The 222,485-nt window shown below is 59.7% G+C and overlaps 4 protein-coding genes and 3 long non-coding RNA genes across 21 annotated transcripts; 4 read left to right on the top strand and 3 right to left on the bottom strand.

Moving 5' to 3' along the window:
* Window positions 1–28,384: 28,384 nt before the first annotated feature.
* Window positions 28,385–101,210, top strand: SLC9A8 (solute carrier family 9 member A8). Of its 5 annotated transcripts, XM_051844933.3 has the most exons (16): window positions 28,385–28,538; window positions 30,291–30,469; window positions 40,370–40,450; window positions 58,519–58,577; window positions 63,784–63,867; window positions 67,614–67,715; window positions 69,140–69,174; window positions 74,861–75,004; window positions 80,310–80,448; window positions 83,208–83,313; window positions 89,095–89,211; window positions 91,309–91,391; window positions 94,273–94,384; window positions 96,096–96,316; window positions 97,668–97,814; window positions 98,400–101,210. In XM_051844933.3, exons 1-16 carry the CDS (start codon window positions 28,513–28,515, stop codon window positions 98,505–98,507), a joined length of 1,743 nt encoding a protein of 580 aa, XP_051700893.3. In that variant the 5' UTR covers window positions 28,385–28,512; the 3' UTR covers window positions 98,508–101,210. The 5 variants fall into 5 exon arrangements, with proteins under 5 accessions (XP_051700893.3, XP_069907808.2, XP_089163184.1 ...); XM_070051707.2 differs by lacking the exon at window positions 40,370–40,450; XM_089307057.1 differs by lacking the exons at window positions 28,385–28,538; window positions 83,208–83,313; window positions 89,095–89,211; ... (3 more) ...; window positions 97,668–97,814; window positions 98,400–101,210 and adding an exon at window positions 29,102–29,528 and having other exon boundaries at window positions 80,310–80,629.
* Window positions 77,931–80,311, bottom strand: LOC149123327 (uncharacterized). The gene is made up of 2 exons (XR_016215786.1): window positions 80,142–80,311; window positions 77,931–78,589 (listed from the first exon to the last, which is right to left on the bottom strand). It is a non-coding gene; the product is annotated as an uncharacterized LOC149123327 (long non-coding RNA).
* A 4,235-nt stretch (window positions 101,211–105,445) lies between the features above and the next one.
* On the bottom strand, window positions 105,446–134,657 carry SPATA2 (spermatogenesis associated 2). 6 transcript variants are annotated; one of them, XM_089307056.1, is made up of 4 exons: window positions 134,068–134,207; window positions 109,528–109,683; window positions 109,248–109,444; window positions 105,446–108,434 (listed from the first exon to the last, which is right to left on the bottom strand). In XM_089307056.1, exons 2-4 carry the CDS (start codon window positions 109,556–109,558, stop codon window positions 107,208–107,210), a joined length of 1,455 nt encoding a protein of 484 aa, XP_089163182.1. In that variant the 5' UTR covers window positions 109,559–109,683; window positions 134,068–134,207; the 3' UTR covers window positions 105,446–107,207. The 6 variants fall into 6 exon arrangements, with proteins under 6 accessions (XP_089163182.1, XP_069907806.1, XP_069907805.1 ...); XM_070051705.2 differs by lacking the exon at window positions 134,068–134,207 and adding an exon at window positions 119,309–119,541; XM_070051704.2 differs by lacking the exon at window positions 134,068–134,207 and adding an exon at window positions 118,093–118,252.
* RNF114 (ring finger protein 114) lies at window positions 133,479–148,237 on the top strand. The gene is made up of 6 exons (XM_070051708.2): window positions 133,479–133,631; window positions 136,463–136,613; window positions 139,917–140,023; window positions 140,324–140,438; window positions 145,252–145,359; window positions 146,694–148,237. The coding sequence occupies exons 1-6, from the start codon at window positions 133,492–133,494 to the stop codon at window positions 146,757–146,759; spliced, it is 687 nt and encodes a 228-aa protein (XP_069907809.1). The 5' UTR covers window positions 133,479–133,491; the 3' UTR covers window positions 146,760–148,237.
* Window positions 148,238–162,574: 14,337 nt separating this feature from the next.
* LOC138844279 (uncharacterized) lies at window positions 162,575–164,983 on the bottom strand. 4 transcript variants are annotated; one of them, XR_016215775.1, is made up of 3 exons: window positions 164,856–164,983; window positions 163,623–163,789; window positions 162,575–163,356 (listed from the first exon to the last, which is right to left on the bottom strand). It is a non-coding gene; the product is annotated as an uncharacterized LOC138844279 (long non-coding RNA). The 4 variants fall into 4 exon arrangements; XR_016215774.1 differs by having other exon boundaries at window positions 163,623–163,835; window positions 164,856–164,931; XR_016215776.1 differs by lacking the exon at window positions 164,856–164,983 and having other exon boundaries at window positions 163,606–164,170.
* Window positions 164,950–170,209, top strand: SNAI1 (snail family transcriptional repressor 1). Of its 3 annotated transcripts, none has more exons than XR_007913456.3 (4): window positions 164,950–165,143; window positions 165,666–166,193; window positions 168,267–168,459; window positions 169,336–170,209. XR_007913456.3 is itself a non-coding variant. In XM_051831148.3 (3 exons), the coding sequence occupies exons 1-3, from the start codon at window positions 165,062–165,064 to the stop codon at window positions 169,518–169,520; spliced, it is 795 nt and encodes a 264-aa protein (XP_051687108.1). In that variant the 5' UTR covers window positions 164,950–165,061; the 3' UTR covers window positions 169,521–170,209. The 3 variants fall into 3 exon arrangements, 1 of the variants encoding a protein (XP_051687108.1); XR_007913455.3 differs by having other exon boundaries at window positions 168,267–168,552; window positions 169,336–169,473; XM_051831148.3 differs by lacking the exon at window positions 168,267–168,459.
* Window positions 170,210–192,028: 21,819 nt separating this feature from the next.
* LOC149123326 (uncharacterized) lies at window positions 192,029–194,605 on the top strand. The gene is made up of 3 exons (XR_016215773.1): window positions 192,029–192,160; window positions 193,672–193,859; window positions 194,460–194,605. It is a non-coding gene; the product is annotated as an uncharacterized LOC149123326 (long non-coding RNA).
* Window positions 194,606–222,485: the final 27,880 nt, after the last annotated feature.

Here is a 222,485-nt window from a genome sequence, read left to right as displayed (position 1 = left end):
AGCTGATGTCTTTCCCACAGGAGATGACACAGTGGCTAAAACACGGGCTTGGCTCTGGTACTAAAGAATCAAGATAGCAATGACCTTAAAGACGGAGTTTGTTCCTCTCTTGCACAATTGCCTGCGTTAAGCAACCCAGGGCTTAAGGTGGCCCCACAGCCAGGGTCTCAGGTTCCGCCTGGCAGTGGCTCTGCCGTCTTTAACACACAACTTCAGTCCTTGGATTTCCGAGGGCTGCTCCAGCTCCCACCATCACATCCACATTCCGGCTGGCCAGAGGAACAGGATACAGGTCCCACTTCAAGTTCATTGGCAGACCTTGAACCTAACACCACCTGCTACCATTGTGGCCCGCACAGCTGACAGCTGTTTCCTGGGGTGGCGGCAGACCACACAGGAGCCCTCATCCCCACCAAGCCCGCTCCTGAGAAGTCTCCCCGGAGCCACTGAACTGAGTGCCAGGAGGTGACCAGCTGGTCGGCAGGGGCCTCACCCTCCACTCAGAACCCCATGAGTCACTGTTCAAGGTTGCAGGGTAAAGGACTCCCAGATAAGGGACCCAGCCCAGAAGGAAGGAAAACCCTGGCCCAAGGCCCAGGCTCTCATAGCAACCGGTCAGCCCGCTCGGGGATGGAGGAGTCACCTTGAGCGGGGAACTCTGAACAGAACTGTTGTCTCCTTCCATCACCCACCCACTATTTAGAGGTAATTATCCAGTCGTCCGACAGACACCTGTCTGGATCCGCTGGGCAGTTCTCACTGGCAGCGGCAGCAGTGCCTCCCTTGTCCACAGCAGTCTTGTTCTGCTTGGCCAACTGTGCTCTGAAACCACGAAATGGAAAACTCCAGAAACAAGCACAATTCATAAAGTTTTTAAAGATTTATTTTACTCATTTGAAAGGCAGAGTTACAGAGAGAGGTCTACTATCCGCTGGTTCACTACTCAGATGGCCACAATGGCATGAGCTGGGCTGATCTGAAGCCAGGAGCTTTTTCCGGGTCTCCCACGTAGGTGCAGGGGCCCAAGGACTTGGGCCATCTTCTACTGTTTTCCCAGGCCACAGCAGAGAGCTGGATCAGAAGTGGAGCAGCTGGGACTTGAACCGGCACCCATATGAGATGCCAGCACCACAGGTGGCAGCTTTACCTGCTATGCCACGGTGCCAGCCCTTGTAAATTTAAATTGCATGCCATTCTGAGCAGACTGATGAAATCTCGCACTGTCTGGCTCCACCCTGCTTGGGGTGTGATTCGTCCCCCGTCCAGTGTATCCACACTGAGTTTGCTACCTGCCTGGTAGTTACTCAGCAGGTTCTGGGCTACCAAATCCACTGCCATGGTATCCGTATATTGCTTTCTGTTCTTGTTTTTTAAAATGTATTTTTATCTACTCGAGAGGTAGGCTGATGAAAAAGAAAGAAAGATCTTTCTCCTGCTGGTTCACTCCCCAAATACCCACAACAGCCAAATCTGGGCCAAGCTGAAGCCAGGAGCCAACAACTCCATCCGGGTCTCCCACATGGGGGGCAGGGCCTCCAAGCATTTGAGCCATCACCCCCTGCCTCTCAGAATGCATTAGCAGGAAGCGGGGTCGGAAGCAGAGTAACTGGGACTCGAACCAGACCCTCTGATATGGGACATGGGCGTTGCAAGTGGCGGCCCAACCTGCTGAGCCACAGCGCCCACTTTGGCATGGCGTTACAATTGTTCTTTCTGCTGTTGCTTATTGTTGCTAATCTCTCACTGGGTTTATAAGTCAAACCTTACCATAGGAAGGTGCAGGAAAGGACATGATGCATACAAGGTTTAATATCCCCTTGGGTTTCACACGTCTGTTGGGGGTCTTGGAGGTATCCCTCACAGATAATCTCTCTCAGCCTCATACAATTTTTCAGTGTCGAAGATTACTTCTTAGGGACTGGCGATGTGGTACAGCGGGCTAATCCTTCACATATCAGAGTGCCAGTCGGAGTCCCAGCCACTTGGCTTCTGACCCAGCTTCCTGCTAATGCGTCTGGGAAAGCAGCAGAAGGTGGCCCAACTACCTGGGGCCCTGTCACCCGCATGGGAGACCTGCATGGGAATCCAGGCTCCTGGCTTCGGCCTGGCCCAGCCCCAGCTGTTGAGGCTATTTGGGGAGTGAACCAGCAGATGGATGATGTCTGTCCGTCTGTCTCTCTCTCTCGCTCGCTCGCTCGCTCGCTGTCCCCACCCGCTCTGCAACTACCTTTCTTTTTTTTAAGTTTTATTATATTTATTTGAAAGACAGAGTTAGAGAGAGGCAGAGGAAGAGGCAAAGGGAAAAGAGAGAGAGACATGCCATCCACTGGTTCATTCCCCAAATGGTCACAAGAGCCGGAGCAGCTGAGACGATCCAAAGCCAGGAGCCAGGAGCTTCCTCCGGGTCTCCCACGTGGGTGCAGGGGCCCAAGCACTCGGGCCATCTTCTACTGCTTTCCAGAGAGCTGGATCAGAAGTGGAACAGCCAGGATTTGAACCAGCACCCGTATGGGATGCCGGCCATGGAGGCCAGGGTTTTAAGCAGGGAGCTGGGGCTTAAAAAAAAAAAAAAAAAAAAAAGACAAAAATAGAAAGACACGCAGTGCAGTGCTGTCCCAGGCTGGACGCTGGAGACACAGCAGTGAGCCAGGGAGCACTGCTCCTCGAGCCTGGGGGGAGACAAATGCAGCCCAACAGGCAGAGTGGGGGCCCAGGGGACGCAGCCGCGTGCGCGCCCCCACCAGCCTGGGGAGCGTCCTGGGGAGTGTCAGGGTCTAAGTGACAGAACACCAACCGAACTCAAGAAATAGGTACAAGGGAAAGGAGACGAATTGGTTCATCTGTGGAGAAATCGTGAAGACAGATTGCCTTCAAGACCCAGAGGTTCAAATCACGCACCCAAAAACCTCTCTCCATCTGCCCTCCCCTCTCTCCCCTCCCCGTTTTCCCCTCCCCTCCCCTCCCCTCCCCTCTCCTCCCTTTCCCTCCCCTCCCTCCCCTTCCCTTCCCTCCCCTCCTCTCCCCTTCCCTCTCTCCCCTCCCCTCCTTCTTCTCCCCTCCCCTCCCCTTCCCTTCCCTTCTCTCTCTCCCTCTCAGCCCTGCATTCCTCGGTGTGGGATTTATTTTGAGGGTCTCTCCCCATGGCAGCAGCAACTCCAAGCTGGCTCTGATGGGACAGTCGGCAGCCTCAGTGACAGGGAGCCCAATGCCGGTGCCAGGCAGGCATCTCACCCATCTCACCAGTCCTTATGGCAGGGGGCACGGACCATGCTGACGGGTCGGGCTCCCAGTGCAGTCAGGGGTCCCACCCAAACCCCTCCAACAGGAGTGGGGGAGGGAATGGCTCCCCAAAGGAGGAACCAAGATGCCAACTTCTGAGCCGGAGAACAAAAACGCCGCCCGCCAAGGCAGATCTGCACCGCAGGAAGCTTCCTGGACGAGCTGACCTTCAAGCTAAAGCCTCAAGGGTATTGTGGGCTCTGCCAGGTGACAAGGAGGAAATGACCAGAAAGGGTGCTCTGGGCAAAGATCGCAGCGAGTACAAAGGTCTGAGGGCCACCTCTTGTTCCGGAAAATGCCGGTGACTCAGACTGACACCGTGGGAGGAGGGGAGGAAGTGATGAGGCCTGTGAGAAAGGCTGGAACCGAGCGGGGTACGGCGACCTCAGCCAGCCCCTTCCCATACCTCCCCCACGCTCACCCCACTCCTGGCACCGTGACTCAGTCATGCGGTTTTCACACTTGACACCCTCAGGCCTGGCACAACCCTTGCAGTTTGGCCAATGTGTCACTCACCAGCAGATCCCGTCACCCTGGGCATACTCACCATGGTTCCGGAATGTCAGCTGATCCTCAACTGGACCACAAATCCTTTGCACAGGGCAGAGGAATGCTAACTTGAACATCAAGGAAGCATTGATAAATACCGCTGGGCTTTCAGTCCCCAGATATTCCGGTCAATTCTGTTTAATGGGAAAGAAGAGACTGCATTAGAATTAAGTCTGGGGGCCGGCGCTGTGGTGTAGCAGGTAAAGCCACCGCCTGCTGTGCCAGCATGCCATATGGGCACCGGTTCTAGTCCTGGCTGCTCCTCTTCCAGTCCAGCTCTCTGCTATGGCCTGGGATAGCAGTAGAAGACGGCCCAAGTCCTTGGGCCCCTACACCCACGTGGGAGACCTGGAAGAAGCTCCTGGCTCCCGGCTTCGGATCGGCGCAGCTCTGGCCCTCGCGGCCAACTGGGGAGTGAAGCAACAGATGGAAGACCTCTCTCTCTCTCTCTCTCTCTCTCTCTCTGCCTCTGCTCTCTCTGTGTAACTCTGACTTTCAAAAAAAATAATTAAATCTTTAAAAAAAAAAAAAAAAAAGAATCAAGTCTGTGTCTACTGCTGCTCCCTGTGGATGTCCCTGGCCACCGAGGCTATTTGCCCAGCAGAAGAAATGTGTATGGGAAGGGATTTTGCTAGCTCCGTTTTACGGATGAGAACTGAGAAAAAGGCAGGCCAGTTCCCTCAAGTCCCACTCACATCATCTCTTTTTAATCCTTGCCTTTAAGGAGAGGAGAGTGCTTGGAACTGCCTTCATTGTGTAAGAAAAGACAAAAATAAAACCAAGCACCTGACTCTTAGCTTTGTGGGTGTGTGTTGTCCATTGTAAAGAACATTCTAGGGTGTAGCTCTATATGAGCTCTATATGTCAGTCGTTTGACAGGTACTGAGAATCTTTATTGGGTCCAAAGGCAGAGTTCCCAGTGCTGGGAGGTGTTGGCACTTCGTAACTGCAGCCCTATTCAAGATGCAGAAAAACAGAGTTGAGACACCTTGCCAGGATGTGGGGGCTGGCAATGTGGCACGGTCAGGTAAGCCACAGTTTGCACCGCTGGCATCCCCTGTCAGAGTGCCAGGTAGAGCCCCGGCTGCTCCACTTCCAACCCAGCTCCCTGCTAACGTGCCAGGGAAAGTAGTGGAAGACGGCCCAAGTGCTTGGACCCTTGCCACTCATATGGGAGACTTGGATGGAGTTCCTGGCTCCTGGCCTCGGCCTGGCCTGAGCCACTGTGTTCACTGGTGGATGGGAGATGACTTTCTCTCACTCTGCCTTTTAAATAAAGAAGTAGGGGCCTGCACTGTGGCACAGCAGGTAAAGCGCTGTTTGCAATGATGGTATCCAAACCAGTGCATGGAAGATCTCTCTCTCTCTCTCTTTCTCTCCTCTCTCTCTCCCCTCTTTCTCTCTTCTCTCTCTCTCTCTTCTCTCTCTCTCTCTAACTCTGTTTCAATAAATAAATAAATATTTTTAAAAAATAAGCAAGTACTCATCTACTATTGGTGGGATGAACCGTGCACAGCTGCTTTGGGGGAGAGAGCAGCGGTTCCTTCACGTGGTCAAGGGCAGGGCTCCGTCACCCGGCAATGCTACTGCTGGCTGCACACTTTCCACCATGGAACTCGTGGGGGCCCGCGTTGTGTCACAGCGGGGGAAGCCAACGTTTACGACACTCGCATGCCATATGGGTGCTGGTTCATGTCCCGGCTGCTCCGCCTCCAATCCAGCTCTCTGCTGTGGCCTGGGAAAGCAGCAGAAGATGGCCCAGGTGCTTGGGCCCCTGCACCCACGTGGCAGACCCGGAAGAAGCTCCTGGCTCCTGGCTTTGGCCTGGCTTTAGCTGTTGTGGCCACTTAGGGAGTGAACAAGTGGGTGGAAGATACGTCTGTCTTTCTCTCTCTCTGTAACTCTGCCATTCAAATAAATTAATCTTAAAAAAAAAATAAGAAGAATGGAGAGCACGGGTCCACGCCCTCAGGAAGGGTCGAGGTGACATTAGTCATTAGTGTCCGAAGTGGAAGCAGCCGAAATGCCCCACGGCTTGCAGGCAGATAGAGTGACGTTCATGTAATTGTGGAAGAAATACAAAGCTGTGAACATGAAATAGTAAGAAAGAATCCACTGACAAAGTTAGAAGGTAAAAATCCTTTCATGGGGCCGGCGCTGTGGCACAGTAGGTCAATCCTCCGTCTGTGATGCTGGCATCCCATAAGGGCGCCGGTTCGAGTCCTGGCTGCTACTCTTCTGACCCAGCTCTCTGCTGTGGCCTGGGAAAGCAGGGGAGGATGGCCCAGATGCTTGTGCCCTTACGGCCATATGGGAGACCCAGAGGAGGCTCCTGGCCTCAGATCGGCCCAGTTTTAAGCCATTGCTGCCTTTTGGGGAGTGAACCAGCGGATGGAAGACCTTTCTCTCTCTCTCTCCCTCTCACTGTCTGTAACTACCTGTCAAGTAAATAAAAACAAAACAACTTTCTTCTGAGAGTCTGTAGGCAAATTTCTGGAGTGCTGACACAGAAGAGCAGCCACCTGCCCTCACCCCAGAGCACTGGGAACTCCCAGCACCACCCAGCACAGGTAAAGCGTGTTCAGTCTGCCCGGAAGGATCTGCTGAGTGACTCACTGGTCAGACGGCTGCATTCCAGACTGCTCTTTTTTTTATTATTATTATTTTTATTTTTTGACAGGCAGAGTGGACAGTGAGAGAGAGAGACAGAGAGAAAGGTCTTCCTCTGCCGTTGGTTCACCCTCCAATGGCTGCCACGGCTGGTGCACTGCGGCCGGCACACCGCTCTGATCCAATGGCAGGAGCCAGGTGCTTCTCCTGGTCTCCCATGGGGTGCAGGGCCCAAGCACTTGGGCCATCCTCTACGGCACTCCCTGGCCACAGCAGAGAGCTGGCCTGGAAGAGGGGTAACCGAGACAGAATCCGGTGCCCCAACCAGGACTAGAACCTGGTGTGCCAGCGCCGCAAGGTGGAGGATTAGCCTAGTGAGCCGCGGGGCCGGCCCCAGACTGTTCTTTCTAAGGGACAGTCCACACCCACGAAGCTAAGCACCACAAGCTTGGTTTTTGTTTTTGGTTTCTTCCTTTCTTCCTTCCTTTCTTTCAACAAAGAGAGCTTTAAGAAAATCGTGGAGCCGGTGCCGCGGCTCGCTAGGCTAATCCTCCGCCTTGTGGCACCGGCACACCGGGTTCTAGTCCCAGTCAGGGTGCCAGATTCTGTCCCGGTTGCCCCTCTTCCAGGCCAGCTCTCTGCTGTGGCCAGGGAGTGCAGTGGAGGATGGCCCAAGTGCTTGGACCCTGCACCCCATGGGAGACCAGGAGAAGCACCTGGCTCCTGCCATTGGATCAGCGTGGTGCGCCAGCCACAGCGCGCCGGCCGCGCCAGTCATTGGAGGGTGAACCAACGGCAAAGGAAGACCTTTCTCTCTGTCTCTCTCTCTCACTGTCCACTCTGCCTGTCAAAAAAAAAAAAAAAAAAAAAAAAAAAAAAAAAAAAAAAGAAAAAAAAAGAAAGAAAGAAAGAAAGAAGAAAAAAAGAAAATTGTGGGCCCAGAGCTGTGGTGTAGTGGGTAAAGCCGCCACCTGCAGTGCTGACATCCCATATGGACGCCGGTTCGAGTCCCAGCTGCTCTACTTCCGATCCAGCTCTCTGCTGTTGCCTGGGAAAGCAGTAGAAGATGGCCCAAGTCCTTGGGCCCCTGCATCCACATTGGAGACCCGGAAGAGGTTCCTGGCTCCTAGCTTCAGACTGGTGCAGCTCCAGCCGTTGCAGCCAATTGGGGAGTGAGCCAGTGGATAGAAGACCTCTCTCTCTCTCTCTCTCTCTCTGCCTCTCCTCTCTCTCTCTGTTTAACTCTGACTTTCAGATAAATAAATAGATCTTTTAAAAAAAGGAAGAAAAAAGAAAATCGCCCTCTTCATAAAGACACAGATCCCTCCTGGCAGAGCGCAGAGGCCTCTGGAGTGGGGCTGCCCGGCGCACTCCCCACTGCGGGCTGTGCCGAGGCTGAGCCCTCCCTTCCCAGCCTCCACTGCCTTCTCCGGGTAAGGAGCAGAGCTGAGAGGAACAACGAGAGCCGAGAACCGTCTCCTGCTCACTGGCTCAGCACCGTGCCTGGAACCCGGGTCTAACAAACGAACGGCTGCTTTCCAGTCTATTTTATTCTACACTTCGAAAAATTCCAAAAGGGTAAAAAATGAGTCTCCCGCCCTGTTCCTCTCCCAGGCCAATCCCCTCCCCAGATGCAATCCTGCTCACAGGATTCGCACAGGAACGTTGCAAGAATAATTCAGAGACTTTCAGTTGACAATATGCCCAGAATCACCTACGTTCAATGTTTTGCTGCATTTTTTTTTAATGTTATATGTATTTGAGACACAGACAGGGTGATCTGTTCTGCTGGTTCACTCCCCAAAGGTCTACAACAGCTGAGGCTGGACCGGGCCAAAGCTGGGAGCAGAGAACTCACATGAGTGGCTGGGGCCCAATTCTTTGAGTCTTCACTCAGTCACTGCTACCTCCCAGGGTCTGCGTTAGCAGGAAGCTGGAGCCAGGAGCTGGAGCCAGGCGTTGAGCCCAGCTCCCCCACTGGGGAAGGCAGACATCTTAGCTACTAACCGCTCGCCCCAGTCAGCATCTCTTTAACGAAGATTGCTACTCCTCAGGCTGCATTTTCGAATGATCCGTTCTCAGGGAATCCTTTTCTGAACACACTCTTAAAAACTGCAACCCCCCCGCTCCAACACCTGTCTTGCACCCCAGCTCCCTGTCTCGGCTTCGTCTTTCTCTGTAGCACTCACAGCGTCTAACACAGTGGTTTGGCTGTCGTCTGCCCCTTTGCTATCAAGTCAGCCGCAGGAGAGCAGGGACCAGGTCTGCTGTCTGCACGGTTGCATCCCCAGCACCACGGTGCCTAGCAGGTGCTCAGTTCATGTTCATTGCACGAGTGAAGGGAGCACCTTTGTATCAACCAGGAGCCTTGCCTAAAGCCATGTACGTATTTGGTGCCCAAATAGTGTTGGTTGGATTAACAAATAGAAGAAGGAACAGCTCCAACCCCACGTGTGCGTTCACTCCCTGGTGGATCTGAAGTTGCCGCTGATGGAAATTTCCCTGTCTAAACAACTCTCTCCCACAGTCTCCCAGCTGATAACACAGACAGCCAGGCCGGCTGGCACCAGTCTGGACCCGGATGTGGTAAACAGGCCACAGTACTGGGGCAAGGAGAACTCTGTGGTCAGAGGCTCCAGGGGTGGGCGCCAAGTGGAATATTTGGAGAGGAAGCTGACGCCTGTAGCTGGCTGAAACAGAAACTGTGGTGGCCAGGCGAGGAAGAATGACCCCACCTGTGCCCCGCGGCCCCTGAGCCACTGCCGGCCTCAGCGGACCACAGATTCTTCGGAGGGGAAGCTTTGCCATTGAAGTGTAACACGTGTGCAGCAAGGTGCGCGCAGAGGGACAGCTCTGTCATTTCACGCAGGCAGCAGCACCCTGGGGGCAGCAGCCCCTCACAGAGCTTCCTCCCAGCCTTCTCCATCCTCAGGGACTGCCCGTGCCCCGAGGCCAGTCGCCCGGTTAGTTTTGCCCACTGTTGAAATGGCATCACGGAGCCCCAATTCTAACCCCTGGGACGCTTTTGCTGCAAACTGCTGATTGGCGTGCGGGCCTTCCTGAAGTCAAGCGAGGGAAGGGGCCCAGCAGCCGCTCCCTTTGCTGCACAGCCGCCATTGGTCCCGGGGGCTGCGGCGTCACTGCTTCCATGTCACAGGTGGAAGTTGCCACAAGGCACAGAGAGGTTCGAGAATTCGCCCAGCCAGGAAGTGGGAGGGCTGGAACCGAACGCAGTGTGTCCGCTCCCCAAGCTCACGCTGGGGTCTGCCAGAAGAGTGGCCACTTCCCGAGCCCCCTCTCCGGGCTGGGCACTCGCTCAGAGCTCTGTGTCCATCGTCTCACGTGGTTTTCCCACTCCCTACAGGAGTATCACACCAAGACCTCTGCTCAGCCGACACTGGAAGCATGCCGAAGGTTTAGAAGCCCGGCCAAGGTCTCGCAGCCTCGGAAGGCATGAAATAAAGATTTAGATTCCGCTGGAGGCGGGTGCCTGGCACAGCTGCTAAACCACTTAGGAAGCCTGCATACATCCCACGTCGAAGTGCCTGGGTTCAAGCTCCCGTTCTGCTCCCAATTCCAGCTTCCCGCTAACGTGCACTTGGGAAACAGCGAGGGATGGCTCAAGCACTCGGGTCCCTGCCACCCACGTGGGAGACCCAGACTGAATTCTGGGCTCTTGGCTTTGGCCTGGCCCAGCCCCAGCTGTTGCAGACATTCGGGAAGTCATCCAGCAGATCACTGTATCTCTGTCTCTGCCATTCAAATAAGATAAAATAACGACTCCTATTGCATTGACCCCCAAGTGAGTATAGGATGACACTAGCACCTGTTGACTGCATGCGCCTTTCAACTGTGTCTCCTGAATGTGTTTGAAAGAAGAGACAATGACAACAGCCATTATCTTTGCGGTGCTTCTGAATCAGGTGTTCTGGGCAAAGCTTGCAGGCGATTATCTAACTTTTGTTCTTTTTCATATATAAAGATTTATTTATTTATTTGTAAGTCAAAATTATAGAGTGAGAGAGAGAGAGAAAGAGAGAGAGGTCTTCCATCTGCTGGTTCCTCCCCCAAGTAATCGCGATGATCAGGGCCAAGTCAGAAGCCAGGAGCTGAGAGCTTCCTCCAGGTCTCCTACTTGGTGCCCAAGGGCTTGGGCCGTCTTCCACTGCTTTTCCAGGCCATTAGCAGGGAGCTGGATTGGAAGTAGAGCAGCCAGGACTCGAACCAGTGCCCACATGGGATGAAGGCACTGCAGGTGGTGGATTTACCCGCAGCGCCATGGTGCCAGCCCCAATTTCTGTTCTTTGTTTTCCTAATCTTTAGTTTGACCTATGGTTCCCCATGGGTGTTCTATGTATCCCAGCTAAGCAAGGTCATGTGACTGCATTACAGCTCCTCCCCCACACCACTTCTGGGAGATGCGAGCCACGCCCTTGCCTTCACACTCCCCTTCCTGCCGGCTAAAATGGCAGACCCGGCGCTGCTCGCTGTCCTGGGTCACAGGGACAAGGACGCCTCTAGGGATGGAAGAGCAACAGAGAGGGAGCCTGAGCCCGCGTCCCGGGCAGCCCTGCCCTCCTGGCCCCAGAGCATGGACCCCGCACAATTCCAAGGAAGACTTTAAAAAGAAAATTTAAAAATGGTTTTTCATTGAATTACATAATTGTTAAATTTGAAAGGTAGAGTAACAGAGATGGAGATGGAGGTAGGGAACTCCTACCCGCTGGTTCACTCCCCAAATGCCTGCAACAGCCAGGGCTGGGCCAGGCTGAAGCCAGGAACCAGGAGGTCCATTCAGGTCTCCCACATGGGCAGCAGGGGCCCAAAACTTGGGTCATCTTCCCCTGCTTCTCCAGTGCATCAGCAGGGAGCTGGATGGGAAGTGGAGCAGCCGGGACCCGAGCCCGTGCTCCCATATAAGGTGCCAACACCGCGAACGGTGGCTTAACCCGCAGCACCACAACACCAGCCCCAACAGCACTGTTTAAGGACAGACCACTGACTCCTGGACAGAGACACTGAGGACAGCAAGTCGGGTCGCTGCTGTCCCAGGGACGGCCTTGGGTGGCCACTTCTGGGTTTCTGCACAAGGGGAGTTTGCGCGTGCGTCTTCTCGGTTTTGTCTACTCGATGAAAACCGCCCTGTCTTCTCATCTTAGCACCCCAATTTCCCCGGAAGCCCCCTGTTTTACTCCCTGTCCACGTGGGGCAGGTGGTGCCACGGGGCCAATGGCTCATGCTGGCCAAACAGCACAACTTCTACCCCAGGGCTTGGCTCGGCATGGGTGGTGGCCCCCTGGGCCGGTGCCTCCGCCCCTGGGCTTTTCCCGCAGTGACTGGGGAAGCACAGTTCTCTTTCTGCTGTGCGAGGCCCGTGTGATGGGACCTAAAGCTCAGAGGTGGCAGCTGCTTGGAGAGTGAGACCGTGAGCCCGTGAGCCCCTGACCCTGGCTGTAGCGGAGGCGGCGGCAGATTCCTGAGCCTGCGCGGTGCCTTGCTGGGCAGAGGATGTCGCCATCCATATCCCCGCCTTCGTCATTTTCCCGCGCAGTGACCTGACGGCTCCCAGCCCCTGTGCACTCTGCCTGCGGGCTCAGTCCCCCTGCACTGAGCACACCCCCTCCCCGTCCCCTAGGAGCAGCCCGTCCCCTAGGAGCAGCCAAGCAGCCCTTAACCAACGCCGCGCCGCGCCGGGGCTGGGGTGTGAGCCTCCCTTTCCTCGCTGAGCCGCGTCACCCAGAGCGATCGCCTGCCCAGGGACTCACCTGATCCTGGCTTTTCTCTTCCCTGTCTCACTTCCCACTTCCCCGCCAGAGCTTCTTGGGATCTGCTTCCAAACAAGCAACTAGCGCACAGATCCCGTCTCCGATGTGATTCTGCGGGAACCCAGCCTAAGCGTGTTCTGAGCTCACTCTTCTGTTGTGCACAGCGAGAACTGCTCTGAACCACACATAGTCCACGCACACTTAAACTGTGTGCCTCACAAGCCGACGCCTGTGACACTGGCATCCCACAGCGGCACTGGTTCGAGTCCCGGCTGCTCCACTTCCAATCCAGCTCCCTGCTAATGCACCTGGAAAAGCAACAGAAGACGGCCCAATTACCTGGGCCCCTGCACCCATGTGGGAAACCCGGAAGAAGCTCCTGGCTCCTGCATGGCTCAGCCCTGGCAGGTGCTGCCATTTGGGGAGTGAACCAGAGGATGGAAGATTTCTCTGTCTCTCCCATTTCCTCTATAACTGTGCCTTTCAAATAATTAAACAAATCCTTAAAAAATTTGCCTCATGGGGCCGGCACTGTGGCGAAGCAGGTTAAAGCCCCAGCCTGTGGTGCCAGCATCCCATGTGGGTAGCAGTTCGAGTCCTGGCTGCTCCATTTCTGATCCAGCTCTCTGCTGTGGCCTGGGAAAGCAGTGGAAGATGGCCTGAGTCCCTGGGCCCCTGCACCCACGTGGGAGACCCGGAAGAAGCTCCTGGCTCCTGGCTTCGGATCAGTTCAGCTCTGGCCATTGCGATCATTTCGGGAGTGAACCAGTGGAATGGAAGACCTCTCTCTCTATGGTTCTACCTCTCTCTGTAGCTCTCTTTCAAATAAATAAAATAAATCTTTTTTTTTTTTTTTTTTTTGACAGGCAGAGTGGACAGTGAGAGAGAGAGACAGAGAGAGAAAGGTCTTCCTTTGCCGTTGGTTCACCCTCCAATGGCCGCCGCTGCAGCCGGCGCACCGCGCTGATCCTGGCAGGAGCCAGGAGCCAGGTGCTTTTTCCTGGTCTCCCATGGGGTGCAGGGCCCAAGCACCTGGGCCATCCTCCACTGCACTCCCTGGCCATAGCAGAGAGCTGGCCTGGAAGAGGGGCAACCGGGACAGAATCCGGCGCCCCAACCGGGACTAGAACCCGGTGTGCCGGCGCCGCAAGGTGGAGGATTAGCCTATTGAGCCACGGCGCCGGCTATAAATAAAATAAATCTTTAAAAACAATTTGCCTCACGTTTTTCCAACACACTATTCAGCTGACAAACAGGGCACGCACTCAGTGAGGAGACTGACCGGTGCGCTCAGCAGAAAGGGGACGCAGCATGGGAATCCCCCCAGGGTGACCCACCCCGGCCGCTTCCTCTTCCTCATATCCCAGCCGCTCCCCAGGCCGTTCAGCCTGACGCCCTGCTAGCTCCCCATCCAGCCCCAGGATCAGCCCCGCCCCCACTGCCTCCGTGCTCTGTCCTGCGATGAGGACATCCTCGCCGTCTCCCTGCCCCTGACCTCCACCAGAGCCCTGCCCACCCCATGCTTGGCGCGTTCAACCTTACGTGGTCCTTCCTGGAGACAGAAGCAGTGGAAACACAGAGGTTCCTACGAGGTCGCCAGTCATCCATTGAACACATTTATTGAGGGCTTGGCCAAGGCGTGCTAACCTGCGGGCCACAGAACAGGGACTCCTTAGAGGTATCAGGTGCAGCCCGGGGCATCCGAGGCAGGACAAACGCTCACCGCCACTGCTCAAGCGTCCCAACCGGAGCTCTCTGCGGCCACTGCTGCCTCTGTGCGGGACCTGGGAGGCCAGGGACCCGCTGTGGGAACTTCCCCATCGCCCCCGCAGAAACGCACATGTTGGTTGAGCGTTTATCTCGTATCAGACCTTTTCCCAGCCCGCCATCATGTGTCATTGAATATGTGCCTGCAACCACCCAGAAGTAAGATTCTACAGACGATGAGCAAATGAGCCGGCTACTCTGGCCTGTTTCCTCCTACAGACAATGGGAGTACTAACACAGCCCGACGCAGCGTCGGCAGGATGACGTGAGGATGGACGTGAGTGTGTTAACCTTCACTACCATTAGTCCCACCTTATCGATGAGAAAGCTGGAGTCCAGGGAGACAGACCAACCTGCTGAGGTCACAGAGCCAACAGGGTGCAGGACGGCGAGGACGGAGGCTCGGGAGCACTGGGAAGCCGCATCTGTCGCCTCAGAGCCGTGGGAGCGGGGGCCGGGGGGGTCCACACAGCCAGCCTGTTCTGGGGCAGGTACTAAGCGTTTCACGCTCACCCCCGTGCTGAGGCACGGATGACGTGGTTTTGTGGCTTTGACATTGACATAGGGGTGTCACACGGAATGCTGACGTTGGCGAGCTCCCTTTCTCATTCCACAGGAGGTATTCAGATGGAGGTCACTCATCCTCCCTGGTGGGCTCACCTGTTTGAGGGAGTGTCTCTGCGGGCACCTGTTCAGACGGTCCCACCTTTGACCTCTAAGGATGTGTGAAGTCGCCCGTCCGTGCTGCACATTTCAGAGCCACCCCAGGGCGCATCCCCGGGAGTGGAGCTGCTGCCAAAGGACAGGGCCTGAGGGCCTTGTTCCCACCAGGGGGAATACTGCCCCACCCCCACCCAAGGCATCTGACCTAGCTGAACTCCTTTAACCCGGTTTAGGGACTGTTATGTTCGTGGAGGCTCAGAGAGGTGAAGCGAGTAACCCGAGGTCACCCAGTGGGAAACGGCAGAGTGGCATGAACCCAGAGCCTGGGCTGTTAGTTACGCTTTCAGACCCTGGCATTTATGAGCTGCAGCCAGTGCAGGGCTGGGGAATGTCTCTGAGTTTGTTGCCTCTTAGTAGGGACCTTGGGACTCTTCCCATGGCTGGCCAGTCAAGTGTCTGCTTTGGAAAATGCCTCTCTGTGGTCCTGGCTGGCCCTGGAGTTCCCATGTTCAAAGCAAACCCTGCTGGAGGCCAGGCCTCGGGCAGGGCCTGGCGCAGAGTGGACACGTGGTCAAGATGGACCGGCCTGAGTGGCAGCGTCTCCTTTCCCTTCCTCCTCGGAGCCTGAAGCCGCTTAACAGACGCTGCTCACCTCCTGGCCCACAGGCATTCCCCGCTCCGTGGCCACACCGTGGTCTGCCTGGCTGACCTCACCTCCCTCAGCTCCCCCACCCTTGTTTCTTATGCGGTCCTCCTGCCCCTTCAATTGGCCGCTGTCACACGTGCAGCTTCCGCTGCCTGGAACACGCTTCCTGTGGCGGCTGCGTCTCCTCGTTGGGAACTCAGCTCAAATGCCACCCCCAGTCCCTCCGCGGGAGGAAGCACAGGCAGACCCAGACATGAACGGCCACAGGCTCGCAGCGGCTGCCTTGGCAGGACCATTGAAGGAGGGCATTTTTTTTTTTTTTTTGACAGGGAGAGTGGACAGTGAAAGAGAGAGAGAGACAGAGAGAAAGGTCTTCCTTTTGCCGTTGGTTCACCCTCCAATGGCCGCCGCAGCCGGCGCGCTGCAGCCGGCGCTCCACGCTGATCCGAAGGCAGGAGCCAGGTGCTTCTCCCGGTCTCCCATGGGGTGCAGGGCCCAAGCACTTGGGCCATCCTCCACTGCACTCCCGGGCCACAGCAGAGAGCTGGCCTGGAAGAGGGGCAACCAGGACAGAATCCGGCGCCCCGACCGGGACTAGAACCCGGTGTGCCGGCACTGCAGGCGGAGGATTAGCCTAGTGAGCCGCAGCGCCGGCCGAAGGAGGGCATCTTATCGTGTGCCTGCATTTCCAGTGTTTTCTACGACGATGATGTACTCCCTACATGATTTCTGCTTTTTTTCAATGTATTTATTGGAGAGAGAGAGAGAGAGATGCCACTCGCTGGCGCACCGCCCAGATTGCTACAGCAGCTGGGGCTGGGCCAGAGCCCCAGGATGGAAACTGGGAACTCAACCCAGATCTCCCAGGTCGGAGGCAGGGACGCAAGTCCAGAAGTCATCAGCGCTGCTTGCCAGGGTGTACAGCAGCAGGGAGTCAGGAGCCAGAACCAGGGATCGAACCCAGGCCCTCAGAGGTGTTACTCCAACGTCCCAGTGACTGAGCCAGCGCTCATTCAAAGTGAATTAAGAGCCAATCCCAAGAAAGGACAGATGTTTCTGGGTCTGTTTCCCATTTCTCAGGGCTCAGAACGAGACCCTAGCACTTCACAACCTCCAGGATCGCTCCCCACGCCAGCCCCCCTCCGGTCTCGCCATGGTCCGCTCCTGGCGCTCAGTCCTAAGCCTGACGAGCAACGCCTCTGATCCACACTGCCTCCCCGGCCCGTAGACGTTTCTCATCTGCAAAATGGGACAACACAAGATTCACTTCCCACGCATTCAGCATCACGGGTGCTTTAAAAGCACCTGGCGGGAGGCAGGCTGTTAGCGGGCGGAACCGTGCCTGGGGGACCTCAGGTAAGTCACTTGATCTCTCTGAGCCTATGTTTACTCATTTGTGAAATAAAGATAATAAAAATACCTCCTCGGGCCTCTAGGATGCCTTTTGCTGAAAAGACGGTGATAAAGCTCAGAGACTGAGCCAGAGTGGACAGCCCCAGCTCCCCGCATCGGACAAACACCAGGCAGGAGAGGGGGCATCCGGCAGCCCACCAAGGCCACCGAGGACACGGGTTCTTTCCGCCCCTCCGTCCACAGTGCCCGGCTCGTCCCCAGGCTTTCCCGCCGTGGTCACAGGCCGTCCATGTCCAGCAGGGACACAAACTCACTCGGGGGCCTCTCTGGAGAGGGAGGAAGACCTTCCCGAGATGCACCTGGACAACGTCTCCTCACTTCTCCTGGCCAGATACGGCTCATATGCCCATTCCTCGGCCAGTCTCTGGCCAAAGGATGCCTGCCCAGGGGTGGCCCAGGCTGAGTCTGAGCCTGTGGCTGGGCTGGGACAGATGTCAAGGAGTCGGCGCCATGGTCATTGCCGGGAGAATGGAATGAGGCTGGGCTTACAAGGCTTAGCACACAGTAGGTGCTCAACAAATCACAGTTCCCGCTCCTCCTATTACCCGGAGCAGCTTCCCCCTCAACAGGGGAAGCTCCAGTGGAACCCCGGGTTCTCCCAGTCTGCGTAGGTGCGGCTCAGTGAGGGAGGCCCTCCCTTCGGGCTCCAGGGGAGGACTCATTAGTCACTCAGTTCCCGGCATCCTTCTTGTGGGGAGCAGACCGGACTAGACTGAGTTACTGGAATTAAGACTTATTCTATGCATCTGCTCTCCCACAATATGGCGCTGGGAGAGAAGTAAACAGCTTCCACACAGCTGCCTCCAGTTCAACCAATTAACTGTAGGACTTGCTCCTGATTGGAGAGCAGCGTACTCGGCGTGTGGGCAGCCGAGTTGGGATTGGCGGAGGAGGACTATAAAGGAGGAGAGAGACGGCATGCACCAGGAACATCTATGGGGAACATCTAAGGGAACCCGTGCAGCCCCCGAGAAAGCCGGCCGGCGGTGTGCCGCTCCCCTGCGGAAGTGGGGAATGTGGCCGGGGGAACTGCCCTTCCACGGAGGTGGAAGGGATAGTAGCCAACCCGGGAAGAACCAGCAGCAAACCCGGGGAGGGCCGAGCAGACGAAAGAACAGCGCAGGGTCCTGTGTCGTTCCTCCACGAAGAGGGGGAGCGACATAATGGTGCCGTGACTCGGATATGAAGCCTAGGCAGGGTTTTGTGTCGTTCCTCCATGAAGAGGGGGAGCGACACTTCTCAATAGGACCGGTTCACAGAGGGCACAGGAACCCAGCTGGACCAATGGCAGCAGCCCTAGATTCCGGCAGGGAGAGGGGTGCTCTGTGTTCTGTGGGACCCCTGAGCTGGAAGGAGAGGGCGGGGACTGCTGGAGACCACCCTGATCCCCTTATGGGGAGAGCCCGCCCGGGAGGGGTGGACCAGCATGGTCCTGTTTTTGGATCACGCTCTGTCGAGGCGATGGCGTCCAAACCCACCTGATTTGAGGCATTGGGAAGGGTGCAGCGGGGCCGGCGCTGTGGCATAGCAGGTAAAGCTGCAGCCTGCAGCACCAGCATCCCATGTGGATGCGTGTTTGAGTCCCGGCTGCTCCACTTCCGATCCAGCTCCCTGCTGATGTGCCTAGGAAAGCAGTGGGAGATGGCCCAAGTCCTTGGGCCCCTGCACTCACTTGGGAGACTTGGAAGAAGCTCCTGGCTCCTGGCTTTGGATTGGTTCAGATTTGTTCCTTGCAGCCAGTTGGGAAGTGGATCAGTGGATGGAAAATCAATCTCTCTCTCTCTCTCTCTCTAACTCTGCTGTTCAAATAAATAAATGAATCTTTTAATAAAAAGATGAATAAATATTTTTAGAAAAGAAAGGCGCAGCACCGTGCTGGCCTGAGTCCGCGTGGCACCTGAGAGTTTTGCCCAGGCGCGCACGCCAGAAGCACCTGCCACTCAACGCCCAAGCAGCCTGGTGACCCCAGACTTTTACGCTGGAGAGGCACAGACTGTCCACGCAGAGGAAAACGCAACTGCAGGCTGCATCTTCGGCTCAAATACTTCCTCCTCGGGACGTCAGAGGCCCCTCGGCCTCCCTCAGGCTCTCGGTGCCACAGCGCCTTCCTCTCCTACGTGAACTGATTTTGTTTTCTCCTGCGCCTGCTCTCCTACCAGACCGCCAGCTCCCCGGGAGCAGCAGTTCTTTGCTGCGTCTCGGTGCCTTGAACCGACTGCCAGGCATCCAAATCGTGTTTGTTGGATAAGCATCATTCTGCAGTTGTCTGTTTTAATTTTGTTTTTATTTGAAAGACAGAGACAATGAAAGAGAGAGAAGAGGGGGGAGGGAGAGAGAGAGAGAATCTTCTACCTGCTGGTTCACTCCCCAGATGCCTACAATAGCCAGGGTTGATCTAGGCTGAAGCCAGGACCCTGAAATCCAATGTAGTTTTCCCACGTGGGTGGCAAGGACCCAAAACTTGGGCCATCACATGCCACCCCCTAGGGTGTGCAGTAGCAGGAAGTGGAGTGGGAAGTGGAGCCAGGACTCAACCCCAGGCAGTCCAACATGGGTGGCAGACATTGCAAGCAGGGACTTATGCCCTGCACCAAGCACCCACCCTGGCGTGTTTGTTTTAATTGAACGCATCAAAGGACTTTTCCAGGGTAATAGATATGGATCTGCCTTGATCTTTGAGACAAATACATAGCAATCTATTGATTGGAAAAGCCATGTTTGTTTCCCAAACCCTCTTGACTGATTGTGGGCAAAGTAAATGGTCACAGGAGCCGGGTGATGGGAGAGTCATGCCTCCACTCCCGAAACAACGGTCAAGGCGGTGGGGAGCAGAAGCCGCCCCTCCATCAGGCAGCCCCTCGTGATTCGCAGGGAGGGACGAAAGCAAGCGAAGGGGCCTTCACGCCCAAGCAAGAATTACCCAGGCAAAGCAGCCCCACACCCGCCAAGAGGAGCTGACCCCCCGCCCCCGGAGGGCAGGGTTGCTGACCCCCCACCCCCGGATGGAGTTAATGTAGTTTTATTCTACTTATAAAAGTAGTATTGGCTCATTATAAGGAATTCTTTTTTTTTGGTCAAACAATATAGAAGACAGAGAAAAACAGCAATTTTAGAGCATTTTGTAAATGATCTCAGCTTTTTTTCCATGTATATATTTAAATTCAAAAGTGAATCTGGGGCCGGCACTGTGGTGCAGTGGGTTGATGTCCTGGCCTGAAGCGCCAGCATCCCACATGGGCGCTGGTTCAAGACCTGGCTGCTCCACTTCCGATCCAGCTCTCTGCTATGGCCTGGGAAAGCAGTAGAAGATGGCCCAGGTCCTTGGACCCCTGCACCCATGTGGGAGACCTAGAGGAAGCTCCTGGCTCCTGGCTTCGGACCGGTGCAGCTCCAGCCATTGCGGCCAATTGGGGAGTGAACCATTGGATGGAAGACCTCTCTCTCTCTCTCTCTCTCTCTCTCTCTCTCTCTCTGCCTCTCCTCTCTCTGTGTAACTGACTTTCAAATAAATAAATAAATATTTTTTTAAAAAGTGAATCTGCACTCTTTATTTAACAGTAAGAGCTAAGATTTACCCAGTACTGGGATTGACATTGTGGCGTAGTGGGTAAAGCCACCACCTGTGATGCCGGCATCCCATATGGGTGACAGTTTGAGTCCTGGCTTCTCCACTTCCATCCAACTCTCTGCTAATGGCCTAGGAAAGCAGTAGAAGATGGCCCAAGTGTTTGGGACCCTGCACCTTCATGGGAGATCAAGAGGAAGCACCTGGATCCAGGCTTCGTATTGGCGCAGCTCTGGCCATTGTGGCCATTGGGGAGTGAACCAGTGGACAGAAGACCTTTCTCTCTGTCTCTCCCTCTCACTGTCTGTAACTCTACTTCTCAAATAAATAGATAAAATCTTAAAACTATAAATAGGCCGGCGCCGCAGCTCACTAGGCTAATCCTCCGCCTTGCGGCGCCGGCACACCGGGTTCTAGTCCCGGTCGGGGCGCCGGATTCTGTCCCGGTTGCCCCTCTTCCAGGCCAGCTCTCTGATGTGGCCCAGGAGTGCAGTGGAGGATGGCCCAAGTGCTTGGGCCCTGCACCCCATGGGAGACCAGGAGAAGTACCTGGCTCCTGCCTTCGGATCAGTGCGGTGCACTGGCCATAGCGTGCCGGCCGCGGCGGCCATTGGAGGATGAACCAACAGCAAAAGGAAGACCTTTCTCTCTGTCTCTCTCTCTCTGTCCACTCTGCCTGTCAAAAAAAAAAGATTAAAAAAGGAAGGAAGGAAGGAAGGAAGGAAGGAAGGAAGGAAGGAAGGAAGGAAGGAAGGAAGGAAGGAAAAGAAAGAAAGAAAGAAAGAAAGAAAGAAAGAAAAGAAAGAAAGAAAGAAAGAAAAAAGAAAGAAAGAAAGAAAGAAAGATAAGAAAGAAAGAAAAGAAAGATAAGAAAGAAAGAAAAGAAAGAAAGAAAAGAAGAAAGGAAGGAAGAAAGAAGGCCTGCTTTCCCAGGCCACAGCAGAGAGCTGGATTGGAAGAGGAGCAGCCAGGACTAGAACCAGCGCCCATATGGGATGTCAGTGCAGCAGGTGTAGGATTAACTTAGTGAGCCACGGCTTTCGGACCCTGAAATAAGTCTTAAAAAAAAGGAAAAAAAACCTATTCCGTGCACCCGGCCAGGTGCTGTTCCAGGAACCAGAGCCCCTGAGAGCTTCACGGGATGGCAGACAAGAGGAAGGGAGTTTAACAGGAGACGGGGGGGGGGGGGGGGGGGGGGCGTTTAGCACAGCAATTGGGATGCTGTATTAGCTTCCCATACCGAAGCGCCAACCCCTCTGCTTCCAGTCCAGCTTCCTTCTAACGTGCACCCTGGGAGGCAGCAAATGGTGGTTCAAGTGCGTGGATCCCTGCACCCACACGCGGGACCCGCACTGCGTTCCCAGCTCGCGGCTCCTGCCTGGCCCAGCCTCGGCTGTTGCAGGTATTTGGGGAGTGACCCAGCGGATGGAAGATTTCTGTCTGTTTGTCTCTTTCTCACTCTGTCACTTTCACTCTCTCTCTCTGTCTTTTAAATAAAAATAAATAACTAAATAAAATCTTTTAAATGTAGGTCTGCTTTTAAAAATGAAATAAATTAACAGCCAAAAAAAAAAAAAAAAACCACCTCAAAACCAAAAAGACCGCGTGCACTGTGATGGGAAGTTCGTCGTGGGCAGGTCAGATCGGGAGCAGAAAGTGTCAGCGATCCCTTCGACGCCGCGTCTTCAAATAGCAACACTCGGCGGCTGCCAGTCATGGTTTGTAAACCAGGAGCTGCCAGCTTGTGTTTATTTACACACAGGAAGTCAAGGCCATGGGCACTCTGATATTTCTGTCTTGGCACTCATCTTGCTGTGGGTGAGTCACCAAGCCCCGCCAATCCCCACCCGCCCCCACCTGCCCCCACCTGCTGGTCGCCTTTGCACCCTTGCCACCGTCCCCACCCTGAGGCCTGGACACAGAAGCAAACACAGGCTACCCTTTTCATTGTCCTTTGAGACAAACCCGACTCTTATGGCGCACTGCGTGTCACCTGCACGAAAATTATTCAAAACTACAAACGAGCACAGGAACAGCACGAGCCACAAGTCAGCGCTGACTCGGAGATGACGCGGTAGCCTCTTTTAGGTCTTGGTTTGAGATTTCATCTGCATTGAGGTCACACACAGATGTAAGCCGAAGAGTCAGATTTTCTAAAAACATAAATCCCCACTCCCCCCTCCTCCCATTTCCTGCTCCCCGGAGACAACCACTTTGGTCTTTTTTTTTTTTTGACAGGCAGAGTGGACAGTGAGAGAGAGAGAGACAGAGAGAGAAAGGTCTTTCTTTGCCGTTGGTTCACCCTCCAGTGGCCGCCAGCACACCGCGCTGATCTGAAGGCAGGAGCCAGGTACTTCTCCTGGTCTCCCATGGGGTGCAGGGCCCAAGCACTTGGGCCATCCTCCACTGCACTCCCTGGCCACAGCAGAGAGCTGGCCTGGAAGGGGGGGCAACCAGGACAGAATCCGGCGCTCCAACTGGGACTAGAACCGGGTTTGCCGGTGCCGCAAGGCAGAGGACGGCCGACAACCACTTTGACTTCTCTGAGTTGACATTTTTAGTCTTTAAGTCTGTACCTAAAGAACACACTTGTCTTGCCACTTTGTAACTTTGCAGTTTCAGTGCAGCCCTGGAGGGTCCTACCCCCGCACACTCCTCCTCCCCCGCCCGCACAATGCAGTTGCACGGTAACCTGAGACTGTAGTAGGTTCTATTTACATTACTTAAATACCATGCACAGCCAAGCTCCGTGGCAAACTACCCTGCCCTTTGCTTTCTGCACAGCTAGCTTTATTTTTCCTTAGTTAATAATTGTCCTGCTCCTCCTCCCCGCCGCCCTGTCCCCCGCCCCGACCTAGTATTCCCAATGTTTGTTGTCAGGTTCAGCTCCAGCGTCTTGGCCTCTGGTCCAGGTCTCTCAACCCCGTTCAGGGCCTCAGAAACTGTGCAGTCACCCCCTGGACGACAGTTCCCTGGAGCCCCAGACCTGCCCCCATCTGGACAGGAGGAGCAAGCTTCCTGCCCGGCTCTCCCCCACCGACATCCAGGGATCCCTTTACTTCTCTCCCGTGCTGTGTTTCCATTTCCTGGGTCATGTGTCTGACTCCTCCTCAGCCGGCTCCCCTCCTTGCGGGGCAGCACAGCCTCAAACTGGCAGGAGGCAGGGAGGAGGGAGAGTAGAGAGCTTGAGACTTTTTTTTTAAAAGATTGATTTATTTATTTGAAAGTCAGAGTTACACAGAGAGAGTAGAGGCAGAGAGAGAGAGAGATATCTTCCACCTGATGGTTCACTCCCCAACTGGTTGTAACGGCTGGAGCTGCGCCAATCCGAAGCCAGGAGCCAGGAGCTTTCTCCGGGTCTCCCACATGGGTGCAGGGGCCCAAGCACTTGGGCCATCTTCCACTGCTTTCCCAGGCCATAGCAGAGAGCTGGATCAGAAGTGGAGCAGCTGGGACTAGAACTGGCGGCCATATGGGATGCCGGTGCTTCAGGCCAGCGTGTTAGCCCGCTGCGCCACAGCGCCGGCCCTGAGAACTTGAGACTTTTATATGTGAAAATGCTTTCCGGATCCTCTGTTTCTTTGCTGGTGCTTGGCTGGGTATAGAATTCTCCGCTGGAAATAATTTTCCTTCAGAATTTCAGACATGACTTGATTGCTTTCTTACTGCCAGGCTCAGTTGTTCTGAGCCTGTAACAGGACCTGCTGGCGCCGGCACTGTGGTGTAGTGGGTTAAGCTGCCGCCTGCAGTGCTGGCATCCCATAGGGTCACCAGTTCGAGTCCTAGCTGTTCTACTTCCGATCCAGCTCCCTGCTAATGAGCCTGGGAAAGCAGCAGAGGATGGCCCAAGTGCTTGGGCTCCTGCACCCACGTGGGAGACCCAGAAGGAGCTCCAGGCTCCTGGCTTCAGATCAGCGCAGCTCTGGCCGTTGTGGCCATTTGAGGAGTGAACCAGTGGATAGAAGACTTTCTCTCTCTCTGTAATTCTGCCTTTCATGTAAATAAATCTTAAACAAACAAGCAAACCTGACCTGCCTTCCCTCTGTCTTCCGGAGGTTGGCAGGGTCTCCAAGCTCAGTGTTTTGCTGCCACACTGACTTTTCTGGTGGGATCTGCCAGCCTGATTGCTTCCCAGATTGACTTGTAGCTTTCTTTTTCTTTTTTCTTTCTTTTTTTTTTTTTATTTGACAGGCAGAGTTGTAGACAGTGAGAGAGAGAGAGAGAAAGGTCTTCCTTCCGTTGATTCACTCCCCAAATGGCCGCTACCACCGGTGCTGCGCTGGTCTGAAGCCTGGAGCCAGGTGCTTCTCCTGGTCTCCCATGGAGTGCAGGGCCCAAGCACCTGGGCCATCCTCCACTGCACTCCCTGGCCACAGCAGAGAGCTGGCCTGGAAGAGGAGCAACCGGGACTAGAACTGGAGTCCACATGGGATGCTGGCGCTGCAGGCGGGGGATTAACCAAGTGAGCCACGGCGCCTGCCCCTATTTGTAGCTTTCTTATTTCCCTCCTCTCCTCATCAGGGCCCCCTCCCCATTTCGCTTCTGCTTGCAGAGGCACCATTGGTTTATGGAATCTGGGAGATGAATCGGGTTGACCTTGGCTTTCCCCAGTGCTGGCTGAAGAGTCAGCTTTCCCGGCTCTGACGAGTCGTTTTCCGGGTAACCCATTTGCTCTCCATCTTCCAAAACGTCCTGACTATTGCCTCCTCGCCTATTCTCCAGGTTTGCGCCTTCACAAGTAAGCCCGAGGGCAGGTGTCACCGGCCCCCCACATCGGAGCACCTGGCTTGGAGTCCCGGCTCCTGCACTTCCACCCAGCTTCCTGTTCATGCACACCCTGGGAAACAGCCGCTGACGGCTCCAGGACTTGGGTTCCTGCACACAGGTGCGAGGTGGGGAGTGCGGTGCTGGCTCCGGGCTTCTGCTTGGCCCTGTCGCTGTGGTGAGCGTTTGGGAAGTGAACCAGCAGATGGAGGATCTCTTTCTTTTTTTTTTTTCACCTAAGATTTATTTATATATTTGAAAGTCAAAGTCACACACAGAGAGAGAGAGAAAGACAGAGAGATCTTCCTTCCCCTGGCTCATTCCCCACATGCCTGCAACAGCCAGGGCTGGGCCAGGCGAAGCCAGGAGCTTCCTCTGCGTCTCCCACGTGGGTGCAGGGGCCCGAGCACTTGGGCCATCCTCTACTGCTTTCCCAGGCCATTAGCAGGGAGCTGGATTGGAAGTGGAGCAGCCAGGACACGGACCGGTGCCCACATGGGATGCCGGCACTGCAGGTGGCAATTTTACTTGCTATGCCACAACACCAGGCCCCTCTTTCTGCCTTTCTCTCTACCTTTCAAATAAATAAATACATCTCTTTTTTAAAAAGAGAAAAATGTGAAAGAAACAAGTTGAGAGAACAATGAAAAATAAGTCCCTGTATTGTGAATGTAGTGGGGCTTAGGAGCGCAGGGAAAGCAGAAACGTTGTGAGTTCCTCCACCTTTCCCAGAAGCCTCACTGGCTCATCTTACATAGCGCACTCCAGCCCTCCTCCGCTGCTTTCCCAGGCCATCAGCAGGGAGCTGGATCGGAAGCGGAGCACCAGAGGACGGCCCAGGAGCTTGGGCCCCTGCCACCCACGCGGAAGACCGGGCTCGAGTCCTCCTGTGGCTGCTTCACACTGGGGGCTGAGCTGACGCACAGAGGCCGCAAGGCCAGCAGAGCCTGCAGTATCTCAGAAGAGTCTGCTGACCCTCGCTTCCGGCTCAGTAGCCGGGGAGGTGACATCTAGGCCGAGACCTGAAGACAGAAAAGGAAGACTGGGACAGGTGGGCAGAGCAGTCACAGCAGAGAACGACAGGGGTTTGCTCATCCCACAACAGACTTCGGGAAAGGGGCTCTGATGGAAAATGCCTGGGGGCTGAGGCCTAGGGGGCTGAGGCCTCCCAGGGTTGGGAGCAGGACCGCCTGGTGCCCAAACTTGCTGCGCCCTTTGCTGGCCCTGTCCTTGCTTGGCACAGAGCAGGAGCCCGAGGCACTGTATGTTGAATGCCTCTATTTCCTTCCTAGGGCAACGACCTGGGATTTGAGACTCATTCCCAGGACTGGGTGAGGAGAGCCTGGGACCCGTACGTGGGAGAGCTGGGAGCAGGTGCTCTGCAGCCACTTTGTTGTCAGGAAGCCAAGACCAGAAGCTCAGCATCTCCATGGCACTGAGTGGGCTTTGCTGGCAGGGGCTGGGGCAGCCGTTGGGGAATTCTAGCCAGAAGAGGGTTCTCGGGGCAGGAGAAAGAGTAGGGGTCCCGAGCCCTCAGTTAATAGGTGTGGCCAGGGAGAACCTGGCTCTCAGTCCCCTACGGGCCACTTCTTCTCCCACCAGATCCACGCTGAGGGCTGTAAGTAGGTACTGGCCCCATTTTAGAGCCAGAAAAATCAAGGCAGTTGAGAGCAACGGAGCTACAGGGTGAAAACAAACCCTGCGCCCAAAGCCTAGTGTCAACGTTCGCTAGCTGGGTGACAGCGGGCAAGAGCCCTGGCCTGTCTGCGTTTCAGCCAGTGGACAATGCCACTACCTGCCAGGGAGATCTGGTAGGAATTAAGCGGACAACAGCCCGGCACCACACCCACAGGAAGGCTTCAATAAACCTTGGCGGATCCTAACCACAGCCCCTGTTGGCTTTGACAGAAGCCTGGGAGGGTGGAGAACTCCGGGTTGGAGCCGGCCAGGTCCCTTCTCCACCCGGTTTAAAGCCCTGACCTCACCCTAGACTCCTGTTTCTAACCTGCCACGTTCGGTCAGCAAGCCCCGCCTTCCACATGCACTCGCAGCCCAGGCATCCCGGCACCTCCACGAAATCACCTTCATCCAGACTCCATCAGCTCCCACCCAGGTCACGGCCAAGGCCTCCAGGCTTCCGCTGTCACTCACCCACCGCCAGCCAGCCTTCCACAAGTCCACGTCTCGCCCCTGTTCCAGGCCCTTCTGTGGCTTCCTAACGCCCCTGGAAGTCACTAACGGAAGTACTTGTTCTCTCAGTATGACTGCTTCTTGTTGAAGGGATGCTGATACTCCAGGGAGTGTTCTAGGTAACAGATAAAACGAGAAGGGTGAGACACGACGCATCTACAAGTCAAGCAAACAGCACGTGCCACGTCAGGCGGGGTAGACCCACGGAAGCTGGAGCCCGCGGGGTTTGAGCCGTGGGGTGGTGGGGAAGCCCAGCACACAGGGTCAATGCTCAACAAAAGCCCGGAGGTGGCAACGGCGGGGCAAAGGCTGGGTAAGGGCAGAGCATTCTGGACAAAGGATCTGAGCCAGAGCACAGGTGGAACCGTCCTGGCGTGTGGGGCACAGAGAGGACCTGTGACAACAGGGGGAATGCGGGGGTGGGGTGAGGGTGGGGGTGGCCGTTGCAGGGCTGAAATCTGCCGTTGCCCGCCCAAGGCTTTCTCTGAGGCGGGAAGGTGTTAGATTCTGCAGGGGAGGGCCTGAGGCTGTTAACCCTCTCAGCCCTCTGTGCAAGACCCCAGGGCACAATGGCAGACCAGGGACCCCGCAGGATGTGCCAGGGTGTCACTGTGGCTACCAGGCGAGACGCGGCCAATCACACGGAAGCTCTTAGCTAGGCACTAGCCCGCCCGGTGGGTACCACTGACCCCTCCGGCCTCGCTTACATCCGGGGCCCCACAGGCCACTGCTAGGTGCTACTGACTGGTGTCAGCAGTTGTTCAGTCAGTGAACAAATGAATGAGTGATCCACTCCTGGACCTTCAGCAGCTACGTTAATGCCAGGCGCACAGCCTACACTCAGGAAACGTTTACACATGGGACACTGAACAGTCTGGCAAAGTCCACGTGGTTATGGCCCCGTAGAGCTGAGGGAAACTGAGGCTCAGGGGACACGCCCCCCTGGGGTCAGTCGGTGCGGCCCAGGGCAGAAGCTGAGTGTCCGTCCTCAATTCAGCACGGAGGACCCCAGGGCGCTGGTGGAGGGTGCGTCACAGCGACCCGCAGCACTTTCCCCCGTATCGCCCGGGGCTCACGCTCGGGAGAAGCCAGAATTTCCAGCGGCCGCGCGAGAGGGTCCTCCCACGCGCTTCCTCCCACCCTCACGCCACCGAGACGAAGGGACAGAGAGTCGCCTCGCGCGGCTGAGACCCCGCCCCCCTGCTCGCCGGGCCGCCGGCGCCTCCAGCGGAAGCCGGAAGCAACAGCAGGTCCTGCTAGCCCCGTGGCTCCGAACTCGGTGGTCTTGGAGGCTCCGCAGAATGGGGGAGAAGATGGCGGAAGAGGAGTGAGTGGGCTTTTTCCGGGGCGGCGGAGGCGGAGGCAGGGCTGGGCCCAGGCGCGTGACAGCGAGCTCCTCAGATCGCCCTCTGGCCCCTCAGTGCGGGACTCCTTGTGCCCGTGGGCCAGGGCTGACCCTGCCGGCGCCGAAGAGCAGGGAGGGATGGGCGGGCCCGGGCCCCCTAGGGCCCCCTAGGGCCCCACAGCCTCTCGGAGGTCGCACGGACCCTGGGGCTGGCGGATGTGCCGCTCAGCGCACGCCCCGAGAGCCGTGTTGCGGCAGCCGTGACCCGCTTTCCCGCTTTCCCAGTTTTGGATCATCTGAAGGTTACTCAGCTCTGCCTCCTCCTCCTGGAAGCCTTCCCGGTCCCGCACTTCCACCCCCCAGCCCTTGGCCAGTCGCCTCCTCCTCGGTAGCGAGCAGTTTGTGTGTCTGTCGCCTCCACCGTTTCATTCATTCATTGGCTGTTGGCCATCCGCTCAGTTGCGGGCCCCGGGCACTGCGCCGTGCAGGAGGCCGGCCTGGGAGGGGCCCCGGGGAGCTTCCACTGTGGTGGGGAAAGAAGACCACGGACAGGAACACGGTGCCCCGCCTCGGATCCGCGCTCCCCCGGGAGTCCGTGCGGGATCCGGGATGCGGGGACTGATAAGAGGGGCGGCCTGGCTGCGGCGCCAGCTGTCACCCTCCATTGTCCGCTGTTTGTGTACGCAGAGTGTGTGGGTCCAGGGGGAGCCCCTGAGTGACAGCCCAGTGGGGGTCGCCCCTTGTGAGTCACTCCCTGAGCCACCTCTCTGTCCCAGACATCAGCCCGGACCTCGGCAGAGCCAGGCCAAGAGCTGGGACCGCCCCGTGGTTCTTAGGGATTCTTAGGTTGGAGGCTGGAGTGGGCGGCGGGCTGGCTGAGATGTTGGCCGGGTTGCAGAACGTGTCCGGCTTGGCGACGCACGGCACGGGTAAACGGAAATTCAGAGCCCACCTCGGCGTGTTCAGCCAGAGGTGTGTTAGCTGGTCCCGGGCTGAAGCAGTGCTCAGTAAGATGAAGGGTGACAGTCACAATTAGCAGTGTTCCACCGGTGGGCTAGCCCACGGCCCCAGCAGTGTTCCACCGGTGGGCTAGCCCACGGCCCAGCAGTGTTCCACCAGTGGGCTAGCCCACGGCCCCAGCAGTGTTCCACCAGTGGGCTAGCCCACGGCCCCAGCAGTGTTTCACCAGTGGGCTAGCCCACGGCCCCAGCAGTGTTTCACCAGTGGGCTAGCTCATGGCCCCAGCAGTGTTCCACCAGTGGGCTAGCCCACGGCCCCAGCACAATGAGTAAGAATTTAAGCCGAGGGCTGGATGAATGGGGGCGGAGTGGGCTGTTACAGAAGAGTTAACTAAGACTTTCGACGTCTCAGGAGGATTTTGGAGGGTGGGGTGCGGTGAGACATCTGACCTCAGCAGCAACCGGGCACAGGCGGGATCCATGAGCCCGAGAAATCAAGGTGCTAAATGGAGCGCTGGACCCGGGAATGGGGTGAGAGAGCCTAGGTGCCCCCCAGTAGGTGCCAGAGAGCGGGCAGCGTTTCTCCTGCAGCCTGGTCCCCTCTGTTCACCCCGTCCGTGCGCCCACACCTGAAGCGCCCCTTCCCCGGGCCCTGTGCGCTGTTCACGAGACTTGTGAGCTCCGCGGAGCTCTGTGCCGGGGTCTCTGGTTTGAGGTCGGGAGCCCGAGGCTTCGGCGCTGTCTTGATTCTGCTGCTTTTCCTGTCCTCCAACAGGTTCCCCAATGCAACTCACGAGGGCATCAATGTCACCCTGCGCAGCACCCTGGCTGCCACGACGCGGCTGGTGCTGCCGACCGCCGCCAAGCCCATCCTCCCGGTGCAGACCGGGGAGCAGGCGCAGCAGGAGGAGCAGTCCAGCGGCATGACCATCTTCTTCAGCCTGCTCGTCCTAGGTGACTGCCGGCGCCTGCTCTGTCCCTGTGTCCCCGCCTAGGTGACTGCCGCGCACCTGCTCTGGCCCTGTGTCCCCGCCTAGGTGACTGCCGCGCACCTGCTCTGGCCCTGTGTCCCCGCCTAGGTGACTGCCGCGCCTGCTCTGTCCCTGTGTCCCCGCCTAGGTGACTGCCGGCGCCTGCTCTGGCCCTGTGTCCCCGCCTAGGTGACTGCCGCGCCTGCTCTGTCCCTGTGTCCCCGCCTAGGTGACTGCCGGCGCCTGCTCTGTCCCTGTGTCCCCGCCTAGGTGACTGCCGGCGCCTGCTCTGTCCCTGTGTCCCCGCCTAGGTGACTGCCGGGCGGGCGCGCCTGCTCTGTCCCTGTGTCCCCGCCGCGTGCCGCGTCTTCCTCCGGTTGGGTTCCCTCTTCAGTTCCTGGCGCCGCAACAGGAGCCTCTCTTTTCTTTAGAAAACCACGGCTTAGTAAGTCGGAAGAGGCTCCGGGGAAGGCCCTCAACAGCGTGCAGGGAAAGACTTTGACCTGCAAAGGAGCTTGGACATCTAATGTCGTGCGTTTTGCATTCTGATCGCAGGAGCCTGGGGCGGGGTGGCAGTGGTGCCAAGACATGGGCGAGTCTGTGGGAGGGCATCCCAGCTTCTTTTTTTTTTTTTTTACAGGCAGAGTGGACAGTGAGAGAGAGAGAGAGACAGAGAGAAAGGTCTTCCTTTGCCGTTGATTCACCCTCCAATGGCCAGTGTGGCCTGCGCACCACACTGATCCTATGGCAGGTGCTTCTCCTGGTCTCCCATGGGTGCAGGGCCCAAGCACTTGGGCCATCCTCCACTGTACTCCCAGGCCTCAGCAGAGAGCTGGCCTGGAAGAGGGGCAACCGGGACAGAATCCGGCGCCCCGACCGGGACTAGAACCCGGGGTGCCGGTGCCGTAAGGCGGAGGATTAGCCTAGTGAGCCGCGGCGCCGCCAGTATCCCAGTTTCTATCAGAGCTGCGTTTGGTTTCTGTGCAATGTATTTAGCTAAAGGTGTTTTTGTTTTTGTTTTTAAGATTTATTTATTATTTATTTGAGAGGCAGAGAGAGAGAGAGGTCTTCCATCTGCTGGTTCACTCTCCAAATGGCCGCAACAGCTAGAGCTGCGCCAATCTGAAGCCAGGAGCCTGGAGCATCTTCTGGGTCTCTCACGTGGGTGCAGGGGCCCCTCTTCTGCTGCTTTCCCAGGCACATTAGCAGGCAGACGGATCGGAAGTGGAGCAGCTGGGACACAAACCAGCGCTCATGTGGGATGCCGGCACTGCAGGGGGCGGCCTTACCCACGATGCCACAGCGCCGGCCCCTAGTTAAAGGTCTTACTGCCGAGTGGGTCAGGGAGGCGCTGCCTGAGCTCTCTCCCAGCCCCTGTCTTTGCGGTGAGCGTGAGCGGTGGTCATGAGCCTCGCTGTGCCGTGGGCTGCCTGTGCTGTTCTGCCGGACGGCCATTTCCTGGAGCCACTCGGTCCTGAGACCCCACGGTGTTCAGCCTTCACGTCGAGGGGGAGAGGAAGTACGGGCCTGGAGAGGTCACGAGGCGGCGCGCCTGTCTGGTGGGAGCCGGAGAGCAAAATCCAGGCTGCCAGGGAGGTTGAGATAAAAGCCGGGCCCTTCCGTGTCCCCTGGGGGCGGCAGATGATAGAAAACCCTTAGACAAAAGAGGTCCTGTGGGCTCTGCGCAGCCTCTTTGGAGTCACTGTCTGGGGAAGTGGCTTGGGGTCGGGCCAAATTCCTCATCCACACTCTCCCTTGAGAGTGAAGGTGGCCCGGTCACATTTGAGGATACTGAAGTCATGTTTCTTTCTTTTTAACTTTTATTTAGCAAATATAAATTTCCAAAGTACAGTTTATGGATTACAATGGCTTTCCCCCCCCCACAACTTCCTTCCCACCCGCAACCCTCCCAACTCCCACTCCCTCTCCCATTCCATTCACATCAAGATTCACTTTCAATTATCTTTATATACAGAAGATAAATTTAGCATATATTAAGTAAAGATTTCAACAGTTTGCACTCACACAGAACATAAAGTGTAAAATACTGTTTGAGTACAAGTTATAGCATTAATTCACATTGAACAACACATTAAGGACAGAGATCCTACATGAGGAGTAAGTGCACAATGACTCCTGTTGTTGACTTAACAAATTAACACTCTTGTTTATGAGAAGTCACGTTTCTTGTCAAAGTGAGTCTTCTCAGACCGGAGAGAGGTGGAGCCGAGTTTTCTGGACTGTTCCTCGGATGGCTGGGAAGGCGTTTTCAAGGAGAAGTCCGCCTGTTTCATATTTGTGTGTGCACGCTGGGAAGTAGTCAGAGAACGCCTAGGGAAGTGATTGTGATGGGAATCGTAAGCTCCATCCACGTGTCTGAGTTTCTAAAGCTTTTACATTGAGCACTGAGCAAGGACACAGAGGGGAAGGCTCTCCACGTGCCTGCCCTGTGTAGGGTGAGGCTGCGTCTCGGGGGCCGCTCCACCAGCCGGGCTCCGCTGTGTTCCGTCGGCGTTGGCTGCCGTGGCTGAACCGGTGAAGAGAGCAGTTCTTTTCTGAGGTCTCCCTCCAGGATTGGAGTCCAACAGTCTCTCCGTGGCTGTGGGCGGGATGGCGAGTGTGAGCGCACAAAGGCGGGGGAGGGACGGTGGGACGACCTTCTCAGTGACTGTCGGGTGTGGCGCAGTTAGGGTTCACCTGTCCTGGAGACTACAGAACAGGGTGTCATTGTGTGCTTTCTAGTCCGGGCGGAATCCTGCCTGGTGCTTTGGGGCTCAGACAGGGCTGAGCTGTATCTGAAGGTGACACGTTTCCCTTTTATTGTCTGCTCTTCAGACAGATCACAAACCTGGTTCCTGGAGTTGCATTCCTGATTTTTCTTTTGATCCATGGTTTTGTTTTCATGAGACTTTGGGACTTTCTGCCCACTTACTTGTGGGCCAGCATGCATTAGCAGAATAAAATGATGCTGGCTTAGGGAGAGGGAGGGCTCTCATCCCGATTCACTCCGCAAAATGCCTGCAGCAGCCCGGGTGGGCCAGCCAGGAGCTGGCAAGCAGTGCAGGTCTCCCAGGTGGGAGGCAGGAACCCATCTACGGGAGCCTCCCTGCCGCCTCCCAGGGCGCACATAGGAAGGGAGCTGGACTCGGGGGCAGTGCGGGAAGTGGCTCCCCAGGCGGCGTCTGGGCCATCGTGCCAAACGCCTGGTGCTTGCTTTAAGTACACTTATGGTTACCATTTATTCCTGATTGTGTGTCCAAACGGTGTCAACCTGAGACATAAAGTCAGTTACTGTTAACAGGCCGCTTGTTGATTGACTGCAGACCGTACCCGAGCCATAGTTGCTGTGGGAATGCTAGCCCGTCATTATCCAGGTCTCGGAAGCCCCCGCCTGGAGCACGGTTGGCACTTGGTTGACGACTGTGGTTACGACCGTTGTGTCCATGAGCGTGCCGTGGGGCAGTCCTGCCGAGAGGGGACGGCAGCACTCGGCTCACCAGTGTGACGAGTGTGTCATCCCGGCTGCTCTGACTCCGCAAGCAACTGGTGCGTCATCGCCGGTGACTTACGGGGACTTAACTGGTAACACCACTCGGCTCGCGGGCTTTCCGTGTGTGAAGGTAGCGGCGTTACGGACACTGGCATGTGTGCGTTTGTGTGTTTTGCATGATTACTGCTTCAAGTGGAGAATTAGAAGCACACTGATTGTGGTGGATTTACCCCTGTGCCACACGGGAGTGTTTGTGCCTTCTTGCTCTGTTGTTTCCAAGTATCTTTGGCGCCCTGTGCTCGTATATACATACATACATGTGGAGCCATGTGCTTGTATGTACATACATACATGTGGAGTCATGTGCTCGTATGTACATATGTACATGTGGAGCCGTGTGCTCGTATATACATACATACATGTGGAGCCGTGTGCTCGTATGTACATGTTCATATGGAGCATGTGCTCGTATATACATATGGAGCCGTGCGCTTGTATGTACATGTTCATATGGAGCCTGTGCTTGTATGTACATATGTACATGTGGAGCCGTGTGCTTGTATGTATGTGTTCATATGGAGCCTGTGCTCATATGTACATGTGGAGCCATGTGCTTGTATGTACGTGTTCATATGGAGCATGTGCTCATATGTACATATGTACATGTGGAGCCCTGTGCTTGCATGTACATATGTACACGTGGAGTCATGTGCTTGTGTGTACATGTTCATATGGAGCGTGTGCTTGTATGTACATATGTACATGTGGAGCCGTGTGCTTGTATGTATGTGTTGTTCGTATGGAGCATGTGCTCGGATGTACATATGTGCATGTGGAGCCGTGTGCTTGTATGTATGTGTTGCTCATAGGGAGCCTGTGATCGTATGTCCACACTGTACATATGTACATAGTCTGAGCACATACAGGTGCCTGTGGCCTGGAGTTTGTTTGTCTTAACATACATGGGCTCCCCTAACATACGTTTTCCTCTCACAGAACGTCTTAGAGATCTTTCCGTGTTGGTGTTTTTATATCCACGTCTTCCTTTTTGTATTACTCTTTTTTTTATTTTTTAAATTTTTTTGACAGGCAGAGAGAGAGAGAGAGACAGAGAGAAAGGTCTTCCTTTGCCGTTGGTTCACCCTCCAATGGCCGCCACGGCTGGCGCGCTGCAGCCGGTGCACCGCGCTGATCTGATGGCAGGAGCCAGGTACTTCTCCTGGTCTCCCATGGGGTGCAGGGCCCAAGCACTTGGGCCATCCTCCACTGCACTCCCTGGCCACAGCAGAGAGCTGGCCTGGAAGAGGGGCAACCGGGACAGAATCCGGCGCCCCGACTGGGACTAGAACCCGGTGTGCCGGCGCCGCAAGGCGGAGGATTAGCCTAGTGAGCCGTGGCGCCGGCCTTCCTTTTTGTATTACTATTATTACTGTGCTAAAATATACACAACATAAAATTTACCATTGAAATCACTTTGAAGTATGACCATTCAGCAGCGCTTAGGTCCTTTACGATACTGTGCAACTGTCAACTGTGGACTTGGTCTAGAACATTTTCATCACCACAGAAGGAAACCATTGAAACCATGGTTGAGGGAGGGCATGTGGCTTAACACGTGGGATGCCCCCACATCAGAGTGCCTGGTTTCAAGTGCTGGCTCTGCTCCCAATCCAGCTTCCTGTTCACGTGCCCCTGGGAAGAAGCCGGTGATGGCTCACGTCCCGGGGTCCCTGCCACCCACATGGGAGACTTCCTTGGGTTGAGTTCCTGCTCCCACCCTCGGCCAGGCCCAGTGCTGGCTGTCCGGGGCGTGTGGGGAGTGAACCTGCAGATGGGAGCTCCCTCTGCCTCCCAGCTGAGTAGGTAGGCACCCGTGGCTCGGGCCGCTGCAGGCACGCGCTCCTCAACGCCCTCTTCCACGGCAGCTGTCCTTCGGCTTGCTCTCTCGAATTTGCCTGTCTGTGCTCTTTCACAGTGGAGGCGTGCAGTTGGTGCCTTTACGACTGGTTTTCTCCCTGGCATGTCTGCAGGGTCCGTGCACGTGGTAGCGTGGGTCGGCACGCGCTCCTTTCGGCTGAGAAACGTTGCGCCGTGTAGATAGGCTGCTTTGCTTTCGGTTTATCGTCAATCCCTTGGCGAGCGTTTGGGTTGATTCCCCCTCCGGCTGTTGTCAATAGTGCTGTTAGGAGCACGTGGGTGCCAGTGTGCCAGTACTGGGGTGTTGTTATTTCTCAGGGATACATACCTAGGAGTGCAATTCTGGTGGTTATTCTATATTTAACTTTCTCCCGAGCTGGTAAACTGTTGCCCGATCTGCAGTGTCTTATAAGGCTGTCATTCTCTTCAGATTCTTTTTTTTTTCTTTTCAAAGAAAGATTTATGTATTTATTTGAAAGTCAGAGTTACACAGAGAGGAGATGCAGAGAGCGAGAGAGGTCTTCCATCCGCTGGTTCACTCCCCAATTGACCATAATGGCCGGAGCTGCGCTGATCTGAAGCCAGGAGCCAGGAGCTTCTTCCCGGTCTCCCACGCAGGTGCAGGGGCCCAAGGACTTGGGCCATCTTCTACTGTTTTCCCAGGCCATAGCAGAGATCTGAATCAGAAGTGGAACAGCCTGGACTCGAACCAGCGCCCATATGGGCTGCTGGCACTGTAGGCAGCGGCTTTACCCGCTATGCCACGGCACTGGCCCCAATCTCTTCAGATTCTTGTCGTTGTGTCTTAAATTATAGCCTGCGTCCATGTGGGTGTGCGGCCCGAGCCTGGTTTGCAGGTGCCTTTCCCCGGTGATGATCATTGCTGCCGCTGGTGGCGCTGAGCCCCCGACCGCCTGCCCGTCCCCTGGAGAAGTCCGTTCCGTCCCTGGTCCGTTCTGAGGTTGGGTTGTTTGTCTCTTAGCAGTTGAGTTTTATGTTCTGGCTACCGGGCCTTCCTCGGAGAGGATTTGCAGGTCTTTTCTCCTGTTCTAAAGGTCCTTTTCATACCGTGATCTTTGTGGGGACTGAAGGCCTTTAGCTGGTGTTGAACCTCACGTTCAGTGCTGTCCACGGACAGGCAGTTTGCCGTGTGCTCTGAAGGCCGCGGTGGCTGTCTGGTTGATGTCTCGGTTAATCCGTAGGACCCCGCTGCTGCACCAAGGAGCAGAGGCCGACCGGTCCCCGACCCTCTTGTCCCAAGTGCTCACACCCTGGGGCCGCCTCTCCATGTTTCCAGGTGTGCGGAGCCTTCCTGGGCCCGAGTCGTGCTTCTGTGTCGCGTTTGTCTTGCTCTGGGTGTTTAGAGCAGGGCTCCCTAACTAGGTTAAATATTTATGTTAAAGTAGCACCACAGATTGATAGTTCAAAGCCAGAATGAGAGGGGGCCACGATTTCCATATTTACAACTGCTGCCTCTCTCTGGCCACCTGGCGCTTCCTGCTGGGATTGAGGACTCCAGTTTGCCAGCGTGGGCTCCGCGGTGGCCAGCAGACAGCCCACGCAGACTGTTTAAAATTTCCTCTGGCCGGCGCCGCTGCTCACTAGGCTAATCCTCCGCCTGTGGCGCCGGCACCCCTGGTTCTAGTCCCGGTTGGGGCGCTGGATTCTGTCCCGGCTACTCCTTTTCCAGTCCAGCTCTGCTGTGGCCCGGGAAGGCAGTGGAGGATGGCCCAAGTGCTTGGGCCCTGTACCTGCATGGCTTCGGATCGGCATAGCTCCGGCCGTAGCGGCCATTTGGGGGGTGAACCAACAGAAGGAAGACCTTTTCTCTGTGTCTCTCTCTCACTGTCTATAACTACCTGTCCAAAAAAAAAAAAAAAATTTTTTTCCTCTTAAAAGAAACTCACACAATTATTTTTAGTACCATCAAGATAATCCTGTAGTTGATCAGCTAGTACTACCACCCAGGTGCCTGACTGACAGAGACACACACACCAGTGTTTGGACTGAGAGATTACACTCAGGAATGATTTATACCAAAGTGCGCTTTTTGTGTGTGTGTGTGTGTGTTTTGTTTTTTGTGTGTGTTTGTTTTTTTTTTTTTTTTTTTTGTCCAGAAATACTCCTTTCATGTAGTTCTTTCTGTCAGCTCCACTTCTCTCTCAGGCCTCGTGGTCTGTGGGAGGTGAGCGGTGAAGGCAGCCAGTGGGGGTGAGTGGGGGGCGGAGTCACTGTGGCAGTGACACCTGCCGTGCTGTGCAGGCAAGCCCACTTCCTTCATCTCTACCCACAGCAGATAATGGTAGTCATGGCTGGTTCGCTGGGCACTGAGGGGTTGAGTGAGACAGTCTTGGGCAGAGTCCTGACTCCCAGGTGCCCCGGGGGGAGAGGTGCACCCGGTTAGAGAGCAGGAGTGTCCCGTCTCCACCTCTCTCTGATGTCCTTGTCACCAAACCCAAGCACCTGCTTTCACCTGTTTGTAGACGCCTTTACTTCCTTCTGTGTTAGAGAGCCAGTCACACGGGCCAGGACCTCCTGTCAGCTATTAGATTGACGTACGTGACTCTCTCCTTACCTTTTAGAGTTCTCCTTGGCAATTGCTTCAAAACAATTGAGAATCTTTTAGCAGAATCAGAAAGTTTTGAATAATTTTAAATATTTTTTAAGATTTATTTATTTGGGCTGGCGCCGCGGCTCACTAGGCTAATCCTCCGCCTAGCGGCGCCGGCACATCAGGTTCTAGTCCCGGTCGGGGCGCCGGATTCTGTCCCGGTTGCCCCTCTCCCAGGCCAGCCCTCTGCTGTGGCCCGGGAGTGCAGTGGAGGATGGCCCAGGTGCTTGGGCCCTGCACCTCATGGGAGACCAGGAAAAGCACCTGGCTCCTGGCTCCTGGCTCCTGCCACTGGATCGGTGCGGTGCGCCGGCCGCAGCGCGCCGGCCGCGGCGGCCATTGGAGGGTGAACCAATGGCAAAGGAAGACCTTTCTCTCTGTCTCTCTCTCTCACTGTCCACTCTGCCTGTCAAAAAAAAAAAAAAAGATTTATTTATTTATTTGAAAGGCAGAATTACAGAGAGGCAGAGAGAGAGAGAGAGAAAGGCCTTCCATTCACTGATTCACTCCCCGAAATGTTTTTAAAGGATTTCATTTAAAATAAAAAATGTTATTGGGACTGGGGCCGCAGGTTGAGTCACAGCTGTGACGCCGGCGCCCCTGAGTGCTGGTTGGAGTCCTGAGTGCTCTGCTTCCAGTTCAGCTCCCTGCTCATGTGCCTGGGAAAGCAGCCGAAGATGGCCAAAGTGCTTGGGTCCCTGCACCCACACGGGAGACTTAGATGGAGCTCCTGGCTTCAGCCTGTGCCCGCCCTAGCCATTGTGGCCATTTGGGAAGTGAAGCAGCAGATGGAAGACCTCTCTCTCTGTCTTTCAAATAAATAAGTAAATCTTTTTTAAAACTGTATTTGTTTATTTGAGAGAGAGAGAGATCCCCCACCTGCTATTTTACTCCCCAGAGGCTCGCGGTGGGGACGCTGGGAAGTCGGTTCAGTTCTCCCAGGTGGGTGGCAGAGGCCCAAACACCCTGATGCAGGACACCATGTGCTGACCGGGGCCTCAATTAGATTTCTGTTCCTCCTCCAGTAACCACTGGAAAGTGAACTATGGGGCCGGCGCCACGGCTCACTAGGCTAATCCTCCGCCTTGTGGCACCGGCACACCGGGTTCTAGTCCCAGTCGGGGCGCCGGATTCTGTCCCAGTTGCCCCTTTTCCAGGCCAGCTCTCTGCTGTGGCCAGGGGGTACAGTGGAGGATGGCCCACGTACTTGGGCCCTGCACCCCATGGGAGACCAGGAAGAGGCACCTGGCTCCTGCCTTCGGATCATCGTGGTGCGCTGGCCGCAGCACGCCAGCCGCAGCAGCCATTGGAGGGTGAACCAACGGCAAAGGAAGACCTTTCTCTCTGTCTCTCTCTCTCTCTCTCTCTCACTGTCTACTCTGCCTGTCAAAAAATAAATAAATAAATAAATAAATAATTTAAAAAAAAGAAAGTGAACTATGGTTAAGGCACACAGAAGTATAGAGAAAATATAATGAACTCTGTATGTCTACCCCCAAGTTAAGAAATAAGATATTGGGTCTGGCGTTGTGGCGCAGTGGGTTAAAGCCCTGGCCTAAATCGCCGGCATCCCACCATATAGGTGCCGGTTCTAGTCCCGGCTGCTCCTCTTCTGCTCCAGCTCTCTGCTGTGGCCTGGGAAAGCAGTGGAAGATGGCCCAAGTCCTTGGGCCCCTACGCCAGCATAGGAGACCGGGAAGAAGCTCCTGGCTCCTGGCTTCAGATCACTGTAGCTCCAAATATTGAGGCCATCTGGGGAGTGAACCAGCGGATGGAGGACCTCTCCCTCTGCCTCTGCCTCTCTCTGTAACTCTGTCTTCAGGATTGGGCTGTACTTTTCTGACAGCGTGTTCTTCTCCCTGCAGCTATCTGCATCATACTGGTGCACTTGCTCATCAGGTACAGACTGCATTTCCTGCCGGAGAGCGTGGCTGTGGTTTCTCTGGGTAAGTGCTCGCGGTGATTCCCGTCGTAAAAGCAGTCACCGTGACATCCAGCCTGCGTGCCTCCCCAGTGCCAGGGCCCGTGAGAGTCCCGTCGCCTGATCGCACTGATTCCGGGGTATTAGGATCCCGTCTCTCAGAGGAGGGCCGGGGACCCGGAGAAGGGTGGCTGCCTCCTCACCCAAACACCCCTGTGGAAGCCTGTCTAAGCTCCCCTTTCTTCAGCCTCTGCTGCTCGGAGGACTCCCCTGGGGGCACGGCGACCCCTGCTGCTAGGCCAGGTGTTGGTGGAAGGTTGGAGATGGGAGCCAGGGCCAGGAGTCCAGTCCCGGCACTCTGATAGGGGACTCGGACACCATGCCTGCTGCCGCACGCCTGATTCTGCTCGGTGTCTTGCCTCAGTGCGCTCAAGCGTGCTGGGCACCTACAGTCTTAGTCGTTGGAATATTTCCGCTTTCCTTTGCCTGTGATGGGCTGGGGGGTAAAGGCAGCAAGGTGGTGTGAAACCTGGGTCTGGCGACTGCTGAGATGACGGGTCCTCTCAATAGAAACCCGCCCCTCCTTCCTCCGATGCTGCGGAATGAGGAAGTGATGTCCGGAGCGCTGGTAGTCAACTTGAAACCAGTGTGACTCAAAGACAGATGCCAGAATGCTAAAAATTGCCAGGGGGTGGGTGAGAAGCTCAGATTCTTGCTTGCATTGTTGTTTTGTTGAATTGATAGCACGGGAGCTGCCCACCTCGCTCTGCCGTCGCCTGATGAACATCCCCTGTTTAGGCAGGTGCTCTTGCACTTGCAGCTAATGTGGAACTCAAGGGAGGGGGAAACCCGGTTCAGATTGATTCCCAGAATGCAGATTGGTGGAGATGGGTCCCTGCCTATTGGCTCACAGAACCAAAAACACTGCAGAAGGGGTCTGCTTCAGACGTGGCCAGACGAAGGCTCCTGGACTCCATGTCCCCGGGCTCAGTAGTGCTTGCTTTTTTGTTTCCTGCTTCCTGTAGCTGTTTGCTAACTCAGGTGGTTTGGAAGCATAAGAGCACTTCTTGTACTGGGGTCCAGAAAGTACCAGTGTATTAGAGGATGTTTGGGTAGGACTCGGATGCTGGCAGAGTGGTCGGAATAGTTCTTTATCGGAGCAAGAGAAATTGAAGGGACACTTTTCTCCAATGGAGTCAGCTGTAGCACAATACTGAGGTATCCATTGTTTTGAGGCTGTCCAGCTTTTGTGCCTAAAAACAATCCAGATGAAACTCAGAGAAAGTGGGCTTTCACTCTTTCAGGAGTAAATTTTCTTAACCTGCCTCTCCCAGCCGGAAGTTTTTTTTTTTTTTTTTTAAAGGTTTATTTATTTATTTGAAGAGTTGCAGAGAAAGGGGGAGAGACTCCCCAGATGGCTGCAATGGCCAAGGCTGGGCCAGGCCAAAGCCAGGAGCTTTATCTGGGTCTCTCTGGTGGGTGGCAGGGGCCCAAATACTTGGGCCGTCTTCCGCTGCTTTTCCCAGGCCATTCCCAGGAGCTGGATTGGAAGTGGGGCAGCTGGGATGCGACCCGGTGCCCCTGTGGGATGCCAGCAGCAGCTCTCCCGCCGCCCTGCACACCAGCCCCCAGAAGCTCCTGTCTGTCGTCCTCTGGCGCAAGGGTCAGGCTGGCACAAAAGAGGACCATGGGCACTGTAGGAGCGCGTTCCCTCTGCAGCTCATTGAGTTTCCGCGTGAGCGTGAGCCGTCTTCTCACTCTCACAGAAGCGTCGCTGGGGCAGGGCTGGGATGCCGTCGGCACGCCTGTGTCCCGTGTCAGAGTCCCTGGGTGTGGTCCCGGCTCCACTTCTGATCCAGCTTCCTGCTCTGCCGGGAATATGCACAGCAGGAAGGGTTTTAGGTGGAAAAAGCCTGACTAAAAGTAGTTCTGGGAAAAGCGGATCCAGTAATTGTGTTCTCATGGTTCTTAAGTGTTGAAAAACATTTTTTGAAAGATTTCATTTATTTATTTGAGAGGTAGAGTTACAGACAGTGAGAGAGAGAGACAGAGAGAAAGATCTTCCTTCCGTTGGTTCACTCCCCAAATGCCCGCAACAGCCAGAGCTGTGCTGATCTGAAGCCAGGAGCCAGGAGCTTCTTCCAGGTCTCCCATGTGGGTGCAGGGCCCAGGGGCTTGGGCATCTGCTGCTACTTTCCCAGGCCACAGCAGAGAGCTGGATTGGAAGAGGAGAAGCCGGGACTAGAACCCACATCCATATGGGATGCCGGCACCGCAGGCAGAGGAGTAACTCACTATGCTACAGCGCCGGCCCCTGAAAAATTTTTAAAGCTTACCAAAGAAAAATCCTAATGTGTTACAACAACTTTGATTGCTTTTTAGACTATCAGAGTCTAACTAGTGTTGATGCAGCTTAAACTGCTCGTGAGTTCTTTTTTTTTTTTTTTTTTTTAAGATTTATTTATTTAAGGGGCAGAATTACAGAGACAGAGAGAGAGATCTTCCATCCACTGGTTCACTCCCCAAATGGCTGCAATGGCCAGAGCTGAGCCAGTCTGAAGCCAGGAGCCAGGAGCTTCTTATGGGTCTCCCCCGTGGATGCAGGGGCCCAAGGACTTGGGCCGTGTTTTGTTGCATTCACAGGCACATTAGTAGGGAGCTGGATCAGAAGTGGAGCAGCCGGGACTTACACTGGCGCCTTATGCCACAGTGCTGGCCCCAAAACATACTTTTAAAAAGCTATTAATGTTAAGGGCCCTGAGTGTAAAAACTATTTTCAAAGAGTTATTTGTGGTTGGTTACAAAGTTTTTATATATATATATATATACACACACATACATACATACATACATATACATATATACATATATATATATAAAGACTTATTTATTTGAAAGGCAGAGAGAGAGAGAGAGAGATCGAGAGAGAGATCTTCCATATGCGGGTTCACTCCCAAAATGGCTACAACAGCTGGGGCTGGGCCAGGCTGAAGCCAGGAGTTTGGGACTCCTCCGGGTCCCCTGTGTGGGAGCAGGACCCCGAGCACTTGGCCCATCTTCTCTGTCTTCCCAGAATCTTCGCAGAGAGCTGGGTGGAAGGGATCTGCCAGACCCGGGGCGGGAACAGGTGCTGACGCAGGTGCCGATGCCCCCAGCAGCAGTATAACCGCTGCACCACAGCTCTGGTCCCTGTTCCCTAATTTCTTGTCTCCGTTACGTCACAGCAGACCTCACTCCTCATGCTGCAGAGTCCATTATCCTGCCAGTCTGGTCTTCAGTTTCTAGGCCTACTGGTCTGTCCAAAAGAGTCCAAGGAACCCAGAGGGCCCAGACAGCCGCCGTCGTGACTTCCTGGGTGAACCTGGCAGAAACGTAGCCTTCCGGGAGCCAGGACCTCTTGACCACTGAGCCCAGGCTAAGGGAGCAGCGCTTTCCCCAGCAGGAGCCCTCGCGCCCGAGGGGGTCACCTCTACTTCTGTCCACTTGGTCCTGCCTCTGCTTACCTGGTGGAGACAAGCCACACCATACCACGGCCGTTGGCTCACGGAGTGTGTGCATCCTGCTTCCCATCCCCACAGGGTGTTATCTCTGAGCCAGTGCCTCAACTCTGTCTTTCAGGGGCTGGTTTACCTCTCTGGGTGGTTGGTGGCTTCCAGGAGATGTGGTGTGTGACGTAAGACACTGAGGAGTCTGGCCACAGGGCCACTGTTGTGTGACTCTAGGGACTCTAGGTTTGACACACCGCTATGCAGGATCCCACGGTGGTGGCTTTGACACATGGGGGCCCTTGAACGGGGGCGCTGGTCCAAACAGGCACCAGGCAGTGTATGTGTCAGCCTCGGAATGGGCTGTGCCCTCTGCTGGATGGCAGGGGTGCGGCAGGCGGGGCTTCTCCGGGGAGGGTGCCATGGCAGAGACTGCGTTTCAGTCTCTAGGGCTGTCCAGTCGCGCATCAGCCTCGCGAGAGGGAGTTCATGCTGGGGCCTGTGCGTGGCTTCCATCTCTGCCATGTGGCGGCTGTGTTTGGAGAACATTGCACAGACACACAAACCACCAAGGCCAGAGCTGGCTGAGCCATCAGCCATGAACCGGGCTTGTATTTTCCTTCTCTGTCAGTTGTTCAAAAGGTGCCCAGCAAGGCAGAGTGTGGGGGGAGACAGAGCGGTGTTGGTGTGACAGTGGGAGGAGTCACACAGCACACCTGTGCAGGTCTGATCTCCTGGACACTTTGATCTTAAAATTGGATTGCTGCTGGGCCTGCCTGGCCTCTTCACTTGCTGGTAAGACTCCTTCCCTGGAGAGCCCACAGCACAGTTTGGGACAAGCACTCGGGTCGGTTTGCATCAGTCTGCTGCACCTGCCAGTTTGGGCTGGCCAGAGCAGCACACTAGGTGGGGCTCACTGCGCTTGGGCTCCGCTCGTGTGTGAGGGCAGCAGGAGGCTCTGCCCTCCCCTCCCCTCCCCTCCCCTCTCCTTCCCTCCCCTCCCCTCCGGGATGCTGTGTTGGTTCCATCCGCGGCTTCTGCCAGAGAGCTACGGGGCGGGGTGGGGTTGTAGGCACTCCTCCCTCACCTTTCCTGCTGGAATAACTCTGACCTGGTGGGTCAGGAGCTGATGTGAGAGCTCTGCCGACTGCTGGAAGTGTCCCTGGGACTGAGGGCACGCCCGTGAGGGCACCGCGGCTGACGGGCCTAGGCCGGGCGTGCAGTCGCTCCCTGCTCCAGAGGGTGCTGCCTCGGATCGGAGGTCTGCTCCCTGCGCGCCCCGAGCGTTCCTCCTCCCCTGTCCGTAACTTTTGGCTGAATGGCTCCCGGCTCTGGGAGGAATGGGTAGCCGCTGACTGTTGACCCTTGCCAGGACCTGGCTTTGCCCTGAACCTGCGGGGTCTGGTCCGGGAGCTGGCCCTGGTCTGGAAGCAGGACAGCGGGTTTGACTTTGCGCTGGGGTGGCTGACCTTAGCTTCCCGCTTGCTCTTTCTGATCGTACAGCCAGGACCTCCGTGGCCCCTGCAGGTCAGACTTCAGTTGGCGCCGTGTGTTTGCCACTTGCCTCTGCCTTCCCGGAGTTCTGTCACCCCGAGTGCCTCTGGGAAGCCTGTCTTCAGAATAGTGGGTCCTGCTAACCCTCGTAGAAAACAGCGTCCTTTGGCCAGGGCGTTCCTGGTTGCTTGGTCCTGCAGCTCCCCGCCCCCCCTCCCCTCAGGAAAGTAGTCACCATGTGAGTTTTCCAGTCCTGTACAGTAGATCCTTCTTTGCATACCCACTTCTCTGAACCCTAACTTTTTTTGTTTCAGATTTATTTATTTATTTGAAAGGCAGAGTTACATATAGAGAGAGAGACAGATTTTCCATGAACTGGTTCACTCCCCAGATGGCCGCAACAGCCAGGGCTGGGCCAGGCCGAAGTCAGGAGCCCAGAGCTTCATTCGGGTCTCCCATGTGGGTGTGGGGGCCCAAGCACTGGGGCATCCTCTGCTGCTGTCCCAGGTGCATTAACAAGGAGCTGGATCAGAGGTGGAGCAGCTGGGACTTAAACTGCCGTCCATATGGGATGTTGGTGTTGCAGGTGGCAGCTTAACCTGCTGTGCCACAACCCCAGCCTCCTACCCCCCAGAAAAAAATTTTAATTGTCATTTTATTTGACAGATCAGATCCTCCATCTGCTGGTTCACTCCCCAAATGCACACAATAGCTAGGGCAGGCCAGACTGAAATCAGGAACCCAGAACTCCATTCTGGGCTCCCATGTGAGTGGCAGAGGCCCAAGTACTGGGACCATCACCCACTGCCTCCCAGGGTGCTCATTAACAGGAAGCTGGATCGGAACTGAGACACTTCCAGTGTGGGATGTGGGCCCCCCAAGTGATGGCCCAGCCGCTGTGCCAGTGCCCAGTCCCTCTGAACCTCCCAGCCCTCCCTGGTCTCTGCTTCCTTTAATGCACCCATTGCTTGTTCCAAGCACCCAGGGGTGCTGTCAGCACTGAGTTACGGCCCTGGGCCTACGGATGAGCAGCCCCTGCTTTCTGCTGTGCCCCTCCCCATCTTTGGTCTAGGACCTCAGCATCTCCTCCCGGGCACACCTGCCAGCCGCCGTGTGCTAGGCCGGCCCTGCAGGTCCTTTGGTGTGCATCCCTCTCCCCTTAGCAGACCCAGCACTACAAGACAGCCCTCGTTCTTGGTCTCTGGTGAGGGAGGGAGGGTGAGGACTGATCTTCGTCTTGTAGGGAACTCGCCTCATTTGGGGCTTCTTTGTAATCTTGAAACAGCCTGCACAGCTCTGAATTCCATCAAGGAGCTGGGCCACGCGAGTCTGGAAGCTACAGGTGCTCCTGTGCACCCCCCAGATCCCCGTCCCAAGTCCGGGGTCCCCTCCTTCCCTGACAGAAGGCACCGGGGATTTGTCTGCGTGAACTGAGCTTTTTCAGAAGAGCTCTGCATTTCTGTTTAAGTCCTGTGCTGGCCTCCAGCTCTGTAAGCCCCCAGCTGCAGGGAGGGTCTGGAATGGCATCCGGGGGCCTCCCCCAGCCTTGTCCTTTGCCCAAAGTGGTGATTGTCTCAGCTCAGCGACACCACACAGTGCCACATCCTTAGACTTTTGATTTCCCATGAGCCTCTCCTTCCTAGGGCTACTGCCTGAACAGGTGCGCTTCCCTCCCCAGTGTCCGACTCACAGTGGCTCTGCGCCCACGGGAGTGAGCAGCAGCGCTTCCCCACGGTCCCCACACTGCCGGCCGCCTTCCTGTGACGGCCACCCCTTTCCTGGTGCCGGCTGTTTCAGAAGCAGTCTGGGACGGCTTTGGGGACCTGTAATTTACTCTGCAGGGATCGGACTGTAGGGAAGGGAGACAAGAACAGGGAAGGAGCCCAACACGGATGTGTCTCTGGTGGCGATGAGCCTGAGGGAGGGAGGCCGTTGGGCACTGGCTGGTGTAAGGTGTGCACAGCTTCTGCCGTGAGGTGCCCTGCACCGCTGAGCACATCTCTGGAGACAGGGACGGTGGTGAGCATTTAGCCGCCAGCACTCTCAGCAGCTGGGGCGGGGCCTCATGAGTGAGTCTCCCACAGGAGGCAACTGGCAAGCTTCACAGAATGAAAGATACCCTACCTTGAGCCAGCAAGCCTCCCCGCCCCGGCCCCGCCGGCCAGGAGTTGCTGGGACGCGTTCACGTGGGTGAAATGCCCTTTACTCGGGTGGCGACGGCGATGGCAGTGTAGTGAAAAGCCTGGAACCGCCTCGGGCCCATACGTGTTTGACGTGCGGCAGGACGGAAGCTTCCCCGGCTTCCCTGGAGTGGTTTCCCAGAGAGCGTTAAAAGCGAATCAGGGACATGTGAATGCTGTCCTGCCACTTGTCTTAGAATTGACTCGATGTGTGCATACGTGATCATAGATTTAAGGTGGGAGAGGGCTGGGGGCTGGCCTCGAGGAAGTGTGCAGTTACCAAGGACTGGGGCGCTGGGTCCTCTGGAAAGGAGGAACGGAAACAGGCGTGGGAGGAGACTCGAGTCCTCACTGCATGCTCACTATTTAGTTATTTATTTGAGAGAGAGAAAGCCCGTCTGCTGGTTTACTCGCCATGTGCCTACAACCCAGGACTGGGAGTCAGGAACTCCACCCAGGTCTCCCGCGTGGGTGGCAGGGACCCAGCCATTTGAGGCCATCACTGCTGCCCCCCAGGGTCTGCTGAGATCAGGAGTGGAGCCCGATACTGGACCTGGGCGCTCAGATGTGGGGTGCAGGTGTCGTAACGGCATCCTAACTGGTAGGCCAAACGCCCACCCTTTTTGTATGCTTTTTATATTCCTGTACCTTTTAAATTTTGTACCATGTGCATCTCTTATGTAATCAAGTAAAAATAAAATAATTCCTTTTTAAGGCAATTCTGGATCTGCTGAACACTAGCTGAGTAGGCTGGGCGGCCACACTTCCTCATCTGTAAAACACAGGTGACCCCACAGGATGAGACGTCAGACAGGTGATGTTCACACATCACTTACAGTGCCCGGCTGCTAAGTAATCAATAGCTGCTGCTGCTTTTTTCTTTTTTTTTTTAAGATTTATTTATTTGAGAGGTAGAGTTACAGAGAGGAAGGGAGGATGGAGAGAGAGAGGGCTTCCATCCGCTGATTCACTCCCCAAATGGCTGCGACAGCTGGAGCTGAGCAGACCTGAAGCCAGCAGCTTCTTCCAGGTCTCCCACCCAGATGCAGGGCCCCAAGTGCTGGGGCCATCCTCTGCTTTCCCAGGCCACAGCAGAGAGCTGGATTGGAGGAGTAGCTGGGACGTGAACTGGCACCCATATGGGATGCTGGTGCTGCAGGCATAGGTCAGCTACACCACAGCGCCGGGCCTCTGCTGCAATTTTTTTTTTAAGATTTATTTATCTATTTGAAAGTGAGCATTACAGTGAGAGAGGGAGAGACAGAAGAGAGAGATATTCTATCCGCTAATTCAGTCCCTAAGTGGCCACAATAACCAGGGCTGGGCCAGGCAGGAGCCAGGAGCCTCATGCAGTTTTCCACATGGGTACAGGAACCCATGCACACGGGCCCTCCTCCAGGGCTTTCCCAGGTACAGCAGGGAGCTGGGGGCTGGCGCTGTGGTGTAGTGGACTAAGCCTCTGCCTGTGGTGCTAGCATCCCACGTGGGCACCAGTTCATATCCCGGCTGCTCCTCTTCTGATCCAGCTCTCTGCTGTGGCCTGGGAAAGCAGTAGAAGATGGCCCCCGTGCTTGGGCCTCTGCACCTGCGTGGGAGTTCCTGAAGAAGCTCCTGGTTTCTGGGTTTGGATTGGCTCAGCTCTGGCCATTGTGGTCATTTGGGGAGTGAACCAGTAGATGGAAGACCTCTCTCTCTGTTTCTCTCTCTGTAACTATCGCAAATAAATAATTTTAAAAGCTAAAAAAAAAAAAAAAAAAAAACACCAAAAAAACTTGCTTCCCTACCTTAAAAGAAAAGTGCAACAGCCAGCATGTGAGCCGGTGCCCATGTGGGATGCCAGTGCTGCAGATGGGACAGCGCTGGCCCCTGCTGCTGCTATTAATATTATCATCTAGAGGTGGCGCTGTAGTGCAGCACGTTAGGCTGCCACCTGCAGTGCTGGCATCCTGTATGGGCACTGGTGTGAGTCCTGGCTTTTCCACTTCTGATCCAGATCCCTGCTGATGCACCTGGGAAAGCAGCAGAAGATGGCCCGAGTCCTTGGGCCCCTGCACCCATGTGGGAGACTGAATCAAGCTCCTGGCTCTTGGCTTTGGACTGGCCCAGGTCCAGCCATTGTGACCATTTGGGGAGTGAACCAGCAGATGGAAGATCTATCCTTCTGTAACTCGGTCTTTCAAATAAATAAATAAATCTTTAATTAAAAATTATCACCTGCATTATTATGGTTTTGTAGGGTTGTTATGAGAATGAACTAAAATAATGGTGATAATACCCATTAGCACTGTGCTTGACCTGCAGGTTTTTTTTAAAGATTTTTTAAAAATTTTATTTGAGAGATAGAGTTACAGAGAGAGAAAGAAAGGCCTTCCATCCGCTGGTTCACTTCCCAGATGGCCACAATGGTTGGAGCTGGGTCAATCCGAAATCAGGAGCCAGGGGCTTCTTCTGGGTCTCCTACATGGGTGCAGGGACCCAAGGACTTGGACCGTCTTCTGCTGCTTTCCCAGACCATAGCAGAGAGCTGGATCGGAAGTGGAGCAGTCAGGACTCGAACCAGTACCCATATGGGGTGCTGGCACCGCAGGTGGAAGCTTAGCCAACTACACTACAGCGCTGGCCCCAGACATGCAATATTGATGTGTGTATATTTTTAGCACAGTGCAAATCTACATGTATGTGTGTGTATGCGTGTGTGTGCACATGTATACGTTCAAGGGAGCTAGGAGGGCCATGCTCTGCGTGGTGTTTGTAACCTTACTATTAATACATGGGAGGCCTTGCCCCTGGAACCGTAACGATCAGGAACAGTACTTGACAGTGATGCTGGGGGCCCAGCAGTGCCCTGGGTGTGAGAAGAGCATTAGCCGGGCAGTCTCCCAGGGTCTTTAGCATCATGAGCTTGTAGGGAGTGCCTGGCAGCCTGCAGGCCTTTGCCACCTCCGGGCTCTTAGCTCTGAGCTAAGCTGCTTAAACCCCCTGAGCCTTCCTCCCTGCAGTGGTCCCTTGAGGACTGGAAATGATTTAAAGTGACAGATCCTGGACCAGAGGCTCCACAGACTCCCATCAGCCTCCCATCAGTTGTCCCCGATGCTCTGGGTGAGACCGGGGTGTCCATGCTGACGTGTGCATGACAGAAGAAGATAACAGAACTGTGCTTCTGTTTAGGTGTCATTTTTTTTTTTTTTTAGATTTATTTTTACTTATTTTAAAGTCAGAGTTACAGAGAGAGGTAGAGACAGAGAGAGAGAGGTCTTCCATCCGCTGGTTCACTCCCCAGATGGCTCCAACGGCTGGAACTTTGCCGATCCGAAGCCAGGAGCTGCTTCCGGGTCTCCCACGTGGGTGCAGGGGCCCAAGGACTTGGGCTGTGTTTTGTTGCTTTCCCAGGCCATAGCAGAGAGCTGGGTCAGAAGAGGAGCAGCTGGGACTAGAACCGGCACCCAGAAGGGGTGCCGGCACTGCAGGCGGTGGCTTTACCTGCTACGCCACAGCACTGGCCCCTCTGTTTTATTTTTAAATCTCACTACTTTATAAGCTTTATTTTTGGGTATATTTTTAAATATACAATGATTCTTTTTAAAGATTTATTTATTTATTTATTTGAAAGGAGAGACAGAGAGAGCGGTCTTCTGTCCACTGTTTCACTCTCTTGGTGACACCACATCAGCCAGCGCTGGGCCAGGCTGGAGCCAGGAGCCAGGAGCCAGGAGCCAGGAGCTTCATCCAGGCCTCTTATGTGGGTGGCAGGGGCCCCAGACACTTGGGCCATCTTCCACTGCTTTCCCCAGGCTATTAGCAGGGAGCTGGATCTGAAGCATCCGGGACACGAACTGTCACCCATATGGGATGCAGCATTGTGGGTAGTGGCTTAACGCATTATGCCACAACACCAGCTCCATGCATTGACACTTTCATAAAATCAGTAATAAATAAAAGTTTGTAACCTGAGGGTCCTTGCTCCAGTTCCTTTTATCTAGAATTATAATTAAAGCAGTATTTGCCTTCTGAGGCCAATTGTGTGATATAAATAAATTTCCCCTGTAGAGCAAATTGATGAAATTTCACTTTGAACTTCAGTCTTAATTTATTCATTTACTTTAAGATTTATCTATTTATCTGAAATGCAGTTATAGAGGAGAGAGAGAGCGGGCTTCCATGTACTGGTTTGCTCCCCAAATGACTGCAGTGGCCAGGGCCAGGCAGGGCCAAAGCCCGGAGCCGGGAACACCATCCAGGTCTCAAATGGATGACAGGAGCCCAAGTACTTGGGCATCTTCTGCTGCTTTTCCTTGTGCGTGAGCAGGGAGCTGGATTGGAATTGGAACAGCTGGGACTCAAACTGGTACTGGCATTGCAGGCAGTGGTTTAACCCACTGCACCACAACGCTGGCCCCTCCCTCTTCAGTCTAAATTGAATGCTGCACAATAGGTTAGTCCCAGACCAATCTCAAAAGGATAACTCGAGACCCAGGTTGTGGTATAGAGGAATTAAGCCACTGCCTTTGACACTGGCATCCCATAGAGGTGCTGGCTCAAGTCTTTGCTGCTGCACTTCCCATCCTGCCCCTTACTAATGGCCTGGGAAAAGCAGCAGAAGATGGCCCAAATGTTCAGACCCCTGCTGTCCACATGGGAAACCTGGAAGAGGCTTTTGGCTTCGGCCAGACCCAGCCCTGGCTGTTGTGGCCATCTGGGGAGTGAACCAGTGAGATGGAAGATCTCTGTCTCTCCTTCTCTCTGTGTAACTCTGACTTTCAAATAAATATATAATTCTTAAAAAAAAAAAAATAGATGACTCAAGTAACACTAATAACAGTAGCAACGCATGGTGTTTTACGAAGCTTTCCAGTGACTCAGAGCAGAAGAATGACTGCTTCATGTGTGACTACAGAAGTGTTCATTGTGATATTGCAGTTTGTTATACATTAACCAAGGAAGAGGTTTAGGTTTTAGTAGAATAGAAAAACACTTTAACAATGACATCTGCCTGCAGAGAAGGGGGTTCCCCTCACCGAGTAACGAGAATGATCACTATAGAAACTGAATCCAAATCCAAATTGAAATGTATTTTTAAAGTTTTTTCCCCGGCTGGGGGCTTGGCGGAGGCAATGTTATTCTCTTCTTTCCTCCTCCTTAAGTTGAAGTGTTTAAAGTACAGTTTTGCCCGCACATTGGCAGAAATGTTGGCGTCTGCTGACTGCCCATTCCCAGTGCTGGGGGGGGGGGTGCTTTCCGATGGAGATCTAAGTGGGTACAGCCACTCGGGAGGGTAATTTGGCAACATTTTCAGAAAGGAGGGTGACCGTGCTGTGTCCCCACATTCCTGCCTGCATCAGCCCTCGCGCACGTGGGAGGGTCCTTACACGCAGACACAGGCTGGCTGATTTGTTCCCCACGACTGTTTACAACAGACAGAGAGGAATGGTTAAAAAGACTGAGTCTTTTAAAAATTGAAATATAATTAATATACCATGAACTTCATTTGAAAGTATACAATTGTGTGGCTTTTAGTATATTTAGAGTTGTGCAGACATCACCATTGATTGTAGAACTTTTTCCTCACCTCAGAAAGAAACCCCATACCCATTAACATTTCGCCCTGCTCCCAGCCCCTCAAAACCACTTACCTACTTTCTACCCCTGAATTTGCCTCTTCTAGACAGTCCATATAAGTAGAACTGTTGGCCGGCACCACGGCTCACTAGGCTAATTCTCTGCCTTGCGGCGCTGGCACACCGGGTTCTAGTCCCGGTTGGGGCACCGGTTCTGTCCCGGTTGCTCCTCTTCCAGTCCAGCTTTCTGCTGTGGCCTGGGAAGGCAGTGGAGGATGGCCCAAGTCCTTGGGCCCTGCACCAGCATGGAAGACCAGGAGGAAGCACCTGGCTCCTGGCTTCGGATCGGTACAGTGTTCCGGCCGTAGTGGCCATTTGGGGGGTGAACCAACTGAAAAAAGAAGACCTGTCTCTCTCTCTCACTGTCTAACTCTGCCAGTCAAAAAAAAAAAAAAAAAAAAAAAGTGGAACCATACAATCTGTGACTATTAAAAAAAGTCGGGGGGGAACAGCTTTGAGATTTAGTTCACATAGCACAAAATTCACCCATTTTAAATGTACGATTCAGTGATTTTGTGGAATATTTACAGAGCTGTGCAGCCATTACTATGATTAATTATAGAATGCTTTCATCACCCCAAAAAGAACCCCCGGAGGCTTTGGCTGTCATCCCTAACCCTGTCCTTCCTCACCATTTCTGTCTCCGTGGATTGACCTAACCAGGGCATTGGATACAATAGGAAGGTAAGACCCATGGTCTTTGCGTCTGGGTTCCCGAGACGAATCCCTGTTGCAGCAGCCGGCAGTGCTTCGTAGCTCCGTACTGCCAAGCAGGCCTCCGGCGCAGGGTGTTTACCCGCTCACTGCCCGGTGGACGTGTGGGCCCTCTGCACCGAGCCGTTGGGAAGGATGCTGTCGTGAACATCTGAGTACATTGTTTTGTGTGAGAACCTTTTCAGTTCTCCTGGCGGCATTGCTGGGTCCTGGGGTCACCCAGCCGTTTGGGGGTTGCCGCACTGTTTTCCTCGGCAGCTGCACCTCTTCGCGTTCCCACCAGAGATGTGGGAGGGGTCTCGTCTCTGCCCACAGCAGTGCTCGTGCTTGGCCACTTCTTACATTCTCCCATCTTGCGGGATGTGAAGTGGTGTCTTGTGATGGTTTTGACTTGCGATTCCCTGATGTCTGATGAAGTTGAACTTGTGATTATCGGCTACTTGCGTATCTTCTTGAGAGAAACACCTCATCAGGTTGTGTCATTTTTGTGCTGTGCCGTAGAGCTGTTAAAAGAACGAAGCATCTGTCTGAAAGGGGCTGGCGCTGTGGCGCAGCGGGTTAAAGCCCTGGCCTGCAGTGCCGGCATCCCATATGGGCGCCGGTTCATGTCCTGGCTGCTCCTCTTCTGATCCAGCTCTCTGCTGTGGCCTGGGAAAGCAGTAGAAGATGGCCCAAGTCCTCGGGTCTCTGCACCCATGTGGGAGACCCGGAAGAAACCCCTGACTCCTGGCTTCAGATCAGCTCAGCTCTGGCCTTTGCAGCCATCTGGGGAGTTAACCAACAGATGGAAGACCTTTCTCTCTGTCTCTATCTCTCTCTGTAACTCTGTCTTTCAAATAAATAAAATAAATCTTAAAAAAATAATAATCTCTGGCTAGATCTTTAAGATGTAACACTGCACAAAATAGCAAGTAGTAGAATGATGCATTCCAATACCACAAATTTCATGTAGATTACACTCAGGAGTGCCTTTTGTGTACATATGCACACATACACCAGTGCCAAGTGTTTAAATATACTTATTTATACATATATATACATGTATATCTACATATACATGTGCAAGATATGTGTATATGTATATGTAAAAGGATAGAGAAGGGTCTGGTAGAATATTCCCCCAAACTACCAAGGTAGTTAAATTATCTTGGGGCAGGGAAAGAGAGGACAAGGATGAGCTTGGGGGAGCAGGTGTGTGGTGCAGTGGTTAGGGCACTGCTTGGACACCGCATCCTATGTGACAGCACCTGGGTTTGAGTCTCTGCTATTGATCCAACTTCCTTCTCATACACACTTTGGGAGGCAGCCGGTGATGGCCCAGGTACTCAATTTCTTCCCACCCATGTGGGAGACCTGAATTGAATTCTAGGCTCCTGATTTTAGACTGGGCCAGCTGGGACTGTTGCAGGCATTCAGGAAATGAACCAGCAAATGGGAAATGCACCTCTCTCTCTCTCTCTCTGTCTCTCTCTGTCTCTCTCTGTCTCTCACTCTCACTCTCGCTCTCAAATTAATTCATTAAGAAAAATTATTTGAAGAATAATGTATGCTCCATATTGTCTAGCAGGTGAATGTTCTGGGTCTGGTGTTGTGTCGTGGGTAAAGCCACCGCCTACAATGCTGGCATCCCATATAGGTGCTGGTTCATGTCCTGGCTCTTCCACTTCTGATCCAGTGCCCTGCTAATGGCCTGGGAAAAGCAGCAAGATGGCCCAAGTCCTTGGTCCCTACACCCATGTAGGAGAGCTGGATGAAACTCCTGGCTTCGCTCTGGTCCAGCCCTGGCCATTGTGGTCCTCTGGGGAATGAACCAGTGGCTGGAAGCTATCCCTCCATCCCGCCCCATAACTCTTGACTTTCAAATAATAATAAAAAAAAAATCTCTGGGGGGAAAAAAATGAAAGTGTATTCCTTGACTCTCTTAATACCGTGGCTGTATTTTGTCTTGGTTACTTTTTCTATCCCAAAATAATACATACAAATGTCAATAGTGTGGAGATTTATAAAGTTAAACTTATTCTCTGTTTACCTCGAACCACACCCCTCCCCACACAGAGCTCTCCGTGCAGTGCAGCCCTTTTTCTGATGAACTTGCCTCCAGTCCTAGGTGGACTCCGCAGCCTTGTGTTGTCCGGGGAGCCAGGTCCTGTGTGATGCTTAAGGTCCCTGCACTGGTGCACAGGCTGCCTTTGTGTCCCGCCTCCCAGAGGTTGCGGCGTTCTGCTTGGGCGTCTTTGTCAGAACAGGCTCCGAGCTGATTTGAATGGGCCCAGTGGTGAGGAGTTGTGCATCTGGGGCCTGATGGGGCCATTAGGAAGCGTGACCATTGGGGCCAGCTCTGTGGTGTAGCGGGTAAAGCCGCTGCCTTTGGCACTGGCATCTCACATGGATGCTGGTTCAAGTCCCAGCTACTCCTCTTCCAATCCAGTTCCCTGCTAACGTGCCTGGGAAAGCAGCGGAAAATGGTCCAAGTCCTTGGGCTCCTGCATCCACGTGGGAGACCTGGAAGAACCCCTGGCTGCTGGCTTTGTATGGGCCCATCTCTGGCTGTTGTGGCCATTTGCGGAGTGACCCAGCAGATGGAAGACCTCTCTGTCTCTCACTCTGCTTTGAAGAAATAAATATTAAAAAAAAAAAAAAAAGCCGGCGCCGCGGCTCACTAGGCTAATCCTCCGCCTTGCGGCGCTGGCACACCGGGTTCTAGTCCCGGTCGGGGCGCCGGATTCTGTCCTGGTTGCCCCTCTTCCAGGCCAGCCCTCTGCTGTGGCCAGGGAGTGCAGTGGAGGATGGCCCAGGTGCTTGGGCCCTGCACCCCATGGGAGACCAGGAAAAGCACCTGGCTCCTGGCTCCTGCCATCGGATCAGCGCGGTGCGCCGGCTGCAGTGCGCCGGCCGCGGCGGCCATTGGAGGGTGAACCAATGGCAAAGGAAGACCTTTCTCTCTGTCTCTCTCTCTCACTGTCCACTCTGCCTGTCAAAAATAAATAAAAAAGAAAAAAAAAGAAAAGAAAAGAAAAAAGGAGAAGGAGGGAGGGAGGGAGACAGAGAAAAAAGAAAAGAGAAAAGGAAAGGAAAAGAAAAGAAAAGAAAAAGAGGGGCCAGCACCGTGGCTCACTTGGCTAATTCTCCGCCTGCAGCGCTGGCATCCCATATGGGCGCCAGGTTCTGTCCTGGTTGCCCCTCTTCCAGTCCAGCTCTCTGCTGTGGCCCCGGAAGGCAGTGGAGGATGGCCCAGGTCCTTGGGCCCTGCACCCGCATGGGAGACCAGGAGAAGCACCTGGCTCCTGGCTTCGGATCGGCGCAGTGCTCCGGCCGTAGTGGCCATTTGGGGGGTGAACCAACGGAAGGAAGACCTTTCTCTCTGTCTCTCTCTGTCTGTAACTCTACCTATCAAATAAATAAATTTAGAAAGAAAAGAAAAGAAGAGAAGAGAAAAAAGAAAATAAAAAAAGAAAAGAAAAGAAAAGAAAAGAAAAGAAAAGAAAAGAAAAGAAAAGAAAAGAAAAGAAAAGAAAAGAAAAGAAAAGAAAAGAAAAGAAAAGAAAAGAAAAGAAAAGAAAAGAAAAGAGGGAGGGAGGAAGGAAGGAAGGGAGGAGCCATCGGATAATTCTTTGTGGTGGGTACTTCCTGGGAGGGCTGTGAGCCTGGCTGCTCTGGGGCAGGGTGAGCTTTGAGGGTCAGTGTTCTTCCAGGAATTTCAAACAGCTGTTACTTCAGGTTGTTCTCAGCACTGATGTTTTATCTTTAATCAACACTGAATGTAGAGCAGCATCTGAGGCTAAGAATGCAATTTTGGTTCTTTTTTGGAAATGGTGGCTACAGAGCAAACTTGTAAACTTTCTGCCATTTCACGTGGACCGTGAGTGGATGTCACAGAATTGACAGGTGTCAGTCCTCCATGCAGGGTGGGCAGTGGGCCTAGTGCTGAGGTCACCACTTTGGGATGCCCACATCCTGTATCAGAGTGCCAGGGTTCAACCCCAGTTCTGCTTCCAGTTCCAGCTTCCTGCTAACACACAGCCTTGGGAGGCAGCAATGATAGCTCCAGGACTTGGTCACTGCCACCCATGTGGGAGACCCAGACGGAATTCCTGGCTTCAGCCTGGTCCAGCCTCGGCTGAGGGGGCCACACGGGGAATGAACAAGCAGATGGAAGATAGTGCTCTCTTGCTCTCTCTCTCTCTCTCCCTGCCTTTGAAATATATATATATATAAAATATATGTTTGAAATATATTTGAAATTGATATTTTCTTCTTTTTCTTTAAATATATATATATAAAATATATATATATATTTTTAAAGAATCGGAAGAAAATATCTTCCATGCCAAGCTGAGTATCCTTGTGTCTTGCCTGGTAAGCTTTTCCTTCCCCCAGAATTGTGTTGACTTCATTATAGTGTGTTTGCCTGAGATGCAAGTGAGAAATGCATGGCTCATAAAACCCCACACTCATTTCCATTAGATTTTCAGACGTAAAATTTGGCAGAACTCCGTGACAACCATTTACAGATACAGTGAATAATGTTCAGCTTCTCTGGAAAAATAAACCAAAGCAATCTTTCCCATATCTTATGTTTATGTTAAACTTTGTTTTCTCTTCTAGGTATTCTTATGGGAGCAGTTATAAAAATTATAGAGTTCAAAAAACTGGCGAATTGGAAGGTAGGTTTGCCTAACTGCATTTTTAAACATAATCACAAGCTTTGGTTTTCACACTGATGGTTATACTGGCTTTCTGATCGTTACTTGACTGTCAGTGAAGTTGTTTATGCTGTCCCATTGCTTTTGAACATTCTCAGGTTGATACCTTTACATCTGAGATTTTAGGGCAAGCATGACTCTCACACTGGTGTGAATAAACATGAGAGCACACAATGTTTATTTGTTGTTTGCATTTTTATAATCCTTATGCTTCTAATTGATAGGGGAAGAGGCTAATTAGCATTAAACATGAAGCAGTGTTTACTGCTCCCAGGGCCACTCTGACAGGTAAGGACAGCTGCCTGTTCATCTGGCACCGTAGCGCTTAATTTACTTAAGACACATGAGCTGGAGCCAGCGCCGTGGCTCACTTGGTTAATCCTCCGCCTGCGGCGCCACCATCCCATATGGGCGCTGGGTTCTAGTCCTGGTTGCTCCTCTTCTAGTCCAGCTCTCTGCCCGGAAGGGCAGTGGAGGATGGCCCAAGTGCTTGGGCCCTGCACCCGCATGGGAGACCAGGAGGAAGCACCTGGCTCCTGGCTTTGGATCAGTGCAGCGCGCCAGCCATGGCAGTCATTTGGGGGGTGAACCAATGGAAGGAAGACCTTTCTCTCTGTCTCTCTCTCACTATCTAACTCTATCTGTCAAATAAATAATTAAAAAAAAAAAAAAGACACATTAGCTGATGTCCTCATGACAGCCTTGTGAGATAGACCAGGTGCTGCACACCTCATTTTTCCAGAGGAAGAGAGTGGCACTCAGAGAGGCTGGGGCGTGTGCAGTGTCACAGCCAGGTTGAGTCTCGTGTCCAGGCTGTCCAGCCTGAACGGGCAGTGTGTTCACCAGCATACCAGCTGGCACAGGTCGCTGATTCCATAGCCTTGTGTTGACACAGTGCTTACTAGCGGGTGAGCGTCATCCTGGAATACACGGACCAACAGCAGCTCAAAATTCAACTTAAACTGGAGCATTCATATAGATCAGAGCGATATTAGTAGACGTGTTGGAAAATTCAATTTGTGGAGGAAAATAAGGTCCTTTCCAAAGTAATCAAGCACTAAATGGCTAAAACCATCACACTGAGCCCCCAACTTGGTTCCGTTTTAACCGCCCTGGGCTGTTCCTGTGACAGAGCAGGTGAAGCCACCGTCTGCAACACCAGCCCCGGCTGCACCACTTCACATCCAGCTCCCTGCTAATGCGCCTGGGAAAGCAGCAGATGGCACCCGTGTGGGAGACCCGGATGAAGCTCTAGGGCCCTGGCTTCTGCCTTGCCTGGCCCCGGCTGTTGTGGCCATTTGAGGGAGTGAACCAGAGGATGGAAGCTCTCTCTCCCTCTCTCTGTAACTCTGCCTTTCAAATAGAATCAAATAAATCTTAAAAAACAGTAATAATAAAGTTTTAACTGCCCTAATAGTGGGGATCCGAAATCCCTTTCTCTAGTTCTAGGCTAGATATAGCCCGATGGGTAATTATTACCCATTAATCTATTTGATTTGATTTGAAATCAGTTGTTCAAAATTTGAATTGATATAAAAAACAGTTCAGATTTTTAGTTTGATTTTAAAATACTATTAATCTATATAAAATTTGGCAATTTCACATAAAAATCTGAACTTCTAGCTTTTCTTGAAAAAGCGAAGCTCTTTTAACATTAGGCCCACCAAAAGAGACCCATGGACCAGCGTATGGCGTAGCTGGTAAAGTCGCTGCCTGTAGTGCCGTCATCCCATATGGGCACCGGTACAAGTCCCTGCTGCTCCACTTCTGGTCCAGCTCTCTGCTATGACCTGGGAAAGCAGTAGAAGATGGCCCAAGTCCTTGGGCCCCTGCACCCACGTGGGAGACCTGGAAGAAGCTCCTGGCTCCTGGCTCTGGATCGGCACAGCTCCTGCCCTTGCAGCTATTGTTCTCTCTCTCTCTCTCTCTCTCTCTCTCTCTCTGCCTCTCCTCTCTCTGTGTAACTCTTGACTTTCAAGTAAATAAATAAATCTTAAAAAAAAAAAAAGAAAGAAAGAAAGAAAAAAAACCAGAGACCCTGAGCCGTGGCTGTGCCCCTGGTCTGGCAGCGTGGCCCCAGGAAACCTGGCATCGGTGAGCCCTGCCCTGAGCGGTAGCAGGAGGGATGGGCAGGTATCTCTCGCTTTTAGTTTAATGTGCTTCAGTGTTACTGATTGCCCCACAGATGTGACTTTGCAAGATAAAATCATAGTAATGTGTACAGCATGGTAACGTGATCAGCAGCTGAACCAGAGTTGACTGGCAGTTTAAATGCCTGAAGAGCCATTCGGGCAGCCAGGGCCTGACCTGGGGAAAGGCGGGGTTTCTAGGCTGGGAGGCTGGGGCCAGCCTCCTGGAGGAGCAGGCATCTGTGGAGAGCAGGGTGGAAAGAGGGCATCGGTCTGGAAACTCAGGAGCAGGAGCAGCAGGAGACAGAAACCAGCGTGAAGCTCCGCTTCCAGACTGCCCTCGGGGCCACCTCCATCTCCACTGTCTATGTGCAACACACTTCTTTATATGAACTTGCTGTTTTACTTATGTGTGTTTTTAGCAGTTTTAAAAAGAATTTTATTCGTTTATTTAGTTGAGAGGCAAAGAGAGAGTTCCACCTGCTGTTGCACTCCCCGAATGTCTGTAACAGCAGGGTTGGGCCAGGCTGAAGCTGGCCCGTGTGGGTGGCAGGGACCCAGCATTAGCAGGAAGCGGACATTAGGAGCAGAGCTGGGACTTGAATGCAGGTACCCCGTTATGGGATCTGGGTGTCCCAACCCAGCACCCTAATGGCCAAACAGCTCCCCCCTTTTTATTATGGTAAAATGCACATAGCATGACATTTAGTTTTAGCAATTTTAAGTGTGTCATTCAGTAACGTTCAATATTTTCACAGTGTTGAGCACCCATCAAACTGTCTATTTCCAGAATTGTTCACCATCCCAGGCAGAAACTCTGTGTCCACGAGCAGTAACTGCCCATTTCCCCATAACCAACACCCCCAGCACCTTTAACCTACTTCCCACCGCTATGAGTCTGCCTGCTCAGTACCACATATCAGTAAAATCATACAGTGTTTGTCCTGGCATATTTACTAGCGTGATGTTTCCCGCTTGCCACAGCAGGTCTGAGAATTTGGTTTCTTTTTGTGGGTGGATGGTCCTTATTTTGAAGTATGTGCCGCAGTTTGCCTCTCCATTCATCTCTTGATGGAGCCATGGGCTGTTTTCCACTTTTCAGCTACTTTTTTTTTTAAATTTTTTATTTGACAGGTAGAGTTAGACAGTGAGAGAGAGACAGGGAGAAAGGTCTTCCTTCCGTTGGTTCACCCCCCAAATGGCCGCTACGGCCAGAACTACGCCGATCTGAAGCCAGGAGCCAGGTGCTTCCTCCTGGTCTCCCATGCGGGTGCAGGGCCCAAGCACTTGGGCCATCCTCCACTGCCTTCTGGGGCCACAGCAGAGAGCTGGCCTGGAAGAGGAGCAACCGGGACAGAATCCGGCACCCATATGGGATGGCGGCGCCGCAGGCGGAGGATTAACCTAGTGAGCCACGGGCACCGGCCCCTCAGCTACTTTGAATAGAGCTGCTGTGGACATTGGATACCATGAAATCTTAATTTAAGTCAGGAACCAAGTCTGTTTTCATAAATACAGTGATGTCCGCCATGGCCCTGGGGATCGGCACGTTGGAAAGAGCTTTAGCATGGCAGTGCTGAGCTCAGTTGTCCGATTTATTTGGGATTGAAAAAGAAGGGCAGGGGCTTGGCTTCCTCAGTCTGTGCGGTGAGCGGTACTGGATGCACACGGCTCATGTAGCGCCTAAAGTCACTCCCCCCCATTTAGGGGAGACGGCGCCACGAGAGCCTGGGCCTTCTCTGTGACAGCTTCCCTGAGAGGTGGGGGAAAGGGACTCACTTCAAGGCTGCAAACAAAGGACCGGTAGCTGCGGCTTAAGACACGGATTCGTTCCCTCACAGTCCCGGGGCCCCGGCACTCACGGCCTGCGACTCGGCCGGGTCTTAGGCCTGCTCCTTGGTCCGCGGTCCTTTTCTGTCCCTTACAAGTGCCCTTCTCTTGGATGTCACATGATCTCGTCCCATCCTTACCTTAATCACAGCTGCAGGCACAGTCGCCACGCAAGGCCATGTGCTGGGGGCCCCAGGGCATGGGTTGGGGTGAGGTGCCCTGTGCAGCCCCACTACAAGTAGGCTCTCCATTCCCCCGGGGAATCTGGTGTTTGAAATAGGATCTGTGCGGTGCTCCCACTGGACAGACCCCAAAAGTAGCGGCCCCACAATCACAGCGCTTAGCCTCTTCCTCTTCACGTGGCCCCGGCTGAGTCTGAGCTTATCATGCCGTTATTTTGAGACGTAACAAGGCATTTTTCAGAAGTCATCATTTGCTTCCATTTTGAGCCTTTTTTGATGTTATTTTGGTCTTTGTGGTAACAGCTGTACATTTGCGAGATGACATTTAGTCATCCCTCTGAGTAGGGGTTTTGATAAGAAATCAGACTGTCGAGATGGTGGCACAGAGCTGTTCACGTGACAGAGCGCTGACTGTGAGATGAGGGAGACTCTTACAGGTCGCTGTTGGGGTCTAAGGGCCGCGACAGACTCATTCCCCGGTCTCACAGCAGTTAGACACAGGTTAATACAGAGCATGAGGTTCTCCTCTAGGAGTGCCTTTCAGAGTGGCACTAAATGTCTGAATATTTGAATCAAAAGCATGGCAAGGGGCTGGCTTCAGGGCCACACCCCCGGTCCCCAGGGGGTCAGCTGGGGACTGTCTCCTTGCAGACGGACTTAGGAAGGTGGCAGCACGGGGTGTGTTTGTGCACTTGTTTTTCAAACTGCTCATTATGAATCAAAACTTTCTACGTTAATTTTCTTTCCTAAGCAACAAGAACCGTGTCCCGAGTGTGTGGAAGCAGTTCACTGTGCTCTTTCTTTGTGGGTTGCCTTTTAAAATCTCCTGGCCTGCATTTTAAAACGCAGTTTAGTTTGGGGGTGGGTTTCGGGTGAGGGGCTCTCCTGCTTGCATTTGTGGTCAGGTAGTCATCTCCGCGTCCCCGCTGGGCTGGGCCCCGAGGATCGTTTCAGCTCGTCATTGGTAAATCCGTTTATTAACTACACAAAGCCGTGCCTCTGAAAATACCCATTTTGTGTTTACAGGAAGAAGAAATGTTCCGCCCCAACATGTTTTTCCTCCTCCTGCTCCCGCCTATCATCTTTGAGTCTGGCTACTCGCTGCACAAGGTGAGGCTCGGGCGCCTTCTCGTGTCGGGGAGGCAGGGTCCTTAGCGTGGCCGCCCGTCCAGCAGGGGCGCGTCTGTGTTCCGTCGTGTGCAGTGGGGTCCAAACGCGATAGATTGGCTGCTGTGTGGCCAGTCCACCCCGTGTTCTCCATAGAGGAAGTTGGCCAGATTAAACCTAAGTGGCACACGGATGAAACCTTAACTCATCTTGTTGGACAGACTGACACAGGTCAACAGGACAGCCTGTCTTGGGACAACAGGGACATGCGCCCCAGGCCTTGGCTTCTCTCACTCACCCCGCAGGGCCTCCCTCCCTCCTCGGCCGGCCGTCCTTCCTGGTCCCCTCTCTGTGCCCATCCCCCAGCCTTCTCCTCTCCTGCCTACTCCATGCCCCGCTGCCCCCCAGGCCCGAGCCATCCTGCCCCAGTTGTCCAGTGCGGAGGCTGCGGCACTGGGGCCCAGAGCCGCTCTGCCTGGTGTCGCCGTCCCGGCCGGGACAGTGAGCCGTGGCCAGGGCCCCTGCCGGTCTGTCTTGGCTTTGCTGGTCTCTGTCTTCCCAGAGTCGCTCCTTCTGCCTGCCCAGGAACTTCTCACTTTAAGCTTGTGTGTTGCATGGCTTTTTCCTGGTCTGTAAATTTCCTTTGAATATAAAAATATTTAAGTTTTAAAATAAGGTAATTTCAACTTAAAATACTAATAATACAGCATTTATTTTGTGTATGTAGTAAAACACCTTGAAGGATAGAGAGGAAGGAACCTGGACTTTGGAGCCAGAGAGGTGTAGGTCTGGTCACACGCTGCCCCCTGCAGGTGCCATTTTAGTAGAGTGGAAATTAAAGACAAAACCCAGACAACCCCAAACCCCGCTTCCTGGGTGGCTTTGGGGTTTACACGGGGTGAAAGGATGTGGGCAACGCCCCGCCCACCACACCCAGTGAAGGGAGTGCTCCGTCCTTGTGATTAACAGCGTCAGGGTCACCAGGAGCAGGAGTCTCAGCTCATTAAGTTAACCTTGAATTTGTCACAAAGTTTTGGTAAAAACATACAAATTAAATCTTTAGTTTTCTACCTGGATATTAAAACAAAGATATTTTAACATTTTTAGTTCAGATTTTTTTAAGTTCTTATTTTCTTGGGCATCTATTTAAAGAAAATGTGGGGGGGAAAGCATAATGTAAAAAAAAAAACCAGATCTTACAGTTACTGATGTCAGATAATTATTAAAAAAGAAAAAAACAGACAAAAGGAGTTGAAGGTCAACATCTCTGCACTTTCATTTTGTAAACAGGCTTTGTAGCCAGGTTTTGAAAATGTTTCAAACACATGTGACAGGGTGTGGCAGGGACAGATGTGAACTGGAATCCCAGTTCATTTGTGTGTCCTTCCTGCCCTCCTATAAAGGAGTTAGGCAGTGACTTTGAATTTAATGTTTTATCTTAGTGTTGGCGCACTTGCTCATATAAATATACATTTCAGGAACACAATCATCAGTCATTATGCATTAAGTAGACAGCTACTGGTTTTGTTTTTTGTTTTTTAAGATTTATTTTATTTATTTGAAAAGCAGAGTTACAGAGAGAGAGCTCTTCCATCCGCTGGCTCATCCCCTAAATGGCTGCAATGGCCAGGCCACAGCCAGGAGCCAGGAGCTTCTTCCAGGTCTCCCACATGGGTGCAGAAGCCCAAGACCTTGAGCCATCTTCCACTGCTTTCCCCGGCACATTAGCAGGGAGCTGGATCGGATGTGGAGCAGCCGGGACTCAGACCGGTGCCCGTATAGGATGCTGGTGTTGTAGGTAGCAGCTTTACCCACTGTGCCACAATGGCAGTCGAGCTACTGTTAATCAGATTGTAAATGTTGTATAAGAATCGGAAGTTGGAGAGAGAGGTAAGTGTGCTCTGTGTGGCAGAGGGGTGTTCTTTCAGTGGGGTAACTGGAATTTGGGAAAGTTTCAGTATCAAGGTTAATACTAACCAACGACATAATTTATATCTGAATTAGATCCCTGTAAACAGTACAAGGCCAGTTAGTCTAATGTGTTTTTAAATAACAAAATAAAGCAGCTATTCGCAAAGAAAAAATCATAGACAAAAGCCCTTGGTTTAGAAAAAAACAAATCATTGTGTTTGCCTTGAGTTATTTTAAAATCCTTTGTGCACTGAAGATTGATAGGCCAACCAAAGGAAGTGAACATCCGATCACGAGCCGCTGAGCCAGACTACAAAGGAGTTTCCTGCAGGAGCGTGGCTTAGTGGGGCTGTCAGTACACTCACTCCTCTGAAGTGAGCGGTCAAACAGCAGACCCCGTCCACGCTGGCACCCAAGGCCCACCAGGCCCCTGAGTCGATCAGTATGGTTCTAAGAGACAGCTTGATCTCCTTAACTTTGGAAGAGGTAGCCATGTTCCTTAGACTCAAATATTTTCTCTTAATTGCTGTGAAGTGTAGATAGAAGCATACTTTGTCTGTCATACTTGATGATGATACTAATAGAGGGAAATAAAATTATTTAAAAGTCCTGAACAAGAAAAAGGAAATTTTGGTAGTAGTATAACCTATTCTCTAGATGTTCTTTGTAACAATGCACCTGTTCTTAATTAAGTGAAAAAAATTAGATAGATTTTGGGGTTTTTTGTTTGTTTGAGTCTCTAGTTCATTCTCAAAGGCATGCTTGTAACAGCTGGGGCTGGTCACTCCACCTGGGTCTCCCATGTGGGTGGCAGGGTGCCCGTTAGCAGGGAGACGGATCGGAAGTCGAGCCAGGACTTGAACCTGGGACCTATTTGTTACAGGGTGTCCTAAGTGGCATCTTAGCCACTGTGTCAGACATTCACCCCAGATTCAGGGTTTTGATCAAACATGAAAAACAGTTCATTCTTCCAGTGCCTGCTTTTTGGTCGTCTGCCATCTGACAGGCAGCGTGGCAGTGACCACTGTGCAGAGGCAGGTGTGGCCATTGCCCCACTGAGCCTGCAGCCTCATTGGGAAGACAGACATCCATCAAACAGATGCAGAAATAAATGGAAGACCTCAGCCGTGTCAGATGAGACCAGCAGAGGATTGCTGCGTGTTGAGAGCCTGGAGCAGGGTCTGAGCTGGGAGCTGTCTCCATGGTCGGGAAGAGGGGAGATGCCCTGAGGTCTTGGGATGCTTGGTGTTCACCAGGAGAGACAAAAGGCAGCTCGGTACCAGAGGGCGCCACAGGGTCACTCCGTTCCGTTAGGTGCAGCTGCATCTCCAGTGGGGGGTGGAGTGGGGGCGCCACAGGGTCACTCCGTTCCGTTAGGTGCAGCTGCATCTCCAGTGGGGGGTGGAGTGGGGGCAGCACAGTCAGGTTAGGTGCAGCTGCATCTCCAGTGGGGGGCAGAGTGGGGGGAAGCACAGTCAGGTTAGGTGCAGCTGCATCTCCAGTGGGGGGCGGAGTGGGGGCGGCACAGTCAGGTTAGGTGCAGCTGCTTCTCCAGTGGAAGGGGGCGGAGTGGGGGCGGCACAGTCAGGTTTGTCCTTTGGAAGGTTCCTCTGGAGAAGGCAAAGGGACGAGGACAGCCGGGAAGAGCCTCCTGGGCGCTGTGGCCACGTCCAGCTGAGGGATGCTGTGCATGGCGTGGGGCGCTGCAGTCTGTGTGGAGTGAGGGCTTCCCAGACAGGGCAGTGCTGCACCGTCACCGAGCCAGGCCTGCGCCCAGAGCCAGCCTCACTGCTGGGCCGGCCTTTCTAATCGTTTCTGATTTCCGTTCTTTCGAACAGGGTAACTTCTTTCAAAACATTGGTTCCATCACCCTGTTTGCTGTTTTTGGCACGGCCATCTCTGCTTTTGTAGTAGGTGGAGGAATTTATTTTCTGGGCCAGGTAAGAAAAACATTTTTTTTTTTAACACTTGGGAATCATATCCTTAGAGCGAGTGCAGGGAGGCAGGGCTGGGTGGGGCCATCTCATGGGGCCTGGGTTTCACTTTCAGGGTAAACACCCCAGAAGGAAGCCCCAGGCCACAGGAGGCACAGGAAGGCATGGGAAACTGTTTCCAGGTATCCTCCCAGAACTTTGGAATTGGGTCGATCTTTTCTGTAATCCCTAAAGTATTTGATTTTATTTGCAAGCCATCACTGTGTGAAATTGGATGCCTAAAAATACATAGCATCAAGATCTTCAGACTGTAACGGTATTACTTGGGTTGTCAGGTGGGCCAAATCAGAGTTGAAGAGTTTTTTAATTAAGATTTGCATTTTAAAATCAAAGATAATTCTGAATCTGTTCACTCCATTCTAAGCTGTCTGCCTGTAGGATTTTTTAAAGATTTATTTATTTATTTGTATTTTTTAAAAAGATTTTTTTAATTTATTTGAAAGACAGAGTTAAAAAGAGAGGTAGAGAGAGAGAGAGAGAGAGGTCTTCCATCCACTGGTTCACTCCCCAATTGGCCGCAACGGCCGGAGCTGCGCCAATCCGAAGCCAGGAGCCAGGAGCTTCTTCCAGGTCTCTCATGCAGGTGCAGGGGCTCAAGGACTTGGGCCACCCTCCACTGCCTTCCCAGGCCACAGCAGAGAGCTGGATCGGAAGAGGAGCAGCTGGGACTCAAACAGGCGCCCATAAGGGATGCTGGCACTGCAGGCGATGGCTTTACCTGCTGCACCACAGCGCCGGCCCCTGTCTGTAGGATTTTATACTCTGGATTCTGCTCCGTGCCAAAGCCACTTCCCAGTGGCATCAATTGAAAGTCCCATACTTGAGACTTCAGATTACTTTAAATGAATTTAGAGCAGACCTAGGCAGGACAGTCAGATCTGTGGCTTCACATCACGCACGGCCATGCGTGTCGCAGCGCTTTTCCTTCGGTGTCAGTTGTAGAGAGATTGCCTGCCCCAGTTCTGAAAACTAAGTTGAGGGTCAGGCCCGGGTAAGCGGCGGATCGCTCACGTGGGCAAGCTGTCTTCTCGTGACGGCTGAAGCCCACGCCGCCCGATTTTCACCTGTGTTTCCGCCTCCATGGCACCCAGGCGGTCTGCAGCTTGGTGCATTGCTCAAACACGGAAACGCGGGAGAAGGGAACCGCGTCGGTCGGGCTTGGGACACGCAGCATTCCCGCTCATACTTGCGTTGTGTGCTGACCAAACGCAGGTTCAGATGAAGCGAAGGCGTGTTCTTTATTTCTCAAGTGGTTTGGGCGGAGGAGGTGATGTCCGCATTCGTGTGATGAGATGCTGACGGGCATTTCATCTTCTCCACTGTTCTCCAGGGGTTTTTGTGTCTGTGTGTCTGTGTGTTCTATTTTACAGGCTGATGTAATCTCTAAGCTCAACATGACAGACAGGTAAATGCCTCATCCCGTGACACTATGAGACCGCTTTGCAGACTGGGGAGACTTTCTCCACGTCGCTCCCTGGTGTGGTTCTCTCTGTCCCTGCTGCCGCTGGTGATTTCTGCTGTGGAATTTACTCCACGCGAATCTAATCTGTGTCTCTGAAATGAATAAAAAGTCCTTTGAGGCTTTTGGGAGACCCCTAGAGCACCTCTGACTGAAGTGATTCGTTTGGTTTAAGCTTACAGGGAAGACCTGCGCTCGGTCAGCCGCCCACCCTGTCCACGTACTGTCCCGTTGTCCTGTATCGAGAGTCACCTTCGGGTCTTTCCCCGGCCCTGACGACGGCTGTGTCTTCTTGGGAGAGCCGGGGTGGGGGTGGGGGCGAGGCGGAGCTCTGCTCTGGCGTTCCCACCACGCCGGGGTCGCGGAGCAGGCAGGGCCAGGGAGCTCTCTGGCTCTCCCTCTGCGTCCAGAGCTCCCGGGAGCACTGCCTAGTGAGAGCCATCTGGGAGACCTGTCTCGGAGTTTCCACAACGGGCTTAGCGAGAAGCAACCTAGACAGCTGTGTCCCGGGCGGCTGGACAGGGGAGCTGGCCGAGTCCGCCCGCTGCCCCTCGCTGGGAAGTGCCCCATGCAGCTTTGCTTGGTGTTCCTGCATCCCTTAGCGCCCGGCCCGTTCTGATGGCACAGCTGGGGGCTGGGGAGTGAGGCCGCGGGCTTTAGCCCCACATCCCTCCAGGCCCAGCCAGCCAGCCAGCGCTTCCGGTGCTTAGCAGCAGCTTAGCGACTGGCGAGTAGAATCTTAGAACCCTTTCCCTGGGAAATGTGTCCCTGATTGCAAGTCCATCCCAGTCCCGCCCCTGTCCCCGCCCTGGTCATGAATTTTTGGAGCTTTTGTTTGTTATAAGGCAATTTTTATAGATAGCCAATCCTCCAACTCCACGGGTTCCACGTCCAGGGATTCAACCAATCACAGATCGGAAATAGCTGGAAAAAGAGGCGTGTCTGCATTGGACATGTGCGGGCTCATCGTTTCTCCTCATTGCTCCCTGCACAGGCCAGTACAACATCGTGGACGTAGTGTTCGTGTTGTGTTAGTCGCATGGCAGTGCAGGGGTGCGTACAGTCCACAGGAGGATGTGTAGGTGACGTGCCGATCTCCACCACTTTATATGGGGAGCTTGGTGTCCCCGCCGGAGGGCACCAAGGAGCGTCTGTGTACAGGAGCACTCAGAGCCAGGAACTGGACGTAGAGCAGAGCTTAGGCCCCGCGTTTGCAGCTATTTTCAAGTGAAAGGAAGTGCCCCGGACATAAGGGAGGCCTCGCAGACTCAAGCCTTCAGCACATTGAGGAGCAACCGGCCAGAGATCCAGACAGTGCTGCAAAGTTTCTATAGCTTATTTTACCTTGAGAGGCGGAGAGCGTGCTCTTACCCACTGGTTCACTCCCCCAGACGCCTGCAGTGACCCGGTTTGGGTTGGGCTGAGCTGGCCGCCAAGAGCTCAGTGCAGGTCTCTCTTACGTGTGGCAGGAACCCGGTTACTTGGCTTCACTTCCCTCTCAGGGTCTGTGTTAGCAGGAAGCTGGAGTCAGAAGCCAGAGCCGGGTGGGGAACGTAGGTACTCTGATATGGGAGGCAGGCATCCTGTGAGGTCAAACGCCCACCCAGATAGTAAAATTGATTGATTGATTGGAGTGCCAGAGAGATGGCGTTCCCATCCGCTGGGTCACTCCCCCAAGTGTGTGCAGTGACAGGGGCTGGGCCAGGGCTGAAGCTGGGAGCTAGGAACGCAATTCGGGTCTCCCACGTGGTTGGCAAAATCGCGATTCTTGGAGCTGTCACCACGGCCTCCCAGGGTCTGCATTGGCAGGAAGCTGGAGTCAGGAACCGGAGCCAGGAATTAAACCCAGCAGCTCCAGTGTGGGACAAGGGGTCTTAATCACCAGGCTAAACACGCACTCCCTTTTCTGCTTTAACGCGAGTAGATGTCTGTGCAGTTGAATTGACCTGGTGGCTGGAGTGTTGAGGAGGGAGAGGACGAGCCCGGCTTGACATGCGCAGGTAGTGTGTCTTCCTGCTCACACAGGTGCTCCCTGTGCCCCATTTCCTGTCAGGAACTGTACCCTAGAGGAGGACTGCTTTGGAGGCCCGAAACCACAGAGCTGAGGGCCCGGCAGAGCGCTTGGCAGCGCAGAGCCGGCCAGGTGTGAGACAGGCGGACAGTGGCCAGCAGAGAGCACAGCTGTCGGACGGGCCACGCCCCAGCCCCCCCAGCGATTACCGTGTGGAAGCAAGGGCCCAGACGTGCACGACGGTTAACTTTTTTTTTTTTTTTTTTTCAAAAGAACCAAGACTTGTATACTTTTATAAGGAGTTTTCCAGATTTTAAATGTTGGCAATTTAATAAGTTTTGCAAAAACACCATTCGGGCCAAACATGAGACTCACAGACCACTCACTGCAACTCTGCGCTCTAGAAAACAAAACAATAACTTGGACGCAGAGTTTTGTCTCGGTGATATTTCTGCTGAACGATTCCACTCCTGGACACCTGAAGTGTTCTCTATCCGGTCTGTTTGTCTTCCGTTTGTCAGGCTTGCTACCTGTTGAGGTGACGCAGGAAAGAAAGCGTGTCTGCAGGTTGCACCCGTGGCTTCTGGCCTCCTGAGCACGGAGCCACGGAGCTGGGCAGTGTGCCCAGCAGGCTGTGAGCCCTCGGTGCGCACCTCCCGGTGTAGAGACAGCCCCCGATTCAGACGTCCCAGATTCCCTGGCAGGAATCCGCTGCCCTCGTTTGACTCCCAAGAAAGCCGGCTGTGTTTAATGACGTACAAGGAGCTTCCCCCTGGCCTTTTGTTATGAAACATGTCAAACACGCAGAAGAGGCGCAACACAGAGCAGTCACTCGCCCACGGCCACCCCGAGACCCTGCAGTCTCCGTTCCACCGGGTGGGGCTATTCTCCCTGTGCCCAGAGCCCAGTCACTCGCCCACGGCCACCCCGAGACCCTGCAGTCTCCGTTCCACTGGGCGGGGCGTCCCCTGTCCCTCCCTCTCTGTTGGTTGGTCCTACAGTTCCTCCCTCTCTGTTGGTTGGTCCTACAGTTCCTGCCCCGACTGCCAGTTCAGGTGCCTCAGGATTATGGCCAAGCATCCACCAGGCCTTGAGTTCTGTACATCTCAAACCCAACACAGGCTCGTTGGTTTTGTTGTTGTTGTTGTTGTTGTTTTTGACAAGCAGAGTGGACAGTGAGAGAGAAACAGAGAGAAAGGTCTTCCTTTGCCGTTGGTTCACCCTCCAATGGCTGCCGCGGCCGGTGCGCTGCGCCCAGCGCACCACGCTGATCTGATGGCAGGAGCCAGGAGCCAGGTGCTTCTCCTGGTCTCCCATGGGGTGCAGGGTCCAAGCACTTGGGCCATCCTCCACTGCACTCCCTGGCCACAGCAGAGAGCTGGCCTGGAAGAGGGGCAACCGGGACAGAATCTGGCACCCCGACCGGGACTAGAACCCGGTGTGCTGGCGCCGCAAGGCGGAGGATTAGCCTATTGAGCTGCAGCGCCAGCCTGTTTTTTTTTTTTTAAGAGAAGCTTGTTGACACAGGACTGTGGCGGCGCCAGGTGGTGGCTTCCTGCAGGACAGCCTCCAGGGGCTCTGTGGTAGTTCTCCCACTGGGCCGCAGCCCAGCTCTGCCCTGACTGGCTTCGTCCTCGGCACGCTCACCCCACATGGCAGCACCGATGGCTCCAGGCTCATGTCATCCTCATTCAGCCAGCCTGCCCCCAGTGACCCTCACTGACCCAGCCTGGGCCCCATGCCTGTGCCCAGAGCCCAGTGTGACTGTGGTTGCAGGGATGGCCCCTGGGACAGACTGGGTGCTGTCGCCAAGCCCGGGGGCTGCCGAGCAGAGAGAAGCGTGGTGGCCACCTCCCGTACTTCCCTTGGGAATGGGAGGGCCGCCGAGGCCCACAGGCATGCACGCAGCCCTTCCCGGGCCTGCCGCCACCTCCCAGGCCTGCGGGCTGGACGGTCCCGGCATCCTTCGCAGCCCTCATGATGTTGCTGTAGGTGGTGAGGGTGAGCAAAGGCGAGAAGCTCCGTGTCCCGGCTCAGCATGAGGTCCCAGGGCCAGTCCCAGCGGGGGGCTATGCCTTCCTCCCGCTGCCACCCTCTGCAGTGTCTGACCGCGCTCAGCACAGATCCCGGGAACACACCTGTGCACGCTCACGGGCGTGCTCACCTCCAAGAGGACAGCTGGGATCTGCGCACTGAGGTCTGGACAGAGATCATCTGTGGGGTCCACAGGCCCTCCTGGGCGAATTCATGTAATCCCACCCCCAGGGAGCTACCATGGAAACTGTGGCTCCAGTTACCCGATCTCGGGAGAGAGCGCTATTGACAGGACGGCCAGGCCGGGCTGTGCTCAGCCTGTGCGGGGCCTGTGCGGGGCCTGTGTGCCCCTCCCCGGCTGCCCACTGCAGAGCGCAGTGCCTGCGGGCCGTGTGCAGTCTCTGGCTTGTGACTTGCAGGGCCATCCCCGCGGGCTGGCCATGTTTTGTCTCAGGTGTAGTGGAAGAGGGCAGAGCTCTCTGCTGAGCGAGGGGAAAGCCGAGCTTGGTACAGTCTGAGGGAAGAGGAGGGACAGTGTCTAAGGGAGGAGCCCTCAGGCTCACGTGCACCTCCCCTGCCTGTGTCGCCTGCTCACCTGCTGCCGCACGCGACACCGGCCGTCCGCTCGTCGGGCAGCCAAGCTCGCTGCCTCCTCGGGTTGCTTGCTGTTACCTCAGCCTGGCCAGCGGCTTCCTGTCACGTAGGTTCTTGCTTAGATAAGTGTCACCTCTTTCTTGACACTGACCCCTCCCCCCTTCAAGGTGACCGGGGCTACTCTGTCTCATGCCACCCTGATCTATTGCCCAGGTCACTCTCGCGTTCTCTAGATGTGTCTGAGTCCCTGGGTATGGCCGTGGCCACCGTGGTGGTGAGAGCAAGGACGCGAGCCTGCCTGTAGCCCTGGTCTGCCACTTGCTACCTGACTGACCTTGGACGGGCTGCGTCCTCTCGTGTCCCTCAGCGTCCTGCTGTGTCCCTGGGACAGTGGCAGTGTTGTGTCCTGCAGTTGCGGTGTGGGTCATCGAGGTGCTCTGTGACGAGTGCCGGGTCAGCGCCCGGGCGCGGTGCGTGCCATGGAGAACTTTGCAGCCTCAGTTCGCCTCAGTGCCTGAGACCCCGTAGGCAGCTGATCGATCTTCACGGGTGCTCTCAGCAAGACCCTCGGGCCTGGCTAGGAGATGGCGTTGGGCAGTCTGGGACGTTGCTGATCGGAGTGGAAATGAGGCTGGGTCCCAGATGGCACTGCGATGTTTGGCAAAGCCAGCAGCTCCTGGGCTCCAGCCGCCCTGGCCAAGAGGCCTGGCCACTGTATGATGTGTTTAAGTGAATATCTTCCATCCGTGTTTGGTCAAAGTCAAGTCTCAGTGCTGCTGGTGGGTAGCCGTTGCTAGCCACTCGCTCTCGAGTGGGCCTTGCGCAGTGCCGTCCACCGTGTCAGCCAGCAGACAGTGGGGAATGCGCACCGTCTCCTGTCGCTACTCCACTGCAGCGCGCCCTGTTCCGTCCCGTCCCATCCTTGGCTTTAGTGCTTTCCCGCGTGGACCGGCCGGTGCGGGTTAAGATCCCCAGCCTTCTCTCTTCTTGCAGCTTCGCGTTTGGCTCCCTGATATCTGCAGTCGACCCCGTGGCCACGATCGCTATTTTCAACGCGCTGCACGTGGACCCCGTGCTCAACATGTTGGTCTTTGGAGAGAGCATCCTCAACGACGCCGTCTCCATCGTCCTGACCAAGTAAGCGTGGGGAGGAGAGAGCAGGCCGCCCTCCTCGAGCGCAGAATCCAGAGTCCCTAGACCAGAGGCTCGGGCGTTTACCCCGGTTGCGGGAGCAGTGGCCTGTCCTCGGGGGGCGGGGCTCCCCCGGGTCCTTCCCTGTGCGTCTGCCCTGGCAGGCCACGTCGGGCCACAGGAATATGTCAGGGTCCAGGGTGCTTCGGAGAGGAGAGCTCGCCGTTAGTGCCTGCTGAGCCCCGATGTCACCAGCGTCAAGGAGGGTGCTTACTAAGTGTGGCTTCCGGCCCCGCCCTCGGAGCTTGGGATTCAGTGGGTCCGGGGCGAGTCCCAAGGCCGTGGGGTTGAGGCAGGGGCCCCGGATGATGACGCAGCGGCCCGCTGAGGGGCCTGTGTCTGGGCAGCATGGGCAGAGCTGTTTCACAGCTGTGCGGCGGGGCAGTCACACTAACGGCTGGCCCGCCTCCAGGGCCTGCTGTGTGGGAGCCGCTTGGTAAGCCGCAGGTCTCTTCCCGGGCTCCCAGGCGTTGCTGCCCTGCTTGCTGGGATCTGAGAGGTGAAAGATGAGCCATACAGTGTCAAGAAGTCGCAGGGAAAAGGAAATGCGTCTCAGATAACTTTCCTCGCTGCAGGGCGATTCCTTGCACTCTGCTTTCTGTGGTGGCCGTAACACATGGGGAAGCCGGGGGGCCTGGGGAGCTGTGCCAGAAACGGCACAGTCCATCAAGGAAGTGGGGAAGAGAGCCCTGGTGTTGTCAGAGACGAGCCGAGAGACTTGGAGAGGCCGGTCTGGCGCTGTAGAACGGTCTGTCCTCTGGGGCGTTCCCGGTCAAGCACGACCACTCTGCGGTGGTTAGCATTTTCCTGAGAGCTGATTGCAGACTAGAAAACATTTTATAGTGGAGAGAGTCCAGACCTGCATGCAGGCCACAGAGACGCCACCCGCCGCTGTGTGACCCTGGGCCGGCTCTGGCTCTGGCTCTCTGGGCTGTGAGTTCCTGAGCCATAAAGTGAGGGTGATGCTGCCTCAGCCTGGGCCCGGACAGGAGGAATGAAGAGTTGCACGGCACCGCCGTATACCACGTGGCACCCAAGCCCCTCCCCCAGCCACCTTTTGGCCACGTGGGCCCCGGTGTTGCCCTAACTGCGGGAAGAGCCTACTAGACGCTGGTTGCAAGGGATGCTCCCCAGACCTTAACAAAAAGCCAAGCCAAAAAAACAAACTCTAAAATACTTTGTTATTCTAAAGGTAATCCGTGTATTCATGTAAAATTTAGAAAGAAAAATGCAAGCACAAAGGAAGAAGTGTTCACACACTGCTGCTGCCTGGAGCTGATTATGGCTCCTCATTGGGGCAAGCGCGGGGGTACTTAAGTGGGCTCATGCCCTCGGAGTGTCGGTCGTCCTCTGCACCATCGTGTTGCTGGTTATACCATCATGTTCCTGGTTGTACGCTGACTGATCGCACCAGGTCCCTGTTGCTGGCTTTTTCTGTTTCTCTTAGCAGAATTTCTGTACCACTGATAGGAAGTTAGCATCCATCGTGCCGCAAGGCCTTTGAAAACCCTGATGGCAGCATTTCTTCTCCTCCGGGATCCACTCTGAAAGCTGCTCAGCCTTCTGCTTGTTGCTTTTCTCTCACATCCTGGCTGCACAGACTGAACATTTGTGATAAGGACTTGCGCCCAACTTGGAGGTGACATCATGAGCTATTTTTGTACATTAGGAGCTAAACTCAAAAGCTTTGTCTCTGATTTATTTAAAGATCAGAAATCTGTCAGAAGTAGGACTGCTTCTGGGCCTTTTCCACATTTCTTTGCTGCACAAAGGGCCCAAGATGAGATCGTTTCTTTTTTTTTAAGATTGATTTATTTATTTTGAAAGTCAGAGAAAATCTTCCATGCATTGGTACACTCCCCTAGATGACCACAATGGCCAGGGTTGAGTCAGGCCAAAGCCAAGAGCCTGGAGCGTCACTTGGGTCTCCCCCGTGGGTGGCAGGGCCCACACCCTCGGGCCATCTTCCACTGAGGTTCCCAGGCCATTAGCAGGGAGCAGCCGGGACACAGACCAGCACCCACGTGAGATGCTGGCGTGGCAGGCAGCGGCTTCACCTGCCATACCGAGATCTTCGTTTATAACAGCGCCACTACCAGCACTACTGTGAGTAGCCTGAGGCCCTACCTGGAAAGGCGCCTTTGGAGACGGGGCTCACCTGTGGCGGTGTTCCCACGGCGGGACCGCCCGCAGCGCTGTCAGCACCTGCTCTTGCACCCCCTGCACTGCGGAGAGCCGGCTGACTTAGGGATGAGCTCCCACCCTCTGCGAAGATGCCACAGGCCGGGGTCGCTGTCCGTCATCCTTGGGGGAGGGCCCTGTGCGCCGGATGCCTCTGAGACCAGGGGATGTGAGGGGCTCAGTCCGCACGGTGACAGCTGCGTGGAGGAGTGGACCAGGGGAACACAGCCAGGAAGGACCGAGCAGGGCTCCTCCCCCGTTGTGTGCAGAGCCCAGGAGCTGGGGCAGGGGGCTGCTAGCTGTCTTTTTAAAAAGTTATGTATTTGAAAGGCAGAGCAGTGGGGTTGGGGAGGGAGAGAGCTCTTCCGTGCGCTGGTTCACTCCCCAAGGCTGGGCCAGGCTGCAGCCGGGGGCTCCCGCGGGCCCCACCGGGGTGCTCTGCCCTGCAGCCCCGCAGCCCGGCGCTGCCTTCGCGCTCCCTGGGTTGTCAGGGGAGTCAGCCTGTGGAGGGCGAAGCTTCCAGGCTCCTCACGGGAGTGATGCGTTTGTCCTTGCAGCTGAATGTGCAAGCGAGTGACCCCTTTGGATGTCGTCTCCTTAAGTGCCAGAAAGGGAACCATCTTCTGTTTCTGCATTAGCCTGAGTTGCTGTGATTTTGACTTCTGCGATGACAATTCGCAAACTCCTTGCTGTGGACGAGACTTCTGGGTCTCCCCAGCTGCTGCTGACACGTGTGAACAGATGTGGAGGCAGTGTTGTCTCATTCCTTAGGGTGTGAGCGGGGGGGGGGGGGGGGGGAGGTGCAGCCCCTACCGGAGCGCCGGGGCCGAGCCCCTCCCCCACTGCTGCTCTAGCGCCTACCAGGGCCCCCGAAAGGCAGCTGGGGCTGACCTGAGGCCTCGGGTCCCTGCCACCCACGTGGAAGACCAGGATGGAGTCCTGGCTCCTGGCTCTGGCCTGGCCCAGCCCTGGCTGTTGTGGGCATCTGGGGAGTGAGCCAGGGGTTGGGAGATCTCTTTGTCACTGTGTCTCCCTTTCTCTCTCTCACTCTGCCTTTCAATTAAATAAATTAAAAAAATAATAATACATGTAGCAAATTGCCAGTCCAGACAGAGTCCCGATTCTGCCCTCATTTTTCTTTTTTAAGTTTTATTTTTATTTATTTGAAAGAGCTACAGAGAGAGGTAGACAGAGAGAGAGAGGTCTTCCATCCGCTGGCTCACTCCCCAGATGGCCACAGCAGCTGAAGCTGCGACGATTCAAAGCCAGGAGCTTCTTCCTGGTTCCCCACGCGGGTGCAGGGCCCGAGGACTGGGGCCATCTTCTGCTTTCCCAGACCGTAGCAGAGAGCTGGATGGGAAGAGGAGCAGCCGGGACTAGAACTGGCGCCCATATGGGATGCTGGCGCTTCAGGCCAGGGCGTTAACCTGCTGCGCCACAGTGCCGGCCCCCATCTGCCCTCATTTTTCTTGAGCGCAAAACCATTGGCCAGCCTGGTTCTGCTGCCGACCCCAGGTGACCTCACCGCACTCCTCACCCTCTCTGGGCCTTGGCCTCCTCCTGGCGGGGAGAAGGCAGTGGAGTCGGAGCCCTGTGGGGGGGTGCTGCACACGATGGGAACGGTGGGTGGCCGTGGCCTTCCCACGCGCCTTTCCCATGAGGGCCCTTGCTGGCTCTCCTGGGAGAGCAAGGAGATGGGAGGAGAAAGTTGGCTTCCTCTTTGCAGGGCTTCTCGGAGCCTTCATTCTGCCGTGTCCCGCCTTGACCTGCGCTGTCGGTTTCCTGGGTGTGACCAAGCCACTCTCCCACCCGAGACCATCCTGCTTGAAAAGGAAGTGCTGGGTGTCCCATGCACTGCTCCTGGTTCCATTCCCTGTTCAGCAGAACCGCACTGAGTGTCCTGTGCGTGCTGGATCTGCCTCGGGCTGTGGCCACGTGGCTGTGACCAGGAGGGACACAGGCATGGTTTTCACGTGCTGTGATCAACAAGTCAGGCCCACGAGAGGCTGCTGAAGGGTCAGGCGCCTGGAGAGCGTGGACTGGCCCTGGGTTTGAGGGACGGATAGGGAGCTAACTGGGGCAAGGGAGAAGGAGGACCCTACAGGGAGGTGCCAGTGACACTGTGGCCCTGCCCCACGCGAGGAGGAGAGGCCGGAGAGCAGTGGTGGGGAGGCAGCGTCAGCACAGGTGGTGCGTCGTAAGGCATCGTTTAAGCTGCCGCGTGGAGGAGGCAGGGACAGACCGAGGTGAGCAAGGCCCAGCCCTGGGAGGAGGGGTGAGGGAGGGGGAAGCAGGGGGATTAGAGAGCTGGGAGGCAGAGCCACGGGAAGAGCCCCCGCAGTGGAGTGCTGATGGCTTTCCCTGTGGGAATAAGCCCAGTGACTGCTTCATGACTGCCGTTGACTGTGCTCTGTTGCAGTGAGAGGGACGTCCTCCCCAGCCTTCCTCTCTAATGCCTCCCAGCGCCCTCCCGTCGGCCCACCGTCTGACGGTGCTTCTCCGGCGGCTCCCTTCTCTGCCTCCATTTCAGGTTTATCACAGGATTCCCACTGAGCCCCCGGCTTCAGAATGCACTGCCAGAGCCCTCCCCAGCCCCCGGCTCCTGTCACCTTCCCCCCGCCTGGCCACCGCCAGGCTCAGCTCCGGGAACCCGCACTGAGTTCCCACGCCAGGCCGCGTGTTTGGGCTCCCTGCTTTAAACATGGTGCTCCCTCGCCCACGGGCGCTTTCCCTCGTCTCCTCCCCTGGTAACCAAGCCCGGCTCACACATCGTCACACACCCCCAGGCTGTCCGCTGGCCCTCGGGTGGGTCCTCGGCCCTGGGCCCTTCCCCCAGGCTGTCCGCTCCCCCCCTCCCCGGTCTCCCTTGGCGGACGGGGGGCACCAGGGCCGTGACCCTCACCTCTGAGTGCCTGGCAGCTGCGGCAGTCCTGGGCCAGAGGAGGGGACAGTCAGCCTGGGACTGATCAGTGACGGCTGAGTGAGAGGATGCGCTGGGCACCGGGAGCCCCAGGGCCCCCCGAGAACCGCGTCCATCACATTTTGACTTCTGCTTCCGTTTATTTCCTAGCACAGCTGAAGGTTTAACAAGGAAAAACATGTCAGACGTCAGCGGGTGGCAGACCTTCCTGCAGGCCCTCGGCTACTTCCTGAAGATGTTCTTCGGCTCGGCGGCGCTCGGCACACTGACGGGCCTGATCTCTGCGCTGATATCCTTTACCGGAGGCGCATGCGCGGCGGTGGCGGCTCTGAGCAGGCCGAGCTCTGGCCGGTTCTCCGGCCCTCGAGGAGCCCGTTGTAACCTCCGGTTTTGTGGAAAAGAGGAGCCCTATGCCTAGCTTTGAGGTGGGAAACGCCCAACTCAAGGATTTAAAATGTAGCAGGTGCACTCCTTTTTTAAAGATTTTATTTATTTATTTGAGAAGTAGAGTTACAGAGAGAGAGAGAGAGACAGAGAGAAAGGTCTTCCGTCCGCTGGTTCACCCCCCAGATGGCCGCAATGGCCGGAGCTGCGCCGATCCAAAGCCAGGAGCCAGGAGCTTCTTCCAGGTCTCCCACGTGGGTGCAGGGGCCATCCTCCACTGCTTTCCCAGGCCATGGGAGAGGGCTGGATTGGAAGTGGAGCAGCGGGGACTAGAACCGGCGCCCATATGGAATGCCAGCTGCAGGCGGAGGATTAACCCACTGTGCCAGGGTGTCAGTTTTCAACCCGAGCCCTGCTGAGAGCATCCGGGATGTGGGCCACCAGGTGTGATTTTCCCCTCCCGCTGACTCAGGCTCCTGGGCAGAAAGTTGGAAATGAATTGCCTTTGAAAACACCGAAGGGCTGAAGAGGGCTCCCAGCGTGCTCCGGCTGCGTGCTCCGGCCAGGTCCTTTGCGGGGGTTTGGGCGCTTCACCTCCCATGAGCTTTGCCAGCCACTAAGAGGCTTGTTAAGGCCACTGACGCCATTAGTGCTGGAGAAAGTTCGTTCTGTTTAACCTAGGAGCGGGCCCCACCCCAGCATTCCTGCGGCGCCTAAGCCTGTGTCAAGGAGAGACATGGCTTCATCCACACGCAGTTTGCCCCACTGATGGCCTGCAGAGACTCTTGGCCTTTTGCGGGCATGTGTTCCTGCCGTCAGCTCCTTCACCCCGAAGTCTGAAGGCTGACAGCTTCTCCTGTTGTGCCAATAGGCAGAAGGAAGAAAGGAGAAAACTCGGTTCCAGTTGAGCGTTTTCCTCCGTGCCTCATTACCTAGTGGAGTGCCCTGAGCGTGCACACGCCGTGAGCAAAGTCGGGGCGGAGTCAGTGCCTGAGCCCCGTGCACGCACTGTGAGTGAGGTCGGGGCAGAGTCAGTGCCCAAGCCCCGTGCACGCACCGTGAGTGAGGTCGGGGTGGAGTCAGTGCCCGAGCCCCGTGCACGCACCGTGAGTGAGGTCGGGGCGGAGTCAGTGCCCAAGCCCCGTGCACGCACCGTGAGCGAGGTCGGGGCAGAGTCAGTGCCCAAGCCCCGTGCACGCACCGTGAGCGAGGTCGGGGTGGAGTCAGTGCCCAAACCTCGTCACGGGACACTGAACTGGGACATTGAACCCCAGCGAGAGGAAGTCGGGGCGGTGCCCATCCGTGCTCTGTCTGATGTCCTCAGGTGGGGGTGACAGCGCTGAGGGGCCCTGGCAGCGGGGGCTGGTCCTCTCTCTGGCTTAGTCTCGGCGTTAATATCCTTCTAACAGGCCTGCACCGCGGCTCACTAGGCTAATCCTCTGCCTTGCGGCGCCGGCACACTGGGTTCTAGTCCCGGTCGGGGTGCCGGATTCTGTCCCGGTTGCCCCTCTTCCAGGCCAGCTCTCTGCTGTGGCCAGGGAGTGCAGTGGAGGATGGCCCAAGTGCTTGGGCCCTGCACCCCATGGGAGACCAGGAGAAGCACCTGGCTCCTGCCATCAGATCAGTGAGGTGCGCCAGCCACAGCGCGCCAGCCGCAGCGGCCATTGGAGGGTGAACCAACGGCAAAGGAAGACCTTTCTCTCTGTCTCTCTCTCTCTCTCACTGTCCACTCTGCCTGTAAAAAAAAAAAATATATATATATATCCTTCTAACATGACCAACGCAGAGCCAAGGAGCTTGCTCCACTCCCCGGGCCCCCGACACATTCCCAGTCCTCTAAGTCAGCAATTTTTCTTTTTTAAGATTTATTTATTTATTTATTTCAAAAGCAGTTACAGAGAAAGAGAAGGAAAGATAGGGGGAGAGGTCTTCCATCCGCTGGTTCGCTCTCCAAATGGCCTCAATGGCCAGGGCTGTGCCCGGCTGGATCCAGGAGCCCAGAGCCTCTTCCAGGTCTCCCCCGAGGGCGGCGGAGGCCTAAGTACTTGGGCCATCTGCTGCTGCTTTCCAGTCCAGTGTTTTTTAAAAGAAAGTTCTTTCATTCTTTAATTTGAAAGGAGAGACAGAGATCTCCCACATCTCTGCTGGTTTATTTTCCAAATGCCTGCAACAGCCAGGTCTGGGCCAGGCTTGCGCGGGGAGTCATGGACTCAGTCTGGGTCTCAGACCCCAGTGGGTGGCAGGGACCCAGGTCCTTGAGCCATCACCTGCTGCCTCCCAGGGTGCACATCGGCAGGACGCTGGAATCCAGAGTGGAGCTGGGACTTGAACCAGGCTCTGGTACAGGTCGCAGGGTCCCACACAGCGTGTACCCGCCACACCGTACACCCACCCTAAGTCAGCATCTTCAAATGAGTCAACTTGGGTTGATTCTCATTCTGCCCAGTGTTTGTCTCGGGGCTTTAGTGTCTCAGTGTTCTGTCGGATCCCCTTGCTTTAGTGACGGGCTCCCTGCAGAGAAAGCCCCGTAGGGACGAGTCCTCCCTCGCAACCTAGGGTGTCCCAGGATGCTGGTACCCGTTGTTTAGCTTGCGAAGACAGCTGTCTGTGACTTCTGTCTGCCGCCGGCTGGCGCTCGCTTCTCTTTCCTTGACGCTGGCCCACGTGCTGAAGCACATCGACTTGAGGAAGACGCCGTCCCTGGAGTTCGGCATGATGATCATTTTCGCGTACCTGCCGTATGGGCTCGCGGAAGGGATCTCGCTCTCAGGTGGGTGACAGAGGCCTGGAACTGCGCTGTCAGGCCGGATAGAAGGGCTTCTGTGGGCGGGGTCACTCCCGGTCGCCAGAGCCAATCAGAGCTCAGAAGAGCGCAAGCCGGAGAGGGGGGATACATCTGGGGGCAGGGCCGCCGGATCCGGGGGCTCGCTCACTCCGTTGGTGTCGTGGCCACGTTTTGTCCCTCCCGCCTCCTCTCATTTCCCCTCGTCAGCTGCACGACGTGGGCGGGAGGTTCAGCCCGGGAAGTCCCCCCAACCCCGTTTACTGATGAGAAAACCCCTGCCAAGAGAGCGGAGATACGCTGCACAAGGTCACAGCTGCATTCTCACCCGCTGTCTTTGACTCAGGAACTGGCACCCACCAGCCCCTCTAACACAGCTCCCTCCAAAACCCAGAGGGGCAGGCAGGGGGTGGCGGCAGCCCAAGGATATGAAGGTGGCGTCTGTGGGACACACCTGGCCTGCAGTCGGCTTTTTTTTTTTTTTTTTTTTAGGTTTATTTTATTTATTTGAAAGGCAGAGTTACAGAGTGAGAGAGAGAGAGAGATCTTTGATCCACTGGTTCACGAGCCAGAGTGCAGGGGCCCAAGCACTTGGGCCATCTTCCACTGCTTTCCCGGGTGCATTAGCAGGGAGCTGGATCAGAAGGGGAGCAGCTGGGACTTGAACCGGCACCCACATGGGATGCGGCACTGCAGGCAGCTCCTTTACCTGGTACGCCACAGCGCCTGCCCCTGTATTTGACGTAACATTCCTGAGATCCTAAGAAGGTGACATGCACTCAGGGTGCAGGGGCAGTGAGATTCGGGGCAGACCGTGTGGCCCGGTGCCTTGCGTTGCACCTGGGGAGGAGGCTGGCAGTGCCCTGCGTCAGAGCTGGTGCCCGGCGAGGACAGTGCGCGCCAGCTCCCGGCTGGCCGCTCAGCCCTGGGCCACCAGACTGGGCTTAGTCGGTGTCCCCACCCACAAGTGGGCAGGCAAGTCTGCACCCAGTTTCTTAAATTGATGGTGAGGATGCCATGTTTGCGCACGTCTCGGAGTTCTTACTTTCTCGTTGCGGCACAGCGGATGGGTCGTGTGGCCGTTCGAAGGACATTGGGTGTTTCCAGATTTGGGATGGGGACACTGATGCATTTACTGTTAGTTGTCCAGCTTTGAAGGTGGTCTCCCGCTGACCCGTGACGTCCGTGGCTGTTTGCTGCGTGATTTGTTTTGCTTAGCGTCTCTTGCTGTGTCTTCAAGTTCGCTGAGCTTTTCTTGCGCTGTGCGGGTCTCCTGTTAATCTCATTTCAGCTTTCGCGTTCACACACAGAGATGCCCTCCGGGTCATTGCTGCAGCCTCCACGTCTCGCTCCTCCATATCCTTGGGCCCGGGAGCATCCGTGTAACAGCTGTTCGGATACCTCGTCCCCTACCTGCGCCATCTGCGTCAATTCCACACGCGTTCTGTCCGTTAACTTTTCTTCTACTCCTGGTCTTTGCATTTTGCATCCAACTTTTGATTGGATGCCAGGCACTGCTGCTGAGCGTGAGATCTCGTATTGTTTGTGAGTTCTGGCCATTTCTTTCCGTGCGTACCGAAGTCCCTCGGGATCAGGTGAATCCGTTTGAGGTTTGCCTTTGGACGCAGGGCGAGCGGGTCCAGAGCAGCACTTGCTGAGGCAGTGCCCTGCCGCGCTCTCCCCGAGTTCTCCCCCCCGGGTCGCGGGCCCCTGCCGTGTTCTCCCCCAGGTCACAGGGCCCTGCTGAGTTCTCCCCCGGGACCCGCCGCATTCTCCCCAGCTGCTGGGATTTTCTCCCTCGCACACAAGTCACTCAGCCAGAGATTCAAGGGCGCTTTGCTGCTGACCTCCAGAGCTCTTTCCGCGACTTCCCCGCGGGAGTGAAGTGTGGCTGTGTGGAGGCTCCCGCAGGGACCTGACAGCAGACCACCGAGTGGGAGGTCCGTGCGGGAGCCCCGTGCACAGTGTGCGACTCCAAGGGGGTCCAGATGGTTGACGCTTAAACGGCCTATTTGCAGGGAAGGGGAGGGGGGAGAGATTGCTGGAGGCGTGAGAAAGTAGCTCGGAGTTGACGTCCGGATCTGCCGTCTGGGGACGGTCGTTACCTGTGACGGTGGGCTCAGTGTGGCTGCAGCCTCGGTCTCCTCCGCGGGAGCTGACACTTCAGGGGCAGGTGGGGGACGGCTGTGTCCTCTGCGTCCTCTGACCGGTCCAGTGTGAAGGCGGAAACAAGAATCAGGGGCCTCCCCACCCGCACGGGGGAGAGGCTCAGGAGGTGAGAGTGGAGGGGGAACACTGGTTCTCAGGCACACCCAAGAACCACACTTGGGGTGTCATTTCTCTGAGCCCCAACATTTCACGCCCCACTCTGGCGGAGGGGGACCCAGACTGCTCCTGCCCCGAGCCGCCTTGGGTGTTTCTTCACCCAGCTTTGTGTGTGCATCCCCCACGCGTGCAGGCCAGCACTGGTCCCAGGCTGCTGGCCCAGCGCCGGGCCCCTCGGCGCAGCCACACAGGCTGTGGGCCCCTGGACACTGGCAGCGAGCCCCACTGTGATCTGCCCGCAGGCCGGAAGCCCAGCAAGGGGCCGGAGCAGAGTGGCCACCCTGTTTGCTTCCCTTTTGTCCAGAGTCGGAGAACTGCCAGCGCTCCTCGTTGTTTCTGGCGGCACAGCGATTTGCGTAGCAATTATCTTCCTGGGCTCAGCGAGAGTCCCGGTGGTTCTTGTGCCTCAGACAGACGGAGTACTCTCTGCCGCAGCTCCGTCTGGGGTCACCCAGGGCCCTCTGCAAGCAGGTCTTGCCAAGGAGGAAGCAGAGGGGACTGGCTGTTGTCACTGGAGAAAGCTCTGTCCCGTGGGGTTTGTTTCTAAGCCTGAGCCAGCTCGCTGGCCGTTTCATCCAGGGTCCTCCACCAGCCTCCCCCTTAGGTTGACTTCGGTAAACCTCACCTGCGAGTCACCCACCCAGCCCCGCTGTCCTACCGCGGTCTGTGCGGTCTCCCGCCCTTGAGATGATCCGTGAGCACCTGTTGGCAAGGACGTGTGTACTCCGGCCCCATTTGGGATTTGTGAGGAAGACAAGGGGTGGGCTTTCTTGTTTTTCCTTCTGGGCAGCCGGGCTTTCTGTCAGCAAGATCCCATTTCCTTAGGCGCCTTGCTGCCCACACTGGGGACAGAGAGAGCCACGCAGGCCAGCAGCAGGGGCGGCGCCTGGGGGAGGAAGCAGCCACATTGGCCCTGGGAGAGTGTCATCCAGAGTCTGTGGAGAGGCGCCTCCTAGTGGCAGGAGCATGCGAGTGGGAAGCGCGGTGGTTTTGCCGTTTCTTGCCTATCGGCTGCCCCTTTTCCTGACCATCACAAAGGACCAGTGGTGAGTGGCCCCACGCAGGACTTCCCCACTGGGGTCCCGAATCACGGGCTAGCTAAGCACGTAATGTCAGGTCTGAGGCGCTGCCGGAGCCAGACAGCCCGGGGTGAGTCTCGGCTCTTGTTCTCATTAGCTGTGTGACCTCAAACTACAGACACAGCACTCTGCGTATCCACTTCCTGGGTCCTAGCGTAGGCGCCGTAGGGGGGCAGGCCTAGGCAGGTGAACGAGAGGGCGGCCACGAGAGGCCCCGGCTTGCCCTTGGTCCAGCGTTCTATCTCCCAGCAGGATGAGTTAATAACACCCTGTCTCCCATCCACTGTTTCACTCCCCAGATGGCTGCAAGAGCTGGAGTTGGGCCAGGCTAAAGCCAGGAGCCAAGAATTCCATTCTGGGTCTCCCACATGTGCACAGGGGCCCAGGCACTTAGACGTCCTCTGCTGCTTTCTCAGGTGCTTTAGCAGGGAGCAGGATCAGGAGCAGAGCAGCCGCGACTCTAACCAGCATCCCTAATGGGCTGCCAGCATTGCAGGCTGCGACTTAACTCCCTGCACCACGTGCAAGCCCCGTGTTTCTGGAAGTGAGCCCCAGCCGTGCTGTCAGCCGGGTCCCTGCCGACCAGGTGAGGTCCAGGCCCGATGGTGGTCTCCCCCCTTGTATTTTTGATGGCGTGCGTACTCGCCTGGTGTTGCAGGGTCGGGAAGGGTCAGCTGTCCTGCGGTCACCTGCAGGAATGGGCAGAGAGGAACAAAGGAATTCAGAGCCAGGCTGAAGGTCCCCGCCGTCGGGAGCGGCTTTGCTGCTGGTGGCGCAGGGCTCCGGAGCCCGCTCGAGCTCCTGGCTGTCTGTGTGGTGCCCGGAGCCAGTGAGCGCCTCCCGCCCCTCCCACGTACCTGCGCCGCCCGGCGGTCTGAGGGGAAGCGCTGCCCCAGGCTCCTGGTCTGGACTCCTTTGTAGGGAACACGAAAGAGCGGAGGAGTTTGCCGTGTCCTCAGAAGCTGGGAGAGGAAGTGTGCCAGTTTCTGCTATCACCCGGCCAGCACACACGTGCTGGGCGACACCAAGAGCAGGGTTTGCCTGCACTCCCGTAGGGTAGTGTGCATACAGTAGGTCTTGTAGGGTAGTATGCATGCAGTAGGCTGTGTGGGTACTGTGTATACAGCAGGCCACGTTAGGGCAGTGTGCATACAGCAGGCCATGTAGGGCAGTGAATGTACAGCAGACTGTATAGGGCAGTGTGTATACAATAGGCCATGGTAGGGCAGTGTGCATACAGCAGGCCGTGTAGGGCAGTGTGCATACAGCAGGCCATGTAGGGCAGTGTGCATACACAGGCTGTGTAGGGCAGTGTGTATACAATAGGCTGTGGTAGGGCAGTGTGCATACAGCAGGCCGTGTAGGGCAGTGTGCATACAGCAGGCCATGTAGGGCAGTGTGTATAGTAGTGTTTGTCCAAAATGAAGCTCCTGGCTTCAGCCTGGCCCAGCCCCAGCCATGTTGGGGTTTGTGGAATGAACCAGCAGATGGAAAATCTCTGCTTTTCTAATAAATAAGAAATTTTGGGCCGGCGCCGTGGCTCACTAGGCTAATCCTCCGCCTTGCGGCACCGGCACACCGGGTTCTAGTCCCGGTCAGGGCGCCGGATTCTGTCCCGGTTGCCCCTCTTCCAGGCCAGCTCTCTGCTGTGGCCAGGGAGTGCAGTGGAGGATGGCCCAGGTGCTTGGGCCCTGCACCCCATGGGAGACCAGGAGGAGGCACCTGGCTCCTGCCTTCGGATCAGCGCGGTGCGCCGGCCACAGCGCGCCAGCCGCAGCGGCCATTGGAGGGTGAACCAACGGCAAAGGAAGACCTTTCTCTCTGTCTCTCTCTCTCACTGTCCACTCTGCCTGTCAAAAAAAAGAAAAAGAAATAAATTTTAAATAAATAAATAAGCTTTAAAAACAAAATGGCATCCTTTTCTAGTATAACAGTAACGCGTGATTAAGGGAAAATCGGAAGGTAAGGTGTTTAAAAAGGCCATCGGCATCTCGCTGCACTCCGAGTCCAGATTCTTAATGCTCCATGTCAGCCCCCGAGTGGTTTCTCTGTCCCCGCGTCTGCCGGGGCCAGCGCCAGCACCCGCACACACCTGTTCAGCCCTGGTGCCGTGAAGGGCGCGGACACAGCTTCTCTCTGCTTTCTCTCCCCACGGGAGCACCAGCGGGTCCTATTGGTTCCACCGTACAGATGAGAAAACAGGCTGGGGGAGGGGCGTAACTTGGACCGCCCGCCAGCCAAGCCAGCAGAGCGGGGGCCCTGGGCGTTTTCCTGAGCCCCTCGGGCTGCGGGGCCGTGTGACCTGGGGTCGGGCGGCAGGTGCTCCTTGGTCTGCTCACGTCTGCGCTCTGCCCGTCCCCTGCAGGCATCATGGCCATCCTGTTCTCCGGCATCGTGATGTCGCACTACACGCACCACAACCTCTCCCCGGTCACCCAGATCCTCATGCAGCAAACACTGCGGACTGTGGCCTTCCTGTGCGGTGAGTCGCCCCTCGGCGCTGGCCGTGGCCTCCCCAGGGCAGTCGCCTGCCCGCGCCCCATCCTTGGTGCTGGCCGTGGCCTCCCCAGGGCAGTCGCCTGCCCGTGCCCCGTCCTCGGTGCTGGCCATGGCCTCCCCAGGACAGTCGCCTGCCCGCGCCCCGTCCTCGGCACTGGCCTGGCCTCCCCAGGGCAGTCGCCTGCCCGCGCCCCGTCCTCAGCGCTGCCAAGATTCTCCCTGGCAGCAGAGTCCCTCGGGGCCAAACGCTGCTCTGTTCCCTGGCTTTGCAGTTCTGTAAAGCAAGCCTAACACCCGGAAGTGGGACATTCGACACTTGGGATTTTAAGACCCAAAATGAGGAGCGCAACTGACCGCGAACGTCTTAGATGTGCATTTGTCACGTATGCAGGAAACATTTCCAAAAACATATTCCTTGGAAAGGACACTGGTGAGGTTGCATGTAAAAGGCTCCAGAGTTAAAAAAAAAAAAAAGGAGTTGAAAATCCTGGGTTAAATCGAGTTAACAAAGTCATCAACTGCAGATGTTGCAGTGACCGGGCAGTGGGACTTCCAGGGGGGTGAAGTTCCGGCATTCCCCAGACTTGGCCTCAGAGCTCCCGGTTCACAGAGCATCCTTGCAAACTTGACCTTGGGGGAGTCTGTGTTGGAGGCATCACTTACTGGGCTGGCGTAGACCATGGCACATTTTGCTTTTAAGCCACTTCTCTTTGAGCTCTTACTTCCTCCACACTCGGACCTCCCCCCGCCCCTCCCCCCAGTTTCTGCGTGGGGGTGAAGGAGCCACTGACACTGTCCCTTCATGCGGGCCCCATGTGGCTGTGCCCTGGCCGTCACCACAGCATCTGCCCTGCGTTCCGAGCGGCTTGCCTCACTTTGAAGTCCTGTCGCACACTGGTCCAGGCTCGCAGGCAGGCAGGGCCTGGCCATGCGGAACCTTAAGTGAAGAGAGCACAGGTGACCTGCCCGGTCTCGTGGCCGAGAAGCAGGTCTGGAAGCCAGGGCTTTGTTTCCGTGCCAGTCATTTTTCCACACCTCCTCTCTCAAAACGGGACTCCAGATTTGGACCCTGACCTCACCGTAGCTAACGGCCCGCAAATGGCACCCAGTGCTGTTCTGTAACCATCTTATTGGCGGAGTTGCGGTTTGGTGATAGCCACTCTGGCACGGGGGTGTAGGAGTCACGCCTTGGTGACGGGCGTGTGCCAGCACCATGCCGTTTGCGTGTGCACCCTTTACTCAGCAGGTCACCCGGAACATCCGGGGATGTTAGCTAGAGCTCGTAGTAGCAAGAATACGGGCCACCTAACCACCCAGCCCCAGAGGGTTGGTTACGCCGTGTCCGAAGTCCTAGGATTCATGCTGCCGGGAGAAGCATAAAGAATGGAGTGTGTTCCCAATGTGCCAATTCGGAAAGATCACAAAAATATTTACCAGATAGGAAAAAATTCCACTGAGGAAGCTGGCGGATCTGTGTGCGGAGACCCCCGATGGAAGGCGAAGCTCTGCCGTTGGCGCGGCTGGGCCGCTCGGACACAGCCTTTGTCTCCAGACTTGCTGGGCCGGGCTGGGCACGTCGTGGTTGAAGCGGAGCCGAGGAACGCGTGAGGTGTTCTCAGACCACACAGGCCACTGCTCAGCTCTTCTGGCTCGCGCGGTGGAGGCAGGAGACGGAAACGTCTCTGCCTGGTTTGGAGCCCGCTCTAAACTTGGCGGCAGCGTCCAGGACGGCCGTCCTTGGCAGGAGAGTGACAAGGGCGCGTTCCCACTCCTCCCGCGGCGGCGCCGTCTGCGGGAATCCTGGCTAATCACAGTGATCAGCAAATGGGCAGATTCCCGTGTTTATCGTCTTCCCCGGCGGGAGCGTGCGCGTTTGCCGAGGGATTTGCCAGCTGGTGCATTGCACTGGGAGGATCTCACCAGCAGGGAGGTGGACTGGGAGTACGAGCCTGACCGAGATGGCAGCTGCAGGGCTTCCCGGAAAACGAGACCCTGACTGCTGGGTGTTCGCTCGCGGAGCGGCTCGGTGCCACGTGGAAGGGCGCGGGCGGCTGGGTAATCCACCTTTGGTCTGTTTCAGAGACGTGCGTGTTTGCGTTCCTCGGCCTGTCCATCTTTAGTTTCCCTCACAAGTTTGAAATTTCCTTTGTCATCTGGTGCATCGTGAGTATTTTGCTTGTTTTTTATTTAACTACTGATTTGTAGGTCAGTCACCATGCGTTCCAGATTCCTTATGTAACTGTCAACTGTCCAGAGTCAACAGCTACATAGACACTCTTCTGTGTAACGTTTCTTTTGCTTAAAAAAAAAGTCACAGACATATAAGGGGGGAAAGGTAATTTTCAACATCCCTAGTGTGAGGGTCTTTCTAAGAAGTACAAGTTCACGTGTAAAGGCAGATTTCAGAACTGACTCTGAGTGGTCACAACCACGCAGAAATACTCCGTGTAGAAGAGCGGAGCCATGCCAGGCAGGGAGCCACGTGCTCAGTGGCCGTGCAGCTGGGCACCGTTCCTTTCTCTTCTCCATCCTTCCCGGGTGATCCAGCGTGAAGGTGCTGGCCATCCTAGCGCGGCTCCTCCGAGCTGTCTGTTGCAAAGCCTGACCCCGGACGCCGGGTTTAGGATTAAGTCCGGGGCGGGGGGAGGGGTGCTGTGGCATAGTGGGTAAAGCCGCCGCCTGCAGTGCCAGTGAGTCCCAGCTGCTCCACTTCCGGTCCAGTTCTCTGCTATGGCCTGGGAAAGCAGTGGAGGATGGCCCAAGCACTTGGGCCCCTGCACCCACGTGAGAGACCCGGAAGAAACTCCTAGTTCCTGGCTTTGGATCAGCCCAGCTCCAGCCATTGCAGCCTTTTGGGGAGTGAACCAGCAGATGGAAGACCTCTCTCTGTGTTTCTCTCTGTCTGTAACTCTACCTCTCAAATAAATAACATCTTTAAAAAACAGATTACGTCCATGCCGCAGGGTCAGCCCAGAGGAAGCTGTGACGGGGCGGTGTGATTGGCCTCACGCCCCTTGACCAAAGGGAGGCCTGTAATGGAGTCACTGCCACAGAGTCCCCGCTTTGGGGGAGTGCAGTGGGGATAGTGCGCGTCCCACGGAAGGCGCCACTCTGCCCAGGCTTCCCACGGAAGCTCGGTTCCGCCAGGGCTCCCAGCCCCCCTTCCTGACGGTCTGCTCCCGCTGAATGCCCGCCCTTGTCCCTAAGTGGATCTCCGTGTTGTCCTTTTGTACCCTCTGTTCCCTGAAGGCACGTGGAGGCCCATGGCTGCTCCCTAGCGTCCTGACTTGTGACTTGTCGTCAGTTAGCTTTTATTGCCAGCTGCCCTTAGCAAGCATAGCTGCAGGGGTTCTGTGTGCTGCTGTCACCTGTGTGCCCAGCTGTTTGCATCTGGGGACACTGAGACCAGAGGAGGGGCCGGGGGAAGTCGCTCCCGCTGCGATCTGGGCCGCCGCGTTGCCTGTCTCTGTTACCTGTCCAGGCTCGGGGTCCAGGACTTCAGGGTCGGGGGTGTCTTTCACAGAAGCACAGTGGTCCTTAGTGTGCTCACTGGGCGAAAGGGGCCACCTGCGGTCAAACCTGAAACGCAAGTCTGGCAACGGGAGATGGGATTTCAGCGCCGGAACAGGAAGGGGAGGAAGGGGAGAGGCCGCCCTGGGGGGAAACTCAGTTTCCCTGAGCTCCTGGGCCCAGGCTGGCCCTGCGTGGGGGCACCCATGCTCGTCACACGTCCCGGTCCCACCCTCCAGGTTCTGCCCCGCGCTCAACAGCTGGGGCCTTGATTCTGACCCAGGCTGAAAGACTTGGTTGGATCTGCCCCTGCCTTCCTGACCGCTGGGACCTTTTCCTTACACTGTCTATGCCCCAGCTTCCTTGTCTGTAAAATGGAGGCCATAACACGGACCTTACACAGTGTAAGGGCGTCATAAGGGTTAAAGTTAGCAGCACAGCACAGGTGGAAAGCCAGCGCCCGCTGCGTGGCCTGGAAATGTCGCACTGGGCGGCAGTCCCTGCCGATTCGACTCTGCCCAGCACGCTGCCCAAGGCATGCTCCAGTCTCACTCACTAAAGAATTAACCTTTTGTTTTTCAAAGATTTATTTATTTATTTGAAAGGCAGAGTTACACAGAGAGAGAGAGAGAGAGAGAGATTTTCCATCTGCTGGCTCGCTTCTCAGATAGCTGCAATGGCTGGGCCAGGCCAGGCCAAAGTCAGGAGCCAGGAGCTTCTTCTGGGTCTCCCACATGCGAGCAGGAACCCAAGCACTCGGGCCAGCCTCTGCTGCTTTCCCAGGTGCAGTAGAGGGAGCTGGATCAGGAGTGGAGCAGCCGGGACTCAGACCGGCGGCTTTACCCACTACACCACGGCGCCGGCCCCAAAGAATTAACTTGAAGCTAAAGAACACACAGGTGAATGGCATCCTTTTCAAGTCCTGGTGAGAACCAAGAGGAAGATGATGAAAGCAAATTGATAAATGGGCCTGAGAATCCACCGGGACGTGACTTCAGCTACATCCTGCCCCAGTTACGACTGCCACACCTTTGCAGGTGGTGGGAGCCAAAAGCTGTAGCAGCCACCAGCTAGGCCCCGTGTCCGGCCTCCTGTAGAACCTCCCACGTGTTCCCTTCCATGCCTGGGAGGGCCCGTAGCAGCCTCTCCTCCTGTGGGCCACGGGGGCGCTGGAAGCACCTTGCCTGGCCCTGCACAGCTAGCCTGTGGGGGGGTCAGCCCAGGGCTGTCCCCCGGGGCACCTCTGGAATCAGGGTGCCTTAAATTAACCTCTGGACACTTCTGCACGGCCTCTCAGCCCTCGCTTTGTTCTGCTGTCTTCACTGGAGCCCTCACGGACACCTTGTTAGCCTTCTCTTTCCCTCACTGAAATGCAAGGTGCACCTTGGGAGTAGGCGTCGCCAGCAGCACACCCCCCGGCTGCGGGCCGCCCTGCCCTGGCGGCGGGCGCGTGGCGCGCTCGGCATTAGCTGACAGGCGTCCGCCCGCAGAGCCAGGCGGTTTCACCTGAGACTCACTCTGTTGCCGTGAACAGGTGCTTGTGCTGTTCGGCAGAGCCGTGAACATCTTCCCCCTCTCCTACCTCCTGAATTTCTTCCGCGATCACAAGATCACCCCGAAGATGATGTTCATCATGTGGCTCAGTGGTAAGCCCCTCCTGACCGCCCCGGGGGGGCCGAGACCTGGAGGAAGGACCCCGTGCACAGAGGGCCCGGAACCATGGGCGCGCCCACTCAGCGGTGCCCCTCCATGGTCACTCTACAGATGAGGGAGCCTGGCTTCAAAGAGAGAGCAGAGGCCTCGTTGGGGATCGTGTGATCCCGCAGGCGGAGCCAGGGTTTGCCTCCCCGGCCTCCGTTTCCTGGAGGACGGTGCGAGCAGACTGGGGGAGCCGTGGGTTTTCTGGCTGGAGTCGTGGGCGCCAAGTCAGACAGGTGCAGGTTGGGACAGTTTTTGTCCACATGCCAGTCTGAGTCCTCGGTTCCCTTCTGGCGTGAGGCTCTGGTGGTTTGACTCGCATTACTTTAGCTGCTGTTTTATCCTGTTTCTCTGCTTTTCCCACGATGGGGATGATTTCATAAATCCTTCTGCATCTTTACGTTTATTTTTGAGCAACACAGAGGTGTTGTGTTTTGGTTTGTTTGTTTGTTTATTTATTTATTCATTTATTTTGAAAGGCAGAGAGACAGATCTTCTGTCCACTGATTCACTCCCCAAACGTCCCCAATGGCCAGGGCTGGGCCAGGCCAAAGCCAAGAGCCAGGAACTCCATCCAGGCCCCCCACGTGGTGCAAGGGTCCACGCACCGGGCCGTCCTCGGCCGCTTTCCCAGGCGCGTCAGCAGGGAGCTGGGTGGGAAGTGGAGCAGCCGGGGCTCAAATCGGTGCTCACATGCGGAATGCGTGCTTCCCAAGCAGCGGCTTAGCCTGCTGTGCTGCGGCGCCCGCCCTGCCCGCCCTGCCCGCCCTGCCCGCCAGCTCTGCAAGCCTCCCTGTGCACAGCGTGCCCGCGGGGCCGGGCGGGGCCGCTCCTGTCCTCTCGCCAGCAGCGCCTTTCACTATCTCAGATGTCCCTCTTTTTTTTAAGATTTTATTTATTTATTTGCAAGGCAGAGCCACAGACAGAGAGAGGGAGAGACAGAAAGAGATCCTCCAGCTGCTAGTTCACTCCCCAAATGGCCACAGTGGCAGAGGCAGGCCAGTCCGAAGCCAGGAGCCAGGAGCCTCTTCCGGGTCTCCCACATGGGTGCAGGGGCCTAAGCACTTGGGCCATCTGCCACTGCTTTCCCAGGCCGTAGCAGAGAGCTGGATCGGAAGTGGAGCAGCTGGGACTTGAACTGATGCCCATATGGGATGCCGGCACTGCAGGCCAGGGCGTTAACCCGCTGTGCCACAGCGCTGGCCCCAGCTGGGGCACTTCTGACTGGGGATTTGCCATCTCCCCATGTGGCCTGCGTCCCCGCAGCCAGAGCTCCGGCAGCCCTAGCTACGCCCTGTACTCTTGGGCTTGGTCCTAGGTTCTGTGCTGTCTTCATGCAGAGTCGCTGTCTGCCGTGCGGAGTCGCAGCACCTGCGGGGTTGCCTGGGGCGGCCAGTGGCCCACAGACCCCCCCCCCCCACGGGCACTGGGCAGTATTGTCTGCCCAGGCTACCCGACCCGACTTGCCCAGCCAGCCTGCAAAGGGGGAGGGGAGAGACCAGGGGCCTGGGCCCCCTCCTCTGCACCCTGCCACCCTCACTCCCCGGGGCTCCCTGGAGTGAGCGCGCTCACTGGTCTGGCAGAGAACGTGTGGGCCAGGCCGAGCTCCCCAGGCGACCTGGCCTCTGCCTTCTCCTGCCCGTCCCTGTCCCTGCCCAGGCCTGCGGGGGGCCATCCCCTACGCCCTGAGCCTGCACCTGGACCTGGAGCCCATGGAGAAGCGGCAGCTCGTGGGCACCACCACCATCATCATCGTGCTCTTCACCATCCTGCTGCTGGGCGGCAGCACCATGCCCCTCATCCGCCTCGTGGACATCGAGGACGCCCGGGCGCGCCGCCGCAGCAAGAAGGACGTGAACCTCAGCAAGACGGAGAAGATGGTGAGTGCCGGCCTTGGGGGGGGGGGGCGGAGTGAGGGGGGCGGGGCGGGAGAGAGGGAGGGAGAGAGGAGGAGAGGGAGGGAGAGAGAGGGAGAGGGACAGGGAGAGAGGGAGAGAGGGACAGAGAGAGAGAGGGACAGAGGAACAGAAGAGAGGGAGAGAGAGAGGGAGAAAGGGACAGAGAGAGAGGGACAGAGGAACAGAAGAGAGGGAGAGAGGGAGGGAGGAGGAGAAGGAGGGAGAGAGGGAAAGGGACAGAGAGAGAGAGGGACAGAGGAACAGAGGAGAGGGAGAGAGGGAGAGAGGGAGGGAGAGAGGGACAGAGAGAGAGGGACAGAGGAACAGAGGAGAGGGAGAGGGAGAGAGGTCCTCTGTCCTCGGAGTTCACTCCCCGAGTGCCCACAACAGCCAGAGGTGGGCCAGGCTGAAGCCAGGAGCCAGGAACTCCACCCAGGTCCGCCGACCACATCGGCCGTCTTCACTGCTGCCCCAGGCGTGTCAGCGGGGAGCCGGATCAGACGTGGAGCAGGGGCCAGTGCTGTGGCGTGGCAGGTAAAGCCATTGCCTGAGGTGCCGGCATCCCATATGAGCGCAGGTTCGAGTCCTGGCTGCTCCACTTCCCGTCCAGCTCTCTGCTGTGGCCTGGGAAAGCAGTGAAGGATGGCCCAAGTCTTTAGGCCCCTGCGACCATGCGGGAGACCTGGAAGAAGCTCCTGGCTCCTGGCTTCGGATCGGCGTAGCTCCAGCCATTGTGGCCATTTGGGGAGTGAACCAGCAGATGGAAGACTCTCTCAGACCGCTGAGGTCGCATGGACTCGGTGCGCCCTCTCCGCCCCAGCCCCTCTGCAGGGCTCTCGGAGGAGGACCGGGGGGTGGGGGCAGCAGTGTCCCCGGGACTTGCCAGCTCTGCACATTCTTGGGCGTCACCCTAGGCCAACTGGGCCAGAAACTGCAGCGGGCCCTGGCGGTTGTCCCCGCCCTCCCCTGCGCACAGTGGGACCGCGGCGACTGGAGCCGCCACACAGAGCGACACGAGGCGGCGCCCTTGTGGATCTGTGGTGGGGAAAGTGCCTAGAACGGCGGTCCCTGTCCTGGCTGCACACCAGGGTCCCAGGAAGAGCTTGGATCAGCCCCAGTGCCCCCAGGCCTGACTTAGTGTCACGAGGCGGCGCCCCAGGCACCCACTTGCTCTGGGGACCTTCCTGCCTCCCTGTGGGCTCCCGGGAGCCCCTTGGGGCCTTGGTCGCCTGCACTGTGCAGTTAGGGGTGGGAACGCTGCTGCTGCTAGGCCTGGGTGGTGCGGGCGCTTCGGTGCCAGCTGACAGCATCCCGGCTGCCTCCCCCGTGCCAGGGCAACACCATCGAGTCGGAGCACTTGTCGGAACTCACCGAGGAGGAGTACGAAGCCCACTACGTGAGGCGGCAGGACCTCAAGGGCTTCATGTGGCTGGACGCCAAGTACCTGAACCCCTTCTTCACCCGCAGGCTGACGCAGGAGGTCAGCGGGGCCCTTGCCTCCTTCCCCCAGGACCTGCAGGGGTGGGAGGCGGCCCACATGGGCCCCCAGGCTGCGGGCGGGGCGGGGGGCGGGGCATGGAGCTCAGCGCCTGCTGTTTGACCTCCAGTGCCGCCTGTGCAGCTGGTTGATGCCAGATGCGCTCCCGCACTTTGGTGTCCCCAGGTGATCAGCTCAGGACGCCAGTTGGTTGCAGAGTCTGAGCCGGCAGCTTGCCCAAGTGCACCGCTGCCCGGCTGTGGCTGCAGGCCGGGTCCCCGGGTGGTCACAGCCGTGGCGCCAGGCAGCACACGGAGGCCTTCCGTGACGTCCGTGGGCGGGTCTCCTCTGCTCTCCAGCGTCGGCACCTCCGGGGGGAGGCCGAGGCCACACAGGCAGCAGTGCCAGGCAGAGCTGGGAGCGGAGGCCACGGTTTTACCTTCAAGCCCCCTCAGTGCCGCCTGCACTTGGTGGCTTTCGGTCTGGAGCACCTGTGGCCACCCCCGCCCCTCCCCCCACCCCGAGGTGCAGCTCCGTCTGCCGTGACCACGCCCACTAAGGAAGGCCTGGCCGTGTCTCCCGCCCCAGGACCTGCACCACGGGCGCATCCAGATGAAGACCCTGACCAACAAGTGGTACGAGGAGGTGCGCCAGGGCCCCTCGGGCTCCGAGGACGACGAGCAGGAGCTGCTGTGACAGCGCCCAGGCTGCGGCAGGGCCAGGCCAGCCCGGGCAGTCGCTGCCCGCAGACGCCCGGCACGGCCCTCGGAGGCGCATGCATCGGCAGCCTCACTGGGATAGAAGGCAGCGGGAGAAGTTGAACTTGGAACTTTCCAGGCCTTTGGAGCCAACTGGCCTCTTGGGAAACGTGTGTCCTCTCCCCACTGAGCCAGGCCAAGTGGCCACGCGTGCATCGCCACAGCAGCCAGGGGAGCAGGCACCTGCCCGCGGGAGGAAGCGGCCCACTGAGCGCCGGCCGGGACCGCTCAGCAGCGAGGGAGTGCGAGTTTGGGTCCGCGCCCCTCCCCGGCCCCCACCTCGGCCCCGCCCCAAGCCGCAGGCCCTGCCCCTCTGGAATGGGCGTCGCCCCGGGGCCAGGGTCAGCTGCCGTTTGCCTTGCGTCTTCAAGGAGCCGGGGCCTCTGGCTGGGCCCGGAACCCCGGGCCGCCTCGTGTGCTCCCTGGGCGGCCGCTCCTGCCCTGCACAGGGAGTGAGTGCTCCTCGGGTGCCCGCCCGCCCGTGGAAGCAGGGTGGGGGCGGCCTTTCCGCGGGGCCACCGTGCCCTCGAGGGAGAAGCGAGGTTACAGGCTGAGCCTGCAGCCAGGGCTGTGCTGAACAAAGCAGCGAGGGCCTGGGTGCCTTCCGCCCGCTGGTGCCACTCACCGCCGGGCCCCCGCCATCCTGGTCCTGTTTGTCCCCACGCAGGAATCCTGGGGTCTGCAGCGTAGCACACGCGCCCCGGTAGCCTCCATGGCCATCGCGGGCCGGGAGCTGCCAGCCGTGTCCTGGTGACATGCGGGGGCCGCCTGCTCCCCTGCTGCTCCGCCCTTCCCCACGCCGCCCCGCTTTGCCCTCCGTGGGCCCTGGCAGCCTCCACGTGTGGCCCTGGCTCCTGCGGGTGGTCTCCTCCATCAGGTGCACATCCTTGGTTCTCCCTAGGGTCCCCGGGTGGAGCAGGTGTGGTGGCATCTCCGCCCCCCCCTCAGGGGCGTGGCTCTGGGTGGTAGGGAGGAGTCACCTCAGGACTCGGGGCTTCAGGCCCCAGCCCTCAGCCTGCCTTGCCGCTTCCACGCATGCGAAGTGAACTTGCACTTGGCAGCGCTCAACAGTGACCCGTCTGCTCTCCGCACCCGCAAGCCTTTGCCTGCAGGATGCTGGCCTCTGCGGCCTCAGGGCGCGGGGACCGCAGGGCGTGCTCAGCCCAGCTCGGAGCTCCTGAGCCAGAGCCCGACGGCGGAAGGGAGCTGCTGTGCAAACCCCACGGCTTGCCAGGATTTCTCTCCTCTTTCAAGCCTTCACTCCACAGACTGAGCGATGAAAAGTGACCTTCTCAGTTCAGACGGCCCCTCGTCACTGCTCAGGGCTCGGGCGCCCTGCCTGGGAGGTGCCAAGGCCGCCGGGATCTCCCGTGAGCCGGCTCCGCCCCCTGCTGGCCGAGTGTGGGCTTAGCCCTGGGAGTCGGCCCTCAGCCATCTCGCTGGCCTTTAACCAGCAAAAGGCCGAGGAGGTGCCCTTCTGGTGGAATGTCCCCAACAGCCGCTCCTGGTGGAGTTGATTTAAGATGGCTGCCTGGGAAGCCCAGCTCGCTGCTGTCCACTTTTGAGCACACCCCGCCCTCCCACGTGGGGGAGAGTGAGTGCGAGGAGGTGGGAAGACGGCCGGTGAGGCCCCCCCCTTAGGTCTAGGCCACGGCCAGGAGCACGCAGCACAGCCGGGGGCTTCGAGCCAGGTGCAGGCTGTGGCAGCAGTGCCTTGGGGGTGCCGGCCCTTCAGCCGTGCACCGGGATGTGCCACCCAGGCCTGCGACTAAGACCCCTCTAGACTCATTTGCGTGCCCTCCGTGGCCGGAGCAGCCTGGGGGGTGGGGTACAGGCAGGGAGGGGCCGGGCTCAGTGGCTCAGCCCTGTCTCTGGTGCTCTGACCTCAAGCAGGGGAGAGCCTGGGCTGGTGTCGCCCACAGGTGTGCGTGCAGGCGCTGCTGCTAGGTGGGCCAGGGCGGCCCCTCTGGGAGCACCTGTGGTGGGCGCCCGGGGCTGCCGCGGCTCTGGCTCTGGCTGAGACGAGCTGCGGCAGCTGCAGTGGGGGTGGGGGGGCTCCCGGCAGTCCTGTGCCGCCCAGGAGGGCTTTAAGAGCAGCCCCCCAGTGCCCTGTGTCTCCCGGATGAGGGGCTGGGGACCAAGTGGGAAGCAGCCCCAGAGCAGCCAGGTGTTTCAGAACTTGCTGGGGGGGGGGGGGGGCGCGTCCCCGGGAGCGGGGCTTCTCCGGGCTCTGCGCGAGCTTTCTCAGGGCGGAGGGGTGCGAGGGCGGGATCTGCAAGCCCCAGGCCAGGAGGAGCCACGTGCCAGCTGGGCGGGGCGGGGTGGCCCGCGGCCGCTCCGCGTGCGCCTCCTGCCTCCTGCGAAGCTTGATTTGTTGATCGGAATCGTGCATTCGTTTTCTGTGTAAAACCGGCGTTTTTAAGGGCTGGCTTTTGGCTTAAGGACTGTTAAGGGGGGGTGGGCTTGCTGTTAAGGCCCCAGCGAGCTTGTGGGGCGCTTGTGGGGCCGCATGAGCCCGAGCTGTACTTGCTGCTCTTCCTGATGGGCTCTGGGTTGGGCAGGGCCCAGAGGTGGACGCTACCTCGTCAGTCACGCCACTGGATCCTCGTTTAGAAATAAAGGTGGAAGCCGCTGGACGGGAGCCGGCTCCTGAGTTCTGTTCACAGGGCTTTGCGGTGGTGTGGGCTGTGCCCCCCAGGCCCCGCCCCAGCCCAGGTCCAGTAGCTGGGAAGCACAGTGGTCAGGGGCGTGGGCTCTGGGTCTGGTTCCTGCCTTTGGTTCTCAGTGAGGAGCAGGTGAGGCCGAGGGGGGGGGCTGGGCTGAGCCCCAGCAGGGCCATGGCCTTTCTCAATGGGTGCTAGGAGCCTGTCTCCCACTGGTTCTGTTCCAGCTGAGCCCTGCAGGGCTGTGGCCATGGTGACACAGGGAGCTGGTCCTGTTCACCCCCACCTGCAGGAGCGGGGGGTGGGGGGCGTGTGTGCGCAGGCGCCAGGGCCTCCCGCACTGACAGCACCAAGTGCGTGCGGCGCAGGCCAACCAGGCAGGGGACCTGCCCTCCTCCTTCCAGCCCTGGGACTCCCTCCCGCCCCTGTCGCCGGCAGAGGAGGGGGTGATGACGACACCTGGCCTGGGCTGGCCCAGTGCCCGTGGCCACAGGCGTGGAACCAGCTGGGGACGCCCACTCGGAACAGAGCCTGCGTCTGGGGGTGGATTTCTCTCCCATGATAAGACCGCCGGGGGCTGGCGAGCAGTGACTGCGCGTGGCCGCAGTGCCGAGGGCCCCCGGGTGACAGGGACGGCAGCCACGGACAGCGGGATCGCCCCAGTTGCCCGAGGGCGGGGGCACCGGATTCCCGGCAGGGAACTGGGCGTTTGCCACTCGCATCTCGCTCCTAGGAGAAGCTCCAGGGAGGAGGGCGCGAGCGTGGGGAGAAGTGTCCTCAGAGGCCAGGGAGCTGGGGAAGGAGGCAACGGCCGCTACCAAGTCGAGGGCCTGGATCCCCACCCCGTCTGCAGGGGGTGGGGGGGCAGCTCGACCTCGCCTGGTGCAGAGGGCAGGCGTCACGGCCGGTGCCTGGGGGGCGCCTGGCAAACCCGGAGGCACTGGGGTTGGGGCCCGGCCCTAGGACAGCCAGGCAGCTGCCGGCTGACACCCCGACGCGGAGGGAGACAGGTCGCTGCTCCTGGGCCCCAAAGTGTGGTTGGTTTCGTGGCAGACAGACGGACGCTGCCATCTGCCAGCGGAGGCCCGCGGGTTCGCACCACAGCCACAACCGCCCGGCCCGCGGTGACCGCACGTGGAGGTGGAGACGGAGGCGGGAACTCGGCTCCCGGGCAGCCATCTTGGCGCCATGAGTGCCGATGCAGGCGCCCCTCTCGCCATGGGGGCGGCGGGCGTGAAGGCCGCCGGAAGACTTAAGGACATGGATACCAGGATGCTTTGGACAGCGTCTGCTTAGAGACATCAACACTTTACCCTCTCGGAATGACAAGCAGACATGTTAGCGCCTGCTTTATAAAACACACACACCCCCGCCCCCAGTGGCAACCCAGCCACTCATCTCCAGCGCGGCGGCCCTGCGGCCCTGCGGCCCGTCCGCCTCGCGGGTCGGCAGGTTCCCAGTCCAGCGCCGGCGTGAGGCCGGGCCCTCCTTGCAGATTTCCAGAGCTGCTGTCAGGGAGGAAAGCACCCTCTGGCCGCTCAGGCCTGAGCTCCCTTACCTGAGAAGTAATGCCTGGACCCCTGCAGCCACTCTGAGCCCAGGAGGAAGTGGCGGCCAGCGTGCAGAGGGCAGCAGGACAGCAAGACAAGGCCTGGGGCTTGTACTGACGCGGCCGAGCCAGTGAACCCGCGACACAGGCACTGGCCTTCCGGGGCCCTCGGCGTGTGAGACAGGACACGTCCTGGCTCTGCTCTGCGGGCTGGGTCTTATGCCGCAACTACAGCTCCACACGGTGGGAGACAGCCTCGCAGCACCCGCCTCCACAGCGTGAGTGCGTGGGGCTGGCACTGTGGGCAGCAGGCTAAGCCCCCACCTGCAGTGCCGGCATCCCTGCGGGCGCCGGTTCAAGTCCCGGCTGCTCCACTTCCGACTCCGCTCCCTACCAGTGCGCGTGGGAAGGCAGCGGAGGACGGCCCCGGTGCTTGGGCCCCTGCACCTGTGTGGGAGACCCCGATGAAGCCCCCGGCTCCTGGCCTCGACCTGACCGAGCCCCAGCCATTGTGGCATTTGGGGAGTGAAGCAGCGGTGGAAGAGTTCTGTCGCTCCTCTTTCAAATAAATATTAAAAAAAAAAATGAAATCAGCGGTATGTGTATATGTAGGACAAGATCTGCAAGGCCAGATGCCAAGTTTTGGCTTCGGCTCCGAGGGGCAGGGTTCTAGGTGACTTTTACAGCCTCGCCGCTGGGCCCGGCGCTGTGGCGCACGCAGCAGGTACAGCCGCTGCCCGCGACGCCGGCGTCCATCAGGGCACCTGTGAGTCCCGGCTGCTCCCCTTCCGACCCAGCTCCCTCCTGATGTGCCTGGGAGGGCAGTGGGAGCCGACCACCCACACGGGTGAAGCTCCTGGCCCAACGCCAGCATCCCGCAGGCATAAAAACAAACAAAAAAAACACTTGCTGTTTGCATGGATTTTCTTTTCCTTTTAAAAATGATGTACTTGTTTGAAAGGCAGAGCAATAGAGAGAGAGAGATCTTCCATCCACTGGTTTAATCCCCAAACATCTGCAACAGCCAGGGCTACACGGGACCGAAGCCAGGAGCCCACAACTCCACGCAGGTCTCCCACTTAGGGAGCAGGGGCCAGCCACCTTCCGCCACCTTCCCAGGCACGTCAGCGGGGACCTGGACGGGGCAGGGCAGCTGGGGCTCAGAACAGGACTGCCGTGCGGGTGCCAGCGTCGCAAACGGCTGCAGTGCCACTGCCCCCACGGAGCCACGGCACCACAACACCCACGGAGCCACGGCCCCCACGGAGCCACAGCACCAAGACTAGAGCGATGCGTGCCCGGAGCAGCCTGGTGCCCGCGGAGGGCGCTCGGAGCACCGTGGAACGGCACTGGCGGCGGGCCGTGGCAGCCCTGCCCCGTGTCCCTCCTCTGCCAGGCCCGTGCCAGTCCTACACCTGCCTGCGCCTGCCTCTGTGGTGCCCCTCGGGACAATGAGGGTTCTTTTTACATTTTGAAATCTTGGAAAAATCACAGCAGTATCTCCTGCCGTGGAATGAGAGGAAAGTCAAATCTGCCGAGAGAGATCCGCACTGTCAGTGCGGTGGTCAGACGGACTCTCGCTGCTGAGGGACCCGCGTGGCCCCCGGGAAGCCCAGCGGCGTCGGTGCTCTGGACATCGGGGGGGGGGGGGCTCCGCCCACCCTGCCCCAGGGGACGCCGGCAAGTACCACACTGCAGGCAGGAGAACGTGTGCGCGCACCAGAGGATGGATACACTGTGGGAGGGGGACGCGACAGCACACCACCTCCGGCGTCTGCCGCCCAGGTGGGGGACGGCTCGAGGTCCAGGTTCCTGGCTTCCGTCTGGCCGAGCCCCGACCGACGCTGCAGTTTGGAGAGTGGACAGCAGACGGACGACTGACCTCGCCCTCTCTCCCTCCCTCCCTGCCGGACCTTTCGCGTTCACAGATCTCAAGACTATCAGTGCTGTAAGCGAAGACTGGAATGGCCTGAACCGCCGCAGCCCCCGCGGGCTGAGCCTGACCCGTCTGTGCTCAAGACAACACCGCAGAAACAACTCGAAACGTGCTTCTGTGCCTCGTCCTCCCCGCCCCACGTCACTCCCCCTGGACTCGACCACGCCACCCTCGGGCACCACCGCTGAGCTCCGTGTGCCTGTCTGGCCATCTGGGAGACGGGGATCCTGACAGCACTCGGGGAACGCAGCACGTCCAGTGTGGAGCGTGGAGCGTCGGGCTCCCGGCCAAGCACCCGCGCGCGCGCCTCAGAGCTGCCGATGGGTCCCAGCGTTAGAACTGAACGTGGGGCCGGCGCTGCGGTGGGGCGGGGAAAGCTGCCGCCTGCGGTGACCCACACGGGCACTGGTTTGTCCCGGCTGCTGCACTTCCGACCCAGCTCTCTGCTGTGGCCTGGGACAGCAGTAGAAGGTGCCCAAGTGCTTGGGTCCCTGCACCGCGTGGGAGACCTGGAAGAAGCTCCTGGCTCCCGGCTTCGGATCAGCCCAGCTCCGGGCATTGTGGTCACCTGGGGAGTGAACCCGCGGATGGAGGACCTCTCTCTGTAACTCTGCCTTGCAAATAAATCTTAAAAAAAGAACTAAATATGACCTGAGGAAAAGAACAGAAAACCCAAGCGACTGACTTCAAGGCAGCAGGAACAGGAGACAGGAAGCCCGACACTGCACTGACGATGGAAGACGCTTTATTGTTATTTCTGTAATCACCTCTCAACACTTCAACTCTTGGCAGAAATCAAAGGCAAAACATTCGCGCACACTGACCCGCCTGTCACGGAGGAAGACGCGCGGCCCACCGCCCAGGCGCCGAGGAACACGGGGCTCTGCCGGGCCGGCCCGGGGCTGGCGCTGTGTCCGGCGTTCCGTGGCGTCGCGGTTGCCGTGGTGACTAACGCTGGAAGTGCGGCCCGGGAGGCCGGCGTTCTCGGAGTGGGCAGGCTGGCCGGCTGCTCTCGGCAGTCACAACGGTGGCTGAATTCGGCTTATGTACACACTATCATCTGCAGGCCGGCCGCCGGCCAGGTTTATAAAAAAGAGCCATAGAAGATTTGGAAAAGCTTAAAATCACTCAGCTGAGTTGGAAGAACGTCAGCAAGTTCACAGTGGCCTCAGGACTCAGCCGGATCGCAACTCCGGAGCGGAACGCCGCCTTCTGGAAAAATCCGCATCCGGTACCCCTTCGCGCTGGCTGCATCACAGACACGTATGGCTACAGGTGTCACTAGTCCGCAGGGAAGCAGTTCATGTTCAGAGTCCCGGCCCCTCCTCTCCGGCCCCCACCAGGAGAGCCAGGGGCCCGCGGCTGGCAGGCGCTGGAGGGGCCCTTGGGTTTGGAGGCTCGGAGGCTCAGCTGAGTGCCCGGGGCCACCTGCTGGGCGCGTGCCCACTCTCGCCCACTTGTAGTGCAAAAGGCTCGCAGGTGCTGTCCCAGACGAGTCCCTGGAGACTGGTGGTGCGCGGAGGACTGGGTGGAGGTGGCGGAGCCGTGGAGGAAGTCTGCAGTGCACGCCCGGCGCGGGCCCGGCGACTCCGCAGGGCGAGGGCCTGCAGGCAGACCAGGCCAGGTGGCCGCCCCGGCCCCGAGTGCACACTGGAGGTAGGTGTGTAGAGATCGAGGGAAGACGCGAGCGCTCCACCAGCTTGGGAACCCGCCGCCGCCTCTCCACGCACCCCGGCGTGGGCGGAGGACACAACACGGAGGACGCAGGAACCCAGGGCATTTTTATAAATAGCTACATAATTAATTTCTTACCCACTTTGAAACACAGCAAGTTGAATATTTATTTAAAAATAAATCTCAAAAATCTCTATTTACAGTACAGTGAGAGGGGCGTGTGCAAACAACAGAAGGGGAGTGTGTCCCACCGTGCGGAGGCCGCGCTCGCTAACACCGGGCTGACCAAGCTGGGGCGGCAAAGACGCTCGGCTAACACGGACTCGGTTCACCTTTGACACCTGGGGGGCGGGGGGGGGGGAGGCTGGGGGTCCTTGTGCTTGGGAAGGGGCGGCCAAGGGCTGAGCCGGTGGGGGGAGGCCCAGTGCGGCAGGAGGGCTCATTTCACAAGCCAGCAGGCCTCTGGCTCACCACTCGGGGGCGCTGAGGTGACCCGGAGGGCCCTTCCCAGTCAAGCTGGCTCTGCAGCGGGAGGGGCGGGAGGGCAGGCAAGGCGAGAGTCCCAGAGATAGAAATTCTCTTTAAAGGAGAAAAAAACACAACTGAACGGGGAGCGGAGAGATCAGCAAAAATGAATCTGAACGGAAGTGCCACCCTCCGTCTTGTCAGACGACAGCACAGCCAGCAGTGGAAGGAGCTGAGCCGGACGGTACTCCCACGCGGGTCCCCCGGCTGCTGGTCAGGCGCGTGTCCTCCCCACCGTGCGGCCGGCAAGGCCAGCGGGGTAGCCCTTGGAGCGGGGGGCGCCAGGCGGGCCTATCTGTACACGAGCTGGGAGAACGGGCTGCACCTGTAGCTCAGCTGGCTGTGGGGCAGGAACCTGTGCGGCTCCCCCTTCCGGCAGCAGGGGTCGTAGTGGTAGGCGCTGAGGCAGGCGTCGCAGGAGACCTTGGAGCACTGCGTGCAGGTGTTGGTGGCGCCGGGCCGGTTGCAGAAGCCACAGCGGGAGGTGGCTGTGCCGGGGGGCTTGGGCTTGGCGTGCGCGTGTGGCAGCCGCTCAAGGCCCTGGGCCTGGCCTGAGCACTTCTCCCGCAGAGAGGCCCCGTGGGCCAGGCTGTCGTGGGCGGGAGCCTTGCCGGGGAAGGGGCCGGGCTTGGAGGCTGAAGGACAGGCGAGCAGGCTGTCACAGCGCTGGCACAGGGTCGAGCTGCAGGAGAGGCCACAGTTCTGGCACTTGGAGAGAGCCGACTCCTTGGCGGGCGGCGTGCGCTTGTGGTAGGCGGGGTGGGCGTCGTTCCTGACCAGCCACACGTCCGGCCGCAGGGCGTCCTGCCTCCGGTACGCGGCCCTGGGTTCCGAGTCCGTGTACAGGTCCACGTCCTCCTGCGCAGAGAAGTAGGTGCCCCGCAGCAGGCCCAGGCCGTTGCCGGGGGACGTGGGAGGCAGGTCGTCCGGGCTGCCGTGGGGCGAGCTGGACATGGTCAGGAGCGAGGGGGACGGGCGGATGATCTCGTCCTTGAGGTCGTCGCCCGAGTCTGCGGCCACGGGCTCCTTGCGCAGGCTCAACGAGGCCCTCAGGGGCGGCTTCCTGCTCTCCCAGTAGCTGTCGTAGGCGTCCACCGACCTGGAGGGCTTGGTCACCCGCGGCTTGTAGTAGTCCTTGGCCGCGCGCTCGCTGGCCGACTTCTGGAGCGCCACCCGGGCCATGGAGGCCGTCAGGTGCTCCCTGCCCTCGGCCCGCCGCCGCAGGGCCTCCGAGCAGCCGCGCGCGTCCTCGGCGCTGCTCCTGCGCTCGCTCACCACGTCCAGCTCGGAGTAGCCCTTGTCCTTCACCTGGGAGTGGATTTCCAGCATCTGCTCGCACTCGACCTTGGCCAGAAAGAGCTCAAAGGAGACCATCTTCACCTGGAGGGTCTCCACGAGCTCCCTGAGCCTGTAGGCGGTCCCCAGCTCGGGCACGTAGCCCATGTAGCTCAGGATGGCTCGGATATCCTCCTCCAGCAACGTGGACTTGACGTAGTACACGAAAGGGCCCGTGTAGGTCTGGGGGAGAAAGGGCGTGCGCGAGGTGGGTTTTCTCCCAGACACGCAGCAGAGGCCGGGTCAAAGCAAAGGGCGCCCCAGGCTATGGCAGACGCGCGGGGGGGGGGGGGGGGGGCCGGGGGCCTCGGCGGCTCCTCGCAGCAGACCCAGGGCTGCCGCCCACTGGGAGCCCGGCGCCTGGGGGACCTGCCCGCCAGCGGCTTTCTAAGCCCAGGGGACAGTCACTTGCTTTCTCCACGAGGGCCAAAGGTTCTGCTCCATCCAGAGATGGGGTCAGGGCGGCCACCGTGAAGAAGGGGGGTGGGGATCACAGCAGCTCACTGGGCCAACCCGAGAGCCTGCTGTCCCTCCCGGGCACGCCTACAAGGCTGGTCACGTGAGGCCGAGGGCCGGCGCTGACTCTCCTGGGCCCCCCAGCACAGGCTTCAGGAGCCCCTCCCCACGGCTCCGCCCACCGTGACCACTCAGCTCCAGCCGCCCCAGCTCGCTCGCACCCGGGCGAGAGCCCCCTGACAGCGCCTCCTCGGCCGACCTGTGCCCCTCTCTGATCTGTTTCCTGCGCAGCAGCCGGGGCCTTCCCCAGAGTAAACCAGCTCCTGGCGCTACCTTTGCCCCAGCCCACTCCAAACCTGGGCCTCCTGCTCGGGCTACAGGGCCCTGCAAGACCTCACTGCCGCCTGCCTTGCTGGCCTCTGGGCTTATGAAGTGACTACCCTAAAGTCCCCGGGGGCCCCAGGAGGGCGCGAGAGCAGGGGGAGGAGGCGATCGTGGGCAGGCCCCTCCCGGATGAACAGGAAGGAGGAAGACCCTCACCTTGATGCTTCTGAACTCCTTCTTCCACGGGTAGAGGAACAGGTTGACGGCCACCGTCTCCAGCACGCTGAAGGCGCAGTGCAGGGCCCGCAGGCTGGAGCTGAGCGAGCGCAGGGAGCTCTCCACCGCCTCGTAGAACTGGATCAGCCGGAATCGATGGAAGGGATCCACCTTGTGCAGGCTGAGCAGGGTGCAGGCTGCCGCCCGCAGGTGCCCGTCACCGCCAGGCCGCTGCTGGCCGGGGGCGGCGTCCGCCCTGCCCTCGTGGAACTGCACATACTTGCGAAATAAGTCGTCCTTGTACTTCGCATCCATTGAACTGGGCTTCCCCGTCCCTCGAGGGGCTACCTTATCCCCTCCATGGCTTCCAGGTGAGAGGCAGGGGCGTGGCGAGATGCAACGACATGCTGCCCGCTGGCGCTGGCCCGGCAGAGTGCTGCGGAGGGAGGAAGAGAGCCAGGTCACACCTCGGACAGCGCCCCCGCTCCCACCCTGGAAAGCACGCCTGGCCCGGGCCACACGGCCACCACCAGCCCGGGCCCTCGGCACATCCACCCAACACCCAGCACAGGCGAGGCTGTGGTGTGGCTTCCTTGAGCTCACAAAGGAAACATTAACATCCCTGCAGGAAACGCTCCAGGTGAGCGTGTGGGGGCGCCTACGCTGCTTTTGTGGGGAGAACAGGGTGGGCAGGAAAGCCCCCTGGGGGAGACGATCCCCCTTGAGGACGAAGGCCTGCCCCAGAGGGGAGCGAGCGGCAGGGCAGAGGCGCAGGAGGGAGGCCTTGGCCACCGCTGCCAGCGTCTCAAGGTTAACCCACTTCGTCTTTAAACCCAAGTCCCTCTTAGCAGGGCCACCGGCCCTCTGCAGCAGTGTGAGAGCTGACACCCAGGCACACTGGGAAGCCTGGTCAAGAGTGGGAGGGGCAGGCGTTACGGCACCGCGGGTTCAAGTCCCAGCTCCTGTAATTCCAATCCAGCTTCCCAGGACTGTGCCTGAGAGGCAGTGGACATGGTCCAAGAACTTGGGCCTGCCACCCCCATGTGACAGCTGGGTGAGCCTCTGCTCCAGGCTCCAGCCCAGCCGTCTTGGCTGCTGGGGGCAGTTGGAGATGGAAGGAGTGAATGGAGGATCTGTCTGTCTCTTCCTCTTTGTCACTCCGCCTTTCAAATAAGTCAATCTTTGGGGAAGGAGCCTGGAGGCAAGCATTCGGTTCGGGTTAAGTCCCCAGTTGGGATAACCCGTGTCCTTGTCAGAGGGCGGGGGCTGAGTCCTGGCTCCACTCCTGATTCCACTTCCTGCTCATGCACCGGGAGGCGGCAGTACTTGGGTTCCTGCCACCCTCACGGGCAACCTGGCCCGGGCTCCTGGTCCCAGTGCCCAGCCACCGCAGGCACTGGGGAAGCGAGGCAGCAGATGGCGGCTCTTGTGCGCTTGTTCTCTCTGTCCCTGCCTTCAAGCAAACAAACAAACCAAGCAGTCCCACGCCAGTCCTCTGCCCCGCGATCCCGTCGCATCCCGTCGCGCGCTCCCTCCTGCCTGTGTCCTGCTCCCAGCCCCACCGCGCTGCCTCTGGACTATCTGGATGACGCATGGCTGGCGCTCAGAGGCAGCTCCAGTGTCCAGCCTCAGCTCTGAGACGATCCCCTTGGCACGGGGATCACCGGGAGGGAGGGCCCAGCCAGCCTGCTCGGGGCTGCAGCCCGCCTTCCAGAGAAGCGCCTCTCTCACTGACAAGAGCCAAAGATCGGCCGGCGCCGCGGCTCACTAGGCTAATCCTCCGCCTAGCGGCGCCGGCACACCGGGTTCTAGTCCCGGTCGGGGCGCCGGATTCTGTCCCGGTTGCCCCTCTTCCAGGCCAGCCCTCTGCTGTGGCCAGGGAGTGCAGTGGAGGATGGCCCAGGTGCTTGGGCCCTGCACCCCATGGGAGACCAGGAAAAGCACCTGGCTCCTGGCTCCTGCCATCGGATCAGCGCGGTGCGCCGGCCGCAGCGCGCCAGCCACGGCGGCCATTGGAGGGTGAACCAACGGCAAAAGGAAGACCTTTCTCTCTGTCTCTCTCTCTCTCACTGTCCACTCTGCCTGTCAAAAAATAAAAAAAATAAATAAATAAATTAAAAAAAAAATAAAAAAAAAAAAGAGCCAAAGATCCATGTGCCAGGGAACCTTACAGATTAGGGGGAAGAAAGAGTCCTACACTCTACCACTTAAAGATCCATGAGGTGGGGGCCGGCGCCATGGCTCATTTGGTTAATCCTCCGCCTGCAGCGCCAGCATCCCATATGGGACCCAGGTTCTAGTCCCGGTTGCTCCACTTCCAGTCCAGCTCTCTGCTGTGGCCCGGGAAGGCAGTGGAAGATGGCCCAAGTGCTTGGGCCCCTGCACCCGGGTAGGAGACCAGGGAGAAGCTCCTGGCTCCTGGCTTCGGATCGGCGCAGTGCCAGCTGTAGCGGCCATTTGGGGAGTGAACCAACGGAAGGAAGACCTTTCTCTCTAACTCTGCCTGTCAAAAAAAAAAAAAGATCCATGAGGTGGGAGCTGGTGTTGTGCAGTAGCAGGAAAAGCTGCCACCTGCAACTTTGGCATTCCCCTAATGGGCACAAAAAGAAACTTGACCAATGTCATAGAACTCTTTTAAGAGTGGGTGGTCCGGCGCCGCGGCTCACTAGGCTAATCCTCCGCCTTGCGGCGCCGGCACACCGGGTTCTAGTCCCGGTCAGGGCGCCGGATTCTGTCCTGGTTGCCCCTCTTCCAGGCCAGCTCTCTGCTGTGGCCAGGGAGTGCGAGTGGAGGATGGCCCAAGTGCTTGGGCCCTGCACCCCATGGGAGACCAGGAGAAGTACCTGGCTCCTGCCTTCGGATCAGCGCGGTGCGCCACCCACAGCGCACCGGCCGCGGCGGCCATTGGAGGGTGAACCAACGGCAAAGGAAGACCTTTCTCTCTGTCTCTCTCACTGTCCACTCTGCCTGACCAAAAAAAAAAAAAAAAAAAAAGAGTGGGTGGTTTGGCTGACACTGTGGTGTAGCAGGTAAAGCTACCACCTGCAGTGCCGGCATCCCATATGGGCACCGGTTCAAGTCCCGGCTGCCCCACTTCTAATCCAGCTCTCTGCTGTGGCCTGGGAAAGCAATAGAAGATGGCCCAACTGCTTGGGCCCCTGCACCCGTGCGGGAGCCCCAGAAGAAGCTCCTGGCTCCTGGCTTTGGATGATCGGTGCAGCTCCAGCCATTGTGGCCATCTGGGGAGTGAATCAATCTCTCTCTCTCACTGTATGTGTGTAACTGACTTTCAAATAAATATTTTAAAAAAGAAAAATGGATGGTCATTTGATGCAGGGTTAAGCCAGGGCTTAGGATGCCTGCATTCCGTATCCAAGTGCCTGGTTCAAGTCCCAGTTCTTCCGCTTCCAACCCAGCTTCCTGTTAATACACAACCTGGCAGACAGCAAGTGGCGCCTAAAATTTGTGGGCCCTGCCACCCACGTGGGTGACCAGAATACAGTTCCAGACTCCTGGCTTCAGCCTGGCCCAGTCTTAGCTCTTGGGAGAATCTGGGGAGTGAATCAGTGGATGGAAGATTTCTCTCTGCCTTTTTGTCGTTATAGAGAGGGAAAGAGAAAGATCTCCCATCTGCTGGTCCACTCCCCAAATGGCTGCCAACAGCCAAGGCTGTGCCAGGCCGAAGCCAGGAGCCAGGAGCTTCCTCCAGGTCTCCCACGTGGGTGCAGGGGCCCAAGCACGTGGGCCGTCCTCCACTGCTTTCCCAGGTGCGTTAGCAGGGAGCTGGATCGGAAGTGGAGCAGTCGGGACTTGAACCGGCGCCGGCATCGCAGATGGTGCAATAACCCACTGTACCACAGCACCTGCCCCATCTCTGCCTTTTAAATAAAGGGAAAATAAATGTGTATTTTTAAAAACAGAACATTGAAGAGGCAGCGAGCTAAGATCGGAACGCGGGCAGTGCGGCTCCGAAGCCTACGCGGACCCACCACACCTGCTTTCCTGCGGCAGGAAGGGGCCTGCACACAGCGGCGAGGCTGCAGGAGAAGCAGGGCCCTGCTCCCAGGGCCTCACAGCGACATGGGAATCCTGCGGCTCGGTCAAGGAGCCGTGCGAAGCCACTGAGGCGTGCGGGGCAAGGGGAGGGGCCGTGGTCACGGTTTGAGAAAGGCCGCCCAGGCTGCTGTCTCCCGCGCACGCCTTCATCTGCCCCCGGGGGCCTCGCTTCCTTTCCCTGAGGAGCTTTCGCAGACCTTGACTGGGGGAGACCCAGGGAGTCTGGAGCTGGGGAGACCGTGGAGGAGGCCGTGTCACTGCTTAGCCACTTGTTAGCAGAACCTGTACAAAGCCCACAACACCGCTGTCACTACAATGTGCTGAGGGCCATCACCAGGGCCAGGGAGGGCAAGCAGGAGAGCAGGCTGCAGGCCGTGGCCAGGCTGCCCAGGTTCGCCTCTCCGGGTCACCTACCGGGAAATGGTGACCCGCCTCCGTGTGGGTTTCTCATCTGACAACAGCGCCCTCGGCCCAGAGCTGGCAGGGGATTTCACACGGGCAGCAGGGAGAGCTCTTCACTCAACAGCGGCTCCCACGGTCTGAAGGCGCCATGCCCGGGGAGGCCGAGCTCCGCCCAGGGTGGACGTGCCTCATCACCTCTCCTGTCCTCCCTTCCTGCCCGGGGCTCCGAGGTCCGGCTGCGACCACCGTGCTCAGCAAGACAGCGTGCATACAGCGCCTGGGGCAGAGGCCCCGCTCCACAAACACGGGCTGGCTGCGGGAGGTGACGGGGCCCAGAGGCAGCAGATCTGCACTCGGGCCGGGAAGTCCTATAGGCCGACAAGCTGGCCTCCATCGCGAGGTCAGAACGTCACCCGCGATTGTCCTCAGCTTAGGGAGACCTAGGCTGGGGGGAGGCGGCCCCGGGAGGCACCTCCTGCACCAGCGTCCTGCTGAGGGGATGCAGTGTGCAGGGGAGGCACAGCACGGCCACTCGGGACACATCTCCCCCGACAGGACAGAGGCCCAACACGGCAGCCCCGCGCCACCGCTCTCAGCTGCCTTCCCCTCTTCGTCTGGTCCTCATTTACCGCAGGATCTTTGCACAGGACGCATGTTCTCTCTCTGACCCTTCCCTCCACAGCTGGCTCAATCTCGTCATTCAGGTATCGGCTCGGAGGCCACCCATTCAAGTCACGTCCACCTTCCTACCCCTCACTGTCGCGCTGACTCTGCTGCTCCTTGCTCATTACCAGCTTCCTCTCTCGGTCTGCCCCCATTTCCCAGTAAGGCAACATCAGCGTCTGAGCTGTTCACCACGACACCTTAACACAGACCCCGGCACATAGTAGGTGTTTAATAAAACAGGGAAATGAGTGGCAAAGGATACGAACACATGTAACACCGACCCAACAGTTTCTCACTTCACACCACCCAAGAATCCTGGGAGGAGTCGGCGCTGTGGCACAACAGGTTAAGCGGCCGTCTGCAGCGCTGGCATCCCATATGGGCACTGGTTCGTGTCCCGGCCGCTCTGCTTCCAATCCAGCTCCCTGCTAATGTGCATGGGAGAGCAGTGGAAGATGGCCCAAGTGCTTCGGCCCCTGCACCCATGTGGGAGACCCAGAAGAAGCTCCTGGCTTCAGCCTGGCCCAGCCCCAAACACTGTGACCATTTGGGGAGTGAACCAGTGGATGAAAGATGGCTGGCACGTGCGCGCTCTCTCTCTCTCTCCTAACCCTTCAAATAAAAAAAAAAAAAAAAAAATCTTAAAAAAAAAAAAAAAGAACGCTGGGCGATGAGCTACAGAATCTCGGCTGAGAAGCTGCCGCGGCCCACCGCTCGCAGACAGTGGACCCAAGACATCGAACGCAGCCTTCCGACTCGACACCCCGAGTCTCTCACCACCCACGTTACGCAGCCAGACCAGGGGCTGGACCCAGCGGCAGGACGGTGATGCTGGACAGGGAGGACGGCAGTGAGGGAGACAGAGCCCGACCTCAACGCTGGCCAAAGAGCTTCCCGGCTGGCAGCAAAATACCGCGTTCCCGAAAAAACTTCAAACACGCTGCGACCCAAGAGGCGCTGCTGGGTCCGTGTTACATGGCCAGACGCAGCCACCATTTGTGATGGAGCTAAGGGGAGCGCCCGTCTTGCCTCCGATCCAGGGACCTCGTGTGGTGCGGCTGAGCACGGCTCTCACAGAGGGGCGCCGCGCCGGGGGTGCTTCTCAAGGAAGTCAGCCCTGGCTCAGAGGCAGGTTCCCAGCCGGCCACCCCCCCCCAACTCAGCCACCCCTCCCCCGAGCTCAGCCTCCCCCTCCCCCCCCTCAGTCACCCCCCCAGGTTCAGCCATCCCCCCCAGCCACCCCTCCCCCGAGCTCAGCACCCCCCCGACTCAGCCACCCCTCCCCCGAGCTCAGCCATCCCCCCCCCAGCTCAGTCATTCCCCCCGCCCGGGCTCAGCCATCCCCCCAGCTCAGCCACCCCCCCAGCTCAGCCATCCCCTCTGGGATCAGCCACCCCCCCAGCTCAGCCACCCCCCAGCTCAGCCACCCCCCCAGCTCAGCCACCCCCCCAGCTCAGCCACCCCCCCCCCCAGCTCAGCCATTTGGCTCAGCGGCCGAGGCTCCACAATCGCAGCGCCGTCCACACCCCTGTTTGTCGCTGGCAAATGAGGAAGAACAGGAAGCCACCGCGCAGCTGGGCTCGCTGGGCTCGAGTCCTGCGCACGGGACGGGAAAGCCTGCCGAGAAGAATCCTGGGCCAGTCTGGGGGGTGGGGGTGGGGTGGAGACCCGCGAAGGCCACAGGGGATGCAGGACAGCAGGGAGGACGCGCACAACTGCTGAGGCCCTACTGCGTGCTGGGCAGGCCGCTTCCCGCCCCATTCAATCCTCAGGATCCTACCAGGGAGCCGGGGGCGGGGCTGGGTAGCAGGCCCCGCCCCTCACACCCCCCCCCCCGACCGTCCAGCTGCTGCCCTTTCCCAGAGGGTCCTGCTCTGTGAAAACCAACCAGAGTCACCAGAGCCCCGAGGCTCCCAGTCCTACAGGGCTGAGACCCGAGCGGCTCTCGGGGCAGGGGTGAAGCGGCTGCTTGGGCGTCCACATCCCATTTCCGGGTGCCGGGTTCAAGTCCCAGCGGCTCCACTTGCGATCCGGCCTCCCGCTCCAGTGTATACAGAAGGCTGCAACACCTGGGTCCCTGACACCACGCGGGAGACGGGACTGAGTGCTGGGCTCCTGGCTGCCGCGAGCACCTGGGCAGTGACCCAGCGGATGGAAGCTGGGTCTCTCTGTCTCTGTGCCTTTCAAATAAAATGAAAATGTAAAAAAAAAAAAGTTTTTTAACTCTCCAAAGCGAAGCCGTGAGGCTGCTGCTGCTGGCCGGCTCCCAGCTCGCCCTGCGTCAGGACAGGCAGCCCGAGGTCTAAACATTCCTGTAGTAGCAAAATCCCCATCTTCCCACACAGCGTGGGGCTGGGAGAGCCACAGGTCTCTGTGACGTCAGCTCCAGGCCAAGGGGAGAGCCGGCCAGGCGCTGGGCAGCGGGGAGGCGGTTACATCACCCCGCCCCTGCCTGCTCGGGCACACAGGCTGCCTTGTGGCTGCGCGGAGCCGGCCGCTTTCCTGAGCACAGGGCCAGCGATTTATCCCTCGCACTCTGCAAGAACAGCCACAAAGAACAGGCTCTCTGCAAAACGGTGTGGCTACAGGAGACAGAGCCCAGCGACGGAGCTGTTCGCTTCTCCAGGCAACCGAGATGGGAACGCCAAGCCGTGCCAGTCTGGCGGGGGAGGGGAGAGACGGGGAGGGGGCAGTGCACCATCCGCATCCAGAGCCGGGCGGGGGCCCAGAGCCCCTGGCCCTGGCAGCGCCTCCTGCACCCACAGCCCGGGCCCGAGAACAGCAGGCCAGGGCCCGCCCGCGGCAGCGCACAGGCAGGGAGGCGGCGGCTCTGTCCGTGGCTGCGTTCTGAACACCTCACGGGGAAGCTGGACCTGTTTCCAGCCCCCGAGTGGCACTGACTCCGGGCGGCCAGGCCTCGGCCTGGCTTCCCCTCGCTGCCCCCGCCCGCACAGGCACACGCTATTTTGGTCCCAGCGCTGCCCCAGCGCACGGGTCTACGCGGGACGGGAGCCGAGGCATCCGGCCAAGCCCCTCCACTCCCACCCCTCTCCTGTGCGCTCCTGCCAGCGCCTGGGAAGCGCCAGAGGCGGCCCACCCCCCGCACACAGCAGATTCCCGAGAAATCCACACGGAGGCCTTGCAAACATCCGAAAACAGCGGGCGGCAGCGGCCCCTGCCAGGGGCTCGGGGCTCGGAAGGCAGCGGGCCCCCTCCCGGCCGGGGGCTCCCACCGCCACCGCGGGCCCCGCGGGCTGCAGGAAACACCCCAGGCTCAAGCCCGGGGCCTTGGCGCGGCTCCGTGCGCGCACCGCGGGGCCCGCCGCACGCCAGCGGCCGCGCTGCACCTGCATCCCAGCCCGCGTCGGCCCGCGACGGCCCCGGCAAGCAGGCGCACGCCCACTACGCCCAAGTGACTCGTCCAAGGTCACAGCGCGAGCCCGCCGCCGGGGCCTGAGCTGCAGACCCCCCGCCCCCCGCGGCACAGTCGGGGTGCCTCCTGCCTGGCTAGCGGCCGAGGCCGGGTGTGCCCGCCGAGCGGCCCGAGCGCCCTCGGCCGGCCTCAGACGCAGCCTCCGGGGAAACGCGGATCCTCGGACCGGCTGAGGGTGCCGGGGGCGCCGAAACGGCGGGCCTGCCCGGCGCCCCGGGGCCGCGAGGGAACCCCGTCCCAGGGCGGCCGAGCCGGCGCCCCCTGCGCCCGCGGCCGCCCCCGACTCACCTCAGCACTGCCGCCGGCGACACCCCCGCAGGGACAAACCAGCGGAAGCTGCGGCCGCCGCCGGAGCCCGGCCCGACTGGGCTCTCGCCGCTCCGGCCGGCTGCAGGGGACCAACACCAGTACCCGGGGGCCAGCGGCGACCCGGAAGCACTTGGCCCGGAAGTGACGGCCGTTGGGGGCGGGCCCAAAGGCAGACGGGACCGCGGCTGCGCGCTGGGCCTGGGACGAGGGCTAAGCCCTCAGCCGGCGGAGACTATGAGAGGGCGGCGGGGGAAGGCGCGGGAGGCAGGAGAGCGCACACAGAAGCCGCGGAACTCCGCTCTGGGGCCTAACGGGCCGGAGCCGCGACCCGGAAACGGACGATCCGGAAGTGACGCACGCGAGCCCGCCGCGGGATGGCGGCTGGCTGGGTTGTCATGGAAACCGACCCGGAGCCGGGAGGGGGAGAGGCGCGGGGCTGCTGGTTAGGTCAGCGTCGGCTTCCACTCGCGGGGCCTGCCCGGTGTCGAGGGGCTCGGCGAGCCGCCGCGCACTGCGCCTGAGCGAGCGGAGCCGGTGGTCGATCCCATTTTACAGATGGGAATACCGAGGCTCAGGGAGATGGCAGGAAGCTGGAGGCCAGGCACTACTTACTAGCTACGTGACCTGGAGCAGGCGCTCAACCTGGCTGAGCCGCAGCTCTCCCACCTGTGAAATGGGGTCATAGCAGCACCTGCCTCAAGACCGTCTCCCGTGGGATTCTCGTGACAGCCGAGTTAATGCCTAGGAACCACGTGGTGCACCGGCTGGCACACAGCTAGGACCTGCATACATTTTGATGTGCAGTCTGGCTAAGTCACAGGAAAGGGTCTCTGCCCTCAGCTTCCCTACAGGGGAGACAGGGGCAGGAGGACCACGCCCCCTGCTTTGTGGCCGCACCGGCGGGCCCTGGGTCTCTCCACTGCTCCCCACCGGGGGCTCCCCGTTGTTGGCTCTCCTGTAACCTGCCACCCCCCGGAGACCCCAAGTCCCTACTCGTCGGTGTTCCCGAGAGCTCCCTGGGCGTCTGTGGAGGACCTGCTGCCCACGGGCTCCTGGCAGGGTCCTCTCCCAGCCTCGGTGCCCCGGGCTTTACCGGGGTGGGGGCCCGCGGAGTCAGTGGCCTGGCACGTCCGGACATGGGCAGCCCCCGCGGCCTGAGCGCCACGCTGGGCCTCTGTGCCCTTCGTCCACTCACGTTTAAGCAGCTGCCAAGTGCCAGTGGTCACGGGGCTCCAGCTGAGGAAACTGCCCGCCAGGACCACGCCGGCCGGGCAGCTGAGGCCTCTCCCCTAGGTGGCTGCTGAAGTCCCCCCGGCCCTGTGGTTCCGCGACAGCCGGAAGGGAAAGCGAGCTTCTGTAGGAGGGCTTTCCCGTGGGAAATCCTGGCCGCTGAGCCCCCGGATGTCCGAGGAGGCACCCTCCTCACCCCTCACCCGGCTGGAGACGCGACTCCGCTGGGCGTCTCTCTCAGGCTTCCTTACATAACCGGTAGCAGGTTATGTAACGCCCACGTGACAGTAAGTGGGCACCTCTGCTTCCTGAGAGCCAGCAACTCAGTCTACCTACCTCTTTCTATTTTTTAGTTTTTTTTTAAATCACAAACGTAACGTGATTCCGGCAACACAGGGTGCAGAGGACAGAGGGAAAGAGAGAAGAGACCTCGTGACCTAGCCGCTGGATTTCTCCGAGTCTTCCAGAGAACCCTGCACAAGCACCCGCAGAGGCCTGTCGCACCGCACCTGGTACCCCAGAAACCACAAGCAGAAGCGTTCTGCGTGGGGTCTGGACTCTGGTCCTCACTGGGACACTCGTGTGTCCACCCACGCGAGTGCACAGCCCTGGGACCGGGTGCCCCAGCTCCGAGACTCCGCGGCAAGAGAAGGGGAAGACGTGCTGTGAAATGGAGGCGCAGTCGGCTGCATGCGTGCGTGTGTGCACACGTGTGTGTGCGTGTGTGTGCACGTGTGTGCGTGTGGCCAGTCAACTGGAGATAGGGAGAAGACACAGACATCAGTTTTTCAGCCCCCCCACAATGACACATCCATGGGATGTTCTAGTCCTGTCTTTCGGTGAACTCCAGGAAGACAGGACTGGATCGGTACCAGCACTTGTGTGCCCGAAGGCCTACAGGTGCCGGGTTTGCAGGTCGTTTAAAAGGCCTGACTGGAAGCGGCTGAGCTGCCTGCCCCACATGGGAGTGCCTGGGCGCTATTCCTGCCCTTGGCACAGAGGAGGCAGGGTGATGGCTCCAGGGACTGAGTCCCTGCCACCGTGTGGGACACCTGAATTGCAGTCTCAGCTCCGGGAGTGACCAGCAGGTGAGCGCGCGCGTGCGCTCGCTCTCTCTCCCCCTTTCAAATCAAAGTTTACTGTGAGGCAGACAGACACAGCCCCAACCCCTAAGGAGTGGATCAGAGAGAGAGGCTACTGCCGAAACCGGAGGAGGAGCAGGAAGTCAGACCCCTCATTCGGGACAGGAGGTGGCAGAAGTTGGGAGAGGGGTCCAGAGCTGAGCTCTCAGGGAAGCCAGACAGCCTCAGGGCCCAGGGCTGCGGGAGCTGAGCCGGACAGCCTTGGGGCCCCGGGCTGCGGGAGCTGAGCCTTGAGCTCAGCTTTCTCTGCGGCTGGAGGGAAGAAAGCCTTGGAGGCGAGGACCAGGGGCTGAAAGTGACCGGCGTGCGTGCCCGTCTCGAGGGCCTGCGCGAGGCACTGGTGCCCGGCGCTGCTCGGAACCAGGGCTGGGTAGGGGGGTGGCCCAACACAGTGCCGGGCCCGCGGCAAGCACTCGGTCAGGACTCTGGAGAGAAGGCAGAGGTGGCAGAACCCCTACCATTGTGGGCGCTGGCGGTGCCCAGCTCCCCGCTCGCCGGAGTGCTCAGATCTGCACGCCTTTGAGGAAGGGCCGGACACCTGGACCGCCGCGTCCTCTGTCTCCAAGAGGCCCAGGAGCGCTGGCAGCTCCAGCCACGACCACCCAGGAGGCAAACGCTGCTTCCTAAGACCCAGTCTCCACTGAAAGGGGACGAGGCTGTTGGAGAAGTGGCTGCTTCCAGGGGACGACGGGGAAGCGGAACAGGAGCCCGGGACATTCACCGAGCCGAGCCGGAGAGAAGCAGTTCCCCTAAGAGTGAGGGCCACAGCTGCCCTGATGTGCGGGCTTCGGAATCCGAGTGACAGCAGGGGGGTACAGCACCCTCGTGGGCCACAGAGGAGACCCGAGCTCACCACCCTCGTGGGCCACGGAAGAGACCCGAGCTCGCCACCCTCGTGGGCCACGGAGGAGACCCGAGCTCGCCACCCTCGCGGGCCACGGAGGAGACCCGGGCTCAGCGCCCTCGCGGGCCACGGAGGAGACCCGGGCTCAGCGCCCTCGCGGGCCACGGAGGAGACCCGGGCTCAGCGCCCTCGCGGGCCACGGAGGAGACCCGGGCTCAGCGCCCTCGCGGGCCACGGAGGAGACCCGGGCTCAGCGCCCTCGCGGGCCACGGAGGAGACCCGGGCTCAGCGCCCTCGCGGGCCACGGAGGAGACCCGGGCTCAGCGCCCTCGCGGGCCATGGAGGAGACCCGGCTCAGCGCCCTCGCGGGCCACGGAGGAGACCCGGGCTCAACTGATGCCAGGCGGGAAGAACTCGCCCCATCTGCCCGAGGCCTTGGCCCTGCCCGAGGATGAATGAGGAAACCCTAGCAGCTCTCTGTGTGGCCTGGGAGAGCAGAAGAAGACAGCCCAAGGCCTCGGTTGAGCTGATCAGAGACACGGGCGCAGAGGATGCTGGGAAACCACCCCAGTCTCAGGGGCCTTGGGTCTGGATTTGACCCTGGGGGGGGGGGGGGGCTGGGCGTGCACAGGAAAGAGGACGAAGTAAGAGACGGCACCTGGGAGCCCAGACACGTGCCGTGGTGGAACAGAAGTGGCCGCAGCCAGCGAGGCCTGGGCGGAAGCCCCCGGCACCGTGCGGAGCAGCTGGGCTCTGAAGCCAGAATGCCTGGGCTCAGAGTCTGGTGTGGCTGCTGGCCATCTAGGTAACCCTGGGCAAAGTGATCCCATGGCTCTGGGCCTCGGTTTCTTCGCCTGTGAGGTGGGGCAGAGAAGAGCGGTACCTACCAAAACAGACACCAAGCGACGCAGTCCCGGAGCAGCACTGGTTACCACCGACAGCCCGGCTGCACCGCGCCCTGCTTCACTCACAGCCCCTTGCCCGCTCTCCTGACTGAGCGGGTGTGGCAATGCTGCCCGACCAGCTCTTACTTCTGGGCCTCAGTTTCTCCCCGTGGTCCTCTGGGGGAAAAGCGCGATTTTAACTCTGTCGCCAGTTTATCCTGACCCTGGTAAGGGCGGACTCCAGTCAGAGTGCCTCGCCTCTCGAGGCCTCGGTCTCCCCGCCTGTGAAGTGGGGCCAGCGCTGTGGCGTAGCGGGTGAAGCCGCCGCCTGCAGTACCGGCATCCCATGTGGACACCAGTTCAAGTCCCACCTGCTCCACTTCCGATCCAGCTCTCTGCTATGGCCTGGGAAAGCGGTGGAAGATTGCCCAAGTCCTTGGGCCCCTGCACCTGCATGGGAGACCCGGAAGAAGGTCCTGGCTCCTGGCTTCGGATCAGTGCAGCTCCGGCCGTTGCGGCCAACTGGGAAGTGAACCAGCGGATGGAAGACCTCTCTGTCTCTCTCTCTCTCTCTCCCCCTCTTCTTCTCTGTGAAACCCTGACTATGAAATAAATAAATAAATCTTTTTTTTTTAATTTTTTTTTATTTGAAAGGCAAGGTGACAGGAGGGGAGAGACAGAGAGAGATAGGAATTCTATTTCTGTTCACTCCCCAAATGGCCAGAACGACCCAGGGCTGGGCCAAGCCAAACCCAGGAGATTCCTCTGGGTCTCCCACGTGGGTGCAGGGGCCCAAGGACCTGGGCTGTCCTCCGCTGCTTTCCCAGGCCATAGAAGGGAGCTGGATCGGAAGTGGAGCAGCCGGGACTTGAACCGGCGCCCATATGGGATGCTGGCACTGCGGGCCTTGGCTTTAACCCGCTGCGCCACAGCGCCGGGCCCAATAAATAAATCTTTAAAAAAGAAAAAGAAATGGGACTAAGTAATAGTACCTTCTTCTCATGGGCAGCAGGTTAAGCCGCCGCCAGCAGCACTGGCGTCCCCTATCAGAGTGCCAGTTAGAGCCCCAGCTGCGCTGCTTCCAGTCTAGCTCCCTGCTGGTGCACCTGGGAAGGCAGCAGATGACGGGCCAAGGACTTGGCTCCTGCACCCACACGGGAGACCCAGATGGAATACCAGGCTTCTGGCTTTGGCTGGGCCCAGATCCAGCCATTGTGGCTATTTGGGACTTGACCCAGCAGATGCAAGCTCTCTCTCCCTCCATCTCTCCCTTTCTCTGTCACTCTGCCTTTAAAATAAATAAATAAATATTAAATCTCTTTTTTAATATAGTACCTATATAAGGTTATTTTCCTTTTGTTTTAAAAGATTCATTTTATGTATTTGAAAGGTCTTCTGTCCACTGGTTCACTCCCCAGCTGGCCACGGTGGCCGGGGCAGCGGCTCCCCGCTGTGTCCACGCTGGCCCCCACACAGGTTCTCCTGCAGGTGGGGTGGCTACTGCAGGGAAATCCTCCCCCGGGGCCCAGAAGGCAGCAACACACGCCATAATGAGGGTTGCTGCTGTGGGTCCACGTGAACATGGGGACCGAGGGTTCTTTCTGGCCCCCCGAATTTAGAGTTCCTTCCAACCCCCCGCGTACAGAGGCTGTGAACCCGCAGAACGCACTCGTTAATCTGAAGCTGTCCCTGTCTGCTCCTCCGCCAGCTCCCTTTTCCCCTAAACATACACCCAGCTGCCTGTCGCTTCAAAGTCCTTGGGGCTGAGACGGGAGCCTCCCGAGTCCAAAGGTGACCTGGGTGGCTGAGGCTGTTAGGAGTGGGACCCACCCTGCCCAGCCCAGCCCAGGGACACCCAGCTCACGGGGTGGCTGTGATGGGCTCCATCGAGCTGGGGCCAGTCGGCGGGGGTCACAAGCTCCTGGTGTGCCCCGTGCCGGCCTCTCGGCGCACTGGGCATCAAAGGAGCCCAGTTTGGAAGGAAACCTCTGTGTCCTAGAAGCAAGCCTGCAGGGAAAGCCACGCCCAGGCTGTCTTTGTGATAAAGCAACCTTCCCCGCCAGGCAGGCCGGGCGGACTTGGGACCCACACCTGGGTTCAGATCCGTCTCTCCGTCTGCTGTGGTTACCTGTGGGAGCCTGGTCCTCAGGGCAGCTGCAAGGGGTGGTGGGTGGCTCCAGTGGGAGGCGGTTACTGGCCCCACCCCATGCTCTGGCTTCCGCTGCCACCTGTGTCACCTGCCATTGTGATGCCACCTGCCAGGTGCCCTGGGGCTAAAGAAGCCTCTGTTTATGAAGCATGCCCAGCCTGGTACTTCCTGGTAGCAATGGGAAACAGACGCCGCCACTGTCCACCTGTGTGCCCGTGGACAAGCTGCCTCACCTCTCTGGGCCTGGATTCTCTTCCCAGTACAGTGGCATTAACGGTACCCCTGAGGAGGGTTGAGACACCCACCCGCTAATGCGCCGGCCACGTGTTGGGTGAGGGTGCGAGACAAGCTGGCTCTGAGTATCCACTCCGCGGCACCGGGCCTGCTGGGCTGGGCATCCAGCCAGCCTTGGCCCCGGGACACGCGGTCACACCTGTGCTGGTGCGTCCTGGGCGCTACTCAAGCAGGAGGATTTTATAACATCCGGAGTAGACCAAGAACGCCCACAACGCAACAACAGAAAGACAGCCCAACGGAAAAGTGGCCGTAGGACCTGAACAACACCTGGCCCACGGAGATCTCCAAGTGGCCGATGAGCTGAAAACGCTCAGAGCCGGATCCTTAGGAAAATGCAATCAAACCCACCGTGAGATACCACTTCCTGCCCTGCACGGTGGCTCCAGTGGAATTTTTTTAAAAGATTTATTTATTTATTTTTTGACAGGCAAAGTGGACAGTGAGAGAGAGAAACAGAGAGAAAGGTTTTCCTTTGCCGTTGGTTCACCCTCCAATGGCCGCTGCGGCCGGCGCACCGCGCTGATCTGATGCCAGGAGCCAGGTACTTATCCTGGTCTCCCATGGGGTGCAGGGCCCAAGTACTTGGGCCATCCTCCACTGCACTCCCTGGCCACAGCAGAGGGCTGGCCTGGAAGAGGGACAACTGGAACAGAATCTGGTGCCCTGACCGGGACTAGAACCCGGTGTGCCGGCGCCACAAGGCAGAGGATTAGCTTATTGAGCCGCGGCGCCAGCCGTAAGAGTTATTTTATTGCGGCCGGTGCTGTGGCATAGCAGGTGATGGGGCCAGCATCCCATATGGCTGCCGGTTCTAGTCCTGGCTGCTCCTCTTCCCATCCAAGCCCCCTGCTATGGCTTGGGAAAGCAGTAGAAGATGGCTAAGTGCTTGGGCCCCTGTACCATGTGGGAGACCCAGAAGAAGCTCCTGGCTCCTGGCTTCGGATCGGCACAGCTCCAGCCATTGCAGCCATTTGGGGAGTGAACCAGCAAGTGGAAGACCTCTCCCTCTCACTGTCTATAACTATTGCCTTTCAAATAAATAAATACATCTTTAATAAAAATTAAAAGAGAGGGAGAGACCGTAAGGAGAGAGATCTTCCATCTGCTGGCTCACTCCCCAAATGGTCACAACTGGGGCTGGGTAGGCTGAAGCCAGGAGCCTAGAACTCCATTTGGGTATCCCATACGGGTGGCAGGGACCCAAGCACCCAACCACTTGGGCCATCTGCTGCTGCCTTCCCAGGCACATTAGGATCAAAAGTGGAACAGGGACGCCGTCATCAGACTGCAGCTCAGCCCACTGCACCACAACATTTCACCCCAGTGAAATTTTTTCATAAAATAAGGGGGCCAGCACTGTGGCATAGTGGGTAAAGCCACCGCCTGCAGGACTGGCATCCCATATGGGTGCCAGTTCAAGTCCTGGCTGCTCCTCTTCTGATCCAGCTCTCCGCTACAGCCTGGGAAAGCAATGGAAGATGGCCCGAGTCCTTGGGCTCCTACAGCCGTGTGGGAGACCTGGAAGAAGCTCCTGGCTCCTGGCTTTGGGTCAGCCCAGCTCCAGCTGTTGTGGCCACTTGGAGAGTGAACCAGTGGATGGAAGACTTCTCTGTCTCTCCCTCTCTCTGTCTGCAAGTCTGCCTCTCAAGTAAATAAGTAGATATTTAAAAACAATAAATAAAGAAAATAACAGCTGTTAGCCGGGACAGGAGAGCCGGGAACCCTGCCCCTTGCTGGAGGGGACACGAGCATCCCCGCAGCTGTGAAGGACAGCTCGGTGACTCCTCTAGAAGTGAGAAACGACGTGACCCCGAGCCGCAGCAGGTCGCTGCCGAAGGACAGACCTAGCAGAACCGAGGACGGAATGCGGAACAGACGCCGTACACCAGAGTTCACGGTGGCTCGCTCCAGCCGGGAGAAGCTCCTGGCTCCGGGCTTCGGATTGGCACAGCTCCAGCTGTTGTGGCCAACTGGGGGGTGAACCAGGGGATGGAGGACCTCCTCTCTCTCTCTCTCTCTCTCTCTCTGCCTCTCCTCTCTCTGTGTAACTCTGACTTTCAAATAAAAGAAGTAAATCTTAAAAAAAAATAAAAAAACAGTGTGTATTCTAAAAAAAAAAAAAAGACCGTATTGAAACAACTGGCAAAATTCAGATAACGTCTGCAGATTAGGTCGTGGAATGACATCACTATGAATGACATCACTATGGAATGACATCACTATGAATGACATCACTATGGGATGACATCACTATGGGATGACATCACTGTTAGATAAGGCCTGCAGATTAGGTCACGGAATGACATCATATTAGCTTCTCTGTTGAATATTGTACTGTAGTTTTATAAGACAATGGCCCTGTTCTTGGGAAATACACACTGAACTACCACGATTTCAAATGTCTACAAACCACTGAATTGTCAGGAAAAAGGCATACGCACGAAGGCATACGCAATCCGCGTAAACAGATGCGCACACAAAGAAAAAGCTCCCTCTCCCTGTCTCCCTCAAGACAGAGAAAGGAGAAAGGAGACAGAGGAGACGAGAGTTAGGGGCTCGGGGAGAACGAAGCTCTGGGGGTTCTTTCTTCTTACAATTTTTTTTTTAAGATTTTATTTATTTACTTGAGAGGCACAGTTACAGAGAGAGAGAGAGAGAGAGAGAGAGAGAGAGGTCTTCCATCCTCTGGTTTACTCCCCAAATGACCTCAACAGCCAGAGCTGGGCCGATCTGAAGCCAGGAGCCAGGAGCTTCTTCCAGGTCTCCCACGTGGGTGCAGGGGCCCAAGGACTTGGGCCATCTTCCACTGCTTTCCCAGGCCACAGCAGAGAGCAGGATAGCAAGAGGGGCAGCCGGGACTCGAACGGCGCCCACATGGGACGCTGGCACTGCAGGCGGCAGCGGCTTTCCCTGCTAGCCACAGCGCCGGCCCCCACACAATGGACTTGTAAAATTCTCATCCACAGCTGAAGAGCTGCATCTTTGGATCCTGTGCACTGTGGGTGTTTTTCCATTTTTTTTTAAATCATTATCTGCTTTATTTATTGGAAAGAGAGACAGAGATCTCCCATGCACTAGTTCACTTCCCAAATGCCTACAATGGCCCCGACTGGGCCAGGTCGGAGCGAGCAGTCAGAGCACCGTGGAGGTCTCCCGTGGGTGGCAGGAACCTTAGAACGTGGGCCGTCACCTGCTGCCTCCCAGGGTGACCATCAGCAGGAAGCTGGAAAGGGAGCAGAGCCCAGGCCCTGCGACATGGGCTGCAATGTCCCAGGCAGGGTCCTATCCGCAAGGTCAAACACCTGCCCCTGGAGGTGGCGTCCCCTGCGTTCGTCCGGTTGCGTTGGAGTCATTCCCTGCCCTGTCTCCCAGCAGTGTGCTGAGCACACAGGAGTTCTGGCTGCGGTGACTACTCCTGCGCCAGCGTCTCCCTGTCAAAGCTCCTCGCAAGCACAGACCGCGGCCAGGAGCCAGACGGGGCAGGGCTGGCCAGCTGAGAGAGTGTGGTGCTCGCGTGCCCTCTAGTGGTGCAGGGGGGAATCCTCCCGGTCCTCTTCCAGTTTGGCAACCCACACAGGGGCAGACATCAAGATGGAATCATTGCCCATTATAAATGGAGAGGCACGTGATGACGTAAACCGTGCCCCACCTAGATATGGAAAGCGACAAGTTTACTTGTGACCCGAGGCTGCGACAGGGCTCCGCGGCCTGCCAGTGATGCAATCATCTCTAAGCATCTCCATGCATCATGGCTTAATATTTATTCAGAAAAAACCATAACACATGGACTTGGTAGAAAAGTTTGAACAACACAAGAGGGAACAGAACGGCAAAGGATGCCTTCCTGTGGGCCCAGAAACTAAGCACCAGGCCCCCAGTTCCCCTCCTAGTGGGGGCTTCCAGCTCCAAATTCCCAGAACAGTTCCCGGAGAAACGGACTCACGCTGGGTTTTCTGGGACTTTCCCAGCCTCCTGGGAAACCCCTCCCTTCCGGGCAAGCCTGGCAGTGGGCGATCCTACTTCCAGAAGGAGGCATCTTCGTGCTTCTTGCCATGGGAGTCTGCAAGGGGGCTGCCCCCCGCCCCCGACGCCGGCCAGGGAGGCAGTCTGCAGTCTCCCAGCAGAGGGGGTCGGGACACGTGGCGTCATCGCGGGAGTGACAGCCACCGCCTGTGCCACGTTCTGTGGCTTGGCAACCAGTCACGGGCCCAGCTCCCCCCGGAGGGGGAGGAAATATTCCAGTGCGCAATACTGAAGGATCTGGGGGCCGGCGTCGCGCTGCCGCAGGTTAAGCCTCCGCCTGCAACTCTGCCATCCCATACGAGCGCCGCTGTGAGTCCCAGCAGCTCCACTTCCGAGCCAGCTCCCTGTATGGCCCACTGCAAGTTAACAACACCGGGGCTGGTGCCGTGGCGTAGTAGGCTAAGCCTCTGCCTGCGGCGCCAGCATCCCATATGGGCGCCGGTTCGTGTCCCGGCTGCTCCTCTGCTGATCCAGCTCTCTGCTGTGGCCTGGGAAAGCAGGGGAAGATGCCCAAGTGCGTGGGCCCTGCACCCGCGTGGGAGACCCAGATAGAGTTCTCGGCTCCTGGCTTTGGTCTAGCCCAGCCCTGGCCTTTGCAGCCACTTGGGGAATAAACTAATACATGGAAGATCTCTCTGTCTTTACCTCTCTTTCTCTCTAATCCTTTCAAATAAATAAACAAGTCTTTAAAAAAAAAAAAGCATTCAAGGAACTGGACAGAGTGCGGAGTCGGCCCGCCCAGGGGTTGGGCCGCAGACACTCCCACCCTGTTTGCGCACAAGGGCTTCTCCGCTTGTTTGGGGGTGCGGGTATTGCTGCTCTTCCCCACTCTTCTCCCAGAGAGCTCCTACTCACCCGCATCACTTCAGCCTAACGCCACTTCCTTAGGGAAGCCCTCCCTGACCACCCAGAGCAGATCTCCCTGAATTTCTCCTTAGGGCTGAATAATTTAAAAAATTATTTATTAAGCCTGCATTGTGGCATAGCAGGTTAAGCTGCTGCCTGCAACGCCAGCATCCCATCTGGGTGTTGGTTCCGGCTGCTCCAAGTCCCAGCTGCTCCATATCCCAGCTGCTCCAAGTCCAGGTGCTCCATATCCCAGCTGCTCCAAGTCCCAGCTGCTCCATATCCCAGCTGCTCCAAGTCCCAGCTGCTCCATATCCAAGCTGCTCCAAGTCCCAGCTGCTCCATATCCCAGCTACTCCTTGCTAATGCATCTGGGAAAGCAGAGGAAGATGGCCCGAATTCTTGGGCCCCTGCACCCACCCAGGAGACCCAGAAGTAGCTCTTGGCTTCAGTCTGTCTGACCCAGTCCTGGCCATTGCGGCCATTTGGGAAGTGAACCAGCAGACTGACAATCTCAGTCTCTCTGTCTCTCTGTCTCTCTCTGTGTCTCTCCCTCTCTCTGTAACTCTGCCTTTCAAATAAATAAACCTTCTGAACAGTGTTTATTATGTGATGGGTAAAGAGAGAGAGAGGGAGGAAGGCGGGGATCTTCCATGCACTGGCTCATTTCCAAATGCCCACAATGGCCAGGACTGGGCCAGGCAAGGCCAGGAGCCTGGACACCGTGTCCCAGGGTGCGCATCAGCAAGACTGAAGTCAGGAACAGGACGGACTCGAGCCCAGGCACCCAAGAGGCGGGCTAGCGCACTGCCACGCCCACCTGCAAGGGATTTAAAGGCCTGATCCTTCGCCTGTTCCATCTCTCTCTCGCGCTACGCCGGGGCGAGCCGTTAGGACTAGGACATTCGGGGCAGCTGCGTACGCGGAGGAAACATCAGGGTGCGGGCCACGAAGCGGCCCAGCCTCAGACATGACGATGTTTCCCCCAGGCCGGTCCTCAGCACCGAGGTGACCTACAGCGACACACGACCTACAGCGACACACGACCTACAGCGACACACGACCTACAGCGACACTCGCACGGGAGACAGAAGCAGCAAGTCCCGCAGGAAGGGGGAGCCGCTCTCCAGCTCACCCCGCCCCCACGTTCAACTGCGCATGGTCAACAAGACAGCGCAAAGCGCACACACAGGAAAGTATGGCCCCTGCAAGTTAACAACACCGGGGCTGCTGCCGTGGCGTAGTAGGCTAAGCCTCGGCCTGCGGCGCCAGCATCCCATATGGGCGCCGGTTCGCGTCCCGGCTGCTCCTCTTCTGATGCAGCTCTCTGCTGTGGCCTGGGGAAGATGCCCAAGTCCTTGGGCCCCTGCACCCACGTGGGAGACCCAGAGGAAGCTCCTGGCTTCAGCTTGGCCCAGCCCCAGCCGTTGTGGCCATTTGGGAAGTGAACCAGTGGATGGAAGATCAATCTCTCTCTCTCTCTCTCTCTCTGTAACTCTGCCTTTCAAATAAACAAATAAATCTTTTTTTTTTTTTTAAATGAAGGCCAGCACTGTGGCGGAGCACATAAAGCCACCGCCTGCAGTGCTGGCATCCCATATGGCCACCAGTTTGAGTCCCAGCTGCTCCACTTCCAATCCAGCTCTCTGCTGTGGCCCGGGAAAGCAGCAGAAGATGGCCCAAGTGGTTGGGCCCTGCACCTGCATGGGAGACCTGGAGGAAGCTCCTGGCTCCTGGCTCCTGGCTTCGGATCAGCTCAGCTCCAGCCGTCGCAGCCAACTGGGGTGTGAACCAGCGGATGGAAGACCTCTCTCTCTCTCTCTCACTGTGTGTGTGTGTGTGTCTTTCTGTAACGCTGCCTTTCAAATAAATAAATAAATCTTTAAAAGTCATGGCAACAGGAAACAGGATGATGGCCGCAGAAGGCGACGGGATAAAGTAAGCACCGTCTCGTAAAGGGCACACACTTGCTGTGGTGCAGGACCGGGGGTCTGGCGCCGCCTAGTGGCCACGTCTGGAGGCGACATGTGTGCACCTCACACCGCGGAGCTGGACGGAGCTGGGCGGAGCTGGCCGCTGTACCACGGTCCAGATTCTACCCACAGTAACAAAACCGAAAAGGGGTAAGTCAGCCTCTCCGGTTCAGTGCACAGAGCGACACAACAGGAACAGGCCTGGAACCCCAGCTCGCCGTACTTGTGCACACAGAGTGCTTATCTGCGAGCACCCACTGCAGACATCTGGTGCCTTCGAAAGCCGGCCCCGGGTCTCCTGCCCCTGGCACTGCAGCCCCCACCCGCCCACCAGGGCCTGCAGAAGCCTCCCCAGGGGCCTGCACGTGCGGCACACTCTGCTCCCTCAAGGACACCGCAGCCCCTGGAGGGAAGGCGAGGCACACGCGGACGGGGTCAGCAACAGGAGAAACAGCCAAGAGGACGCACTGGGCTTCTCGGCGGCTGCCCCAATAGTCAGGTCGTCCCGCGGGACAAACATGCCCCTCCCCCTCTCTCCCTCTCTCTTTTAAGCTTTATTTATGTATTTGAAAGGCAGAGAGAGAGAGAGAGAGAGAGAGAGACAGGTCTTCCATCCGCTGTTTCCCCAAATGGCCGCAACAGCCAAAGCTGGGCCCATCCGAAGCCAGGAGCTTCCTCCGGGTCTCCCACGCGGGTGCAGGGGCCCAAGCACTTGGGTCATCCTCTGCTGCTTTCCCAGGTGAATTAGCAAGGAGCTGATCGGAAGTGGAGCAGCCGGGACTCGAACTGGCGCCCATATGGGATGCCAGAGCCGCAGGCGGAAGCTTGACCGTCTGTCTGTGCCACAGCGCCGGACCCCCCCCCCCCCATAGCTGAAAGAACCTGCTGCTGTCCGGTCAAGTGAAATTGTGCGAGGGCACGGGAGCGGCCTCCACAGCGTCTAAGGTGCGGGCCTGTCTGCACGCTGCCTTCCCGGTGGAGAGAACCAGGCGGGACCGCGGCAGAGCTTCGTTGGAGGTGCACCGGTGGTGACCGCGGTGTCCACTCTGCACAGAGGCGGCCCCCAGCGCTGGCCACGCTGGCATCCAGCATGAACGCCGGTTCGAGTCCCGGCTGCTCCACTCCCAACCCCGCTTCCCGCTCACGCTCCAGGGAAAGCAGCAGAGGGTGGCCCAATCCGTGGGCTCCTGCTCCCACGGGGAGACCCGGCCGTAGTTCCAGGCTCCTAGCTCCGGCCTGGCCCTGCCCCGTGGACGGAAGACCCGCCTTTCTGTGTCTCTCCTTCTAACTCTGCCTTTCAAATGAATAAATAAATCTTAGTAAAAGTGCTGTTGGCTAGCTCCCACACCTAATAACGGCCGAGACCCCTTTGACCATCAACAGCTCCCAAGGTGAATTAATCCTGTTCCCATCGCAATGGATTTTGAGACATTGATTTGACAGCTGCAGCTCAGGAGAGGCATCAGCTCCCCTTTACGACGTACTGAAGCTCGGGTGGCACTCGGCATAGCAGTGAGGTTGCCGCCTGAGACACCGCGGTCCCTATCAGAGTGCTCGGTTCGAGTCCCAGCTCCTCCGCTGCCCATCTAGTCTCTGCCTTTGCAATAAAATGAAAATATATTTTTAAAATGTCGGTTAGGCTTATATGAATCGAATGGAGTTGATTCGAAGAGAAGCATGAAATCACAGCGCAGCTAGCGCGAAGCTAACATTTTCAGCTTGGAAAACCGGCCGCGACCGGCAGCCGCCGCCTTCGGGGTCCGCACCTCCCAGACTTCCCTCCCCAGCTCCGTACGGCGTCCGGGGGGCGTGGCCCGCCACTAGCCCGCCCCCAGCGTGCGCACGCACGACCTACAAGCCCCGCCCCTACCGGCGCACGCCGCACGCTCCGCCCCGCCCCCACGCGCGTGCTCGGTCGCCGCCGAGGACCCGCCCCCTCGCCGAGCGCCTCCTTCCCGACCGCCCTTGCGCGGAGCTGAGCGGCGGCAAGATGGCGGCGCAGCAGCAGGGTCGTGAGGGCGGCGCTCCGCTGGCCGCGGCCGCGGCGGAGGCCGACCCCTTGGGCCGCTTCACCTGTCCCGTGTGCTTAGAGGTGTACGAGAAGCCGGTGCAGGTGCCCTGCGGACACGTGTAAGCAGCAAGCTCGCGCCCGGCCGCAGGGCGCCCGGCTGGGAGGGGAGCGGAGCCGGGGAGCGAGGCCCCTACGGGGAGGGTCTCCGGGGCGGAGGCGCAAGGACGGGCCTGGGGGGTGGCAGCTGGCGGGGCCGGCACAGCCGACTGCCCCCGGGCGGCCCGTGAGGCGCCGGGCAGGGGCCGAGGTCCGCCCTGGGAGAGCCAGAATGCGCCTCGGGGCTAGGGCTCTGGGCGTCGGGGCTGGCGTTGCGCACTGAAAATGGGGAAACGCCGAAGGAGGGGGAAATAATGAAAGGGAAGTCCGCTCGGGGCGCGCCGGGCTGTGCTTCTCGGAGTGGGGGGCTGGCCCGGGAGCGGGGGCCGCGCGGGGGCCTCGCTCCGACAGACGCTCCTAAAACTAGGGGAAGAGAAGAACAAAACAAAACAAGCAAACCTGTAGGCGAACGGGTTCACCTGCGTCGTGCTTCCCCGCAAGGCCTTGTTCCTCTGTGGGCTCCCTGTGCTAGGCACGGCCGCCGCCTTGGCGGGGGCCCGGGGATCCTCTGTTGGTCGGCGGCGAGCGCACCTGTAGGCACTCACAGGCGGTCGTCTGCAGGGGGCACCTGTGCAGGGGCGGGGGCTGGCAGCCATTTTACAGGGTAGTCGACGCCGGGCACCCGGCAGAGGCTCTGCGGCCAGGCCGGCTGCTTGCTGCGCCCTTTGGCCAGCCTGGAACCGGACTCCTGCCCCGTGCGCCTCCCGCCTCTGCCCTCGGATCTCGGGTCCCTGCGCTATCACCGTGGCCATCCCTCCCCTCCCTCGGGGTCTCGGGAGATGGCCGCCCTCGGCGTCTGCGCTCGGCTGAGCTGGGGAGAGGTGGTGCCGCCCCGGCTGGAGACCTCCTGTGCAGGGCCGCAGCCTCGAGGAGCCGCGTGACCGCGGAAGGGGCGGGCTGAGGAGTGGGTCCCCGGCGTGGAAGTGGAGCTCGGCCGCCTGCTCTGAGCCTGCGCACCTCGGCGCAGGGCCACCCAGCTTCGTGTCCATCCCGCGGGGTCCATTCACTTAACAGCTTTCGGAAGCCTTGGCCCAGCGTCGAGCCGCCGGCCCTCTCCTGGGTGGGGGCCGCAGCGGCACTGGGGTTCAGGCCGCGGCTCGCTTCTCCTCCCGGCCGTGCAGGCTGCACGTGTCCAGCAGTTCCGTGCTGATGGACGGCAGGTGGGAGCGCCGTGGGGCGCAGCGCGTCTCCCTGAGCCCCAGCCGAGAGCTGTGTCCTGGCCTCGCTGGGTTTTAACGGGTCGCTGGAGACTTGAGCACCACCGTGGCTCTGGCTGGGCACTGGGGTTTGTAAGACTTCATCTCAAAGTTCCGGAGGACAGCACCCTCCCGGTCCGCTGGGCTCTCGCGGAGAGGGGCAGGTGGCCGAGTGCCTGGCAGAAGGGGCGGAGCATCTGGAAGGCTGAGCCAGAGGGAGGCCGGTGAGGAGGAAATAGAAACTGAAACCAGCCTGGGACCCCTGCTGCTTGCTGGGTGTCCCTCGGCGCTGGTGACTTGAGGGGAACAGGGGCGGTGCCTCCCTGGTGCTTGCCCGCGGGCCTTGGTCTCGGTGCTGTGGGACCCTCTGCGTTGGGGGCTCCTGGGCTCTGCCTCTGTCAGCAGGGTCGGGCGCCTGCCCCTCCTGCCGCGCCTCTGGTTGGTGTCACCTCTGCCTGCAATCAGCGAGCGACCCCTCTTAGCCAGGCCCCGGCCCAAATGTGGCCTCAGAGAGCTTCCGGTGGTCCCCCAGGCGCGCTCTGGCTTGTCTCATTCCCTGCCTAGACTTCCTCACTGCATCAGTGAACAGTTGTGTTCCTCCACCTTACGCAGGCCCCGTGAGAATGGGCTTTCTCTGTCCTCTCCCTCGGGCTGAGCCGAGCCCTCTCACCTGGCAGCCCGGCCTGACCGTCCCCAGCAGCACTAGCGTCGAGCTTAATGGCAGAGGAAGGTGTTCTTAGTTAAAGAAGAATGAGCCTGGCAGGTGCGCTGGTCGCCTCTGGTGATGCGCCCTGGGCCCTCCCTGCTGGATCTCGTGGTCCTGGGTCCGTGCGGCCAGGTGGGCGGCCCAGGTGTCCTGCTCAGGAGCTGCCTTGGTGCCTCACCCAGCGTCCGGTAGCTCTCGGTCCCCGAATTCCTGAACCACCCAGTCCTGCTGCTTGCCTTTGAGTCCTTCCCTGAGTCGGGTCTCCGCCTCCCCCGGCCTTCAGGATCCCCTGCTGGGAGCCATCTGATTGGTCCCTGCCGCGCCAGTCCCGCGGGAGACGCAGTCTGCTCCTGCTGCTGGCGCGGGTCTGCTAGCTTCCCACCCCGCAGGTGCACCCTGAGTAGTCGAGTCTGCTGCCAGCCGAGCCCTTGAAGGCCGATGGCGCAGGCCGCCTCTGTGGTCTGCCCCCTCCCCACCCGGCCCTCACGCTCAAAGCCAGCAGCTCCATTCATCCTGCATTTTGTGTGTGCTAGACACTGCCTGAGGGGCACCCTCCCCACGCCATTTCACAGGGGAGGAGGTGGAGGTGCAGGAAGCCCCCACCCACCCCTGTGAGATCGCGCGGGGCAGGGGCTGCCAGCTGAAGCCTTGGCCCCGCACCTTCGCCTTGTGTGACGGCGGTTTGCGTGTTTCCGTTGCTGGGCCTGTGTGTCCTCACCGCGCTCCCTGTCCTCACGCCCAGCTTTTCTGGCCTGGAAGGACTCGGGGCTTGACTGAGGGCAGGGAGCAAGTTGTCTTGAGTCCATCACTCGTGGCTCCATTGTACAAGTGGACGCTGGTGCCGTCTGTCCCCGCCATGCATGACGGAGGCTCTCTGTGTGTCTTGTTCTAGCTTTTGCTCTGCATGCCTGCAGGAGTGTCTGAAGCCGAAGAAGCCTGTCTGTGGGGTGTGCCGCAGCGCTCTGGCGCCTGGCGTCCGGGCCGTGGAGCTCGAGCGGCAGATCGAGAGCACAGAGACATCTTGCCATGGCTGCCGTAAGAATGTATGTGGAGGTAACCGGAGGAGCCGTGTCTGTCCAAGCTGAGCTGGGGGAAGCGTAGTGCTGGCCGCGCCGTGTCCGCACGTGTGCATGCCGGGTCCGCGGTGACGCTGCGCTGGCTCCTTTCTTAACGTAGGGGTTTTTTTTTGTTTTTTTTTTTTTTTTTGCTTTTTTTTATGAGTTGGTTTAGCATCATCTACCCCAGCTTTGAAAGCCATAGAAGTCACTTGTCCCAGTTTCCCTGTAAAACCCGTTTTTCCAAACACTGTACACTGTTCAGTTAGACTAGTGACGTGATATTACATGTGACTCAGGCGTGCTCTGCGCAGGCAGGGCCGGGGGGAGAACGGTTGGTTTCACTTCAGCACCCGACAGGCCGCGGCCACGACGGAGGCCAGCGTGACGTGCAGTGGTAGTGAGCAGCCTCTGACCCCGGCGTGTCGCCGCATCTGGGTAATCAGACTGGGCTCGATCGTGTGTGGTTTGCCTCTGTTACAGCTGCTGCTGGGAGGGACAGATAACCGGTGCCTGATTTCCCAACAGATGTGCAGTTTTATTAATTTTAGACTCATTACACTGTCCGTTAAATGCACACGGTTCAAAAGCACAGTGGGGGCTGCAGCCTGGGGCCGTCTCGGCTGGCTTCTGCGGACTCAGACTCAGACACGTGGAGCATGTTTACCAGCACACAGAAATCGTGATGAAATAGTTGAGATCAGACCATTTTTTTCTTCACCTTTTCTTCGCTTTTGCAAGTTTGTTTTGTTTGACTTCCTGGATGGCCTTGCCTGTTGGTTTCCTTAGCACTTCGGTTTGGGCGGGCACGGTATGGTTCTACCTCCCATCTCCTTTGCAGGGAGGTTGAGTGTCTAGGGCTGCGCAGTGGGGCTAACACGGTGCTGGATGGGCTCTTTCGCTTCCCTGCTCACTGGGGGCCCCGTTACCTTCAGCTTCCTTCCTGCTTGTGTGGTGGTGGTCGCTTGTTTTTGTTTTTGTTTTCGTTTCCCTATAAGCTTTTGATTTGCTCCACTTTAAGGTTAGTGAATGCAGGATGGGAGTTGTGGCACAGCGGGTTAAGGTACCACTAGGGCTTCCTGCGTCCCATATTGGGATGGCTGAAATCGAGTCCACCTTGGCTTCAGTCCAGATCCTTGTACCCTGGGCGACAGCAGCCGGTAGCTCGGGTGCCTGGGCCCCTCAGGCCCACGTGGGAGACTGGAGTGGAGCTCTTGGTGTCCGCCTGGCCTCCCGCTGGCTGTTGCGGACGTTAAGGAGCCAATCAGCAGATGCACCTGTTTCCCTCCCTCTTTCTTCCTGTTCCCCCCACCCCTGCCGCCTTTCAAACAAAAATAAGTTGTAGAAGATAGTGAAGTACTGTGTTTCCTCGGAAGGGCCCTCTGACGTGCAGGCCAAGCTGCCACTTGGGTGAGAGTGTCCGGGCTTGAGTCCCGCCTCTGCTTCCAACCCCGCTTCCTTCTGATGCACCTGAGAGGCAGCTGGTGGTGGCCTGAGTACCTGGGCTCCTGCCACCCCCACTGGAGCCCTCATGGAGCTCCTGGCTCCTGGCCTAGGTTGGGCCCAGCCCCACTGTTTCAGGCATTCGGGGTGTAAACCAAATGAAAGATCCCTCTCTGTCTCCCTCTCCCTCCTTCTGCAACCCCCGTCCTCTACCACTGCCTTTCAAATAAATAGATAACTTTACAAGTTGAATCAAATTTCAGTTCCTCTTCTCTCTCCATTCCTCACATGTGTTGAAGAACATCTGTAATGAAGCACTCTTTTGTGTTTTCTCTACATTTTTTTTTAAGATTTTATTTATTTGAGAGGTAGAGTTACAGACAGTGAGAGGGAGAAACAGAGATCTTTAAAGATTTACTTATTTGAAAGGCAGAGTTAAGAAGAGACACAGAGGGAGATTTTCCATCCGCTGATTCAGTCCCCAAATGGCTACAATGACTGGGGCTGGGCCAGGCCGAGGCCAAGGTCCTGGAGCTCCAGCCTCGTCCCCCATGTGGGTCGTAGGGGCCCAAGTGTTCAGGCCGTCTTCTGCTTTCCCAGGAGCGTCAGCAGGGAACTGGATGGGAGAGCGGCCAGGATCCGAACTAGTGCTCACCTGGGACGCTGGCATCACAAGCAGCACTTTAACTTGCTGTGCCACAACGCCACCCTGTTTCTCACTGTTGCAAGCCTAGCTTTTATATGAAAAATAGAATTGAAATTTCATTTTCTTGAGATCACGTATCAGTCTGCGATGGTCACTTTTACCAGGGTAACCAGTGTCACTTAGTCATCCCTTTTACTTAGAGCTTCTCTCTTCTCTGCAGTGCTGGTGGAACGCGATTCCCGCCTTGCTATAAGGAGACTGGTTTAAATGTCAGCGTGGAAAACTCTAAAACACTCCTTGGGAGGGCAGGCGTTTGGGGTAGTGGTTAAGATGCCATTTCAGGGCCGGCGCTGTCGCTCACTAGGCTAATCCTCCGCCTGCGGCGCCGGCACACCGGGTTCTAGTCCCGGTCGGGGTGCCGGATTCTGTTCTGGTTGCTCTCTTCCAGGCCAGCTCTCTGCTATGGCCTGGGAAGGCAGTGGAGGATGGCCCAAGTGCTTGGGCCCTGCACCCCATGGGAGACCAGGAGAAGCACCTGGCTCCTGGCTTCGGATTGGTGCAGCACTCCGGCCGTAGCGGCCATTTTTGGGGTGAACCAACGGAAGGAAGACCTTTCTCTCTCTCTCGCACTAACTCCGCACTAACTCTGCCTGCCCAAAAAAAAGCATTTCAGGTGCTCCATGTTGGAGTGCCTGGGTTCAAGTCGTGGCTCCTCCACTTCCTACACTCTGCTATTGCATACCCTGGGAGGCAGCAGGTATAGCTCAGGTATTTTGGTCCCTGCCACCCACATGAAATACTCAAGTTGAGTTCCAGGCTATTGGCTTTGGCCTGGCCTAGCCAGCTGTTACGGGCATTTGGGGATGAACCACTGGATAGGAGATATTTCACTTCTCTCCATCTCTGGCTCTACTTTTCAAGGAAATGAATGTCCCTGTTCGTAGCAAGTCTCTGAGCAGAAAGCGTATCATGAATAAAGCAGACCTCTAGGAGAGTGATTTTAGAGTGGAAGCAGATGTAGTAGTTTGGCGCAGTAACATGTCCGCTTTGGTATGAGTGGAAAACATGCGGTAGTAGGAGTTTGCTCCCCTGTTAGATTGCTGGGTACTGTGGGTCTAGTTTTCATCTTGCCTTTGATTGGAATGATTTGGCCTGGTACAAGGTCCTCTCTAATCTCGGGGCTCTGATTCTTCCTATTCAAGTTCTTCCTATCCAAGATCCGTGCCCACGTGGCCACCTGCTCCAAATACCAGAATTACATCATGGAGGGCGTGAAGGCCACCACTAAGGATGCATCGCTTCAGCCAAGGTAAACGACCCAGTCGAGCCGGCAGGTGGCGGTCAGCTTCGGCTGCACAGATTTGGACGCTTCACATGCCTGAGTTTGGGGGAGTGGAGCTCCGATTGTTAGTCTGGCCAAAGTCGGCTTCAAGTGGGGGGACTGTCTGCTGGTCACTTCAGATGTTAGCCCATTCAGCATGTGGCCTGGTCAGGGTGGGGCTGTCCCATACCCAGTGGGTGTGGCTCCTTTGTGGGACGGACAGTGGTTGAAGCTGCATGGCAGGGTGCCCGCGGAGAGCTTCTCACCTTTCCCATGTCTGTCTGCCAGGAACGTCCCAAACCGTTACACCTTTCCTTGTCCTTACTGTCCTGAGAAGAACTTTGATCAGGAAGGACTTGTGGAACACTGCAAATTATCCCACAGCATGGACACCAAGTCTGTGGTAAGGACTTTTTGGTTTTTTTTACTGTATTATTGGGGAAAAAATTCAAACTTACTGAAAAATGGTGAACTCCTGATTCACGGATTATTAACATTTTACCACCTTGGCTTACCCGGCCCGTCCCTGTATTGTTGGCTAATCGTCTGGGACTAAGTTATAGAGATGCCATGACCTTTGCCCGAAATCCTTAAATGTATATCCCGAGAGTGTTTTCTTTTAAAATAGAAAAATGCACACTTTTGGGGACAGCAGGCTAAGCCACTGCTTAGGAAGACGCATCCCATGTCCAGGTGGTAGTTCTAGTCCCTGCTGTTCCATTTCACATCCACCCTCCTGGTAACAGATCCTGGATCGGAAGTGAAGCAGCCGGGTCTGAACGGGCGCCCTTGGGGATCACGGCACTGCAGGCCACTGCTTCACCCGTTGTGTCAGTCTTAAAAAAAAGAGGCTGGCGCTGTGGCATAGTGTGTAAAGCTGCCAGCTGCCACCGGCAGTGCCAGCCTCTTTTTTTTTTTTTTTTTTTTGATAGGCAGAGTTAGTGCGAGAGACAGAGAAAGGTCTTCCTTTATCCATTGGTTCACCCCCTAAATGGCCGCTACGGCCGGCACACTGTGCCAATCTGAAGGTAGGAGCCAGGTGCTTCTCCTGGTCTCCCATGGGGTGCAGGGCCCAAGCACTTGGGCCATCCTCCACTGCACTCCCGGGCCACAGCAGAGAGCTGGCCTGGAAGAGGGGCAACCGGGACAGAATCCGGCGCCCTGACCGGGACTAGAACCCGGTGTGCCGGCGCCGCTAGGCGGAGGATTAGTCTAGTGAGCTGCAGCGCTGGCCCATCCGCTGCTTCTCTCTTCTCTGCCTGCAACAGCTGGGACTGGCCAGGTGAAAGCCGAGAGCCAGGCGCTTCATCCCAGCCTCCCACGCGGGTGGCAGGGCCCAGGTCCTCAGCCATGCACTGCCTTCCCGGGTGCACTAGCAGTAAGCCGGAATTCGAGCTGGCACTCTGCTATTGCTGTGAGGCTTAACTCACTGTACCACAGTGCCACCCCACTGTGCCTTTCAGGTAGGTGAAAATAATCCTGTTTTTTAATATGTATTTATTTGAAAGGGTTTTAATCCACTGGTTCACTCCCCAAATAGCCACAACAGCCAGGGCTGAGCCAGGCTGAAGACAGGAGCCTAGACCTTCATCTAGGTCTCATGTGGGTGCAGAGGCCCAAGCTCTCAGACTGTCCTCTGCTACTTTCCCAAGGGCGTTAACAGGCAGCTGGATTGGAAGTGGAGTAGCCAGAACTTAACCCATATAGGATTCCGGTGCCACAGGCAGAGGCTTAACCTACACCACAGCACCGGCCCTGCTGTTTCATTTAAATACCACAGAATGATTAGAGAAACCAGGACACAAACCAGTGCCCACTGGGGATGCCAGTGTTACAGGCAGAGGCTTTACTATGCTATGCCACAATGCCGGTCCCGAAAGAGATCTTCCATCTGCTGGTTCATTCCCAAAATGGCCACAACAGCCAGAACTGGTCCAGGTCAAAGCCAGGAGCCTGGGGCTCCATCTGGGTCTCCCACGCGGAGAGGAGGGACCCAAGGACTTGGGCCATTTTTGCTGCTTTTCTGGGCACAGCAGCAGGAAGCTGGAAGGCACTTGAACCATCACTCTGGAAGGGATGCTGGCATTCTGGCATCGTAGGAGCAGCTTAGCTCACTGTGCCACAACACCGACCCTAGCAGTGTTAGATTTCTCCCTTCGTGTAATGGACCTTGGTCTTCCTGTGTCATTGGGTATCTACCTCCTCTATCATTTTAATTTTCCAATTTATCTCCTACTGCTTCTCTTGATCTCTGCACTCCATTGAATGGGCAGGCTTCAGCTTCACTGCCATAGAAAGCGGTGTACTCCGCAAAGCCAAGGTTTCAACTCCATCTTCAAGAGGCTTTAAGAGTTCTTAATATTATTACTGGAGCTGGCGCTGTGGCGCAGCAGGTTAACGCCCTGGCCTGAAGTGCCAGCATCCCATATGGGCGCTGGTTCTAGTCCTGGCTGTTCCTCTTCTGAGCCCACTCTCTGCTGTGGCCTGGGAAAGTAGTAGAAGATGGCCCAAGTCCTTGGGCCCCTGCACCCGTGTGGGAGACCCGGAGGAAGCTCCTGGCTCCTGGCTTTGGATCAGCTCAGCTCTGGCCATTGAGGCCGTCTGGGGAATGAACCTCTCTCTGTAACTCTTTCAAATAAATAAAATACATCTTTAAAAAATTAACTAATTACTAATTGGAAGAGAGACATACAGATACACAGGGCCCACCTGCCTGCCCTTACTTCCCATCTTCTGTTTGAAAGTTAGACGGGTCTAGTGGCTCAGACCCTGCCCCCGTAGAGGAATGCACGGCTCCTGCCTGGCTGCAGTCCCGACTCCAGTCCGCTGTGCACTGGGAGGCAGCAGGTGCAGCTCAGGTGCTTTGGCCCCTGCCATGCACAGGAGAGACCTGATTGAGTTCTGTCTGCAGCCTGGCCCAGCCCTGGTGGTTGTAGGCATTTGAGGAATGAACCAGTGGATGGTCACGCTGTCTTTACAGCTGCGCCTCTCAAATTTAAAATAAAACAGATTCAGCTGTATTGGTAGCCATGGAAGCTAAAGTAGGAGGTTGAGTAAAACGGTGAGGCACTGTAGTTCACTTCCTGCGCTGTCTCCGCCCTCCTTGTTAGAAGTGGTGGGTAGTGCACCCCCCAAGTTCAAGTCAGGTGCCCATTAACGAGTCAGTGGCAGAACCAGTCCTGGCTCCTAAACCTGTTCTCTTCACTGTATCAGGAATGGTCTTCGTTGAGTGTTCATTAGTATTTGAATAGCGCTCAGCTACGTATATGGAAAAGTGCAAAATCATGATTCAGAGCCATTTAAGCTTTTTGTTGAGATTCAGCTACGTCCTCTTAGGGCCATTCTTCACTCTTGATATGGATGCTTTTCCATGTTATACGTTTTCACGGCCCCACACCTTTCCACTTTGCAGCTCTACCATTATTTAACTGGTTTCTTTAATGGATGCCAAAGCCCGCCCCCAGTGATATTAGGAAATTTAATTAAGGCCTTGATGTTAAATCCTATTAAAGGATTACTGCTTACTAGGTAGAGTAGTAGAATTATGTGTATATAGGGAAATATAGGAGTGTTTTTAAGGTGGTATTGAATAGTTAAGGATTGAATATTGGGTCTTATTGTAATATGTTTCTCTTTTTTTTTTTTTTTATTTTATTTATTTTTTTTTTTTTTGACAGGCAGAGTGGACAGTGAGAGAGAGAGACAGAGAGAAAGGTCTTCCTTTGCCGTTGGTTCACCCTCCAATGGCCGCCGCGGCCGGCGCGCTGCGGCCGGCGCACCGCGCTGATCCGATGGCAGGAGCCAGGAGCCAGGTGCTTTTCCTGGTCTCCCATGGGGTGCAGGGCCCAAGCACCTGGGCCATCCTCCACTGCACTCCCTGGCCACAGCAGAGGGCTGGCCTGGAAGAGGGGCAACCGGGACAGAATCCGGCGCCCCGACCGGGACTAGAACCCGGTGTGCCGGCGCCGCTAGGCGGAGGATTAGCCTAGTGAGCCGCGGCGCCGGCCCTCTTTTTTTTGCTGAAATAAATGTATCAAATGTAAATCTAAGTGATTGGGGATAAGGGAAGGTTCATTAAACTCTCTTACCTCCTTTTCTATAGGTCTGAAATTTTCATAATTTTAAATTGGTGTCATATCTTTGCCTATGCCTGTAAGATACAGTCTGAGGTGTGGATTGATTTGGTCAAACAAAGGTTGCCTACACTCATAATTTGGATAGCCATTACCGAGCTGTTCTGCAGTTTCAGACTGCTCTCATGGCCTGGTCCCCTCTCTCTCGGCTCTCCTTTGATATTCTGAAATCCCTGATAGGGCCGGTGCTGTGGTGTAGTAGATTAAGCCTCCACCTGCAGCGCTGGCGTCCCATATGGGTTCCGGTTCGGGTCCCAGCTGCTCCACTTCTGACAAAGCTCCCTGGTAATGGCCTGGGAAAGCAGTGGAAGATGGCCCAAGTGCTCAGGCCCCTGTATCCGCGTGGGAGACCTGGAGGAAGCTCCTGGCTTCGGATTGGCCCAGCTCTGGCCGTTGCAGCCATCTGGGGAGTGAACCGGAAGCTCTTTTTCTGTCTTTCTCTCTCTCTCTAACTCTGCCTCTCATGTAAATTAATGGATCTTTAAAAAAAAATCTGATTGATTTTGTCTGTTGAAGCCTTCCCACCCTCCTGTCTCCCCTCTCAGCGCCATTGCTGTCAGTGTCTCAGCTGCTCCCCTGGACGCCGTCTGGTCTCCCCGTCAGCCTTAGTCCTGACCTGCATCGCGGCTTCACAGCGCCTGCCTGCCTCTTGCACCTGCCCTGGTCCCGGTCTCTTCTGGCAGTTGAGGGGGTCCTGCTTCCCGGCCAGAGCTCCCCTCTCCTCCCTGCCTGGGTTTCTGGGTGCCGGCCTGCAGTTGCTGCCTCCTGGCCTTGGCCGCGCGCCGGCCTGTCTCTGGAGCTCTCAGTTCTGTCTGCCTTTCTTTCCAGTCTTCCAAGCCCCAGACCCCTGTTTGTGGGAGGATTTTTCCAGCCCGATCCTCGTCATCTGAGCATTTGCTCTCAAATGCATGCGAGGCTGTCACGCCGTGGCTCGTCACTCTTCTGATTGTCTTGTGTGCTGGGCTGGAGGCCACGGGCCCGCCTCCCGGAGCACGGGGCGGCGTTGAGCGTGTTACGACGTGAGCCTTTGCACACTCTGGTGTGTCCCTGGACTCGGGCCTGACGTGTTCTTTTTGTTGGAAGGTCTGTCCGATTTGTGCCTCGATGCCCTGGGGAGACCCCAACTACCGCAGCGCCAACTTCATGGAGCACATCCAGCGCCGGCACCAGTTTTCCTACGACACCTTCGTGGTGAGTCTGGGGCCCGGGCCCTGGGCCTTCCCCGGGGAGCAGCACGGCCGCCTCCGCTTTCTCCAGAGGGGACCTTGGGGGCGTCCCCGAGCCCTGTCTGTGACCTGATGCCAGCTCCGGAACGGCAGCTGAGCTCCCTGCTCTCGGCCCTGGGTGGCCAGAGCGGACGGAGGGGACGGGCTCGGTCGCCTTGGCTGCTCCTTCCTCCCCTCCCCCCGCAGTGTTACCACTTTCCTTCCACCTCTCACAGGGCCTGGTCGGGGACCCGCAAGCTCAAGTGCCCGTGAGGACCAGGCAGGCAGCGGGGCTTGTCCTCGTAGAGTGCACAGGCTGCACAGCGCGAGCCTCGTCACGGGGACGGCAGCTGCCGCTGACCGGCTGGGGGGCAAACGAAGGCACAGCCAGGCCCCCCCCCCCACGCCCCTATGCAGGAAATGAGTTTTGCAGGAAGCATCGCAGGTTGTATTTTTAGAAACACAGCACATCCACTAGCCACACGTGGCCATCGGGTTGGTGTCCGTGCCCCGGTTGGTGTGCGCTGATGTTGAAGGTGCACGCCATTGTCTTATAGTACGATGACTGATCAGTTTGGCCAACTGCTAAAAGTGAATGTTTAGGATTATTCACTGAAGGGCAGAGTTACAGAGAGACAGGTCTTCACCCCCAGATGAGATGACCTCGGCAGCCAGGGCCGGGGCAGGCTGGAGCTGGAGCGTCGTCTGGGTCTCGAGGGTAACAAGACCAGACATGTGGGCCGTCTCCAGTGCTTTTTCCCGGTCTTTAGCAGGGAGCGGCTGGGACACGAACAGCGGCCATGTGGGAACCCCCCCCCCCTTCAGTAAATCTCTTTATTTGCACTTACTGGTGTTAGAGTTGTAGAGTAGTGTTTGACCCTGGTAGCTGCATTTCAGGATCTGAGAGGAGACCCCTGAGTCGTCCAGAAGAGTGTTTACTGTGATCACTGTTGATGCCGTGAGTGAGTGATGCCTGCGCACGGCCACACAGGTCACTGCCCAGTGGCCAGGCCGGGCCGCTGCTGCTCCCTCCCACTCTGTTCTCTGCTGGGCGCTGACACTGGCCCAGGCGCCCCGAGCGCGTTGCCCTCTGCTCCAGAGAACCAGGTGGTGTGCCAGCTCCTTCGCTGTGCCGCGTGGGCTTCACGGTCCCCCGGAGGGCGCCCCATCCCTCCAGGTGGAAGGCGAGGCCGCGGGGCGCAGAGACGCAGGGGTTTGCCCAGTCCATAGCCAGCTTCGGGGCCGGGGCTGGGCCTGGTCGCGTGTGGCTGCCGCCTCGCCCCTGACTGCACAGTCGCTGAGCCTGCTGTCCGCTCTCAGGATTACGATGTGGACGAAGAGGACATGATGAACCAGGTGCTGCAGCGCTCCATCATCGACCAGTGAGCAGAGGCCGCGTCCCCGCCGTCCCGGATCCAGAGCTTCCATCGTGTCCAGCGTGAAACCTTCGGCTCCTCCACTCTGACTACCACAGGCCTGGCCGTGGGCCGCGGCGCACACACGCTCGTGTCTGCTGGGGTGGGGGTTCCCGGGCCAGAGCCCCCCTCTCTGCTGGCCTCTTCCGAAGCCGCCTTCTGCGGCCTGTGTGTCACGTGGTCTGCTCTTGTGGGTCCTGCGGCAGAGCACCCAGCGTCTCCCCTGCTCCTGCTGCACTGCTCCCGGGGCTCACCTCTCAGGGCCCCCAGCCAGCCGGGACCTTGTCTGGGTCCCAGATAGCACAATGAGACACGCGCCGCCTCCTTCCCCAGGCGTGCGAGCGCTGCCGGCCGCGCGTCTGGTGGGGCCAAGCTCCTGCGCCCCCGGCTGCTACCCCCGGAAATATCTCCAGTCCTGGTGACGGTTCTGGTCGCGCATACCGGACGCTGCGGCTTGATAGTGACGTCTTCCCATTCCCCTAGAGTTAGCTGGCTCGCTCCTCAGTGCCAGCGTGGTGCCTTGGTAGGACGCGGTGTGACCGCGCGTTCTCCGTGGAGGAGTTGAGGGAAGTGGGAGAGCCGCAGCTTCTGCCTCTGCTCTTCAGACCGACGACGTCTCGGATGACGGGCGCGTCTGCCCTCCTGGGAACCTGCTCACGGTCTTGTCTTTGGAACACAGAGTCGTCCCCCAGCGAGGGGGGGAGGAGTGTGGGGCTGTGGTGGGCTAAGTTCTTTCTGCTTGGTAACAGACTCAGCTGAGCTTTGTGTTCTGTCCCAGAACGGCCCCTTAGGACGCTGGTTCCAGCCTGTGAATCTACCCCTTGAGCGCCGAGAACAGCTGTGGGAGGCGCACTGTGCGGCCCAGGCTCTCCGACAGCACTGTCGCGAGGCACCGGCTGGAAGCCTGCTGTAGCGACAGCCGGGAAGCTTGGGCGTTCAGCACAGTGCCAGGCTGAGTGCCATCGCCTGGTGTGTAGGGGCAGACCTGGCAGTGAACAGGGGGATCTGGGCTGAGGGCCGTTCTTTTGGGTCACACGTCCAGTGCAGCAGGGAACTGTTCTGCGCCGTGGCCGAGGTCGCCTGTGCCCTGCCGGCCCCTGGAGAGCCGCACACAGCCAGGAACCAGCGCAGGCGGGCTCCGGGGGGCGCAGAATCATTGTGCTGAGTGTGGTATAGTTGGGAGGAGCCGGATGTTAGGGTTAGTTTCTTTGCTGTAATTCTGGGGGGGAAGTTCACGGGGCTCCTGAATCGAGATTGTCTGGGTGGGGGAGACGCCCACAGGGCCTTCGTTCGTGGGCGTCTCACTCGTCTCACGGGGGAACCAAGAAACTTCTTTCCCTGTTAAGTGCACTTCATGTATTTCTAACACGATGACTTCCCAGAAAGCGACACTTGTTCTGTTCTGGCTTTTACAAGGTGGAATGTAAATAAATTTCCTAATTTATCCAACTGGTAAGCGGTGACGCCTGCGTTCATGACACATCCTGTGCTGAGTCTGGGTCTGGGTCTGGGGATCGGGGCCCAGAGCCGCTCCCTCCTACACCTGACCAGCTGCAGGAGCGCGGCCCCACCTCTGAATTGGGAGGTGAGAATGGACGGTGCACCAGGGGAAGCGCTGAGATGTCGGGGGTGGGTTGGGGGGGTTCTGCAGCTCAGACTCAGCCCAGACAGCCACTGCCTGCGGGGGGGCGTCTGCCGCCGCCTGCAGTGAGGGGCGAGCGGGTCTGCCTCTTTAATAATTTTTTAAAAGCAGCTTAAAAAAAATCACTTAGTTGAAAAGCAGAGTTAGAGAAAAAGAGCGCTTCCATCTGGGTCACTCCCCAAATGGCTGCAATGGCCAGGGCCAGGCTGATCAGGAGCCGGGAACCTCCTCCAGGTCCCCCGTGTGGGTGCAGGGGCCCAAGCACCTGGGCCGGCTTCCCAGGCGCATCAGCGGGGAACAGTGGGGACCCGAGCCGGCGCCCGTGTGGGACGCTGGGGCTTCGGGCAGCAGCTTTAACCTCTGTACCACCATGCCGGCCCCAGAATCTGCAGCTGTGCCGGACCCAGGCCCAGTGCTGCCGTTGGGGTGCCCCTGTGGTGGTCTGAGCTGCTCCGTACTGATCCTGACCCCATAGGAACCATGGGCTTCCTGTGGCCGTAAATGAGCCCTGCACGCCTGATCCCCACCGCGCCCTCCCTGTTGCTGCCTCAGCCAGGGGCATGCGACTGTCGTCCCCACATCCACGCTGACCGCCTTTGCCCAGCTTAAGTCCTAGACGTAACGAGTCAGGAATTTGTGCAATTTTTTCCCTGAATTTGTGCCTTTGTTTCCTGACGTCTACTCCAGAAGTGAAGTCCCTTCTCACTAAAACAGGTTGAAAAAAACCAAAAGTGCTGCCTGAGTGGGCCAGCGTTGTAGAACTGGTTAAGCCACCACCTGTGACACCTGTGTCCCATATCAGCCAGTTCAGGCTCCTGCCAGTCCAGGTCCCTGCTAATGGCCCGAGTGCTTGGACCCCTGCCGACCATACGGGAGATTCGGATCAGCCCAGCTCCGGCCATTACAGCCATTTCTGGAGTGAACCAGGGGATGGAGGGTTTCTCTCCATCCCTGCTCCCCGCCTGCCCCGTAACTCAGCCTTTCAAATAAAAAGGAAGTTACTTTCAAGTTCATCATGAAATTGGAAACCAGTGCAGAGTGACAGTAGCCTCTGGACCTCTCCCGTCTCCACGTGGGCCTTGTCCGAGCTGGGGCTCCACGGCCCCCTGCTCTTCTTCCCAAGCAGCATGTGAGCGTGATTCGTTTCTTCTACCCTCTCACTGCTGGCCCTAAATCTTTTTTTATTTATTTTTTAAAGATTTATTTGAAAGAGTTACAGAGACAGAGGAGACCGGTCTTCCATCCGCTAGATCACTCCCCAGATGGCCGGAGCTGGGAGCTACTCCCGGGTCTCCCATGTGGGTGCAGGGGCCCAAGGAGCTGGGCCATCTCTGCTGCTGTCCCAGGCCACAGCAGAGGGCTGGATTGGAAGAGGAGCAGCAGGGACTCGAACCGGCGCCCATATGGGATGCCGGCGCCGCAGGCGCAAGGGTAGCCTACAATGTTTGCAGCCAAACATCTCTAGTTGATTGCCCACAAGCTGCCTCATTTTGTTTCCAATGTCTCCCGCCAGAAGGCTCCGCCCTGCCTCCCGCACCCCAGCACCAGCGCTGGGCTGGTCCCGCCTCGGTAAGCCCAGCAGGTGCTTCCGCCTTACCCTGTCCGGCCTGCGGCGTGCGTGCTGCGCGGCCTGCGCTCCCCTGGCAATAGTTGCTTCTGTTGGCCTTCCTGGCGCAGTGCCATCGCCCTGGCTGCCTCCTGCTAACTGTTGGAGTTCCTCGGTCCTCCACTCCCTCCGCCCACCCTACCCACCAGCCCTGGCCGACTGCCCCGCTCACCCTCCTGTCCTTGGTTTCCAGGACTGGCGGTCAGTGCATCCCGATAGACGGTTCTAGAGCGGGCAGCTCTCGGGTCACCGGTGCCTAGAGCCGGCCCCTCATACACCTGCCCAGCTCTGACTTCCGGGAGCCTTAGGTTCTGCGTGGCTCAGCTCCTGCCGCCTCCTGCCAGCCCACGCGTGCTAGGGCCCGCTCTCCCGCAGCCGATCGTGAACCAGCCCACGCGTGCTAGGGCCCGCTGTCCCGCAGCCGGTCGTGAACCACCCACGCGTGCTAGGGCCCGGTCTCCCGCAGCCGGTCGTGAACCAGCCCGAACGTCGTCATACAAGCCCTTTGCTGTCTTCACTCAGTGTCCCACGTCACCAGACCAAACCGACTGCAGCCACTGCCCAGCTCGTCTTTTCCTCGCCACCCTGCTGCCGCCGGCGGCTCACGAGTCTCCACGCTCAGCTCGGAGTTACTGCCGCGACATCCGGAGCCCTGGCAGCCGGAGGGTCTGGAAACGCGGAGTGATCGCGTCCTGTAAAACCCTTCCGCGGCTCCGTCACCGTCACGTCCCTGCACCTGGCCGTGTCCCTCGCGGTGCTGTGTGCTCTCCCACTGCCCACCTCGCCAGCCTCGGCTCCTGCCACTAATGCGCCCTGGGCCCCCGACCTACAGGCCTCGCGCCCCTCGGGGGGATCCTGTTCCCCACTCGAGGACCGCACACGGGCCACGCGCCCGTCACTCTGCGGTGTTTGGTGTCCCGCCCCCACCCCCACCTGCCAATCACAGCTTGGGTGTCGGGGTCGGTGCCGCCCCCCCCCCCCCCCCGCCAATCACAGCTTGGGTGTCGGGGTCGGTGCCGCCCCACCTGCCAATCACAGCTTGAGTGTCGGGGTCAGTGCCCTCCCCCTGCCAATCACAGCTTGGGTGTCCGGGTCGGTGCCCCCCCCTGCCAAACACAGCTTGGGTGTCAGGGTCAGTGCCCCCCCCACCTGCCAATCACAGCTTGGGTGTCGGGGTCAGTGCCCCCCCCCCACCTGCCGATCACAGCTTGGGGGTCGGGGTCGGGGTCAGTGCCCTCCCCCTGCCGATCACAGCTTGGGTGTCGGGGTCGGGGTCGGTGCCCCCCCACCTGCCCATCACAGCTTGGGTGTCGGGGTCGGGGTCAGTGCCCCCCCCACCTGCCGATCACAGCTTGGGTGTCGGGGTCGGGGTCAGTGCCCCCCCACCTGCCCATCACAGCTTGAGTGTCGGGGTCAGTGCCCCCCCCCCGGCTGATCACAGCTTGGGTGTCGGGGTCGGGGTCAGTGCCCCCCCCCCCCGCCGATCACAGCTTGGGTGTCGGGGTCGGGGTCAGTGCCCTCCCCCTGCCAATCACAGCTTGGGTGTCGGGGTCGGGGTCGGTGCCCTCCCCCTGCCAATCACAGCTTGGGTGTCGGGGTCGGGGTCGGTGCCCCCCCACCTGCCCATCACAGCTTGGGTGTCGGGGTCGGGGTCGGTGCCCTCCCCCTGCCGATCACAGCTTGGGTGTCGGGGTCGGGGTCAGTGCCCTCCCCACCTGCCCATCACAGCTTGGGTGTCGGGGTCGGGGTCGGTGCCCTCCCCCTGCCCATCACAGCTTGGGTGTCGGGGTCGGGGTCAGTGCCCTCCCCACCTGCCCATCACAGCTTGGGTGTCGGGGTCGGGGTCAGTGCCCTCCCCACCTGCCCATCACAGCTTGGGTGTCGGGGTCGGGGTCGGTGCCGCCCCACCTGCCCATCACAGCTTGGGTGTCGGGGTCGGGGTCAGTGCCCTCCCCCTGCCGATCACAGCTTGGGTGTCGGGGTCGGGGTCGGTGCCCTCCCCCTGCCGATCACAGCTTGGGTGTCGGGGTCGGGGTCGGTGCCGCCCCACCTGCCCATCACAGCTTGGGTGTCGGGGTCGGGGTCGGTGCCCTCCCCCTGCCGATCACAGCTTGGGTGTCGGGGTCGGGGTCAGTGCCCCCCCACCTGCCCATCACAGCTTGGGTGTCGGGGTCAGTGCCCTCCCCCTGCCGATCACAGCTTGGGTGTCGGGGTCGGGGTCAGTGCCCTCCCCCTGCCGATCACAGCTTGGGTGTCGGGGTCGGGGTCGGTGCCGCCCCACCTGCCCATCACAGCTTGGGTGTCGGGACCGTTTCAGGTGTGACTCCTGTAGAAAGGTCCCTCTGTACTCCCCGGGGCGTTGGCTACACCCGTGGAGCCCGGGTTCCCTGAGGCCGGGCTGTGGCAGTCTCACTCGGGAACCCCACTGCAAACGACAAGGCTTGCGCCTAAATGGGAATCTCTAAGCACAGGTGATCATTCGGTTGCCCCTTGCGTGGGAGTAGGCGGGGTTGGCCTGCATCGGGGAGTGACTGCCAGGAATATTCATAGCAGCAACTCGTGTACCGGAAACTGACGTTTCAGTGGGCGTCCTGTGTTTGCTGGTTCCATCTGGCTACTCGGCTGCTGCCCGGACCTTGGGGGATACACTCTGAGCACCTGCCGCGGACCTTCACGCCACCTTAGACGACGTGCGTGATGGCTTGCTTTGTCTTCTTCCACGGAAGTTAGGCTCTTGAGGGCAAGGACTGTGTCCGGTGCACTACTGACCTCCATACTTGACCCAGAGAAGACTCAATAAATATTCCTGGATTTGAAGTAGAACCAAGAGGAGGCCTTTCCCAGTAGGTCCTTGGCCGATGACAGTCGGTGCAGCTGTGCGGAGGGCCTGCAGGGGGCAGTGTCCCCCGAGGCCCAAGAGGCAGACGGCTGGGAAGGCAAAGGCAGCAAGATCAGGTGGACAGGCCCAGATGGCCACTGCCCGCTGGGTTCCTCGAGGCAGGCCCTGGACACTGGCCTCCCGCCCTGCCTTCCCGCGTCTCTTGTCCCGCTCCCTTGGGCGCCGCGGCAGCAGGATGGCCACGAGGGTGATGACCATTTTCATCCCTGTCCCCGAGGACGGCTTTCCTTTCCTCCCTTAATCCCTGAAAGGCTCTGGAAACCCGGCGATCCGGCCATGCAGGAAGCCAGCCTCACTTCACCGGCGGCCTGCCCTGCAGGGGGTGCCGACAGTGTTCCCGTGGCCCAGTGCGGCACTGGAAGCCACAGGGGCTGAGTAATTGGCCAAGCCAGGAAGAGAAGGACTTGGCGTTCCAGGGCAGAGGCGCGGCATCCACACTCCCCGGCCGGAGTTAACTCTCGGTTTCCTCATCTGTGAAATGGAACTAATAGAAGTTCCCCCCTGGGGGGCGGGTGCGGCGCAGCAGGTGAAGCCACTGCCTGGGTCCGTGTCCCATGTCGGCTACGGTGCCGCTGTGCTTGGCCCCGGCTCGCCCTGTCTCTCCTCCTCCTGTCACGCTGCCTGTGAAGTGCGTAAATAAATACATGTTTAAAAAGTAAATCAAGGCCGGCGCCGCAGCTCCACAGGCTAATGCTCCACCTAGTGGCGCCAGCACACCGGGTTCTAGTCCCGGTCGGGGCGCTGGATTCTGTCCTGGTTGCCCCACTTCCAGGCCAGCTCTCTGCTGTGGCCAGGGAGTGCAGTGGAGGATGGCCCAAGTGCTTGGGCCCTGCACCCCATGGGAGACCAGGAGAAGCACCTGGCTCCTGGCTCCTGCCTTTGGATCAGCGCCGTGTGCCGGCCGTAGCGCGCTGGCCGCAGCGGCCATTGGAGGGTGAACCAACAGCAAAGGAAGACCTTTCTCTCTTTCTCTCTCACTGTCCACTCTGCCTGTCAAAAAATAAATGAATAAATAAACCAAAGCAAGAAAAAAAAAGTAAATCAAGAGTGTCTTCCTCGCCAGGCAGCGGGAGTGCCGAGAAGCGAGCCAGGGAAGCTTTAGTGGGGACCCGGCCGGCGGCAGTGCTGCGTGCTGAGGTCACCTGCACGCCCGTCTGGTGCCCGAGCGCTGCTGGGGAGCCAGCCCGGGCCCAGATGCGGCCTGAGGGCTAAGAATCCAGTCTCGGCCCCTCGGAGATTCTGATTGCTGGAGCCTACTCATTTATATCTTCTTCTTCTTCTCCTTTTTTTTTTTTTGGACAGGCGGAGTGGACAGTGAGAGAGAGAGACAGAGAGAAAGGTCTTCCTTTGCCGTTGGTTCACCCTCCAATGGCCGCCACGGCCGGCACGCTGCGGCTGGCGCACCGTGCTGATCCGATGGCAGGAGCCAGGTGCTTCTCCTGGTCTCCCATGGGGTGCAGGGCCCAAGCACCTGGGCCATCCTCCACTGCACTCCCTGGCCACAGCAGAGAGCTGGCCTGGAAGAGGGGCAACCGGGACAGAATCCGGTGCCCTTACCGGGACTAGAACCCGGTGTGCCGGCGCCGCAAGGCGGAGGATTAGCCTAGTGAGCCGTGGCACCAGCCTATATCTTTCTTTTAAATTAATTTATTTGAAAGTCCGAGATTGATGGATCTTCTGTTTATTGGTTGCAGGGACCGAAGCCCTTGGGTCATCTCCCACTGCTTTTTGCAGGCCACTAGCAGGGAACCGGACAGGAAGTGGAGCAGCGGGGTTAAGAACGATGCCACCACACCAGCCTCATGGTTTGTAGCTTTTAAAGAGCTTCAAGGGGGCCGGCGCTGTGTAGGTTAATTCTCTACCTGCGGTGCCAGCATCCCATGTGGGCACTGGATCAAGTCCTGGCTGCTCCACTTCCGATTCAGCTCCCTGCTCTGGCCTGGGAAAGCAGTGGAAGATGGCCCAAGTCCTTGGGCCCCTGCACCCACGTGGGAGACCGGGAAGCAGCTTCTGGCTCCTGGCTTCGGATCGGCACAGCTCCTTGGGGAGTGAACCAGCAGATGGAAGACCTCTCTCTCTGTCTCTCCCTCTCTAACTCTACCCCTCAAATAAATAAAATCTTTAAAGAAAAATAAGAAAGCAGAGCAAGCTGGGAACCCAGGCACTGTGATGACGCGGGTCTCAAGCACTAGGCCAAACGCCCACCGCAGGTGCTGGCGGTGGCTGCACGCTGCTCTGGGAAGGTGGGCCAGGCGTTGGCTCTGTGCCTGTTTGGCCTGACAGGCACCTCACCCCTGCCGACCTACGATTATTGTGTGAGAGGGCTTCAAAATTCTTTGTGGAAAAATGGAATTAAAAGATAAGGGTCTCTTGGTTCGAAAGCGTTTTGAAATCCGTGCACACTCAAATGCACTTTTCAGCAACTTTTGGAAGACTCTGCAAAGCTGCTGGATCAAAAGGGAGCAGTGGGGCTGGCGCTGAGCCCTGGCTGCAATGGGAACATAAAACGTGGGGCCACCGCGGCTCCACTTCCCATGCAGCTCCCTGCTAAGGCACCTGGGAGAGCAGCGGAGGACGGCCCGAGTGCCTGGCCCCTGCACCCACATGGGAGACCTGGATGAAACTCCTGGCTCCTGGCTCTGGCCAGGCCCAGCCCTAGCCGTTGCGGCCATCTGGGGAGTGAACCAGTGGATGAAGATCTTTCTCTCTCTCTCTGTCACTATGCCTTTCAAATTAATTAATTAATTTAAAAAAGAGAGACGAAGAGAGAATCAGACAGAAGCAGAGCCGCTCTGCCTGGTTCCCGAGGGGCTGAGGTGTGGGGTCCCCCGCAGCCTGGCCGCTGGAATCCGGGCAGAGAAGTGACTAAGGGACTTCTAGGAACACGCCCTAGAGATACCATTGTGGAGGAGGCCAGGGTCCTTTGTGCAAGGATTTTTGTGGCACTATTGTTCCTGGAAAGCCAAAGGAGAGAAGCAACGGAACAGCCCATGAACTGGGGACTGGCCTGGCCGGGGCTGCAGACGCCGGTAGGAGCCGGACTCCCAGAAGGGCTGGCGGCCTTAGCAGGCCACCCCGCAGGGGCCCAGTTACATTGAATTTTCCTATAAAATATAAGCATGCAGTTTGATGCTGAAAACGTATTTGTGATTTATCTGAAATTCAAACGTAATTGCTTATCAGTATTTTATCTGACAACCTTATCTCAAGATAAGTGAGACAGCAAGGTGAAGTCAGGCTGGGGTTCCCGTCAGCGGGCGTGGACCTGTGTGCGTGCGGGCAGGGCCGCTCCTGGCCGGTGGGCGCGGTGCGGCGGAGGACAAGGGACTTAGCTAGGGTCACACAACCAGCGCCGGGGCTAGGGTCCACCCAGGCTCTGAGCTGCGCAGGAAGTCGTGCCTGTGTGTTCCAAGTGTTCACGCACTTAGTAAACAGCTAAACCCCAGGTGAACGTTTCTGACGGTTTACAATGCTGTCGGGGCAAGCATGTGGTGCACTGGTTAGGCTGCCCCTGGGACACCTGTGTCCCACGTCACAGGGCTTTGCTTTGGGTCTCTGCTGCTCCACTTCTGGCCCAGCTTCCTGCTAAGGGACACCCTGGCAGGCAGCAGATGGCTCCACCCACCTGGGGGACCCTGGATGGAATCCCTGGCTCCTGCCTTCCTCCTGGCTCAGTCCTGGCTGTCTGGGAGTGAACCAGCAGGTGGGAGAGCGCCGTGTGTCACTCTGCCCTTCAGATAACAAGAGAAGAAACAGGTATTTTTGTGAAAACTCAGACCCCAGGGCGCCTGGCGCCCTCCCAGGTCCCTCCCGAACACTTTCACTGTCTAGCACTCTAGTCCCTGCCCCCAGTCCCTGGGGCCTGGAAGACCCTCTCCCCCGCTTCTCGCACCTGCCCCTGCCCCTGCCCTGACCTCACTCCTCTGACTCACCTTGGACCCTCAGGGCTGCCCTGAATCACCGGTCACCTCCCGCCTCCCTCACCCCTGAGCTCCATGGGAACCGGGCCTTGTCTGCGCCTGGCTGCTTCACCACATCCTGGCCCACTGGGACCTGGGCGTGTGTGTTTCCTAAGCCTCGGTTGCTTCAGCTGTAAAATGGGACTGACAGTCTTGCCTACTGTGGAGACCCAACGGGCCAGTGTGACGGAGACGGGTCAGGGAGAGCACATCAGGAGTTCTGGCAGAGGGGACAGCAGGGCCAAAGGTCACACAATGGCCAGGGAGGGGATGAACCAGGCAGGGTGTGGGGCGTCTTGATGGCTACGATTAGGGCTTGGGTTTTGCGAACTTGACCTAAGGAAATCCCTGTTCTCAGCTCTCTGCTTCAGAGACGTAAAAGGTGCAGGGGTGAGAGGTGAGAGCAAGGGGGAGAGAGAGGAGCCCCGAGGGCTTTTCCTGGAGGCGGAGCCTGCCTTCTGCCCGGAAGAGGTGATAGACGGGAGGCAGGACAGGCTGGCCTGGGGGTGTGAGCCCCTCGGGCTGCCCGCCCCACACCTCAGCAGGGGCCCAGCAGCCTCTCCCAGCCTTGAGCTCCAGAGGTGGGGACCTCCCACCTCCCGGGTGTGACGCTGGGCCCTGGCAGGTGTGCGGTGCAGGTGCAGAGACCTGGCTTCCCGCCCGCTCAGCCCACACCTGCTCACGGTCGACTTCCTTTTCCCAAGGCCATCGGAGCTCCGCCTCCAGGTCTGCCCAGGACGCCTCCCGAGGTCCCCTGCCCCCCACCGGTCACACTAGTTATGCTCACTGGACACAGGAAGAGAAGCCAGTCCCAGAGCGTCCTCACGTGCCTCATCTTTGTGGTTGGATTTTTCCCACGCGAAAGTATCTTAGTGGGATGGCGACAGGCACATCTGCAGAGCAGCCGATCCTCTCCAAGAAAGGTTCTTTGTGAACGGGGCACCTCCAGCGCACCCGGCCCTGTGGGTCCCCTCCTGAGACACAACCGGGCTCTCGGGCCTCTCGGTGACTGCCTCAGCCTGCCCAGTAGGCACTATCTTACTATGTACTCCTACACGAAAGCCAGCTGTTCACTTAAAAACAGACCAGGGCCTGTGCTGTGGCTGCAGCACTGGCATCCCATATGGGTGCTGGTTCGAGTCCTGGCTGTTCCACTTCCCATCCAGCTCTCTGCTATGGCCTGGGAAAGCAGTAGAAGATGGCCCGAGTGCTTGGGCCCCTGCACCTGAGTGGGAGACTAGGAAGAAGCTCCTGGCTCCTGGCTTCGGATCAGCACAGCCCCGGCTGTTGCAGGCATTTGGGGAGTGAACCAGCGGATGGAGGCGCTCTCTCCATCTCTCCTGTCTCTGTAACTTTGCCTTTCAAATAAATAAATAAATCTTTTGAAAGAATGGAGGCCGGCGCCGCGGCTCACTAGGCTAATCCTCCGCCTTGCGGCGCCGGCACACCGGGTTCTAGTCCCGGTCGGGGCACTGGATTCTGTCCCGGTTGCCCCTCTTCCAGGCCAGCCCTCTGCTGTGGCCAGGGAGTGCAGTGGAGGATGGCCCAGGTGCTTGGGCCCTGCACCCCATGGGAGACCAGGAAAAGCACCTGGCTCCTGGCTCCTGCCATCGGATCAGCGCGGTGCACCGGCCGCATCGCGCTGGCCGCGGCGGCCATTGGAGGGTGAACCAACGGCAAAGGAAGACCTTTCTCTCTGTCTCTCTCTCTCACTGTCCACTCTGCCTGTCAAAAAAAAAAAAAAATGGATCAGTTCATTCACTTCTTTCAGCTCCTCGTTGAGCACCCACTGTACACCCGAGGTCCTGTGCTAGGTGCTGATGGCCCAGCCTGCGGAGGACAGAGCAGCTCCTGCTGGGCGGGGCTGCTGGGGCTCGCGGGCCGGAGCAGCAAGGATATCATAGGGGCGCCCATGGAACCAGAGGACACAGACACAGACTGGGAGCACCATCTTTGTGACGGGTCGGGGGGTACCGAGAGGCGTGGCTCCTCTCTGGAAGGTTAACACTAACGGGGTTAATGAGGTTAGCGCCTCGGAATCAGGGTCCGGCGGGCCATGCAGCCATTCTTAGTGCCTGGGCTTAATCCAATTTGGCCCACGGGCTGCGGGTCTCCAGCTTCGGGTGCGAGGGGCAACCCGGTAAGTAAATGCACCTGCTGGGGTTGCCAGCGCTGTGGAGAAGGGGCAGGCTGGCGGGGAGGTTTCCCGAGAGGGTAAGGGGTGAGCCCGTGGACCAGGGCGGTGTCAGGCCAAGTCACTGCGGCTGGAGCTGCAGGCTGGCCGGTGGGGAGCTAGGAGGGTGCAGTGCCGAGGGGCCACAGGGTGCAAGGCTTCTCCCACGCAGGATGGGAGCAGGACAGCGTCTGCACACACAGAAGGGCTTTGTGATTGATTTATTATTTTTAAATAAGATTTATTTATTTGAAAGGCAGAGTTGAAGAGCAAGAAGGGGAGACAGAGAGAGACAGAGACAGAGAGACCCTCCACCCACTGGTTCGCTCCCCAGCTGGCCTCAGCAGCCAGAGCTGGGCCAGGCTGCAGCCAGGAGCCGGGGACTCCATCCTGATCTCCCAAGCACCTAGGCTGTCTTCCACTGCGTGCCCAGGCGCATGCGCAGCGGCCGGATCAGAACACGCACAGCCCAGGCCGCAGTGCCTGCCCTGTCTTGACAGCGTTCCACATTCATGACGGCTCCAGCCTCCTCCTTTCTTCTCGGCCTGCGACTGTGCAGCGACCACCAGTAACCACCGGCGGCCCCGGGGGGCCTCGCTGTGGGCAACACCCCACTGGGATGCCACAGGGACAGCCCGGGGGAAGCCTCTTACACAGAGCCCAGCAGACGTGGCAGGTGCACAGCGAGGGGAATGAGAAGGGCCGCGCCTTATCTCGGCCCCCAGCTCTGGGCCAGCCCCAGCACACTTGGACTCTGACCCAGAAACCTCTGAGGCAAAGTCTCCGGGGACTGTGACTGATTCTTCATGGGGGGGGGGGAGGGGGCTCCTGGCTCAGGCCCAGGGCTGAATCACTGTTTTCTGCGAGTGTCAGACTTGGAAGCATTTTTGTTTTGTTTTGATTTTTTAATCAAAGACGAGGGAGGAGCGGAGCCTTGACGCGGCAGGGGCTCTCCCCAGAGGCTGCTGACTCCTGGTCCTGGCTGGGATGAACCTCCGACTGGTGAGCCAGTTGCCAGAGGCCACTTAGCCTACCAGACTCGGAGCTCCTGGAAAGGAAGAGGAGGCCGGCGCCGTGGCTCGCTAGGCTAATCCTCTGCCTGCGGCGCCAGCACCCCGGGTTCTAGTCCCGGTTGGGGCGCCGGTTCTGTCCAGGTTGCTCCTCTTCCAGGCCAGCTCTCTGCTGTGGCCAGGGAGTGCAGTGGAGGATGGCCCAGGTGCTTGGGCCCTGCACCCGCATGGGAGACCAGGAGAAGCACCTGGTTCCTGGCTTTGGATCGGCGCAGCGCCAGCCGTGGCAGCCATTTTGGGGGTGAACCAACGGAAGGAAGACCTTTCTCTTACTCTCTGTCTCGCTGTCTAACTCTGCCTGTCAAATAAAAAAGAAGAAATAAAGAGGGGCCGGCGCTTGGCGTAGCGGGTAAAGCCGCTGCCTGCAGTGCTAGCATCCCATATGGGCTGGTTCAAGTCCCAGCTGCTCCACTTCTGATCCAGCTCTCTGCTATGGCCTGGGAAAGCAGTAGAAGACTGCCCAAGTGGGAGACCTGGAAGGAGCTCCTGGCTCCTGGCTTTGGCTCAGGAGTGAACCAGTCAATGGAAGACTTCTTTCTCTGCTTCTGCCGCTCTGTAACTCTGCCTTTCAAATAAGTAAATTTTCTTTAAAAAGAAAAAAGAGAAGAAATGAAGATGAGCACCAGCGTGGAGTCCTGAAACAATGCTGTGTTCAGAACACACAGAACGGCTGGCACCGCGGCTCATGAGGCTAATCCTCCGCCTTGCAGTGCCGGCACACCGGGTTCTAGTCCCGGTCGGGGCGCCGGATTCCGTCCCGGTTGCCCCTCTTCCAGGCCAGCTCTCTGCTGTGGCCCGGGAGTGCAGTGGAGGATGGCCCAAGTGCTTGGGCCCTGCACCCCATGGGAGACCAGGAGAAGTACCTGGCTCCTGGCTTCGGATTGGCACGCCAGCCGCGGCGGCCATTGGAGGGTGAACCAACGGCAAAAGGAAGACCTTTCTGTCTCTCTCTCTCACTGTCCACTCTGCCTGTCAAAAAAAAAAAAAAAAAAAAATACACACAAGGCAGCCGGCTTCAGAGCAGGTGAGAAAGCCCCGCCCCCTGCACGTGAAATGCAGACCGCAGCCAGGTGACCCTGCTTCTCTGATCGGATGGACAGAGAGGAAAACAGGGCCCACCACGCCCCCGGGGGCCGCTGCTGGCGGGAGTGCAGTGTCCTGGGGCCTCTTTGGCGGTCGGGTGGACACATGTGTCAGCGTTTTGTGTAACGTTTGACCTGGAGTGCAGGATGTGCGACAAAGACATTCCCGGAATTGCCACCTGATTCGCAGCAGCAAGAGACAGCTGTTACGTGATCCTGATGTCCTGCGTGATCCCCTGCAGGAGGTCAGCTCCGGGGGCCGGGGCTGCGTGGACCCGTTTTCAGAAGGCTGAATATCGTTACAGCCACGTGCACACATCTCCCACTTCCGGGACCTTGGAAAACCTCTCCCCGCGGACGGAGACCCTCCTGATGGTTGTAGATCTCGCCTCCCTTTCGGACACCTGCCCCAAACGCGCGCATCTGGTCCATTTCTCCTGTTCCCCAACTGCTATCCAAAGCCGAACCCGCTTTCCCGCGCCCAGCAGCCCGCGACGGATCCCGGGAGGCGTCTCAACCAGCAGAGGGCGGCCGAGGAGCGCGCCCCGGGGGTGGGGGGCGGCGGACGTGGCCGGACGCCTCGGGGAAGGGCAGGGCCCGGCCGGCCCGCGGCCGAAGAGGTCGCCCATTGCGGGAAGCGCTGACGTCACAGCATCAGCAGAATCCCTTCGCCTTCTCGCCTTCTCGCCGCCCGGGGCCACAGCCGGTGCGCAGCCCGAGGCTACTCCGTGGTCTCCACCGCCCGCTCTGGCAGGCAGGAAGGCGAGGGGCAGCCAGGCGGGGCGCGAGGGGCAACTCAGCCAGACCAGGTCCCGCGCGGACAGAGGTCTGCTGCCTGGCGCTGTGCCTGACCGGACCCGGGGTGCCCCTTTACCGATGGGGGCATCTCCCGGAGGTGAGCACCGCCCACTTTTCAGCCGTCGGGGAAACAGGCCGGGGGAAGCCAGGTCGTTCGCCCAGGCTGACCCCGTGGGGAGGAGGTGGGGCTGGGAGAGGCCGCAGTGAGCCCTGCTGCTGCTCTGCGGATACCCCGGGTGGGGCCGGCGCCTCGCCCTGCCAGGGACACCTCGTGGAGCACCTGTTCCCGCCCCGCATCGCTACTCCCTGTCTGTCCAGCTTCCTGCTCGTGCGCCTGCCCACGTGCTTGGGTTCCGGCCAGCACCTGGAGAGTCAGGTGGAGTTCCCAGCCCCTGACTGTGGAGTGAACCAGAGGATGGAAGATTTCACTCTCTGTCACTCTGCTTTTTCAAATAAATAAACAAATATTTTTAAAGAGAGAGAACAGGATGATGGGCTATACCGTAGGTGCTGGGGGTGGGGTGGGTCCTACTATGGCTACAGTTATCAAGACACGGTTTTTTTTTAAAAATTTTTATTTATTTGACAGAGTTAGCCAGTGAGAGAGACAGAGAGAAAGGTCTTCCTTCCATTGGTTCACCCTGCAAATGGCCGCTATGGCTGGAGCTGCGCCGATCCGAAGCCAGGAGCCAGGTGCTTCCTCCTGGTCTCCCATGTGGGTGCAGGGTCCAAGCACTTGGGCCATCCTCCACCGCCCTCCCGGGCCACAGCAGAGAGCTGGAGTGAAAGAGGAGCAACCGGGACTAGAACCCGGGCCCATATTGGATGCCGGCGCTGCAGGCGGAGGATTAGCCTAGTGAGCCATGGGCGCCGGAAGGGCGTGTGTTAAGTATACCATTCATACCAGGTGGGTTCAGATCTCACTTCAGGAAACAGAATATTCCCAGAATTCCAGGTAATGCCTTACCCTGTCCCCCCAGCCAAACAGTATTCGCAATTTTACATTAAACACCTCCTTGCTCTTTCCACTGTTACCAGCTCCACACAGCCAGGTCTGCGTCCCTGGGAGAGGCTGTCAGCCGGCTTTGAGCCTCGTGTAATTCTAATTACCGAATGCAGCTGGGTGCAGCTGTTTCTGCCCAGCCCCGTGTGTTCTGAGGTTCATCACTGCTGCTGTCCGTGCGCACTGCTGCATCGTGTTCCGAGGCAGAGCTACACCGCGGCGTGTTACTGCAGGACGCTGCTGGCAAGCGTTTGGGTGGTACCGTGTCGTTTCGCTGTCAGGAACGGGGTGCCGTGAATATTCTCTTGTTCCTCGGGGTGGTGGTTCTGAGGTTGCCTGCTCATTAGAATACCAGGGGAGGGAGCTTTTCAAGCCGCTTACCCCAGAGGCCCCCACGCAGACATCATCTGGGTGTGCTTGGGAGGGACCGAATTCCCCAGGGAAAGTTAGGGCTGAGCTTCTGGGATGCCACTGGTCGGGGAACAGGGCTGAGTGGGATCACCTGCGGGGGACTGAGGCCAGGCGCTCCCCCATGGCTGTGCCCCCCCCCCCCCCCCCCCGGCCAGTCCCCACATCCTCACCCACCAGGGAGCGAACTTTACTTTTTGTCCTTCTGTTGGGCGTGAAATGGAATCGCGCCGTGGTCTCATTTGCATTTATCTCATCAGTACGGAGGCGGGGCGGCTGGTAAAACTGCAGCCCGCGGGCACAGAGAAGGCGAAGCGGGAGAGATTCAGGCAGGAGAGGGTGGGTGGCAGGTGCCTGGGTCCTGCGGCGGGCGGAAGAGGGCTGGTGTGCTGCAGGAACAGGCCAGGCTGGGGGAAGGGAGAGTTGTGGAAAGCCGGCAGGGGCCGGCCTGGCGGGCTGAGCCCTCTCGGCGAGGCCTCCGGCTTTGACTCTGAGGCAGGACCGCGGGCGAGCTTTGAGCAGAGGCCCAGCAGGTCTGACTGCCACCTCTGGCAGTCCCGGTACCACAGGTGGAACCGAGCTCACACGCCGCTTGTGGGATGATGCACACCTCGCGGGGCTGTCAAGCCTTGCAGGGGGGCTGGGGGGCAGGGCCAGCTGTCTTCGCCCCCCCCCCCGACCCGCTCCCCACCCCCGAGACAGCTGGCCCCGGTCGGGGGCGCCCCTGCCCGGCCCTGCTCCAGTGCTGGTCGCTCCCCAGCGCCCCCGAGGCAAAGTCCAGGCTCCTCCGAGGCCTCCCCTGGAGTCCCGCGCCCCACCCCCACCCGGGGGCCTTTCCTCCTCGATGTTTCCTCACTTCCTCGGGAAGTCGCCCCTGACCCCCTGTCAGGTGACCCGCCCCCCGGACGGTCCCCGCGTGCCGCCTCTTCAAAGCACACCTGCCTGGGCAGTATAATCATGTTTACCCCGCCTGCCTCCCCCGCCCGGCGGGAGCTGCCCTCGCTAGAGACCCCGAGCGACCACGTGCCGGGTGCGGGCACGGACGCGCGCGGCCAGGTCGCTGGCACGTCGGGTGGCCAGGCGCCACGCGAGGGTGTCCGCCCCCCGTCCCCGCCCGGCGCTGTGTACGGTCTCCCGCCGACTCCGGCGGAGGAGGCTTCCGGCCCCCCGGCGAACCCGCGGCCCCGGGCGGGTCTCGGGAGGTCAGGTGCCGGGACCGGCGGCGCGCGGCGCCAGGGGGCGCTGAGCGGGCTGGGGCGCCGCGTCCCGCCCGAGTTCCGCCGCGCGGGGGTTCCCCCCAACCCCGGGCGCCCGCCCCCCACGAGCTCTCGGCGCGATCCCAGCTGCGGGCGCCGGAGCGCCCCGGCCGGGCCCCCGCCCCGGCCCTCAGCGCCACGCGGCGCGAGCCCCGCCAGTCCCCGGCGCACCTGCTTGGGGCGTGGCCTCCGGCCGGGGCGCGCCTCCGATTGGCGCGGGGGTGACAAAGGGGGCGTGGCGCCCGCGGCCCCGCCCGCCGGCGCCGGGGTAGTTAAGGCGTCGGCGGCGGTCCGCACTCACAGCGCCGCGGCACGGCCTGGCGAGTGGAGCTTTCTGTGGCCGCTGCGCGACCCCGCCTCCCGCTGCCTCGACCACCATGCCGCGCTCTTTCCTGGTCAGGAAGCCCTCCGTGCCTCGCAGGAAGCCCAACTACAGCGAGCTGCAAGATTCGTGTCTGGGTGAGCGGCGGCGCGGGCCCCGGGCGAGGACGGTGTGGGGGCCCCGGCGCCGAAGTGGAGTCGAGGGAGTTGTGTGGTGAAATGGGAGGAGGGGGCCCGGAGACTGGGGCAGGGGCGGTCCCGAGGCCCGGAGCTTGGCTGTCGGCAGACGGGGCTGAGGAGGGGTCGGGGCGGAGGGGACGCTCTGGCCGGCGCGGGGCGGAGAGGCGCCGCGGGTGTGGACGTGCGAGGGGGCGGCTTGGCCGGGATTGTGGAGTTGGGAGTCCCGGGGATTGCGGGGCAGGGTGCAGCCGTGGGGTGACTGGGGTCCCGCCCCAGGCCGGGTGGGAGCCCACTGAGCCGAGGCTGGGGAGCAGGGCGGGGGGCGGGGAGGGCGGGAGCCGGGCCTGTGCGGTTCTTTGTGCTCACCCAGTGAGCCCTGAGCCCAGCCCCCCCCCCCCCCCCCCCCGCGACCCCGGGCTCCCCGTGGGCTGACGATTGTTGACTGACTGACCGACTGCCCTCTGCCTTCTCTCTCCCCAGAACTGGCCTTCCAGCAGCCCTACGACCAGGCCCACCTGCTAGCAGCCATCCCGCCGCCCGAGGTGCTCAACCCCACGGCCTCCCTGCCCACGCTCATCTGGGACTCTCTCCTGGCGCCCCAAGGCCAGCCCGTGGGCTGGGCCTCCCTCCGGCTGCAGGAGAGCCCCAGGGTGGGCGAGCTGACCTCCCTGTCGGACGAGGACAGCGGGAAGGGCTCCCAGCCGCCCAGCCCACCCTCGCCGGCCCCCTCCTCCTTCTCCTCCACCTCCCTCTCGTCCCTGGAGGCCGAGGCCTACGCGGCCTTCCCGGGCTTGGGCCAACTGCCCCAGCAGCTGGCGCAGCTCCCGGGGGCCAAGGACCCCCAGGCCCGCAAGGCCTTCCATTGCAAGTACTGCAGCAAGGAGTACGTCAGCCTGGGCGCCCTGAAGATGCACCTCCGCAGCCACACCCTGCCCTGCGTGTGCCCGACCTGCGGCAAGGCCTTCTCCCGGCCCTGGCTGCTGCAGGGCCACGTGCGCACGCACACCGGTGAGTACCCGGCCCGGTCCAGGCCAGGGGCCTGGCTGCCTGGCTCAGCAGAGGGGCAGGGAGACCAAGCGGACGCGGGAGAGCGGCGAGCCGAGGTGTGAGGGAGCCGCCCTGCCCCACCCTGGTCCGACAGGAAGTTGTCAGACCCCCACCCGGCCCGGCCCTGAATCCTGCTGGGGGCTGGGGCTGCCGCGTCCCACCGTGGGCCTCGGTTTCCTCACCTGTAAGCCGAGCGTGAGAGCGCGGCGTGGGGCTCCGGTGTAGCTCAGCGGGAAGGATGCATCCGGCCGGGAAGCGCGGGGTAGCTCGCGCGGGAGCTGGTACGTGTGCTGCCTCTGCGCTGTGTGACCTTGGGCAGGCGACTCGGCCTCTCTGAGCCTGAGAGGATTATGGAGGGTGGCTGTGAGTGTGTTGTAAGCCTATCAAGATACCCCTGCCGCCTCCCCTCCCCCACCCAAGGCCGTCACGCAGGGCAGAGACCCCGGTGCGTCTATCTGTCCGGGTGTTGCCGAATGTGTAGGAGGTTTTCTGGGCGCGGGCCAAGGCAGCGCCTCGTCGGCAGAGCGGTGGGGGCTGCTGTGTTGGGGCCTGATGGTTGCAGGATGGCTGTTGAGGAGAAGGGTCAAGGGTCACGACCCATGGCCTTGGGGTCAAGCTGGCCTGGTTGGAGGCTGTCCTTTCCTGGCCTGGGAGGCCTGGCATCTGGCCGGTCCTCATCACCGTCACTCCGCTGTGGGGCGACGCGGTCCCTTGCTTCGCGCACAGATAGCCCTGGGCTTAGCTTGGCCAGCGCCCGTGGCCTGGCCTCCCTCCTGGGTGCCCGCCCAGCTGATGGGGGCTCTACTTGGGAGGATTGAGACCCTCTGGGTGCTCTCCTGGGGCCCGGCCTCTCTCCCCTCCCAAGTATTTTAATGTAAAGGCACGGCTCAGACACAAAACCCCGTTGAAATGCACCGGTTGACTCCCATTGTGTGCTTGATGGTGGGCCCAGTGGGTGGGGGCTGGGAGGGGCAGAGCAGGTGCACGGGGCAGCGGTGCCCAGCACCTGTTCCGGGCTGCAGCTGCTGGCCCTTTAATCCGGGGGTATCGCATGTACAGTGCCCCCCTTGGCGGCCTTTGTCCCCGCCGGCCTGGTGCCGATTTCACACTTGCCAGGAGCAACATAAAGGCGTCTGGGGGGCGGGGGAGCCGTGAGGGGTGGGGGTCTGCGCACGGACCCCCCCCATCCTACAAGGTCCCCTTCCTCGTCTGCTGAGGTTTCTGTCGGATCACTGACCTGCTGGGCGTGGGGGCAGCTCTGCCCCCTTGCGGATCCCTGTGCTCGGCCCCGAGGGCGCGGGACCTGGGCCACCTGCCCTCAGGCCCAGTGTGCAGGAAGGTGTAGCGGCCAGGCCAGTGGCCCGGTACCCCAGCCGCCCGGCACTCCTGCACGGAGCCCCGGGCGCCTGGGGTGATGGAATCAAGTCCTTGGATTAGGCTCTTGGATTCCTGTCCCGGGATTTAGTCGGTGTGCTGCCAGCGATATGTCTGCTGCTCCCCCACTAAGTACTTGTTACTTACTTATTTTGCTTCTTCATTTACAGAGTATGTGTGTATATATATATTCTTGAATTTATTTGAGAGACTTGTTTATTCACTTCAAAGGCAAAGTTACTAACAGAGCGGGTGAGAGATCTTCCAACCCCTGGGTCACTCCCCAGATGACCAGAACAGCCAGGGCTGGGCCGGGCCAGAGCCAGGAGCCCAGAATTCCATCCGGGTCTCCCACAGGTGCAGGAAGGTGCAAGGGTCCAAGGCGCTGGGCCGTCTTCCGCTGCTGAAGCAGCCGGGACCTGAACTGGCTCCGCTATGAGATGCCGGCCTTGCAGGTGGTGGCTGAACCCACGGCGCCACAATGCCGATGGCGTTTGGAAAGGCGGAGTGACAAGAGGCAGCCCATCCACTGATTTCACTGATCAAGTGCCCACAGTAGTCAGGGCTGGGCCAGGCTGAATTCAGGAGCCTGGAGCCCCCGCTGGGCCTCCCAAGTGGGTGACAGGGTCCCAAACACTTGCCATTGTCTGCTGCCCCCAGGACGCAGGAGCCGGGAGCTGATGGAGCTGGAGCCAGCGCTCCGGGAGGGATGAGGGCTCCGCAAGCCACGGCTCCCTCCGCCGGCCGAACCTCAGCACCGCGCCTACCTTGCTTTCTGCCGAGGGGCGCCCGTTCCCAAGCACAGCACCTGTTAGCCCCACGTGCACGGAAGAGCTCGCTGGCTGTCTAATAAGTGAGAAATGCGACCTTGACGTGAACAAGGCTACGCCCCCCAGAAACACCGACAGCCTTTCAGTGTCTCTGGGACTGTGTGTTCTTGTTTGGGGTAGGCGTGTGAAAGAGTGCTTGGAGAATGAGGGTCGGGTCCTCTCTAAGACTTACTTACTTGGCAAGCACTTACTGAGCACTTGCTGTATACTCAGCCCCACGTCCCAGTCCTAACCCAGCCTTGGCCAGGCAGGGGTGGGTCAGGGCTGCAGAATCTTGGGAGTCCAGGCCCTGGACTAGGCTGACTGGGGTCAGAGCGGGAGACCTGGGGTTACTGTGGTGCAGTAGGTGCTGGGAGGGAGGCGGGTGGCCGCAGGGCCAGAGGAGAGGCCTCGCCCGCCTGGGGCGGGGTGGGCAGCCCCTTAACAGGCTGTTAAGACAAAGTGAACCCGAGTGACCTCTGGACGGATGGCTCCCGCGGTTAAAGTCAGGGGGCGCTGCAGTCCTGGGTGACCCTCAGCCTGCCCCTTCACCCGTGCCTCAGTTTTCCCGTCTCTAAGATGGAACAGCAGTAGCCTCCATCAGCCCGGCCCCGTGCTGGCCAAGCACTGCCCGTGCAGTGAACTGATGCGGATTAGTACTTAACCCTGCCCCTGTGTGTGTGTGCTTGGGGGGGATGAGTGGCCCCATTGTACAGATGAGAAAGTGGAGGGTCGGAGAAGCCAGACAGCTTGCTCAAGGTTGCACAGTGCGGAGGCCGCAGAACTCCCGGTCAGATCCAGGCCTTTAGGTACCAGCTGCGTGTCTGGCCCGGGCCTGGTCTTCCCGGGGTCACGGGATTCTTGCCGGCTTGGCATTCTGCCTCGAGTCTCACCAGCTCCTCCTGGCTTTCTGTCCGCAGGCGAGAAGCCCTTCTGCTGCTCACTCTGCAGCCGCGCCTTCGCCGACCGCTCCAACCTGCGCGCCCACCTGCAGACGCACTCGGAGGTCAAGAAGTACCAGTGCCAGGCCTGCGCACGGACCTTCTCCCGCATGTCCCTGCTGCACAAGCACCAGGAGGCGGGCTGTGCGGGGGGCCCCCGCTGACCCCAGGGCCTCCCTCCGCCTCCTGCTCCCTGCCGCGGCCCCAGGAGCCCGCCTCCTCCCAGCTGCGGCCGCCCCACGGGGCTGCGGCGAAAACCGGTCTCTGGTTCCATCCTCTGCATTCTGGGTGCTCCAGTGGGCACCTCCGTGGCCGGCCGATCCTGTGGCCGGCAGGCAGATGGGAGACCCTTCCCGGACCAGGCCTTCCTCTGTGGGTTTGCGTATCCAGAGGGGTTTGGATATAGCTGCTGAGAGCCGCAGGACAAAAGCGACAGACGGACAGGACCTCACGCCCCAGCCCCCCGCCACCCTCCACGAGGTGTGACTAACTATGCAGTAATCCGCCCCCAGCTGCATCTCCGGGTCCTGCGGGGGCGGGCGCCGACGCGAAGACGTGTCTAGACCCCAAGGTGCCCCCGGGCCCGGGCAGCTGTGTCAGCCTCCTGTTTGTCACCGCGGCACCTGTTTCCCGGGCAGGGCAGCAGTGCCTCCCAGGGCCTGCGCGGCGGCCCTCGGCCTGACCCGTGTGTCTCCCTGGACTATTTTGGGGGCCCAGCAGGTGGGCCTGGAGGAAGATGTTTACATTTTAAAGGTACACTGGTATTTATATCGCAAGCAACATTTTGTATTATGTTTTGTACAGTTTGTGTACAGTTTATTGATGTTCAATAAAGCAGTTAATTTATATATAACAGCGCATCTACTGGGTCTTACAAAGAGTGGGCATTTCAGAATGTCTCGGGAATGGGAGAGAAGCTCCTGGAGTCGGTTTCTGACAAAGCCATTTCAGTCTTGCCCTCCGAAGTGTCAGGTGGCACCGGGGGGACTTCCTGCCACTGCTCTCCCCCGGGCCTGGTCCGTCTGCAGGTTTGTGGACACTCGGCGGGGGGAGCGGTAGGGTCACCGCGAGTTCCCAGCGCTCTAAACACTGCAGAGCTTTTAAAGTTATTTTATAAAAATTTCTTTATTCATTCTGAAAGAGAGATCTTCATCCCCTGGTTCTCTCCCCAAATGGCTGCAACAGCCAGGACTGGGCTAGGCCGAGGCCAGGAGCCAGGAGCTTCATCCAGGTCTCCCACCTGGGTGGCAGGGACCATCTGCTGCTGCCTTCCCAGCCCATGAGCAGAGAGCTGGATGGGAAGTGGAGCAGCTGGGACTCGAACCGGTGTCCATATGGGATGCTGGTGTTGCAGGTGGAGGCTTTACCGGCTACACCACAGTGCTGCCCTCTTTTTAAATTTGTATTTCTTTGAAAGACAGGCGGACAGAGATCTTTCCTCCCCAGACGCCCACATCAGCTGGGGCTGGGCCGGGCTGAAGCCAGGAGCTTGAAGCTCAGTGCAGGTTTTCCTGCCCGGGTGGCGGGAACCCAGCTGCTTGCGCGGGCACCTACTGCCTCCCGGGCTGTGCACGGGCAGGAGGCTGGGATAGGAAGCGGAGGCAGATGGGAATCCAGGTACCTGGATGTGGGTGTCAACGCCCCACGTGACACCTGCCCCTGCCTCTGCTCGCCCATTCTTGCTCTGATTTTCTCTTTCTTTCTTTCTTTGTTTCTTTCTTTCTTTTTCTCTCTCTCTTTCTCTCTCTCTCTCTCCCTTTCTCCCTTTCTTTCTTTTTTTGAGAGACAGAAACAGCTCCCATCCGTTTCGTCCATTTGGCTTCCCCCTCAAATGCCCCCAGTGACTGGGAGGGAGCCAGGAGTGCCATCCAGGCACCCAGGTCTCCCACGTGGGTGGCAGGGACCCCGTCACTTGAACCACGTGCTGCCTCCCAGGGTCCGCATTAGCAGGAAGCTTGGAGCAGGCCCAGATGGCCTGGTGTGGGGACTGGGTCACCCCAGCTGGCGTCTTAATGGTGAGAAGACACCAGCCCCTCACTCTTGCGTTTTGAAGCTGACCAGGCCCGGAGTGCGCCGAGCTGGCTCCCCGGGGCCTTCCCAAGCAGAAGGCCTGCAGGCCGCGGTTCGGGCTTTGTGGCTGCTGGGCCAGGGACTGGCTGCTCCTCCCACACCAAGGAGAGAGGATGTCCTTCCTGCCCAAGGGCTGGCCCCGCCGGCCTCCCTGTTGGGCAGGCCCACACCTCCGTCTGGCTGCTGGGTACCAAATGGCCTTTGATGCGAGGAAATTGGCTGGCTGGAGCCAGGAGGGTGAGAAGCCAGGCCAAAGGGTAGGGGTCATTGAGCTTCCTGCGCGGAGGCTGCGGCTGTGGTGACCTCGCCGCTGGGGCCTCCCGGGGCCAGGAGAAAATGAGTGACCTTGCCGAGCACAAAAGGTGCTGAAGGTGCCAGCTTCCTGTGGGGAGCGGGGCAGGAGCCCCGGAGCCCGGCTGGGGGGAGCCGCGTGTTCCAGCGAGAGATGATTCTTTCTTCTAAACAGGAAATGGTGACCCGCAGGCCGGGAGCAGCCCTAATGACTTGCAGCTTTCCTCCCAAAAGGGAAAAAAAGTTCTCTGGAACAATCGCCAAATTGTGGCCAGCCTCCCTGAAGGGAAGTTAGGGAGCCGGGTGGATGGGGGCTGGGCACCGAGTTGCTGCAGGCCCGTGTGTCCCTTAGGCCCCTGGAGGTCGCTCCACGCACCCACAGCGGGCGCTGAGCCTGGTGGACGCATGACCACACCGCCCTGAGCGCTGGCCTGAGACGCCGCTGCCCACGATCCCCAAGCCCTGGCCGGTCATCCTGGGAGACAGGTGGGCCCGCCTCCTGCCCTTGACTCTCAGGGTAACTGGAGCACGGCTCTGCCCCTCTTGGGGACTGTGGAGAAACATCCGTCCGTCTATCCATCCGTGCCTGCCTTCCTTCCGTGAGCCTGACGGGCACTGTGTGTGCCGGACGCCGTTCTAGGCCCGGGTGACAGCTGGGAATAAGCCAGACAGTCCCTGCGCTCACGAAACTTCTAGCCCAGGAGACAGAAAACAAACAAGCCGGCTTCCTGCAGAGATGGAGCTAGGATGGAATGAAAGCCGCTGGAGGACGGCGGGGCGGGGCGGGGCTCCCTGACCCAGGGGCAGGGCCCGACCCAGGGGCAGGGCTGGGACCCGGGGCAGGGCCCGACCCAGGGGCCGGCGCCCAGTAGGAAGAGGTGGGGGAGGGACAGAGCGGCTGGCACGCACCGGGGGGTGCGGTGGCCGGGGGAGGTCCCCCCCGCCCTGCAGAGCCCACGGGCACGGGGGAGTTGGGACTTCAGTCCCAAGCCCAGGGGACAGCCACCAGGGCCTTTAAGCTGGGGGAGAGGGGAGGGCTGCCCGGGGCCCTCTTGACCTTGGACAAAGGTTCCCTGCCAGTGGGAAGAAGGGATGAGAGAGGGTCAGGGGAGGAGAAAATGCAAGACAGGAGGTGAGAGACAGGTGACAGTGGCCTAGGGCAGTGGTGGCCTTGGTGTGGAGACTGGGGGGCCGGCACTGTGGCACAGCAGCATCCCATATGGGCGCCGGTTCAAGTCCCGGCTGCTCCACTTCCAATCCAGCTCTCTGCTGTGGCCTGGGAAGGCAGTAGAAGATGGCCCAAGTGCTTGGGCCCCTGCACCCACATGGGAGATCCAGAAGCAGCTCCTGGCTCCTGGCTTAGGATTGGCACAGCTCCAGCCAATTGGGGAGTAAACCAGCAGATGGAAGACCTCTCTCTCTCTCTCTCTCTCTCTCTCTCTCTGCCTCTCCTTCTCTCTCTGTAACTCTGCCTTTCAAATAAATAAATAAATCTTAAAAATAAAAAAACTCTCCCTACCCTGTAACTCTGTCTTTCAAATAAGTAAATACATCTATTTTAAAAAGAATCTCAAAATTAACTAAATAATTAATAAAAGTGGTCCCCTGGGGGCTGCAGGAGGTGGAATTGGGGTGAAGGGAGTAGGCGGGGGCGGGACTTTGTGTAAGATGTCAACTTTTCCTTTGGAGGGAATTTCAGCCTGAGAGAGCGACAGGAAAGTGTAAAGGGGGGGGGGCTCGTCATGGAGGCCCTGCAGGTGTCCCGCTTTCTCCCCACACCCGCACCCAAGGCCAAGGTCGGCCTCTCAGCAAACCACGGCTGTGCGCAGAATCCGGGAAGTCGTGGGGTCAGCGCTCTGTGGTCACCCCCGGCCACAGCCACAGCCACAGTCCCGGCGGCTGCTCCGCCCACCTTGGTCTTTCAGGCGGGACACCTGCTCCCCGGGGCGTCTTCCGTGACTGGTCCTGGTGTTTCCTCTGATTCCACGGGGCTCCTGGCACTCCGGCCGAGCCCCGGCCTGCTGCGTTCTTGTTCTTCCTCTGTCCCCAGCAGTTCTGCTCCGAGGCGGAGCGGGGCTGTGTGTGTGTGTGCAGGGTCTGCCCAGCACTCGCTCCTCCCTGGGGACTTTCTTTAAACCGAGTCCAGGAAGTAAAGCAGCCGCAAAGCCAACCTTGGTGTGAGCGTCCAGGCCGGCCAACGGGGCCAGGGCTACCTCTGGGCACACACAGTGGCAGGGGACCGCTCCCGGGAGTCCCCCGAGCTGGGGTGGGGGTGTGTTGGCAGGCAGCGCTCCGGGGTGTCCTCGCTCCTCCTTACTTTCAATATTGTCAATCTCAGGAGCACCACGAGAATCATTCCCTCATTAGAGAAAGAAAAGGAAGGGGAGGGGAGGGGAGGGGAGGGAAGGGAAGAAGGAAGGAAGGGAGCCTGGTGCCGTGGCACAGCAGGTAAAGCTGCTGCCTGCAGTGCCGGCATCCCGTATGGGCGCTGGTTCGAGTCCCGGCTGCTCCTCTTCCGATCCAGCTCTCTGCTGTGGCCTGGGAAAGCAGTAGAAGATGGCCCAAGTCCTTGGGCCCCTGCACCTGCATGGGAGACCGGAAGAAGCTCCTGGCTCCTGGCTTCAGATCGGCACAGCTCCGGCCATTGTGGCCATCTGGGGAGTGAACCATCGGATGGAAGACCTCTCTCTCTCCCTCCACCACCTCTCTTATTTGTCTTTCAAATAAATAAAATAAATCTTAAAAAAATAAATAAACAAGATGAGAGGTGAGGCCGGGCTGCCCCCATGTGATGCCCTACAAAGACCTGTTTACCCCCTCCTTGGTTCAGAGCTCTATAAATCCATAAGCGGCTATGTCCACACACACGTGGCTCCGCCCCCTCACCCCGGGCCAGCGTGATCTGGCTCCAAGGCCACGTTGTCCCTTCCCAGTCCCCTCATTCAGCCTCCCCAGCTTTGCTGCCACCCCAGGGCCTTTGCACCTGCAGCTCCAGCTCCCTGATGCTGCTTTCTCCACTGACAAAACACCGCTCGGGTTTCCGGGTTGGCCTCTGCGCCCCCGGGCGCTCTGCCTGGTTTACTGCGCGTCCCCACACACGAGGCGTGCACAAGGGAACACAGTGCAGAATGGGTGACGGTGGACTCACACGTGCTGTGGGAAGCACGGGGCGGAGCCCACCCTCCCGGGGTGCTGAGTCCAGGGCCCCACACAGGTGAACTCGCTCGGCTCTCAGCCAGCCTCAGAAGAGGCGCCCTCAGCACACAGAGCTCACATAACTTGCCCCAGTCACACCGTGAGTGCGTGGCGGAGCTGGGACTTGAACCCCGGGTTCCTTTATTGCTGCGATGGAGTTCTCACCGCCTTCGAGATGCGGGTTCAGTCGTAACCTTCTAGGTGCAGAGGGACAGAGTCTGGGCTTTGTTTGTTTGTTTATATGTATATTTTTCAAATCAAAAGGCAGAATTACAGAAGAAGGGAAAGACAGAGAGAGAGAGAGAGAGAGAGGTCTTCCATCCACAGGTTCACGCCCTAAACGGTTGCAGCAGCTAGGGCTGGGCTGGGCTGGGCCAGGCCAAAGCTAGGAGCCTGGAACTCCTTCCAGGTCTCTCATGTGGCTGCAGGCGCCCAGCTTGGGCATCTCCACCGCCTTCCCAGGTGCATTAGCAGGGAGCTGCACAGGAGGTGGAGCAGCCGGGACTTGAACCTGTGTCCCTATGGGATCCGGCATCCCGCTGTGCCCCAGCTCTGGCCTTCAGACTCGGGGTCTTCTGCGCAGAGGCTCAGCTTCCTGCAGCCAGGTCCTGCGGCGGGGGGAGGGGCAGCTCAGGCCCCAGGGGAACCTGGGTGGGGCAGGGGGTAGTCCCAGTGGCCTGGGAGAAGCTTCCAGAATAGGAGCTCCAGGGAGGGCAGGACCACCCACCGTGCAAGCCTGGCCAGTCCTCCCTCTGCTCCCTGCTGCACGCCCCAGCCTGGGCCCCCGCCGCGGACAGAGTGTTACTTTCCTTGGGCTGTCCCCAAACCTCCAAGTGCCCAGCGGCTCTCGCAGTCCTGGCCAAGGCTGAGAGTGAGGCGACAGCGGGGGGGAGGGTCCGGGGCCGGGGGTGGGGGGGGTGGGTGGGGGGTGGGGCTTGTCCTGGCCTCGGCTCCATCCCGGTTCTCTGGGTGTCACCAGCCGCTGGATTCGGGATTACAGGAATCCACTGTGATCTCATCTCAGCTCAATCACATTTGCGAAGATCCTGAATCCAAATAAGGTCACGTTCACAGGCTCCGGGGATGGGATTGCCCATTAGAGGGACACAACTCCACCCACTACAGGTGGCGGCCGTCAGGGGCTTGGCAGGGCCTCCCGGCGCCTGGAAGAGATCCCAGAGTTTTTTACTATTCAGCCAGCAAACTCCGAGGGAGGGTCAGGAAGGCGGCCTGGAGGAGGGGACCCCTGGGGCAGGCTTGGGAGTGACTCGGCCTGCGCCACGTGGCCCCTGGGAGGAGGGGGCCCTGAGCTCCGTGGTCGCAGCCCGAGGAGGCAGCAGGGCATGGCCACGAGGTCGCAGGAATGGGGTGGGGGTCACACAGCCTGGGCGGGGGGAAGCGGGAGGACCAGAGCAGGTTTGTTCTTGGTTGGATCCCTTGGGCGGCGGCGAGGGAGGAGCTTGGCAGGGCCGGTGAGGCCACGCCCTCCCTCCTGGCAGGTGAGGCAGAGGGCGGGGTCGGGAGGAGGCGGGGAGGGCAGGGACTGTGGCTGCTCAGTCTGGGCCTCTTCATTGAGGGAGGCGAAGATCGAGCCGCCAGGCCAACAGTGATGCCGGCGTCGGTGCCGGCCTCCCGGATCGTCCGGCTCCGTCGTGGCAGCCCTGGGCAACGCGGGTGTGCGGGCACCTGCTGTGGTAGAAGAGCTCGGGTTCCTGGGCTCACGCCTCTGCCTGCTGCCTGCCTGCTGTGTGACACGGAGCAGATTGCACAGCCTCTCTGTGCCTATTCTTATCTGACCAGCAGTCCCTCCTTCCCGGAGAACCAGTCAATATTGACAAATTGGTTGGCCTCAGGCCTAGCGCTGCAAAGGCTCTGTAAACAGTGGCTATTATAATGCCTTAGAAACTATTTAAACACTTACCCGAGTAAGCCGCAGCTGGTGATGCTGGCATCCTCTATCCCAGGCCCAAGGACCTGCCCCCGTGTGGGAGACCTGGATGGAGTTCCTGGCTTCAGCCTGGCCCACACGTAGCTGGCAAGTGACGACCTACCACCACCACCCCGATCCACTGTGCCTTTCAAATAAATACAGCTTTCTAAATTTTCTATCTGAAAGTCCCATAGATAGCCAGGGATCTCGCATCTGCTGGTTCACTCCCCAAAATGCCCACAACAGCCAGGGCTGGGCCAGGCTGAAGCCAGGAGCCGGGAGTCCCAGCCAGGTCTCCCATGTGGGTGGCAGGGGCCCGGGGACTCGAGCCAGCACCTGCTTCTTCCCAGGCTGCAGATGCCTGTCAGCAGGAACCAGGGCAGAGTTGGGACTTGAACTTGGACACGGACGCAGTGTCTCAACTGCTGCGCGCATGCCTGTCCTGGCTATGCCCCTTCCATGGTGTGGGGAGGAGGCTCTGAGAGAGCAGGGAGGTTTTCCAAGGCCACGCAGGGGACAGGCTCTATGTCCCTTCCCTTGGGCGGGGGCCTATGTCCTCCCCGGGATCGTGAGTGCCAGGGCTGGGCAGGCAGGGCCTGGGGAGCCGGAAGCCTTTCCGCTGTGTGCTGTTCGCTGCTCCCAGACTTTGGCTGGAAGGGCCCCAGCTTGGAGGCCTCCGTGCTCCCAAACCCAGTTCTGCTCGGCCGGTGCCTCGGCCTGAGACAGAAGCTTCGTTGGAGGCTGAGGCAGCGACAAGGAGAAATGAAACCCCGGGTCACTCCGCGGAGCGCTCGGGCGGGGATTCCCCAAGGAAACTGCCCTACCCCAGGGACCCTGCCGGGCTGGGCAGGGGGCTTTCCGAAGGCCCCCAGTGCCTTCTCCGCAGGTCGGAGTGCCCCCACCGCTCCTGGGCCACCTGACGAGTCCCTGCCGCCCCTGGCCCATGAGCGATGGTGGGATCCCTACAGCACCGACCCTGCGTGCAGCCGGAGCCGAGGGCCGCACAGCTGCGCGCTGAGCTAGGGGCACATGCGCCTCCCACGTGCAGTGAACGGGTAGGTGAGGAGGAGAGAAGGAAAAGAAACGGACTGACCTGAAAGGCGGCGCCTACTGACCTGGAAGGCGGCGCCTACTGCTCCTGGTGATTTTCTTTTCTTTCTTGCTTTCTTGATTTTATTTAGGGGCTGGCGCTGTGGCGTAGCCAGTAAAGCCACAGACTGCAGGCCAGCATCCCATATAGGCGCCAGTTCAAGTCCCAGCTGCTCCACTTCCAATCCAGCTCCTTGCTAATGCACCTGGGAAAGCAGTAGAAGACAGCCCAAGTGCTTGGGTCCCTGCACCCACGTGGGAGACCCAGAAGAAGCTCCTGGCTCCTGGCTTCGGATCGGCACAGCTCTGGCCGTTGTGACCATCTGGGGAGTGAACCAGCGGATGGAAGACCTCTCTCTCTGTCTCTCCCTCTCTCTTTCTCTGTAGCTCTGCTTCTCAAATAAATAAATCAATCTTTAAAAAAATCCTGGGTGGCAGGAACCCAGTCACCTGAGCTGCCACTGCTGCCTCCCAGGGCAGCCTTAGCACGAAGCAGGAGCCAAGAGCTGCCCGAAGGAGTTGGCCCAGGCCCTCCGATGTTGGCCGGGAGACGTCTGCACCCCTGGGCCAACCGCCTGCCCCCATTTCACCCGTCCAGGCTGTGTCGGCACTGTTGCTCCCCAGAGAGCAGCCTGAGTTCACGGTCAGATCTCCCATGCTGCCTTGGGAACAGGTGAACGGGGGCACGTGCAAGCCGTCTCTGTGCGATTTTACCTCCACCCTCCATCATCTTCGCCCTCACAGAGCAGCACAGCCCGCCCCAGGGTCAGCTGTGGCTCTGTCGGCAAGGCGGGGTGGGGGTGGGGCGCTCATTCCCTGCAGTGGGCCTCCCAAGCAAAACGCTCAAAGCACGGCATTGCCCTGGGGTGCAGGGCGTCCCTCCGGAGGGCTGGGGGTGGGGCAATGCATCTGCAGGGAACTGGCCCCCCTCAGCCCCCGTGTCTGTGGCTGGCACATTCTCCCCCAGCTGCCGGCCGCTCGTTCCCAGGAGGCAGGCAAGTGGGCTACAACCCAGGGGAGGGAGGCTGGCGCTGAGCTCCGACAGGACAAGGGATTCGCCCAAGGGCCCAGCTTCTGGCCGGTGATGACATTGGATTGTGCGTGGCTTTTTGTTTGTTTGTTTGTTTTTAAGATTTATTTACTTATTTGAAAAGATGTGTTACAGAGAGAGGCGGGGAGAGGGAGAGATCTTCCATCTGCTGGTTCACTCCCCAGACAATGGCCAGGACTGGGCCAGGCAGAAGCCAGGAGCCAGCAGCTTCTTCCAGGTCTCCCATGTGCGTGCAGGGGCCCAAGCGCCTGGGCCATCTTCCACTGCTTTCCCAGGCCACAGCAGAGAGCTGGATCAGAAATGGAGCAGCCAGGACTCAAACCAGCACCCATATGGGATGCCAGCACTGCAGGTGACGGCTTCACCCGCCACGCCACAGCGCCGGCCCCAGCACTAGGATTTTGAAATGGCTTTAGTGTGGGCGTTGTGGCTGAGCAGGTTAATCCACTGCTGGGGACACCTGCCTCCCCTATCGGAGTCCCGGCTGCTCCACTTCCAATCCAGCTCCCTGCTGACGCACCTGGGAAGGCAGCAGAGGATGGCCCCGGTCCCTGGGCCCCTGGATGGAGTTCTGGGCTCCTGGCATAGCCCCAGCTGTTTTGGCCATTTGGAGAGTGAACCTGTGGATGGAAGATCTCTCTCTCTCTCTCTGTTTCAAGTAAATAAATAGATAATAAATACATTTTTTTTGACAGGAAGAGTGGACAGTGAGAGAGAGAGAGACAGAGAGAAAGGTCTTCCTTTTGCGTTGGTTCACCCTCCAATGGCCGCCGTGGCTGGCGCGCTGCGGCCAGCGCACCACGCTGATCCGATGGCAGGAGCCAGGTGCTTCTCCTGGTCTCCCATGGGGTGCAGGGCCCAAGCACTTGGGCCATCCTCCACTGCACTCCGGGGCCACAGCAGAGAGCTGGCCTGGAAGGGGGGCAACCGGGACAGAATCCGGTGCCCCAACCGGGACTAGAACCTGGTGTGTCGGTGCTGCAAGGCGGAGGATTAGCCTAGTGAGCCATGGCGCCGGCCAAATAGATCTTTTCTAAAAATGGATTTATTGCAGTCTGACTCCCCTACTATGCAGTTTATGCCTTCAAAGTGTACAATCCAGGGAGTGCTGGTAGATTGCCCAAGTTGTACAACCACCACCGCTATCTACTTCCAGAATGTTCCATGGCCTGAGAAAGCAACCCCAACTCCATCGGCAGTCACCTCCCCATTTCGCCCTCCTCTCAGACCCGGGCAGCCACCGGTCTGCTTTCGGTCCGACGGGGCTGCTCACTTTGGACATTGCAGGTGAGCGGGCTGCAGAGCAGGAGCGCATAAACCAGGGCGTGGCCTGGGCCTGGCTCCTCTCCCTCCGCTGCACCCTGGAGCCGAGCGTCCCTCAGTCTGCGGCCGAATCACAGGCAGCGTGTGGACGGAGCGCACCATGCACAGGGGCTGGTACCAGTTCACTCCCCAAATGCCCACGACAGCCAGGGCTGGATCAGGCTGAAGCTGGGGGCCAGGAGCACCATCCAGGTCTCCCATGTGGGTGCAGGGGCCCAGGCACTTGGGCCATCCTCTGCTGCCTTCCCAGGTGCATTAGCAGGGAGCTGGATTGGAAGTGGAGCGGCCAGGACTCGAACCAGCACTGCTATATGGGATGCTGACACTGCAAACAGCGGCTCAACCTGTTGCCCCGCATCACCAGCCACCACCATTCATTTTTATCTTGTATTTTAACCATCTTAGCAGACAAGTATGAGTGCGAGGAATGGTTTTCTAAAGATGTAATTGACATACAACAACCGTCACGTGTAAAGTAGTTTTTGCTTCTCTTGGGAAATAAAGGCCTGGCATTTCTGGAGCCTGTAGCAACTCTGTTCAGGGTCCAGGATTTGAACCAGGGTCTGCCCGGCCCTGGGTGCCCACTGCTGTGGAGGGGAGGGCCTGGGTGCCCCTGATGGGGCTCAGTCCTGGCTCCCATCTGGGTCTCTGGGCAGAGGCAAGTCTGATGCTCCCACGGGCCCAGAGCCCTACCAGGCACAAGCGACACAGCTGGGAGCAGGCATCCTCTCGCTGTGACATCCACCCGTCCACCCCGGGCAGGAAGGGCACAGCCTGGGATTTAGGCCAAGGCAGAACAGCTGGCTCTGGGGCCTAGGAGCCAAGCTAAGCACAGCAGCCCTGGGGCGAGCCTGGCCCTGTTACCCTCAGAGCCCCGTGTTAGAGATGGGGTGTGGGAGGGGGACCTTGGTCCCAGGTGACACCGGCGGAACATGGCAGAATCACACAGCGGTGCCGCCTCAGTCAAGGGTGAGGACAACAAGGGAGCCTCCCAGAGATGGATGGAGCAGGGGTCAGCCAGGGCCAGGAGGCCAGGGGAAGGGCAGGAACGGGGGCACTGGCCGAGGCAGTGGGGACTGGGAGTGTGCAGGAAACTGCTGGGGGCTGAGGCAGCGCTGGGCGGGACAGAAGAGCAGGGTGGAGGCCGAGGGCCAGGTGTTTGGATTTGATTCTGTGCCACGGGAAGCCACCAGGGGGTTTTGTGCGGAGGAGTGACCCGATCTGACTTCCCTCTGGCTGCCTGTGGGAAGCAGACCGAGGGGACCGAAAGGAAGTGGGAGACAGAGAGGAGGCACCTGCAGGCCCCAGCGGCTTCCGCAGTGAGGCAGCGGGGGGAAGGTGGGTGCCAGAAGCCTGTTGGGCGGCTGGGCCCAGCCGGAGCGGGTTGCCTCCCAGGGACGGAGCGGACCCGGCAGGGGAGGGGCTGCAGCGCCCGGCTCCCGGCTTGAGCATGCCAGGGTGGGCATGGGCGGCGGTGCCAGGTGGCACAGCCGAGTGCTCCGGCGGGAGACAGGAGGGAAAAGAATGGACCCCATTTCTTCAGGATTCTCTGCACGGGGCACCCCCGTAGCCTTCCGTACCGGGCTCACCGCACCCCGTGGGCAGCTCCCGCTGCAGCCTGAGGCCTGACCTCTGACCTCACACAAGCATCTGCATGGACAGAGCCCTGGACTCGGCACCTCCTCACCCCCACGCACCCTGCACCCTGCTGTCTCCTCCCAGCTGACCGCGAGCTCGGGGGAGCCCGGGTCAGGGCAGGGCCTCGGCAAACACCGAGCCGAGAGCAGGTGTGGATGGCCTCCGTGCCCTGACCGCTCGCTCTCTCTGCCCTGCTCCGTGGACGGGCACCGTTGGAGGCCTTGCCAAGGTGCAGCACTGGTCCCGGGGCCCAGGGATGGGGTATTCCCAGCAGCTCTCACCCTGGCACAGCCAAGCAGAGCCGAGTCCCAGAGGGAGGAGGGTCTTGCCCAGGGTGCCCCCAGGTATAATCACCGAGCAGGCACTCGAACCCACACCCGTGTACTTGTCCTGAAAAAGGCTTGTTCGCAAAAGGGGCGGGAAGACTTCCTCCTGGTAGAGGTCCTTCCAGAAGGTTCTCAAGTCTAATACAGACCTGTGTCAGCATCTGTGTCTGGTGGTGTCTGTGGGTTTGGCTCGGGGCAGGAAGGAGATGGATTTGTCACAGTTTTCTTTCTCGAATGGTCTGGGTTGTTTCTCAGCCTTTAGCTCATCACGCGTGTTCGGCTGGGGTGGATGTTCCGAGCTATGGCTGGGATAGCCCTTGGGGTGCTGGCGTTCTACCCAGGAGGGCCTGCACCCAACTCCAGCTTCCTCTTAATGCAGAAGCCGGCAGGCAGCAGGTGATTGGTCAAGTCGTTAGGTGCCTGCCCCCTGGCTCCTGGCTTTGGCCTGGCCGTTGGCTGGCATTTGCAGAGTGAACCGGCAGATGGGAGATCCGTCTCTCCCCCTGCTCTGTCTCTCCCTATATTCTCATCTTCACCTGCCACACCACAGCGCCTGCCCCTGCTCCACCTCTGGTCCAGCTCCCTGCCTGTGCGCCTGGGAGAGCAGCAGAAGACGGCCCACACACGTGCTTGGGTGCCTGCGCCCACGTGGGAGATACTGAAGAAGTTCCTGGTTCCTGGCTTCGGACTCGCCCAGCTCCAGCTGTCGTGGCCATTTGGGGAGTGAACCAACAGATGGAAGATTTCTCTGCCTCTCCCTGTCTCTTTGTAACTCTGACTTTCAAATAAATAAGTAAATCTTTAAAAACGAAAGTTCTGCTCAGTTTTTTTTTTTTTTTCCCCACAAAGTGAACTTACCTGTGTGGTCAGCACTGAGATCAAGAAATGGAACACTCTGGTTCTATAGAAGCCAATTTTTTATAAAGACCAAGAGAGATCTTCCATCCACCGGTTCACTCCCCAGATGCCAGCACAGCCGGGGCTGGGCCAGGCCAGAGCCAGGAGCCAGAAACTCGATCCACGCCCTCCAGGTGGGCGGCAGGGACCCAAACACTGGAGCCATCACCTGCTACCTCCCAGCATGCACTTTGGCAGGAAGCTGGAATCAGAAGTGGAGCGGGACTCAAACTCGGACACTCAGACATGGGATGCAGGCAGAGTTGCAGAGGCAGAGAGAGAGAGAGAGAGAGGGAGAGGGAGAGAGGTCTTCCATCCATTGGTTCACTCCCCAAATGGCCACAATAACTCCATCCAGGTCTCCCACGTGGCTGACAAGGGCCCAAGCACTTGGGCCATCTTCACCGTCTTCCCAGGCCATAGCAGGGAGCTGGATTGAAACTGGAGCAGCCAGTGTGGGCCGGCAATGTGGTGCAGCAGGTTAAAGCCCTGACCTGCAGTGCCGGCATCCCATATGGGCGCCAGTTTGAGTCTCGGCTGCTCCTCTTCCAATACAGTCTCTGCTATGGCCTGGGAAAGCAGTAGAAGATGACCCAAGTCCTTGAGACCCTGCACCCATGTGGGAGACCTGGAAGAAGCCCCTGGCTCCTGGCTTCGGATTAGAGCAGCTCCGGCCGTTGCAGCCATCTGGGGAGTGAACCAGTGGATGGAAGACCTCTCTCTCTCTCTCTCTGTAACTCTGACTTTCAAATAAATAAATAAGAAAGAAAGAGATAAAGAGAGAAAGAAAGAAAGAAAGAAAGAAAGAAAGAAAGAAAGAAAGAAAGAAAGAAAGAAAGAAAGAAAGAAAAAGGAAGGAAAGAAAGAAAAAGAGAGGAGCAGTCAGGACTTGAATAGGACACCAGTGGCGCAGGTGGTGACTAAATTCACTGTGTCGCAATGTCAGCCCCACAATCTATAGATATTTACAAATGTTTAGGGGCGGCTCTGTGGTGTAGAAGGCTGTCTCCACCTGCAGGGCCGCATCCTATGTGGGCACTGGTTCGAGTCCTGGCTGCTCCACTTCCAATCCAGATGACCCGGATGAAGCTCCCAGCTGGGCCTGGCCCAGCTCTGGCCATTGTGGCCATTTGGGGAGTGAACCAGAGGATGGAAGACCTCGCTCTCTCTGTGTCTCTCTGTAACTCTGCCTTTCAAATAAATGAATAGATCGTATAAGAAAACGAAAGTTAAAATGTTGAAATCTGTTTCTCTGAGAGACAGAGATACCGAGAGCTCCCTCTGCTGCTTCACCCCACCGAGGTCTGCACTGCCTGGGCCTGGGCCGGGTTGAAGCTGGCAGCCAGGCACTGGATCCAGGTCCCCTGTGGGCACAGGGCCCAGCCACTGGGCCCTCACTGCCGCCTCCCAGGGGCCGCATTAGCACGAGCTGTGGTCAGACACAGAATGCAGGTTCTCTGGTGTGTGACATGGGCATCTTTTTTTTTTTTTTTTTAATATTTATGTATTCATTTGAAAGAGTTACAGAGAGATCTTCCAACCACTGGTTCACTCCCCAGATGGCTGCAAAGACCAGGGCTGGGCTAGCAGCCAGGAGCTTCATCCGGGTCTCCCCTGTGGGTGCAGGGGCTCAAGCACCTGGGCCATGTTCTGCGGCTCTTCCCAGGTCATTAGCAGGGAGCGGGACCGGAAGTGGAGCAGCCAGGACTCGAACCGGCGCTCCACATCCGGGCTTCGGGCATCGCAAGTAGCGGCTTAACCCGCTGTGCCTCATGCCCGCCCCTTTCGAAGCGGCCATGGAGAGTTCTCTATCTGTTCTGGAGACAAATCCCCCAAAGTGGGCTGCGGACAGTGGTCCACTCTGCGAGGGTTCCCTTCGCTCTGCCTGATTTTCCCCTGGGCTCTGGGGCGGCTCCGCATTTCTTCCCCTCTCCAAGTCCCAGCTGCAGGCGCTGTCTGCTCTAGCTCAGGAGAGCTGGGGTGTGGGTGGCGCTGCCTAATCCAGGAGCACCCCCGCACCCCCAGGCTCCTCGCTCCTCTCGTGGGGACAAGGGCTGGCCACCGCCGCCATCAGCGTCACCGCTGGCCCTGTCTGCACGCAGGCGTCACATCCCAGCTCCTGCCCCAGGATGACCGTAAAGCCCCTGCCAGAGCCTGGGCACCAGGAAAAGGCATTCCCACAGCACACACCTTCCCACAGCAGGTGCACGGCTGGACACGGGCCTCCTTCCTCTCCTCCTCCGCCAGGCGAGCACAGGGACTCGGAGCTGAGCCAGCCCTGGCCATGTACAGGCACCCGAGGCGCTGGTTCCAATCCCAGCCCGGCCTGACTTGCTAAGGGGCCCGATGCGGGTTCCTGAAAGGAAAGAGGTTACACAGAGCGGTGCCTAGGGCAGAGATGTCTGAGGGGCCGGCGCTGTGGCCCAGCAGGTAAAGCTGTGGCCGTGACACCGGCATCCAACACGGGCGCGATTCCAGCGCCGGCTGCACCACTTCCGGTCCAGCTCCCGGCTGATGCGCCTGGGAGAGCAGTGGAGGATGGCCCAAGTGCTTGGGCCCCTGCACCCACGTGGGAGACCGGCAAGAAGCTCCTGGCTTTGGATCAGCACAGCTCCAGCCACTGTGGCCACCTGGGGAGTGACCATCACAGGGAAGATCTCTCTCTCTCTCTCTGTAACTCTTTAAATAAATAAATCTGAAAAAAGGAAATCAGGTATCCTCTAAAGAAAAGACTGCGAAATGGTAGCTGGACCGGCTTTGCTGCAGGACCCCTACCCGACCTTTCTGGGAACCGTCTGCGGCCCCCCACCCCTCACTTCAGGTGTTTATTTGCCCGTGTCTGGCTCCTCCACGGGAGGGCAGCGACCCCCAACCGAGAAGCCCCGGTGTGTCCCGCGGATCCCCCCCACGCGCTCCCAGGCGCCCTCGGCCCGCTCCTCCGGGCCAGAGCCCAGCGGCGTGCGGGCGGCTCCCTCGCGTCCGGCCCTGGCGCCTCCCGCAGGCCCCGCGCACGGACAGGGGCCTCCCGGCTGCGGTGGGCGCCTCTCCAGGCCGCGGCCCCGCCCGGCCCGCGAGACGAATGCAGCACACGGCCGCCTTTATGGGGCCCGCAGACAGCGCGCCGCCAGCCTAACCCTGCGTGGAAAATTCAGAGGTGCATGGCGCGGCGCCTTAATGAGCGGCCGCCAGCAGCGGGGGCGGCGGGGGCTGCGGGCCGGGCCGGAAATGTGAGCCGGCCGGGGAGGGGAGGGGGCGTGAGCCGCTGGGAGGGGGGCTGTGGTGTGAGCTCCGGAGGCGGGAGGGGCGTGAGCCGCGGGGGAGGGGGCGTGAGTCCGGGGGGGCTGGGGGTGCGAGAGCCGCGGGCTGGGGTGAGCCGGAGGCGGGGGGGAGGGGGCTGATCCGCGGGGCGATTTGGGGGTCGTGAGCCGGAGGTGTGGTGAGCCGGCGGGGACCGAGGCGCAGTCACCCACGCGCATTCCCGGCCCCGACCGCGCGCCGTTCCCGACCGGCAGGTGGAGGGCGCGGACGCGCCTGGGCTCGCCCCGCCGTCCTGGCCAGGCCTGACTCCTGGATCCCTCCGCGCGCGGGGGAGGACTGCGTGCGTCCAGTGGGCAGCAGTGCCAGGGCGTGGGAAGCGCCTGGCCACTCCCTGGCGGACACCGTTAACTCCAGGGTTGCATCAGCCCCGAGCAGAGCCAGAGATCCCAGACAAGGGTGCCGCACTGGCGCGTTCATGGCCACTTCCCACCAGCCGGGGTGAACCTGAGCCACGCTTGAAATCGGGGCAGCCCCTGGAGGCGGAAGCCTTGAGGTCCGTGTGACCAGCCCCGCGGGGCGCCTCTGTGAGCCTGCGTTCCCTCCTCTGTGCAGCGGGGCTGATGAAGCTCGGAGCTGGGTGCCGTGGGCCAGCAGCCGTCAGGACCCCCGCAGGGCTCCCTTGGTCCGGCGAGGGTGTCGCGGCCTCTCTCTGCCTGCTGTACCCGAGTGCCCGAGACTGTACTTGCAGAACAGACTCTGGGCTCAGGGTTCTGGAAGCTGGGAAGTCTCAGCTCCTGGCGCCAGTCTCGGCTGGGGCCTTGACCTTCATGGTTCCGTGGCAGAGGTGAAGGGAGGGACTCCCTTGGCTGCGGCCGCCCCAGGGCCCTCATCTTGTTACTGGGAGTGACTTGATGATGTTTGAGGAATCCAGGTGCCCCCGCACCTCCTAGCTGTTGCACCTGCTGTTCCGTTTCCAGCACCAGAGTGTGTGTGTGTGTGGGGGGGGGGACGGGACTCATGCAAACCCTAGACCTTGGGATCAGGTAGTCCCTCCAGGTGCACACTTAACTTACCCCCCTGGAAAGAGAGGGGGACCGAGTGGCAGGATGAGGGAGGAAAGGCAAGCAGGGGCCTCCTGGGGGGGGGGGGGACTTGGGGAGGGGCACAGTTTGGGAAAATTGCAGACTCAGCTTCAAAGAAGGCAGAGAGCAGAGCTCCAGGCAGCCTGGCACACAGTAGGTGCTTAATAAATGGTTGAGGCATGAACACACGGATGAATAGAGCCAGGCCGTGGAGGACAAGGACGTCTCCCTTCTGGCTGGCAGGGGCCAGGTTTCCTAGGCACGTGCAGAGAGACAGGTGATCCGAGAAAGGGCTGTTCTCACCGGCTGTTCTCACCTCCGGGGCCCTGCCCAGGGAAGCTCATTTTCAACTTGCTGCAGAATGCCTGGCTGCCTGGGGCCTGGGAGCTGGAGCTGCCCTGCCGCCTGGTGAGAATTCTCACACGTTGTAAATGCGCTTCTGGCTCCCTTCTGGCTGGACCCGCCCTGGGCTGGTTGGGGGGGGGGGTGCTCCCCCGTCTCCAGGCTGGATAGGGTGTGCAAAAGGGCCTCCTAGACCCTTGGTCTTCCTGAGGGCGGGGGACGTGAGCCCTGGGTTCCCGCAGACCAGCTAGCCCCGTGCCCGTTGGGGAGCCTGGGCTGCAGTCATTTGGAGCGGTGTGGCCTCGGGGAGCTCCCCCCTTCTCCTGGCAGCCCACCTTAAGCAGACAGAATACTAGTGAAAGGGTCTAAGAGAACAGCAGGTGGGGCTGTCATGGGGCAGTGGGATAAGCCACTGCCTGCGACTCCGGCAATCCTGTATACAAGCGCTAGTTCGAGTCCCGGCTTCTCCGCTTCTGATCCAGCTCCTTCCGAATGCGACTGGGAAGGCAGCGGAAGAGAGGCCCACAGGGCTGGGTCCCTGCCACCCACAGGAGAGGCCCAGATGGAGCTCCTGGCTGCTGGCTTTGGTTTGGCCCAGCCCTGGCTGTTGCAGCCGTTTGGAGAGGGAACTGGTGGATGGAAGATCTTTGCCTCTTGTTCGGTAACTCTGCCTTTCAAATAGACCAGAAAGTCTTTAGATGTGAGTAGATGCATATGACGAGTGCAGCACCTGGCGTGCCAGCGGCTCCCACCTGCTGGAGTGCCTGCTCCGTGTTGTTTGTAAACTTAGATTTGAACTTGTAAGTGACAGTGCAGGGGTTAGCAGGAGCCTCTTAGGTTGACGAGGGCCGCTAGGATATTTAAGAACCGAACGTCTGGTGGCAAAGGTGTTTTGTGTGTGTGTGTGCGTGTGTTTGACATCGAGCTCCAGCAGTGGGTGGGAGGAACACACTCTAGACGCTACAGAGACCAGGACGTGCCCGGCAATTCCTAGTGACAAAGCCAGCGTCGGCTACCGCGCCAGTGCCTCCCGGTAAGGGAAGGAAATGCCAGAGCCCAGCTGGAGGGTAGCGGAAGTCAGGCCGTGGCCTCCCCCCAGCCCGAATGCAGGGCTTTCGGGATTCCACCTGCGGGGGGTGGCTGGTGGTGGGGTCTCCCTGGGGACAGAGTCAGCGCCTGGCTCCACACTGCTCTGCCCACCCTCCCGGGGCAGCATCGGGCACCGGCTGCTGGGACGGGCAGCCGAGCGGGAACGAGGAGGAGGCAGGACGGAGGGGCCTGGGTCCCTGCCGGCAGCGCCCAGATTTGGGGATACAGAGATGGGGATGAAAAGGAGGGGAGGGGAGGGGGGAGTGGGGAGCAGCCATCCTGGGCCTGGGGCCGAGGCCTCTTCAGCTCTGAGACTGGATGGGATGGGTCACCGCTCTGCGTGTGTGCAGGGGGCGTGGGGGCAGGTCTGGGGAGGGGATGAGTGGGTGGGTGGGTGTGTTTGCGAGTACTACGCCTGTGTGTGGGTCCGTCCTGCGCATAGATTGGGGGGCTGGGGGGTTGGTGTGGAGGTCCCTGGTGTGTGTGTGTCTGAGTTGGAGGCTTCCGAGGTCCGGGGTCTGTGGTGTGAGAGTAAAAGCGTTTGGGGGTGGATTGATGTGTGTGTGTGCGCCTGCCCGAGGTGGGGGGCGGCGGCGTCCAGTGTGTGTCTGCGTGCGCGTGTGTGGCCCTGTCACTGCCGGCTCCAGCCTCAGCCACATAAACTTCACACTCCTGGGGGCGATGGGAAGCATATGGGCCCGGATGGAGGCCATATGGGGCTGGGAGGAGGGGGCGCATTCCTGCCTCGAACAGCCGCCAGGAAGCCCCCTGCCTGCTGGCCGCCTGTCGCTGTGGGAGCTGGAACTGACACAGTAACAAATGTCCCGCAGCCAGTGTGGAGCCAGCAGGAGCAGCCGGCCCCTGGGGAGCGTGAGTGCGCGCGCGCGCGTGTGTGTGTGTGTGTGTGTGTGTGTGAGAGAGAGTGTGTGCAAGCATCCAGGTTGAGGCCGAACAGTGGGAGGTGTGGACCTGCTCTCCAGATAGCCCCAGCAGCAGGGCGGACGGCAGTAGTGGCGCTAACCCTGGTGGCCGTGGGCCTCGGGTCAGGGTTGGGAGGCAGGCTCTGGGACGAGACGGGCCTGGCTTCCGAACTGCGCCTGCCCCTTCCCGACTGTGTGATGGGGGGGGCAGGCCACGGCTCCCTGGGGCCTCAGTACCCCCCCCCCCCCCACAGCGAGCTGGAGAGATGCTCACAGCACCTGCCCGTGCCGGCGGCAGTGAGGAGCGAGTTCCTGGGGGTGGGCCCTGCGCGGAGCAGCTGGGCTGAGGCGGGGGGGGGGGGGGGGGCGGTCCTCAGCCGCTGTCGGCCACCGGCAGCTGCATGGGGTGGCGGCTCCGGAGGCAGCTTTGCAGACGGACACAGGAGACGAGGCCCTGGCCCTGGCCTGGTTTCCACAGGGCGGAAGGGGCAGGGCTGGGCACACACCTGTGCCCCCCCCCCCCCCGGAGCGCATCTATCTCCACCTGTTTCAGGCGCTGCCTGGGGTGAGCCGCCGGGCTTCTGCCACAGGGCTGCGTTCCTGGGCCCATCTGGCGGCCGCATCAAGGTCCCGGAGGAGGCTGGAAGGTGGCGTGGCCAGGCGCCGGGCTCCCCGGAACCCTGCCCTGGCCCTGCGGTGGGAGCAGGCGGCTCCCGGCGCAGACCCTGGCTCCAGTCCCTGCAGGGTGACCCGGGCAAAGGCCAGAGCCCCAGGTGTGTCAGCGGACCTGGCCGTGGGAACAGCTGTTCTCTCGAGCGGCATCTGTGAGCCATCCCGGCCTCTTTCCTCCTGGACGCTGAGGTTACGGACGGGCGGGGGCTTAGGGCAGAGGCCACCCTGGTGGCTTTGGTCCAAGTCCTTCCACCCCTGGGATTCCCCCTTTTCCGTTTTCCTAAAGAACATTATCGGGGCCAGCATCGTGGCACAGCAGGTTAAGCCGCAACCTGTGATGCTGGCGTCCCGTGTGAGCACTGGTTCCAGTCCCGGCTGCTCCACTTCCGATCCAGCTCCCCGCCAATGCGTGTAGAGCAGCAGAGGGCGGCCTCTGTCACCCACGTGGGAGACCCAGATGGAATCCTGGCTCCTGGCCTCAGCCTGGCCCAGCCCTGGCCGCTGTGGCCATTTGGGGAAGGAATTTGTCTTTCAGGTAACTAAACAAATCTTAAAAAATAAAATAAAATAAAATAAAAAGGCCACTGTTAAGTCAGGAGGCTTGCCAGGATCAAGTGTGTAACATGTTTGGTGCAGCCTAGGTGTGCAATCAGGGCTGTTTTTTTTTTTTTTTTAAGATTTATTTATTTATTTGAAAGAGTTACAGAGAGCATGGGGAGAGAGAGAGAGAGAGAGAGAGAGAGAGAGAGAGAGAGAGGGAGAGAAACAGAGAGATCATCCACCTGCTGGTTCACTCCCCAGATGGCTGCAAAGGTCAGGGCTGAGCCAGGCCTAAGCCAGGAGCCAGGAGCTTCTTCTGGGTCTCCCACACGGGTGCAGGGGCCCAAGGACCTGGGCCATCCTCTACTGCTCTCCCAGGCCATAGCAGAGAGCTGGATCGGAAGTGGAGCAGCAGGGACTCGAACTGGTGCCCGTATGGGATACCAGTGTCACAGGTGTCCCTTTACCTGCTAGGCCACAGTGTCGGCTCCCACCCACCCCCGCTCCTGTCTTATCCCTTGTGAGCCCCTGTAGGGATGTCTTTCCCTTCTCTGCTCTGTTCCAGAGTGTTGGGTGAGGCCAAAGCCAGCCTGGGCACGTGACCAGGACTGGCCAATCAGAGCTTCCTCTCAGCCAGTAGGCGCCAGGCCTGGGAGTTTAGCTGGACCTACGGGGACCCCTGGGCATGGGTCCATCTTGCCTCCAGGAGGGAAGCCCGGCCGAGAGGGGGGCAGCAAGGGGGCGTATGCAGGCACGTACCCACGAGGGGGCACACCCACGAAGCAGGAAGATGCTGCCGTCAAGGCTCCCCGCGTCGTGGGTGAGGAACGGAGGCCAGCGAGGGGCAGCGCTGGGATCCGAACCCCGGGGTGCCGGCGGTGGTGCCGGCGCCTCCAGGGTCTGCGGAGCTCACTGGTGCAAGTCCCGCCTCAGCCGGGCTCCTCCTGGCCCTGCCTGCCCGCCTCTGAGCGCAGCTATTTCTGAGTTCCCGAGGGACCGTGCTTCCTGTCTCCAGCACAAAAGTCGGGAGGAATGAGAGCGTGTGGTCTGGCTGGGACTGGCTGGGACTGGCTGCGCCGGGCTGGGGGCAGGTGAGAGCGCGTCCTCCCCCCCCTCCCCTCCCCCTCCCTCCCCCTCCCTCCTCCTCCCTCCCCCTCCCTCCCCTTCCCCTCTCCCTCCCCCTCCCCCTCCCTCCCCTCCTGCTCCCCTCCCCCTCCCCTCCTCCCCTCCCCCTCCTCTCCCCTCCCCCTCCCCCTCCTCCCCCTCCTCTCCCCCTCCTCCCCCTCCTCCTCCCCTCCCCCTCCCCCTCCTCTCCCCCTCCTCCTCCTCCCCCCTCCTCTCCCCCTCCTCCCCCTCCTCCTCCCCTCCCCCTCCCCCTCCTCTCCCCCTCCTCTCCCCCTCCTCCCCCTCCTCCTCCCCTCCTCCCCCTCCTCTCCCCCTCCTCCCCCTCCTCCCCCTCCTTCCCCCCTCCCCTCCCCCTCCCCCTCCTCCCCCTCCTTCCCCCCTCCCCTCCCCCTCCCCCTCCTCCCCTCCCCCTCCTCCCCCTCTCTCCTCCTCTCTCCCTCCCCTTCCCCCTCCTCCCCCTCTCCCCTCCTCTCTCCCTCCTCCCCCTCCCCTTTTTCCCTCCTTCCCCTCTCCCTTCCTTTCTCCCTCCTTCCCCTTCCCCCTCCTCTCCCTCCCTTCCCTCCCCCTCCTCTCCTTCCCCTCCCTCCCCTCCTCCCCTCCCCCTTCTTCCCTTCCTCCCCTCCCCCTCTCCTTGCCTCCCCCTCCTTCCCCTCCTCCTCTCCCTCCCCCTCCTTCCCCTCCTCCTCTCCCTCCCCCTCCTCCCCCTCCTCCTCTCCCTCCCTCTCCTCTCCCTCCCCCTCCTCCCCTCCTCCCCTCCTCCTCTCCCTCCTCCTCCTCCCTTCCCCCTTCTCCTCCCCCTCCTCCCTCTCCACCTCCTCCTCTCCTCCCCTCCTCCTCCCTCCTGTCTGTGTCTCTCTCTCTCTGTGTCTCTCCCTCCCTCCCTCTTTCTCTCTCTTTTTCATCTCTTCCTCTGTCTGCCTCCCTCCCTCTTCCTTTCCTCCTTCCCCTCCCCCCACCCCTTCCCCCTCTTCTTCCTATGTGAGAAGAAGCAGAGCCTTGGGCCCGGCTCTCACCCCTGCCCGCCTCACCCCTGCCGGCCTGGCCTGCACCTCGGTCCTGGGCAGGCCCCAGCACAGCGCCGGCCGCAGCAGTAGTCACACAAGCAGGTGCGCAGGTGTGCATCGAGGGCGGGGCTCCTGGGCAGCCTCCACCCACGTGGTCCAGGGACCCTGCCTGAGGGGGGCTGGGCATTAGAGGGCCTTGAAGACGGTCTTGGTCCATTCCTTTTAGAAGGTTTATTTATTTACTGTATTTGGAAAAGGAGGGAGAGAGACGAGGGTCCTACCACTTGGGCAGAGGGGCCCACGCCGAGCACCGGGTCTGCTGTGCGTCCGCACGGGTTATCTGGCTCCAGCAGCTTCCACTCCCAGCCTCGCTGTGCCTTCCTGGCGTGAACGTGTCTTTCCCACAGGCCTCGCACACAGTAGGTGCTCAGGGGAGAGGGACAATGACACGAACACTTGCTGCTGCTTGCTAGGGTCTTACTCATCTGATCCACTCCGCCCAACAACCAATCAGGAAGGGGCCCAGTAGACCCTGCATGGATGTTTGTTGAGTGACTGAGTGACCGCAGCGCTGCGGTGTAGCTGGAGTGGCCGCCCACCGCCCACAGTCTGCCAGCTCAGAGCTGTCCTGAGTGTCCACCTCTGTCGGTGCTGCCAGGAGGTGAGAGGGCCTTGGGGGAGGTGGTTCCCGGCTGCGGAGCCGGGGACGGGCAGGGAGCAGCCCGGGCAGGAATTTCCTTCGGGCACTTGGCCCAGGCTGAGTGATTCCTCGTCCAGCCCTGGACGGGGCGGCTGGAGCGGGCGGGCGTGGGGCTGCGGGCGTCGCCAGCTGTCCGCTGAGCCTGGTGCTCTGCAGACCACGGCCGAGAGCCCCTGCAGGGCGCAGTGGCCCGGGGGTGCTGCCGGCGCCTCTCTGCGCCCCAGTTTCTCCTTTGGCGGCCGTCCCAGCTTGGTGGGGCTGAAGCGGTCACATGTGCGGGGATGGGCGGGCTTATTACGGCTGCCTGCCGGGAAGTGAGGCCGGCAGCGGCTGCGGAGAGACAGGCCTGGAGGGGCTTGCGTGAGTCATTTCCTTCTGCAAGTCCCGGCTGCTCCCGGTGGCTCTCGGGAGCCTGAGGTCGCGGCATGCTCTGTGCGTGTTCTGTGGAACCGTGCGCGGGGACACGCCACCCGCCACGGCAGCGAGGCCGTCCCCGCGTGTCCGCTCCTGTGTGCCTTCAGCTAACGCTGGGGAGCCTCATTCATTCATTCATTCATTCAGGGGACATGAGCGCGCACTTGTTTCATGCCAGACCCGGACAGCACGAGATTCGGCAAACGCAACGGACGAGATGGAACACAACACAAATCCGAAAATCAGCTTGACCTTCAGATAAACAGCAAACACGTTCCTTTTTTAAAAAAAAATCATTTGACAGTTTTCCTTGAGAGGCAGAGAGAGACACAGGCCACCGATCCCCGCCCAGAGGCTGGTGGGGGCTGGGGTGGCGCTGGGGGAGGGGCGAAGCCGGGAGCTGGCATTCAAGGCAGCCCTCCCCCGTGGGCGCAGCCGATGAAACCCTGAGCGTCCCCCTGCCTGGAGTCTGCGTTAGCGGACGCTGGGGCCCGGAGCCGCAGCGGGGAGTCGCGCCTGCACACGCACGCACGCACGCACGCAGGGGTCTTTACTGCGAGGTTCAAGGTTAAACACTGCTCTCCTGCTTGTGACCTAGGCAGGGCCCCCCGTGGGCCCACAGCAGGTGCCCCAGCCCTGTCTCACGGTCTCCGAGTGTTGCCCAGGAGGGGACCGGGGCTCCGGGAAGTGCGCACGCCTGGCCGGGTCCCTTGGGCAGCTGTCCTGGCTGTGGGCCCGCGCCCCTCGCAGCGGGCTCTCAGTCACCCCCGCTCACTTCCTGGATGGCAGTGTCGGGAGCGCTGAGCCACCGGGGCAGCCGCCTGCACCTGCTGCCTGCCCCAGCCCTCACCTACCTGGGAAAGCCCCGTGTGTCCCCCCAGCTGGAGGCCGGCACAGCCCGGGGTGGGGGCCTGCAGCGGGACAGAGGGGCATCATGAGGCGGGGCAGGGGTCCCCGCGAGGCTTCCTGCCTGTCCCCAGCCCCTGCCTGCAAGCAGACCCTCAGCAGCTCCCCACGTGGGTCCTGCGCTGGGAGGGGCCCGGGAGCCGCCTTCGCTCCACCTGTGTGTGCTGGGGGATGTCCGGCCCTGTCTGGGTCAGAGCCCCTCATGTCTACCAAGAAGGCTCCATTCGCTTCCACAGCTATTCCTTGAGCACCTACTGTGTGCCAGCTCCCGTTGCAGGCACAGGACATACATCGGGGGGACACGTCGAGAACGAGCCCGACAGAACGCTTGGTGTTATGGAGCTGATGGTCCCACGAGGGAGGCAGGTAATAGACGGAAGGAAAGATAATTTGGGGAGGACAAATGACTAAGACGGGATCTGTGTGAAGTGGAGGTTACAGAGAGTGATGGGAAGGACCTCGAGTTGGTGAAATCCAGGAAGGCCTCCGTGAGGAGGTGACGTTTGAGCTGAGACCCGAGAAGGAGCTGGTCCAGGGAGGTGTGGGGAAACTGTTCCTGGCAGGGTGAGCAGCAGTGCAGGGGCGCTGGGGGCAGAGCAAGCTGGTGCCTGTGAGAGGAGGCGCTACCGACGCAGAGGGGAGGGAGCCTGGCAGAGCTGGGCGGGCAGGGGTGCGTGGTGCAGCATTGCACAGTCACAGAGACGTCCACTGGGCTCCTCCCTCACTGCCTCTGGCCTCTGTACCTCCTCCTCCAAGAAGCCTTCCCTGCTTGAACTCCACGCCCGTGGCACCGCAGCCTCTGTTTAGTGGGGGGTGGGGCGGGGCAGGCCGCCTGCCTGTCCCACAATTACGCTGTCCGCGGGTGGGGCTCCCTCCGGGCGGAGCAGGAAGCCCCGTGCAGAGGCGCGATTTGTTTTGACGGCCAGGAGAATGGTGCCCTGTCCCATGGACCGTCCGCCTCGCCCAAGCCCAAGCCCAGCGAGAGCCCCCGGAAATACCCGTACCAAGCGTGGCTGCCCACGGGTGGGCGCCTGCTGGATGCCAGGCCCTGCGCTATTCCTCTTTTCCTACTGTGGTCAAATCCGGGGGAAATTCACCACTCGGACCAGCTTACAGCGCGCCGTTCCCCGGCGTGGACTTAGCCTCGCCGCAGTGTTGTGCAGCCATCACGGCTGGCTGGTTCCAGAAGCTTCCACCGCCCCAAGGGAACCACCCGGCTGCGGGGCAGTCCGCAGCCTGCTTCCCGTCTCTCAGCCGGCATTCCGCGTGGGCGGAGCCTTCTGGGTCCCGCACCCGGGTTGCAGCACGCGCGGCCTGGGGGCTTTTCAGGGCTGAGTGCTACTCGGGGCTGGGCCCCGGCCCCTGGGAGGCGCTGCGGCTGCTCCCACGACGTCTGCGCACGGGTTTGCTTGAACGGCGGTGTTCGGTGGCTTTGAGCGGAAACCTCGGCGTGGCGCTGCGGGCTCCGCGCCCACTGAGCCCTTGACAACATTGTGTTTGTATTTATTTGAAGGGGGGGGGGTTCACCCATGTGCTCCTTCACTCCCCAGATGCCTGCACAGCCAGGAGCCAGGAACTCTGCCGGGGCCCCTCGTGGTGGCGGGGACCCCAGGACTTGCGCCGTCTCTGCTGCCTGCTGCCTGCTGCGTGCGCGTGCGCGTGCGCGTTCGCAGGAGGCCGGAGCGAGCAGAGCTGACTCAGACCCAGGCCCTGCAGCGTGGGCTGGGCACGTCCCGCGCCGTCGTGGCCACCGCACTGCAGAGCCACCCCCAAGCGCTCTTCTGTTCTTAAAGGCCGAGCTACTTGTTTGAAAGGCACAGTTCCGGAGAGAGGGGGATCTCACGCCCCAGGCGACTGCAATGGCCGAGGCAGAACCAGGCCGGAGCCGGGAGCCAGGAGCTTTCTCAGGGTCTCCCACGCGGTGGCAGGGCCCAAGGACTCGGGCCGTCTTCCGCTGCTTTCCCAGGGCGTCACTGGATCGGAGGTGAGCAGGCGTCGCAGGCGGCTTTTGGCCGTGTCTGTGGGGGCCAGCGTCAGGGCGCAGTGGGACAGGTGGCCCATGGTTCGAGTCCCGGCTGCTCCACTTCCCGCCCAGCTCCCTGCTAATGCCCTGGGGAGGCAGTGGAGGACGGCCAGGTGCTTGGGTCCCTGCACCCACGTGGGAGACCCGGACGGAGTTCCTAGTTCCTGGCTCCTGGCATTGGCCTGGCCCAGAACTGTCTAGTGCATCCATTAGGGGAATGAATCAGCAGAAAGATCTCTCCCCGCCCCCTCTGTTGCTCCTTCTTTCAAATAAACAAACAAATAAACCTTAAAAAATACAGCAATGGACATAACCTTGGGGCGTTTTTCCCAACCAGCCAGCAGCGGGGACCCTGCACTGCCCCCATTCTGCAGACGTGAAACCGTGGCTCTAAAAGTGGAATTCGGGCTGGCGCTGTGGACCGCGGGCTGGGCCGCCGCCTGCAGTGCCGGCATCCCACGTGGGCGCTGCCCCGGCTGCTCCACTTCCCATCCAGCTCCCTCCTAAAGTGCCTGGGAAAGCAGCGGAAGATGCTCCAACCCCTCCCTGCACCTGCGTGGGAGACCCGGATGGAGCTCCTGGCTCCTGGCTTCAGCCTGGCCCAACCTCAACTGTCACAGCCATGTGGGGAGTGAACCAGCGCATGGAAGTTTCTCTCTCTCTCTCTCTCTTTCTCTCTCTCTCCAGCTGGTGGCTGGTGGGCCCCCACCGCCCTCCCGCCCTTCCTGGCCGTGACCTTGGACGAGCTGGCTTGCCTCTCTGGGCCTCCATCCCCATCAGACGGCGCTAAGGGGAGAAACTGCTCGAGATGAGACGGGGTTCGGCGGCCGGAGGCCGGCTCTGCTGCGGCGGCCCATCCTCTTCTGCCCCAAGGGGCCAGGCTGCTGGTCGGAGGTGGGGGGAGCAGGAAGTCGTCTCCAACGGGGCTGGAAAGGGTGTGCAGTCCAGGAAGGGGCGCGGCGGCTGCCTCACACAGCCAGGCCCCTGCTGCAACCCCCAGTTCTAGATCACCCAGGGGGACCCGGTTTTCCCAAGGTGCCCCGGGGCCGCCTCGGCCCAGCCCACCGAAATAACAGCGGCTGTGCCCGCTCAGCAGACGCCAGAGCACAGAAACCCACCCAGACCTGCAACAGACGGGCGCCACGGGGTGACCGGGAAGTCCCCCAGCCATTGGGGTCCCCGAGCCTCTTGGCCGCGGCAGCCTGGCCCAGACTCGGGCGTCGTGGAGAACAGAAGGGTTTGCTGAGGCTTGCCGGGTGCTCAGGACCGGGAAATGGAGGCCCCAGAGGTGGGGTGCTTACCCAGCGTCGGGGGCCTGGCGTGGTGGGGCAGCAGGTTAGGCACCGTCTACAATGCCGGTGTCCCGCCTTGGAGCGCCGGTTTGGATGCAGGCTGCTCTGCTTCCAATCCAGCGCCCTGCCACTAAGGCCCTGGGGAGACCTGGATGAGCTCCTGGCTCTTGGCTTCGACTTGGGGAAGTGAACCAGCGTATCAGAGATTCTCTCTCTCTCTCTCTCTCTCTCTCTCTCTCTCTCTCTCTCTCTCTCTCTCTCTCTCTCTCTCTCTCTCTCTCTCTCCTCCCCCCATCTCTCTGTCACTCTTACAAATAAATAAAGTCCTGGAAAAAAATAAAAGAGTGGCTGAGCCGCTGGCTGATGAAGGGCTGTTGGGACCCAAGGCCAAGCGTGCAGTCCCCAGGGTCCCCCTGCCTTGGAGGGGCCTGGGAAAGCGTGTGGCTGTCTCCCCTGGCCAGGGCTGTGCCCCGCCCCCCCAGTCTGCTGGCCCGGAACCACGCGCGGGCTGCACCTGCAGGGCGTCCCTGGGCTGCGGTTCTGCCGAGTGACAGGCAGCGTCTCCGAGCCTCGGCCTCCCCCCGGAAGATGGCAATCACCAGAACCCCTGCTCCTCTTCCCGCCACGGCTGTGGGCAGAAATCCCCGGGCCGCGTCTGCCGGGCGGAGAGGGCTCAGGCCCAGGGCTGGCCCCGGCCCAGCCGCCCGGACATGGAGCAAGGGAGGCCTGGGACCAGCCTGAGTCACAGCTTCCCAACTCTGCCAAGCCGGGCGGGGCGAGGGCGCGAGGGGGGCTGAGACCAGGGGCAGGGGCCCATCAGCCGTTGCCAGAGGGGACAGAGCGAGCCAGCTGGTCAGGGCAGGGTCCTTGTACCCCTGGGGCTGCAGGCTCCTCCTCCCTCCCTGCCAGCCACACACACACACACACACACACACACACACTCTACTTCACAGCCTTCCTTCTGTTGTGTTTGCTGGTCAGCTCCCAGCCCCAGGGCCTTTGCACTTGTGGTGTCTTCTGCCTGGAACTTGAAGCTCAGGCTTCAGCTTAAGTTTGGTCTCCCGAGAGCCCTGAGCACAGGTGTTGGGGGGGGGGGTTCCCAGTCACCGGAGGCAGGGGTGGGGTAAGGAAGGCACAGTCCCAGCAGGCGATGCCAGGCCAGCCCCCGACAGGAGAGGGACAGAGTCCCTGTGGAAAGTGGGCTCCGGCAGGGAGGCAGGAGGACGCGGCCAGCTTCGGCCCAGCGGGTGGGGTGAGTGAGGCCGGCAAGGGAGGGGTGCGGGCGGGGCCGTCACCAGCACGGAGGACCTGGCTTTGCTGCAGGAGGGGAGTCCCTGGGAGGCCCCATGTGCAGGGCAGCAGAGGTGCTGGGTGGAGGGCAGAGTCTAGGTCGATGTCCCGGCGATGGACGGAGGCGCGCGCTGAGGGAGGGGGAGGTGGCAGGGAAACAGGCCGGCCTGCCGCCATGGCTGAGGCCCTAGGCTCGGTCCAAAGCCTGCCCACAGGCGCACTGCGGCTCCCAAGGCCAGGCCCAAGTCTAGGCTGGACATGGTCAGCCCACTCCAGGAGGGCTTCTTGGGGGAGGCGGCCCCTAGTTCCTCCCCCTTTCTCATTCTCTGTTTCATAACCATCAGTGTAGCTAGAGCCTTGCTCAGGCCGGAAGGGGGCTGGCGGTGGGGGGCTCCCTGCCCCGACTGACCACGGGACAGGTGAAGCAGAGGCCACCCGCGAGGGGCAGAGGCCTCTGTGGCCGGCCCAGCACCCTGCCCCCACGCACACGTAGTGTCTCGTCTCCCGTCCCCAGCGTGACGAGGCCCGTGGGATCCCGGCCAGGGCCGTGGCCAGTGACTCAGCAGGAATCACTCCAGACAGGAGCCAGGCCCCGGGCCCCGGCCAGCAACCACCTCGGACGTGCCCCGCGGACAGGAATAGGGACAGAGCGGGTGGGAGAGACCTGGCACCGGGACCGCTGGGCCAGGCCTGCCGGGGGCGGGGCATGGAAGACCCCCGCCCCGCCCCAGGCTGCCTCGGGGCCTGGTGGCAGTTTTAGGAGGGGATTCTTGGCCATTCCTTTCCAGTTCTGTCTACGGTCAGCCGGGCTTTGCTGGGCTGTGTGAGGTTGCTCTGTGAGTCATACCATGCGTGCCATTGGCTTGCTGCTGCTCCAGTTTGTTCCAGTATGTTCCAGAGCCTTCTATCCTTTCCATTCTGGTGTATTTATTCATGAAACAGACACCAGTTGAGCACCTACTATGTGTCAGACCGTGTTCTTAAATATTTCCTTTATTTTCATTTTATTTGAAAGGCAGAGAGACAGACAGGGAGAGAGATCTTCCATCTGCCAGTTCACTTCCCAAATGGCCTCAGTAGCCAGGGTTGTGCCAGGCCAAAGCCAGGAGCCCACGGCTCCATCCGGGTCTCCCATGAGGGTGGCAGGGGCCCAAGCACTTGAGCCATCCCCTGCTGCCTTCCAAGGCGCATTGGCAGGGAGGTGGATCGGGAGCGGCGCAGCCAGGACTGGAAACGGCACTCACGGTTGCTGGCATTGCCGGTGCTGGCTTAACCTGCTGCGCCACACCCCGAGGCACTGTTCTCTCTTTTTAAAAAGATTATTTGCATGGCAGAGTGACAGGGAAAGACAAAGAGAGGTCTCCCATCCACTGGTTCACTCCCCCAAAGCCTGTAACAGCCAGGGCTGGGTCAGGCTGAGGCCAGGAACCAGGAACTCCGTCCAGGTCTCCCACGTGGGTGGCAGGGACCAAGTCCTTGGGCCGTCAACAGGGCAGGCGTATTAGCAAGGAGCTGGGGCGGAAGTGGGGCAGCTGAACTTGAACTTGTGCTCTGATGTGGGATGCCCGCGCCGCCGGCAGCAGCTTAACCCATTGCACCCAAGGCGGTGCTGTGGATCCTGGAACCACAGCTGGGGATGAAGTGAGACCCCCGTCCCCCACCCCACCAGGCAGCTCACAACCCAAGAACCACACAGGCAGCTCCGGGGGCAGAGGGGACCCCCAGCGGCAATGATCCTAGGAGAGAACTGAACCGGAAGCCGGGGCAGGCTGCTTCCCTTAGTGGGACCAGGAGTGGCCTCACCCAGGAGGAGCGGACGTGAGCAGAAGGGCAGGCGCGCAGACACCTGGGGGGTCAGGAAGGGCACTGCAGGCTGAGGCAAGAGCAGGTGCCAAGGGCCTGAGGCTGGAGCGTGCCTGGTGCGCCCCAGGAGCAGCCAGGGGGCCAGCGTGGCCGGGGCAGATGGCCAAGGGGGCCGTGGGGAGGTGGGTGAGGACATGGGGTCTTCTGCACATTTCCTGCACTTGCAGGAGGTCCAGGTGTGTCTACGCCTTTCCCAGGATCAGCAGCGAGCCCCTACCCCCACCTCGAGGTGTGCCTGCCGGCTCTGGCCTGAGCCTTTGCTGCCTGGGGCCTGAGCTTGCCTGGGGGGTTTCCCAGCTGCCTGCCCGGGCCAGGCCGGCTGGACCAGGACCGCCCGGGACTGCTCCCTGCCTGCCCGGGCCAGGCCGGCTGGACCAGGACTGCTCCGTTCGTTCCTTCTTGCCTTCATTTGTGTTTTCAGCCATCCCACCAGCATTTTCTGAGTGGCAGGAGGGAGACAGACAGAGGGCATTAAAACACATCAGCACTGGGGCCGGCGCTATGGTGTAGCAGGTGAAACCGCCGCCTGCAGTGTCGGCATCCCACATGGGTGCCGGTTCGAGTCCCAGCTGCTCCACTTCCGATCCAGCTCTCTGCTGTGGCCTGGGAAAGCAGTAGAAGATGGCCCAAGTCCTTGGACCCCTGCACCCGCGTGGGAGACCCGGAAGAAGCTCCTGGCTCCTGGCTCTGGATCAGCGCAGCTCTGGCCGTTGCGGGCATTTGGGGAGTGAGCCAGCGGATAGAAGACATTTCTCTCTCTCTCTCTCTCTCTCTCTCTCTCTCTGCCTCTCTGTAAGTCTGTCTTTCAGAAAAATAAATAAATAAATATTTTAAAAATATAAAAGCATCAGCACTGACCTTCCTATCAGAGAGGAAAAGCCAATCTTCCTCGTGACTGGAGCCAGCCCTGGGCCCATCTTACAGATGAGAAAACTGAGATCCGAGAAGGTAAGACCCTTGCCAGGACCACACAGGCAGGAAACGCCAGATCTAAGATTCTATTTTTTAAAAAGGCAGTTGGGCCAGCACTGCGGCTCACTAGGCTAATCCTCTGCCTTGCGGCGCCGGCACACCGGGTTCTAGTCCCGGTCCGGGCGCCGGATTCTGTCCCGGTTGCCCCTCTTCCAGGCCAGCTCTCTGCTGTGGCCAGGGAGTGCAGTGGAGGATGGCCCAGGTCCTTGGGCCCTGCACCCCATGGGAAACCAGGAGAAGCACCTGGCTCCTGCCATCGGATCAGGGCGGTGCGCCAGCTGCTGTGCACTGGCCGCGGCGGCCATTGGAGGGTGAACCAACGGCAAAGGAAGACCTTTCTCTCTGTCTCTCTCTCTCACTGTCCACTCTGCCTGTCAAAAAAAAAAAAAAAAAAGGGCAGTTACAATTTGAGAGAGAGAGAGAGAGAGAGAGGAGATCTTGTGTCCACTGGTTCACACCCCAAAAGGCCACAATGACTGGGGCTGGGCCAAGCCATAGTCAGGGGCCAGGAGTTCCAGGGTCTCCCACGTGGCTGTGGGGGCCCCAGCACCTGGGCCGTCTCCCGCCGCCGTCTCAGGCGCATCAGCAGGGAGCTGGATCGGAAGCAGAGCCGGGACTCAGACCCGCGCTCCGAGCCGGGATGCTGGCGTCCCCGCGGTGGCTTAGCCCCCAGGATGCCCGGAACTCAATGTGGTCCCCACGCGGGGAGCAGGGGCCCAACCCCTTGAGCCCCACCTGCTGCCTCCCAGGGCGCCCCTTGGCAGGACGCTGGAATTGAGAGCAGAGGCCGGACTCCAGCGTGGCCAGGGGCCTGCCCCAGGTCCAAGATCTGAGTTCCCCCGAAGTCCTCTGCCCCCCCCCCCCCACGGCTGCAGCATGTGCGCATGCTTGGGAGAAACCTCAGGAGCAGGAGAAGGGCGCTGACACTGCTGGAGTCTTGTGGACAAGGGTGTTGAACTCCAACCCTGCCGGGAATGAACAAGGCGCCCGAGTCCCCCTGCGCTCTGGCCTGGCTCAGAGGATGCCAGATTGTTGTCTGTGCCTGTTGGCGGAGGTCAGAGGCTGGGTGCTTGCTGTGTGCCCCGGAGACGTCCCTGGGCCTCTCTGGGTTCAGTTTCCATGGCCGGGCCTGGGGTGGACACAAGCTGGGACTGCCCAGGAGAGAGCCAGACTGGACCCGGGGGCGGCACAGCCCTGCCTGTGAAAGTCATTTCTCACCCCCGCCCATGTCCCCGTGTCTGCCAGACGTCCTGCCAGGCGCTGGGCCCTCGCCTGCATCCTGAGACGGGCGCCGGCCCCAGACAAGCGGCTCTGGGTACCCGGGCTGGAGGGGGAAGTGTCAGAGTTGGCCTGAAAGCCACAGATGAGGCAGATCCTGGCAGGCCAGTCATCCCGGAAGGCTTCCTGGAGGTGGTGGTGGTGGGGGGTGTCGGAAGCAGTTCTATGGCTGCTGCTGGGAGTCCACACAGCAGGGGTCCTGGGAGGGTGGGGCCCTGTCGTCTTGGTCACTTCCGTGTCCCGTTTCCAGGCCTGAGCGTGCTGCAAGCAGCTGCTGAATAAAGATTCGCAAAAGGACAGCACAGAGACAGTGGCTTAAGAGCCCTCCCAACCCGGACGAGGCGTGGACGGCCCCCGAGGCGGTGTGGACGGCCCCCGAGGCGGTGTGGACGGCCCCCCGAGGCGGTGTGGACGGCCCCCCGAGGCGGTGTGGACGGCCCCCTGAGGCGGTGTGGACGGCCCCCCGAGGTGGTGTGGATGGCCCCCGAGGCGGTGTGGACGGCCCCCCGAGGCGGTGTGGACGGCCCCCGAGGCGGTGTGGACGGCCCCCCGAGGCGGTGTGGACGGCCCCCTGAGGCGGTGTGGATGGCCCCCGAGGAGGTATGGACGGCCCCCGAGGCGGTGTGGATGGCCCCCCCGGGGGCGGTGTGGACGGCCCCCAAAGTGGTGTGGACGGCCCCCGAGGCGGTGTGGACGGCCCCCCGAGGCGCCCCCCAAAGTGGTGTGGACGGCCCCCGAGGTGGTGTGGACGGCCCCCGAGGTGGTGTGGACGGCCCCCCGAGGCGGTGTGGACGGCCCCCGAGGCAGTGTGGACAGCCCTCCGAGGCGGTGTGGACGGCCCCCCGAGGCGGTGTTTTCGGCAGCTCCCGGTGTGTGCGCGAGGCAGCAGAAGCACCAGAGGCTCGGAGATTGCCCAGAGCCACACAGCCAGCGAGTGTCGGGGTCCAAGCCCGGGCCTGCGCCCAGCTCGGTGCACAGCCAGCGAGTGTCGGGGTCCAAGCCCGGGCCTGCGCCCAGCTCGGTGCACAGCCAGCGAGTGTCGGGGTCCAAGCCCGGGCCTGCGCCCAGCTCGGTGCACTTCAGTTCTGCATGGCTCAGCGGCGGCCTCTGCACTGGGCCGTGCATCTGTCTTGGTCCCCGTTAACTGGGCCTGCACACAGTAGGCGTCCCTACCTGAGAGGGTCCTGGGCCCGAATGCGAGGCCCCTGCCCCGCGCCACTGTTCCTCTCGGCCGCTTCCCCGATGCCTTCTCGGGTCCCTGCGCCTTCCGGGTTGGGGGGGGGCACTGATGGCCGCTGGTTTCCTCCGAAGCCCTCGGTTGGTCGTGAACTTCTTGGTCAGCGGTCAGTCCCAGGAGGAGAAGCTGAGCGGCTGCTGTGAGTGAACCTGGGGCTGGCACGTAGTAGGTCTTCAGCACAGACGGCAGTGACGTCAGCTGCCCAAGGAGAGCTGAGCAGGAGGAGCGGAGAAAAAACACACGGAGTCGGGGCTGACGCCTGCTGCCGGTGACCTTGGGCAAGTGCCCTGCCCTCTCTGGTGCGGTTTCTGAGCCTTCAAGGCCTCAGTGACCGTAAGGGGTGACACAGCGACTGCCTGCAGGCTCCTTGGGGGGCCGAGGGGATGCCGTGAAGATGGAAGCCCGCAGAGCCCAGCAGGTGCCCTACGCTGCTCCCCTCCCCCACCCACTGCAGCTGCTCAGCTGGTGGGGTGAGCGGGCAGGGGCTGCTGCCAGGGGTGCCTGTGGGGGAGGAGTGGAGGCCCCTCCCCCCTGCTGCCTCCTCCCCAGGCCGGTGCACCTGCCCCAGGTCACAGAGCGCGCAGCAGGGAGCCGGGCGTCCTGGGTGTCTGTGAGGACAAACAGCCTATTGTGGCCCTGCGGGTGCGGAGGGAATGGCAGGCCTGAATGGCCGTGAGCAGGCAGGGGCAGGTGTGGGAGCAGGTGTCCCGCTGGGTCCCATGGCGTGGCCCAGAACAGCCCGGCTGCTCAGACACCTGTCCCCTGCAGCTTCTGGCCCAGGCCGAGACAGGCGGGAGTTGGCAGGGAGGGGGTGTTGCAAGGGGGATGGTGTGAGGAGGGAGGGGACAGAGACCCTGGTGTCTGGGGCCAAGGGGCGGCGGGTGGGGGGGGGCAGTCCTGCTCCTTGAGGCCAGGGACACTGGGCGAGTCAGTCGCGTCTCGGTGCCCAGCTTCCTCGTCCACACAGCGGGGCTGAGCACCCTCCGGGCGCGCCCCGAGCCTCAGGAAACTTCCCAGGAAAGCGCGTGGGGAGGGAAGGGGGGCTTCGATGCTTAGAGGCCTCGGGCCCCTCTGAGCGCCCGCCTCCCAAGAAGCACTTCCTGGGTGCCCGCTGCGTGTGCCCGGACCGCGAGGGCCCTGGGGACCACAGAGGTGGCTGTGTGGGGAGAAGCCGGGAGACAGACAGGGGAACTCTGGACAGAGACGGGGCCATGCCGCTCCAGGAAGCGGGGGAGAATCAGGGTGGTCTCTCTGGGGAGGCGACTTGGGGCAGCCTGGAGGAGGAGGGGCCTTGGAAGGGCCGGCGGCAGAGGGCGGGGCCTCAGGTGGGGCTGAGCTCCGTTTGCATCTGCAGGGCCCAGGCCCCCACCCCTGGGGGCCCTCCCTCTTCCCAGGGTGGAGTTCAAGGGGCAGGGCGCGGGCCAGGCAGCAGGAAGCAGGGCCACGACCCTGGCCGGCAGACTCTCCAGGGACTGCTAATATCCCGAGTGCCGGTGACGAGACACAGCCCCTGGTGGCAGCGGGTGGGGGCCGGGGCTCCATAAACAGCGGCCGGCGCTGATCAAAGCTGCAGACCGGTCCCAGCCCTGGCTGCTTCCTGCAGGGCCCGCGTGCTCAGGCTTTGCAGGTCCCTGTGTGGCTCAGGGCAGGACCCCCGAGCCTGTTCAGCCTCAGTTTCCCTTCGCGTTCCCAGCCTCTGAAACTGCGGGTCTGGGTTCCAGCCTCAGTCCTGGCTCTGCGGCCCCAGGCACGACGCCCCCTCCCCCACTGCCCGAGACCGCCCTTGGCCCCCAGCAGCCTGGGGATGGCACCGGGCCTCCTCCTATCACCGAGGTTCATCCCTCGCCTAAGGAGAGCCGCGGAGAGCATCAGGGGCCACGGTTTGTGGTCCCCTCCCCCATGTGCACCAGTAATGGGAGAGAGGGGCCAGGAGAGGCCCCAGAGCGAGGTGCGGGATTTCCACGTCCAGGGCAGGTTTGTCCGGCCAGGGTGGCCTTGCCCTGCCTGCCTCCGGGGCCCTGGGTCTCAGCAGCCCTCTCGGAGCCACCGTTCCCCCGGCTGCCCAACACCTGTGTCTCCCCGACACACACCCCCCTTTCGTGCGGGGGCCCTGGCTGCGGCCTCCTCCGGGGCTCCTCCCTCCCCCTGCCCCTCTGTCCGCACTCAGCCAGGGAACCCAAGTCAGACCACACCCCTCCTCGCCTCAGGGGCCCCTGCGGCCCCCAGTCCTGTCACTCACTGGGACCCCGTGGGTGGCTGCTCCCTGCTCTGGTCCCAGTTCTCGGTGTGCTGAGTCCTCTCGTTCTAGAATCTCGTTCACCCCGCCTGCCCAAGCGGCTCCTCGCAGCCCCGCGATGCAGGCGCTGTGGCTCTCTCCACGCGGGAAGCAGGCACGCACACAGTGCGCCGTCCAGGGTGGCAGCCAGCTCGGCCGCGTGGAGTGAGGGCTCTAACCTCCCTGGCGGAGGCGTACAGGGCACCCACTGTGTGCCCAACCCCACTCTGGGGTTGGAACCTTGGGCGTCTTCTGCCGGCCCCTCTGTGTGTGGGGGGGCTGTTATCCCCAGTTTACAGATGAGGACCCTGAGGCCCAGAGGATTAACGCAACAGGGCTCAGGTAAGGCCGGCTCCGGCGGCAGCCCCGGCTGACCGAGCTGTGTGTGCAGGGCCTGGTGACCCCCGCCTACCCCACATGTGTGTCTTTCTCTGCGCAGGGAGCCCCGCCTCCATGGAGCTGCCAGTCAGCGCTTCTGCCGGGGCCGTGCCTGGCGCCACGGCACGGACAGGCCCACAAGCCCGCAAGTCTGGCAGGGACCTGAGACCCAGCCCACCCTGAGCTCCGGGCTGGAAAGCCGTGGCCATGCCTCTGTGTGGCCCTAGGCGTGTTGCTGTGCCACTCTGATCTCCAGGCTCAACCTACCCCATGGGGCTGTGGACCGCGGTGAGGGCTCTGGGCTGGGATCTGTGGGCTGGGGCTGGGGCTGGGGGGCGTGAGGGCCACGCATGGCAGGCCTGGCTCCTGGGGACACCTGCCCCCACACTGCCCTTGCTGGGGCGGCAGAGGCTCGGCTGGGCAGGTGTTTGGCTGGTAGCTGAGATGCCCGCGTCCATACTGGAGGGCCTCCTTGGAGTCACAGCTCCTGCTGACGGCTCAGGCGGTGGGGCTCCCGCACCGGCCTGGGGGACATGGGCAGAGTTTCCAGCTCCTGCTTTCAGCCTGGTCTGGTCCGGCTGCTGCAGGCCTATAGGGAGTGAGCTCTCTTTCTCCCTCTGCCTCTCTGCTCCCTCTCTCCGTCAGGTGGGACGTCGTGAGAGGTGCTTGCACCTGCTCGGTGAACCGCTGCTTCTCAAGGCCTGGCCTGGGCTCACAGGCCGCTTCCCAGACAAGAAACCCAGGCCGTGAGGTCAGGGGACCTGTGTGACGACACAGCGGCTGCAGTCCCCACTGCCACTTCTTAGGAGGCAGCCATGCAGTGCCAAGGGGACACCACAGACTGTACCCAACCCACTCAGTCCAAGCTCACTGCTGTGTGGCCTCGGGCAGGGCCCTCTGCCTCTCTGAGCCTCAACTTTCTCTTCTGCATAATGGGGAGAAAACCAGCCTGGTGTCAGGACGCCACGAATTAAGTAAGCGTGTGTACCATGGCTGCAGAGCCTGGCACCCAGGGGTCGTGCTAGGATTTCCTCTTGCAGGGGGAAGCCGAGGTCTGCTTTGTCAGGTCCATGGAGGCGGGAAGATGGCCCCTGGCTGGCTGGGAAGGTCAAGAGCCCAGCTTGGGGGTGGGGAGAGGTGGGCGGTGCTGTGGTGCAGCGGGTTAGGTCACTGCCTGCAGACTCAGCGTCCCATATGGTTTGAGTCCCGGCTGCTCCTCTTCTGATCCAGCTCCCTGCTAATGAGCCTGGGAAAGCAGTGGAGGGCGGCACAAGTGCTTGGGCCCCTGCACCCGTAGGGGAGACCCAGATGAGGCTCCTGGCTCCTGTGTTCAGCTTGGTCCAGCCCTGGCTATTGCGACCATTTGGGGAGTGAACCGGCCCCTGCCCGCCCTCCCTGCCTAGTCCCCCAGCACTGGCTCACAGGCGCTGCCGTCGGACCACACCACCCCCGTCTGCTCCTCCATTCTTCAAGTTTATGGCAGCCAAACACTGGGCACCTTCACGTCTCTCTCCCCGTCACCCCTCCCTCCATGTTCCCCCCACTTTAACTGATTTATTTCATTTTCTGTCATTAGACCCGAACACAGGGCCTAGAAAAGCTCAGGTACTTGTTAAACGTGTCCAAAGTAATTGAGGGAATTTTGCTTTTTGATCCCATCTGAGAGTCTTCATTTTTTTTAACCCATTTATATTTATTGTGTAAATGCATCTTTGGCCATGCGCCATCCTGTTTGAGGTTTTCTGCCGATTGAGCGGATGAGCGCATGAGCAGATTCTAACGTGCTGGGGGGCTGGAGAGTGGGCTTCTCCAAGCTGACTTCCCATCTAGGGGGAAAGAGTTCGGGATGCCCCCAGAGCCCGCACTCCTGCGAGTACTTATTTCCCAGCAATTGGTCCCCCAGATGAGGGCCGCATCCGCTCCCTCATCTCCCATCTCTAGGTACCCTCCTCCCTTCCCCGTGGCCCCCTCCCCACCCAGGGAGCCCCAAGTTTGTGTGTCTGGATTCTGGAGTCGCGTGCCGGCTCCCCCTGGCCGTGCCCTCCCTCTCGGAGCTGTCCCTGCCTATCAGACGAGGGCCTGGTCTGAGCTTCCTGCGATGCATTGCATGAAAGACCTTGGGTCAAAGGGCTCAGCACAGAGCCTGGCCTGGGCGCAGGTGCGCACGCGCCGTGTGGCCTGGATTTGTTGTTGTACCTCAGTTTCCTTCCATTGTCAAAGAAGCTGACTGTCACTTCCTTCCAGGCACCTGAGGGTGCCCAGCCCCAGGGTGTGCGGCGGGGGCGTCAGTCCCGCCCGCCCTCTCCTCGACCCCCAGCCCCCAGGGAACACCGCGAAGGACTCGCTCGTGGTCCCCGCGGCCGTATCAGCTCGATCCTCGCCTCGCAGAGAACGCAACTGAGCAACTGAGCCGGGGCCCCCAGCGAGCTGTGTGCTGGGCTGCGCCATTGCTGGGAGGAGCCGTGGGCCAGAGAGCCCACAGGGCGCGCAGCTCAGCGGGGAGATGGAAGCAAGCCGGGCGGTTGGGCCGTAGGCACTGGGGGGCTGGAATCCAGGGCCTTGCCAGCCCCTGGCAGCCTCCCGGAGGACATCCCAGCACCCCTGCACTGCTCCCTTTTCACAAAGGGGAGAGCCGAGGCCAAGCTGACGCCCGCCGGCTGTTCCTGGCTGCGGCCACGGCTTCCGAGGGTGGTGCCGGTCTTCCTGCGTCTGCCGCGAGTGCCCTGCCGGGAACGCGCTTCCTCCCGCGCGGCCGCCGGCAGGGCAGCCAGCGTCACTTCCCCAGGATGCTCCTGGGCCGGAGGCCGAGTCAGGCCCTGACACTTGCTCAGCGCCCCGGGGGTTTCCTCCGGGGAACCTGCTTCCCAGCCTCTCCAAGGTCCCTGTCCCTGGGGACTGAGTCTCAGCACCCGGCTTTGCCGGCTCACCTGCCCCCTCCAGAGTGACGCCAAGCAGGTCCCCTCAGGTGGGGGAGGGGGAGGCGCCCCACCTCTGCCCCCGGCGTGGACAGAACGGAGGACCTGCCTGTGCCTGCACCTGCCGCGGAGAACAGGGCCCGGCATGCAGTAGGTGCTTAATAGCTATCTGCAGGAGGAGGGTGGGAAAGGGGGGGTAGTCATTCACCTGCCCGGTTTTTCACGCATCTGTTCTGTAGACACTTATTGAACACCAGCTGTATGCAGGCTCTGGGAGGCGAGTGGTGTGGCAACGGCAGACAGTGTCCTGTGTGCAACGCCTGGCTCTGGTGAAGTGCACGGCACGGGGGCCCAAGGGGGGGCCTGGGGGGAGGGGTCTGCAGGCCCCAGCTCCCCTGCCCCCTGCTGACAGAGGCTCCGCGCTGTCGTAACTGTGGGCAGCCTGGGTTGCCCAACACCACCACAGCTGCGTCACCGAGAGCAGCAGGGCCCGGGGCCAGGAGCGCCGGGAGGGGCCTCCCCGGCCAGGCCGGCTTGGGCCGGGGCAGGCAGAGCTGGCCGGAGGCCCGCCCCAGCCTGGCTGTTACTCACTCGGCGTGCAGCGGCTACGTGGCCACTTGCTGTTGTGGGCTGGCTTTGACTCACAAAGGGGCACGGACACGGCCCTCTAGCATCTGCGTGCCCACCTCCGGGAGGAGTCAACCCTGGCAGAGACCGGGGGGGCCTGGCCGGCCCCCCACACTGCAGCCCCTCCCCCCACATCCCCCCAGAGGGGCCGCGTGCTGCGCTTGGCATCACGGCCCTGTGTGTGACCGCACATTTGGTACCTATTACAGGCCTCTGTTTTCTGGTCTGTAAGATGGGCACACACAGGCCCTGCAGGGGTAAATGAGCGTCGGGGAGAGCACTTGAATGAGGGCCTGGCACGCAGTTGGTGCCACATAAGTGTTGGTGAGCGGCTTTGCACCCAGCAGGGGCCCACAGACACGAGCAGGCCGTGGCTCCGGGTCTGTGCCAGCGGCTGGCTGCTGGTGGCCCGAGGCACCCCGGCTCCCTCTGGCCCATTCTGCTCCGCTCTGAGCCCCAGAAACCCTGTGGCAGTGCCCGGCGCCCCTCGGCTGTCGCCCCGGTCCCCAGCCCCGCCGGCTGGCGTGAGACAGGTGCTGCCGGGCGCACGTGACAGGTGACTTCTAAGCTCTTTGCTTCTCCCTCCTCTTCCTCCCGCCCCCACGGTGAGCCCCCCCGCAGGGTTGCTCATTCATTCATTCATTCATGCAGGCGTGCGTGCGTTCAACACTCTTGTTTCTAAATTTTTAGTTATTTTTTAAATTTATTTATTGGAGAGGCAGGAAGACAGAGGAAGCCAGTCCCTCCCCCAAAGGCCCACGACAGCTGGGGCTGGGCCAGGCCAAGGTCAGGAGCGTGGAGCCCCCCCCCCCCCGACGTGGGCGGCTGGGGCCCAGCTTAGAGCCCTCACTGCTGCCCCCCAGGGTGCGCTGGAGCGGGAAGCCGACTGAGCAGCTCAGCACCTGGGCGCCCCCAGCCCGCCCCTCGGGAAGTCGCTGGGCACCTGGGGGCCAGGCTGTGTTCTGGCCTCCCGGGACACAGGAATACGGTGGGGGTGGGGGCTTCCTGAGGGCTGGCTCTGAGGCTGGACGTGGGCGAGCAGAGGGGACGTGGAGCCCTGTCCCCTGACAGCGGCCAGGAGGCGGGCTTCGCGGTCGCATGCCCCGCGGTGCCAGCCCGGGCCTCGGTTCCCTGGAGCCGGCCTAGGACGCGGCGCAGGCACCAGCAGCGCCTCCCCGCGGGGGGCAGCTGGGCGTGGGCCTCGGCCTCCAGGCAGCTCGCCCCACGACTGCCGGCCCCGGCGCGATGACATCCTTCCAGGCTGTCCTCTGCCCGGTTCCCTGCAGCCACGAGGGACACAAGCCAAGGGCGCAGCGTCTGAGACCTCGGGCCACGAGGGCCCGGGGGCTGTGTGGGCCCAGCTGGGCAGCACCGGGCAGGTGCCTCCCCTCTCCGCTTCTGCTGAGCACCGCAGCCCCTGCCGATGGGTTCCCGGCCCCGGGCCCCGCAATTCACCCACGGACCTGCGGCGGTGGCGGTGGGAAGATGGATCCTTCCAAGATGGGCGGGCCGCGAGGGGGGGGGGGGCAAAGCACGCGTCAGGAAGCCAAAGCGGAGAGAAGGAGCCTTTATGGGAGACAGAATCAAAATTCCTGGGAAAAAGATGTTTATGTTGATGCAAAACTTTCTGCAATTCCTAGCGAGAGTTTCCACGCACTTTCAGAACGACCCCGTGTGTGTGTGTGTGTGTGTGTGTGTGTAGGCACTCACCCATCTCGGGACCCCCCAGCCGCTGGGAGGAAGGGGAGGGACCCCCATTCCCCCACCCGCCCCGTACCCTCCGTGCCTTCTCTGCTGTTTGTTTTTCTGCGCGCGTCTCTGCACGCTAGGAGAAAGAAATTCTGCAAGAGGTCTCCTCCCCCAGGGCCGGCCTCCATCGCCCCGCCCCCGCCCCGCCGCCCCGGCCTGTGTGTGGCCCAGTCGCGATGTCGTCGCCTGAGCTGCGGGCCTGGAGCAGATCCGAGCTGGAGTGCCTTGGAAGAAAGGGGGCTCCTGGGAGACCCCCCGACGGCCTCGGCTCCCGGCAGCGTGGGATCCCGCCCGACTGATGAGAACTCCAAACGCTCCCCAGCCCCGAGCCGCTAATCGCTTCCAGATTGGCCGGGTCAGGGCCAGGGCCGCCGCCGCCTGGCTCCATAAACAGCCAGTCGCTCCAGATGGTGGCTGGCTCCAGCCTGGCGAGCAGGTTCACCAGGGACTGGGAGGGGGGGCGGCAGGTGGAAGGCCCCCTCCCCCCGGCCGCTCCCCCTGAGTCAGCGACGTCGGGCCGGAAGGGGCTGTACGGGGTGAGCCCATTGCTCAGAGGAGGGAAACTGAGGTTCAGAAGGGACAAAGGCGGGTGGCAGGGAAGGGGAGCGTCCCGAAGGTTGGCGCATGCGCAGTGGAGTCAGAGGAAGCGGGCAGCGAGGCGGGAGGGGGGAGTAGCACCTGCGGAGCTGAAGTCCTGACTCAGGCACCGCGCTATTGCTGCGCTTGGCCTCAGTTCCCAGCTCTGTAAAATGGGGTGAGGAGCGCAGACCTCGCAGGACTGCCGGAAGCTTCCGTGACGTGGCCTCTGCACGGCGCTCGGCTGCGCAGGCTGCACGCACAAAGGTGCTCCGCCCACCTGCCCCCTCGTCCCGTTCCCCACCCCCTGGAGAGCACAGCAGCCTCCTCCAGGAAGCCACCCTGACTTCTTAGCAGCTGCCCCACGCCTGAGGAAGGGGCACCAGATGCTGCTGTCGCTCCGCCAGTGAACGGGCAGGGAGGCAACCGGTCCCCGCCGCTGTGCGTGCCCCCTCTCCCTGCAGACGACAAAGCTGAGGGCCAGGGGGCAACAGGACCTGCGGGGCGGGCGGGGGCAGCACCAGGACAGGACTGAGCCGGGTGCGTGCCCCGGGCAGCCTGGCAAGGTCACGCAGAACTGGCCCAGAGCCAGGGCACCCGGCTGCTTCCACCCAACCCACCAGCCCCAGGGACAGCGCAGGGGGCAGAGGCCCGAGCCCCTCCCCCAGGCAGGCGCTGGGCTGTGACCCCCTCCTGAGCTCCCCTTCCCAGCAGTGGCTTTGTCACCACACATCCCGGATGTGGGGTGCTGTCGGTTCCTGGTTATCAGTGAGGGGCCTGAGGCTCAGAGAGGGCGAGTGGTGGGCCCAGGGTCACCCAGCGGGGCCAGGATTCGAACCCAGGCCTTCTAGCGGCAGTGCGCACTGCCTGGGCCAGGGCGGCGAGCAGGGAGCCTGGTACGCGGTGGGAGCCCAGCCTGCGGCAGGCACTCCTCCGAGGCCCCTCTAGCCTGGGCAGCGCCCGGATTCAGATTTCGGCCCAGCCTTGAGGTCAGCGGCCCGTTCTGCCCTGTGCCTGGGAGGAATGTTTGCGGTGGCCTCGGCCCGGGTCCGAGAAGAAAGGCAGCCTTGTGGGCGAAAGGTGAGCCGCTGGGTGGGCGCGGGCGTGTTTACCCAGGGCCGGGCGTGTGGCTCGGGGTGGCGGGTGGCGCCGCTGTCAGCCGCGCCGGCCGCCTCGGGCCTCTGCTGGCCTGCAGATGTGCGCTGGCTCCAGCCGGCCGGGCCCCCTCCCGGCGCGGGGGGTTTTATCAAAAGCGGCTGTGAGGAGGCCCCGGAGGCCGCCGGGCTCCAGCCTGCTGGCTCCCGGCCTGCAGGAGCCCAGCGCGCACGCTGGGGCCCCCGCCAGGCCTCCACCTGCTCGGCCGCCCCGCGCCCCTGTCCTCCTCCTGGGGCCCAGGCCGGGGGAGCCGCGAGGGGTCCGGGCAGTGACAGGGCAAGCAAAGCCCCTTCCCGTGGGTTTGTCTACGGCCGGGAGGAGGAGAGGCGGCCACACACAAGCAAAGCCCCAGCGTTCACGGATTCGGGTGCGAGGCGCACAGGGATGGCGGGGAGCCCCGGAGGATGAACAGAGGCTCCTGGGTTGGGGGGGCCGGGTGCAGGGGTGGGGCGTCCAGGGCTCCGTTCTCGCTCTGCAAGCCTTGTTCTTGGGTCAGGGCTGGGATGTCACTCGCTCTGTCTTTGTCGGCCAGAACAACGACCGGGGGGACAGCAGGAAAGCAGCCCCCGTCTCGCGCCCCCCCCCACTCCCGCTGACAACAGCTTCAGGGCAGGTGTGGGTGCAGCGGGTGAGCCAACGGTCAGCACGCCCGCATCCCACATCAGAGGGCCTGGGTTCGAGTCCAGCTTCCTGCTAATGCCCCCCTGGGAGGCAGCAGGTGCTGACTCAAGGCCTTGGGCCCCCGCCACCCACACGGGAGACCGGCATGGCGGGCCAGGCTCCTGGCTTTGGCCTGGTCCAGCCCTGGGTGTTGTGAGCCAGTGGGTGGAAGATCCCCCTGTCCGTCTCTCTCAAATAAATAAAATTTAAACAACAGCAAAGGATTCTGCTGCTTCCTACAGGCTGTCCCACAGCAAAGCCACATTTCTGTTTTGTTTTTTTTTTAAAACAGATTTATTTATTTGTTTGAAAGGCAGAGTAACAGAGAGAGAGGGAGAGGGAGAGAGGGAGAGATCTATTCCCTGACTCATCCCCATTATGGTCACAGTGGCTGGGGCTGGGCCAGGCCACAGCCAGGAGCCTGGGGGTCTCCCACATGGGTGCAGGGGCCCACGCACTCAGGCCATCCTCTGCTGCTCCCCAGGCCACAGCAGGGAGCGACTGGGACTGGAACCGGGGCTCACAGGGGCCGCGGGTGTCATCCCAGGCGGTGGCCCCAGGTGATCGGATCTCAGAGCAGAGCCACGGCTGGTCTGCCCCGCCCAGCGCTGCGGGTGACAAGGACACGGGGGACAGGGAGCCCCCAGTGCCACAGGTGACAAGGACCCGGGGGACAAGGACCCCCAGCACCGTGGGTGACAAGGACACAGGGGACAGGGACCCCCAGCACCGTGGGTGACAAGGACCTGGGGGACAAGGACCCCCAGCACCGTGGGTGACAAGGACCCCCCAGCACCGTGGGTGACAAGGACCCCCCAGCACCGCGGATGACAAGGACATGGGGGACAGGGACCCCCCCAGCACCGTGGGTGACAAGGACCCGGGGGATAGGGACCCCCCAGCACCATGGGTGACAAGGACACAGGGGACAGGGACCCCCAGCACCGTGGGTGACAAGGACCCGGGGGATAGGGATGCCCCAGCACCATGGGAGACAAGGACATGGGGGACAGGGACCCCCCAGCACCATGGGTGACAAGGACATGGGGGACAGGGACCCCCCAGCGCCGTGGGTGACAAGGACCCCCCAGCACCACGGATGACAAGGACACGGGGGACAGGGACCCCCCAGCACTGTGGGTGACAAGGACCCCCCAGCACCGTGGGTGACAAGGACACGGGGGACAGGGACCCCCCAGCACCATGGGTGACAAGGACCTGGGGGACAGGGATCCCCAGCACCGTGGGTGACAAGGACATGGGGGACAGGGATCCCCAGCACCGTGGGTGACAAGGACCCGGGGGACAGGGACCCCCCAGCACCGTGGGTGACAAGGACCTGGGGGACAGGGATCCCCAGCACCGTGGGTGACAAAGACACAGGGGACAGGGACCCCCAGCACCGTGGGTGACAAGGACCCGGGGGACAGGGACCCCCCAGCACTGTGGGTGACAAGGACCCGGGGGACAGGGACCCCCCAGCACCGTGGGTGACAAGGACACAGGGGACAGGGACCCCCAGCACCGTGGGTGACAAGGACACAGGGGACAGGGATCCCCCCAGCGCCGTGGGTGACAAGGACCTGGGGGACAGGGACAGCCGGTTGTTCAGGGCGCGTGGAGTCTCCCCAATAAACAAGCCAATAAAACGCTTTCTTGGTTTCATTTCTGGTTGCAACAGAGGCACGCGTTCCCTGAAGCAGGGAAAGGCGTGGGTGTGTGGGCGGGGCCGGCCGCCCCCAGGGGCTAAGTGCCTGTGCCCGGGCCGCACCTGCTGCGTGACCTCAGGAGGGTCGCTCAGCCTCCCCGGGCCGCCTCACCTGCTCCCTGGGCATCCACGGCACCCCAAGCTCATGCGGGGAGACCCCGGGTTTCCTCCAGGGAGCGCCGGCATTTTCTGTCCCCTGGTCCGCACCCCAGGACGCCCAGCCCTCCTGTCCAGACCTTCCCACCTCCACCCAGAAGGCACAGCTGGGTCCCCCCCCCCACCCCGTCCTCACATCTCAGCCCCTCCTGACAGCTCCCCACTGCTCAGCCTCCCTGCCCGCCCTGGCTGGATGGCCGCCGCCTCCCTGATGGTCTCCAGGCTTCCAGCCTCACCTCTGACTGCAGCCAGTTCAGCTTGGTGCTGTGGGGGGCAGGGGCGGAGCTGGCACCATGGGGAGGGAGGGGGCGGGGCTGGCTCCGTGGCGGGGCGGAGTTGGCGCCTTGGGGGGCGCTGGAGGTGGCTCAAGACCGTGCGATGCTAAGGACAGCACCCAGCAGTGATCGGCCCCAGCATCAATTGGCCAGGATCGTGAACCCTGAGCCAGACCAGGCCCCACCTGTGCTCGGAACCTTCCAGAGAGCTGCTGAAGTCCCTACGGGGGCCCGTGGCCCTGTGGGATGTGCCCCCTCCCCTCTCTGGACACCTTCCCGGCTTCCCTCCACTTCCTTCGGGGGTCTCCAGCGCTGCCTCCACTCCTGACTGCCCTACCCAAATGCCGCCTCCTGCAAGAAGGCTTCCGGCTTCCCTATTTCACGCCCACCCCCTGAACCCTTCTCTGCCTCCCTGCTCCCCGGCACTAGGGCCCTGACGCCTCACGGACCAGTCTCGCTCTCCCCGGCCAGGGCACAAGCTCCAGGGCCGCAGGACTAACCGACCGCCCCTGGCACGGGACACGGCCCCTGCTCACGGCGGGGACTCGGTAAAGCCAGAGGAAGATAGAGGGGGAGACGACACGGTGCCAGCTCCGAGCCAGGGGACACCGGGCCCAGGGCGAGAGGAGGCCAAGGCGGTTCCCCCACAGCCGTGAGAGCCGCGCTGCCCTTGGTCCAGGAGCTCGCTCTCCATTCATTGGAAAGCGAGTGTCGGGGCGGGGGTGCGGGGAGAGGCTCTGCCATCCGCTGGGTCACTCCCCGATGGCTGCAGCGGCCAGGCCCGGGCAGCCGAAGCCGGGAGCCAGGATCCTTGCGCAGCCCTGGCACGGGAGCCATCGCGCACTGGGCCGGAGCTGCCGCTCTGAGGCGGGTGGCCTTGCTTGCGCTGACTCAGCGCCGGCCCCACGTTCTCTTGTCTGAAGCCACGATGTTTGTGGCCATTTTTGCTGCAGCCCAGAAAAAGGAGTGGACGCGGGAAGGAACAGGCAAGCACAGTCGCTGACCAGGGGCCTCCGCAGACGGCACAGGCCAGCGCGCTGATGGGCACGGGGTGCGTGACGGGCACAGGTATGGGTGATGGGTGCAGGCGTGCGTTATGTGATGGGCGTTTGCCCTGTGCCAAGGCGGGGAGCCATGCAGGGCGCACGCGCGGGCAGGGATCAGGCCGTGTGGGTGGGACGAGGCAGCGGCCTTGTGGAGCCCGTGTCTGCAGCCAGCCTGGACGCCCAGGGCTCACCCCTTTCAAGTCGGGAGCAGAAGGGGGCAGAGGGAAGACCCTAGCTCCAGCTCCGAGCTGACCCCGACCCCAATCCCTAAGCCCAAACACCCTGACCCCAACCCCAATCCCTTAGCCCAAACACTAACCCTGACCCCAACCCCAAACCCTAAACCTAACCCTTAGCCCAAAACCCTAACCCTAACCTTAACCCCAAACTGTAACCTTGACCCTAACCTCTAGCCTAAACCCTAACCCCAAACCCCAAATCCCTAACCCTAACCCCAAACTCCAAACCCTAACTCTAACCCCTTACCCCAAACTGTAACCCTAACCCTAACCCCTAACCCTAAGCCTAACCCTTAACCCAAAACCTGAACCCTAACCCTGCTTTGCTGCTTACTCGCTGAGCAGCACTGGGCAGTAGCCTAATCTCTCTGTGCCTCAGTTTCCACACCTGTCCGGGGAGGTGACAACAGTGTCCGGGGGTTGCAGCGAGGGTCAGCGCGGGACTCTGTGACTCATCCCTGGGCACCGCTGGCTGGCGCCGTCAGGGGCTCCCCGACACGGTGACTGCTCCGCGTCCTCCTGCGAGCCGGGTCCTGCACAGGCTGCAGCCCCGGGGCTCGGAGCCGGGGAGCAGAGCTGGGGTGGGGGCGCCAGTGTTCCGACGCTCGGGCCACTCTGTCAGCCACGTCCCTACAAGAGACAGGCGAAGCTAAGGTGGGGAGTGCAGAGCCCCCCATTTGCACAGGCTGGGGCACATGGGGGCGGCGGGGGGCGCCCCAGCTGCAGTCTCTCAGCCCTGGTTTTCCGATGGCCCCCAGCACGCACACAGCCGCCACCCCTGGGGCTGGGAGAGGAACAGAAGCAGGTGGCGAGTGGGTGTCACCCGGGGCCCTCGGTGTCTGCCTGAGCAGAGCCCACCCCATGCTCAGACCTGGGGTTTGGGGGCCATTGCCCGTTAAGTCACCACCTGGGACACGAGCATCCCGTATGGGCTCTGGCTCGGGTCCCAGCTGCTCCTCTTCTGATCCAGCGCTCTGCTATGGCCTGGGAAAGCAGCGGAGGGTGGGCCCCATCCCATGAAGGAGACCCGGATGGAGTCTTGGGCTCCTGGCGTGGGCCTGGCCCAGCCCTGGCCGTTGCAGCCATTTGGGGAGTGAACCAGGGGTGGAGGATCTCTCTGCCTCTCTGTAACTCTGCCTTTGAAATAAATCAATAAATCCTCAGGCCTGGGGGTCTCCCATGCCCCCCTGGCCCTCTGCAGGGTGCAGCAAGGGGCCCACTGCACTCAGGGCCTGGGGGCACTCGGGAGGGGTCGCTGGCAGGTTTGTGACCCCCCCCCCCGGGCCTCTCTCAGGAGCCACCTTGACTACAGCAGGGGTCTCTCCTGGCCTTGCAGCGCGTCTGTGTCTGGAGCAGGCTCTCCCGGGAGCAGGGGGAGGGAGGGGAAGGCTGGGGCCTCGGAGCACCTGCTGTGGGGGGCGGGGCACTGCTGGCCAGCCCAGGGCTGACAGCTCCCCCACAGCCTCACGCCCACCAAGGAGCACCTGTACCAGGGCCACTGTCATTCTCATGTCGCATAGGGACACTGGGCCCCCGGGGTTGGGTCACTTGCAGTAAGTGGGACCCTGTGGTATCCGCCCCGAGCCCACGTTTCACACACGTGTGCGGTGCACAGTCACAGCTGCTCCCCCAGACTCCAGGACCCTGCCTGGCCGCTGTCTGAGGGCCCCCAGCCCGCCCCTGCCGCTCCGGCCCCCAGCCACTGCAGCCCAGCTGTGCGTCTCGGGGCTGGCGGTGCCCCTGTCTGGGCCTTGGGGCGATTGCTGGGGTATCCTGAGCCGGGCAGGGTCAGTGGTGGTGGCTTCTGCGGCCCCAAGGGAGCTCTTTGGACACAGTCAGTCCTGGGTTCAAATCCCGATTCTGGTGGGTCATCCTCAGCCAGCAACTTAACTCTTCCCGGCCTCAGTGTTCTCGTCTGTGAAACGGGTTGGGCGGGGGTGAGGTGCAGTGACCCAATGGCTGGGCCACCGGCTCAAGGCCACGCTGCTCAGAGTTGAGTCCTACTTTGTGCCCTTGGGCGAGTCCCTCGGCCTCTCCGTCACACACAGCAGACAAGCCCAGGGCTGCACGGCCAGGGGCCGCGTGTGGCCTGCATCCTGATTGCCTGTGCCTGGCCCACAGCTGCCACACCAGGACGGGGGCTGCGCCTGCGCGAAGGGGGCCTGAGGTCTCCCCCCGGGGTTCTGGATCAGACCCTAAACTGCTCTCTCCCAGGGCCACTCTGGACCCGCCCAGCGGCCGGGATCCCTTTGCGGGGGGCCTTGTGGGCATCAGGTTCAGCAGTGCCTACCTAGCCCCGGCGCCCTCCACGAACTGCCCTGTGGAAGCGAAAGGCGGCGCAGGGCCTGCCGGGACCTGGGACCTGGGACCTGGCTCCTCACCTGGCTCCCACAGTGGGGCCTCCCGGCGTCTCCCTGGGCCTGGGGCCACGGAGCCGGCCACACTGGTCCTGCATCCGGCCACTCTGCCCCCTCTGCTGGGAACTCCCGGGCCAGCCCCGGGCCCCGTTTCCAGCCTTGCCCTGCGGCCTGTTCTTGGCACAAAGCCAGAGGGATTCCCTGAGCGCCTGTCCCCTCCTGTCCTGCCTGTGCTGCGCCTCCCAGCGCCTCCGAGCAGAAGGAATGAATCTGTGAGACCCGCCCGCCCGCGGCCCTGTCCCGCCACGCCTCACCTGCTCCAGCCACCCTGCCTCCTGGCTGCTTCTCCAAGGCCTCAGGGCCTTTGCACTGGCTGCTTCCTGTGCTGGAATTTTCTTCCCCCACTTGTGGGCTTGACTCACTGTCCCAGCTCCTCGGGTCTCGCTCAGGGCCCCTTCTCAAGTGTCACCAGCCCCACCCGGCCCCACCCCTGCACCCCTGCCCTTTGATTGTTGGCTGTCTCTGCCCCTGGTGTGTGTGGGGGGTCCTGCCTGCTTTGTTTCCCGCTGCACCCCTGGCCGGCCTGCAGTGGCCACTTGGTGAACAGGTGTGGAAGCAGTGCGGCTGCACGCCACGTGCTCACCCGTCCCTCTTACAGCACGAGACCCCGGCCTGGGGTCCCTGGGGGCTGTAGGGTGCCACATCAGGGCCAGCATGTTTTCAACTGGGTCGGTGGGAAGGGGCGGCCGCGGGTCCTGGGGGCGTACAATCAGGGTCCCAGAGCTGGGGAGGGCGAGGCAGGGAGGGCCCTGGCCGGGAGCGGCTGGCCCAGTCTTCTGGCCTGGATCAGCTGGGAAGAGAAATCAGAGTCCGAGGAACCCGAGGCTTGGGCCCCAGCGCTCCCCGGGGCAGGAGCGGGCAGGCGGCCCTGGCTGGGGCTGAGTGCACGGCGCCGGGTCTCGGTGATCCAGCAGAGCTTCAGACCAGACGGGGAGCGGTGTCCCCCAAAGTGCGAGTGCCAGGGGCCGCAACCAGGCCACTGCTCCTGCTGCGGTGGGGAGCGGAGCCACCCCCCACCCCCGGGCCCTGCAGGGACAACGGAGCCAGCAGAAGGGCAGAGGGTGCTGCTGAGCCCATGGGCTCCCAGTGCCTCGCGCTGGTTCCTGCGCCAAGGCACAAGCCTCTTCCCACCCAGG

The sequence above is a fragment of the Oryctolagus cuniculus genome, chromosome 11 (genome assembly GCF_051225735.1).
Source record: "Oryctolagus cuniculus isolate XC-2025 breed Fujian yellow rabbit chromosome 11, ASM5122573v1, whole genome shotgun sequence".
NCBI lineage: Eukaryota > Metazoa > Chordata > Mammalia > Lagomorpha > Leporidae > Oryctolagus > Oryctolagus cuniculus.
The sequence above is the reverse complement of the archived record's forward strand: the minus strand, read 5'-3'. Positions and strand labels throughout refer to the sequence as shown.

Coding starts and splice junctions, on each gene's coding strand:
- SLC9A8 (XM_051844933.3), top strand. CDS start 28,513: ATGGGGGAGAAGATGGCGGAAGAGGA. Junction 75,005..80,309: donor GTCTCCATCGTCCTGACCAA/GTAAGCGTGGGG, acceptor TTTATTTCCTAG/CACAGCTGAAGGTTTAACAA. Junction 96,317..97,667: donor TCAGCAAGACGGAGAAGATG/GTGAGTGCCGGC, acceptor CCCCCGTGCCAG/GGCAACACCATCGAGTCGGA.
- SPATA2 (XM_070051700.2), bottom strand. CDS start 134,657: ATGGACACGAAGCTGGGTGGCCCTGCGCCGAGGTGCGCAGGCTCAGAG. Junction 109,684..134,067: donor GTGAACCCGTTCGCCTACAG/GTTTGCTTGTTT, acceptor CTCCCTCCGCAG/CACTCTGCCGGGCCAGCGCC. Junction 108,435..109,247: donor AGGAGTTCAGAAGCATCAAG/GTGAGGGTCTTC, acceptor TTTCTCCCCCAG/ACCTACACGGGCCCTTTCGT.
- RNF114 (XM_070051708.2), top strand. CDS start 133,492: ATGGCGGCGCAGCAGCAGGGTCGTGAGGGCGGCGCTCCGCTGGCCGCG. Junction 136,614..139,916: donor GCCATGGCTGCCGTAAGAAT/GTATGTGGAGGT, acceptor TTCCTATTCAAG/TTCTTCCTATCCAAGATCCG. Junction 140,439..145,251: donor GCATGGACACCAAGTCTGTG/GTAAGGACTTTT, acceptor TTTTGTTGGAAG/GTCTGTCCGATTTGTGCCTC.
- SNAI1 (XM_051831148.3), top strand. CDS start 165,062: ATGCCGCGCTCTTTCCTGGTCAGGAAGCCCTCCGTGCCTCGCAGGAAG. Junction 165,144..165,665: donor GCTGCAAGATTCGTGTCTGG/GTGAGCGGCGGC, acceptor CTCTCTCCCCAG/AACTGGCCTTCCAGCAGCCC. Junction 166,194..169,335: donor CCACGTGCGCACGCACACCG/GTGAGTACCCGG, acceptor TTCTGTCCGCAG/GCGAGAAGCCCTTCTGCTGC.